This window comes from Carica papaya, chromosome 7, assembly GCF_054855325.1.
Source record: "Carica papaya isolate Zhongbai chromosome 7, ASM5485532v1, whole genome shotgun sequence".
NCBI classification, from domain to species: domain Eukaryota; kingdom Viridiplantae; phylum Streptophyta; class Magnoliopsida; order Brassicales; family Caricaceae; genus Carica; species Carica papaya.
The window spans coordinates 3473099-3733824 of record NC_142315.1 but is presented as its reverse complement, the minus strand read 5'-3'; the positions used below and the strand labels follow the sequence as shown (position 1 = coordinate 3733824).

Sequence of the window (260726 nt, the reverse complement as noted above, 5' to 3'; positions counted from 1 at the left end):
GGTATCCATAGGAGTTCATAGGGATGTCTTCGCTACGCATGAACCATTTCCTTTAATATTCTCAATTAAAAGGCTGTCCCCATACCCCATTCGGTATGAGCGCCAAAACCACTAAATTTCAATACCTCGTCCGGTATGAGGGTGAAACGGGCAGTCCCCATATCCCGTACGATATGAGCACCAAACTATCAAGTCTCGATACCCCATCCGGTATGAGACAATGTTCACGGTAGAGTTCCCTATTGTACCCAATCCGTCCACATCTCATAAGATATCTAGTAAGGCTGCCGTTTTATTCGTTCACTTAATCACATGATTTTTCCGTTTTTCTTTAGTCTCCATTTTCCAAATCAACTGTAATCACTTAAACAAACAAACAAACATGCATCAATGAATGCAATCGTATCTCGGTTTTTTAATTTAACAGTAGTCACGTAAGGTAGCAATACATGCATTCAAACCATAAAATCGATAAATTAGATACTATCATGCATTTAAACTGTAAAATAAATCAACAGAGAATAATTTTCGGTTCTGACTCCATTAGTAACATGTAATTAATTATAGATATTTTTAAGTTTTACGAAATACCATATTATTTAAAATTAAACTTCAATTCCATAATAGAGGATAGGGTGAGAGATTCTTACTCAATTTGATGTCCGAAAGGCTAAATCGTTGACTGGCGGTTATCGAGTTCTCCGAATTTTTCTTCGAGAATCAAAACATGCTATAAATACCTACAAATATCCCAAAAAATCCAAAATCAGCCTCAGGTTCCAATTTTGGCCAATTCTGGAATTCTAGCACGACAGCTCCGCTGTGCTCCGGCGACGATACCACTGCCCACGCCTGGGGTCCACATCGGTTCGGTTATTTTCGGCAAATTTTGCATCGATCCCTGCGAGAAAACACGTTAAGGGGACTCGGTTGGCCGAAAAAATATAAAAAATCAAAGCTCACCGGCGGCGGGGCTCTCCAGTGCGGCGGCACCTCCGACTTACATTGCAGTTTGGTGTTATGTTTCAGTCAACCTATAGAAAAAGGAAATGGTGATCACAATTGTGAAAAAATTACGCCGAACGGGAATCAGGAAGGGTCTCATCGAAGGTGTTTTGTGAAATTCTCTGCGACGATGCCATCGGGCTTTGCCCGTGGTTTCCGGCCAATCAGCTGGTTCTTTTGCTCCGAATTGGCCATGAGGGTGTTTAAAATTGAATTCCGAGCAAAAAAATTTTTTATACCTCTTTTGACAGTCGGAAAGGACTCCGATACGGCGGCGGGTCTTCTTCTCCGGCGAGGGCGTCCGGCAGCTAGGGTTCGGGTTTGGTGTGAAGAGAGTTATTTATACTCATCCCCTTTTAATCTGGGTCATCCATCGTATTTGATCTGAACCGTCCGATCACAATTAAATAGGGAGTGAATCTGGACCGTTCATTGTGATCCAATCTGGGCCGTTCATCGTGATTTAATCTGGACCGTCCTACACAGAGACACCCCCACACCTCCATTCCAACACTTCATTCCCACAGTCTACGGCCTCTCTTTCTTCCTCCCAAACTTTTTACATCCACACACACTACTTCCTCCCTTACACATATTTACCTCACTCACCAAATCTCTTATTCTCTCCCCCTCCACGGCCTACTCTAGATACTCCACTCTCAAATCCCGAAATCACCTCACTCTCCTCCCGTGGTCCCATCCACCAACCTCCATTCGTAATCACACAACATCTCCTCCCTTTCATGAACCTCACTCACACCCTACACATCTTCCTTTCCCTTCTCTCGCGGCCTAGCCTCCTCCATACGCCCTCACTCACACACAACAGCTCCTCTCCCTCATAGACCGCACTCACACACACCGCACTCCTTCCTTTCTCTCCTCTCGCGGCCTAGCCTCCTCCATACGCCCTCACTCACACACAACAGCTCCTCTCCCTCACAGACCGCACTCACACACACCGCCCTCCTTCCTTTCCCTCCTCCTGCGGCCTAACCTCCTCCATACGCCCTCACTCACACATAATAGCTCCTCTCCCTCACAGACCGGACTCACACACACCGCACTCTTTCCTTTCCCTCCTCCCGTGGCGTAACCTCCTCCATTCGCCCTCACTCACACACAACAACTTCTCTCCCTCACAGACCGCACTCACACACACCGCACTCCTTCCTTTCTCTCCTCCCGCGACCTAACCTCTTCCATACGCCCTCTCTCACGCACGACCTCACCTCTCCCTCACAGACCTCTCTTCTATGCCACATTTTTTTTCTCTCTCTCCTTCCGTGGTCTAACCTCCTTCATACACCTCCACTCACGTTCACACATCTCCTCCACCTACAGCAAATTTTCAAATCCACATCAACTAACAGGAAACTTAAAATTATTGTACCTCCCATTTCCATCTTCATTTCTCCCGCTGATCGCACTATCACCGTTCTCTTTTTTTTTCTCTCTCCCTTTTTTTTTCCTTTTTTTTCTTTCTTCAGTTACTACAGGATCGTCCGATCGCGTTTAAATATGATCGTCCGATCGTGTTTTGGGAAAAAATGCATTTGGGTCATTCATACGCGCAGGAACAGATCTGAGCTGTTCGATCGCAAGAATACGGATTACCCGTGTGGCCTCCCGAATGGCACTGTGTCAGCGCCCGTTGCCACGCAGCGCGTCCTGCTTTGTTGGGACTGCTAACCAGGCATCCTACGTGGCAAAACTTTTCTAAATTGTATTTCGGCCTCCAGTTTCTAATTTTTTTTTTCAAAAATACTGCTAAAACCCAAATTTTTACCATTTTTTCTCAAAATTATTTTCAATTTCATTATCCATCAAATTTACTTCATTTTCACTCTAAATTAAAATTTTAAAAAAATTACATTTAAATTAATTTAATTTATATTAAATTTAAACTTGGACATTACAATCACTGCCACAAAAAACTTACGAATTTTAATGTTGAATAATAATAATAATAAAATATGGCATACCTACATGTTTTTATATCATTTTAGAGGGTAAATATGAGCAAATCTTAATTTTATAGAGAAGCAAATTTTAATTTAAAATTTCCCATATAATACAACATACATTCAAATTTATTTAAATAAATCAACTAACACTAATTAATTAATTCTTTGTTTAGGACACTACGTAGAAATAATGCTAATAGCATAGAGAAAGAATAAAAAAGTTGACTAACACTTTATCACACGTCATTAATTTGACTTAATTAAAAATAATTCCTGTGATGCAAAAGTTTAATAGTTCTTTTTTTTTTGAAGTAAAAAAGAAAACCCTAATTAACAAAATAATACCAATAAAATAAATCAGATCTTTGAAGCTGTACTCAACCATGATAATCAATTGTATGTACTTGTCTGAATTTTCTCAAAATTTCCCATGCAACGACTTTCTTTTTTTTTTTTCTTTTTATAATTGTTTTGATTAATTTGCATGGATGTTGGCATTGGATATATATAATTCCAAATTGTATCGATATATACATATATATATTATATGTTGGTAGATATATGTAGATACTAATTGCCCTCGTCTAATGTATGGAGCCCTTATTCTAATGCTTTATCACCTAATCTTACATGCACTAAGCTTATGTTGATATGTCAACGTATCATTTTAAAATTATTAGTTAATCCGTATTGTAAATAATAAAAATATAATGATTTAATAATTAATATTTATGTGTTTTATTTGAAGATTAATAATTTAAATTTTATTAAGAATGTAAAATTTATCTCTTTGTGAATATTTTATAAATTAATAATGATTTAGAAAGTTTGATTCAATATAATTGAAAATTTAATTTAGTAGTATATTAGTAGAAATTTGATTATTAAGTTGAACAAAATTTTAAGATGAAAGAATATTTTATGATAATTATATTCATTTATTTGAAATATTCACAATTAGTCAAACTTTGGTTTATAATTTTTTAATCTTTTTTGTAAATAAAATAACATATTGAATAATAAAATATATACCACGTATACTATACATAATATGTAAGGTATAGATTATATATATACAAATATTTATATTATAAGACAAAAACTGTAGTCAAAAGTACTATGAATCAATGACACATGAATTAAAAGATGAAGGAGCTTCTAAACCTAGGCACTTGAGAAAACAAAATAAACATATAAATAATATTATAATAATGGATCTACAGAATTCTTCAAATAATCTATAGTTCTTTAATTATTTTTGCAAAAGTCTTTGTGAGCATTTATGAATCGCAGAAAATAGGTAAAGAGAGATGTAGTAAAGTCATGAAAGAGAGAGAAAATGGATTGGGTAGGTAGGAGAAACATGAAATATACATACATACATACATACATATATATATATATATATATAATCTTGCAAAACGATGTCATGTCGCAAGAATGATGATGTTAAAAAACTAAAGCAACTGTTATAGAAACTCACTGTTTTTACACGTTAAAGAGATTTCAATGCATGTGTTCATCCCACACTTGTATTTATATGATAGATATAGATATATATTATGTATTGGCTGGCTATTTTAGCAATACGTTTTGACCAGAAAAAAGAGGAAATAATAAAGACAAGAGAGAAATATTAATGGAAAAGGTGGAAACATTCAAAATCAGCGCATGAAAATGAAGGCATAATATAACAACAATGTTTTCAAACACTCATTAGTGGGGAAAAACGCAGATGAAGTTATAAATACCATGGAACTTTGTTGACGATGAAGCCGTGGGATTCTATAATGGTGTTTACATCTTCTGACGAAAACCATCTTTGTCTTATTATGTTCACAAATTTTAGGTGATTAGAAAAAAATTGAGCACCAAGTTTTTCTAAGCCTAAATCATTGACTTATACAAACGAAATTGCATTTGTATAAACTGAAAGACTATTTGGCAACAGCCGTTATGGAAGAATTAATTGGAGAATGGAAGAGGCTTCCGTTGGTATTAGATTTCATGGACTTATAACCTAAAACCACAATTTTTTTCCATTCTTTTCGGTTAAATTCTTTATAGAAAACGAAGTGTTTGATTCAAATCTGGTGTTAAAGATTATAAATTAACATATTATACTCTTGACTATCAAACTCTAAGATACTGATATCTTAGCAATATTGCGAATATAAAGAACGGACGAGAGACATAAAATTATCTGTTATGTTTTTATATTTATTTAAAATATAAATGAGATATTAAATGACTGTACACTACATAATTGATCATAAAATTAATTTGTATTAGTCAATCAGTTTAAATGATACTTATTCAAAAAATAATATTAAAAGACACGAATATTTTATTTTTTGAATTACGTTAACCTTCTAAATAAAAAAAAAAATCGCCTTAGAAATTTGAGAAGAGACTTACGTACTATAATAATTTGCTTTACTATGATAGTAGACAAGAACCACGTAACAATTTTACCTCTTTCTCATGTGGGTTTGTATATGCCATGAAATATATATCATCATAGACAATTATATATTGCAATACGTAGAGTTAGAGATAGAGATGACACCAAGTTAAAGGAAGCCGAATACTTAGATATTTAAGCTTGATTTTTCTACTAGTTATAATATATTCAAATGATAAAATATATATATATATAAATTTTTTTAAGTGACCAACCACTGTTGTATAAAAAAATCAACCAACTTTTATCGTAAAAAAATCTGCAATTCAATTCATTTCAAATAGTATGGTCCGTATAATATCAAACGCAGCAACCACGTGAATGAATTGGGTCGTCAACGCGGAAATATGGACTTGCATGCGAATGCTCTTGGATCAATTTTGACTTTTTCTATATTTATATATATATATATATACATATTATATATGTATTTATGGATTTTCTTGTCTTATTTTCACACGTCAACAATTATGAATTAATTAATTAAAAAAATTATTGGAGAAAAGGAGAGCCAATGCTATAATTAAAGTTAGTTTAAATACACGTTTTATTGCATATATAATTACATACCGTTCAAACTTGGAGGCTTTATCTTTTTATTAACAATGGTACATGAGTTTCTTGTTTTTTTTTTTTTAAATTATAGTGGATTTAAATGCATATTATAAGTAAATGATAAAATAATATCTTTATGTTGTATTATTTTATATGAATAAATTACTAAATTAATTTTTAAATTTTACATTTATTATAATTAATTTTCATATTTTTATATCTATTTTGAACATTCAATTTTATTAATTTTTTTAATTAAATTCTATTTAAACATTGCAAAAAATAACTTTAACTAATTAATAACAATAAAAAATAACTTTAATTATTATTGAATTATTAATTTATTTATTTAATAACTAGTTAAAATTATTTTTTGAATTTTTTAAAAATACTTAAAATATAATTTAATTGTTTTATTTTTATATTAAAAAATAGCGTTTAAAACATGTTAAAAATTAAATAATAAAATTTAAATTTTAAAGAGTGATTTGATAATTGAATATTTAATATATTTAAGATAAAATCAAATTAAATAAATATAAGGAAAGTGAAAAGTAAAGGCATTAAATACTGCCACGGCATTGGTGGGCATGACGTCATGAATTGTGCTGAATATTAAACACTCCAAATAAATACAAACGCGACAAAAATAATAAAAATTAAAAATAATAATAATAATGAGGTGGAGTCAACGTGTTTCACGTGTCGCTGACGTCATTACTACGAAATCAACTTTTCTCCAACTTTGCCACGTGACTTGGCATGTAGCCGCCAACACGTTTGATTCTCAGTCTTTTGAATTAATCCTTAATTAATTAATATTGATTAGCTTTTAGAACATAAACATGTATCATGCTCTATATCTTTTCACTAATAGAAAGAATATATTTATTTTTTATTCGATTTTTCTAAAAATACACATAATTTAAAATTCAAAACTAATAAGTTTTAATACATATATATATATATATATATTTTAAGAAATGTTTTGTATGTATTTTGTTCTTAATGTTGGTTCATTTAACTTAATCGTGTTTATCTCATTATCTTCTAAGAAATAAACTCTTGGATAATTTTTTTTTGTATGCTATAGTTATGATTTTAGATACTTCATATACATTAGAATACTTGTCATTTTATATGAAATCTTGTGAATTTTACTTGCCCATTTTATGTAATAATTGACAATACTTTTAAAATAACAATAAAGTCCTAATTATAGATGTTATGAATCAAAATATTTTGGTGAAGCTTATGACATATAGTAATTATCAAGATATAATTAGTAAATGCATAAATCATGATGCATGTATTGCATAAAGTTAATCTTAATTAAACTTTTATTGAAATTAAACATTATCAAAAAGAATAATCTTTTGCCTACTCAAACATAGAAAATTTCATATTAATCAATTTATTTAATCTTAATCAAACTCTTATTGAGTATATGGACAATTTTTATCAAGAACGAGTCTATATATGGACTAGTTTAGTTTTTTAATATAGATGGAACATATCAGTTCGATCTAGATAATATATAATATCCGAATCCATAATTTGGTCGGGGATCAATTTTGACATTTATAAAAGTAAATAAAAAATTATTTTTGAATTAATTTAATTTAATTATTAAAAAAATATATTAGAGACTTTATTGAAAACAATTTTAAAAAAAAATATAAAAAATTTGAGTTTATGAAGTATTTTTGAAAGAAAAATTAGAAACAGTGGGTCAAAGTGCAAAAAAAAATTCAGCCACGTGGGACGACCCAGTCATCAGTCCCGACAAACTGGAGCACGCCGTGTGTCAAAACACGCTAATATCGACGTCATGCGGGCAATCCCGGTGCCCAGCAATCTAACAGCCCAAGTTCGATATTGCGCGTGTAAACAGCTTAGATTCGTTCCCTCATTAGGTGCGATCGGGCAGACGAGATCAATCGCGATAAACGATCAAGATTTGCCCACACAATCAATCTAAATAGGTAAAGATCGGATGACTCTCCTCGCTTCACGTCGATGCAAATAGACAGCCCAGATCAACGCGGGATGAGTATATAAATATCGCGTCGCATGGGAACCCAAACCCTACCGTCAGCCCCCGTTAGAGAAAAAGAACCAGACGCCAGAGAAGAAGGCTGACCGCCGATCGTCACCACACTGGAGCCACTACCGACTGTCAAAAAATATTAGCTGAAGAAGAAACCCCAACTGCGAAGGAGAACCAGCGGAGCTGCCGCTCCCGAAGACCCCATCTGCCAATAGGTTCAATTTTTTTGTGATTTTCGACTAATCAAAGCCCCGTAACGTGTTCTTCTAGCAAAAAAAATTCAAAAAATTCGGAACCCATTGGGAGGCGTAGTGGACAGTTCGACATTTCGAAACACCAATCCGAGTAAGGATCTATCACCCTATTCTCAGTTACGGTAAATTGAGGATTAATAATCGATAATTGTGTGTTTTGTAAAAAAATAAAAAAGTACTAAAAATATTATAAGTTATTAGTAGAGGCAGAACCAGTTAAGTTCACAATTGTCCTTATTTCCTATTTATTTTTCTGTACTGCTTAAATTAGTTACTATTATACTGTACATGTTTACATTAATAATTTTTATAGTTTTCTCGATTATTTGGGTTATTTGGTCCTTTCCTGAATGATTTATTTGGTTATCTGATTACTCAGTTATTTGTTATTGATTATGATAAATTAAATTGTTTGTTTAAATACCGTTTAAATTGATCAGTGAATATGACATGACATGTTTTGTTTTGTTGATAGAGATCTTTATGTGAAAGACTTATTGGGTATCCCAAGAAAGAGTGGACAAGTTCGATATATAAGTAACCCTAACATGAACGTTATCTCAGTTAGACGGGGTTGAAAAGTCTCATACCGGAAGAGTTTAGGAGATTTGGTTCACCCTCATACTGGACGAGATATCGAAGTGATGGTGTTTTTGACGCCCATTACTGGACGGAGTATGGGGACGGTCAGGTTAATTGTCAATTCTTGATACTGGGTCTACGAGTAAAAAGATATCCCTACGGACCCCTATGGGTCTCAGTAAGTAGGTTAAAAAAGGAAGAATTATGATTCTATAAATAAAATTAAAATGTCATTTAGTTATTTGTCTTTATAAGTTGATTTTGGAGAAACCATTACGGTAAATATCGAATAAAAAATTTTAAACTTAAATGTATTTACTTAAAGTAAGAGTTTCATTAGTTGTTTTCTGATTTTTACCAACATTCAGTTTTCCGTATATGTGATTAGTGTGATATTCTTATTGAATTAGTGTAACTCACCATTTTATTAATCATTTCAGATCAAGATCTCGATCAGTAAGAGGGTTATAAGTATTTTACCTCCCGGACTTCTTTCTAGTGCTAATAAAAGTTGTTCTAAAATACTTATTTATTTTATTTTTCTTTAATTACTATTTATCTTTTAGAATGAACATTCTCGTAGTCCTATTAAAAAATTTAAATTATTGTGTAATGAATGTAAACTCTAACTTTATTATTCGCTTCCACATTTAAATTATAAATTCATTTCCATTTAAGTTCTGAGCTTCTACATAATAAGCACTCTAAACCAAGATCTATTAATTCCATATGGTGATAGATGATAAATCATCAAGACATAAATAACATTTATATGTTTCATATATATAAAATGGGTAAACGTAGGATGTCTAACTAACTATTGGATAATAAAAATTAGGTCATCACTTCAATCACTTAGCTAATGAAACTTAATCGTTATTCTACCATTATTAGTTAGCTCATTCATTACTCATGATGCTAATTACTTTTCCTATTGTTATAAAGGAATTATCATTGCTTTTATGAGGTAATTACTACACAAAATTAAATCAATAGAATCTCACTTCTATAAATAAGTACATAGAAAATGTATTTAAAAACCTCTATTTATATTTTATTATACTTGCTTTTGATGTCTTCTCTTTATTCACTCCTTAAATTAGAAATATTAGACTCAGTAATCCTACATGTTAATATTTTTCTCCTAACTTTTAGAGTAATTAGTAGACCTAATGTAACGGCCCTAAAAATTCAAAAAGAAATACATATAATAATCTGAGTGCGGAAGGAAATAAAAGATTAAGGTTAGCATCCCTTACACAATAACTTAAAAGTACTTAATAATATCACGGAATAAGTTCTTTAAAAGAAATACGAGAAATGAAAAAAATAAAGGAAACTATAAAGCATCTAGCATCTACTCACCGTCTTCTTGTGGATCGAGCTTGGGAACCAGGTCCTCCTGATCTGAAATGGTTAAATAAGGAATGAGTTACACTAGCTCAGTAAATACATCACATTATATCACCGTCACAGAAGTAAATGTTGATAGAAAATAAAAAAAAAACCAACCAATGGAGCACAAATTTTAAAGCAATACATTTATTTAAAATAAAACTATTTATCCTTTTTCTTACCATTGGGGAACATGTGAAAACAACCTATAAATACAATAATATCATACATATCACAATTTCATGCATAATCAGTAATATAAAATATATCATAAATTCGCACTCATTAACAATAACTAATTATTACCATTTCTCGTTGTCACCAGCCTACTAATATCCATGGGGATCCATAGGGGTATCCCTGCTATACGTGAACCATTCTCCTTAACAGTCTTAATTACAGGACCGTCCCCATACTCCATCTGGTATGAGCGTCAAGATATTAAACATCAATACCTTGTATAGTATGAGGGTGAAGCAGGCAGTCCACATACCCCGTCCGGTATGAGCGCCAAATGACCAAGTCTCCATACTCCGTTCGGTATGAGACGACGTTCACGGTAGGATTTCCTATGAACCCGGTCCGTCCACTATCTCCCAGGATATCTAGTGAGGCTGTCACCTTATCTGTTTTCCCTTAGTCTCCGTTGCCAAGTTGAACATAATCACATAAATAATAAACATGCACCAAGTAATACAATCATATCGTAAATTCCAAAATCACACAGTGGTCAAATAAGACAGTAATATATGCATTTAAAATCATAGAATAGATAGACCAGATACCATAATACATTTAAACTGTAAAATAAATCAAGCAGGAATCGACAGAAAATAATGTCCGATTTTGGGCTCCATTAGCAACCTTAATTAATTATGCATATCTATTAATTTATACAAAATATAGTATTACCATTTATTCGAACTTTAATTCCATGATAGAAAATAGGGTGAGGGGTCCTTACTTGATTCGATGCCGAAAACTAGATTGTTACTGCACTTATGGGCGGTCCCTGGGTTCCCTGAATTTCTCGTCGGAAACTAAAAAGCACTTACGTTAACTATACATGTCCCAAATAACCCAAAAATTAGACCCAGGGCCTATTCGGCCAATTTTTGAATTTTGGCATGGCGGCTCTGCCGTGCTCCAATGACGGCGCCGCCGTCCGTGACGGCGATCTGCTTCAGATTGGCTGTTTTCGATCGAATTTAGCCAAATTTGCATCGGTTCCTATGAGAAAACACACTTAGGGACCTCGGTGGGCCGAAAAAACATAGAAAATCGAAATTCACTAGCGGTGGGGCTCCCTGGTGTGACAGCTCCTCCAGCTCACGTTGCGGGTGGGTGTTTTGCTCTGGTCAACCTGTAGAGGAGGAAACGGTGATCACAACGGTGGAAAAATCACATCGAACGGGAATTGGGAAGGGCCTCATCAAAGATAAAAATCAAAGCACCCTGCGATGGCGCCGCAGAGTTTCGGCGGTGTTTTTCGGCCAATTGGCTGGTTCTTTCACTCCGGTTTGTCCATGGGTGGGTTTGGAATCAAATTTTGAGCAAAGGGTAGAATTTTTATCTCGTTTGGTGGCCAAAAATTGCTCTGTTGTTGCGACGGCGGGTGGCGGCGGTCGGCTCCCCAGCGGCTGGGCTGTCTTCTCTAGGGAGGGGCTCTGGCAGGTAGGGTTAGGGTTTTGGTGCAGATGGGGTTATTTATACACATCTGCTTTTGATCTGGGTCGTCCATCGTTTTTAATCTGAACTGTCCGATCGCGATTAAATAGGGAGTGAATCTAGACCGTTCATCGCGATTCAATCTGGACCGTTCGTGCGCGATTCAATCTGGACCGTCTGTGCGCGATGTAATCTGGGTCGTCCATGCGCGTTTTTGATCTGGGTCATTCGTGCGCGCGGGAACGGATCTCAGCCGTTTGATCGCGCGCACGCGGATCGCCCACATGGCTCCCTCCTGCGTGGCCTCCCGCATCAACGTCTCTACCACCTGGCGCGTCCTGGTTTGTCGGGGCTGCTGACCGGGCAGCTGACATGGTGTAACTTTTTCAAATTACGTTTTGACCATCGGTTTCTGATTTTTCTTTCAAAAATACCCACAGAACCTAAATTTTCACTATTTTTGTCCAAAATTATTTTCAATTAAATCTCTAACTAATTTTTACCCTTTTTATTATTATTATTATTTTTCATTAAAATAAATTAAATTAAATTCAATTCAATTAATACATATTTATATAGAATTAATAAAAATAAAGTAAAATAAAAATAATACAAATAATTGAGTGTTACACCTAAGATCTTAAATTACAAAAAAGTGACATTCTAACCATGCATGTTACATTGTTACTTAACACGATAACTATTAGCGTAGTCAATTTAGTTAGGAGCTTATCAATCACCTAGTAAATATAGTGACAAGAAAGAGCTCACATTTGGTGTTAGTAATGTAAGAAAATCCCAAAGAGAAAAGGTCATAAAAATATGGTTGTGCAAAAAGAACACAACCACTTTGTTAAGATAATGAGGATGAAGAGTTTAATAACAGAGTCCACATAATCTGTAAATGAGGAAAAAAAAAAAAAAAAGGAACAAAGAAAACAAACCTATCCATATATCTATATATACATTTATAAAATACTCAATTTAATAGTTTGTTTTATTATTTTGATCACACACACACATACATACATAAATTATTAGCCAAGTTTCCAAAATTTTCAAGTCTTTCATAAATAGTAATTAGTACGCGATATGTAGAAATCTTGATGTCTTCATTGCATAAAGAATAGAAAACTCAATCTTAATCCTACATACTTTAATTGAAATTAAACGTTATTAAGAAGGATAATCTTCTACTCACACGAACCTATATGAATTAATATATTTATCATAATCAAACTTTTATTGGATATAACATTTTTTTTTTCTTAAACAATCACAACTAATGATTTCAAATGTACAATTTGAGTGTATGTGCAAGAAATTAAAGATTGGAGACTTAAAAATTTGTGGTTACTAATGAGAGGTTATACTTTGTAGGACAAGAATGGAAATGCATTGTCGTTTTCAAAAATAGAAGGTCAGCAAAAACGCGTACGTGTTGGTGGTGGGGTGGGGGGGCCAAATAAATTATGGGAAACAAAATAAATTACGAAAAGCTTCACTGGTTATTGAAGCGTGAAATATGGAAATTAATTGTGGGGTTAGCTCTCAAGATAAGGTGTCTCTAGCATGGGTCATTGTTCGTCAGTTAAATAATTATATATATATATATATATATGTACACACACACACACACGCACATATACATATATATATATATATACACACACTTACATATCAATTTCTTCGGTGATACTGTTGTTCTAGATTTGTTGAGAGATGGAGATCGTGTAACCCATCTTATCCTCTTCCTACCGACCGACCAACATATATAAATTTCTTAATTCTTTGCCTCTTTATTTTCTTTTTCTTTTTTTCTTGTGTTATATTAAAGGGAACACTTTTTATAAAACAGAATCTTGGTATATCAAGATCTGGGTATATGAATATTTGGGTTGTATATATATATATATATAAGAGCATTGATCATAATTGTTCGTTTGTATTAACAGAAACTATTCCATCGATTAAATATTAGAAAAAAAAAAAAAAGATAGAAGATGGTGAAAACACAATCAACCCTTTGAAAATTTCCAACTTTCTTTTATTAGATTATAAATTTTGAATGAAGTTATTCACTATTGCAAAAGCCCGTGCATTATTTAAGTTTAGAAAATAAATTTATTTTTTAAGTATTTTTTTTATTATTGAATATAATGTTTTTTTTTTATAAATTATTTATGTAATTTAGAGTTTAGAGTTTAAAATTTTATATGATATATATACGCCATGTTAAGAAAATTAATGCAAAGAACTTGGTGTTTGATTGTAACCATCAATTGGCGGGAATGTGAGACGAGTTATGAAGTTCCGTAAGGCTTTATTGTATAGCAAATTTAAGTTAAGATAAAATTTTGTGCACGTTCGGGGTATGTATATTGTTTTTTTTTTCTTTTTGCAATATATATGAAAGTTTTTCATTGATAAAAATAAATAATATGAAAATCTTAATAGGGTATCTTTAAATTGTTCGTTCTTGCCTCTCTTGTCTCACTTTTCTCATCTATTAGATATGTCTGGATCTTATCTTTTTTCTGTAAAAATTTTTTTTTAAAAAAGAAATGAATAAAATACTGACTAAAATAAAATTAATATTGATAAAACATTTGATTAAAAAAAATATAGAGATTGGTGTGTCGTCTTTTCCTGTTGGCACACATCATAAGGAGGATGTCATGTGCCACCCAAGTTTCATGAACCAAGTGGTACACACGACGTTCTTCTAATTAGTTGTCTTATGATTTTTTTAAAAAAAAATATATTTGCATATCTTTATCGTTTTTAATAAAAAAATATAAACTTTGTATCAATATCTAAGAAATTGATTAGACCAATGTTGTATTCAGAAAAAAATCAAGTGTGAAAGATTATTGTATTTTTATAAATAATTACTAAAAATACATAGCATACATATGTTCAGTGTAGTAATATTTTATTTTACATAAATTATATAACTAATCGTAATTATTTAGAGTTAGAATAAAATTTTATACGAAATACATTTGGATGTTTAAGAGTTAGAAAGAAGAACATGTTAAACTCGAAGTGAGATAAACACAGGCATAAGAAAGTGAAGGGATAAGCGACTAAGTGAATATATTCATTACTTTTACATTGAAGGGTGAAATAATCCAAGAAATCACTAACAAAGAAGATATCATCACTTAAGACAAGTAGAGATTTAGTTAAAGAAAAATAAGAAATTTATAAAATGTAGAAAATTAAATTTTATTTTATATTTTTAAAATTCAAATTGATAAATATTATGTATATTAATATTTTTATAATTTAATATTTAAGTGGGTAATACTAAAGATTTTATCTTATGTAATTTATATAATTATAATTATCGCATTAAATGTATTTTTATATTTTAAAATTTAGTAAATAAGATCCAATAATTTATCTTTATACAGTATTTTTATATAATGTATACATATTTATAACTAATACTGATATATTTACATTTTTATTTTTTATTATAAAAAAGTAGAAAATAACATGTTGCGTATTTATATATATATATATTGATAACGCTAATTTTATCTAAAAAATAATAAAATTATTATTTTACTAATAAAAAAAATTATTCGGTTTTATCCTATTACTCCGTACGACGCGTTGGCCAATATTCCTCCAATGGCCAAAAGAGTAAACTTAAGTGCGCGTGTATTCACGCGGAATTGATGGGAGTGTGGGGAAAACGAGGTGTCGGATGATATTGATACTGTTGTCAAAGACTGGTAATGTGATTGGCACAGATAAAAGAAAGCGCGAGTGGGGGTTATGGGAGTTAGGTTCCAATTAAGAACATGCGTAACGACACGTGGCTAGTTATGATTGGTTGCACTGTAGAGAACGGTTCAAAAGGGATAAAGGCGTGGGCATGAAAAGCCTGTACAAAAGGACGCGTAGAGAGAGACAGAAAGAAGGCTGTCAATTTTTTCTTTTTAAAAATAGTGTAATTTAATTTTGTTCTCAATAAAAAAAATAAGAAAATAAAATAAAATTCCGATCCAAGTCACGCGGCGAGCTAGCAGAATATGCCGACAACTTGTTCAAACATGTTGCTTACCATTCATGCCTCCCTTAGTTCAACACACAATACCACGCGCTCCATAACCCACTTAATAAAATAAAGATTTTTTAAAATAATATATAATTTAATTTAATATTTTATTCTAGAAAAAGGAAGGAAAACGACTGAGGGTGTACGCGTGAGAGAGAGCGTGAGGAAGAAGAAAAACCTTGGCACGCAATCAACAGTAGCATTTTGTAGCCGTTAGATGATGATAATGATGATAATTCAGATTACCGGTAAACATAGATAAATAAATAATCCTCTACAATTAATTGTACCCAATCATCCGAACCATTTCCTATTATAATTTAACACGTGACTTCTTTTTACCATGCCCTTCTTTAGTTCCCCATGTCAGATTAAACTATTAAACCATTAAAATATAAATTTCAAACACCGTTTATATCTTCGTTTACGGTTTATGTCCTTAAAACAAAGAGTTAACGGCGTTAGTTTCTGTCGAGTACACGTGTTAAATTTTGACATGAAGAGACACGAGTGTTGAGTGAACCTGGAGTATAGAATAATTTCTTTTTTTCTCATACCAGAAGTGGAGACAACCCACATGCCACGTAATTCGGCTGATTCTAATTTACGATATTGCCACTACTCTCTTTCTCTAGGCTAGCCGCCGTCTGAGTCAAATCCCTCGTTGACTGTGCCCTTTTCTTTCTCTCTCTTAATCAATTCTTCGCCGACTCTATCTGCTCCCATCTATAAAAACACCTCCGTCTCCACCTTTGTCTCTCAACCCCAGCCCACTCTGATCCTCCTCTGGTTTTTTCTTCTCTTTTCAACGTAAAAATATTCAATCGACTGGAAGCTTCGCGAAAATGGCGCCAAGAGCGAACACGGCCGCCATGAAGCCTATCTCCAACGGCAACGTTGCCCCCGCCGCCGCCGGTGCCGATTGCAAGGAGGTTCATTTTAGGGGTGTCAGAAAGCGACCTTGGGGACGTTACGCCGCCGAGATCCGAGATCCGGGTAAGAAGAGCCGAGTCTGGCTAGGCACTTTCGACACGGCTGAGGAAGCCGCTCGCGCTTACGACGCCGCCGCCAGGGAGTTTCGTGGCGCCAAGGCTAAGACCAACTTCCCTCTCCCTCCCGAAAACCTAACCATGGCTTCCACTAAAAGAGCCAAAAACGAAAATGGTAGTATTAACAACAATAACCAGAGTCCTAGCCAGAGTAGCACTGTTGAGTCTTCCAGCTGCTGCGAGCCGGAGCCGGCCCTCACGATGGATTCCTCGCCGTTGGATCTAAATCTCGGCCGAGGATTTGGCTCCGCCGATAAGTTCCCTTTCCAGCCGCCGGCTACCCCTGCCGTTGGGTTTTTCCCCGGAGGCGTCGTGTCGGCCAACCAGATGATGTATTTGAATGCGATTATGAGAGCCGGGGAGGCAATGAAGGGTCAGCAGTATCAACGGATTAGATTCAATAATCACCATCATGGTGGTGGGGTCCAGAGCGATTCTGATTCTTCATCCGTCGTCGACGTTAAGCCGGCGCCGCCGCCGCCGACGACGCGTGGCCCCTTGTTTGATTTCGATCTCAATCAACTTCCTCCTCCTGAAATCGCCTGAACTCAAATTTTTCACTTCTCCGGCCATAAAATGGACATCAAGCAGATCATCCCATTTTATTTTTCCGTTTGAAAATTTATTTCTTTCCCCAAAAAGAAGATAGCGAGAGAGTTTTCATGTGATCCGCTAGATCACCGATCCTTGTGAATAGTTTAGGTTCATCGAACTTTTTTTTGCAACAGCGAAACGATGCGTTTCGTCTCTGTTGTTAATTATAGTTACTGTAACTCCTTTTTATTTAGTGAATTAACACAGATGATTCATATCTTCTCTTGAATTTTCTTTACTGTTATAATCACCGGCCGGCGTATTAAGGTTGTCGCCGGAAAACCAGACAAGGTCCGGCGAGTTTCTTTGCGGGTGGAATGGTGTCAGTAGTAGACACGCACGTACCCACGAGTTTTAGTTTGTTTAATGTCTGACGACAAGCGAGTGGTTTAATGTGACATCTGAAACATCCGGTACTCGCCGACACGTGTCCTTTTTATTTCCTATTTTTAAAACAGTGAATATTGTCAATTATGACGTAAGAAGAAAGCGAAAATCTCGAATCTTAAAGCAACATATTTTCACGGGTTGTGTCGTTTTGTTTGCTAACTAATGGATGGAGTCGGCTACATTTAATTTGCATTTATAATTTCATTTTTCATTTCTTTTATTCTTTTTTTTTCCATTTAATTAAAATAATTTTTTATTTTTTAGTAAAAATTTATTTTTCAATATACGAAATTCATCATACGAAATAATAATTTAATTTCTTTTAGCTAATTGGGTTTTCCTTTTTTCCAATCCCAATTACTAAATTTATATAAGTAGCAACCATAGTGTGTCAATTATTTATTATAAAGTAATCTTTTATTGGAAAAAAAACATACCTTAACCAACCCTCATGATTAAATGAAATACACTTAGGTCGGTTTAACCTAATCGTTTTACCATATATGGCTAAATTGTAAATTTCATTCGGTATTAAGATGGATTGTCTAGTAACTTTTAATTAAAAATTCTATTATAATGGTGTTTTATTTTTTAGAAATAAAAAAATATATATGTTGTTTCACTATTAAATTCATTGAACATATTTTGAAATATATTTTTAATGAATACAACCACATATAAAAGTAAAATTAGAGTAATTTTTATCTTTACCAAATTATTTTGACATTTTAATATATATATATATATATATATATATATATAAATATTTAAGTTACCACTTTTTATTGTGAGTGAATTGGCCCAAGGAAGCTATTCCCACCAACTCTTATTTATTTGGAATTTTAGGGTAGTTTCATCTATTTTTAGATATGGATAACCCATTACATAATTATTTATTAGTTTCATTTTGTTATTATATGATACTATTTGGTTATTATTTTGGTACTATTTTTAACTACCTTCTAATTTGTTACTTTATTTTCTTATTATCTATTATTATTTTGTAATCGACATCAAACATGATGATCGACAATTTAAATGCGATAGATAAAAATTGAAAATTATGAACAACCATATGTGACAAAAAAAATAATTAACATCAAATAGTTGTAACAAGTAGTAATATAACATAGTCATGCATGACGAGGAAAAAAAAAATCTATAGATACCTCATTTTATGAGGTACCATTATCTCAAAATAGGTAAATGTAGCATATATAAAAATTTCTTTTCTTAGATATAATAATCTCAAAATATATAAATAAATTTAAGTGATACTTTAAATATTCAGTTGAATTTTCTTACAACCAAGAAAACACATGAAATAGTTCAAAATACATAATAGAGATTAATAAGTAGATTCTTGAAAATTTTTCCTGCCACATACTCCTAAAACTAATCTTACCCTTCACCTGCATTCTTGTCCTTAGAAATATGGATAGCTTTAAATATCTACAACCTATCACCCAATTTGGACAATTTTGTACAAACTCCTTATGTATATGACTTTCATCATTAACTCTTTGATAAAATCGAATACTACTCTCGAGTTTGATTTTACTCAAACACTCCCCACTTTGAATACCATAGCATATTGAAGAGCCATGTCACTTCTTTCTTATGGCTTAATATGAGCTAAAAAAACCCTCCATCTAACACCCTGCATGACAATATAACAACCCACCAATTCCTAAATAGTTACTTCTAAAGTATGCACTTTTATCTCGGTTGAATATACTCCACCTTTTGCTTAATGGTTTATAGTATTTTAGGCTTCCTTTTGTGTTATTATCCATCTTAAATCGTTTTGGTTTTGGGCTTATAAGTACCATTTTTTTAATCTATTTTTTCAAATTCTTTAAAATGAATTGATCTGTATAGAAAAAAAATATTTTCTAATGAACTTGTCTATACTTTAACCCCATACTAGACATATTTGGTTGACCTATCTTGCAAAGCCTTATTTATAATGGGTTAAGACATTTAATAGAAGAAGAGTATAAAAAGACATTATATATATAGTATGAGACTATTTGACTAAACTAACAATAAATTCTTGATTATATGCTATTTGATCTTATTTTATCCTTATTGACTTGAACATTAAAGTTATTGAAACCACCATTGTAATGTTTAATGTTTTTTTATCTTACAATTCTTCGGAAATAAGGATAAGTCTTAATCTTCTAAGTATACTTTTAAATAGAGTATATTTGTATAATTATTATTATCTATATAGAGATAAAATAAAAATAAAAATTTAGTTTAGGTGGTTTGGGTTTAAATATCTTCCTACATGTAATCTAGCCCTTATGGTTAAACTAGTTTGGGCTCTCTTCTAACCAATTAGAATCCTCTCAGTATAAATTGTTCAAGCTAAGTATTTAAAAGGAATGTTACTCTTTCATGTAGTTTTAAATCTTAATGAACCCCTTTTATAGAAAGGAATCTTAGAAAGTAGGCAAAATTTTGAGCATAAATCTAGTAGGTCAAGAACGTCTATCCATACTCGGATACCCTAGGTTCATATGTTTTAACCACTTTATTAAATCACAATCTCAAATGTGTGCTATATTCTCTTCTTACAATAATTCCCTTTTAATATTCTGTTCCAAAAAAGTAAACCTATCACTAGTAATACTTGCCATATGGACTCGTGGAGCTTGAAGTTCACTCCCAGTTTAAGCTATATTATTAAAACAGCATATTATTTTAGTCACTTGGATTTACATTCCCACCCCATTGCCCATTAATCTTCGTTTCGCAATATTAAGTGTGTTATGGCTCTCGTAAATTTTACCTACATAAAAAAATTTTTGGTGGTACATTTTACACAAAGCACTAGTAAGTATGTATTGTACTAATCATAATTGTCTTATTGCTTGTTGCAAGTTATGTGGCTAACCCAAAGCAGATATTATTCAATCATCTGCTTTTAAAATATCCTTTAACTCAATTATTATGGTATGTATCACCGTAGGATATCATGCTCAATTAATGGTCTTTAAGCATAATAATAGCATAGGTATCAAGACATTCTCAACTAGAGGCACGCATTCTTACCCTATGCTAACTTATCCAAATAAATATTTGACTATGCATCAATAATTATATATTATCTTATATTATCGTAAACTAATTTCTTATGCATAGTATCAAATTTTTCCTATCACATACATTCAAACTCTTAAAGCTACATAAATTTATCAACAATAAGTGTATATCTTATTATAAAGCATATAAATTTTGAAGTGTTATAATTAGAAAAAGCAAGCACAGTGATTGCCACCTGTGCTACTACAACCAAGTGAGATTCCCTCTTTCTCTACCTTGTGCTCCGGCATGTATATTGCTTGTGGATCTTGCTAGCATCATTGCACATTTCAAGGCCACAACAAGCATTTTAAAGGCATTTAGGAGAATTTTTGAGCAAATGAAAACCCTAGAGCTTTCTTGAGCATGCATATATTCTTACTATTATATGTATGATATGATTCTCATATTGAAGTGTTCAGGTTCCACCACTAGATCTCCTACTTTTGTTCTTAACCTAGGCTAAGATATAGTACAGTGTTCCTTTGATTTGCTTTTCTTTTAAGTGCATGAATCGTGTTTTGCATATAGAACAAATGTTTATGCTTTTTCAAATTTATATATTCTACTTCATGTCAAAAAAATAAAAAAATAAAATTATTTTGTAACTAAATGTTGAAATAACATGAGTTACCATTCCCTTGCTTCAAAAAATAAAAGTTACCGTTGTCGGGTTCCGCGTGATGAGCACGTGCGAGTGAGGGAGAGTGTGACGAGCGGGGGTTTCAGGTAGGAAACCGAAAGGTAATTCCATGTTGACCGGAAGCTTCTCGAGATTCGTGTTGGGATTTACACTCCACGTGGCAGACGGCCGTCAGATGATGCGTGCTTGTATGGGCTGATCATATAAAAAAAATTAAATAATTTATGTTTTTTTTTAATAAAAAAAAAAGGCAAGGAGACAACATTAGGGCCACGTGGAGGGCGCACAGGCGGTGGAAGTGGGGAAACGCGGCAGCCGCTTTTAGTGGGTCCCGGGTCTCTGGTCGTCCATATCTATGCTCAAAGATTTCGCTCTCTTTTATTGTTTAATATAATAATTATTTTAATAATGTGATTAGCGTACCATTTTCTTAAATCATTTTTTCTTTTTATAATATAAAATACAAATCGGGACGGCTATAATTAATTGGTTTATTATTATTATTATTAATCACAAAAGTTTAGTGCATGATAATACACTTAGCTCCCTATGGAAACAAAGAATATGTATATATATATATATGCTTTAATGAGGTTTAATGAAGGCCCCTAATACTGTTCATCTTTTGGTTGAATTGTTTTATTTTTATAAAAGTGTAGATTCAAATTTAATCATATGTTTCCTATAGATCTTCGTTAAGATTTGATTATGTAATTACTATATAAATATTATATAATTTTTGAAATTTAATTTTATTATTATTATTATATAAATATTATTTTATTTTATTAATTTTAACACTTTATTTTTATAGGTATTATAAAACAGGATATAAACAAATTACAACATGGTTACTTTGTTGAATATATATATATATTTAGTTTAAGAGTTTGTTCTAACAATTTGAAAATTTAATTAAATAAAAATATTAAATTAATAAAATATGAGCAAAAATAATTAAAAATTAAAAATTTATATTTATTACATAATTAATTCAGAATGTTTAATAAAATTACGAAAATATTCTTTAAAAGATATTGAAATAACTGAAATAAAAATACAACTAGAAACCTACATGGTCGACATCCGCAACGCAGCTAGTTAGAAATGGAAGACAACCTTTAATCATTAATTTTCTTATTATTCATGATACGAATCTTAGTCGTTATGATATAAAATAATTAAATAAGAATAATGAACTACATTAACCTAATAAAAAAATTAACAATTTACAACCGATATGAAAAAATCAAAAGTTGATAAAAATTATAAAATAATCAATAGAACAATTTTTTTTAAGTAAATTTATTTAATTTTTTTTTTATAAAAAGTTAGTTTCATACTCACATTTTAAATTTTCAAACACACTTTGTAAAGAGAGGAATCAAGATAACAATCCATTAGATATTTTAAGAAACCAATAATAATTAAACTTTTCTTTTTTACTTATTTATCGGTATCTTTAGGGGTGCATAGGGATTCTCATTACACGTATACCCAAAGTCCAATTTATTCAATAACCGATCGTCCTCATGTGTCCAGTAATGGATGCCAAGTATACCACCGCCTCAACACCCTGTCCGGTAATGAGGGTGAACAAGTGCTTCTTAAACCTTTTCGGTATGGGACTTCTCAGTCCTGTTCAACTGAGATAATATCAACGATAGAATTCGCCTTATGTATTGGGTCTGTATACTCTTTTCTATAACACCATATAAGCTTTCCACATACATATCCTTATCATCAACCAACCAATAATTACATATAAAAATTTCATTTCATAATTGCAGAAAATAGACGACAATTAAACAGGCAATATGATTTGATATTTAAATAATTAAAAAAATCGTAATCGTAGCATTTATTTCAAACTAATCAACAGATAGAGATAAACGGTTAAATATATTAAGAAACGAGAAGATAATTAAAATTAATTAATTAAAGCACACGTTGTAACAGTAACCAATTAAGACATTATAGAAATAAATAGACAGTATAGATAAACCATACACTGACCAGTTACTATCTTCATCAGTGATCTGTATTTAATTAATAAAATGTTGCCAATATTTATAAATTTTACCGGTTATTATTATTTAAACTTTAATTGACTATAATGGGAGAACGGATGAGGGATTCTTATCCCGAGTCGGTGTTCAAAATACTGCTTTTTTCACTGCACTTTCTAACAATTTCTGGATTTTTTGAATTTTTTTTCTACGAAAACACGCGTCATATATATCAAAATACTCATAAAAGACCAAAAATAAGGGTTTTAGAATTTTTTGGTCAATCTAGGTTTTCGGCACGAAGCAACTGCTGTGCTCCAGCGCCGACTCCGCTGTCTACAACGGTGTCTCCTCTCAGTCTGACTTGTTCCAGCCGGTCCTGTGCGAAAACCTGCAAAATTCAAGGTTAGGTGGTCTCTTTTGACCAGAAAAAGGAAAAAATCGAAGCTTATCAGTGGGGTAGTTTTCTGGTGCAGCGACTCCGTTGTTCCTCTATCGCGGTCGAGGAATTTCTTTTGTCGTCCTACATCAGAAAAAAGTTAGGAATCCAATGGTCAGAAAATGGAAGGAAACGAGAAGGGGATTCTGGCTCACTGGAGGGGTTTTGGGTCGGGGGTGCGGCGGCTCGCCTTCGATTTTTGGCTTTCCTTTTGATTTTTCTACGCCGATATAGGTGTGGGGAGGTTTAGAATTGAATTTTGAAGCAAAAGGGGGAAAAACTCACCTCTCCGATATCGGCAACGGGCTCCGGTGCGGCGATGACGACTACTGATCTTCTTATCCGGCATCTGGTTCGCTTTTAGCCACCCTCTTATTCTTCTCTGATTTCTTCATGGCGGCTAGGGTTAGTGTTTACTGTAGAAGAGGAGTTTAAATACTCCTATTCATTAAATCCGGACTGTCCGTTCGAGGACACGTGGCTCATTCTCAGTCGTTGGATAAATCCTATATGGAAAACGAATATGAACCACACGATCATATGAAATCAGGATTGTTCGATCACGCCTGAAGGAAAAACGAGTTTGGACCGTTCGTGCGCGTGGGAGTAAATATGAGCTGTCATATCCGTTGGCACGCAGATCGCTTGCGTGGCTTCCTGCATATATGCGTGTTCCTGTGTCTGCCATGCAATGCACGATGATTGGTCACGCTGCTGACGTGGCGATCCTACGTGGTCCGTTTTATGTTATTTGTATTTGTATTCCAGTTTTCAATTTTCTTTTTAATTAAGTCCTTTTTTATTTTTAATTTGATCATAACTTTTAAAAATTATTTTCAAATACATCCAAAACATAATTTTTTAAAAAAATTGAAAATTGAATTTTTCTAAATTTTTTTATTAATATAATTTGTTTATTCCGGACCTAAATTCTAGATCCGGGTGTTACACATAAATAACAATTCATTGATTTTTTAAATTTATATTTATAGTGTATAATTATATGAGCTATATGTTCCTCATTTGCTTACCTATATTTGTAATATTTTTCGGTAGTTATAAAATTTTTATTATTTAATATCAAAAGAGAAATATTAATTATAAAATATTGTGATAATATATGAATTATTTGATGTGATATTTTCTTTAAAATATTTAATAAAAATTATTATAAAAGTTGCCGTCCATACAAAATATAAAATAAAATTATGTTTATTATTTAATAAAAAATGGTATTAAAATAAATATTTATTTGATGAACATAATAATGGGGAGGAAGATGAAAGAGGCTCATCTGGACCAACTTATGGTGGCCACTGGCCCAACACAAAATGAAATTCTATTTATTATTTTTAGGCCATGTTTTTGTAAATTGGATACGAAAATATAATATTGTTGGATGAGATACCTAATTAATTTTGTGTCCGTAATAGTGATATACTGAAATTCAAATTTTATTGAGAACGTAAATCTCGTCAATTTACATGAGTCTATTATGAGATAGTAGTAGTTGATTTATAATATTTGATTTAATGATAACGGAACTCAACTCACTAATATAGTTGTGGGTTAGCAATAATCATCTAATGATAGTAGATTTAGTGATAACAAACGAGAATTTAACCCATTTAAAGTAGTTGTTGCGGATATGATGATGAAATCGGGATATATTTCAACAAATCTATTAAGTAAAAAAATATTTTGCAGTGATTATATTGCTTTTTATTGGAGTGCTAACAATTAAAAACTTCAAATAGTAGTGATATGAATTGGCAATTATAACTTTATTTAGGCTAATTTTCCTCTTAACTTTAAATAAACTTTGAGGACAAAAACTTAAAAACTAATTATATATATATATATATTTGTATATTTATTCGTCAAACCCATTTGGTTATCCAAATCCACAGAGACCAATTTGATTTTCTTTTCCTCAAATGAATTTTCCATTAGACCCAACTCATTTCCATTCAAATTTTTAGTCCATTACCATTTAAACCCAATAAATTAGCAGCTCAATCTGTCAAATTCAAAGAGACTGATTAGCTGATCTAATTTACTCCATCCGGACACAACACTTTTTAAGTCTTATACTTTTTTTCTTTCTTCTTGAAATGGTAAAAACGCACGAGTAGAAGTAAAATAAAAATTTTAGAAACTGAGATTAGAAAAGTTAAAGAAACTGATTGTCTCAGTGTGAAAAGATGATAAAGAAAATTAGAAGAAAAACTGGTCAATGAGTTTCTTTTGAAATAGAAACTTTGTAATTCATGTTGTTTTGAGAAATTATTAATTAACTTAGTTTAGAAATCGAACATCATCAGACATCTTATTCATAAGAGAGTTACTTCACATGACCAGCTATTTGTAGTTCGTTTATTTTTTTTTTAATTTTTAATTTGACATTAAGAGCTAATATTATAACACTCCGACTCGGAATGATAAATTTTATTTCAAAAAATAATAATAAAAATTTTAATTTTAATTTTTTTTTAAAATTTTTGAGTTACATGCATTTTGAACGCATTTGAAATAATTTTCAAAAGTCAGAGTCCAAACTATAAATAAATGAATGATATATTTAAAAAAAAAGTTAAAACACAGAGGCCAAATCATAAAAAAGAGACATGCGCCCACGTAGGACGATCAAGTCAGCAGCACGACGAATTGTCGTGTGCCACGTGAAGGACACGCCAACACGATTCCACGTGGGAAGCTATGCGGGCGATCCGCGTGCCAGGCCGATCGAATGGCTCAGGGCCACTCCCCCACACGTGAACGATCGAGATTGATTCCCCGAATAGGCTTGATTGAACGGTCCGATGTCTCCAATCGGATGGTTTATATTAGTTTCTCCATTAAGAGCGGTCGGACGACATTCACTGCTCCACGTGTCCCTGCACGGACAACCCAGATAAAAGCCAATGAGGTATTTAAACCTCTCTATCTGAGTTCCCCAAAACCCTAGTCGCCAAAACCACCGGAGAAGAAGAAGAAGAAGGGTGGCCAGAAAGCGGACCAGTTGCCAGAGGAGACGCTGGCCACCGTCACTGTCGCACCGGAGACCCAAATCGATGCCGGTAAGTGAAATTTTTCTTCCGTTCGTTCCGTTTTTCCATTTTAAATTACCTGAAACCCTTTGCAATGCAGGAAAACCCAACCGAAAGCTAGAAACGGAGGGTGGAGTTTAGCTGAGCTACCGCATCCGAAACTAAAAAACTACTCTGGTGAGCCCGAACCCTTTTCTCATTTTCTTCCATTTTTCAACCCTAGACAATCTAACCTGTTCTCGGTGCAGGGTGACTAAAGTCGCGATCGCGAGAAAGAAGCAGCAAAGCCACCGCATCAGAAAGCTAGAACCTTCAGTAAGTTTCGATTTTCTTCTTTTTCCACCAACAAAAGCCACCTAATGACAAATTGAGCAGGTTTTTACCCAGAACCGGCTAAAACCAGCCTGACCAAGAGGAAGAGCTGCCGTAGAAGGCGCAATCGACGATCGAGCACGGCGGCGCCACCGTAAAAGGCAGAGCATGGCGACATCATAGTGCCAGAACCCTAAACCGGCATCCAGTGAGAATTTTGACCCTTTTTGGCTATTTTTTATATATTTCTATGTTATTTGACGTATATTTTTGTGTTAGCAGAAAAATCCAAGAATTGGGAACTGCCAGGAAGCGCAGTGAAAAAGGCGGTGTTCTGGACACCAACTCAGAGTAAAAATCTCTTACTTTTTCCTATGTTACGGTTAAATTAAAGTCAAATTAATAAAAAATGAAAAATTATAAATGGTTGGTGACTCCTTGATTTATTAAATACAGGTTACTGATGGAGCCAGTAACCAGTCAATTTATAATTGTTCGTAACTTATCCGTGCTGTCAATTTGTTGTTATATTACCTTAATTGCTTACCATTACTTCATTTATATCTTAGTGTACTTTGATTCATTATTTTTATTTACTCTTCTTGTCTATTCAGTTTACTCAAATCGTTTTTATCTTTATTATGTTATATTAGTTTGCAACTAGTGCTTTAATTACGTTTCTTGAACCATTGGGTCTTAATTTATATCGTTTCATTAATTGATTGTTTCATTTCCTTGTAATTACGAAATATGAGTTTTGCACGTATTTGGTGCCTAGATAGTAATAGGAACGTATATGTGTAAGCAACGTGGTTAAATGTAAAGGGTTTATAGAGTGCCACGGAAAATGAGGTATGGACTTGATACATAGAGTAAACTCTACCATGGATGTTACTCTCAATCAGCGACGGTATGTTTGGTGCCTATTATCGGATGGAGTATGGGGACGGTCGTTTGATTAATTCAATGGATATTTGGTCCACGTGTAGTGGAGATCCCTATGGACCCTCAGTGACATCGGTAAGTAAGTAAAAATGGTAAAGATTAATTACTGTTGTTCTCTTAAAATGCATAACGTGAATATCTATTCTGGTTCATAAATGACATTTAGAAACTTACAGGTAAGTTAAGAAATTGATGTTTTCAGTTAAATGAATTTACTTAAGAAAGAAAAATGAGCCCAATTGGTTGTTTTATAATTTCTATAAATCTTTGATTTTCCGTATCAGTGATAAGAGGTTGATATTCTTTCTAAGGTAGTGTAGTTCACCCTTTATTATTAACCATTTCAGATCAGGATGACCAAGATCCGAATTCTGAACAACAAGAAAATTAGCTAGAATGTTGTCTCCTGTTTTTTCCTGTTGCGCAGCGGAGGTTGATCGAATAAGTTTTTTGAATTACACTTTTTTTTAATTTATGTTCTTTAAGAACATTCTCGTAACCCTATTGGGCGTATTAAATTAAACTATGCAATGAACGTAATCCTATATTCTAAACTGCTTCTGCAAATTAATAAATTTCAGTATTATTTCATTTCTCACACTTTGGGTCCTTACAAATATAATGCACATAACTTAGTTAAACAATTTAGAGATTAGAGTTTTTCAAATTTAGAGTATTTTTTTAAGGGTCTACCTTTTGAAAAAAGTAATGATGAGTCATATTGAAGTATTAGTTGCATGGGTATATAAGCTTTTTGGAGTTTGATTTCTACCAAAAAGGTGGTCAATTGTACATGTTGTAACCATTGGTCTTTTTAATATTACATATGTAAAGATAGACATATCTACATCAATTCTTAAATTGTAATGTAATACCTGAGTCTGAAATTTGGGCCGGCATTAATTTTAAACATTAAAAAATGTATAAAAATTCATTTTTAAAATTTATAAATTTTAATTTAATGTGAAATTATAGAAAAATTAGGTTAAGAATGAAATTGAAAATAATTTTAGAAAAAATTGGTAAAAATTTGGGTTTGGATGTGTTTTTAAAAGAAAAATTAAAAATTAGGGGTCAGAATGTAATTAAAAAAAATTTTACCTCGTAAGATTGCTCAGTCAGCAGCCTCGACGAACTGGAGCACGCCTTGTAGTAAGGCACACTAACTTGATCCCACGTGGGAGGCTACGCTGGTGATCCGCGTGCCCGCGATCTGAGGACTCAGAAGCATTTCCGCGCACGTGGACGGTCCGGGTATGTTCCCTCATCACGCGTGATCGAACGATCGCGATTAAACGCGATAAATAGTCCAGATTCATTTCCTCTTTAAACGCGATTGGAAGATCGAAATCAAATCGCGATGAACGGTCTATATTCATTTTCTCTTTAAACGCGATCGGACGGTCGAAATCAAACGCGATGAACGACCCACATTAACACGAGACGGTATAAATATTTCGCATCACACTGAACCCAAACCCTAGCCACCAGCATCCCGCCGGAGAAGAAGAACCAGTCACTGGAGAAAAGAGCCGACCGCCACGCCGTAGCCACCTCTGACCGTCAAAAAAGGTAAGAATTCTCCTGTTTGCTTATAATTTAATTCCAAGCACCCCCAAGGCCAAATTGGAGCAAAAAGGACGGCGGATGAGTCGAAAATCGCGAGCAAAACCTGTAACCTCCTCCGATGAGCTCATTCTCATTTTTCGTTTCGTGCGATTTTTTCACTGTTGTGTTCACTTTTATGTTTTTCACAGGTTGACCGAATAAAAACGTCCAGCTGTGAAGGTGAGCCGACAGAGCTGCCTCACTAAAAAATTCCACCACTTGTAGGTTTTTATTTTTTGACTTTTTTCGGCCAACCGAAACCACCTAACGTGTTTTCTCATAGAGAATGGTATAAAACAGACCGAAACTGGCCAGAACTAGCTGAAAACGGTCAGACTGAGGCAAACTGCTGTTGGAGCACAATAGTGTTGCCGTGTCAGAATCCCAAAATTGGTCGAAAAAAAATTTTTAACACCGATTTTGGGTTTTTATGGTATTTTTAAGTACGTAAAGTGTATTTTAATCTCTGCAGAAAAATTCAGAAAACCCAGAGACCGCTAGTAGGTACAATAGAAAGTTCGGTGTTTCGAACACTGATTCGGGTAAAATTCCTCACCTTATTCTCTATTATGAAATTGAAACTTAATAATCGATAATATAGTATTTTGTGTAATTTAGAAAACTTTGAGAATAATACAGGTTACTAATGGAGACAGAACCAATTAGTTATTTATTTTTTTTGTTTAACTTATTATTGAATTTGCAGCTTTAAATACACGATGATATACTAGAATGGTTAAATGGTTCTATTGTGCTTCCTTAATATATATATTGCTTATCTTGCATGATTTATGGTTGATTTGTTAAATTAAAAATTAATATGCAAACGAAACAAATTTTAGTAATGTGAATTAATGAATGGTAACCTTACTAGATATCTTGGGAGATAATAGATGGATCGGGTACATAGGGAACCCTACCGTGAACGTTGCCTTATACCGGACGAGGTATTGAGAAATGGTATTTTTGGCGCACATATCGGACGGGGTACGGGGACAATCGATTAGTTGACAATGTTGGATATTGATTTACACATAGTGGGACATCCCTATAGGACCACAAGGATACCAGTAGGCAAAAAAAAAAGGAAAGTTGTTGTCCTTGCTCACTTGAATATAAAATTAGAATGTTATTTGAATTATTATCTCTATAGGTTGATTTTGAAAATCTCGCAACGGTAAATATATGTAATAAATAGTTTTCTTTATAATAAATGAATTTACTTAAATCAAGAACTCTATACCATGTTTTTATGATTTTTTTACTAACATTCAGTTTCTATATCGGTGAATAGTGTAATATTTTTACTTGACTAGTGTAGCTCACCCTTTTATTAGCTATTTCAGATTAAGAAGATCAAGATCCAAATGCCGATCAATAAGAGGGTTGTAAATAGTTCACCACCCGGACTCCTTTCAAAAGGTAGTGAAGGTTGTCCTAGAATGCTCAATTATTTGCCTTTTGTTTATTCTTTGATTTTCGTTTGGTCTTTTAGAAGGGACATTCTCGTAACCTTATTGGATATTCTAAATTATTATATAAGGAATGAAAATCCTAAATTTTATTATTTCACTGCCGCATTTAATTTATAACTTTATTTCTTTTTAAGTTCCGGACATTTACATGTAATATGTGAGTTAATCCAAAACTTAAGACATCTTTTAGTTTTTTCAGCCCAAGCTAACTCCATAGACTTCGTTAACAATGAGCATGACCATGTCATGCTCGAGGTATCATTAGATAACCTATTTACTTTACTACTTTCATTCGAGATCTAATGGTTATTTTCTTAAGGGTTGATAGTGATATTCGTATCAAATATAATTAAAAAATTTGTTGGGTACAAAAGAATAACATTCTAAACATTGGAGTATCTTTTAAATATATAATAAGAAATTCATTATACAGCATAATATTTGTTTACTATAAATGAGTTTTTTATTCTTAAAAAAATTATTTTTGTGATATCATTTTTATCTAATTTAACATGCTAACCGAAATAAATTAATCAAATATTTTGAAAACAATTCTAATTTCCATTACAATTTAAAATATATTATTTTAATATTACTTGAAATATTTTATGTAAAAGTCTGAAACTTAAATGAAAATAAAGTTATAAATTAAATGTAGAAGCGAAATAATAGAGTTAGCATTTACATTCATTACACAATAATTTAGAATACCCAATAGGGCTACAGAAATTTTCATTATAAAGAGTAAACAGAAATCAAAGAAATAAATAAAAAGCAAATCATTAAGTATCTTAGGACGATCTTCACTAACTTTTGAAGAGAGTCCAGGTGGTGAACTATTCGCAACCCTCTTGTTGATTAGGATCTAGATCTTGGTCCTCTCGATCTAAAATAGTTAATGAATTGGTGAGCTATAGTAACCCAGTAAGAATATCACACTAATCATAGATATGAAAAACTAAATATTGGTAAAAATTAGAAAAATAATTAATGAAACCCTTAATTTAATGTAAATTCATTTATTATAAAGAAAGTCATTTATTCTATATTTGTATAACAAGTCTCTCTCAACAATAACTTATGAAAACTCATATTCATGCACTATTATTTATCACATATAAGATGATAAAAAATGATCATTTTATATTTTTATCCACTTACCGAGGTCTATAGGAATCTCCTCATACTCTTGAACCCAATATCTAATTAAATAATTAACTGGCCGTTTTCATACCCCGTCCAGTAATGGGCGCCAAACATTCCACCACCTCGATACTCCGTCTGATATGAAAGTGAACCATATCTCCCAAAGCTTACTGGTAAGGAAAAAGTCCCGTCCGACGGAGGTAACATTCACGGTAGGGTTCCCTATGTACCGGGCCCGTCTATCCCTTTCTAGGTACCTAGTAAGTCTTTCACATACAGATTTCCATCAGCATAACAATCAACTATGCAATAATCATATCTCATTTTACACTCACCGTTCACTTAAACAAAAATATAGTTTAATACAGCCAAATAACTAATGACCAGGATACTGGTACGCAATGTAAGGAAAACAAATAACAAAAAAGACCCTAAAAACCATAATTAAGTTACGCACAATATAATAGTAAACAAATATAGGTAATATAGGAAAATAAACAGGAAATTAAAATGACTGTGAACTAATCGATTCCAGCTCCACTAGTAACATGTAATTATTTTTAGGGTTTTCTAAATTTTCATAAAAATACATAATTATTAATTATCAAGCTTCAATTTTCTGTAACGGAAAAAAAGGTGAAGGATCCTTACCCGAATTGGTGTCCGAAACACTGAACTTTTTACTGCCCTATTAGCGGTCCTCGGATTTTCTAAATTATCCCTATAGAATTCAAAACACTTGTCACGTACCTAAAAATAATCTAGGAATCCAAAATCGGTGTAAAAAAATCATTTGACTAATTTCGGGATTCCGGCAACGGCACCACTGTCCGTGGCGGCGGTTTGTCTCAATATGGCCGTTTTGGCAGGTTTTGGTCAGTTTCGGCCAACTTTATACATATCTCTGCGAAAAAACACGTTAAGGGGTCTCGGTCGGACAAAAAAAATCAAAAAATAGAAACCTACCAGCGGTGAGATTTTCTGGGTGCGGCGACTCTGCCGGCTCACCTTCGCATTTGAGAGTTTTTTTTTTGTCAACCTATAGAAAACAAAACAGTGAACACATTTGTGAAAAATCGCACAAAACAGGAAACAAAAAGGTAAAAATTAGAAAAACAACTAATAGAACCCTTAATTTAATGTAAATTCATTTACTATACAAAAAGTCATTTATTTCATATTTGTATAACAAGTCTCTCTCAACAATAACTTATGAAAACTCATATTTATGCACTATTATTTATCACATATAAGATGATAAAAAATGATCATTTTATATTTTTACTTACTTACCGAGGTCTATAGGAATGTCCTCATACTCTTAAACCCAATATCTAATTAAATAATTAACCAGTCATTTTCATACTCCGTCTAGTAATGGGTGCCAAACATTCTACCACCTCGATACCCCGTCTAATATGAAGGTGAACCATATCTCCCAAAGCTTACTGGTAAGGGACTTTTCAGTCCCGTCCGACGGAGGTAATATTCATGGTAGAGTTTCCTATGTACTGGGCCTGTCTACCCTTTTCTGGGTACCCAGTAAGTCTTTCACATACAGATTTCCATCGACATAACAATCAACCATGTAATAACCATATCTCATTTTCTACCCACCATTCACTTAAACAATAATATAGTTTAACGCAGCCAAATAACTAATGACCAAAATACTGGTACGCAATGTAGGGGAAACAAATAACAAAATAACCAAAAAGACCATAAAAACCATAATTGAGTTACGCACAATATAATAGTAAACAAATATAGGTAATATAGGAAAATAAACAGGAAATTGAAATGACTGTGAATTAACTAGTTCCAGCTCCACTAGTAACATGTAATTATTTTTAGGGTTCTCTAATTTTTAATAAAAACACACAATTATTAATTATCAAGCTTCAAATTTCTTTAACAGAAAAAAATGTGAGGGATCCTTACCCGAATTGGTATCCGAAACACTAAAATTTTTATTGCCCTATTAGCGGTCCTCGGGTTTTCTGAATTATCCCTGCAGAATTCAAAACACTTGTCACGTACCTAAAAATAACCTAGGAATCAAAAATCGGTGTAAAAAAATTATTTTTGACTAATTTTGGGATTCTGGCACGGCGGTACTGTCGTGCTCCAGCAACGGCACCACCGTCCGTGGCGGCGATTTGTCTCGATATGGTCGTTTTGGTATGTTTTGGTCAGTTTCGGCTGGCTTTATACATATTTCTGCAAAAAAACACGTTAAGGGGTCTCAGTCGGATAAAAAAAATCAAAAAATAAAAACCTAACAGCAGCGAGATTTTCTGGGTGCGGCGACTCTACCGACTCACCTTCGCGTTTGAGAGTTTTTTTTCGATCAACCTGTAGAAAATAGAACAGTGAACACAATTGTAAAAAAATTGCACAAAACAGGAAACGGAAAGGGGCTCATCGGAGGAGGTTGTGGGTTTTGCCCGCGGCGGTGATGACTTTGCCCGCGATTTTCAGCTCACCATCGTTCATTTTGATATGACCACATGGGTGGTCGAAATCGAATTCCGAGCAGGTAGAAGAATTTTTACTTTTTTTGGCAATCGGAGGTGGCTCCGGTGCGTTGGCGGTCGGCAGTTGACTCCCTTCTCCGGCGGGAGGCTGGCGGTTAGGATTTGGGTTTAGTGTGATGAAAAATATTTATATCCATTTCGCGTTAATCTGGATCGTTCATCGTATTTGATCTCGACTGTCCGATCGCGTTTAAAGAAGAAATGAATCTGGACCGTTCATCGCGATTTGATCTCGATCATCCGATCGCGTTTAAAAATAAATAAATCCAAGTCGTCCACGTGCGCATGATCGATCCTGGGTCGTTCGATCGCAGGGCACGCCTATCGCCCCCATGGCATTCTGCGCGACACCAACATCAGCGCGCCTTACCACACGGTGCGCTCTGGTTCGTCGGTCTACATAGCAAAATTTTTCTTATTTGCACTCTAACCTTCAGTTTCTGATTTTTCTTTCAAAAATACTTCCGAACCCAAATTTTCACATTTTTTTCGCAAAATTGTTTTCAATTTTATCTCTAACCTATTTTTTTTTATAAATTTAACAAAATTTAAAATAAATTAATTTAAAAATAAAATTTTTTTATATATTTAAAATATTAAAATTAATCCCGGACTAAATTCTGAATTTAGATATTACATTTTAAAAATTAACTTTTTATATTTTCATACTTGAAACAAATATAAATTAAGGTCAAAATAAATTTTCAATTCCAGTGTAATCTAAAGTATTACAAATTGTGTTGAAAAATAGAAAATGAAGTCTCTCAAGAGCCTTTCAGCTTCTACTGCTCGGAAAATAGAAAGACCATCCAATAGAAAAGGCTGACACGGTTTGTTAGAATTCAATCTTGAAGGCGTACGAAAAGGAGACTATGTATACATATACATATACATATATATATATATTCACTAATAAATATTATTTTGTATTTTTATAATATAAAGACTGAAAAAAATTATATATAATCATAATTATATGTTCACTCACGTGAATGTTTTACTTAATTTAATTTAATTTAATTCTCTACCTAACAAATTATTGACTTACTGAAATTAACGTGTCCATCACAATCCTTATTGAGACAAGTTGTTGATTCAAATTGAAATTAATCAAATATATTTTATTACAATAAATTATTATATCCATAAATTAAAATACCCTAAGTGCATGCTAGTTGTTAATAAGTTTATAAAAATATATATATATATATAATTAATTAATTAAGTGTCACGATTTCAAAATTAAATATTCAAAAAAGTTATCATTCTACATCCTTAATTAAATTATATATTTAATATTTTACAAAAATATATCAAATTGTAATTTATTTTCTTTTTTTTTTTTTACCTCCACGTACAGCCAGCATACTCTTGACGAGTCCAAATTTTGATTTGTTTTTCTTTGACATTTTTATTTCTTTCTGATAAATAATATTTGCTAACTAAACCATTTCATGCGTGTTATATAAATATATAGATACATGTTTGTTTATGTTCAATTATTGGTGTTAGCCATATAATTTTGAAAAAATTAATTAATCATTGATTAAATAAAATAAAACGTTAAACCAAGAAGCGTATTTGAATTTTATTAGACTATAAATTAATTTTGGAAATGATTAATTGAAATTAATAAAAAAATATATAATACAAAATATCATGTACCAAAATATTCAAGTGGGTCAAGTCCGAAAAATTTTCTTCCTTTTGGAAAATTAAAATCAAATGTACTTGGTGTTTAAATAACATTAATTCAATGAAAACCAAACTAGAAGGATTTGAATTTCGGTCAAGATCAATGTTTCATTAGGGTTAAGTCGCGACGTACATTAAACATAATGTTATAGAGTTTGCTTGACTTAAAATATGTATATCTAATATATATATATATATAATTTTATCAATACTATGAATTCGTGAACTTATTCAAATATATAACAATATATTCTAGAAATAAAGATTCATTTCCAAACGAATTCCATTCTTTCTTGAGATATTCCAAACTAAGCTTATTTGATCACTTGACTACCACAGATTTTCTATCTTGAAAATATTCAATTTTCAAAAGTTCATATTTTTCACATAGGATTTGAAGCATTCAACTAAACCCATCCAACAAGTAAGGAGATATGTTTTTTCGTTTTTATGTTTAGAAAAAGTGCTTAGAGCGATTTAAAAAGTACTTCGAGCTTAGAAAATATACTTATGAATGTAGTATTATATTTTTTTAACAAGAATATGTAATTCATATAAAATTACATATCAATTTAAGCATATATATATATATGGGTGTATATATGCTCGTTACCTAGCATAATTTTCTTTAATCTTTGGTTAAAATCAATTGCGCAACATGTTAAATAATATTTTTTTCAAAACATAAAAGTGTAAATCGGGTATTAATTTGATATGCTTACACAACTAAAGAAATATTATTGTAACAGAATGTTTTTTCTGTCGAAATTATAATTAATTCGTTGGACGAAATCGAATTTACTTACCACAATCTCATTAACACAGTAATGCAATAAAGTTTAAATTTTTTAAATCAAATATTATACATCAGTCATCGTCAACATAAATTATATCACAAAATAGTAAAATTTATATTATCAATTAACTTTAAACTCATTAATATTTAAGTAGATGATTAGAATCTTTAACTAATAAAATATTGTATTAGCATTGCATGTTAATTAACAATTAATATAGATATACATATATAAGCTCCTAAATCTCACCATGTAAATGATAGATACATGAAGACATTAGTGATAGACCTAATTAGTCTTTAAGAACATCATAATAATTAATTTAAAATCATTTATTCTGTTAAAATATTTAAAAATATAAAAAATTACAATCCTAAGTAGAAAAATGTTGTGTTTGAAATAATTGAAAAATAATTTTAATCAATTATCTTAAAAAAATATATTAAAAATTATAATTTAAAAAGGTAAAAGAGAAGAAAATTTAAGATAAAATTATAGTTTAGAAAGTAATTAAATAAAATATTTATAATAAAAAGCCGCGTGGGGGGCGGATTGATCGCCCTCCCCGCGAAGGAAAAGAGCAGTACGGATTGACGCGTTCGTACATGAATTTTCTCCCTTTTAATATTTCATTTCATAATTTACAAATTTTTCAGTAATAATAATAATAATAAATAAATAAGACTTGACTTTATCCATGGCTTTACGCGGCACCTTTTTTTTGGATTTAAATCAAAATTTGATTTCTTTTTTTTTTCTTAAAAAAAAACAAAAAAAAAAGAAAGAAAATATTTAATAATATTCTAATATTTAAGTTGAAAAATTCAAATACCGAGTCAAAATATCAATCACGAACACTTCGTACTTCAACGTTGTATAAGTTCTAACTAAATATCGATACAAAATAAATATAGAATTAGTATATCATCTTTATACGTGTTTTACTGGTAAAAATATAAATTTATTTATGAATTTTTTATCCGTTATTCATTCTAATTATTTAAAACTAAAATGAAATATAGTTTAGAATAAGATTTAAACATAATTTTTATTTATCAAATATGTACAAACTAACATTGTAAATATATAATGTGGAATATTGATTAGTCACTTTGTAATTTTACATAAGTATATAAGTCTCACTCAAATGAATCAAATATATTATTATTTTTATTAAGAAGGTTCTATTTGAATTTAAAAATAATATCAAACCATTTTACAAATTAGAAAGTAGAAAGAAAAGATAGAAAGTGTCAAAAATTGCACCCCACGACTAAATTGTGTTTAAGGAAAATAAAATAAAATAAATATTGACCATTGAATTTATACATGTATATATATATAGATGTATTAACACTCGCACTTCCTCAATCTCCTGCATACACACACATATATATATATATATATATATATATGTGAAAAGCTCCTCCTCTCCCAACTTCGATTATCTCCAGGCTTGCTATTAAAAAAAAAAAAAAAAAAACTTTCAGCTCTAGATTCCTCCAAGAACACCCAAATGATGAGCTTCCCTTCTTCTGACTCTTCTTCCTCGGGCGCATTTAAATGGAAATACGATGTGTTTCTGAGTTTCAGTGGGGAAGACACACGTAAAAACTTCACAGACCATTTATACAGTGCGCTGAAGAGAGAAGGGATGGTGACCTTCCGAGATGACTTAAGGCTGGAGGTCGGGAAACCCATTGCGACAGAGCTTATAAAAGCGATCGAGGAGTCGAGAGTTGCTCTGGTAATTTTCTCGAGAAACTATGGAATGTCAAGGTGGTGTTTGGATGAACTGGCGAAGATCATGGAGTGCAAGAAGAAGAGAGGGCAATTGGTGATTCCCATTTTCTACGACGTTGATCCAAGCCATGTTAGGAAACAAACAGGGAGTTTTGAGAAAGCTTTTTGGAAGCATGAAAAAGATTTTGCAGGTGACTTGAACAAGGTTAGAAGATGGAGAGCCGCCATGACCGAAGCTGCTAACCTCTCTGGTTGGCATTCCCAGAATAGGTAAATTTATTAATGATTAATTTTTATCGAGTAGTTTAATGTTGTTTTAAGTTAATAATATTAATTATTATGATTATTATTTGTATGTATATGCATATGTCCAAATCAAACTAAAAAAATTATTATTTATATAGCTCAAACAAATTGGCATAATTAATGTTTTATAACTAAAATTGACTGTCATCAGCGTCTTGATTTTGATTGTGTACCAGTAATATAATTCATATTTAATCAATATTGTGATATATATATCAGGTAGGAATAAGAAAGTAATATAAATGAATAATCAAGATCCTAACATGTTTTATAAATATCAATCCAAATAAATAATCTAAGATCATAATTAATCTGACTTTCTAAGCTATAAATTTACAGCTTCTGATGAGTTTGATTTCGATATTCTTCAAGCTGTAATTATATATTTTGTTGCAGGCTAGAATCAGAATTTATTGAGAGCATCACAAAAGAGATATCAAGAAGAGTGAGGCCAGTGAGATTCAGTGGTCTGGAAGGTCTAGTCGGAATGGATTCACATCTAGATAAATTAAGTTCACGACTAAATCTAGGATCAGATGATGTTCGAATGATAGGAATCTCTGGAATGGGAGGGATCGGGAAAACAACGATAGCAAGAGTTGTTTATAATTGGATTTACAGAGAATTCCAAGTGGGAATTTTTCTTGTTGATGTTAGAGAAATGTCTGAAAAAGAAGGTTTAGTTATGGTACAGAAAAAGCTTCTATGTCAATCGATGGCAGGCAACGAGATATCAATCTGGGATGTTTATCATGGAATCGATATGATCAGAAGTAGACTTTGCGATAAAAAGGTTGTTTTGATAATTGATGATGTGAGTCAATTGGATCAATTAGAGAAATTAGCTGGGAGAACATCTTGGTTTGGTCCAGGAAGCAGGATTATAATAACAAGTAGAGATGAAAGTTTGATGATTAGACATGGAGTTACTGAGGTTTATAAGGTTGAGGGACTAAATTCCGAAGAAGCTCTTCAACTCTTTAGTTTAAAAGCGTTTAGATCAATTCACCCGCCTGAGGATTACGCGGAGCAATCCAAGAAATTTCTGAAATATGCAGATGGACTTCCATTATCTCTCGTGGTGTTAGGATCTTTTCTGGCTGGTAAAAGTGTTGAGGAGTGGAGAAGCGCTGTCAAAAGATTGAAAAATGAGCCCGAAAAGGATATATTGGATCGACTTCGAATAAGTTTTGATGGGTTAAGAGAAATGGAAAAGAATGTTTTCTTGGACATTGCTTGTTTTTTCAAAGGAAAGGAGAAAGATCAGTTTATAAAAATTCTTGAGAGTTGTGATATGTCTCCTGTAATTGGATTAAGAGTTTTAATTGATAAATCGCTCGTTACTATTTCGAGTGATAATAGGTTGTGTATGCATGATCTGTTGCAAGAAATGGGACAGAGAATTGTTAAGAAAGAATCGATTGATGAACCGGGGAAGCGAAGCAGAATATGGGACGAACAAGACATCTACCATGTTCTTATGAATGATACGGTATAGAATTCTACCTAAACCTTTTAAAAGTTTTTAGTTTAATTCAATGCAATTCATCATTTGAAGGTTTATTGTGTATGATTTGCAGGGAACTGACAGAGTGGAAGGAATAGTCCTCAATGACGGAAACAACGACGAAGAACAAGATTTGAGTGGCAAGACTTTGTTAAATACCAGCAAGCAAAGGCTGCTTAAGAAACAGACATGTCTGAGTGGTAAAGTCTTCTCCAAACTCAGGAAGCTAAGGCTGCTCAAAATCTCGAATATTCAGATTTTTGATGAGATCGAATACCTTTCTGATGAATTAAGGTATCTCGAATGGGAGGGATACCCTCTTAAATCTCTGCCCTCAACTTTCCAAGCTCATGGAATTGTTGAACTCAAAATGAGTTACAGCCGAATTGAACAACTATGGCATGGCATCAAGGTCAGTATAATCCTTCTTTCTCTCTTTTGATCGGTTTTCGTGTTCGAAAAAATTAACATCTTCTTTTTTCTTTTTCTGGGGGGAGATCAGTACTTGGAAAAGTTGGCATCTATTGATCTGAGCTACTCAAGTGAGTTGATTAAGATCCCAGACTTGTCAGGAACACCAGATCTGGAGACTTTGATTCTGGAAAGCTGTACAAGACTCAGAGAGATTCATCCGTCAGTTGGGTTCCTCAAAAAGCTTACCCTTTTGAATTTACAAGATTGCAGAAACCTTAAAAGTTTACCAGAGAGAATAGAAATGGAATCTCTTAAGGTAATGATTCTTTCTGGCTGCTCAAGACTGAAGAAATTCCCAGAGATATCAGAAAACATGAAGAGCCTACTAGAACTGTTTTTAGATGAAACTGGTGTAGAAAACCTTCCATTATCTATGGAGAATCTAAGCAACTTAGTTGTTTTGAGCATGAAAAATTGCAGAAACCTTGTCAGTCTTCCAAGCACCATTCATGGATTGAAGTGTCTGAAAACTCTGGACCTGTCTGGGTGCTGTAAACTTGAAACTGTTCCTGAGAATCTCGGCCAAGTTGAATGTCTAGAAGAGCTTGACATAAGCGGAACCGCCATTATCAATCCTCCATCCTCCATTTTTCTGCTCGACAATCTGAAATTCTTATCTTTCCGTGGATGCAGAGGATTGCCATGCAAATCCTGGCACTGGCTCTCTCTTCTCAAACGGGTGCAAAGAGGGTTGATTGATTTTGAGTCTCTTCCAATCTGCAATCTGGTTTTGCCTGATTCATTATCGAGTTTGCGTTCTTTAACAAGATTGGATTTAAGTGACTGTAATCTTGGAGAAGGATCAATACCCAAAGACCTTGGTTCTTTACCCTCATTGATAGAATTAGACTTGAGCAAAAACAAGTTTGTTTCATTGCCTTGCAGTATAAGTAAACTCCTCCAACTTGAATATCTAGGCCTACAGAATTGCAAGAGCCTTAAATCACTCCCTCAACTTCCATTAAAGATCCAAAATGTTTCGACTACAGCCTGTACTTCCCTCGAAAAATTACCAGAACCATCGACTCTCTGCAACTCCGAAGACCTAACAATCGAATGCATAAACTGTTTGAGCTTGGTTGAGCACCAAAGCAACAACAGCATGTTATTTACATTGCTGAAAAAATATGTCCAGGTACGTAAATTTCTTTCTTTCTCCGTTAAAGAAACTTTATTCAGCTCAATCCGTTAAAGAAACTTTCTTTCTCCATGTTGCAGGGTATATCATATTCGAGGCCTACATTTAGCATCGTCTTCCCTGGAAGTGAAATTCCAGAATGGTTTGGGAAACAGTACGAGGGAGGTAGCTTGAGCTTAGAGGTGGATCCGGGTGTGGGAAAAAACAGAGAATGGCTGGGGTTTGCACTGTGCTGTGTGTTCAAAGTGAATTATGAAAGTAGAAATGAATCTGGGAAAATGCATTGGATCATGTGTCAGTTGAACACAGACAATACTTCAATATTTCCAGGTCCTCAGATTCATTTCAGGGAGGAAGATACAGGGAGAGTGGAGTCAGAACATGTTTGGTTACTGTATTTCAGTCACCATGATTATTATCTCGGAGAATGGGAAGAAGATGTGTTGAAGAAGTTCGATTTCTCGTTTGTCAAACAAGAAACTGGGTTGCAGATTTACAGGTGTGGAGTTAGACTGGTTTACGAGCGAGATGTGGAGGAGTTTAATCAGGCAACGAACACGAAACGACGTCGTGATGATGAAGGAATTTATTATAATCCACCAGAGAAAAGGTACAAAGACTTCCTCAACTTCTTCACGGCATAATAGATCGTCCGATCATTGTTTTTAATGCTCCTTTTGGATACTCTCGAATGAATTTCATATGCTTTTAAACCAACAATTCCATTGTACTAATTTATTAATTTTAAAATTATGACTCAAATAATTATAAAGTTTAAATTAATGGTAAATAAAATTTATTACTTTCAAAATAAATAATTAGAATTAGTAATTGCATTGATGACGATGATGGGCATGACTAGTCATAATAATGATGAGGGACACATGTCATGTGGACATAAGAAATTGTAGGAGAGATAAGAAACAGAGAGAAAGCATCTTACGGCGCCGTTTACTCATCATTGGCCAAAAAGAAAACGGTCGTGAGTGTAAGTTAACCGGGAACAAAACGAGCCCGCGTTGGGATTAAAAAATAAAAAAAGAAAATAAAGTGATTAGAAAAACGACGTCGGTCCGCCGCCGCAGTCACCGACAGGGTCACGGAGTTTCCGTACGACGACAATACAAACATTTAAAATTTCTTGGAATTTAAAAAAAAAATAAATTATTTGTTTGTCGCGTGGTGAAAAAATGTTAGACCGCCTTGACGCCTCTGCTGCCGACAGATTCGCTCGTGAAGGTTGGCGAATGTGTGGGGTCCACATCTGTTTCTCTCTTCTCTTTGGCTGCCACGTGCATCTAAGTGGGTCCCGCATCGAGCCCGTAACACGTGTTCTATTCAGATCGTTTTAATTTAAATTTTATTAGACAGTGGGGACTGTGGGGACCACGGGGTCAAATCTGTGAGATGACGGCTGGCTAGCAGGGGAGCAGGTGCAGGTGCAGGGCTGCTGAGTTCTGAGTTGCTGACGATAGGGTTAGGTGAGGCCGAGCTTGCGTGTTAAGTGGCTTTTTCTTTTTTTTTTTTTTTTTTTTTTTTTTTTTTTTCCCCCCATTTATTTTTATATTTATTTAAATTATTTTTAAAATTGTTCCATGGATCTGCGTAGCAGAGTATTATTTCTCCGACTAAATTACCTTTATACCCTTACATTTTATTCTGATTACAACTTTCGGGGGGTAAGCAAAATATAAATATTAACATTTAATTAAAAAGTAATTAACAAATAAACTAAATAATTAGTGCTTGCTGGTATCAAAACGGAATTCCCTTTGACAATAAAGCCCGAAAAGGAAAGGTTGACCAGAAAGGCTTCCGGCATTTACTCATATACATTTATTTAAGAAGATTAATTAAGTAATTAAGAAAATATTGGAAAAAAATTAATCATAATTAGCAAATGTCAATAAAGGACCCCCGACATAGTTAAATTATGTCTCTTCAGGATTGTAGACCCCCACGTAACGTCTTCTTTTTTTTTTATTTTACAAAAAGTGAAATCTATAGATTTAAGAATGTAAAATACAGCTTACCCAATTAATTAAAAGATAATTACATTTTATTAAGGAAAATTTGTTAATAAAATTAATAATTTGATCATTGAAGTCAACTTAGGAACTTCTTTTGTGGCCTCAATGCCAAATAGTAGTAAGTTGACTCCTTTTTCTTGTCTTTTTTTTTTTTTTAATTATTATTTTTTCCAATTAAATGAAATGTAGAAAAATTAGGGCAAGAGCTTTAAGGGTTTTGTAGGATGACATGACAATGTGGGTCTTGGGTTTTCGTTACCCATTACATCCACAAGACTATGATATCTTATTTATCTTTGAATTTTTTTTTTCTTTTAAAATTTTCACTACATAAAAAAAAAAAATAAAATAAAATATTAAATAAGTTCAGAAATCGAAAAATAAACGTACTCTCAAAAGATACGAAAATCGTATAAATGAATAGTTCTTTAAAGTATAATATACATTGGGTGCATCTAAAATTTTCTTAACTAGTACTAATAACTTAATTACAATACTTTTATAAAATTCGATTGAACGAACAGAAAAAAAAAATTACGTGATAATTATTTTTAGTTATCAATCAAAAAAATTAAACTTTAATAAAGAAAGTTCTTATCGAAATCCATTGAGACTTCCATTTAGCCATGATATTTTTGATTTCATGTTTTACCATTGTGACAACTTGGTGATAATTAAAGATGAGTTAATTTTAAATTAAAAATAAGAATTAAAACTTCGTAAGCTTCTATTGAACTTGATAGTAATATTTTATCTCATCTTTGGAAAAGTTATTCTTTTACTCCAACCTTCACATACCATCACTAACCCAATAAGTTTATAATTGACTCGAGAGGTATCAATATTTAAGAATTTAAAATAAATTAAATGACATAAAAAAAATCGTTTAATCAATCAATATTCTCTATAAATAAATCAAATTTTGAATTGGGAATTAAGATAATAAATATGTTCTTATATATTATCTCACAATCTCCTTCCAAAATAATATAATTAAAATTTATAACTCTTGTTAATTCTATTCCATAATAGAGTTTTTGTACTTTGGCAAACTCAATCAAATCAAGTGTCAATCTTTGTTACATGCCTGTAAATAAGAGTTCTTCATCCGAGCCATGGTCTTTGATCCTTAGTTTTGCAAACCATCCTTACTAATAGATGAATCAGCATTGAGTTTGATAATCCTATGCAGAGGAGGAACCTATCAAACTATGACACATGTCATACATCAAAAGATATTCTCACTAAGAAAAACATGGTCTTACCCCCTACAATAACTTGATCGACAGGAATAATAACTCATTTTCTTTGCACAACACCATATAACTTTTATAGTCATACACTTCATAAATGAATAATAAATACACCATAGATTTCAGTATAAAAGTATTTAATTTTGCTTTAGTATTTTTTCCCCCTCCATTGTTTTCAAATAAAATACCAAATTTTTAAATAGTCACGATACCACACTTAAGCTTCTATTCCTCCCACTGACTTCTATAGATTTTTCATCATATGTAAGAGGTCTAATTGTTAATGATCTTTTTGTATGAAGTTGGCTAACGAAATAAAAAGTTAAAGAGAGATTTGGAAGTTGAACACATAATAGATCTAAGACTTCTTGTTTGGATGTAGTCAATTAGGATAAGAATAAGTAACCACGACAGGAGCAAAGACTAGGTTTACAAAAAAAAAAAGTAGAAAAATCACTATTAAAACACCATAGACGTCCTCAAAAATTCTTACAAAATAAGATACAATAACATTAGAAAAAAATTTAAGAAAGATCTAAAAAAGATGTATGAAATATGTACTTTATGAGGTAAAAAGTCGAAAGAAAAAAGAGAGACCATTGAGGCAACGCCACCACCTAGTCAGACCAGACTAACCCGTCTTAATGGAGACATCACTCACCCGCGTGTGAGAATCTCAACCCACCATTTTAAAAGCATCATTTTATGAATTCGGTTGTATAATATTTTTAAATCTTTTAGAAAAGGTTCACAATTGTATTACGACAAAAACTAATCCATTTATTGCGATCAATTTTTATAAGTTATTGCATGCATTTTTATTTTTTTTAGAGAATTTTGAAATCACTATTCCACCCCTCATTGATCAGGCTACTCTTCCCAATTGTGAGTCTTAAGTCGATCATCAAAGACTTAATCCATCTACTATCGCTCGTTGTAGTGATATATTTGCGGCTCAAAATTCCTTCTTATTTTTAGTTTTCTCGTCATCAATTCTGATTAAATATATTTATTACCTCTTTCCTTTTAAAAAAATAATAATAATAATGCATATACACAATTCTTAATGCGAGAAAGGGCATTATAGTCATTTTAAGTAGGGTGGTATCGTCATGCTCACGCGTAGTAGGGGCGAGTGAGTGGGTATAGAATTCATTGAATGTTTTGTTGTAGTAGCAGGAAGCTAAAAATGGAACACTAACATGCACACGCTTGCTCCCCCATCCAGCAATATACCCTTCTTTAAATTTTAATTATTTAATTTATTTTTAAATAATATTTAATAATGCACTGGATATATATATATAATTCATTTGCTGGGATGAATACAACAGTACCAGTTGGTCAAGGAAATCAACGGTGGATAAACAATAACTAATCACCCATTATCACCGTAACTATTTTTTAACTACTAAAACACCCATACACCTCATATACATACATATATATATATATATAGATACGACAAAGAGTTACAGAATTAAATAAGAAAAAGGGCAGCATTACATATCCACACGAAGATGGTTTATGTCTTTTTTTTTTTTTTTGGAAATGATTCGATATTTTTACTTCTCTATCAGAACATGAGGGGAAAAAAACCAGAAGCTAGCCGATGATCATTAACAAATATTTAACCAAAACGGGAAATAATAATTAAAGAAATTAAACGGAGATTAGTACTTGCCAAGTGAAAAAACGACGACGCCGTAAAATGACTTCAACCGGGGGGTTACAGCCTACAGCCACAACGGAGGTGGTTCGTTCAAATCTATAGGCAACCCACGTCTAACGACCCCCAAATACGACGCCGCAGAAGAACTAGTACCCTCCTGCAGCTGCACAGAGACGTTGGTTCCTTTAGACGACGACGTATCGGAGCCGCAGGAGTTGAGAACTCCAGTTTGTAGAAAGTCGCCGAGAGCTAGACGGTGGTGGTGGAGGTGGTGATGAGAGGCAGAAGGTGGACCCCAACGTTGGTGATGATCAGATGGGAGGTTGAGATCGAGAGAGAGACCGTTGACGGGAGGTGGGAAGTTGGTTTTAGCCTTAGCTCCACGGAGAGACCTGGCGGCTCCGTCGTAGGCGAGTGCAGCTTCTTCCGGTGTGTCGAATGTACCCAACCAGACTCTGGTTTTCTTCCATGGGTCACGTATCTCGGCGGCGTATCTTCCCCACGGCCTTTTTCTTACTCCCCTGTAGTGGCCTTCTCTTGACGACGCCATTGACCAAAAGTTGCAGAGAGAGAGAGAGAGTGCGGGTGAGAAAGCTTAAAGAGAAAAAACCAGAGAGAGGCCTGGGAGGGGGGGAAGAAGGAGGCTGTATAAAAGGAAGGGGGACCCACCGAGTCACCCGTAATCCTCGGCTGGACGGCACGACATACACTTCTCGTTTTTACACAAACGGGAGAAAAGCTGATCTTGACCGTCGGATTTAAATCTTGATTACGTAACGTGGTTAAACTGAAATCCGACGGTTGTGATCATTTATCCGGAGACGAACACGTGAGGGAAGTACTGAACAGAGTGGGGCCCACAGAAAAAGTTTTTATTTTTTTATATTAAAACAAAAAAGAAAAAGGAAAAAGGAAGAGAGAGCCGCCGCCTGATTAGACGTGAGAGCAGAGAGTGGAGATTGGAGGGGGGTCATGTGACGACAATGAAATTAAGCATCGTGGATGACGTAAGCCCTATCCCATCTCTCGTACGGCGCTGCTCACCATATGTGTATATATATATTACTATTTTCATATTTGTATAAAGTATATAAATAACGGCAGATAGAGAAAAATAGAATAATAAAAAATTAAATAAAGTTGTTGGTGGGGAGGGTAATAATGGAGTTATGGTAAAATGTGAAAGACGAGGAGAGGAAGGGGGTAACGTGTCGGATGATGAGTGGATGGTAGGGTTTTTGCAGAGACCCCACGTGGAGGGTAGCGTAGGAGGTGTCTGAGTTGCAGGAGACAGAACCGGTTTCTGAGTTTTCCTTTTTATTTTATTATTTTTTATTTTAGGAAAGTAAGTGAGTTAAATTAGATATGGCGTGTTTGACTCGGTTTCCTGAACGAGTTCAGATTTTTATTTATTTATTTATAGGAATCATGAAAGAGTTGAGAGTATTAAAATTAAAATTAGAATAATATTGGCACAGCCGTTATTTAAATAAATTTTTTAATTAAATAATTATGTAAATATGCCAAAATTCAAAAACTGAACGTGAAATCAAGGGTGATGATTTTTATGACTGACACGAGTTGGTCACGTGAATTATTATTATTTTCTATTTATTTATAATTTTGTAATTTTGGGGTATTTTTCCCTTTTTATTTATAAATGGAAATTATTTTTAAATAGAATTGGATTTGATTGATTTATTATTAGACGATGGAGGTTTTTGTGTTTTTATTATTTGTTTATTTGATTACCAAATTATTATAATTAGGAATAATATAATGAGAATTCGTTCTGTTGCTTCTCAACTTTATTTTCAGTAAGATTTTTTTTTTTTTTAATTTTATATTCAACTAAATGTTAAAAAATTACTCTAATTTTCTTAATTTTGGTGTTCTAAAAATTTTAATGCATTAGTAAACAACTAATATTTTCTTCTCTGTTTCTTTTAATGGCTGAATGAGGTGGTATTTACTCATAGAAGTCAGGATTCATGGTGTCACAAGTTGAAGAGTTATTTTTCTGACTACCATTTTGGCTCATGTGAAAGAAGGGAAATGAATAACAAAACCTCTTTAAAAGCATCAACATTACTCCCTTGGCTTTGGAATTTCATAGCAACATTGTCCCTCATAATGATACCACTCACCAACAGGGTGGGCGCAAGCTTATTAACACAGACGAGTTGATCTACGACGACCCAATGATCCCTCCGCTGCCAAGTGCTTCATTAGAGACAAATAAGTAGTAGGAACTGAACATTCACGAGCAATCTTGGAACTAGTTACCGAATGATAACTGGTTGCACGACATTCTTGAACAAGAGAGCTGCATCCTGCAACCACCACATCCGCTTTCGAGAAACATGGCTTTTTTAGCTGAAAATAGCACATTCACATGGAGAATCTATATTCTAGTTAAGTTCCGGACACTGAAAAATGAAGAAAGCATTGCACACAGGTCTAAGTTAGAGAGCTGTGATCTCCAAGTTAGTAAGTTCATATCTTCTCTCACATACACATGGAAGGTAATATATGCACAAATTGTTTGGCCTTCTACACCCACTCTTTAGGTAGCACTAATGGTGACATTCGATATCGGATCCTCTTATTAAAAGATTTACTGTGTTCTAAAAATATGAAACTATTCAAGAAGAGAAATAGATTAAATTATTAAGAAACCAAAGAGCATGAAGGCCAACCCAAACTATATAAAAGCGTGTAAAGAAAAAGGAACAACCAGACAACTAATTATTTCTGGCAAAGCCACTGCAGAAACAATATGCCGAGAGAGAATAAAATCTTTTGAAGGTGACTAGATCTGTGATGGCTCGCGTTGTTTTGTTACTCCTGTTTTTATTCTAGTATCTTATATAACTTTCTGAAAGAGTGAAAGGAAAATAATTTCTTAACTAACTCAAGCCAATAGTCAACACAGCAAAATATTCACTTACAGTCTTTTCTTTCCTAACTAGATGTTTTCATTCGAAAATCATACAAGAATTAGATGCCTACAAGAAGAAAAACTTTGATTCTTGGCAAGGGACCGCTGTCTGTCCTCCAATTTAGAATTGGACCTTAACAAATCACAAATAACAATAAATATATCAAAGACCCATCTTTAGGAGAAACATTGGTTGTATTAAGAAACTGAATATGAAGGCTAATTCGACTAGTTCAATCTGGTTTGCTGAGAAGAAATGATGCACTCTACAGAATTACTTTGCATAAATTGTTAATAGGAGGCACGGTGAAATAAGATTGCCATTAGGAAAAAAAATAATACACCATACGAAGCCTACAATCTTAAAAGCATTCCTATCCATGTAAACCGATCTATGTATGTGACCTTTATGGAGGTAGGGTCTGAGTAGATTACAGCTTAATCCTTCTAACTCCATAGGGTAAATAAAAGATAAAACCAGGAAGATGATCAAATTCCTACGTGTGTTACAACATATTCCAAAATATTTTACAAATGTTCTCTCTACACTGTTTATGCAACCAAGGCAAAGTGTCTGACCTTTTATAAGTGATTCTTTTAAGCTTTAAGCCCTTGATGGAACACTAGGGTCTGACATTTTGTGAGTGATTCTTTAAGCTTTAAGCCCTTGATGGAACACCACTCTGAAGGAAGGCAAGAGCATTAGATAGTACCACAAGTTCAGAGAAAGCAGCCAAGCCAAGTTAAAACATGGGATAGAGATCAGTCTCAGGTACGCAACAGGTGCAGGGTTTGAATATATGCAATTTCAAGTGATGTTTGCCAATCATGATAACAAGCTAGGTCCATTCTCAGCTGCAGTTCGTGCATGTCCATGATTGTGATGCCTTGCCATCTGAATATCATGAGATAAGTGGGTCCTTGCTTTTGCATAGGGTGCTCCTCTTGCTGTACCGGCACAAAGTCCAGATAAGTTTGTGTCAAACACAAACATAAACCTACCACACATGCCTGTATCTACATGAATCTTTACTAAAAATTATGAATCAATTTTCTTTTCCTCGGGACCCAAGCAACAGAGTAGGAGGAAGTCAGATAGTTGTCAATTACCAGTGTTGTGCTGAGATATTTTAACTGTTCTTACTCCCGGGAATAAATTGTTTATGAAATGATCAACTATTGAGTGGATAAATGAGATTATCATGCATACTGTAATCACCTGCAATCTGCTGCGCTCGAAGAATATTTTGCCGTCTTTTCCACCAACACACTAAGCATAGAATAAGAAGTAGGAATACCACACAAGCACCTAATGCAATGCCAATCTTTGCACCTGCAGAAAGATGTGGCCCACATGCTCGTAGTCCAGGAATACCACATAGGCCTTTATTATCAGTGAAGCTGCAGAAATTTAATTGAAAAGAAAAAGTTACCCCATGTGCACTAACTTCTAAATATATCTTTTTGGAGAAGAATCCGTTTGTTGAATTTTGTGGCAAATTTCACAAGACCTGCAACAGTCTTAGATCAAGATTAATGCGAAACATACTTGAAGCTCGCTCTATGTAAAAGTCTTCCTCCAAGTGCGGCTGGGACTCTTCCAGATAGAGAGTTGCTATTTAGGTTCCTGCAGCATGACAGCTTAAAATTAGTCTTTCTATTTGGATTTGATTGGTATCAATCAACTGCTTTAAGACCTTACAGTATATGCAATGCTGTTAACTGCCCTAGGCTTTCAGGGATTGATCCATCAAATAAATTATCGGAAAGATCCCTGCAAATCAAATATATGTATAGACATATTAAAATAGAAAAATAAGACAAGATAAATTGTGGACTGAAACAAATAAATTAGATGCTTTTCATTATCTAAACATCGGATTTCCGCATTAGATGGCATGTCTTCTTTTCCACATCAACTTGCAGGGTGGTCTGGATAGCTTACATACTGTTTTATATGTACCCCCAATCAGTTCTCCCCTTTTGGTATCTCGACAAAGCTGTTTATACAGGCACCTCTCAATTGATTTTTGCACATTGGCTTAAATTGTGCTTCTTTGAACAGTTCATTTAACTATTTGACTGCTAACATGGTATGTTCCCTGCTAGTAGATCCAGTTCTAGGTTGGTTTATACAGAATTTGTAGAAATTTCAGATGTTTTTGAGTTTTCTTGTATTTAGACATTTTAAATATAAATTAGGACTCGTTAAGAGAGAACCGTGCAAACTACTGAGTAACAAAGACTCGACACTAACAACTACCTTTCATACCACTGACAAATTAGAAATAGGAATTTATACAATAGAGATGACAGGAACAGTTTCTGTTCTTGGCAGAACATAATAACTGTTACAAGTGCCTAATAGAGGAAAAATTTATATTCTTAGCAGAATAGAGTAACTGCTAGAACTGCCTAATCTTAATTTCATAGACTTCTATAGACTTAATCAACTTTAACAACTATATTACTCTTGACGTAATTTATTTCCGTACATACTGCGCACATTTAAACCATCTGAACACCCAAAACTAGAACCAATTATTTCTGAAGAACAAATTCGTTCTTCCTTCTTTGATACACCTTGTCACATGGAATTGTTTTAGGTGTTTAGGATCCTAACAATACATTTCTCTTTTAACCAAATACAGCTACTTTGTTTTAGATCAGCATTTTCATCCGATAGTTATTTATTTCAAAACGATCACCTAGATGCTTGAAGTTGCTTATAAGCAATCAGCATTCTTTTTAACTAATGTCAGGGCTCTTAATTGAATTGTAGAGACATCAAGACATCTAGAAATTTCAACCCAAAGGCATCATATCTAACAAACCAAATTTTGATCCAAAATCTGAAAGAGAATCAGGAGAGGCAAAATATTGCATCAAGAAACATAATAAAATCAGTATGCCTTTGTGACAGAATCTTTTGTCATTTGTTATCGACCATTGAAACACAGGTTACGTTATACCTATATTCCACTTGAGCAGAAACCCATTGGTCACGCATATTCCACTTAAGCAGAAATAATTGGTAATCCAGTTTCACCCTTAAATTTAACAATTGCAATAATAAGTAGGTAATAATATATTATTATTGTTGTCTTCAAAGTGCCAACTCATATGGTTACTATAGGAAATAACATTATTTATAGAGATTACTATAGGAAATAACAAACAATTAGTAGTTTCCAAAGAGAGACAATCAAATAGTTGTACTTACAGCTCCTCTAAGCTAGTTATTGTTCCAAGTAAGGGTGGAATAGCCCCATGAATACTGTTGCCACTCAAGTTTCTGAAATGTGCAATAATAACATAGTGGAGATTTAGAAGGGTAAAACAAATGGCTACATGTCAAGTAGACATTAAACCTAGAATTTCCGTGCAGTAAAAGTGCTTTATGATTGTGGAATTAAATAAGAACCAACAAGAACAGTAAGCAAATAACAAAAACCATTTGTTCAGATGTTATTTTTAATACATCTGACAAAGCTGTTGCTGCAGGAAAAAGAAGTTTAAATTTATAACGTACATGCTCCGCAGATGACTTAGTTTGGATATGTCACCAGGCAAGAAACCCTTCAGGCCTTGGTTGTCAAGAGCACTGTTCAAATGGAAATTGAAAAGCAACTGGGGGTAAGATGACTAATAATACATATAACATAAGATGTCAATACACGTAAAATAAGATGTCAATATACGTATATTTAGCACTGTTAGATGAATATATGAAATACCACTCTCGTTTTTATGTTAAGAATAGTATGTGGTATTTATGGAGATACCACTGACAAGAGTAAAAAGAACTAGGAAAAAAAACTAAACTATATAGGAAACTTACAATATAGAAAGAGACTACGCAAAAATTCCCTGTTATTCTCTAATATACTGTATAAGAAATATAGTCATATCTAAAAGTATTTTGTTTCTTTGGTTAATTGCAATAAAAATATACTATATAGACAATATTCTCATATCAAAGAGTATTTTGTTTCTTTGTTAACAGCAAGGGTACTAGTACCTGTCCACTTCCTATGGTGGAAGGACCTAAACTGTAGATGACATAAAAATGGTTAATGAATCAATTGCTCACTTTTGAAGAGGTGAAGATTACTGTGATGAGGATGGATTATTTTAAGTCACCTATGGGTAGAAGGGATTCAAGCAGGGATCCTCCAGGCTAACTGGGAGGCTGTAACTGTAAGTAGCTCTTTGTTCGGGCTTGTTTCTGATGTTTTGGGATGGGGGCCTTCTCTAAGAGTCTCAATATAACTTTGATTTCCTATATTCTGATGCAGGAGAAGCCTGAGAGTATCACTCACAGACAAATATGCTTGTACTTCGTTCCCTTTATGTTTATCAGGTCCTAGTGGCAATGCTTCTTAGTTTTCCAGATTACATATGAACCCAAGCAAGCTCCATACGTGGGACAGGTACTGTGGATAGTCTTAAGCTTGATGGGAGAAGGCATACAACAAAATTAGTTGGTCCCTTTTTTTGCCAGAGGTGATTATGACTTTAAGTTGAGCTTCACCAAGCTGATTATATTTTGCATTACTTCAGTACAGGTTGATGTACCACAGAAAAGTGAGCCTTTAAGGACATAGAATTTGGCTACTTTACCGGTTATTTTGAAAGAAAGGAACGGAAAAGTGTTTGAGGACAGAATTTTCTTTTGATAGAATCAAGGATACTTGGTTGCATACCCTAAAATATTAATGGTCATCGTCTATACTCTTGGAAGGCTATAGGAATTTGATTGACTTGTTGATAGACTCATAAAGTTCTTGTATACAGGTCGTATCTTTTTGGTGCCTTTAATACTATACGTTTTCTTTTAAAAAAAGTATACTGGAACGGAGAGAAGTGCCCTGCTCTAAATTCAAAGCTACCAGAAGACTAGACAACGCAATGCCATCTCACTTTCCCTATTTGTTTTTTGCATGGAGGAGCTGGCCAATCTTATTGTTAGAGAAGTTTGATATAGGAAGTGGCTGCCTTTACCTTTCAAGAATGAGGGTATTCATATTGTAATTATCGTTTGTTGATGACATTAATTTCTTTGCAAAAGCCACCAAAATCAAGCTAGTCTAATGAAAGGATTACTGGAGATTTTGGTGTTTCCTGTAATCTGACCGGATACACTTTGTGTTATTTGAAATGCATTTTTCCTTTTCCGAGTGTCCCCATAAAGGTTGTAAATATATGCTTATGAAATGAATACAAGATCACAGAGGGGATTTCCCATAAAGTATACATGGTATATAGCCATCCTAGTAATTCTTTTTCCTTTGGTGACTTTTTCCAGAGTGTCTTCTTTCTCCCTCTTCTCTAACTCTGTCTCTCCACCATGGCTTCCAAAATAATTCACCCTTCCTTTAGTGCCTACAACATAAAGAACTCTGTAGCTACTAGCAAGACCCTCAACTACACTAATTTTCTCATCTTTAAATTCTTGTTTCTTTCTATGTTTCGAGGTTAGAGTCATGGATCACATTGATAGCCTCAGTGTCAGTCTTTCTCAAAGTAGCAGATGATATAGGCAAGTCACAGCCAAACCCAGAAGCCCTTCTCTGGCAGGGAGTTCATTCACTAGTCCACTACTGGATACAAGCCACTGTCTCCTTCAACATCCACAAGCTTCTCAAACCAAACAAAACCCTAGTTGCCTGGCAAGCTGTCAGCAACAACAAGCTCTTAGAGGTTTACTCAAGGTGTAGGATAAGAGAGTGAGTTGGTTGCAATTGGTCCTACTCGATATTGGTTGTAAACGGGTGAATAATAATGATTTTGCTATTCGGGTAGTCATCCTTTTAGTTAGTTCATACTTGATTATAAATAGGAGGTTGTTAACACATTTCACATTATTCCAAAAATTCAAATTCAAATCATTCAATCTCTCTTTTCTCTCTTCCCTCTTAAATTCTCTCTACCTCTTCTCTACTTCTCTCCCTCCCTTCTCAATTTCTTCTTCTTCTACTTGCTAAATCCATCACTGGAAACCTACATCAAAACTAAATGACCAACACTATTGACAGAGTGGTGTCCGAGCCATTAGATTCTGAGGATGCACAACTATTTGTGGTTTCGATGACCCACAAAAAAAGGCAAATCAGCAATTATGGAGCAGCAAAAGTTCCAACAGCTCGACATATCCGTCAAAGATGTTGATCAAAGATTGAGGGAATTCATGTCAGAGATATACAAACTGTAGAAGCAAAATTGGTCATCGGGTAGATCATATTGTAGAAATGCTACACAGGAATGGGTTTGAATAATCCAGGAAGTGCACGGTTACCTGCTCTATCTTCTCATAGAGGGTTACTGTCCACACCTATTACGTGTGAAGCTGGCGTAAGTATTGGACACCTGAGAAGCATCAATATTAATCCTCACTGCTGAAGGTGAAGATTCCCCTGTTCAAGCGTATCAACCCGAGAGCTTGGGTACGGCAATGTCTTAAACACTTTTATTGTGAATAGGACACCTGATGAGCAGAGAGTGGAAATTGCTTCTCTGTTCTTGGACAAAATTGTTGATGTGTCGTATTAGGGGTAGCTTGCTAAGAATGAAGAACTGGAACAGAATGTTTGCGTGGTGGAACTATGTAGGAGGTTTAGGAGAGCCAATAGGAACAATTTTATTGAAGAATTTAACAAACTCATTGAAACAGGTACTCTACCAGAGTATCAGGAGCGATTTGAACATCTGTATGCACTAACGATGACTGATAATGCTACCCTCAAGTTTCATTAGCGGGCTTAAACCAGAACTTAAGCTAATGGTTAGACTGCTTAAACCCCATACTGTGAATCAAGCTTTTGAGCAGACCCTGTTACAGGAACAATCTTTCATTGAGATGGCAAAGACCCAGCACTTCCCAGGGAAGCACCAATTCTATGGTGACAGTGGTGTCCGTCAGCATTGGCCTGAGATATTGCTGAAGCTGAGTGTTTAGAACTTGTTTTACACGAGACATTTTTTTTTTTTTTAAGAGCTGGTTTGGGGAATTAGGGCATTGAACAGAAAATTCTGATTTTTTATAAAGAAAAAACGGAGCTAGCAGGTGATAACATTACATTGTTGCTCTTGTTAATATGTTGAAAAAATAGTTCATTGTACTTATAGGAATACTCCTGACATAAGTAAAACTACGACTAGAAAATAGACTACACTACAAATTGATTCTATTGGAATAGTCTACCATTGAAATTCTTATTACTATAATAGACTACATGGGAAATATTCTCATTCTCTAACATTATAACAGTGCAGGAGGAGACCATGGATCTTACACATATCAAGAAATTGTTAAAGTCCCATTAAGAAAAACAGTGGACTCTCATATTTGTGAATGAAATTCATGAGTCAATTAGCTACTCATACATTCTTAAGAAATTTCAATTCTAGCCATGGCAAAGTAGGAATTCCCAGAATGACCATATACAAACAATAAAAAGAAATATGAACACGCTAAAATAGGAGCAACTCAAAAATATTTAACCATATAAAGACATACATTTACTAGAGAGAAAAGAGAAAGAAAAGAAAAAGATATTTGTGACCATTCAGGGGCCATAGTTAAATCCTTCAGAAAACTCAATCAACTGACTCTAAGCAGAATGAAATATTTGTTTATTAACTGATTTTCACCACTGATTGTGCAGTTCTAAGCAGAAGGCACAAGAATAGAATGTAAAATGGAGCAGGCGTGACAAATGGTTAATTTTATATCACAAAGCTATATATGTAAAATTAAGGGAAGGTGAGTTGGATTTTTAAATATTAAAATCATAAAATATTCACAAATCTAAATAAAAATATAATATTTATAGACACAAAAAGGCGGGCCAGGTTCAGACGGGATTTTTACCTTCAAACCCGAACCTGACCCACCCCAATTTGGCACCAGCTAAAACCCGCCCCGAACTGACCCGCATCAGTCTGGTTTCGGTTAAAATCCAGAATGTATATATGTGGATCGGTTCGGTTTTGACGGGTCACAGGTTTTTTTGGCATCTCTAGTTTCAGACATTCAAACTGTAAAGATAATTATTAAAATGTGTAGGATAAAGACAGTACAGTCCGTCAATGAACCACTTGCTGGTATTTTTGTCAAACTGACAATCTGCTCCACTCCATGGATGCTGCTGAGGAACACAAGGATCACCATTCCAACCTAGCCTAAGAGGAAGTCCCAATGCACTCTTCAAAGTCTGCAAAGCCCTAACTATAAAAGAAGGAAAAACAAATCATTAGTAATACTGTCCAAATATCCAAGTTTTAGACATACATGTCAACCCATTAACTTTGAGAAAGAAGATCTCAAATGTAACGAATGCAAGTCAACCATTTAACTCTGAGCAAGGTAGAAGATCTAAAATGTAATAACTGCAAGTTAGAACCACCAAAAAAGCATGTCTTATGTTATCACCACAAGTGTAGGAAAAAGCTGTAAAGATGCCTAAAATGCACATATTGTCCATTTTAAACTACGCATGAAAAGGAAAAATACTAAAACAAACGTCACTTAACATCCTGCACCAGACCTCACCCCATATACCTTGATCCTTCTAATTCTTATCTGAAAATTTACTTGCCTATATGAGCTATCAAGATGTTGATTCCCTTTAAACTAGGTTTTTTCAAGCAAATTAATGACTAGGAAGACAAAAACATTTTCTCTGATTCAGAGGTCTACTCATGAAGAGCTCAGAGAAAAAAAAGAAGGATGCCAATAGATGTTCCCATTTGGCTTCCAAAAATAAAAAGTAAAAAAATATTCCCATTTTAAATACTCAGGGATAGCTATTTCTCTCCCTATTTAACGCACAAACAGGCACGCACTTATGCATAACCATGGATGCACATGCCCACAAATTAATGCAAACACCAAAGTAAGCTTCATCCCAGCAACAGTCTAGGGGAAAGGGAGACAAATAAAAATATGATTATGGAAAATAGCAAATCTACCTTCTTCAGGAAAAGTTGTAAATTGAGCTGTTATCACCTCAAAGACCTCAATAGCATTGATGATAGCATGACTTCCTTCTTTAGGGCGCAGGGTTATTGTCAAAGTCCTTCCCTTAACAGCCATAGTAGTGTTAAGTACAAGTGCTGTATAACGATCTCCACTCATTTTTACAATATCCACACCTGGAAATGTGACATCACCATTTATCAGGATGTCAAATACCCTGTGCCCTACAACACTGACTGAAGCATCAATCTCTGCAAAATGTAACCATACTGAATAATTTCTATTGGGATCCACATCCATACTGTATGTTATATCAAGCTGACTGTCAGTACTAACAATTGCTGACTGATAAAGAGCTTCTGGATAGAAGTTTGGTGCAATTGAGGCCTTTTTAATGGTAGCTTCAGTAGACCTAACTTGATCAGCACTCTGAATAAAAGTTCTAATGGGGTGCCAAAATCTATCCCCACCCCAATGATCCCCACTATAATCTTCATCGAACTTTGGTTTCCCAGTACCACAAGTCAATCTTGTAACCGTTCTAAGGATCACCTGATCACCCCACTCTGGCCCAAAGTAGTATGCTCCATCATCAACTTGAAGAATTTCAATTGAAAGAATAGCTGGATCTCCATGGCCAGTACTATGGAAGCAGATGGCAACAGATCGATCTGTAATAAACACAAGGACTTCAAGAAATGCTTGGCTATCTTGCCCAGTCCAACCCGATTTAAGAGAGTAAACTTGAGTGCCTTCAATAGATATGTCGAATAAGGGTTCACTGTCAAAGTTAGGTTGGTTAACAAGTCCAAAGAAGATCCTCACCGTGTAGTGCCCCTTTGGCACCCTATTTACATTATAACAATTATTAGGACCCTCAGATAAGGGGAAGTAACGCAGAGTTGACAGTGGAGGAGTTATATAACTTGGACGTGTTGCATTTGCAGGAATTCCCCCTGTATATGCAAAATCTTTATACCAAAGGGTATAGGTAGGTGCTGTCCGTACGTTTCGACGAGCTCCACAGCTTATGCGCATGGCAAATGGTGCTGTATTAAGACAATAAGTTGTGTAAGTTCAATCTAAACAGTATGAAAATAAGATTTAGAGCAGGTAAAGTCTCCAAACCTCCAGCATTTTTACAATATTTAGCATTCTTTCAGAACATTGGCATCCAGGTAACACATTCCTAATAATGCAAGACCTAAATCCATTATGCTCTTTTATCTCCCTTTCTTTTCTTTCTTTTTTTTTTTTTTTTGCATAACCAAAATTACCATGTGAGCAAGTCATAAATTTTTCCTATATATATTTCCGAACTGAGAAGAAATATGCCAGGTCCTCTGTGATGCCCTAATTAAAAACAATCATGCTGGCTTTCCTTGTCTCTAAAGAGAAAAAAAGAGAACATTTTTAACAAAGCAAAAGATTTATAGAAAAGCTTCAAGCACAACATAGACCATCAATGTGATAATAAGGAAGTAAGATGAACTTAAATTGAATAAAATCAAAACTCTCACTGGTCCATACTAAATGCACTTTTCTTTCCTGGTGAGATTATGTTTAACATGGAACATAAGATTAATAATTCTATTTTCTCGCATTTGCCACATTTTCCCAACAACCAAAAGCACCCAAAGTAACCACGTATACCATTCAATTCATCCCCTCCAAACAAAATAGACAAAATTTCCATTTTCATTTCCAATTCTCTCGCTTTCATTCCATCAATGAAACACAAACACAATGTGCAACATGCATTGATTAAACACTGTCACCAAAAGATAGAAACAAATCATCGCCGCTACATCAACAGAAATTTAAGGGCAAAAGTCCACTAAACCATACGCAAGCTAACTCATCGTCGGAATCAATCAAAATGCAAAATAGAATGGACTTCAAAACGCTATTCACTGGGTAAAAACCAGCAGTTCAATCTCTACATCAAGAACACAGCTAGAGTAGTAAAAGAAAAGGCTAACCTTGTCGAGCCGAAGAAGAGAAAAGGAACAAAGAGAAAACGAGAAGCCATAAGAGAAAAAATCTAAGCGTCTTCATGTTCCAAAGACACTCTGCTGCTCCCTCGCTCCCTGTCTCTCTCTACTTTTTTAGTGAGAGAAAAATTTACAGAGAGAGTCCTGTGCGTGAATGTGACAGGACGCGAGTGCAGGTAAACAGCCTTGATTATCTTTTAATAATTTCATTCTTAAGTTGACAGAGAGGGCAGGTTTTGTTCGAGTACGGGCGAGGTCCTTCAGTATTGATGGACTGCGGAATCGGACGGCGGTGACAGTTGATTAATTAAGGAAATGAATGAGCGAAGGTCCACATCAGGGTCGTTGATATTTAGATTCCGTAGTGGGACCCAAAATGGACGGTGATGATCTGAGATGAAAAGATAAGCAGCATTGGACGTAAACTGCGTCATGTACAGTGATCACGGCGTTAATACTTGATGGAGGAATAAAAGATAAGACAAGCGGCACGTGAGGAGGAGTATTCACGGGGAAGAAGGAAAAATGGGAGTTTAAGATTTTGGTTAATGATCGGACGGTCGAGAATGTTCGTCATATCATGGACGACTTTTAACTTTTGACTTTCGGGCATGATATGGTGCGTGATCATCGGAGGGGAAAAGATTTTCTGTGCCGGGTGCGGCGTAAGTAAGCAAGCAAATAGGAAAGTAAACTGGAAAAGGAAAGCGGAGTCAATCAGAAGATTTGAAAGGTTTCCTGTTTTATTCTACTTAAAATTCCATAGTAGGAAAACATTGTATCCGCTCTAAATCTCAATATTATAATATTTTATTTTCCTTAAATTTCATTATGGAAAGACTGTGTGGGTTTTATACCCCATAAACCTCCGCGTAAGAAAGTGTTTGAAGAAGATGATATGACCAAAAATAATAATAATAATAATAATAATAATAATAAGAAATTAAGAAGTAAAAAAAAAGAAAAGTAAAGTTCTTATGAAAGTAGTTAGAATAAAATTAAAATAATCATAATTTTGATTTAATCTTTCTATAAAAATCAAAGTAAATAGGAACGTTTTTCATATTTTAATTTTTAATTTTTAATTAAATAATTTCTAAGAATACAAAATGTAATTTTCTCCAAAGCCCATCTTCACTTCCTCTAAATCCAAGGACCCATTTCCATTTCCATTATATTTATCCAATTTTAGACACAATCCAACCAAGCCTGCAAATTTTTTTTAGCCTCGGATTAAACGACGTCGTTTTTCTCCGAACCATAATCTCCGTCGTCACGTGGAAAAGGGAAGCTCACCCCTGCCATGACCGAAAGAGAAGAAGGTGAAGCAGAAATCAGGAAAGGCAGAGACGCAGGTCTACCCGAGACGCCTGAACGACAGGGAAGCATGGAGAAGCGCAGAGTAGAAGGCTTGAAGGGAAAGGTTGCAGCGGCATTCATATGAGAAACGAAGGTTGCAGAGACTCGGAGGAATCTGGGGAAGAAACGAGGAGAAGACAAAACGAGGCCACCTGGCTTGAGGAAAGCAACGGGGAAGTGACAAAGCAGGTCTGCAGGAGACTCGACGCAGAGGGGAACGATGACCCAGTGCTTGTCTTCAGCTACAAAGAAGAGGAAGAAGTGGGTTCGGAAATAGGGAGCAAAAAGGAGAGAGAGAGAGAGAGAGAGAGAGAGAGTTGGAAGCTCGAGTTAAGCAGAAGGGAAACTGTGTTTTGATTCAGTGATACATTAGGAATCATTTCTACGCATTTATTCATAAACATAAATCTAAAAAGAGGTTTTAGATCTGCATAACTACTTTGTTACTTGAAATTTTACTCAAGGAAAAACCCTTTTCTCCTTTGTTTTCTTCATCCGAACTTCAGATTTTGAGGAGAAATTTTGCATCTTTTGCTGGAACACTTACTCGTAACAAAATCACAAATTTGTTCCATTCTATTGAGAAGCATATCCAAAGTAAAATTTTCGTAATAAAAATCCTTAAATTCTATCTTAATTTCCATAACTCTTGCGTTGAACTTTTTGAGCCATTAATTCTATAATAACAACATGCTAACAAGTGAAGCTACAAACTCGAGCGAGAGTTCGAATTATTTATAAACTATAAAAAGATTAGAACTATAAAATAATGATACTTAGTTTTAAATATATATGCAAATAGAAAGTTAAATAGGTGATATTCATATAATTGGTAACTTAATAAGTAGTGTCTTGTAACTCGTATGAGATTTTATTTTAAAAGATAATTATAACATTAAAATATATAAAATAAAAAAATAAGAGTTGAAAAAAATTTCTAATAATATTATCTTTACTCAGATATCATTTTATAAAAATCGTGTTATTATCTTCTTATTTTTAATAAAAAAAAAATTATAACAATCAATACTATATAGATTATCAAATTAATTGATTTAAAATAATTTTTCAATTGATAGACTATATTTCAAATATAAAAATTTGTAAACTATACTAATATTTTTTGTTTACAAATGAGATTTTGTATTATCAAATACAAATTTACGAGGATTATTATTTTGTTTATTTGATTAGTATATAATTGCCAATGACAATATATACACACGCTGGCACGTGAGGAGGAGGTGTCGAGGGGCTCAGACTCTGTAGGGCCCCGCATTGGCCGTATCACACACCCATCCATCCAGTCGCGACTTGTGTCGTTGATCGACAACCCACTGAGTATAACCAGGCGGCGGAGAAACCCTTCTTTTTCCCCGACTAGAATGTCTCCGTCGGCATCCGCTCCCTCCCCCATCGGTGAGGGAGATGACGACCATGTTGCCGATCCCTGTTTATCTGATTCCGATACTGATGAATACGAGGAGATAGAAGTCGAAGAAGAAGTGGAGGTCGAAGAGGAAGTAGAAGTTGAGGAGGAGGAAGTGGAAGAGGAGGAGGAAGTGGAAGAGGAGGAGGAGGAGGAGGAGGAGGAGGAGGAGGAGGAGGAGGAGGAAGTGGAAGAGGAGGAGGAGGAGGAGGAGGAGGATCCCGAAGAGGATTTGATTGATGCTTCAAATAAGCCCGGTATGATCGAAATGATCCGTTTTTTTTTTTTTTTAATTTCCATTTCGTCCGTGTTCGATTTGATTAAGAGTTATTGACTTACTGTTGTCTGCTATTGTGTGTATCATACGTAGGTTAACGCCCGTTAGCTAGCTGTTTCTGGTTAATGTAATTGGTAATGGCTATTTAAAATTTCCTGGGTTTGTGACTTAGTTATGTTGGTTGGGAGGGAATCCAAACAAAAAACATGATTTGGAAATTATGTCCTCTGTTTATTTGTTTTGTGTTTAGGGGATATGGGGTTTATGCAGAATGCATAGCTCTTACTTAGTCTGTATGATATTGTGTTGTTTGATGTGATAATCTCAGCTTTAGCGAGACTTTTTGGTGTTGATTGATTTAGAATTCGGTATTCTTGAGAGTAAAAGGAGGTGATAATGTAACTCACATTCTGTTTAATGGTTGTTGTATTGGATTTTGTCAGCTTGCCATCTGAAAAATTCATGGCTGTTGATGGATGGATAATGGCTATTCTTGGGAATGTAGAAAACATGTCGATTGATGCCTTTTAACTAGCTTTTGTTTTTCCTGCGGTCCAAATCTTTTACTCGATTAACTTAGCACTAGATAAGAGCATTGACGTTGTTTTTCCTTGACATAGATATCACTAAAGGTATGGATTACACAGCAGACGAAGCTAATTTAGGATCAGGTTGCTCTGAAGTTGAGGAACCTAAAAAGAGATCACCTTTGAATTGTCATCATAGTTGCTCTGGCATTTCAGACGAACAGTCAACCACACAAAAAAAATCAGGTCTAAGCGTTGAAGATTCCAACTATCCAACATTGGAGAGGGTACTGGATCTTCCTGAGGAAAATGATCCATCTATGAAAAGTATTGAAGATAATGGTAGTATTAGAGAAAAGAGTTCGCCAAAACTCCACAGTGATAATGATGTTCATAATGTTGTAAACACCAATTTATCCACTGTTATTGGCAAGGATGTTGCTCCTTCTATCCCATCTAGAGATGAGTTTCATCGGGTCTCGAGTAATGTTCTTGGTTATGTGGATAAGCAAAGTGAAATCAACACAGAGAATGATAAGAAAAGAAAAGAATCCAGGTGCGGATGATGCTATTTTGATGAGTTCTTTAGTTTCACTTCTGACGCAATGTGAAATATCAAGTTCTTATCTGTTTCAATTTTCAAAATATTATTTTGTCTACTTCTTATTCCTTGAGGACTTTTTCTTTTTCTTTTTTTCTTTTTAAATCAGTTCACTTGAGATAACAGCAGGAAGTCTTTCTCCCAATTCTGAAATTAAGGATGCAAACAAGCGCCGTGCTCTTATATGTAACTTTTTCAGTAAAGGGTGGTGCATCAAAGGAAGTTCTTGTAGGTTTCTTCATGTAAAAGATCATGGGAGCAGTAATAGCCAACAGTCCGGTGTAGATACTGCTGCAAATGGTAAAGGACAAACTCAACTTGATGAAGGTATATATTATTAATTGTAAGGTCAATTTACGAGAACTTTTGCAGTTACTTTTGATAAGTGTCATGTTTTTTGTCAAGTTCAACAAAATTAAATTGAGAAATAAAAAATTGGAGAATCTGCAAGTTTGTTAATCTGCTTAACAAAAAGATCATGCTAGGTGTTTTTTTAAAAATTTTTTTATTTCATTTCTCAGCAGGAAAAATCCTGATCACAGATCTCAAAGAAAGTGAAAGGTTAAATCAATTACAAGACTCAATTAAGAGCAAGGGGATACCTTTTGGTCTTCCTTCTGACCCTCAACAAGTATCTCCAATCAAAGATAGCATTTTGCTGCCTAATAAATGTAGTTCCTCTATATTCAAGAACAACTTGCTTCCTGAATGGAGATGCTCTTCAAGTGGTTCGGTTTTGTCATCAAGCAATTACCATAACAGGAATCCATCTTCTTATGCAAGCAATTTTGAGGAGCTATCAGGCATTCGGAATAATTATGTTGATCATTCTTCTCCAGTTTCAAGTCATTTTCTGAATTCAAGTTTGAGTTCTGCCCTTCAGCCTACCGTTGTTTTGCCTTCACATCATAACTCTGAGTGGATACAATCATCATCTTTTAGTTCCTTATCTATGAATGCAAGTCATCTTGGTGCTCAAAAGCAATTGGACAACAACAAAGATTATAATGCTTCAAAGTCATTTCCGAGACTGCGGAGCTTTTCACCTTTCTTGGGTCTTAAACCAGAAAATATATCTCTGGGCAATTCTGCTGACTACAAGACAAAAATTACTTCAAATGACTGGGAACCTTCTGAACCTTTCCGACCATCTCTTTTCATTCGCTCTACAAGTCTAACATCTCCTGAAAGTCTTTATGACCCTCTTCGTGATAGTATAGACCAACCCATCGTTGGAGATAGATCATTTTGTGCTTCTTTCTCTAGTCAAGGTGTCCTAAAAGTATCACAAGAGGGCGCATATCGTGATCTTACATTGAGTGGGACTCAGGTCCCCGAATGTAGTGATGATAAAAATAGTTCATGTTTTCAAAACAATTACCATGAGAACCTGCTGGAAACAGATTGTCGTACTCCTCATGATGATTTACTTACAACTGGTGCAGAGGTGGTTGGAACTTCTGTGGTTGATGAGAAAAATAAGATAATGCCAAAAGAAAAGAAATCCTCAGTGGCCTCTCGTGTTAAAGACATTCCAAAAACAAACAAAACTGATGCTGACCATGATTCTAGGCATCAAAGTGATAGATCTCGACACAAGGGCTTAAAAGCAGATAGGGTTAAACAAGAAAATGATATGGATGTTGGAACAAAGTCAGATGGGAGTGTTCACAAAGAACCAAAGGCGATGAGACAATTCCGTGCTGCACTTGTAGACCATGTTAAAGAACTGTTGAAACCAACTTGGCGTGAAGGTCATCTTGGCAAGGACGATCATAACATTATAGTGAAAAAAGCAGTTGACAAGGTCCTTAGCACCTTGCAGCCCCACCAAATTCCGACTACTATGGAATCAGTCCACCAATATCTTTCTTCAGCTCAACCTAAAATTGCAAAACTTGTGCAGGTAAGTTTTAAGCTTTGAAGATAGAGCTTAGTAGGGAATTATTGGTACGAGATTCTGTGTAATTATTTATGGCATTCAATGAAATCCTTTTTTTGATATGCAGGGATATGTTGATAAGTATCATCACAAATCTTAAGATGCTTGGCCAGAGAATGCTTTTTTCCTTTGTACAGATTGGACGTTATGAGACATTCCTATGTTGCAGTTGTAGACAATGTTGAACAAGGTCCTTCTTAGTTGATTCTGATGTGTGAACATTTAGTCATTTGTTTTTTGAAATGTTCATGCATTTGAGTACTGCAATGCTATGAATTTGTTTAGAACTTAAGACTTCTTGCTCTTTTTCTGTGAGCAACAATTATTTTTTTTAGCAGTGCCCTTAGCCCTAAAAATTTTAGTAGAGCAAATTATGTTAGATAGTTCCTCATCTTTTGTTAATCTGTTATATGAAGCAGGCTGTAAGGGTGTCAAATACTCTATTTGTTACTTAAGTTGTTGTGCCTTTAATGTTTTGTTAAAACAGTAACTTTTAAATGGAAAAGAAAAAGTTGAGAAATAGGCCATTTATGGAACTGTGTAACAGTTAAATAATCATATAATTTTCTGACTATAAATGTCGAAATTGTTCAAATTTAGGAAGAAAGCTACACGTGCAGGTTTTTTCAGATTTGCTAACTACAAAAATATATTGAGTCTGTTCTCTGCTAGACTTAAAGCCCTCTTCTCAAATCTCATATGTGGAATATGAATACCTGGAAAGTTCAAATTCAAAAAAGTGAAAAGGCAGCTTCGGTTTAATGTGAATTGAATTTTACTGGTCCCTTGCTATCTTCTTTCATAGTTGGCTTGACATGGCATTCTCTGCATGGGGAAACAAATGACTGAAACAATTTCTGGCCAAACCATGAGGATGAAACAGTGTCCTCTCTATTGGCTTTCTTTCGAACTTGGTGATTTGATCTAGGGGAAGTCTTCGCGGAATCATTTTTGCTGTCTGTAGATCTCCTCCTAGTGCCGGATGCTGGTGATAACCTTTTGTGATCGTGCTCATTAGTCGCCCGAGACTGCTTCAGTTGGTATAAGAATGCTTGTGGTAGGAGCTGACTTCTGGAGATTTTGGTAACAGTCGGAGGTTTCTTGTTTAAATTATGAGCAATTGTATGTGGTGCAGCAGTGCTAACCTCCAACTGTCTGTCTTTGTCTTTGTCGCTTCCCCTGTCTCTATTGAGAGGAGAGAGTGTTGATTGCTGATCCTGAATGGATAGGTAGCCAGCAAACGAGAGTGAGTCAAGGGAACAGTTATCAGCTGCAACATCTGAGGAAATCTTGTTTTGCAAGTAAGTTGCCATTGATTTCCTTACAAACTTGCTTGTTGGAGCCCATAGCATATATATACATGAAACCTTTGTGGGGTTATTGGTATTTTTAGATACCATTTTGTTTTGATTTGCTTGTTTTTGCATTTATGTAGAATTTTGGCCGCGTTAGGGCTCAATCTTCTTTTGAAAGCATAATAAATGTAAAATTTGGAATATGCTTTTATGATTTAAGATTTGGGTTTGTCTCAATAGAGGAGGATGGGCCAGATTTTTATTTTTATTTTTTTTTAGATTACAATGATGTGTGTAACTCCATATTTAATGGTCTTTCACTTAACATTTGTTTTAAATTAGTTTTTTTCCCTGTTATGTCGTTATAATTCCTTTAGAATTTGCAAAAGAAGATTAATTAACATTAGTGCAAGTATAACTCATTTAGAAATTTAGGTAGAGGATGTGCATATAATAAATATTCATATCAATGCTTTTTGTTTGAAACTCTAAAAATCTGTGTTAAGGTTTTGAAGACATCGTGTATGAATAATCAAATTTGTCCTTTGAAGAGGTTACAACCAGTACAAGCAAGTTATGATTTTTGTAGGGTTGAATTTACCGGCGAAAAAGGTTTGCCAGAGTAACGAAGCTGATGTTAGATTGTTATCATATTACATTAAACTGATTTGTTGCTTAGTGTTTGACATAATCCTTCTCAACAACTGTGGGTTTTGTTTGGTGCATTTGATAATGGTGCTGATTCTAACGAGGACTTGTAAATTGATGTGAGAGGTGGGTTTGGATTATCTGTTTTTTTCTTAATTGCCTGTTGCTATGGGAATTGCTTCAACGGGGGATTAGAGGGAGTGGTGATTGGTTTTGCTTTTGTTTGCCATTTGTGTCCATGTCAATGTCTTCGTGATCCCAGTCATGATTCAGCGGCAATTTTGTATGACTGAAAACTCCAACGGCTTGTATGTTTATTCATTTATTTCCAATAACCAAAAGAAAGTTTGGACAATGATTTAGGGGACTGAATGATACGTCAACATACTTACGAAGTTTTTGCATTTTGAGTTTCGCCTCTTGATCCTGTACATGTTCCTTAAAAGTATGTACACATATGTGTTTATATATATCTTTTTTCATGTAGTTTTTGTATTGAATTATTGTTGGGTTATATATAATTAGTTTAGGAAAGAACGTTCTTTTTCTCTTTGATATCTTAATGTAAAATTGAACACTCAACAATCATCAGGGGAAGGTGGCGTCGTATCAAATGTAAGGAACTGCTCTCGTTTATCATCATGGGTACCCGCATTGAGTTAGAGCCTTGCTTTTTCTCTTTTTTTCTTGAGCTTCTGCATGTATAGTGTTTATACATATAGAATGTTGTAAAGATTGCATTAGATGATAACTGAGACACTAGTATGAATTGATTAAAGTGATTTTCCATTTACGGGATTTACTTGTTTATACAACTACAAAAAATGATTCGAACTAAATAAATTTGCGTATTAAAAGAAGACAATCAAGTATTTAGTTAGGGATGTCAATCGGACGGGTATAGAGCAAATCCGAATTTAAGATTATCTTATATTAATTTCAAACATTTATCTTTTACGTAGTTATGCATTCAAATTTCTTAACTTTTTAGATTTAAAATTTTGAATTGAAATATTAAGATTCAAAATGTAAGCAAAACTAAGGCATCCAAATATTCAATTAGATTTTACTTGGAACCTAAATTGAGTGAATCACAAAAATTAAATTAAACAAAAGAGAAGATGAACCCTAGCCCGCCAAAAAGGAGAAAAAGAAAAAAAAGAGAAAAGAGAAGCCCAGAAAGCCCAAGCCCACGTGCCTCCAGCCCAGAATCTTGCTTGCGCCAAAACGACGCCATTTAAGACTGTTTAAGAATCAAAGAGCGTGAAACAATGTCCGTTCTCACTCATTAAACGAAACGACGTCGTTTTGACAGAGTGGGGCAAAAGAAGGAAGGCAGCATGGTGGCGCGGGGAATAGGAAAAGAAGGAAGCAGATGCGTAAACACGAAGAGAAGATAAGCTCGGGCGCGATGGCCTTTCTGGTATTCTCAGAGGATTTTCAGTGCCTAGATGTGGATCCAACAGCTTCCCTTTACCTAGAAAAAGGTGGAGCTCGAAGCTGAAAAAGGAGGGAAACCGAATAGATAGTTCACGGGAGAGGTGAGTGGGGATTTCAGAGAGAGAAGAGGCCGAGACTAGGGAGAGAGAGCTTACTAGATTGCACCAAAAATGACGTGTGTCTGAGAGAGGTTGATGAATTTGCCTACCAACCTTTTGTAGACATTCCCAACTTGTGAGTGGTTTCCAAAGGGGTATCAACTGGTTTAGATCCCAACATCTCATACACGGCAAGTAAAATCTATGATATATTTTCTTTAAGATATATGGATGATTTCTATGGATCTTACCACTTCCTTCCTAAGAAGTATATAAGATTTCCTAGCTCTTTAATCTTGAATTCCATAGCAAGAGTTTTGTTCAAATTAATTAGTTATTCTGTGAAATCACCGGTGAACAATTATATCACCAACGTATATTATTAGAATACATAATTTACTGTAGTTTGGTTTCTTTATAAATAGTATATCGTCGACTTAACATTACGAATATCCATGTTGTTGTACTACTCTTGCAAATCTTTTCGAACCAAGTTCGACTTAACATCGAATCCACTTTAGCTGTAACTGAGTTATACTTGGGTTGTGGCTTATTTAGTAGTGAAGAAACATATGGGTCTCTGAGCACGTATTGGTGTAACCGAAGTATTGATGTTGGAGTTACACTCTCATTTTTATGGGGTGGAAGGACTCGAGATTTTACCGTAACAGAGGGAGGGGGGGGACATGGATACTTGGACAATTGATAGATAGAGTGCCTCCGAGGTTGATGTGGTATGCTCTTAGGAAAATTTTGACGACGATGCATGCTTGAATTAATTAAAGTTAATTATTATAATTAAGGTTAAGATAAATGCAAATTACAATAAAATCTGCACTAATAAAAGAACGAACGTCATATGACGAAAGCACGGGACCCACCTGTCATTATGAGAGGTCCTGTCTGCCGGTCTCTGTGGCCCCCACATTGCTACAATAGAACAGGACAAATATCTGCAAAATTATTGTACACATGTCCAGCAACCCGCCACCTACTCTTTCCGGATCTTGTGTGGGAGATATTACTCCGCGGGTCCCACCATTTGCGAGGTCCTCATCCTTATCCGTCGAAATTCTGGGCTCGTCTATTGCCACTCCTTATTTCACTATTTCCACTCCTTAGAGAAACAATTTTTTTTAACTATTTCCACTCATTGAACCAATTTGGAAGTAGCAAAAATTATTGTTTTGAGGGGGGTGAAAAATTAATAGTTATTCTTAGGACACTATTGGGATATTTAAGCCCACCGACTTCTATATATACACCCACAATCCGGGTGTAGGTAGAGCTGCGTTTCCTTCATGTACCCCAGAGTGATCTAAAAGAAGAAAAGAGGAGAAAGTAGGGAAGAAAACGGAGGGAAAATGGTTCTGCTGGAGAAGCTTTGGGACGACGTCGTAGCAGGGCCCCAACCTGATCGTGGCCTTGGAAAACTTAGAAAGATCTCTACTAAACCCTTGAACATCAAAGGTAATCGCATATGTTTCAGTCACACATGAAGATAAACAAGTATGAATTGCACATACCCATCTCCTTATAAATCCATATGTATAAACGTCAAGGACCATGAATAAAGTTTTAATTTTTGAAAGGTTTACGAATACCAAGTTTCAATCTTTAATCAGCCAAGAGATTATTAGGATCGGAGGTGATCTCACCTGGGATAATCGATATACCAGCTAGACCCCTGTAACATACGTGTATAAATAAATTTTTGTACAAGTATATGCCCTATGGGTGTGTTTATGTTCTTAAAAGAGTATTTGTAACGTGTAAAAGTTGAATCTTTTCTAGATGTGGAAGGAGAAGGAAGCAAGTTCCAGAGATCGATGTCGATGCCAACTAGCCCAGGTACTCCGGCGACGCCGGTCACACCCACGACGCCGGCGACGGCGCGTAAAGATAACGTCTGGAGAAGCGTATTCCACCCCGGCAGCAACCTTGCCACCAAGAAAATTGGTGGTGAGATGTTCGACAAGCCACAGCCTAATTCCCCTACTGTGTATGACTGGTATGAAACTCTTTTCCCGGTCGCATGCTTGGTAGTCACTCACGCCCTCATAGTGATATTTTACACTGGTTTTTACACACACCAAATATTTTTTTTTTTCGCTTATTTATGATTTTATTATTATTTATAATATTTTTAAAAAGAACAAAGAAATTAAAATTGTTAAAGCTTGTAAGGCTCAGGGGGTTTTCTTTTCCTTTTCAACTTTTTTTTTTCCATCCTGTTTTCCCAGCAACCAAACGGATGCTCAAAGAAGGAAGGAAAACGTGATGCTGTCTTTAATCGGCGCGTGGAAATAAATATTTTTTTGGGAGTAAAAACACTTTGTACACAAATCACTCGGTATAGCATATAGATCAGCGAAATCTGTCCGTCCAATAGGTTTCATCGTTGACTTTCTTTGTTTGGTTAAGTGATTTAATCTTGATCTTGAATCGTACGGCTGTGATCTGGTTGATGGGCTAGACACACACAGTGATCTCACGGTGTTCGTTGTATGTGAAATGATACAGGCTCTACAGCGGGGAGACGAGGAGCAAGCATCGTTGAGGGTGATGTTAGGGTGACCCATGGGTGCATGTAAATAGCATCTTTTCCTTTTCCTTCTAGTGTCAGAGGGGTTTTAATTAGTAGTTTAATTAAAACTAATTAAATAAGCTTTGTTCGTGGGTGATTATGTTAATTAATGTAATGTGTATGTATGGTTTTTGGGTGTGGGGTCCCTCTTTCTCTGGGCACTTGAGAAAGTGATAACCATGTTTATATATGCTTTAATTATTAAGAAATTTTTAAATAATCACTGTCATAATTGCATTGATTTATGTAATTTGATTACTTTAATTTTGTGTTTATCTCTTTTTAAGGTTTTCTCAACAAGATTCAATTTATTAATTCAGATAATATGATAAGATTATTTAATTGAGGTAGTAAAGTTTTGAATGGAACAATTTTTTTGAGATGGGTAATTAAATTACTCCTTTCTGTATATTTTATATCCAAATGTTTGATTTGACCTTTAATTTATGTAATAAGAATTATCGTACAGTAATTACATATATAAAATTATCTATATAATAAAATGTGGGTTTTATTTATTTGTAGAGATGTAAAAATTATCTTTTTCTTTTATATAAAAATATAACTATTTACGCTATGATTGGCCTACCAGTCACTGTGTATTATGTGATTGGTAGGTAATTATTTACGTTAATTATTAAAAAAAAAGAGTAATTATACATACTAATCCGTTCTTAACTGGTCTGATTTATTTTAAGTTTTGGCTTTTTTTGAATTTAATCTGAATATTTAATTTTATATTAAAATGCATATTTAATCTTTATATTATTCAAGGCAGTGATTATTTTGATTTTACATTAAACTAGTTTTTTATTGTTAGTGTTATTAATTGAACATTGATTCTTTATTTTTGTTCGTAATTTTTGACATATTGAATATCTTAAAAAATAAAATTAGTTTCGTTTTATTCCTATTTTTAATTTCTATTTTTTTAAACATAAGAAATAATAAAATAAATTTACCCAAGTAAAGACATTTTACACCAACGTCTATTTTAATTTAATTTAATTTAATTTTTTTTAATAAATATAACGTACATTTTGATCCGTAGTTTAAGATCAAAGCAAGAAAAAGAAAAGTAAAAACATATAAAAAATAATTTTTCGAATAAACATAAAGAAATGTGTTCTTTATGCAATTAATCTGAACTTGTGAAAGAATGTATACCATCATTTTGTGTTTGGGAAAAAGGAAGGTGAGAGAAAATGAGAGAAAATTTTTGGAGAAAAAAGTGAAATCTACTTTATTTTTAACATTTTTAAAATAATTTAAATACTATTCCAAGTATATAATATCACATTATAATGTTTAAATTAAAAAATTAATTACCTAAGTAATACGTTACGTGTTAAATTAATAACACAAATATCGATATTAATGATACTAGTAGTTATTAACGAGAAAATTCGACAAACTTTAAGGACATAAATATTACTCTGAAGTGTAAAATTTCCATGTACATACAGTGCTTTCTTTTAACTCATCCATCTTCAATCTTATCATAACTTTTAGGAATCTAAAAAGCCAAAAAAAAAAAGAAGCTAAATTAAAGGCAACATATCTGTCAGTATCCCAACTTTGGTGATTATGAGTATTGGAGACAGAAAGCATTATCTACAACACATGCAATATCAACTTCTCTATAGTCTCCACAGCATGGAGATGAGATTCTGCAGATTTCAGTAAAAAAACTACTCTATCCCTCCGGTTCGAAATTACTCGAACCCTCCGATCCCAATAAAGCATATCTAGTTCTCTCCATTTATGGCATCCGTATTCATTTTGTATGTTCTTTTCTAGTGACAGTAACCATAATAAGAGGTGCACGATCTAGTTTCTTCACTACCTTTCGACAAAACATGTCGAGCATTTTTAAACCACCAATTCACTGTTTATTTGCTCATAAGTAACATGATAGTATATCGGTATACACAAACATTTTTCTATTCTAGATAAAAAATCAAAGAGGATATATTCATCATCAATCCTTAAAACAATTAGAAAAATGCAATTGCATCTTTCCTTAATTTCTCACCAATATTTGGTGATAAATTTATCACTTACACAGTTGAAATGGAAAGGCAGCAATATTCATAACCATATTGCTTTCTCTGCTGCTCAGATGTTATAAAATGGCCATAGAAAAAGAAAAAGAATAGAAAAAACAAACAGCAATAATTAAGCAATAACACCACAAAATTAAACCCAAATAATCAATTCCCAGCTGTTTAATAAAAAACTGAAAAGAAGTTGCATCAATCATCCATTTTCCTACAATCAAACATGCCCTATCTTTCTGTGTCTATTTCTGTAATCTCTCCTTTTGTCCCTGTATGAGAAACTGCATTCTAGAGCATGGAAACTAAAAAGATTTAAAAGCCTATCTGAGTTTCTGTGAACTAAGTATATGTTTATATGAACTTTCCTTCTTCAGAGACACCATGAAACAGCTCAACAGAGAGAGCCAGCGATGAATTTGTCACTACCATTTTGAGTTCCAAAACTTCTTCTGATACGCGAGCAGCTGAGACGACAAAAAAACAAGAAGATCAATAATGGAATTTTTTTTTTCTTCAAAAGCGAATAAAATAGAGATTGAATAATATGTGTGTGTCTTCATTCCTCTACTGACTATTTTCAGTAGTGAACAAACAAGAGACTAGCATTGATGCCAATGCAGGAAAAAAGAGCTCACCAGATAGCCATGGCTGAAGTTTTGTGTTGTAAGTCCTGCCAATGTTTCTCCTTCATCTAAAACTTGCAACTTATCTTTGCATGGATCAATTACACTGGACTTAGAAATCTGGTCATTCAAGAGGGTTGAAGGGTTGACATTGGATCGCAGCTCTTTCACCAAGTAAATCTCAATTTCATCAGCTCGCGATTCAGTTTTGCCAGCTACATACTAAACATAATGGGGGAGTTTCAGATCAATTTCAGTAAGACTGATAGCAGCTCTAAAAATGAAACAATTAGACAAGAAAACAAATCACCTGGCAAAGCTGCCCCACTGACAAACTAGGCCTACACCACAAGTAGGGCCGCTCCAGATTGGGTATTCTTTCTTCATCGAAAGAGACAAGCATGAAGTGGATATCCAGCTGAAATGATACAACAAACGTTAATCATTACAATTTATCACAAAAAGAGAGCTGATGCAGCAGAGGTAATCCATGACAATAATGATAGGCTCAACTCTCAATGTCCAATAAAGAAATTGGTTTTGGATCAAGAAGCACACGATTCTATCTCATAACAGAGTTCAAAACAGCAAAGAAGGATAAGCTTTACCTCATCATCTTTCTCTTCTAAGTTCTGAAGATGATCTACCAACCTAGAAATGCGGCTACCCCGGGGATTCTTACCATTGCCACCATTCAAACTGCCATACCGAGTGTGACTCCGCATACCACCCCCACCCCAAGCTAACATTTCTGAGGGACCAAGAAGCCCAACAGATGAACCCAGGGATTCTCTGATCATTTCAGAACCATTTTCATCACCACCTCCATCTGCACAAGCACCTGCAGAAGACTGCGCTCCTCCTAATCTTTTGCTTCTTTTAGGTATAACTTCTGTGCCGCGCTCGTCGGCAGAAGATGAGTTTTTCTCTCCATCTCCATCTGCATCTTCATTTTCATCAGATCCCTGGAGTTCTGTTTGGTGGTTTCTCCTGCCCCTCAAAGGAATATCTCGAAAGCGACTATGTGATCTCCTCACAACTGCAGCTGCTGCAGATTTTGCTGATCGCTTCCTACCAATAGCTTCAGATTGCCGCTTCAAAGTCTGGGAAATAGATGCTTGTATCTGTCCCCATGAGAACAGGATCCAATTTCATCGAAAACATGAGCCTAACTTCTTTAGGAACTGAAGTTATTAGCTCTCAGAAAAAATGCATGCGAATGTCCTTCCTTATTTTTACTTCCTTTTTTATATGCTAATAAATATATAAACAAAAGCATGCCTGTTTGGTTGTGAACCCAAAAAAGAAAGTGGCAATAACTTACCTGCTTGTTGCGAGCCTTCTCTTCCTCATGCAAAGCTAATTCCTAAACCAGGGAGATTAACGATGAATGTTCCAGAATTTCATTATCATACAGTAATTTTTATGCAATAAATGATCAAAAGTACCTCTTCTTCATACTTGTCAATGTCTGGATATAGAGCTGCAATCAGGGCATCATACTTTGGATCATCTCTTAAAGAACGACGACTAGCACAGTGGGTACGGCAAGCAGGACATTCATTGTTCCTAAAGTGACTCCCCACAAAATGAAATAGATAAATAGATAAACAAGGGCACTTTTTAAATGAATAAGTCAACAAGTATTTATTGTCAATAGAGCAGTTTTATGCTCAGATAACCATAGCATTAAACTGAACGAATATCTAAAATCTAAAAGCTGGAATGGATTATCTTATCTGTCTTTTCGAGTCAATCAAGAGTGATACAAATATTGATGGTAGTTTAAACTTACCCAAGCCGCATCGACTTGTCAATGCATTCCCTGCAGAAGCGATGAAGGCATTCCATTACAGTTCTGGTCTTCCGGATGATACCTAGACCATAAACCAAAAACGAATCAGTGCCTTCTTCATAATTTAGCAGAAAGAGATCAGTGTGTATGGGCAAGGAGACCACATCCAAGAGAGCTCATATCCTCTTCATCAAGCAAAAATCAAATGAAACAACCATGTTGATAGCTAAGATTCCCTATATCCAGTTACTACAATCTCAGCAATAAAACCTTTGGAAGAAAACAAAGGCTCCAAACATCTTCTTTTTTTTTTAAATAAAAAATATAGTATTAAGAAACACTAAGGGGATGCAACCCTTATACAAAAGCTTTACGAGTCTATCAATTCATAATATGATTTTCTGAAAATTTTAATCATAAATATGACACTAGAATAATTCAATCTGGATGAACAATATTTGAGAGTCACATAGCAACTTAGACTGTTTTGAGACAAATAATGATGCCAAGGAATTGACATTGCTTGTTTTCAGATATACCATCAACTGTCAGAGAAACTCTCGCGTTCAGTGGTTTGGCTTATATGTTATGCCAAATAGGAGGATATGTACGTTAATTTGTACGAACACATACTCATATATGGGAAAAACTGTATTTATTTCCTAAAAAAAGTCATCTGAACATACTATAACATTCTAAAAGCACACATAACAGATAAAGATATTTAATGCTACGCAAAAGATGTAAAAAAGAAATCCCAAAAGCATACCTAGACAGATTGGGCATTGAACTTCCTTCCGTAATTCAGATAGTTTTACTAAAACATATCTGCAAACGAACACAAGAAAAGTAAATGTGTTATCTTAATCAGCTATTTAAACATAAATCTGTTATCTTAACTTTTTGCTTCTCTTTTTATACACATGTTCTGATATTGAAATTTATTTAAAGAAATGGATAAATTTTATAAGACTTGTAAAAACTCTTCAAGTTAGACACCCCCTGTTCCAGCCAGAAAAGAAAATAGAAAAACAAATAATGGAAGACACCTTTCAAATACTTAAGTTCTGACTGCTGGCCTAATTACAATGCATATTGCATCGGGTGGAAGAAAAGCAGTACGTTTGTCCAGCAAATCAGTAAATGGTGCCTCGGAACAATAAATCTCAGTAACAAATAACTCATAGAAATTGCTCTCACTACTCTATTCTAGACTCAAAGAAAAAAGAAACAAAAGGTTTATAAAGAAGTTGCCTACCATTCCACCAATCAGATTACTGTACAAGGAGATATATACTATATATCAGATTAACGTACAAGGAGGTATAGATTAGATATCAAATTGTTCTATCAAAAAGACTAAATATCAGATTTACATACAAGGAGGTATATACTATATACCTTTGTTACAACGAGTAACATACCAAAACTAAAGCATAGAAGCAGTCAACAGAAAATTATACAAAACCTCTTCAAACACATGGCAGAAATCAAAGCATCTAAAAACATGGTATCATAATTAACACCCGCTCAGCAAATAGGAACTTGGAGAACTGGTTTGTTGTGGAAAAGTGTAATACACGTTTATCATTAAAGTTATAGAAAATCTGAAGCTAAATAGTGGCTTTCGTTTGAGACATGCGTATCAAATATAAACATGGATTAGGGTGAACTATATACCCGAATAACATCAATGCATAAAAGGACATACTTGTAACCTTAGTCAATCATAATACAGATGCAAGGTAAACACTTGTGATTAAACACTTCTGCATTATGCATCATTATAGAAAACCGCATGCTGATTTCAGTAGCTTAAGTCAATCTGAAAACTAAGCCGCAATCGATAAGCATACACAGGAAGCAACATGAAACCAACTCTCATGCACGAACACACCAATTCGAGTCAAAAGGAGAATAACCCACGAGACTCGAAACAAAGCCCGACCGAGTTTCATCAAACACCAACATGAACAAAGCAAGTAAAGAAATACCCATTGGAAATAACCAGAGAAGTCAACAAACACACATATCGCATAACAGCTAAAACTATTACTAGCAGGACCCATGTAGCAGTTTCCTCTAAAATGCTCATAAAAAAACAAAACCATCGAGTAGGAGTCCATGCAGATCCCAAAATCAAACCGGGCATTAACCCATCAAACACCAGAACAATATCTAATCGACAAAATACACCGAATCAAAAACGACAAAGAAAGCAGAGAAGGAGAAGAGCTTACTCCTCTTTCTCTCCATCACTAGAAAGCGGGCTCCGATCGGATTCTGAGAAAGCAAACAATAGAAAACAACAATCAAATCAACGAAAAAAAAGAAGAAGGAAGTACAACGAAACAAGAATCTGCTCTCTCCTTTTTGACCGTTGAAAAATCCGAAGTGGATAAACGGGTGGTGTACGATACGTACCATTAGCTGCATCGCCTTCTTCTCCAGGCGAATGCTGGTCATGATCGTTGCTGATATCGTGCTGGTCAAGATCGTCGTCGTTGTCATGGGTCTCGTCTGCGGAGCGCTTCTGGGCTGGCATTGCTTCTTTTTTCATTCAAAGGAAAAACAAACACAATCATGAGAAACACGATATTAATACTCGGAATCCCAAATAAGAATTTAATGAAAGTAGTGTTGGACTTACAGAGAGTAATGATTTCAGAGAAGAGAGGAGGAAGAAGGTGGTGAAATACTTGGCTCGACCTCTCTTCGTTTCTGTGTTTTCTCGCGTATATAAAGGCGGATGGGTAGAGGAGGAGGCTTAAGAGGCCTGTGGGTTACGGCCTTACCGACTTTGTACATACATGGAAAATGTGTATGCTACCTCAGATACATATGTATACACCTAGATTCTGTGTATACAGCCCTGTATATCTATCCATCCTGATATTATCTACCATGTATGAAATGTACCTTAATCCTGGTATTAATGTTCGCCTTTAATGCAGATATTATAACATAAATAGTTTTAGGTTATTATATTACTAATTCTCATTTGTTTGATTAAATTTACATTAATCTTTTATTATTTTTAGTTAATTATATTGTTGGTTTTACCTATTTTTGTTGATATTATAATAAAATTATATTAATATATTGAGATAAATAAATAAATAAATAAAATAAAAGGAGTATGGTAACTAATAACGAATTTGGTAAGGGGTAAATAGCCAATGAATGAATGCTAAAGTTCGTACGACCCGGCAGTCCACTGTAATGGCCCATCGTTGGCTATGGTGAATTGAAATTAGGTATTAGATATATATATATATATATTTTTTTTCAATTAAAATGTGATATAAATTGGATCGAGTTTAAATTCGCGGTGAAAGAAAACATCGAGTTATGATAGATTCGATTTTAACTTTCTAAATTCATTTAAATCTAATTCGCTACGTGTGTGTGTATATATATATATATTAAGAAAGATAAATTATGTTAGATTCGGATTGAACTTTTTAAATTTATTTAAATTCAATTCGCTCTATATATATTAAATTAACTCGCGGGTTTTGGTCGACTTACCAATAAATTTAGTATTGTCCGAAAAAAAATATAAAAAAAGAATTGAATCCGCTTTAGATTAAGAACGGTTTTAATTTTACGACATGTTCTGTTCATAATTGGTAAATTTTTATTTTAATTTTCTTTACTTATAAATGTTACTTAAAAATAGAAATTAGGTTGGCCCAAATAAATTATAAAACAAAATTAGGAAATGCATAAACTCACAAACCAAAACAAGAGAAATTCAAATTAAGTGTATGTTATAAATGAGATTGGGAATGGATCCTACAATTGGAATATGACTGTGTTATGTTTGTTTATAAGTATATTTAATACATTTTTAAAAATAACTAACATAAATATAATCACAGGATAACTACTAAATAATTAAATTAACATAATTTTATAATAATTAGCAATTAAATAAATTTGGATTTAATTTATTTGCTAAGTTTGTGAGATAATGTCTATAAAATAATGTGAATGCGTCACCATTAGAAATCAGTTAGTTAGAGAGGAAGTTTCTGCAATAAAATAAATCTTAATTATTATTATTTTTTAATTCTAAACTACAATTTATATATATTATTTTATTTTTATATTTTTTTCATATTTAACTATGCTTTTATATTTCATATTACGTTGATTTATAAGAAAAAAAAAAATTATACCCTTTTATTTGTATTTACTAATAAATTTCTACATTCTCTACATATAGATTTGTAATATGTATATACCTAGACTTGTTACATATATTTATAAATATTATGTTTAGGTTACAACAATTAAATCATAAAATTAATTATGTTTAAAATATTTGTGTTTTCGGATAAATATTTTACATTAATAATAATATATATATTTATGACTGAATATAATATAAAATAATATAGTATGATAATTAATAGTTTTTATAAATAAAGTCTAAAAAATCTTAAATGTAACAATTAAGTTTCTGTATCTATTTCCAAACCATTAAATAAAAAATTCAATCGTGTTTATTATGCATTATAATGACGACAATAACATAATAGTAATTACAATAATAATATAATTATGATAACAGAGATGATAAAAATAATAACAGAACGAACATGACAGTAATATTAATGGACATAACAATTGTATAAAGTAATGAATGGAATGATAATAATATTCATGTCGATAGTAAAGAAACAACGATAATAGTTTGACAATACTAACGATAACAACAGTAGAGACAGTGGTGATGAACTAAATATTACAAGAGTATCGATAACAATAATCGCGGTGATGGTAATAAGGTAATAATCTATTTGACAATAACATCGATAATAATGATCAGTGTAACGTAAAAAGAAATAATTTTGTTTTCTTTCTGTACTTTTTAATCAACCATAGTATTTAAAATTATGATGTTGAGTTATAAATTATTTTTGGCAAGTTATTTTTATTTTTTTATTGTTCCATGGTATTTTGACTAACTCCAATAAGTAAACACACACACCCCCCACCCCCACATACATATAATGATTATTGAGATTATTGTAATAAAACATAATAATTGGGATCGTAATTAGATAATATTTAATTATTTTTTGTGTTAGTTATTACAAACAACAGTAAGAATAATAATAATGACAACAATAATAATATTGACAGTGATGATAACTATATTAGTAGATATATGTATGTCAATAATAACGGCGGTCATGACAATGGTGATGAAATCGATAAAATTATTAATAACAGTGCGTACAATAAGTAAATTGGATAAAACATGAATGGATAATTATTGTTCTATTATATTTTTAATATATTTTCATTAAGAATTTCATGATAATATTAGAATAAAACATTTACTATAAGCTGCTTATTTTGACTATATTCATTATAATTCACTTAGAAATAATAAATGCCTTGTAGATTATGCAATATTAATATGATTGTGATGATAATTATAGTTTGAACCTACTGAACATGACATTCAAACCATATTTACAACATTTTATTCATTAAATAACGACTTTAGAATAGGCCCAAGTACAAATTAGTGGGAAGGTAGTTGCTTGGCAGATGCATGTTTGAGTTTGGCTATTAAAATATGTCGAAAATTAATTAGGTATATATATATATATTTAATTTTTTATAAATATAAATATAATTTTATTTATATTAATATAATAAAATGATCGAACAAGATGATTAGATAACCTATAAATACGATAAAATTTGAAAACTTACTTCAAATTTAAGATGCGTTTGAGTTTGCGTTTTATAAAAATAAATGCATTTGAAATTCAAGTGTGATGACTCCTAATCCAAATGTCATATTAATATCGTCAAACACTTGGCTTGAAAATATTATTAATAGCTAACTAATATTAATATACTTAAAATATGTTACTATATAATATGTAATTTATAATGAATGTTTATTTTACAGAGCATTAGTAATATAATACTATAATAATTTTATGTAAGAATTATATTACTTTAATAAGTTAATTAGATTGATTTGAGACTATTAATATAATAATTTAGTAGATAATTTATTTTAAAATTATAAATTGAAATACAACCAAATTCATTAATTTATAGATTTATTATGCATTCCCAACCTCTTAATATATAATTCAACAATTAATCCTAATACTTTTTATTAAAAATTAAATTGAATTTTTAAATATAATATAATATATTTTAATATTGCATTATATATTTATACCAAATTGAGTAATTTAATTATATATATATATATATATTTTTATCAATTGAACTAATTTCACCATGATTAGCTTTTCGAATATACAGAGCGGGTCGTATATATAATACTTAGTAATCTATTACTTTATAATAAAAAAATATATTTTATGAATATAAATAAATCATTACTCACTTTCAGCGACCGAGAAATCAGGAGCCAACGGGCCTACCTTTAGACAGCTCGTTTTCTTCCTTCATTTATCTTCTAAGCCTCGAGAGCAGCAAAACTTCCAGCTCCTTTCATTAAATCGCAGATTACTCTGTTTTCCCTCCTCCTCCTCTGCAACAAGGAGTCCTTAAACCTGATAACAGTTTCGCTGCAAGCGAATCAAGATTTTTCTACAATGGGTTTGCCCGAAATCGTCGACTTTGCCCGGAATTTTGCTGTCTTGGTCAAAGTTCAGGGCCCTGTAAATCTCTCGCTCTCTCTCTTTTTCTTACATCAATTGTATGCCAAAATATGTCTGTTTTCATGTTAATGCAATTTTTTTCCATCTGGCCATTGACTATGGCGAGTATTGCTTTCATTCCTTTCAGGACCCGAAGGGTCTGAAGATGAGGAAACATGCTTTTCATCAATACCGGTCAGTAAATCCTTGAGTTTTGACTATGTAATCACAACCCTGTGTTTTTTGTTATTTGGTTTTGCGTTTTATTGAGGTTTTCTCTTTATGGGTATTATGTAGTTCTGGCAAAACAACACTTTCAGCTTCTGGGATGCTATTGCCCGATGCTCTTTATAGTTCTGAGGCGGCTAAGCGTGTTTTAAATTGTGATAGCGGTCAGAGTTTGGCCTTGGTTGTGACTGTTGCATCTGTTGTAGAACCTTTTCTGTCTGCGGAGCACAGAGAAAACATGTCTCAGGTAGAAGATGTTGTAGATTGGATTTTAGTTGTATTGTTTATTGATTATGTGAGTACAATGTTGCTGCTACTTTTTTGTTTCAGGGTAACCCACAGTTGATTCCGGGTGCTCGGATTGATATAATGGTGGAGGTATAATATGCTTGCTTTTAAATATTGAAGGTGATTTTTAGGTTTGGGAATGATTAATTAAGTTATCTTTTTTACAGGGAAAAGTGAGTATGGAAGAAGCTCCTTGTTGGATTGCTGCTCAACTCGTGTCACTGGTTAGTATTTACCTTGCCATTTCTCAAGGATTGGAGCATTAAGAGACATTCATTCTTGACTTTCCTTAGCTAAAAATTCAAAGGACAATCAATTAGGATATGAGCTTTAACTTTCACTACAGAAGTGTCAACTGCAGATATTTATTAAAAAAGAAAAAGAACTCTTTGTTAGCTTGTAATGCACTATTTGTCCACAATTGTAACACAAAATCTTATTACTATCTGTGTTGTGGTAGGCTATATGAATTAGTAAGCCACATTTGTTAATGCAAGGTACCTCCACAAATGGCTCTAAATGAGTGGGGATTGTTAATATTTGGAACTGTTGTCTTCTATGTTGCTTGGAGTCTTTGATTTTGGTGACTTGTGTTTGACACAAGGTAGTATATGGTTGGGGATGGGGATCTGTGTTTGACACTTCGTATCCATCTCGGACATTTGTTGGTCAAACTAGCAGTTAGCACATATGATGATATGAAGATGTTGATGAATGCTTTTAGGCTAGAAGATGAAAAAGAATACAAAATGGTTGTGTTGGTTCTTGCATATCTAAAATTGAATATTTTGAATAATAAATATTTAACCAGTCATACATTACTGATTAGTATGAACCTTTTCTTTGTTTAATTTCCACTGCAAATAAGAATATGCTATTTTTTCGTGCTATAGTTTGTATTCTTTATGCATATGATGTCATCTTAGTTTCTAAGAGGCTTATATTAGTTTTATTATATTTTCATATAAATGTAGTCCTTTTGTCTTCATCCAAGATTGGGCTTTTGCTGATCGAGTCCCTTTATCTTTGACTATAACAATTATAAGGTCAAACACGATAACCATATGGGAAATTTGCACCTGAATCCAATCAAGATATTTGGCATCTCATGAGATTCTAGAGTTGATTCAATACTGTCTTTTTGGTGGTGATTCCAGTTTTCATAGAATGACACTCTTCTATTATGAGTGTCTTGCTCTGTAACTTTGTGGAAAATGTTGAAACTTGAAACATTGTGCATATGATACTTTATGATGCATTTCTTTCCTAGTTATGTCTTGAAGTTGTTTCACTTGATAATTAAAGAGCCAAATGCAAACTTGTTTTCAGTGCTGATTAATCAATGTTTACGAAGGTTGATGTCCCTGCATCTTCCCTTGCTCTCCAATCTCTTATTGAAGCTTCTTCAAGCTCACTAGAGCATGGATGGGAGGTCGGTTGGTCATTGGCCTCATATGATAATGATCTGCAGACTTCAATAGACATTATTCGGACTCCGGTGAGTTTGGTATTCTTTCAAAACATATATTTCTCACAGTTAGTGTATTCTAATTTTTGGAAGTATTGAACTATTGTTGGTTCAAATGAAACGATGAATACTGCTGTCCATCTCTGGGAAACTCATATTATCTTAATTTTCTTTTATTTTTGGATAGAAACAGAAATATTATCAAGAATGAGAAGGAGACATACAAATACAGCGGATAAGATATACTACTGAAAGGGATGCTAGTAAAGACAAAATAGTATAAACAGCATAAATAGCAGCACATTGGACTCATATTATCTTTATTATTTCTGCACTATGCATTCTTGGTAACTGCAGGCTGGATATATTGGTTTGTTACTTTATGTACAATTCCATCTTATCAAAAAAAGGCATTGTTATTTGGTTCTCTATGTCCTTTAACAATTAGCTGACCAAAGATATTGTTGATACTCCTGTTGGCATGAATCATCTTTTTGACTCTGGGGCAACCTCCTATAAGCCAGTCATCTCTCTCCTTTCTTTCTTTTTTTTTCTTCTTTAGTAAGTATTTATCTTTGCTTTGTAATTACAAGAATTAAATTTATTTTATTGAAAGAAGTTGAAACCTATCATGACTGGCAGTAAACAAATAGTTTCTATCGAATTCACTTTTAAGCTCTACTTTTTTTAAAAAAGAAAAGCATGCTGCTGAATTTGTCGTAGTATTTTGATTCCTTTTTGAAGTCAAAGATTTTTTCACATATTAAAAACAGTAGTTAAATCAATATTCTAGATTGATCATGAAAGCAAATCTATCATGGAGAGGCAGAGACATTTTTCTTTGAGGGAATCACGCAATCCAAGTGTGATGGGCAGGTCAACTACTAGAGTAGCTGTTCTTGGGTTGTCTTTAGGTTTAGAGGTAAAGTTTTCTTCAGTCTTTTTCATATTAATACACAGTTTAACTGCTGCCACAGTTAACTACATTCTTCAACTATTTTGTCGATTCCTGGGAATCAGGGTCAGCAAAATCTTGCCATATCACCTTTGAATAGAAGTGGAGATTTTCTTCTAGCCGTGGGTTCTCCTTTTGGTGTACTCTCACCAGTGCACTTCTTCAACAGGTAATGCTTTCTACTGCTGTAGTTACATGTAGACTGGAATCTGGGTGGATGATTGATATAAATGATGTGGTGTAAACTGAAGGCACTATTTTCCTCTTGAAATAATCTAGCATTCTATCCTCAGATCTCCTAATGTTGAAATAGGTAGAAGATATTGATTCACAAGGCTGTAGCATCATGACAATGTAATAATTTTTTTCCTTTCTTTTATTTCACCAAATGATTTTTGATCAAAAGAAAGGAAAAAAATTATTACATTGTCATGACGTTACAGCATTGTGAATGATTTTAGAACTTTGGCCAATAAATATGTTATAATTTCTATTTCTACATTCATATATGTTTATAAATAGAACCTATACAAAGGAATGCATTTATATGATAGTCAAACATAAATTAACTAGCTTTTAGGAAACATTTAAACAACTTAAAAAAAATAAACTCATGTCACAATTTCATTATCATTTTCTATACATTGTGATGTACAACAAGATCTTAGTTGAAAAGTTTTATTAAAGAAATTTTGTTGTTGTTGTTATTATTATTGTTATTATTATTATTATTATCTCTAATTCATATGGCCTATTTGGTAAGATTTTAAGTTACTAAAAACTTATGTTGTAGAAGTTTGATGTCCTCCTTTGGTTATTTCAATATTTTATTTATACATTAGTTGCAACTAATGTATATGTAAAGGCAATTATTTGTAAACAATAAGGAAACGAATGATGATGAATTAAGAATTCTTGGGGTTTTATTTCCTGTTATCTCTTTGTTTTTGTTTTTTCCCGCTATTATTTTTCATAATCTATCCCATTCAGTCTACTTCTTTGTATATTTCTTCACCTATCTCCAATTTCTTTGGTCTAACTCTATTTTTCTATTTGTCATTCAGATTTTTCTATTTCTAAATTATTCTGGAATAAAGCAGTCTCAATGCTGGGGGTTGAAGATGTTAATGGTTTTGATATTTTAAAGAATAGATGATTCCAGACCTTGGGTCCTTTGTTATAGGGTTATCCTCTGGTTTCTAGTAAAGTTCTCCTCTGATTTTTTGTTACAAGTCTTAGTGCCTAGCACACCGTACACTTGTGTATCCTCAACATAAGAACTCCCCAAAGGTCTCCTCAATCCTATCTTAGAATACTTAGAGATATGGAACAATAGATTATTACTCTCTCACATAGTTGATTTATAAGTGAAAAATACGCTTAGGACTCGATGGAGAATCAAGAGAATAAGATTTTTTCCCTTTTTTTTTGAAATGTATTTCCTCCAAAAAATTTATGTAAACTTGTAGGAAAGAATTATTTAAATATATGAAAGTTAAAGCTATCCGTTGGAGGCGTTTTGAAGATTGGGTTGGAATGGTGTTATTTAAGAATGCATGAGTTTCTGTGTGCCATGATCTCTCAAATCACATTTACTTTAACAATCAGTCTATTTTAAATCATGTATAATCTTAGACTCGATTGTGAAAATCACATCCTCTAACATATCCAACCTTAATAAAAGCTGTTTAATATTAGAACAGTGTAATCTATGACATAACTTTTGAAAATTACAATTTTTGACATATTAAACGTTAATAAAGATAGTTTAACTTCAAGGTTGTTTGAGTTATGATGTGATATAAAAGAAAACACATGTCTAATTACATTTAACGCTAAAATATCCTCTTTATGTATTATAAAAAGTATTTTAGTGTATCACCTTTTATAATGCACCTGCCACTTAAGGTAATATCCTTTGTTTCAAGAAAGTGATTCCTAAAATCATATCTGCCAACACATTAAATAAAAGTTTTCTTGAAAATTTCATTGTCTTTGAGGTATCTTTGACACAATATTTCAATTTTAAACTTTCACCATTAGTATAGAGCATAATGGATGGAAGTTTCTTGTCCATTGATAATAAGTCTTTCGACCTGGTCCGAGAAGGAAGAAGAATGACGGGATTAAGAGTTAGTGAAAATGGAAGAGGATTTCGCATATCGTTCTCTTTGAATGAGGAAGATGTGATATGGTTGCTAGATGAATTTGAAGATTTTTATTGGTGAAAAGGGAGAAAGACGTGGGGAAGACACACAACAGGCCGACACCATAATCTCTGGATTTCCCTTGGCCAAAATAGAAGGGGGAGATACTTGGTGATGATGGAGGAGAAAGGAAGAGAGGTGAAGTGTATTTTTATTCTGGATGGGGCGGAAGCGGGTGGATGGTGGCGGATAATGAAGTCGGCTTATGAACTCGCAAATAGCCTGATTGTAAACCCAGATAGGAAGCAGGCAGAGGTAGTGGCAGAAGGATTGAGCACAAGAGTGGAAAGAGATGGAGTTGAGCCGAAGATGGAATCCTTTTAGTGCCTCACTACGTGGAGCTGACTTTTTCACGACGGAGGTTAATGAGAAGAAGACCAATGCGGCGGCACTGCAAATAGGGGTGAAGATGAGTACCGGGTAGGGTAGACGTGACCCATTTTGAAAACGGGTTGGGTTGATTTTATTTTTTTTTAAAAGACATAGACTTCAACTAAAATGCAAGAATAAGGCACTGTTTTGAATTAAATGAGAGAGATTGGTCGGGTGTGTTGGGCTTAGGAAGAACGAGAAGATTCAAATCAACTGGACAGAGGCGTTTCACATGGGAGGAAAAGGGAAAGTGGATTGTGGAGGATGGGCTGCAACTTGAGCGGCGTAAGAAGAAAAGCCCGAGAGTGAAATGGCTGTGGAGGCCGGTCTGGAAGAATTTGACTCGAGGTGAATCTCGGTTTTGAAAGAGGGCATGCCCGAAGACTATCAGTGCGAGGGAGAGCAAAGAATGGCCAAAAAAGTGACTGAGGTGCAGATCGAGCCTATTTGTGGCGATTCGGTTAGGAATGAAGGAGAAGATGATGAAGTCTCAGTGAAGATTGATGCTGAAGGTTTGATGGAGGGTTGTAACGGATTGGAGTTAATGGTGAGAGTAGAGGAAGAAGACAGAAGCAATGGCAGCAGAGAATCGGAGTTGGCTATGGTCCTAGTGGAGGAGAAAATTTCGAAAGCAATTTCAATGGATGGAGACGGAATGAATCTAGTATAGAGAGGGCTCGGGGCATGGAGGGAGATGAGGAAGAATGTAGATTTGTAGGGTTGTTGCATTACGTCTGACGTGTTAGTAGGAAGTTCCTAGTTACTTTTGAGGGAATTGAAGAACAAGTATGTATTTTGTTTGCTGAAATTGAAAAGAGGAGGATAATGAAGGAAAAAGGGGAAAACTTGGCAATGAGGGTTAGGAAGAGATAGGATGAAGACACTCCTAAGGAATTGAAGAGACTGTGGTCCGCCATTAATTATGACTGCTGGAGGAAGGAAATGAAGATGATAGGGGGCATTAATGAGAAATTTTGATTGTTGGTAAAATTATATCATGGAATGTGAGGGGTCCAAATGATAAGGAAAAAAAACTAGTTATCCAGGGATGTATGAATAGATGGAAGCCGAATATTATATGTATATGGGAATAAAATAAAAAATGGAAACATGTACTGATAGAGATTTGAAAAGTATTTGGAGCATGAAAGATGTGGGATGACATTATATTCCTACAAGATGTATGACTAGAGGTATTATTGTTTTGTGCAGGGAGGAGAGTGTCAGATATAAGGAGGTGGTGAAGGGGCTATTATGTGTTTTTCAGAATTGTTAGGGGGGGATGGTGACGTGAGCAAGGAGAGGGAAAAGAATTTCTTTAAAGGGAGAATCAGCTAATATGAAAGATTTCTTCCTAAACCATGTGATATCTTAAAGGAAGAGAAAATTAAATCTCATTCTTTAAAAAACTAAATCCCACGATTTAGGAAAAATATGAGTGACCTCTTTGCTCATTTGATGACCAATCTTAATTAACCATATTTATTTTCCCTAAGTCTTTCACAATTAATTAAAATATTCTCATTTAAAAAGATAATATCCTATATAGACTATTCTAGTCAAAGTTTTATTAATTTTCATTATTTTATCATTTAAGATAACATTTAATTTTCTTATAATTTTTACCATTAATTTAGAAGATTTATTTTCTTATAATGCGTATGACTTACTTTATAAATAGATTTTCAATTCACAATTATAATCATTCAAGTTTGAAGATAATAAAATTATGAAGTTTTAGTTTTCAACTAATTAGCTTTCATCAACCTTTTTGTTGAGTGAGAATTGATTTAACTTATTAAGATAAGTTCTTGTGACGTTTTATCAATCCCTATTGAATTGATTTCACTTATCAAGATTCTACGTTGCGGCATTTAATCATTTCAAATAATCATCTTGATTACCTTGGTTGACATTCACGTGTTGAATGTAGGTTAAGTAAGGAGGATTTGTTGAGGATTTTATGATTCTGAATAACTGATGTTATATGCGGAGTTTTTGATCAAGTTAGTTGATCCTGAGTTTCGTATCAGATGAAGTGGGTGTTCACAGGGGTGTATTGTAGGGGGAATATTACTGAGAAGAATATATTATGGAGGGAGTTGGTGTAAGTAGGGATAGGGTGGCACTTGAGTAGTGGGAGGGGATTTTAATATGGTGTTAAGGAGAAATGAAAGATCTGGTGATAATTTCTCTACTACTTGGACTAATGAATTTAAGGATGTCCTTGATAATCTAGATATGGTGGATTTGCCTTTGGTGGGGGACAATGAACATGGATAAATCAGAGGAGCAGACCCTCATGTTTACAAATTGATCGGTTTTTAATCTCATTTATTCTTCTTTCACATCTTGCAGGTATTTGCCAGAAAATACTACAAAGAACAAGTTCTGATCATTTCCAATATGTCTAGAAGCGGATGGAATACAATGGGGACCCACCCCTTTAAGATTGGATAATAAATAGTTGAGGGTAGAAAAGTTTCAGGATATGATTGAAGAAAAGTGGAGAGAAACAATGGTCTAGGGGAAGGCAAGTTACATAATATCCTGCAAAATGAAAGTTTTGAAAGAGGCTATTAGAAAATGGACAACGGAGGAAAAAGAGAAAGAAAATGAGGCAATAGAGAACGTATTAAAAAGTATTGAAGACCTTGATACAAGGGAAGGAGAAGAGGGACTATCTATGGATGAGGCGGAGAGAAGAGAAGCATTGAAAGTAGATCTGGCCCGCAATCTCAACCTGGAGGAGATTAGTTGGAGGTGGAAATCTAGAGAAAAATGGTTAAAAGAGGGTGACAAAAACACCAAGTATTTCCATTGTTTGGGTAGTCACAAGAGAATGTGCAATTATATAGAAGAAATAACTATTGATGAAAAACAGGTTAGAGGCAATGATTGCATGAGAAATGAAGTAAAAAATTATTTTTACCGATTGTATAAGGAAGATGTTGAGAGAAGACCTCGCCTAGATGGAACGGGAGTTACTGAGGACGAGATATTTGAAGAACATAGAGGTTGTAATGGGGACAAAGCCCCAAGTCTGGATGGTTTCAACACGAGTTTTCTACAAGAATTTTGGCATGCCATTGAAAGGGAAATGGTGGAGTTGTTTAGGGAGATACATGAGTCCAAAACTTTTGTAAAATCCTTGAACACAACATTCTAAGTACTTATTGCCAAAAGAGAAGGTGCAAACAATATAAAAGATTTCAGATCTATAAGTTCAGTAGTTTGTATATACAAACTAATACCAGAAGTTTTGCGAGAAGACTATCTAGGGTGCTTAGGGAAGTGATTGGGGAGTGTCAGCATGTTTTTGTTGAAGGTAGACAGATCTTGGATGCAGTTATGGTGACAAATGAAGTTGTGGACGCGCTGGTGGGAGGCAAGAGGGAAGGGCTACTTTGTAAAGTAGATATAGAAAAAGTGTATGATCATGTGAGTTGGGAATTTGCGGACTATATGTTGGAGAAAATGGGGTTTGGACATAAGTGGAGGAGATTGATGTACTGGTACGTATCTACTACTTATTTTGCTGTTTTAGTTAATAGGGGACATTCTTTAAGGTATCCAGAGGTCTATGATAGGGCGACTCATTGTCTCCTCTTTTATATATCATTATGATGGAAGCTCTCAACGACTTATTGGAGAAGGCTAAGGCGTTGAGTTTCTGAGGGGTGTTGAGGTGGAAAGAGGTGACCACGAGATCCAGATCTCACATCTTTTCTCTGCGGATGACACACTCATCTTTTATCAACCGGAGGAGAAGAGGCTTTTGAAGTTAAGGTGTGTATTTCTATGCTTCCAAGCTGTTTCGGGTCTTAACGTTTCCCTGAAAATGTCTGAATTGGTAAGAATTGGTGATAAGAGAGGCGCAGAGTAGCTTGCAGGAGTGTTGGGGTGTAAGGCAATTAATCTACCAATCAAATATCTTGGTGTACCACTGGGGGTTAAATATAAAGATGTAAGAACATGAGAACCTATAATTGAATTATTTGAGACAAGACTTGCTGGATGAAAGAGAAATGTTCTTAAGGGAGATAGGTTAACCTTAATAAAAAACACGTTAACCAATTTCTCCATCTATTTCTTGTCTACATTAGCGATACCAGTGAAAATTGCAGGAAGATTGGAAGCTATACGAGTTGATATCTGTGGGGTGATGAGGAAGAAAAAAGGAGATGTCATCTTGTGACGTGTGAGAACGTAAAACTACTTGTTTTACGTCATAGAGAAGGGTTGTAAATGCGAATAGGAATTTAAATGATTGGGGAATTGAAGAATATGAAGCATTGCTACAACTTCTCGCCACAGTGCATGTTAATGACGACAGGGACTTAATTATGTGAAAACTATATCAGGAGGAGAACTTCATTGTTACGTCTTACTACAATTACTTGGTGGGGAGAGAGCAGGAAGGTGTTTCCAGTTTCTTGGTGTACCAGATTTGGAGGACAAGGGCACCTCCTAGGGTTGCTTTTTTGCTTGGGAGGCGTGTCGTGAATGCATTCTAGTAATTGATAAGCTAATGGCTAGAGGAAAAATTATGGTGAATGGATGTTATTTGTGCAAGAAAGCAGCTAAATCTTGTAATCATATTCTTCTTTGGTGTCCAATGGCTTATGAACCTTGGACGATGATCTATTGGCTGCTTGGAATTAATTGAGCTATTGGGGTTTTGTAAAGGAAGAGATTTGAGCTTGAGAAGGTTTATGTAAGAAAAGACAATTTGTAAAGCTTATACCCCTTACTATTATTTGGGTGATCTGGAAAGAAGCAAACAATAGACCTTTTGAAGATATTGAGAGGGGGATCTCTAAGATCAGAAATAGGTGGTTTCATTTTTTTGGGTCCTTGATTTTAGGGCATGATGTATACAAGGTGGAGGATTCTGGGAATATTATAGATATATTAACTAAACTGTAAATTTTTGTAAATGAGTGGTACCCTATCGGTACCTTTGTGAAGAATATTTTTCATACTTTTTATTTTTAAAAAAAATATAAACACATTTTTCAAAGAGATTGTTATGACTGAAAAAGTCAAAAGGAAAATCACTTAAGTCAACCATGAGTTATCTAATTTACATAGAAGATTTTTTTATAGATAAAAGATAAACAAATGCTAAAGGAGATTTACACTTTGTTGTTAATGTGTTTCTCTTCTTGTTGATACCCTTGTAGTTTTTCATAATTCGTTCCATTTTCTTGAGTCACACCATGTTTGGTAGCTTAAAACTTAATTAGCATCATTAATACGAAAATATTCATCAAAATCAATTAATTTTATTCACCAGATACTTTCTTCAATAAGAAAAAAACAAGTTGTTGATGGGAAGACTTGTCTTGTGTCTTGGAGATAGCTGTAGGTTAAGCCATATCAACTGAAAATATGAGTAAAAATGGATTGTGAAATAATTCAAAGAAGAGATGGCATCCATAAGATTCAATTTGAGAAGATTGTATCATCTGTAATATTTTTTGATATAGAATCTTGAACACGTAACATTCCAGCAGCTAAGTGTCATTAGGACTTGCAAGGAAATAAGTTATACAGCTCTGATTTTAGATTTTATTTAGTTGGGACATTATTGTTGTTACACAGCCACATTGGCAGCAATTCTCTCTCTGCCTAAGTATAAGCAATGGGTAGTTCAAAACTGAAACTGTTGATCCTTTAGATTTAACATTTCATTCCTTCGAAGTCAAACTATTAGCTATGTTTTCTCTGTGATTCATTTGGTAAATAGTTTCACTCTTTTCTGTAGCTTTCTCCTTCAGTGCTTTAAACTGCTATTTTTAACTGCTTGGACCAGCATGTCAGCAGGATCTATTGCCAACTGCTATCCACCTGGATCATCAAAGGGATCATTGTTGATGGCTGACATACGCTGTCTACCTGGTGCGAGCAATTCTTTGTAGTTTTATAACTGTGCTTCATTGAAATTTGATGCAACTGCAAACTGTTTATGCTTTCAAATTGTCATTCAGGAATGGAAGGTTGTCCAGTTTTTGGTGAACACGCACAATTTGTTGGTATTTTGGTTAGACCATTAAGGCATAAGAATGATGGTGCTGAAATTCAGGTAGATTGCTGTGCTTATTCTATTTTTTTTCTTAACATAATTTAACTTTTTAATTGTCAATGCATCATACAAAACTGTAGCCTTGGGTAACAGCTGGTGATTCCGTGGGAAGCCATTGCAACTGCTTGCAGTGACTTGCTGCTGAAGGAGCCTCAAAATGCAGAAAATGGGATCCATATTAACGAGGGAAACTTAAATGGTGTAGGGAACAAAATTTTGTCTAACAGCCTTGACGCAATGGGACCTTGCTATTATAAGTATGGGCATTCTGATGCTTGTTTCCACCCAGATCTGCCAGTTGAGAAGGCAATGGCATCTATCTGTCTTATTACCATTAATGATGGTGTGTGGGCATCCGGTGTTGTAGTCAATGATCAAGGGCTTATACTTACAAATGCTCACCTGCTAGAACCATGGAGATTTGGAAAAACAACAGTTAGTGGTAGACAAAACGGAAACAATCCCGAGGCACTTTCCTTCCAGTCTGAGGGATCTTCTCCTGGAAATTTTGGGATTGACAGCTACCAGAAGGGTCTGGAATTTCCAAAGAAAGAAGTAAAGAATGCTGGTTTTTCTATGGCTGATGGTCATGGAGAACATAAAATCAATAACTTTTACAGTGCTTACAGAAAAATACGCGTTCGTTTAGATCATCAGAATCCTTGGATTTGGTGTGATGCTAAAGTAGTATATATTTCTAAAGGACCTCTGGATGTTGCGTTACTCCAGCTTGAGCATGTTCCTCATCAGCTTTCTCCTATTACTACAAATTTTGAGCATCCTTCTTTAGGATCAAAGGCATATATTATTGGGCACGGATTGTTTGGACCAAGATGTGGTAAGTCCTTCGCGCTTCATATTTTTGTTTTGGCTTTTTTTAATGTCATATATATACATATATTAGAAAATGAATAATATTATTAGAGAGGAAAAGAAGGATACAAGAGAGGAGGACTAGTCCCTTCTCTGTTTCAGAAGAAAAAAGTAAAAAAAAAAAAAAAGAAACTAGAAAGGTCTGGGCTAAAAAATAATTTTTTTTTTTTTTTTTTAATAAAAAGTTAAGAAGTATATATTCACAAGACACCGAAAAAAGGGGTACCACCTATATACAATTGTTTACATTTTAGTTAGGGTATCAATGACAAACCTAAAATCTTCATCTCTAACAATGTCACGTCCCATGAACATAGACCCAAAAACATGAAATCGCCTATCTCTTAATTTATACATCGGGTTTTCTTTTCCATCAAAGACCCTAAGATTTCTTTCTTTCCAAATAACCCATAACACGGTTAGAGAAAATTCTATGAAGAATTACCTGCCAAACTTTCTATATCTTTATATAGGCCATGGACCTTGGACCAAAGAGCCACCAAAAAAGTCGATCTATACAAAAGAGCAAATAAGGAGAGAAGTGATCCTTAAAGAATCACTGAATTCCTCACTAGCTACAACCTCCTCAACTCAACAAACTATGCTGCTATAGAACAAACTATCTTGTTCTTTTATCCAACACCACGAAGAGAAGAAATAACACAATCGTAAGTTAGGTTATGGTTTAAAAAGGCAAGGCAAGATTTGCAGGGAAAAATGGTTAAGTCTTGTATTTTTTTTTTTAAAAAGGCCGGGTCTGTACTCTATGATCAGGTCTTGAAGCAAAAAAGAACTGAATGAAGAAATTGAATCAAAGAGAGTGTATCAACAGCTTCATGATCTTTTAGGTTTCTGTGGAAGAACATATTCCAATGAATAGTAGAATGTAGGAGTGTTATGGTGATGAGATGGTTATAAAGAAGAGGAAGCAGGGTGACTGCAGGAAGATAACCAATCCAAGGTTTCTTCCAAACAAAATGCGGATCGCCCACTCTCAACTTGGTGCTATATGCAAAAAATATTATTCTAATATGCTTTTATACATGTTGTATGGGTTTTGTTTAGGCATAGGCCACGGAAGTTCGCACACCTATATATGCATGTATTTAGGTGTTGGTTTATATTTTTCTGCTTATTAAGCCCTGTGCAGTAGAAAATAGAGAACCTTTTTGGACATTTAGTGGCTTCTGCAGTTCTGGTGGAGTTTAACATATATTCTTTTTATGGATACCAAAAATTTATAAATGCTCTTAGCCTTTTGGACATTTAAGTTGTTTACTGCATAAAATGAGTCTGTTGAATCTCGTAACTGTTCGACTTAGTTAATAAGATGTTTGGTCTGGTAGCTGATATAAATACCTCGTAGGAATGCAACTTCTTCCTGATGCTATTTGGTAAAGTTCAACACTTTCTATAGCATTTTCCTATGTATTTAACTATTACAATTAATGGCAGAAAGTGGCCATCTGTCTGTGCTGGAGTTGCAAAGTCAACCTCTAGAGTAAATTACAGAGAGTGGCTACTTCTCACAATTTTCTTTCTTCATTTATTAAAATTCTGCTTCTACATTGAACTGTACAGGATTTTCTCCATCTGTTTGCTCTGGGGTTGTGGCAAAGATAATAAAAGCAAAGATGCCTCCGTTTTATCAGTCCATCCTAAAAAGAGGTTTAGAGCTTCCTGCAATGCTTGAAACAACAGCTGCTGTCCATCCAGGTGGTAGTGGTGGTGCTGTTGTCAATTCAAATGGTCATATGATCGCACTTGTTACCAGGTACAAACAATCTATCTTTTGCAAAAATATGTCAGTTTTGCTGTGCCAGTTGTTGCTTAGATGAATGCTGTGTGTGTGTTTGTGTGTCTGTTTATTTATGTATATTATAATCAGTTTGCAAGAAACGCGCTTACAAGCTGCCTACAAAATACTCTACTATTTGAAAGGTACCCTAGGGAGGGGAATGATGTTCTGAAGAAACAATGGGCTGCTTCTTGAAGCATACACTTTACAGGATACAGACTATGCCGGATCATTAGTTGACATGAGATTCATGTTTGGATATTGTACCTTTCTTGGAGGGGATCTTGTGACTTGGAGAACTAAGAAGCAGATTGTGGTAACTCGATCTAGTACAGAGTTAGAGTTCTGGTTTGGCTTAGGAGACGTGTGAGCTCTTAAGATGATTTTGGAAAACTTGAGATTTAGTGAAATGACCCTATGAGACTCTATTGCAACAGTAAGTCAGCAATCAGTATCTCACAATTTATTAGAACATGATAGAAGTAAGCTCATTGAAATAGATAGATGTTTCATTAAAGGAAAACTTAATAGTGAGTTGATATATATTCCAATATGCCCACTACTTTATAACTTGCTGACATATTGATCGAAGATTGAGTAATCTTATATTTCATACGATTATTACTAAGCTGGAAATGGAGAACATCTATTCACCAATTTGAGGGGAGTGTAAGAAATATACATTAGAGTTACACTAGGGTAAAAGACATATTAATAATATATCCTGATTTTTATGATGTTTATAAGTAATATTGTTTCCTTATATTGTGTCAGGATATAAAGGATAAAAAAGAAAATTTACAAAAAGGGTAAATTAGTTTTTTACGTGTACCAATTAGGATTAGGGTTCAACCCTAACTATTATTTTCATCTGCACAGTTGTTGCAACCTGAAATGGCCGTGCGATTTTGGCCGAAAAATCGTTTGCTTTAAAGTCTATAAATGACTCAATATCTATGCTTGTAATCATCAACGAAGAAATAGAATTACCTCTCAGATTTCTCTTCTTTGTTTTTCCTCTCTTTCTTCTTCTTCCTCTTCTTTTTCTCAAGTTCAATCACTATGTCTAAGAGTGCTAATAAGATGGTATCAGAGCTGGGGCTGGCCAAATCCTTCGTCAGTGTCAATTTGCTTCCTAGATCCAAGGGAAAGGCGGTGTTCGTGGCGGAACAAGTGGAGCTGACGGTGAAGGAGCTGGACTAGCTGTTGGCCAACCTCGTGGTTGAAGTTCGTGAGAACCAAAAATCTTAACAGCAATTTAAGATTTTGGTGGATTGTTGTGCGGCGGTGTACCGCAACAGGCGATGACAAGCTCTGGGCTGCCGACTTCAGCTGTTGGGAGCGAGCAGTAGGGTGTCCTGTTGACTCCCTGCGTGCACAAAGAAAAAGAAGTGAATAAAGGATTTTCTGGGATTGAAAACCCTAAAACCGGCTTGATTGGTTCTAAGGGTAAGAAATGTGATCTGGACCCATTGGACCAGACTGACCTGGTTTGTTTCCTGAATCAAATTAAACCCCCAATTTCACTATAAATCGGATTGGTTCACCCCTCTTTGGTCAATTGTCCAGCCTGCCCAAAGTAGAAATTCAACTTTTTGATGGAATTGATCATGTGCCTGGATCCGGAGATGCGATAAATATTTTTTGGTGCACGAAACAACAGACTAACAAAAGGTAGAGGTTGCCTCACTTTTTCTAAGCTATATAGCTTTGGTATTAGGGATTGTTGGCAAAAGTGGAAAAGCTTAAATGAAGTTTTTTTATAGAAAAACTTTGTCAAAGATTTGGAGTATTAAGAATGTTTCAAACAATCACATTTAATGAATGTCGACAATCCCACTCTTTCCGAAATTTCTTTTATTTTCAGTTTTCTTAGCGGGCTCAAACCAAAACCACAACCAATGATAAGACTGCTTAATCCATACTCGCTTAACTAAGACTTTGAACAAATCTTGCTATAAGAACAATCTATGATAGAAATGTCCCAAAATTCATATTTTTCTAGGAAAATTGTCCAATTTTTTGAAGGATCCAAAATAAAAAATTATAAACAACTCTCCCGGACTGTTGGAAGAGAGACAGAATTGAGAAGAGTAACAACTACTTGCTATAAGTATGGAGACTGATATTTCGCAGGACACTGTTGTTTAAGTAAAACGGTAACAATCTTAGAGGAGATTGTTACGGAAGGAACTCTTGAAGAAAAAATTTCCACAACTCAACCTCGAGGATGAGGTTGATGCTCAAGGGGAGGATAGTGTTCAGGTACAAAAGGTAAAAAGAAAAATTCACAAAAAAGTAAATTAGTCTTTTGCGTGTACTAATTAGGGTTAGGGTTTCAACTCTAACTGTTATCTTCATCCGTAGCGGTTGCTGCAACACGAAAAAATTGCCTGATTCAGGCCTTAAAAATTGTTTGCGTTTGTTGCTTTAAAGCCTATAAAAGACTCAATCTCTCTACTTGTAATCATCAATGTTGATTAGAATATTTTACTATTCAATTAGTTGAGATGACATGATTAGAATTCTATTAAAATGGTAATCTTATGTAATTAGAATTCTAATAGAATAATAATTTCCTTATCTGCAGGTTAAGAATTTTGTAAGTATCTTAAGTGTAACAATATAAAGAGTGTGAAAAATAAAAAGTGTGAAGGTGAAGAGAAGATTGCAAGACTGGGAAATTGATGAATACAACAACTTGCTTTTGTCTCTGACAGAAATTTGAATATAGAAAATGATAAAAGAATATGGAAGCTTGATGAACAGAAAAGTTTCTTGGTGAAATCTTTATATAGCTGTCTGATTAAGAAGGATAACAGCCGCAACATGTCTGCTCCTTATAAGTAAATTTAGAAATCTAAAGTCCCTCCTACAATGACTTTTTTTGCATGGGAGGCGACCAATGAATGTATTTTGACCCTGGATATGCTGTTTAATAGATACTATTTATGTCATACTGCTGAGGAATCGTGCAACTACTTATTATTATTTTGCCCAGTGACATACAACCTTTGGATCTCTATTTTTGGGCTGTTGGGGTTAAATTGGGTCATGACTGGGAGTATTTGTAATGAGTTGTGAGCGTGGATGGGCATTTGTAAAAAGAAACATCAATTGTTCCTTATTTCACTTACAATTCTTTGGGTAGTGTGGAAGAAAATGAATGGAAGAGTTTTTGAGGGTATAAAGACTAACTTTACATCAATTAGAGATAGATGGATGTATACTTTTAACTCTATTTTGTTGGGTCATGACATCAGAGACGTGAGATTTTGGTGCTCCCATCGACCGCTTAATTGACATGTAACTAGTTTGTATTTGGATGGTACCCTGTTGGTATCTTGTGCATAATAATATTTTGCTTTTATTTCAAAAAAAATTGTAGGGGTTTTTTCCAAAATCTAAAATAGCAAAATAGGTTGCGTTGGTATTCATCTATCAAGATCTAATCTCACTCCTACACCAGACGGAGTCACAGCCTCACTGCCAGCCTGCCCCTCGATTGAGGTGATCCCAGAGTATGTGAGCCGCATGTGCTGCCGTTGGCCACCACGCCTGCTGCGAGACTCATAAGAAATCATCACATTACCATGCGGATGCTCAGATCCGGCATGGATTTGGTGAAAACGCGTCGAAAAGTGCCCACAAAAGCTGCGGATCTGATTTTGCACAACTGGCGACCACCACGCCTGGTTCGTCTTCTCCGGCCAGATCTGGCCTTCTTCCGCTCGCAAAACTGGTCGGCTTCCTGCCGCAGTGCCGTGCACCAACAAATCTGGTTGGCACTGAACGGATCTTCTCCTGCTGCGAACCGATTTCCTTCGCACAGATCTGGATGCAAAACGCTGACCTTCTGTTTTCTGATCGTCCATTGGCGCACCTCTCTTGGTTTCGCTATCCAGCTTCTCCGCGCGCGAGTCATTCCAATCGACCTTCTCTAATCCTTTTTCCAACTCCTCTGTGTGCGGCCACCTTTGGTTTCGCAATACCGACGCCGATCCAGTTCTTTTGCTGCGAGTCGCTACGACCCGCCTTCTCTGATCCTTTTTCTGCCTCCTCTGTACGCGCCCACCTTTGGTTTCGTGATATCAACGCAGATCCGGTTCCTCCGTGCGACTACTGCTGACTAAATAGTTTATTTTTTCCGGTCACTGACTTTGGGCTTGTAGCATATTTCCCTTATTGACCTAATCCTGTTGTTTCTAACTCCTTAGGTATTGGGTAGAAGCTTTGTTCTATCCCTGTGAGATTAACTATTGGATGTTGTTCTTTCTCTTTTATTTAAATCATGACAAAAGCAATAAACTTTTTCAGAGCTTGATTTGCAAGTTAGGCATGCATAATATCTTTACACCAACTTAAGGAAAGATGTTGAATAAGATATTTTATTATTTAATTAGTTAAAATGATATAATTAAAATTCAATTAAAATAGTAATCTCATGTAATTAGAATTCTTCATCCTCTTCTTTTTTTCAAGTTTAGTCACCATGTCTTAGGGTGCTGACATATTGTTACTATCTATTTGTTTATATAGGGCCGTAATATTCAATGAAATAAACATATTCATTCTTTCACATGCTTCAAAGGTTTCTAGTTGAAATTATATTTAATTAGGTGTGTTTTCATTGCAGCAATGCGAGGCATGGTGGAGGAACGATTATACCAAACCTGAACTTCAGCATTCCTTGTGCAGTTCTGGCACCTATCTTCGAGTTTGCAAGAGGTTGGTAAAACTACAGTAATGCCTTTTTGTCTCGTTATGAGTAATTCAGCATGTTCACGATCTATAGCTTAAATTTATTGGTTACTACAGTAATTACAACAAAATAGGAAGCACCAATTTAGAAGTTTTCTTTCTTGGCTTCCTTTACTTTTTCTATGGTCTTGCTCTGGATCTCTTTATTGGATTTGTGGTTATGTCACCTAGGAGAAATCTCAATTATCTCCCATTAAGAGTTTGAAATTATCAATGTATGAGATGTGATTCAATTTCAAATGTGAAATAAAATGTCGTATCAATTTCATGTCGCTTGTAGATGGGTTTTGCAGCATTGACTTCTATTTTTGGTTACTTCATTTAATTATATTTGTTAGAGCTGATAAATCTTCTCTTTTTGTTTTGTTCCTTTCTCCTCCAAACAGACATGTCAGACCTGTCACTTCTTCAAAATCTTGATCAGCCAAATAAACACCTTTCTTCAATATGGGCATTGATGCCACCACTATCTTCCAAGCCAAAATCTCCATCACCTAACTTGCCAGAGTCTTTGATGGAAGATCATAAGAAAGAAGGTAGGGGTTCCCGTTTTTCAAAATTCATAGCTGAAAGGCATGAGATCTTGAAAGGGTCATCTCCATTTGGCAAGGCAGAAGGGTTCTCTAATGTGCATTTACCTAGTAAGTTATAGCCCTGCATTTTTTTCTTTCATAGAGTATCAGGTATCAGCAGAATAATTGGAATCAGTTTTCTGAAATGCCATTTACTGGATAGAGTTGGGGTTGTGGGAGAAAAGAGTATGCTTTCTTGGAAAATTGTAGTATGTAATCTGTATAATAATGAAGATCAAAAGGCAATGAATTTAAAAAGAACAATATTGTTTCCTTCAGCACTGTATGATAATTCTTTACTTCAATTGCATCCTGTTCTATTTTGATGACTTTTTATACAAAAAAGTATCGAAATAAAACTTTATTTATGAGATGATAAAGAGATATCTGAGGTCGTGTTCTTTTTCCATTGTAGGCCAAGCAATAGTAAGTTTCATAGCACATTCTTTGCACTCCTATATTCATCGTCATATTCATCATTTAAACCTAATGCTGTTTAGTTATCACATTAATAGTTTTCTTCTGGTTGGTAATTGATATGTATTACAAATGGTTTTTATTAATAAAGCTTTTCTTTTTTTTTCATCTATAAAGTGATTAAGAGTGCTAAAATGTTTTCAAAAAGGATGTGGAGATAATGTGTAGTTTAAAAAAGAGTAAATTGTAATTTCTCCCTGAGTTCGTTCTGTTATTGTTCTGCAGAACAGGAATTTCTTACTATTACGAGATATTCATGTGTAGTTTAAAGAATAGTCTATTGTGTACTGTTCCAAATATTTAACTTAAGAGCTATTAAAATAAGTTCATTATTGATTTAGGAATTTTCTCTAGTAGAAGTCTTTATTATTTTTTTATGAAGAATTCTAGCCATATTAGACTCTCTAACAACCACATGTCCATGAGTGGTTCATCATTATTTTTTAAGTTGTTTATGGATAAAATTATTGATTTTCTCATTGAATTGAGAGTTTAACAATTCCGTGATTGTGTTTGTGATAAATCTGTAGTTGTGGTTGTTATTGATTTCTATGGTTAAAGATAGAATTTAGTTTTTTTTAAGCATTTTCTAGTTTTGTAAATTTCATTCCTTTGTGCTACATCTACTATGCAAAAAGCCTCCTATTTCAAAACTTAAACAAGAAATAATCTTCAATCAGCTGTAGAAGAGGATTCAAAAGCTTGCTTTCATGGGTATCTGGTGAACTGCAGTGGTGGCTAACGAAGAAAGGGAAATATTTAATCACATTCATGCTAGAGGATAGATGAGAAGTAAATTCAGGAAACTCGGATTTGATTTTCGAAAAAACAAGTATCATGCTAGCAATGAGGTTTGACTTAGTGAGGAAAAGATCTCATTAGAGAAAGTAGTAATGACTAGTTAGAAATTGTTAGGGAGTAAATTTCTCTTAATTTTGGTTCACTAAAGTGGGTTTAGGAATTTTTTTTTTAATCAAGAAGACTAAGAACATTCAAAAACTAGTAGTGCATATGTGTTCGATAGAATTAAAAAATCTAAGAGGAGTATTTTTCAGAAGATGAGAGGATGACCTAGGAAGCAAAGCTCTTCACTCAACTGATGCAACCAGTTGAAAAGATAAAGAATCCATTGGAATCTGTATCCCAAGCCCAAGCTAATAGCTTAAGAGGTAGGAACACTACCAGGTTGAGATTGATAGTGATTGCTGAGAATTGTGAAAGTGAAAACGCTCTTCCACTTCAAACTTTTAAATGGTCCAGAGAAAAGGAAAAGAAGTCCTGGAGTCTAGCTGTGACAAGGGGAAAACATAGGAGATTATTGTTGGTTTAGTCGTTGTTATATTAGCTCTAAGGATAACAAGATAAATCTTAACACGCCTTGTTATGCTTGCTGGAAAGCAATCTGTTTCAGAAAGGGGGACAAGTGATATCTCTGAGGATAACAGTGACGGAGGTGAAAATGATAGTTCCTAGGGTAGCATTCAAGACCCTCTCTTAGATATCCAATTTTTGATTTGGAGTTGATGATTTCACAGTTAGGCTTGCTGTGGATGATCTTTTGTTAGTAACAAGGTGAAGATGAGGACGACTTGGAGGAAGTGCATGAAGATATTAGTTTTGTAAATGAGACTTTTCTCGTTATCAGGATACTCTTTCTAGTCAACCAACTCCTAGAAGGTGAAGAAAATATTAGGCCTGAGAGGGAACAGAGTTGGAGAGCTTTGTTTAGAATTTACATTGGAGCAGAACCATAATCTTATACTGGGAATGAAATCTTCAATTTTGGCAATTTCTCTTCCTCTCTTATCCAAATTGTTTTTTGTATCGAATTCTCATATTTTGACATTTGATAACTTTTTTCAGGTTGAGACCAAAATGATGGTAGCTTTAATAGAGGAATTCTCCCAACTCTTAACTAATAATCTAATTATGTCAATCCCCGAATGTTGTAAACTTCTCAAAGTGTTCATAAATCCTTCCAGATGGATGCTTGACTTTATGTTAGTGGATCCTTCAGGTAAGGAAGGGAAATCAGAGATTTCGCCCAAAGACTAGCATCAGGAAGAGAAACTCTGAACCAAAGTTAGAAATTAAAAGGTTAAGCTTTAGCCATCTAATATGGAAAATAATTAGGGAATTGGGTCACCACAAAGGATGATCCGTCCGTATTAAGAAGTTGGGTGCGAATAGAGTTACTTCGAGCGTGTAATTTTATCTAGGATTACGAGTTTAGAAACCTTCATCTCTCTAATTTCAATTTACTTAGTCGGGTGAATATCGGTTGTATTGTTTATTTTTTCTTATTGACTAAGTTCGAACTATATGATTGTTGGGATTACAGATTTGCATGATTTAGTTAACTATGGCTTTGGCGACAGTCGCAAACCGAACTAAAAAGATGGATGTATATTCGAATGAATGGCGTAATTGTAAGAAAGTATGTCTTTTAGTTATAGGCCAAGCAAACCAAACTTTGTAGTTATGGCCATACACTAAAACTTGTATGTCTCATATTTTTATATAAATAATACATAATATTTGTCTAAGATTTATAAATCATAAACTAAAATTCATCCAAGTGTCCGAATAAACTTGCACATAAATACAATTTTTGGAATTTAAATTAAAAAGTGCCTGAAGTATATAAATATATTATGGTGAAATCTTATATATGGGATATTAATTTACATTTGGTATATATATGTTATATATAAAAAATACATATATTTGATATAATCGGTTAAACCATTATGGTGAAAATTTATATAAGAAATTTTTTATTTAAAATTTGAGGAACTATTATTATTTTTATTAAAAATGACATTAGTATTAGATAATTAATTATTTTATTTCATTGATTTTATTTTAAATTAATTTCATCAAATTATTTTTTAATTTAATATAAAGAAAACTGAAAATATCAATCCAGAGTCGGGTCTGATTCATCAGTTACAAATGGATGGACAGCTCTACTTACAAAAACTTCATAAGACTGTACCAGACTTTCTTCTGCTTTAGAAATTTTCTTGCTTACTGTAACAATTGCTTGCCCATTGCTGATACAAATTCGGAGGGTTGACCAGAGCTCAAAAGTTCTCTGCCTTCTCCTACTAATTTTCATGGCAAATTTTCATGGGAGCCAAACAACCACCCAAACCCCACCATCCGCCAACGTCCCATTCTCCGGCCTACGAGGTGCTTCTCCGAGCTGGTCCACGTCTCAAGCCCCTCCAACAGGTCCACGCCCACCTCATCGTCTCGGGCTCCGGTCGTAGCCGAGCTCTCCTCACGAAGCTCCTCACCCTGGCGTGTGCCGCCGGCTCCATCGGCTACACTCACCGGCTTTTTCTCTCTGTCTCTAACCCCGACTCATTCCTCTTCAATTCTCTCATTACAGTAACCTCTAAGTTCAATTTCCCTTTGGACTCCATTCTATATTATCGTCATATGGTATCAGCAAATATTTCACCGTGTAATTATAATTTCACGGCTGTGATTAAATCATGCGCTGATTTATCGGCTTTTGGAATTGGCAGAGGAATTCATAACCATGTCATAGTGTACGGTTTCGGATCAGATTCATATGTTCAAGCAGCTCTTGTTACTTTCTATACGAGGTCTTATGATTTGGGCGTAGCGCGTAAGGTGTTTGATATAATGCCTGAGAAAACTCTGGTAGCATGGAATTCGATGATTTCGGGTTATGAACAAAACGGGTTTGCTAATGAAGCAATTGGATTGTTTTACCTGATGAAAAACTCGCATGTTGAACCGGATTCGACAACTTTTGTGAGTGTGTTAGCAGCTTGTGCACAGGTGGGGGCTAGTGGTTTAGGCTGTTGGGTGCATGAGTATGTGCTTGTCAAGGGTTTTGAAGTCAATGTGGTGCTTGGTACTGCTTTGATTAACATGTATGCTAGATGTGGTAATGTGATCAAAGCACGAGAAGTTTTTGATTCAATGAAAGAGAAGAATGTTTTTGCTTGGACAGCTATGATTTCCGGGTATGGGGTACACGGTTACGGCAGACAGGTGGTAGACCTGTTTCATGAAATGAGAACTCATGGTCCAAAACCTAACAAAATAACTTTTGTTGCTGTATTATCAGCATGTGCTCATGCCGGGCTTGTTGACGAAGGGCGCCATGTACTTACAAGCATGGAGGGTGAATATGGATTGGTTCCGGGAGTGGAACATCATGTTTGCGTGGTGGATATGCTTGGGCGTGCTGGCCTGCTCAATGAAGCATATCGGTTCATCAAAGAACATACACTGAAACAACCTGCTCCAGCAGTTTGGACAGCTATGCTTGGCGCGTGCAAGATGCATAAGAATTTTGATCTTGGAGTGGAAGTTGCTGAGCACCTCCTGTCCATTGATCCAGAAAATCCTGGCCATTATGTAATGCTTTCAAATATTTATGCTCTAGCTGGTAGAATGGATAGAGTGGAAATGGTTAGAAATAAAATGATAGGAAAATACTTGAGAAAACAAGTTGGGTATAGCACAATTGAGGTGGATCACAAGACTTACATGTTTAGTATGGGTGACAAATCTCATCCTGAGACAACTGAGATTTTTCAGTATTTAGATGACTTGATGTGTAAGTGTAGGGAAACTGGGTATTTTCCCAGTCATGAGTTTGTTATGCATGAAGTTGAAGAGGAGGAGAGGGAATATGCGCTCAGATACCATAGTGAGAAGCTTGCAATAGCATTTGGACTATTGAAGACCGGTCATGGTGAGGTGATCAGGATTGTGAAGAACCTCAGAATGTGTGAGGATTGTCATTCTGCAATCAAGTATATTTCAGTTGTTTCCGATAGAGAAATCATAGTTCGGGACAAACTTCGTTTCCACCACTTTAAAGATGGTTCATGCTCTTGTATGGACTATTGGTGATGCTCACGATTATCCACTTTTGCTTGTTTGTGCAACAATACTGATTATTGAGAAGAAAAGGTGCTTAAGTTCTTTTCATTGATCTTTAATTTATAGATGAACTTAACTGATTCAGATGATAATTTGAGATTGAATTCTTTGTTGTTGTAAATAATGTGTTTAACATCTACAAATTTGAGATTGAACTCCTACCCCAACCAACAGTTGAAGGAATAATATCGTTTAAAAATTTAAATTAAATTTTTTAATTATTTATTTTAAGAAGTAAAGTATATAATATACTATATATTTATTGTTATATATACATATAACTATTAATATATACATGTATGTATATATTTATATCATATCTACTGTACATATAAGTAAAGTATATTTTTATATATTGTACAGAATATAAAATATAATGTACAAATAATAAAATATGAATAATTTTTTTGAAATAAATAATATGGATAATTAATAATGTAGATTATATATATTTATATTTATTAGTATTAATATGTAAGTAATAATTTAAACGATATTTTTAAATTAATTTTTTAAATTATTTCAATTTCCACAGTAATTTTGTCCAACGTTCACTTAGTTAAACTATTTAGACTTACTAATTTTATAATATATGTATACATGTGTTTTTGTATATATACACATACATGTATCACATATCTTCAGAGGAATACAAATATCAAAAGTTGGTTCAAGACCAATCACTTTAAACTAATAAGTTTATTAAGTTAATTTAGATCAACGGAGCTCGATCTAATGGTTAATTTTGTTAATTTCGACTTTTACTTAGAACTATTTATTATGTTTACTTATAACAAGTAGTGAATCTATATATTGTACGTATCAAATCTCTCATCTAGAATAGACAAACCTCAGAGACACACATCTATAGAATATCTCACCGATGGTACACTAATTCTGTCAGAATTGGTTTCAGAAAGCATGCTTTTGAACTTTCCTGGACAAAAAAACTCTCTTTCTTCACTGTTATGTGAGACAACAGTTCTTTCCCACCCAAAATTCACATGACATTGATATACGGCTGGTATCAAATAAATTAAAAAATGAATGTACAAATTCCAATGGGTTTCACGTGTATATCACAAGCTATCAAAATTTTTTTGAGCAGATTCACCTTGCAATTCCACATTGCTAACCGTAGGCACTTTCTCATACACATAATTCTCTCTGAGCTTCCTCGGTAGAATGCTCCAACCACCAAACCGCTGCTGCAAGAAAATTAGGATAGCAAACAGCATGCCGCCGCAGGGGATGATGATGTCCCATGCTGTGGAATAGAAGTCCATTTTATGATTTGCGTAAATGTATGACCAATCAAGATACCATGAAGAGCTGTGGGCCCTGTAAAGATCATATGCATGGGGGAGAAGACGAACTATGGTTGTTCCAAGATAAAAGGACGCAGCCAGAGGCCTTTCTCTCGAGTTAAACACTGCGTTGAACAGTACCTGTGGCAGCAAAAAACCGTCAAGGATTAAACCTCCATAAGATTTGAGGTCTCCCCAAAGAGAATGCTGCTGGCGAACATGCCGTTGGTAGGGTCGTATGAAACCCCTATGATGTGCTCCTATGAATGGGCTCCTTTGAGAATTCTTCACAAAGTTCACTAACCAAGCAATTAATCCACCGGCAATATACAGTGGTAAAGACATGTACAAGACCTTTCTGTCTGAAACCCATAGCTCTGATTGGCTTTCAGAATCAAGTCTTGCAGTCCATGACAGTTGAAGAAGACGGAACTCCAACAGGAAAGCTACCATTGTTACCATTCTTACAATTATTTCATTTGCTTCAAGCCACCCACCATTCTCAACAAACATATACTGCTGGTTATGGTTAGTCGAGAAGAATGCCTCGAAGTTCAAGAGTAACGGAATCATGTGTCCCAGAGTAAGAACAATAAGCATAACAATGGACACAAATGGAAGCATGTCCGGATGCTTCTTCATATGATAGAGCTGCAGGCCCACAAAGAGACAGGCAAAAGTATTGGAAATCAGAACCATGGTAATCTCCAAATCCATTCTCCAAATGGATTCTTTAGCTTGACGGGAGGAAATCGAATTTGACCAAAAATCAATCCGTTCAAAGTAGAGAGGATCCGACTTTTCTCGTGTGCTTCCAATTGTTCCACTGACACGATCACTGCTTTGTGAATCTAGAGGAGAAAATTCAGCATTGATCACAATATCGCAGTCCATTGAGTGATTTTTCCATGACTTTTCGCTGTTTGATCCTAAAGGCCAACATCCTATCATGCACAAGACACCAGTATCCCGATCGTACGTTCCCTCAGCAGAGATTTCAACTCCTCCAGTTGTATGAGCATCACCACCAAACCTTAAATCAGATGGAAGCCTCATTTTATAGCTAATATTCATCAAGCCACTATTATTATAGTTCCTCTGTATAGCAACCCCTGGTTGCTTTGCCCCCTTGAACACTGCTAGTTGATTCCCATAAAGCTGATCACCCACAAATATCGGCTGTGCATAACCCATCACCGTTACTCCTTTGCTATTCTTCAATGACATACGAAATCTCATGTCAGGCGAATGTCCATCAGCATAAGCCTTTCCCTTGCGCTTAGTATTACTCTTATTAGCACAAGCTTTTCTTACTCTATCATTCTGAGTATACTCATATCTTAATCCAGGAAAACGCATCAATGATTCCCTAAGGCTCCAAAACCCTATTCTACCAAAGTACCCCTGATCATTCTGTGTTCTATCACTCCAAACCTGCCCCACAATTGCACTCATCCTTGTAATTGACAAAAAGGCAGGAAATCTTAAGCTCAACTTAGTGTTGCAATCACCAACAACAGCATCACTTAAAGAATCTGTGAAATTCAAGATTCTACAGGCAACGGCACAAAAACTATTCGTCTTCTCATCCCAAGCTCCCTCAGCAACCAAGGTGGTGCTAGGATTGAACAGAAATGTACTAACTTGATTGCTTGAGTTCCGAAATGACATTAACATCTGCATTTTGCGCTGTTCAGCACATCTAATTGGTAGCAAAGACATGAAGCTAGGTACATACTCAACACTCCCATTAAGAGGATTGCAGTTAACATTATCACAATTATTCTCATAATACAATTTGAATATATGATTGCGTTCAGTAAGCACAGAACATAGACCTCCATCAACCTCATTCATAGGCAAGCTCCCTCCTTCATTCATGCACCAATCTCTATTTCCTTTCTCTATCAATTTATACTCATAATTCTCATTACTATGAGCTATGCCAAGTATAGAAACTGGCTCGAAATGATCCAAGTGGCCATTATCATCCAAACTTTCTAACACCCCACTAACCAGACTGCCATAGATACTCGAATTCTTTGAATAATTAACCTTAAGAATAACATTAAGTGATCGCGAATTACCTGTATGAGCGTAAGCCAACCCAGATCCGACCATGCAAAGCTTCCCGGTAGATTCTGACCAAAAACCAGTTAGCCTGAACCCCGGAGAACCTAGCCCGATTGACTGAACCCCGGGTCCCCGAAACCGTATATTCCGCAATCTTCGTCGCACTATATCCCCAGCCGATGAGAACGATCTGGGTATCTGAAGGGTCAATCTAGCTTCGACTTTGTACACAGTTTTATCAGTCAGTGCCTTATGGACATAGTAAGGGAAAAAAGACGCCGATTTCGGCATATCGGCTTTCGAATTTCGTTGGCTGAATAGACCATCGCCACCGGTGAAGAAGCCGACCCGGAAGGTGAGGAACCGTGCGGTAGGGCCGGCGAATGATGCATGCGGATCGGGTGGGGACTCAGGTACTATATGGTTGCAGTATTTGGAGTAAGGTATTGATGGGGTTGGCTGTATTGGGATCCGAGGGGTTACTGAGATAGCAGAGGCTGTAGAGGCGGTGACAAGAGAAAGGGTAAAGAAGAAGAAGAAGGTGAAGAAGAAAAGAAAGGAACTTGGTGGGGATTTCGTGGTTATTCGACGGCATACTGGTGAAGATAGATGGAGGAGCGTGGGTTGGGAGGTCAGGGAGGAGTTAGCAGGCTCCATTGTTGGAAAATCATGAAGGAAGTTGGTGATGTTTTGTGGTCTGGTTATACATTGATGGAAACGAAAGTAGTATGGGCTTGAAGGACGTGTTTTGTTTTTTAGTTTCCTAAAGAGTAAAAAGAAGTTTTATTTCGTGGGTGTAAAAAAAGTTTACCTTTTTTTTTTCCGAGAGGCCCCTTTTTTAACATTAAAGTTTTTATTTATTTATTTTTTAGTGCAAGGAGAGACAAAGTCAAAAGAAAATTAAGAGATCGTTATGCACATTCGGGGTCAGAAAACACTTATAATATCGTCAGTGAGGAGCTGTTGGAGGTCATTCGGCACCTGAATATAAGAATGGAGACCCATTGGTAGAGCGAAGTAGGCGTTTGCCAATTAATCAGCGCATCTATTTTCTTTAGCGATAAACATGTTGGATCTTGATCTGTCAGTTCTACAATAACAAGTGTTTGATATCACAAACGAGGACGTCATGCGCATTAGTATCGTAATCTTCTTTAATAAGTAATTGCACCGCCAAAGCGCTATCCATTTTTAGGATAATACTACAGAACTTAGCATGCCAAACGAGTTGAAAGCTATCGAGAGCACCTCAAAGCTCGGCCTGAAGCACAGAACATCTGTCAATCTTCCTACTGAAGTTTCTCAGGCAAGCACCATCCTCATCTCTAAAAGTCCGCCACAACAAGCGAGGTTGGTAGCTGCACGATAAGCACCATCAGTGTTCACCTTCCACTAACCCCTGGGAGGTTTCTGCCAAACAACAAGTTCTTTTGGCCTGTGTGCTATACTTGAAAAAAACAAAAATTCATATTATTAATCATAAAAGTATAATTAGTCATGAGAGACACATCCTTAGCAAGCTCATCGATGCTACTCTCATTCTCTTGGAAAACAAACTTATTCTTATGGTTCCACAAGCTTCATCAAGTAAGGCCAAAGGTCACTTTCCAATCTTGAACTGTCTTTCACCAGAACCAGTTGTTTTTGAGGTTCAGCACGAACTACTTATCAACAGTACCATAGAAGAAAGTTGAATGGGCTTTAGCAGGTATGATCTTTGACCACAACAGTTTAGCTACGTTGCAATTTCAGAGGACATGATCCACATCCTCAATAGGGTCGCACACTTACTGCACTCTGCAATAGAGGATATGTGACATCAGTATCTCTCCCAATTCGCCAAGATCTTCCCCTTAACGAGAAACACCTAGAGCTCATCATACCCTAAAAGTAGGAGTCCGAGATATTATCATCTCTAGGGGCCGGTACCGCAGCCATCTGGAGCAGTGTGTCCATCGACAACACCTGGTATAGGACCTCCTAGTTCCATTAGTCAGATGACACCACGTAATCCTTGACACATTTATGAAGATCGTGCTCAACAATAGGTGCGAAAGCCAAAAGCTTAAGCAGCCCTAGGTCTCCTAACCAGCAGTCTTCCCAAAACCTAACATTTTTTCCCGAACTAATAAACCATTTGATGCTCATACGAAGGTCTGTCTAAAGATGGTTAAAGTTGGGCCAAAGATGGGAGATTGATCCAGTCGGCTTGTAACTCTGCGATAGGCCAGGCCATCTATATTTGTGGGTGAGGACTTGGACCCATAGTAGATCGGGCTTCGCAACCATAGGAAAGCTCAATTTCATTAGGAAAACTTGATTTTGCTTGTAGACAGACCAAAATTCGGTCCTCCAGTGTCGTAAGACATGCACATGTCAGTCCAACTGACAAGATTGATTTTTCAATTATTACTCCCCTGACCCCAGATAAACTTTCTGACCACTGTTTCAATATGATCACATAGGTATTTATGCAAGGCCATGGTCTACATAGCATAAGCGGGGACAATCTTGTCATTTGACTAAAGTTAAATGCCCTGGAAAGGAAAGAGGATGAACGTAACAACCATATAACTTTTGATTAATATTCTTAAGGATGTAATGATAAGTATTTTTGTTTACTCTTTCATGTAGTAAGAGAACTTCTAAATACTTACCAAGATTATTGGAGACTTGAAACCCAATCACCTGTGGTAATATTGCGAGAAAAGAAAGTAAGTGTTTTGGTCGCACTCACCTTGTGGCCTGAGCTGACACAGAAATCCTCTAAGACTTCCTTTACAACCTGAGTTTGGTCCTCAGTGGCTTTCCTAAGGAGTACCAAGTCATCGGCAAAGAAGATGTGTGAGAGGGCAGGACCCTTCTTACCAAAGTGGTTTGGCTTCCACGTACCATTTCTTAACCAGATATTTATGCAATGGGATAGCCGTTTCATGCATAACACAAAAATGTAGGGTGAAAGCGAGTCCCCTTGTCGAATGCCTCTAGTAGGTCGGAACTCTTGGGTGAGACAGCCGTTCCACAACAATTGCATGGAACAAGAGGAGATACATTGCATGATGATTCTGATAAGGTTAGGAGGGAGATCAACATCAAGCAGAGTGTCGTCCACATATTTCCAACGGATGTGATAATAAGCTTTTTCTAAGTCCACCTTAATGGTCATCCACTTGTCTTTTCCTTGCAAATGTCGCATAGAATTGACTACTTTTTGGACAATAACAATATTATCCGTGATATTCCTACCGGCTACACAGCTAGTTTGGGTCGATCTAACAAAAAAAAGTATTGGGTGCTTGAGTCTATTGACAATGAATTTAGTAACAATTTTATATAACATCGTCAATAAGCTGATCGGATAAAATTCTTTAATAGTCTCTGGTCTCACAACTTTAGGAATAAGGGTAATAAGGGTCTTGTTGATCTCAACAAGTAGCTATTCGCCATGGAAGACACCATTGATTATTGCACATACCGACTCGATTATAGTCTCCCATTGGTTCTGGAAGAATGCTGCATGAAGGTCATCCACACCGGGAGCTTTCAACGGGTGCATGCTAGATAAAGCGTCATAAATTTCATGGTTCGTAAGCTTAGAGTCTAATTGAGCGACCATAGTTGCTGTTAACTTCGGGAACAAGTCTCTAATAGGGTACTGTGGAATGCGTCCCTCTTTAGCCGTATAAAGTTTCTTAAAGAAGGTGGAGGCTATTACCTAAAGTTGGCCTTCTTCGGTACTCCAGTTACCATCTCCATCCTTAAGAATACTAATTTTGTTTTTTTTTCCTTCTAGAGATGGTGTGGGCATGAATGTATTTGGTACTCCTATTCCCTAGAGAAATTCAATTACATAGAGATTTTTGTTTCCAGAGCATCTCTTCTTGCAATAACACCCCCTCTAATTCCTCTTTCAATGAATTTTTTCAGCTCTTGAAGCTAAACAGAGTGGTGTCTCTCCAATGCCCGTTGGATCCCATCTAGTCTTGTCAGGAGGATCCGTTTTCTCTTAGTGATATGACCAAACACATTTCTATTCCAGTCCTACACAGTCTTGCTAAAGTTACTAAAGTTCTCCTGGATAGGAAGATGGTTTTGTTAATTTCTCCTAACCAAGTTAGGAAAATTGGGGTGGGATAGCCACGCAGCTAAAAAGTAAAAAGGTTTAGGGTCCTTATTATGAGAGTGATGGGTGTAAGGGATAATCAGGATACTTCTATGATTAGATTGCACTTTTGGAAGGTGGTAAACGATGGCCTCCAGGAAGTGGTTGAACCATCTTTGGTTACAGATATCTCTATCAAGCCGTTGAAAAAGGGTCCCACGTCGCTATGTAAAGTTCAGTCCTACATAATCAAGCTGTTGTAAAGAATTAATATCAATAAATTGGTTTAAAAGAGTGCAGCTTTTAGACTGTTTAGCCGCTCCCCCTCTTCGGTCGTCTCTCTATGATGACATTAAAATCTCCAACAAGGAGCCAAGGATGATCCAAGTTATGCATGACAGTGGTGAGCTGCTCCCAAAGGTCTTTTCATTTATGGGGGTTTGGGCTCCTGTAGACAATAGAAAGGAAAAAATCTTCCCAACCGTCATTCCAACTTTTCCTGGAATGGATAAACTGACGATTCTTGTAATCCACAGTAACCTGGATAGACTCTCCACATCATCCAAATGTCCCTCGAAAAACTAGCTGTCTCAACTTTATGGGAGTAGTCGAAGCTCATGCTCTTGATCACTTTATCTGCTTGTCGTCCTAGGCTCCAACAACGCAATCAAGGCTGGGTTGTGGATATTGACAAATGACTTTAGAGCGGGTCGGAGACCAGTTTTTGCACCGCCTTGACAATTCTATACAAGAAATAAGCAATCCATAGGGTAATGATAAGGGAAAGAGGAGCTGATACTCAGAAGAGGGACTATGCTTGCTTTTTCTAAGGAGCATCGACAACGCTTGAAATGAGGATTGCATTCTTATTAACAAGCTCTTGAATTTTGGACAGAAGAGGGTTGATCGTAGTGGAATCAGTGGACGTAGTTGCCTTGTTCCTTTTCTTATCCTTACTTTATATTTTGAAAGTATTATTAATTTTTATGCCTTTACTGACACCAAGTCTGTCAGGAGGTTTGACTGTCAGCCTGATGCGATCTCTCAATGAGATCGTTGGTGGCATGGAGCTATGGGGGAGGACAGATTGAGTTCATGGTCTTGGTCCGCCCTATATTTAATTATTATAACGGTATTCTTTGAAGGTTCCAGTGTAGTAATACTCTAACTTATTACAAACGTCTCATTATTAGTCATTCCTATGCCATGGGAACTGATGCGTACCTTTATCCTACTAGATTCTCCGGCCATATTAGTCATGAGCATCATACGTCCAATCGTGGGCATGGTATTGGCCAACATGGTAGAATCCATGATTTCGAGAAGGGTATCCATCGTCTTCTGATCATTGTCTTCCACCATCAACCTTTTTCCTTTGCTCCTTGGGGGTTGTCTCTCACTTGAGACCCTCATCTGTTTAAGGGTTTTAACTACCAGCTAGTTTGATCCTTTTACGGCTTCCTCCATGTCCGCAATCATACTAAATCTTGACCCATTCTTATTATTCTCTCTTGGGATATATGGTCATTTGCTTGGTAGGATAGGACCCTTAGTTCTAACTTTCCTCCCTTTGTGTTGGACTAGCATCCAAAAATTATCTTGTTCCCTGGGGCCTGTGCCTCCACTATTGCCTAACTCGATTTTCGTCTTAGTATTTTTCTTGCATTGGCCTTTAAAGTGTCCATAAACTCTGCAATTGAAGCATATAGTAGACAAACCCTCATATTCCACTCTCTATAGGCGTCCATCCAGCATGAACTTATAAATGAGTGGTTTGGTCAAGTCAATTCCAACCGCCAATTGAGCAAACTTGCCCCGTTCTGTGAATTCAGTGTTATAATCAATGCGAAATACCTTTCTTATCGCCCTGGATATAACTCTTATGGTAATAATGGATGGGGAGGCCAGGAAAACGCACCCAGGCCACCAGATTAGTTACATCAGGGTTAGCAGTTGAGAAACTAGAGGACCAAGGTTGCACCGTAAGATAATGGCCATATATAACCCATGGGCCATCCGTCAGGACGTGCAGGTAGTTCTCTGTTGAGTGGAACTTGACCATATAGTAATCATTATCGAGGTCAATCAAGTGTAATCGATCGATGGGCTTCCACAAGTTATGAAGTTTTGCCCAAAGTGCTTTATACCCGATCGGCTTCCCAAGCAGTCGAGTAATCACTGTAAGTTTCATATTTTGTGCTAGGAAGTTATGCACCTTATCTAAAAACTGATTTTTGGTATTCCATTCTCCATGTCAAAATTAACATCTCCATCCCTGATCTCAATTTCATCTTGGCCATTAGCAGCCTTATGACTATTGATGAGTTTATCTCTAAAGGAGGGTTTTATATTCAGTGCGTTCTACGGCGAAGGCAATTCCTTAAGGTGCGTGGTTTGCTGTTTCTCGTCTGTAAGTTCCCTAAAATTTACCGTCTCTCCCCCCATTTCATAAGCCCCATCCCCAATCACATTATCCACCATATACACATTTTCTACACTCAAATTTCTCACACCAGACCGAAGTAAGGTTGGAGCTGCCAGTCGGGTTACACCAGGACAGGGGAGAGCCGCCGCTATTGTCGGCTTACCAACAACCATCGCTGCCTCCACCATCGGCTCATCCTCCGCAATCAGGCCCTGGATCGTGAGCGGCCGGGTCTCATTCGGACACGCAGTGCGGGTCACACCAGATTGTTCCACCGCCCCTGATTTTGCATCTCCTCCCATCAACGTTGGGACCAGGACTTGTTCGCCTGCCATCGACGCGAGACGATCGGCCCCAGCATGAATTGCATCGTTCCACCGTATTCGGCTCGCTTCCGGGTCGGGCGGCATCTCTTCTACTTCCATCGCTCCGTCCGTCATCCCTTCCTCCATACTCTTGTGCTCAACAGGAAATGAAGAGTAATTTTCTTTCGGCCTTATCTTAACCTTCTTCGTGGATCAGTTTGTTTTTAGGCAAAGCGGCGCATCCCCTTTTTCCATTAAAGCAACGTCGAGAGAGAGTAGCATCTTAGGATAGGCGGTTTAGGGTTTCGGTGGTTTAGGGGCGGTAGCTGAGAGAAGAAGAAGACAATTTAGGGTTTTTAGAGAAATTTTAAAAAAGTATTTATTTTTATTATATAAGAAAGAAACATAATTTCTTTGGCTTAAGGTAATTTCTTTAGTTCAAGAGTACGAGACTTTATAAAATTTGAAAATTTGTTTCATTAAAAAATGATCTTATCATAGGCAAGTGCTAACTAAGATATAGATACAGTGTTTTGTTATTCTATATGCAAAGTTAATAAAAAATAAAAAATAAAAAATAGTAAATAAATTTCTAATTTTTTTCTGTTAGCGAGAAAAATTAATATTTCTCGATTATTATGATTTCAATTGTCTTGTTAGTTTTAATTTTATTAGAATATATATAATTGATTTTATTTAATTTTAAAATAAAAAAAAATTTAAAAAATTATTTTTACTTTAACTGTGATTAAATTAATTTAAAATTTATATTACTTTAAAGATTTTAATTAAACATTAATATCCATCACTTAGCTTTCTTTCAGAAGGGTGAAACAATGACCTTTCAAAATCAAGGGGAAGGAGCATAGACATCCCTTTTATTCCTGGATATTCAGCCATCAATATAGTACAGAATAAATGTGACTAATACATAGCAAATATATAGTAGAAACAAGTCTGCTCTTTGATTTAACCACATAGCTCCTTGCTCCAACTTTTCCAGAAAGATTGAAGACTAGGAGATATCAGCACACAGGTACATTTATTTCATAATTTTCCATTGTCTGGAATATATATATGATATTACACAAGCACCAAAAGCCTTTGGTTACACGATTTATTCTATTCACATTCAACAATCACAAATACTTATAAACATCAAAGGCTAAATTTTCAACAAGCAGGCAACCAAGGAGCAGTCTGACATTAGACAGATCATTCACATAGCAGAAAAATCTTTGGATGAAGAATCTGTAGTACCAGAACTCAGTTGTTTGGCTCGATGGATTGGTTGCATTCAATTCCTAGTTCAGAAAATGCCTCCACCAGCTTTGGAAAGATCTTAGCAAGCATCATTTTGAAGCCTGTAGAGCTCCCTTTTGGCACTTCATGCCTATTTTCTGCACATCCTACTACAGCTCCCTCCATGTAGGCCTTACAAGCCAATAGAATATGTTCTGCACGCTGGCTGAAGTGTTCCTTCACAAGTGCCTCAAAATGCTGCACCATCAAAAATTCAGTTGCTACCAAATTGAGAATGAAAGTATGCAGTGGCTATATATATCATTTTGCAAAACCAAAAGACTTGCATATATTAAATTATATTTAGAAAACCTTACCCTCTTTGTGCCAGTTAAGAGAATTTATAGTTTAGAATAATCATATAGACCCTTGAATTACAAACCTAGCCTTTTAAACTCTATCATGAAGAGAAGGGCAACAAAAGATAGACATACATTGGGAGGCTTGCAAAGTAGGTAAAGCATGGATTTGCAGCTGAGAATGAAAGCGTTTTCATTGTAGCTTACTGAATTCTTCTCTCCCTCAGCTCTACCCATCTGCTTATCATATCCAGCTTCATTGAAATAAGGTCTATCATTAAGAACAAGAGCCTGGAGAGACAGAAGAACTTGAAGTATGGTGGAGCTTCCCGGATTCCATACTTCAGAACTTGTACCAGTCCATGTATTGAGAAGGCTGAGACAGACTCTTCCAGACTCGTACAAATTTGGATTTACACGGAGTCCACCAGAGTTGTAATGCACCAACTGCACAGGATAATTTCCAAATAACGACATACGACTTGAGAGCGAAAGTAATGTTTTCATTATCAAGGATCAACTTCGCATGTTTGTAAATGAGAAGAAATTGTTACAGAAACTATTTATGTGAAGAAAAGATTGATGAAGTAAGCCACTAGATAATCAAACAGACAGAATGGTTTTAAACCGCAAGGTCATCTTTGAACGATTGAAGTTGGAGTGATCCAAACAGCAGGTATCATTGAAGGATCACTTGGTAATCATCAGTGCAGAAACATAAAGAACTTACAGGTGGTTCATGAGGATATTCTGGTGGAAGAAGAATGTCAAAAAAGAAAAGCCCGTCGTGGTATGGCGTTCCAGGTGCACCAACCAGGACTGCCCGTAAAAGATCCATCCTCTCCTCATAGACGCGAACATAGATTGTTTCTGTCCAAGTCATCGAAGTTTTATCAGTTATAAATGATAAATGTAGTGCTCTGGTGTTTCCAAATTGATTTATGGACATAATTGGCCACGGCATAGGCATAGATTTCAAACTGCTCTTGCACCCTTTTCTATTTTGTAGAGCTTTCTAATCCAAACAGATGGCAGAACTTTTCAGAAAGACAAGTTACATTTTTTGTATTTTTGTTGTTTTCTTTAAAAGATGAGCATTTTTTTAGCATCTCCTGTATATGAATATTTTTATGGTTCAATGTCCGTGCAGTTTTTCCCCTGTTTTACAGCCATTTTGTTTGCATTTTTGACCATTTATTTCCCAACTTATTGAAGAAATACAAGTATAGAGGTGCCACATTAATTGGAAATATTGCACCATCCCATTCTCATTAAAAGTTCTAAGAGCTAGTGGGTAAGAAAATAGTTAATACCTAACAAATAACCTGTCATTTTCAGTTCAATTTAACACACGTATTTTTAAATTAATACAGTTAAGAAAATACAAAATAAAAATAAAAAACAAATCCATATCCAGAAAGTATAAATAAATAGATGAACCCACTATACAATCCACCATCAAAACCCAAGTTTCATCCAGAAATATTTCAAACTACAAAAATAAAGAGTTCATAAAATAAAGCAAGCACTAACCAGGAAGATTTCTCTCTAGAATGCTCCATTCTTGCTGAATCCTCCTTAACCAATCTCTTTTTACCTATATTAAAAAAATATTAAAAATAAATAAAAAAGGCTATCCCAACTGTTTGGCCAGGTCAACTTGCTTTTATTTAATTGATTATGTCCTACCTGTGATTGTGCCAATCCCTTGCTCGCACCAAGATAATGGTGGTCAGAAGGATTAGTAACCATATCAAACTGTCTAAAGTGATCTGGATTCTTGGCACCCTTGTAAAAAGTAGAATCCTGATCCTCCTCCTGTTCTCCTTCCTGCTTCAGATATGTATTCCTGAACATCTGCGGTCCACATGTATCTGGCTCAGAGATCTCAGAAGTTTCAATTTCTTCCTTGAGGAGAATCTCAGATTCATTTTGATCTTCAGAATTATCTCCAACTGAAGTAAGGCTTGATGATGACGTGGAAACATTGGATCCAAACAGGGTTTCTACAATGCTCGTGAAAAATCCAATGGCTGCTCTGGGAAGGAAAAAGGAACTAGATTCTAATGGGTACTTGTTGCAGTTTTCAGCAGGATCATTAAAATTCATTAATTCCTGCAAAGGAAAGCATCTTTTATTAACGTAAAAACTTAGAATGAAGTTCTCTGACCTACGCTAAAGTTCAGTGAAATAAAAAGATTCTGTGATATGGGTCAGCGAGTCAATAATGCTACAGGTCAGCAACTTAGTATCAGTCAGCAGGCCAGAAGGAGAAATCAATCAAAATTATTCTTTTCGTGCGAAAGTTCATATGAACTTTACTCTAATAGACGCAAGAAGGAATAGCTGGCACATTGGACATTTCTTTAGCTTCGGTTTGTTCAGTTCCCATTCAGTTGTTTTTACTTTCGGTATTTTCTGTGGCTTAGCTGAAAACTGGGAGTCAGTCACTAGTTAATGTGCATAGTTATTTTCTATTTCCTCTTGCAATCAGTTATCAGATTTGCTGGGGAGGAAATAGAGATTAAGCAGTATTTTCTTCTGATTTATGAGTTCCTAAAACTGTAGATATAATAAGTATTGGTAATAGTTTGCACAATCGCATTAGATATAGTAGTAAATGCTATTATACTAATCTAATTCAATAATTATGGTTTTAACACATGATAGTTTGTCTGGTTAATGAATGACCACAGTTAGTAAACATACTTAGATTTAATGAGATTGAAATCAATAATTAAATTTTCATGAGATTAAAGCCAAATAAAAATTTTTTAGTGATAAAAAAAGATACTGCTAACAATCTGTCTATTACAGTGAATAGACCCCAATACTACTATAACTCTCTGTCTTTCATTTGGTGATCAAGAAAGAAACAAAATCTTCTCAATTCAAGCCTGATTACAGATAATGGTCATTCACTGTTCCGGGGCTTATATTTGGAAATTTTATTTTGTTAGTTCCTTATCCATAGTCCTACTACCAGCAATTTAGTCTTTTCTCCTTTTTGGAAAGTGAAAGTTGTATCTAAGGTGAGAGTTTTTGTGAGCCACGGTTCTAGACATGATTAACACTAGCTCCAGACTCGTAGACCTCAAAAAACAGTCTCTGAATTTGTATTGATGTGTTTTCAACATTATATTGACTTGTTTCTTCATTGTGAGATGGCTAGAGGATTTGGACCAGATTACTTTCTTCTCTTCATGTTACTTGGGTGTCTCCTCCCAACTTAGGGATTTCCATCTCCACTTCTATAGTGATTTGGGTCAAGTAGGAATCATAAGATGCCTTGGGGAGGGTCAATTTTGTTAGTTACAGGTCCGTTAGTTGGGAAAAATGCATGAAAATTTGAGCAAAGGTCTCATCCATTTGATAAACTTGAGAGAGGATGCTGTTTCTAGAGGATGGTATTTTTTACTTCTATTTGGGCTTAAGCCCATTGTTTGCTTGGTAGATTTCTTTATCCATGCTACAAATAGATTGGGATCCTATTTTCTCTTGGCTTAGTTCTTGCTTTGTTTCTTTTTGTTTTGGGGGATAACTAATCCTCCTTTTAGTTTGCAATTCTTTCTTCTATCTTAATAATATTTCTTTGATTTTTTTTTATAAAAAGAGTATAAGGTAACAAAAATTGGTCTTAATAAAGGGCTGGGATAGAAGTGCAGTTATAGTAATTCAAGTTCCATTAAGGCAACTTCTGGTATAACTTCTCAGCAATCAAAATTGTCACAATTGGCAAAGGTTCAAAAAATTTGATAGACGTCCAAATTTGTATTACACTAAAGACACATAGCACCATTTCATAGTTTTCCAGTTCCACACGAAAGAAACAAACATTTCATAGACATTTTAAATCATCCACAATATCATTGCAGCAGGGAATTCTCTCTTTGTTTTCTGAACAAACATACTTAACTTCTTAATATGACACTGTGCATATACAACCCCATTAGAAGGAGAAAAGGGAGATAAATTTACCTTTCCTTGCTGGATAGAAGATCCTGCATCATGTTCAATCATCCTGTGATTCAATTCCTCAACATTTTCTTCATCATTCATACTGATCGTACCCACGCCTTCATTTTTATCAATCCGACAAATTTCATTAGGGGCCACCTGTAACCAGATTGAACAATGATAAGTCCAGAAGATGCTGAACCAATGAATATTACCAAATCATCAGAGGAAGAGGGAACCAGAATGGATGTTTGACAGGAAATGAACTTCAGAAGAGAGAGAAGTTGGCCTACTATCAGTTAAGTATATTCAAAATACACTCAATTCTTCTTACTCTCCTATGGATAATTCTTGTGAAAATATTGTAGTTTGGAGCAACTAACACTGAGACAAAATAATACCAAGTTAAACAAATCAACTCAACTCAACTCAACCTTATTCAGCACAAAGGAATTATAATAGTATGGACGACAGTTGCTTATGTCAACTGCAACGTGATCATCCTCTATATAATTGAGTTATCAACTAATTACAATGATAAAAAATATAAGAATGCAGCATTCATTACCTTTGTTTCAAAACCAGTGGCCCATTTCACCTCCACAGCACCATCTTTGAAGCCCAAAACAACACCAATGCAAGATAAGTAGCGTGTATCAAGGCATTCATTTTGATCCTGACCACAGTTCTTATGATTCACTGCAGTCACTATAGTTGCAGTGGTGTCTGTCTTTTCATGATCTTCATCAGCTTGATCCACTAAATGATTCTGGAAAACCTTAAACACCACATCCCCATAACAAAATGAAAAGTCTGGGTGCTCAAGCAGTTCATAGACACTGACAGTCTCCACTTTCTGATCATTGGAGCCATTCACTTCACTCTCACCCCTAAACTTCCATTGTACCTTTGCAGTTCGTTCCTTTGCATCCACAGCCTGCACAATGCCCCATCTTCGAGTAGCAGAAATGTCCTTTTCTAGGACAAACTGTTCAGGCCAAAATTCATGAGCATTTACAGCACCGATGGGAACTAATTTCTGTGAATCTACTGCCAAAGTGCAGCTGCCATCCTGCCAAACAACATCAATCTTGGTCTTTGTCTTCACAATAGTGAAAATTTCATCTAAACTAGAAGTGATGTAACTTTTTTGAAATCCTCTTTCTAATGTCTTATGATCTCCAATGAGACCATGGGCAGATGAACGAATAATCTGTTCCATGTGATCCTTGCAGGAAGCAACTGGAAATATACACCAGTCACCAAGCTGCCAGCTTGCATGGGAAAAACATGACAAAAGTGTTAAATTTTTTGAGTCCTGTAAACTCGGGGGAGGCAGACTTGCTTCACCTCCCAATTGAGCAGAGGCAACCCAATCAACATACACCACACCTGCTTCCACAGAACAAACAGTTCCTTCATCTTCATTGGATCTCCAGTTCCCACACAATCTAGCTGACTTGGGGACATGAGAGAGCTTAACCCGCACTCTCTGGCCTGGGTAATAACAGTACTGTGAATCTTCCAATAAATTTGATGAAACAGGTACAATTTTCTCTTGATCCACAGCAGTGATTTCACACTTAGTCCCATCATCAAAGACAACAGAGACACAGTCGACCACTTTGTCAACCTTTCCTAACCATGCTCCATGAACCACATAATCACCCACTGAAATAGAACGGATTTTTAGAAGTTTCATAGAATTCACTTCTTTTATGCTTTTTCCATGAACACTCTCCAAATCTACAAACAAATTTATATTAACAACCTTTCCTAACTGTCCAGATGGATCTGTTACAGAGCATACGATATCCCCATAGGAGAATCCCCTCTCAAATGAGAGAAAGTCATCAATCTTTCCAATGCTCTCCTCGAGACTGGAAAAGATGCTCTGAGCCTGCCCACGATACAAAAACTCAATTTCCTCTTGTTCACTGCTAGCACTCTCACTATAAGTCTCCCAATCAGAGTCACTGAGAAGCACATCCATCAGTAAGATGCCTGCCAAAATATATATCTACTAGAACTTTGTTACCATGGATAATAGGACAAAAGGCTAAAAAAAATGACACAAGTTAAAAAAGTGACACAGAGGCAGCAAAAGAGGAAATATGAGATCATCATGCAAAATTCTTACCTCAGCTAAGGAAACAGATGAAAGATTTTCTGCTTGACTTCCCACCAAAGTAACTCAATTAATCGTCGTGGAATTTTGCTGCTAGCCTCGATTTTAATTTCTAATGTGTTTGCAAATGCAAAACCAGGTTTATTGTTAAATCTAAAATATAAATAGTATTATCTTTCTTGACCGTGGATATTATTTTCCAATGTTGAAGAAAGATGACAAGTTTGAATCTCTGATAGAATAATAGGACTGCTGAGATTTGAGATCCAACACCGAAGGAGTTTTTCCCTACAGAGATGCAGGGATAACTGGAGTTAACACTCCAAAATGCCAAAGGAGATTTGCCCTGTTAGTCGAAAGGTTCAACTAAATGAACCTTCCAAGGGAGTATTCCCAACCACAAGTGTTGATGAGCCGTTAATGCCAGATAACGTCTTCTCCACAAGATGAAATGGACTTTCAGCACAGAAAAGGAGATCTGCCTATAGAGGGTGGAGTTCCAAAGAAAATTATAAAGAGGAAGTATCCTCAATAGATGACTTCCAAGGAAAGTTACCCAATAAGGATAGACTTCACTAACTTTTAGCTGAGGGAGATGTGCCCAAAAGAGCAGGATATATGAGGTTTCTGAAAGAAGTGTCCTTCCAGAAACCAAATTTTTGTTGCCAAAGGAGATTTGCCCCAAAATCAAACAAGAGTTTGTATTACTTCTTCCGTTTACACAGGGAAGTCAAATAAATAACAAACTAGAACGGTTAACAGTCTTGTTAGAGAGCCAGCCAACCCACTGAGACCTTGTACCCTGCACCTTGATAGAGAAATATTGCAATACGAAGTAAGAGAGCTTCGCTTATTTATTCCAGCTGTTGGTCAGCGAGACATTCTACAAAGTCCTTATGGAATTTATCTCAGTGAGAACTCTGTTTCCACTCAAAGTAAAGAGTAACTTCTCTAGTGAGCTTAACATTTCCATGGGACCTGCAGGAAAAAAAAAACGACATGTTAACATCTTCCCAAAACTTTTAAATATTAGGTAACTGAAATAACAAATAAGGTAGCTAAGTTGATGCAATTTGAAATATGAATAAGTAACTAAGGTACCAAGAGGATACTATACAATTTAAATAGTCCTTGGGATTGTTTATTCGGTTTTTATAACTACCTTTAAGGTACTTTCCTTCAATCTCTGCATTTGGTAACATAACAAAAGAAGATGCTTATTAGGTTCTTAAAAGTGATCTTAGAAGATAGAAAATAAGCACTTTATTTCTAACTTCCTATGTTCTTATTGTTTTCTTTCCTAATAACTTTACATAGATACACTATATTATATTCATTTAAAAATAACAATATACGTATAAATTACAAAATATATTTAATAGATTAATTTTTAATTTTTTTTTCAAAAAATAACTGCTTACTTTTTTAATAATTATTTTATTTAAACTCATAGCTGCTTATCTTTTAAATAAAAATTTATTTGCTTTAAATAACTTAACGCACCAAGTACTTTAAGCACATTTCTATCAACAATCCTAAACACCCTCTAAGCTTAATAACAACACAGATAAAGCATATTTAACATTACAGGTGAAACTGCTTAAAATCTCTTAAATTTTATTCATAGGAAAGAACAGCATACATGGGGTAGATAGAGATTTTCAAGATACTATAATGACATTGCCTTAGATGTACATAACACTTTCTTTTACCAGATTTTTCTTTACAAATCCTCCCTATTTAGCATAGGCTAACCTTATGAACTAGTCAGTATGGAGTAGAAGAGGAGAGGAAAAAGCAGAGGAGCGAGGAAAGCAAGATTGTTCTACGAAGACATGTACACATCAGGTATCTCATCATCACAGAGCCAGATGCGAAACACAAGTTAACAGTCGATAGCTGATAACAAGGCTTACACGTCTTGCACCTTGGCTCTACAGGAAGACCTTTATTAAGCATCCAGGCTATCCCTATAATCTAGACTTGGAGTATGTTGCTGCTGCTAATACATTTACAGAAAGCAGCCATGAGGGGTCTTCTTAGGAAAGTTTGAAGTTGGAGTTCTGGATTGGTTTCCTTGACCATGGGATAAAGAGAAAAATGATTACTGGTTACATTAAAAATTGTAGTACACAGGGCATTCTTCATGGAACTATATAGTCACCAGGGAAGTGTTTCCAGATGGGTTTTTATATGCATAACAAGGTCATATAACTAACTTTCAAAGCATCATAGATGTACAGAACGGAATAAGGTTGACGCTTGCATCTCGGGTGAGACTGATTGTGCTGATTTCAAAAGGTCCTCAATCCTAACATCAGGATTAGATTCAGAAACAACCAACCGAAAATGAACTAAGATTCTTATTATGTTCTTCAAATAGCAAAGTCACGAGGCACAACGAAGGACGATCACCTAGGTCAGGGAGTAAAAAGAAGTAGTAGTGCTTCTTGTTCCGTTTTCTAGAAACAGGGCTTCATATTTCTCGTGACATATTTGACAAAAGAAATAACAGAATACATCAACACTTACACGAATTCTTCTCATGCAAAACCTGAATGTTTAGAGAACTTCTTCAAGCAATAAATAATGGTGAAAATCTATTAACTTAAACATTTCCCCACAATTAAAAAAAAATAATGAAATTATTATCATGGGTTCATAAAACAAACACAAATTCAACAGCTTCCTAGAATTTACAATACCTTCAAGATTCATTAAAACTGATTATTCCAGTCTTAAAAGTCGTAACAGTATTGTTGACACGCTAAGAGAAGAACTCCAGCAGCAGAAAAGACACTCCTATACATCTATATATCCAAAATATGCTAATGAATAAACAATTAAACGTGATATTTAGAAATTAAAATCAAAACCTAGAAACTTAACGGAAGAGAATCTCACCGCTTGCTATTTCCAGATACCAGTTGAACCATATTACAATCTGCCATCGAAACAACCAATTAGCCAGAACCCAGAAAACAGCATGAGGCCTACATGGAAAAGGAACTCCACCTAGAACACAACTCAACCAACAAAACCTGTCCCTCTTGATTTTCTCTCACTTTCCTTCCCGGCCAAGAAAACTGATTCGGTGAGAGAAAAAGAGAAGAAAAGAAGAAAAAACTACGGAAGAATTCAGAGAGGCGCAATTCCTCTCCGAACCTCACCAATCACGCCATTATTAATGAAGCAATAAACCATTGGAGAAAAACCCAGCTCTGAATCCGTCTCATCTCCTTCCTCCTCTCCCTTCCTCTAGAAATGCTTTCTCTCTCCGAAAATGGGAAAACGTTGGAAGCAGTTGGTTTAATTTTGAGTGCTTTCAAATCGCCATATTCAGATTAATATTTGAATGGGCACGAAACAGAATATACCAACAGTATCTCACAATAATACTGCACTACATTTACTCATCGACTGTTCATGTCAAAATTACTGAATTATCCTTTTATTTTCATTATATCACATATACATTTTTTATATATGTAATATACATACATATATATATATATATATATATTATGGGTATTATCAATCGTGCAGAAAATCTAAACGAAAGAATCATGGTATTTTAAAAATAATTAACTCTTCAAAGTTGCATCTTAATTACTCTTTCTTTGACAAATTTTTACGTCAACTTAAATTGATGGTACTAATTAAATTAATGGTGATAAATTTAATTAATTATATTAATTGAATCTAATTTCCCAATACGTTATGAAGATGGCGGCGTAAATTACTTATCTTAATTAATTTTTTCTTGTTTAAACTCTCTTTCATACGTATACATATACATATATAGTGAAGTCGTATTATATGTATATTATTAAGAAGGATTATTATCATGTCTCCAACTTGCTTTTCCCCTTCCAACAATAATTAGTATTTAAAAAGAAAAGCATGTTGAAATAAAAAAAGATTTGCTTTTTATTCTCTTATTATTTCAAGAACTTTCATCTTGTTTAGAAAATCATCTTTATATTTTGAATCATGATTAATTAGCAAACCCTAATGGGTTTCACATGTTATTATTATTATTATTTTGGGAGAACAGCTTGTTAAAATACTCTTCTGTTTATAGAGGTAGGCATGTATAAGAATATTCTTTGGAATATAACTTAGATCCTTAATAATAATCACATTACAAGCACAAAAAAGAAATCATAATCAAGAACCTCAGCTTCAAAAGTTATAAATACTTATTCAAAAATATATGTTACGTATGTATATACCCACATGCACACATACTCATACCAAAACATGAAGAAAATCTATCTCCAATTACCAACACACGAAGAAAGTTCCAGGTAATGAATCCACTTTGAAAAATCTAAATTGAAAACCTCCATTGTTAGAAGAAGTCCACTATTTGTGGGTGTGCGTTTGTATATACATATATATATATATATATATGTATTAGCGATGTTAACTATGCCAAAAGGTGACTGACTGTTGAACCAGTGAACAAACTAAACACTAAAAACAAATTTAAAAGTGTTCAATAGTATTTGCGTAAGTAAAGAATATTCTCTACTTGGATCATCAAGTATATATTTTCCTTCTCTATAAATTTGATAGATGATTGCGTAGAGATTGATTAGTTCTTGACCTATACGATTATAGGCTAGTACTCTGTGAATATATATATATATATTGTGTGTGTACAAATAAGTATGTGCGCATATATATATATATATATATGTATGTTGGTTTCATTTGCAAAGAAACAAAATAGGATTGAAGAAGACATTTTCTTGGAGTGTCTGTACGGACAAAACCATGAGACTCCATGAATTATCATCTATAACCAATCATGACTCAACAAGCAAAAAATTTATGGAAAGTGATTAAGAGGACAAAAGTCAGCCATTAATGGTTCAGGTAATTAATTAAAGCAGAAACCCAATTTGTTTGGTATTACTTTTTGTTGTGATTTTTAGTCTAACAGCACTATCACTATATAATATATACATATAGATAGTTGGAAAGAGAGAGAAAGAGAGAGAGAGAGAGAGAGAGGGAGATATATATGTATATATCTATATAAATATACAGTATATATATATATGGGTATATAACACAAACATATGGAATGAAAATGACAAATTCCTAACTATTCTTCTCTACCCACTTGAATGATAAAAGATTTTTTGTTAGATGAAATCACATATTTTATTTCCCCTTTTTGGATGGCTTCAAAGTGCCAGTTCTTATTGCACTTTCTCATGTTAGTGCTCAATGGAGGCTATCATCATCTATAGTAAAAGCACTTGCTGCAAAACAAATCAGATTTAGAAGAAAATCTTTTCAACTGCTTACCATCGTACCTACCCTAAGAATGTCCACCTATGTACATATACATATATATATATATATATACACACACATATTAAGAGTCATACTTCTTAATTAAACAGGTTTTGAATCTATGGGTATACATGTAACCCTAATAGAACTGACTTAATGACTTTCCAAGTTCAAACTATTTGTTGGTATAGAAGTTCAAATGCATATAGCATAGATTGACTTTTTATATAATCATCCCAGGTGAGATATATATAGGATCTAACTTTTTCACACAAATATTTATATCGGATGTTTTGGAATCACTATTACAAGCTGTTCATGAAAGCAAAATAGTTTTGAGCTTTTAGGACAGGTTGGAAATTCCCCATTTTGCATCACAATTACATTGAATGTACTTTCTTTTATGACTGTTGCTACATTTATATATGTACATATGTACATGTAGCCAAGGCTTCTTTGTTTTAGCTTTCTTTTCCTTAATTAAGTGAAGCACCAAACTGAGTGAATAGTTCCCAACAACAATATAAGTCCTTGGAAACAAGTAGATTTTGCCTTTTACTTTTAAAAGCAAATGATTCTTCTTCCAAAAAAAAAAAAATTACTAGTTTTTTCATGTCATGTGGATCAAAACAAGGATAGAAACATACTCCAACACTATAATATGTTTTACGAGGAAAAACTAAGGATCTGATTCGATGGTATTCAAAGATTTTTAGAGGAAGAAGAGAAAATTTATTATCTCCACTTGCTTGCTTTTTCTCCATGCCGCGTACTTGAACACATTAAAGAACATTAATCTATTAATGATGATGGTGGATTTCATGATCATTACTTATACAATAGTGCTACTTGGGATTCATATTATATTTAAATTTATGTGGAGACAAATATAAAAGTGATGGTAAGGCACAAGGAGTCAAATCACAAGCAACAATACAATTTCCATAATCTAATTCTTTCTACTCAATTTTTTCTTTCGTTTTCTTTGGTTTTTTCAAGTCCTAATTTTATCTAAAATCAAAAACTTTTATTATATACTAAATTTTTCTGTAATAATTTTTATTTTTAAATATATAGTATTATGTAAATAAGTTGAATAAATTATATTTTTTTTATTTATGAAGGTAAAAACAAGACATTTCAAAAGAAATAAACACTGTTGCAAATGAATATAGAGTTGGAATAGCTATATATATGTTCACACACGTATATATAGATAGATATGTGCTTTTGGATAGAAAAAGAAAGACACATGGTTAAACAATGTCTAAACTGAAACAAGAGAAAGAGACCCTTTATCACATACAAAAGTACCTTTCAAATGATACTCATCTTGACTGAAACTTTCCTTTTTGTACACCATAATTTTCATCCCACATAACACATGATCATATCTGTTCATGTTAAACTAAATGCTTGATGACGACTTGTGATCGAAGACAAAGATTTTGCAGACCCAGTTTTTATATATAATTAGTTTCTTAGAATTTGAATATCATCACAATTGGCTAATTCAGATTATACTTTGATAGAAACAAGGTCTTGTTTCTTGTTTTTTTTAAGCTTTTGATGTCACGACGTGTAAAAGTTGACTATAAACTTGCTTCTTCCATAAGTCACTTTTTCTGCGCTGCTGGTTTTATATTGGATGATTAGGTGTATGTAAGTTGGTTCACTCTATAAACAGAATGGTGGAGGAGACACAAGAGAACTCCATTGATCTTCAACATTATAATAGTTTAACGAAAGAAAATAAAAGTTTACCCAAATACTTTGTGAAATGTATACATACACACACATATACTTGATTTAATAAATTTTATTTTCCTTTGCATAATAAGCAACCACTAACTTTGGCATCAGATACCGTAAAAAATAATATATATTTATATATAAATTCATATGTAAAGCCTTTTTGTTTAGCAAACATGAAAATTTGATCATCGCTGGAAGTCATGGATGAAGACTATATATGTTTTTCTGGTGTCATGCAGCATATTATCAAATAGAAGTAAGGGAATTATATTTATACCCATCTCCTTGCTTGTCTTACATGCTACATCTTATTTTTTTATATACAATATTTTATTTTGTGATATCTTACTCATATATTAAATTAAACTAAGTAATATTTTTTTATGATTAAAATTCATTTACTTTCTTCAATCTGTGTTGTATTATTAATGGCTTGAATTGAATTATAGGCACTATATCTCAGTTTCTTCTCTCTTTTTTTTTTTAAGTTCTTCAAATTCCAATACTCAATTAAGGACTATAAAGTTTTTCTTTTCAGGGATTTCAGAGGTATTAATTTCTCAATCAATCCACAAAAGGGTTTTGATGGGAATATGCCATATATCATATGCATGCATTTATATTTATATATATATATATATATATATATACTCTGTAAATGTTATTTCTATATTTATAAAATATATCAATAAAATGGCTACTTCTGACACTTGTACAACAATATTTTATTAGGAATACGAATAAAAGAAAATTCATTATGAAAGGTCAATATGTAATGAAAGTGGAGAAACTATTGAGAACATGAATTATTAGCAGAATAATATTTAATACGAAAGTGGCAGCACAAAAAGCACCTTTTTTTTTTTTTAGAAAATGCTCCGCTAGTCTATTATGTATAATTATATATATAACAAATAACATATGTTCCTACTCTCTCTCTCTCTCTCTCTCCATGTATACGTATTTATATGTATTATATATATATATATGTGTATGTATATGCATATTTGTTAGTCTATAGCAGAAAGCAGATTTGATGGGTGATAAAGAAAGAGGATCCACTTAGAGAGCCACTTTAGTTTCATGGAGGAGGATATTCTTTCATAAAGAAAATTTAAAGCCCTTCATTAATTCTTGAGTATATAAATACAAAATCAATTGAAACATAAACTTATAAAGAATCTACACAGTTGATTTTGTTTGGGTCAGCAAATGAACATTTAATTACCAACTGTTGATCATTTGATCGTTTGAATCCTCAAATCTATCCATTTTCACCCGACGTGTATTTTGATCCATACATATTTTCTAGTGCTCAGTACAAGCAATTCCATATAGCATAATATATATATATATATATGAAGCACGTGTATGTATAATATAATGATAGTGGGTAACTAGGATAAACGTACACGCCAGAAAAAAAGGGTTAGGGTAAATTGAGAACGTTGACTAGGGTTAGGGTTTATACTTTTTTTTTTTTTTTTGAGGTCTATGATATTAGAAATTGCTTTCTAAAACGATGAGCCATAATTAAGAATTTAAAAATTATATTTTTTATTTTTAAAACATATCTATCAACTAAATCAGTCCTTCTATTTTTTTAATAGAACGATAATAATTAATAATAATTTTTGATGAATTTAAATAATATCATATTTTAAAAGTTCAAATTATATGATCGGACAAACTATCTTTTATTTTTTGTGAGTTTAGAGTTTTTTTCATTTTTCTTCTTGATTTGTAATTTTTCTGAGAAAAAACTATAATTAATAAAATATATAAAAAAAATTTATCATATATAAGAGATTTCTTCGTTTAAACCAAAAAAAAAAAAAACAATATAAAATTCCCATTTGATTAATCCATTTATCTCTAAACACGTTAGTATTCAAGCATTCCGAATGTCTGAAATAAGTTTCTAAATATACGTAAAACTCATTTATAATTGATTCGTTCTTTTTCAAGTTTAAATGAAGTGTCAAATTTATAAACAAATTTCATAACATTTCTGAATTTCTTCCCATCCACAGCTTCTAAACCTTTGAGAAAATATTTAGTTCTAATGGAATCAAACTATTGATGATAAAAAATCAGCAAGTGCAGCAAAAATAGTAGAAAGACACTTTAAAAAAAAAATTCTCCTGGCTATCTCAATTTCCTATAATCATGGACTTTGCAGATCTGATATAAACATGATTAACGTTGGTATCCCATTCCTCTATCCTCTTAAAGTTGACATATTTGTTTATAAAAATTAAAGTATGAAAAAAAGAAAAACCAACAAGAAAAGGGTGCAGAAAACATGGATGAATCAGAGAGTAGAGCCAAATCAACTCTAAATGGATATGCAGATGTTCTGCAAGTTCTGTTTGCCCCACTTTCTCGTTGTAGATGATAAGGAAAGTAATGGTATTAATGGTAGATCGGATGCTCTGTCATTGTCTCTATCCATATGTTTCAAAGTGCAAAGTGGTCTAATTTTGGATAAGGTATGTGAAGGAATATGAATCGAGACAAAATCTCTTCCTTTGCTATGCTTCCCAAGACCAAAACAAGGTTATTAATACAATTTTGCATATCATTCACAATTTCTGCATTCAATTTCTCATGGCTAGAAATCAAAATCTACCTCAATTCATTTAGAAAAGAAAAAGAAAGAAAAATCATTCAATTATCAACATCATATAGTAAGTCAGACATAGCCTCAGGAGATATATAATACCTGTGGGAGATATCTAATAGGTGAGTATCACATGGACCCAGCAAATTGTGCAACCATATCCTATGGGAGCAGTGTGGAGAGTGGACCTGCTAGATAATTGATGAGCTGCTTTACTGCTTTTTGGGCAAAAAAGTAAAGTACAAGAAAAGCATAAACAATTAATCCACACTATTGACTTAGAAGGGCTCGTTTATATTTGTCAGATCAACAAAACTAGCCTGCCATAATTTTCAACAGTGAGAAACTTGACTATTCCTAATTTCCACGATCAAACACTGAAGAATGTTTAAAAAAGGTTAAATTGGGCAGAAAAAAGATGAATTCCACAGATTCACAAACTCCATTCTGTACCTGCACATCTTTCATGCAATTGACTCTTCTGATAACATTCTGACAATCATGAACATGGAACAAACTCCCCTATAAGCTTGATAGTTCAAGTTCTCAGAAACTAAAAGCTGTTCAACCTACCTCAACATTTATATTACATTCAACATTGATGAGATAAATAAGAAATCACAAAAAGAACATAAAAGAAAGCACACCAGTATTTAGCCATAACATTTGTTACCTGGAAACATGGTAAAGATCAGTAATAAAAGCCAATAAGACAGGATAATGTTGACCCAAAACTGGAAAAACACTTTTTGAGAGCAAAATGGAGCTTTTTCAATTGCACGTTCCTAAGCAGGAGAGCTAAATAAAAGAAAATAGAAATAAATACAGAAGTGCAAAATTTTAGTGGTGCCAAGGTTACTAGCAACATGTTTCTGCTAGCCTTCAACAATGTACATTAAGCAAATCACCAATGGGAGCTTGATTTTTGTATTATCATGAAATCATATAGCTTGGAAGTTGCAACAATTGACTGCCCTTATTGCAAAGGATACAGTTGCATTAAAAATCCACCCTAAGCAGCAACTGCAACCTTTTCCGGCTTCTTAATAGCTGCCTTGAAAGGCTTCCCATCAACCTTTGTTTCTGGTTTTTCTATTCCTTGAATGTCAGTTATTCTCAACTTAGTCAATTCCTGGATAAAAATATAATAACAGATAAACGTGATCAGCCCATAAAAATATTTACAGACAAAAGGACCAAGCCACCATTATTTACACAAATATCTTTTACATACCTGGCGATGTCCTTTCGTTCGGCGGTAATTCTTTCTTCTCTTTTTCTTGAAAATAAGTACCTTTGCATCTAATGCCTGAGAAAATAGAGTGACAATATGTCAGTAAGCCCTTGACTGTGTATCAAAGAGAAGAAATAAGATTGTACCATACCATGAGTACAGTGTGAAGGATCAGGTGTAGAGGGTAAATTGGAGTCACGGGTTGTGAATGGTTGATTATAACTGACATTATAGTCGTCAACATAGTATGAATAGACATTGTAATGAAAATTCAAATCATTTCGGGAAATTCAAATTCTAACTATTCTCATTCTCTCTGTCTCTCTCCCCCCCCTAAATTCTTCTTCCTCTGTCTCCTCTCTACCTTCTTCTCAACTCTTATTCTCTAGCTTGCCAACATTCAGTGTTGTGGTGAACTCACGTCAAAGCTAAATGACTAGGGCTTCTGACACAATATACTAGTTAAACTACAGATTCAAAAACCAAAGAGTTGCAGATAACTCATAATGCCTTTTTCTGGGGAAATTTAGAAAAATGGAGGTTGAAAATGCATGCAGGTGATATAATGCTCAAAGCAGTCATTTTCTTTCTTGGATGTGTTAATCTAAGCATTTACTCATCAGAAAGATTCAGCGTGACACATGAAGCAATGGCCTAACATTAATGTAGTTACAACTTCCTGTTTGCTTCAATTACTTGAACCAATTCAGCTCTTGCCATGAATTTCTTATAGAGAGGAATTTCTATTCCTACTAATCTATGTAGGGACAAGAAATTTACCTAGCTTGAAGCAAAACAGAAATCAAAGGACTAGTCATAGTTCCTTTATATCATTTATATTATGCCTTCACTCACACTTGGAACTGGTATAAGCTGTATATCACCAACCAACAAAAGGAAAGCTTTTGTAGACGAAAAAAAACGTTATAGACAAAGCACCAGGAGAATGCCATCTAAGTACAAAATAACACAACAAAAGGATGTCAAAATATCAATCAAGTTCCATAAATGCTCCCAAGAAGAAAGAGGATGATCCTCAAACAAAAAAACATAGGATCTAAAATCAATGATTCAGAACCCACATTCTTTTGTTTTATGGGATGTAAATTTTGGTTAAGGAATACACTCCATCAAAAGCTATCATAGTCCTTTCTTTCCAGACGTGCAAAAATAGACATGGAAGTAGAAGCTACATCCTGTTCTACCAGCCAAAGTATTCTGCCAAGTTCACAATTCCAGAAAGGCCAAACTCCCCAAGGCCCACTTCAAGGTCAGAAATTCCAGAACCGTATATCATAAAACACACACACACACAAAAAAACCATTAATCAACACCTTCCCACACTTTATTAGGTTATCAGCGGTCAAATTCTTCCCCTGGGAGGTTTTGCTTTTTCTAAATTTGCTTTTATTGAAAATTACTCAAAGCTAAATTGCAACTGACTATGATGGAAATAAAAAATTTCACTCAGAAGGCCCCAACTCAGACTCCACATAGGAAGGTCTTCTCAGGAGGGTAGGACACTTAACTAAAGACAGCAGCTGAGGCCACCAAAGTAGTCATCCAAGTCTCAATTTTTGAGATACTGATCAAGCCAACATCCCAAATAATCTTCCACTGTTGCCAGAGAAAAAGCATTCATTGATCAGACTCCTTTTCCTCCTGGCACCACTATACAGTGTAAGGAACTGCAACTTGAAAAGTTACCACGAAACCATCCATCCAAAAGTTCACCCTCTACCGAGCCCAACTTGAATTGGAGATTAGGCCTCAAAGCCTCCCGACAACCCTGAATCTTAATCCACTTCCACTCCAGGACTATCAGGTTTCCTGAGACACGAAGTGATTTCATCCGGACATGCAAATCTATATTTCACCTGCACTATACCTCTAGAGAAATTCTTATATATCAAGCATCTCTAAAGTTATTTACCAAGCAAGACCTTCCTGAAAGTCAAACAAGATCTCAGCTAAGACTACTGGCTCAAGAGGTTTCTTCAGAGAACCAATCTCTTGACAATTTTGGCCAAGATTTGGAAGAGCAATCTCTTCATAATAAATGAGCAACATCATTTATTGGCCTCAATCCCTTGGGGAAGAAGATCTTCTATGCAGTTTGACTTCTTGGTATCTCTAAATCCACCTTGACTTCTTGATTTTTTTATAAGAATATGCCCCCAACCCCATCATCATGGACCAGCGATGCTAGCCTTTATGTCCCAGCAATCCCTCCCACCTTTCCTCCCCTTCCCCCACCCCACTAAAAAAATGAAGAGAAGCACATTGATGGTAGCCTTTAGTCAAATAGAAGACAATTGACCTAAATATCCAAGATAACTCTTGGTTAAGAAGACACTCTGCACCTAATATCATCCTCAGAAAGGCCCTGGGTATCAACCCCACTCCCCTCTAAAACCACATAACAAACTTCCTCTCGATCACCAAGAACTTCATTGGTGACGAGAGTGACATGGCTCTCAAAGTTATAATCTCCACAGACTTATGGACTCTTTCAGGAGAACATAACTTATTGGATATTATGCCATTTTGCGTCAATGGAAAAATGTATAAATCTTGCTTTTAGAAATTCGTTATGCAAGGTACCTCTTACGATCATATTAAAGACAGGCTAGACTCAAATCACCTTTCTACATGTGAAGTCTAGAGCTTTGAAATTAACAAGGCTATACCCTATAAATCTTAGATTATCCTTTTTCTTTGGAAAACAAATTTATTCCCTGATTGGTTTCCCTTACAATCACAACCAGAAATACCTATTCATGAGAGATATTCCTCGGTATCCATCAAAGTTCCATCCTCCTGTTGTTTAGGGCATTAACAAATAAAGCAATTTGTAGTTCAATTCATCATCGTGCCTTTCTCTAAGCATAACTTTCTACTGATGAGCAAACCATTTGAGTTTACAACACCAACAATTTCAAAAATGCTATATGAATTATTGAAGCACACATGATGGAGCCTAAAACTCTTGTTTTCTAGCTGCACTTCTGTTTTTCCTCTATTTGCCTTCTTTTTTCCTTATTTTCTTACCAACTCACCAAAAAGTTCATATTAGGGGCTAAAAGAAGAATCATGATAGTATAAACCACCTTTTTTCTTCAAATAAAAGGTATACATCATAGTATAAACCACATTGATAAACAACCAAAAAAATTGGAACAGATTAAGGCTTGGCAAGGTATATTAAGCTTCAGCAATAAAACCTCATTCTCTTCATTAGTCCTAGTATTTGAAAAATGAAAGGAAAACATTAACATAAAGATGATTTGGTGACATTAATTTGTCTGCATAACCCAACCACCCTCACAACACACCATTCAGATAAAAAGAAAAGCAAATTGGAAAAGAAATATTTTATTCATCAGTTCACCTTAATGTTTGGCAGACCAAATTCTTGAAAATTCCAGAAGGTAATTAACTAGAAATTTATATCCAAAGGATATTCTGTCAATTTTCCAGAAAATTTCTCACTTTTAAGTTTCCCGTCCTCCATGTTTGGGAGCCAAAATTTGTTTAAGCAAAATTCCAAGAGATAGCTTGCTAGCTATGCAACACCCAAAGGATAATTTTCTGTGAATCTTGGGGACAATGTATACTGTTCGACTTTGGAATTTTGTGTTCATAAATTTTCCTGAAAGATAAGGACATAAGGTTGGGAAAAAAACCAATCTAGTATGATGCTTCAATAACATGCATTCCCCTACCTCTAATTAAGCAACTACTTTTCCCCTTTTGTTCCTCTTGCATGGCAGGGGGAATGCTGGTATGATCGCCATAGAAAAAAGTGGGAGGGAGGAGAGAGAGAACGGATATATCACTTACATGTTCTTCAACAACTGCATGAACAGCTGCGTCTGGCACCGTAGGCCTACCAATAATTGTTTGGGTTCCTGAGCCCAGCAGAAGAACCTTGTTTAGAAGTAACTGCAATACAAGTTCTCTAAAGAATCAATGAAAAATCAATTATATAGGAGACAAAGATAAGCATTCTTTTTTCTTCCAAGATGATACACTAGAAAGCTTTTCAGAAAAATGTAAATGAAAAAAATATAATAAAACTCGATGCAGTAGTGCCCCATTATTTTTTCTTCCAAGATAATACACCAGAACGCTTTTCAGGAAAATGTAAATGCAAACAATAATAAAACCCAATGCAGTTTTTCCCGTAAAATAAAATTTTTGCCATCCTGCACAAATCATGAAGCTATCATGCAGCATAGCACCAAGAGCAAAAGCCAGAAGAAAACAAAGAATGATGGAGAACAAATTAGGACAAATTTCTCTACTTAAGAATTTAGGGATAAAAATTAGACATTATACCTAAAACTTCTTAAACATCACATCTAATAAATCTTAAACATCATAGATAAGGGTTTGATTGCATGCACATATAACTAGAAAATTGAAAAACCCTAGAGTATTTTATTAAATAACAGAAGTCAGTCTAAAAATTCAATTACAGATATATTTATAATGCACAGGGATCTGTGTATGGGAGTCATGTGTGCCCTTCCAGTGGCTGTTGGGGGCTGCAGATAGAAGGTTAGTACGAGACATAGCGGTGAAAGACAGGATGAAAAGAGGCAGTGCCTAGGAAGAAAGCAAAAAGTGCATTTCCCTGTGAATTTTACAGTGGGGTTTTGGCTTTTGCCATTGAAGTCTTCTAAGTCTAGTGGTAAGGGCGATGGCACCCCCTCGGTGCCAATATCTTTTAAGATGCTCATGTTTATGAAGTGCCCATGAGCTTTTGCCCGAAAGGACACCACAAAAGATGACTCTCTTTGAGCTCGTGGAGTGTCATTGCCCAATTAAGGAAAATTCGTCAATTCTTTGCTAGCCATATACCCCAAAGACCTGCAAAAGTAGCACCTCGCCATAGTACCTTAGCTTCTTTTCTAACTCTAACCCCCTGACTTCATGAGTTTATAAAAATATCAACTGTGGGACCACCACCCAGTTGACACCAAATTTATTCATCAGATTAGTCCATACTTTCCACACCATGTTACAAAGTGAAAACAAGTGGGAAAAAGTCTCACCACTATTGAAGCACAAAACACATATCAGGGGACAGAGCATAGTGAGGGCGTTGGACTTGAAACAAATCATTAGTGTTACATATTTCGTTCATAGCGGTCCATCAAAACACTTTTACCTTCAAAGGGACTACAACTTTCCAAAATACATTGGCAATATGAAATTTTTGTCAGTGGGTTTAGAAATTGTCAAATATCCAACACTACTACCATGCTATTTGTTACTAATCACCACTACGGTAGGATGTAAAATGGTTACAAAAAAGCCCAAATCTAAAAGAACAATGAATTAAGCTTTTGAAACCACCAACTGGTACAAATTAGCCAAATAAGCCCTCTTCTCCTTCATCTTACTATGCTTAACACCAGCATATCACACTATTGAACACTCAAACATATATCAGGACAGAAAAACCCGGAAACTACAATAGTTTACTTTCTCGTATAATATCATCAAAGGAAAGTTCAGACAAAACCCACCCAGAATAGAGAAGACTTGCTTAGCAATCTGTAAATATAACCAACCCGTATCGTTTCAAATAAAAAAAACCATTTTCAAGAATTAAAAAAAGATACGTATTTTAAAGCACTTCTAAGTGCATAGCAAGCGACAACTGTAGCAATATCCGCATTTAGCTCAATTTTTGTACAAGAATAAAAACAGGAAACGTGGCTTACCTTGTCGTTCACTTCGCAGAATTTCAACTTCTCAGTATAAATGCAATCTCTATTGCTCACCTTAAACTGATGCGACCCAACCTACTCAAAAACCACATCCAACCCACCAGGAAATAGAAAGTATAAGAACACAAGCAAACTTAAAATTGAAAAAAGGAAAAAAGATATCAACATTTTCACTGTTAACGCCCAAAAAGAGAACCAGATTATCTAATTATAGTAATGAAACCTGAACAACTGCGAAAACCGGTTCGTACGGTTTAAAAACGCGGTCAGACCGCTTGAGTGGGCCGACTACTTTGTACCCAATAGCCGCAGCCTCCTCTTCCTTCTCTTCCACCGAATACTCTCTCTGCAGATCAGAAGGCGTCGTGTCATCCTCTCCCTCGTCACTGCTCTCTTCCTCTTCGTCGTCGTCACTCCGGTTCGACGAGAAGTAGCGGCAATGGTCAATCCATGAGGCGAACCATGAAGGCTCTATGAGTTGGGTTTGGGTTGGGATCAACGTTTCGGAAGAGATGGGAATGAAGAGAGCATGAATAGGCTTCAAGGAGGAGAGGGAAGGCCTTGAGTTCGCCGAGATAAGCGCCGCGGCACCGCGACTGAGCGCGTTGAGGTACCGGCGGCTCGCCATGAACGGCGCTTTTGGTATGGGTGTTTTGATCTCTGGATTCTGATGTTCCCCGAGTTCACTGTTCAACAAAAGGGTTTAGGAGGTTTGGAGGTTTATTTTCTGAACCTCTTTTTTTTGTTTTTTTGAAAACCATGTCTGTTCACAATATTATATGTTATTTTACATGTATATATTAAAAATTAAATAATACATGTATAGGTACAAAATTAATTTATGTGCGATAATCTAAAAAATAATTATAATTTAAAGCACTGATTTCATTATTCTTTAAAAAAGTACACTTAATTTCATTTTTTTCTTATAGATAATGTCCCATCATCTAGGATTAATTCTTTTAAAAAACAAATTTAATATATGCATATATATAAATATAGAATTAGCATGGTATTAATTATAATTTTACATTCTTCCAACCTAAATAACAAATTAACTAAATAATTTTTTATTATATGTAAATTCAATTATTAGTAGTACTGACTCTATCGAATTGATTCAAACTAATTTAAAAATTAAATTAAAAATAAATTTAAACTGAAGATTTAAATATTTATCACGGACATAAATTTTAAAATTTAAATACTAAATCCTAAACTTCTAAACTTTAAATCTTAAATCTTAAATGTTAAACCTAAATTAACTCTTAACTCTAGACATTAAAATTATAAACTCTAAATCTTAAATCATAAACCATAAATTATAAAATCTTAAAACATAAAACCTTTAATCATGAACTCTAAACTCTAAATCCTAAAATTAAAAACCTTATATTTTAAAATTTTAAACACTAAACTAAAAGTCATAAACCTATAAACCATAAATCTTAAATCACAAATAATAAAATTCTAAGCTCTAAAATCCTAAACCATAAAACTTTAGCAATAAATTATAAACTCTAAATCATTAACTCCAAAACCTAAACTCTAAACACCAATTCTAACCCACTAAAGATTAAATTCTAATGCTTAAACCTTAAATTCTAAAGTCTAAATTATAAGTTATAAGTTTTAAACTCTTAAACCTTAAACTTTAAATATTAAAATCTTAAAACCTAAATCTTAAAATCCTAAACCCTCAACTTTAAGCTCTCAATCATAAACCCTAAACCTATAAACTCTAAATTTTAAACTCTAAAATCTATAAATCTTAAATCATAAACTTTCGATATTAAATCCTGAATCTTAAGTCATATACTCTAAACTATAAACCATAAATCTTAAAATTCTAAATTATAAACCTTAAACTTCAATTCTTAAACTCTAAAATCTTAAATCATAAAATCTAAACTTTAAATCCTAAAGCCTAAACTTCAACAAAACTCTATATCATAAAGCATACACCTTAAAAATGTAAGGTTTAAACTATAAACCCTGAATTCAAAGTCTTAAATCATAAACCATAAAGAAAATAAAATAAAAAATAATACACACACACACAAAGACTACAATATGCATTTCTAGTGTGTGTCTTGTATGTGTGTATATATATATATATTAATTCTTTAGTATATATATGTGAATTTTAATTTTATTAAAATCATATTATGATCAAACTAATATCAGATTCTTTGGTCCAAAATATCATAGATCCAGTACTAGACTGTTTTATATTCAATTTAGTTTGTCTAGACTAAACAATTGTATCTAGTTTAGTTTCTCGGTACAAATTAAGAACTGAATAACCATAATTATATTCATTCATATACATATACATATAAATATACTAAAAAATAAATCATTATTTAGTATAATATATATTAATTTTTATTTTATATAATATTCTCATTTTTTGTAAATTTTTTTGTTAATAAATACTAAACTAATATTTAATCCAATTAAATAATATGAATTCCAATTAAGTAGAGTATTTAAACTAATTTATACACTCTAAAATTATTTGAAAACATTATATTTAAATTTAGACTCAAATACACTATATATATATATATATATTCAAAATTGTACTTCATAAGTTGTATGTTTAAAAAATTATTTCAAAAACTATGAAAACTTGTCTTGTAACGACCCTGAAAATTGTAAATGAAATAAATTATAAATTTAGTGCAGAAGCAAAATAAATAATTAAGATTTATATTTCTTACACAAAAACTTAAAGTCTCAAATATTATACGAGAATTACCTTTTGAAGGAAATAAAAAAAAATAAAGAAATAAACGGAAAATAAATAAAATTGACATCCTAATCGTAACCCTCTTGTAGATCGGGCTTTGAATATTTCTCATCTTGATCTAAAATTATTAATAAAGGAATAACCTACACTATCCTATTAAGAATATCACAGTACTCACCGATACATAAATTAAAGTTTGTAAAAAAATTAAAACAACTAATGGAGCTCTTAATTAAACAAATTCATTCATCATAAATAAAATCATTTACCGTCTACTTACCGTAGCGAAATTTACAAAATAACTTATAGAGACAATAACATAACACATTTTATAATTTCATATGCAATTGGTTGGAACAACAATTTTCTCTTTAATCAGCCTACTGGTATCAATGGGAGTTCATAGAGATATCCTCACAATGCGTGAACCATTTTTTTTAATATTTTTAATTAACGAACTGTCCCCATACCACGTCTGGTATGGCACCAAATTACAAAATCTCGATATCCTGTCATGTATGAGAGTGAAACGGACCGTTCCCATACCCCGTCTGGTATGAGTGTCAAATTACTAAGTTTCGATACCCCGTCCAGTATGAGACAACGTTCACGGTAAGATTCCTTATGCACCCGATCCGTCCACCATCTCTTAGGATATCTAGTAAGGCTGTCGTTTCATCTATTCACTTAATCACACAATTTTCCGTTTACCTTTAATCTTCAGTTTTTCAATTCAACCGTAATCAGATAAAACAATAATACATACATCCAAAACTATAAAATCAATCAACATATATTATCATGCATCCAAATTGTAAACTAATTCAACATGAATCAACAGTGAATAATTTATGATTTTGTCTCTATTAATAACTCGTGATTAATTATGAATATTTTTTAAATTGGACCACACACTGTATTATTATTAATTTAACTTTAATTTTATAACAGAAAATAAAGGTAAAGGATTCTTACTCAAATTGATGCCTGAAAAACTAAACTTGCTGACTGTACCTATTGGTGGTCTTCGAGTTTTCTGAATTTTTTTTTCGGGGATTAAAACGCATTACAAGTACTTACAAATATCCCAAAAATCCAAAATTGGTGTCAAGACCTATTTTTGGCCAATTCTGAAATTTTGGCACGGTGGTTTGCTTCGGGTCAGCTGTTTTTGGCATGGTTTTGTATTAATCTTTGTGATAAAATACGTTAAGGGGTTTCGGTTGGCCCAAAAAAAATGAAACATCGAAACTCACCGGCGGCGGGGTTCTCTAGTACGACGACTCTATTGACTCACATTTGTGATGTGGTGTTTCGCTTCGGTCAACTTATGGAGTAGGAAACAGTGGTTATAATAGTGAAAGAATTACGTATAATAGGAATCCGGAAGGGCCTCATCGGAGGCTTTTTTGCAATTTCCTGCGGCGGCGTCACTAGGCTTTGTCCGTGGTTTCCGGCAAATTCGCCAGTCTTTTGGCTCCAATTTGGCCATGAGGGTGTTTAAAATTAAATTATGAACAAAGAATTTTTTTTTTACCTCTTTTGACGGTCAGAAGTGGCTCCAATGTGGCGGCATGTGACGACGGCTCTCCTTCCCAGCGGCTAGATTTTCTTCTTCGGCAAGGGTGTATGGCGGCTAGAGTTAGAATTTGGTGTGAAGAACGTTATTTATATCCGTCTCTTTTTAATCTGGGTCATCCATCACGTTTGATCTGGATCGTCCGATCGCGATTAAATAGGAAGTAGATTTGAATCGTTGATCGCTTTTAAATTTAACCGTCTGATCGCATATGGGGAAAACACGCATCTGGGTCGTCTGTGCGCGCGGGAGCGGATCTGGGTCGTCCGATCGCTGGCATGCGGATCGCCCGCGTGGCACTGCATCAGCATCCCTCGCCACGCAATGCGTTCTGGTTCGTTGGAGTTGCTGACTGGGCATCTTACTTGGTAAAACTTTCTTAAATTATATTTTAATTCCGATTTCTGATTTTTTTTTCAAAAATACCTCAACAACCCAAATTTTCACCATTTTTTACCAAAATTATTTTTAATTTTATCATTCACTTAATTTTCTTCATTTTTACATTAAGTTAAAATTAAAAAATTAAAAAATTAAATTTATAAATTAATTTAAAAATTGTATAAAAATAAATTGGGCATTACATGTCCATTAGAGAATTATATTAGGTTTGGACGAATTACATTATGATAATATCCACATTTTTACTAAATAATTTACATATTTAAAAAATTATCAAAAAAGTTCGAAAATGTTGTTATTAAAAAATTATGTAGAATTTAGAATAAATACATTTTGGTAATATACATTGATTACTAAATAATTTATATTATTTGCAAAATTATTTTAAAAAATAATATTATTACATCCATTACTTACATATATATATTTATATATAATTGATTTAACCGGACATTTAATTGGGACAAACAAAAGGGTCGGGTCTCGGGATCAAGCTGCGTTTACTTGCTTTGGTTTCCATCTATTTGTCCTTTTCTCCCTCCCGCGCAGGACCCAAAACCAACTGTTTCCTCTTCTCCTTTTCTTCATCGGGTTTCCTTTGCTCAGAAGAAATCCCCTTTCTTCTCTCTACTTCCACAAATTCTTACTACGGGATTGATCTGAACAGCGATGGCAGGTCGGTTCAGGTCGCCATCCTCTGCAGCCAAGAACATGATCGTGACTAACACACCTGCGTCAGATCTCGCCGTCACCAATCTCGCTTTCTGCTCCCGCTCCGATCTTCAAAGCTTCGCCGTCCCTGGCACCAGCCTCTTCCTCGCTAACGTTGGATCCTTTGTCCTCTCTCTTGCATATCCTTTCTCTTTGTCCTCTTCATTTTCACGTAATTCTTGCTCTTAATCAGTTAATTTCATATACAAGCATGGTATTTGGATTTGAACTTCCTCATAAGTTACTTTCTTAATTTTATCTTCCTGCACCGCGCAACGTTTTTAAAACTACCAAATGATTTGGATATGCTCCATCAATTAGATAGTTGAACTATAGGTATGAATTTGCTGCTGGATGTGGATGTGAATATGACGGAAAGACAATTTAGCCAACGGATTTTTATTTGGATTAAAATGTAACATCATACACGGCGCGAGCAGAGGAAAATGTATTTGCTCCAACTCCAGCAGAATCGAGACTGTAATAAATGAACCGAGTGATAGGCGGCAAATGTGTGGAAATGAATGTGAATGCCAGCGCTATTTTGTTCCGTAATGTGGTGTTTAATTCTCATTCTACTCCTATCACATTGTTTAATTACTAGCATAGGCTTAAGATGGATGATCGTAATTGTCATGTTTACATCCAATCTACTCCTAGTTTGAACTCTTTGGAAATGGAACTCTAGTTCCTCCGTGCAACAATTAGACTTTCACCACCAAGGATTTCAAGCCAGGGATGGAACGGATCCATAGATGAAAATTATCATCCCTCTCTACATCTAGATATGTTAGTAATTTAACTGAAAAATATAGTATGAATTAAATGAGAATGGGCAGTAAATATTTGAATAATGATAAATCTTTTAGCTTTGTGGACTTAACTTAGAGATACTCCGCATGAGAACATTCGTGATGGATATATTGCATTGAATGCAATCCAACGTCGGGATGCTAGAGTTTCTACTGGTGAGCCGATATCCGTGTGCAGGTAATTTGGTACTGCCTTAAGGTTTTCTCTTCCTGTTGCTTCCCGTTTCTGGTTTCTAAATATTCTTTTTTTTTTGCGTTTGTAGATTTATTCCTCCAGAAAATTTTAACCTTGCAATACTAACACTTGAATTAGAATTTGTGAAGAAGGGTAAAAGTGAACAGGTTGGTGGTTTGTTTAGATTTTTTTTCCTTTTATTTTCTTTTTTGTTATGGGCTGCTTCAGTTGGGGTGGGATTTACAATTTATTCACTTTGTTACACAGGTTGATGCTATTCTCCTTGCTAAGCAACTGAGGAAGAGGTTCATTGATCAGGTAGAGTTTCTAGCAGTTTCTTATTGCATATGCTTGTTACTATTACATCCTCAAAATGTTGTCTGTTTCAAAGTGATAAAATTCGAGAACCAGTCCACCGGGAATGGGGATTGCACGAAGGCATTACGTAGTTGTTTAGTTCCAAATTTTACTTGGTTTCTATTTTAATCTCCTGTTCTTTTTAATATTTCAAAAGAAAAGATAGGAGACCCGTGGACACAGTAATCAGCCATCCAAAGATTGGTGCGAGGCTAAGGAATGGGGATAAGGGTAGAGGGGAAAAATGATGAGAATCTAGGTTTGAGAAAGATATGATGACCTTTGAATTAAATAAGCTTACATCAAAAGGAAGGACGTTACAAAATAGAAAGATTCATGTTGCCACTGCCTCTTCATGGTGTTTCGGCTGCTAAAATATGTCTACATTATTCATTGTGAAAGACATTTTGAGTTACATGCCAAATAACAAAGACTGGAACAGAGAATTTTTTTTTAAGACAAGACAAAGAAAATTGCTTCAAACTGTTCATGTTAGATCAAGTGGTTGCTCGTTAAACTAATTTCTGCTTTAAAATCTATGGGGCAAGAGTAAGGAAATTGTAGCTCTGTCAAGAGAAAGAGATAATTATGGACAGCTAAGGTTGTATAATTTTAACCAGGAATTGTATTGTTATCAAGGTTCTGTCTATAGCCTTTTCTCACAGTGTAACATACTAGATCCTTAAGCTTGGTGCTTATAACTATATGGTGATATTTCAAATGCATTGGAATGACAGAAATTAGATCTTTATCTACTTTATTGGGGGACAGTAAGAATATTAGTAGCATAGTTAAGACGGTTGGATTTTATTAACTCTCTTTTACTTGTCTAATCTTTCTCAAGATGTTTTGTAATCAGTCTGTATAACAAGTTGTATTGCACTGGTTTGTTTCTGCAGGTTATGACAGCAGGCCAAAGAGTTTCATTTGAATATCATGGAACTAATTATATTTTCACGGTCAATCAAGCTGTTGTCGAGGACCAAGAAAAATCAAGTGGAATTGAAAGGGGAATGATCTCCAACGATACATATATCATCTTTGAAGCATCAAATGCAAGTGGAATAAAGGTCATATTTTGATTTTATGTTGAGCTTATCCTTCTCTAATTGCGTGCTAAATATTCATGAAACCAAGAAATCTGTCAATTCTTGAAATCCTAGGGCTCTCCTAGTATTTTGACCAGGTCCAATGCCCTCCTATTATTCTCCTCCTAGATAAGCCAAGAACTGTATAAGGGAATTGGGGTGATGATCTTTTTCTTGGAGCCACAACACTATCTCAAGTCCAAATTTCTTTCTTGATATCGTTGCATATCCCATTCTTTTTATTTATAAAAAAAAAGATATTGTTCACATCCCCAAGAGAGGTTTAAAGAGTGAAGCCGAACTACTACAGTCTTCTTATCTCACAAAGAGAGAGGAGAAGATCATTAGGGGTTCCTATTTCTACAAGCACACACACAAAAGAAAAAAAGTAGCTGTTGATCATGGTTCCATTACTCTCCTAGTCTGATTATCTAAAGTGCGGATCCTCCTCCGTACAGCCTCCAAAATGGATTACAATGGGAAACTTTAGTCTTCCACCCTTGTTGCATGGGTAACAATCTAGAATCTGGTCAGAAATATTATGGTAGTTGAGGGACTTTACTTTGAAGTTACGACTTATGTTGATTTTCCAATCGGGACTGTCATTAGAAAAGGCTGTCTGTTTGTTGCTCCCAACTTTGGAGAAGTTTGACCCATTCACCCACCTCCCAGTCATTAGGATTAGGAAGAAATATGTTTCACCGACTATGATAACCTCGACGAGGTATGTTTCACTGACTACGATAACCATTCTCCTCGTAAGACTCCCTAATCTTTGCCTCCAGAAAAACTGTATGGTAGATATCTTTGATGGTCTGTCCATGCACCAATTATCTATTCAGAATCTGATTCTACTGCAACAGCCGAGTTGAAACTTCATGGAATTCATAGTTCGATTTTAGTTTCTACTAATCCAACTCCACGGGCTGGACCAAAAGCACCTTTGCCCCTTCTAGTGGTCCACCAATTATCCTCAAGCCAACTTATGATGAAGTACCTCCATAGAGCATTAGAAGAGGAAAGGAACTGCCATTACCATTAGCAAACGACATCTTGTTAGACTTAGAGATGGACCTAATGGCTAAGCCCTCTTTACATATGGTTTTTTTTATCTTGTCCCAAGCAACCAGAAGACACTTTGATTGTGTCTTCACCTGCAAAATTTACATTGTAAGGATTCTACGCTTTTAGCCACGTCAGAATAGGGAAAATGGATAAGAAATAGATTAGGATATTTGAGAGCGTGGATTCATAAGGTTAGTCTCCTCCTCTTCCAAGAAAACAACTTCTTTTTAACTTTGGAAATAAACCGGGTCTATATCCCAATATATTCCATTTTAGTACCAAGAGAAGGCCAACATATTTAATAGAGAAGGAAGCAATCTTACCTCCAAGAACTTTGGCTAGTTCATTTACAACCTCTCCCGAAAGGGACCATTGCCGACATTTCCCAATTGGCTTTGAGACTTAAAAGTGCTTAAAAAAGCATGGAAGGCATATAAGCTCATAAAGCTTTCAAGTTCTGGACTAATAAGTAGAAAATGTCTTGTTTGTGTCTTTTTATTTTACTTGTAGGCTATACATAAATAATGGGGGTTTGGTAAAAAAGTGCTTATAAGTTGAAAAGTTAATAAAATTATTAAAAGCATAGAAAAAAATATTTAATAATTTTTAATAGAGGTATTCTAGTAAAAGCATAAAAGATGAAATAAATTTTATTGCATGGATCATAGGTTTTCCTATAGTATTTTCCTTATAAGCCACAATAATTAGAACAAGCATCACCATGACTTTTTTCCCCCATCAAACTTGAATCTTAAAAAAAAGAGACACTCTCTAGGAAAGAACCCTTCAATATCTTGGATATGGAGGCAAGGGATTAAGAGAGAACCTTGGATCTGTCGCATTTGAAAGAAACACTACTTTTCTTAAAAAACAAATTCTGTTTGCCACTGATTTCCAGTTTGATAATAAGTTCATTAATTTATTCATTTGTCTTCTCAAAAAATAAAAATCAATTGTGACGTGTATGCAGATACTCAATCAGCGTGAAGCTGCCAGTAGCAACATCTTTAGGCATAAGGAGTTCAATCTACAGTCACTGGGTATAGGTGGCATAAGTGCAGAGTTTGCCGAAATATTTCGAAGAGCTTTTGCATCTCGTGTATTTCCTCCTCATGTGACAAATAAGTAAGTAACTGGTTATATGAGTTAATGCTGGTCCTAATACTTCATCAGCATAATTTTCTCTTGTTAGATGGATTTTTTGATGTTGCAGATTAGGGATTAAGCATGTAAAGGGAATACTACTGTATGGACCTCCTGGTACTGGCAAAACTCTTATGGCTCGTCAAATTGGAAAAATGTTGAACGGAAAGGAACCAAAGGTCTGGAGATGAATTTTCTATATTTTCCATTTATGTTCTGCTAAGAGTGAGAATTATAACTGTCCCTGCTATCATGATCCAACAAAGAGTTTATAATTTTTTTCCCTTCTATGGTCTGGAGAGGAATGTCATGGATTTATTTTTATTGTTAATGAGACTTCAAGTAATGTGATTTGATTTTTTTTTTCTTAGAAAGAGTATTTGATAAATGATAGCTTCTATTATGTGGAAACTTTGACTAAATCAGTATTTCCTCTTCAGTAATTGTGATTCACCTTGTTCTTCCAACTTCACTATTGTTTCACAGCATGTTTCTGCCTTTTGTATGATTCTCTATCGTTTTCTTTATCTAGCGTCTGTGGTTGCTCTTGTCACATATGAGCTCCTGCAACATGGAGATGTACTATTTCAATGTCTCTTCTAAAGTTTCTGAGTGCGTCCTTCATCTCCATTTTCTGGAACAGGACCTAACTGATTCTTAACAATTAAAAGCCTCTTATGTTACTAGCTACTGCTAATCCTATATTATTTACAACTAGTGACCAACGGACCCTAACCGTCCATTTTGTTTTTGGTGGACCTTGCTAGATTGTTAATGGTCCAGAGGTCCTAAGTAAATTTGTTGGTGAGACTGAAAAGAATGTTAGGGACCTCTTTGCTGATGCTGAGCAGGATCAAAGAACTCGTGGTAAGATAAATTTTCTCGTCAAGAGTACGTTTAGTTAGCTTCTCTATTAGATATGCTGATGTATGTTCTTTTACTTTTCAGGGGATGAAAGTGATTTGCATGTCATAATTTTTGATGAAATTGATGCCATTTGTAAGGTATGAGATCTGCTGATGCTGCATTCAGCATTATCTTATGACGATCACACAGATAATGCTGTATTTATATGCCATTCATATGCTGTATTTCTTATGCTGTATTAATAATTACAATCACGGCCACCAGCATTATCTGTGTGATTGTCATTATCATTGTTTAGTCTAATTTCTTATGCAAGATACATCTATTTAATCTTCACAAAGTTTTTCAATGACAAAGCATGATTTTCGATCTGATCCCATGTGACCTATTTTTAGTTTTGGTTCCATATTGTTGGGGATATATTCACCTTTACCTTAGTATGATTGACACCACAAAAAAAACATAGAACTCTTAATAGTTTTAGAGGTTAGCATTCTATACTATAATGTGTAAAAAGATTCTAAATCTAATTATTAGATTCTATTTCGAATTCTAAATCTATTTATTTAGAAATAGAAATATAAAAATGGATAAATAAATCAATTTATGAATATTATATAATATATTAATATATGTAATAAGAAAAATTAGAAATGAAATAAAATAATAATAATAATAGAATAATAAAATTAGGTTCGAACAGAAAAAACAATAATTTCAAATCAGATGTCATTTAATGGATTTCCTATCTAATTAAGATGTTTATTATTGCTAAACTTAAAAAAGAAATCGAAATTCTAGATTAACTATATATAATCTAATTATAGTTATGTTCTATTCTAGAATATTCAATATTTATTTGAAATTCTATTCTATATTAATTATGAATAGCTAAGAAATGAATAGTTAATAGATAAAGTTTACTGAATTCCTATGCATGTACAATTTCGGTTATTTGAGCCCGCTTAGCTCAGAGGTTAGAGCATCGCATTTGTAATGCGATGGTCATCAAACTAGGGAGAAGGATGGATTGTTAATGTGGATGATTTGGAAGATATAATTTGAGGACATATATGGTTAGGTTCCTTTTGTATCTTTGGTGGAATCTGGCATATCTTAACCGAACCTTTTGCATGTGCTCACTGTGCACTTGTATGGTCTGGGGAGGCTTACTTGTCTTATAGTTTAGGTGTTTTATCTGTTTTTAGTTTCGTTGCTTGTTGCTTTGTCTGGTTCAATAATGACGCTTATCTTAGTGAGTTTTATGGGCTTATTGGATCACAAGTTTCTCAAGCTCAAGCATTTACTTTTCTAGTTAGAGGCCAATGTCTTGGGGCTATGTTCTGCTCAAAGGTCTACGAGTTTAGGTAAATATTTAATGCGTTCCCCTACTAGAGAAGTTATTTTTGCAAGAGAAACTATGCGTTTTTGGGATGTGCATGCTCCTTGGTTAGAACCTCTTAGGGGTCCTAATGGTTTGGACTTGACTAGGTTGAAAAAAGACAATACAACCTTGGCAAGAATATTGTTCTGTGGAATTGTTTGGAATTGCTAATAATATCCACCTATAAGTTTTGTTTTCATTGAACGTTTTACGATTCAAAACAAGATATCTGCACGGACCGGATGAGCTTAACTGCACGACCATCATAGCCTCCTTTTAGGGAGGCGGTCATGGTGCTCCCTTAGACTAGAAGATTTTTGGTCATTGACAATAAATCATTAGACGTTGTCTGTGAAGGGAAGAAGACAAACAAAATAAGGGTGAGCGAAAAAGAGAGGGATTTCAGGGTCTCGATTACTTTTTTGGAAGATGAAGTTCAATGGTTGCTTGGAGTCCTACAGGAGTTTTACTGGACCAAAGATGGGAAGGCTTGGGCTGAAATAGGTAGCAAGGAGTGACAATTTACGGATGGCCATGAAAGGTAATAGGCGGGGGAGGTTTCTAGTCATCACAGAAGTGAAAGGACAAATAGTGAGGCACATTTTTTTATTTAAAAGCCCCATATAGGCTAGTGGATGGTGGAGGATGATGGTAGCACTATTCGAAATTGAGGGAAGGAAATGTGAGGCATTGGGGAAGCCTAGGAAGGTTGAAACAAGAATCCAAAAACATTTGCATAGCCCTAAAGAAGGTCGAGAAAATCCACTGATTATTCTATCATGTTCAAATTGCATAATGAAGCTGAGGGTGAGACTGAAGGTGAGGAGGGAGAGAAGTTTTGTCGATTCGGTGAATAATGACTGACGATAGGGGAGTCAGGTAAATGGGTCTGGTCAAATTTAAAATTCAAAATTTAAATTCCGGTTTTCCTTGAAGCGTAGGGATGAGGTGTCATTTTGAGTATGTTATGGGCGTGAATGAGCTTCGGGTTGGAGAGCCTAATTTCAAGAGAAAAGTTGGACCGAGCATTCAATTCACATAGGCCGAAAAAAGAAAATGGATCCAACAGGCCAATCCAGGGCAACGGATAATAAGGATTTGGTATGGGTCCATCCATGTTTGGAGAGTCGTGACCCGAAATGAAAAGCAGAAATCTGCATCGCAAACGAGAAGCACCCACTGTTGGGACGACAGATTCAGAAACAGATTCCAATGGTGGAGAGGCTAATAGAGGGGAAAGGGGTCTACTGGTGCTTTGGAGTAGTTAGGAACGGGTAAGGAGGTCGTGACAGAAACTGAAATCTTGTTGAATGGGTTGGAGGTGGCGGAGAAGGATGACGAGGGATTCATCCGATCTTAAGTGGTGGTTCAGGTGGCGTGCAACGTGATTGTTAAAACGTCTGGATAAGACGATAGGGCGGTGCTGCAGAAATGAGAGGTGATAGTGGAGGTTGGGATGAGGGAGAAGATAAGAGGTTTGATTGAGGAAGAAAAATTCAGATGTGTTTTCCTGAATATCCAATGGATTAGTAGTTTGCTTGGGGTTACCTTAAACAGTTTAGACGAACAGACTATGATGCTCTTTATAGAGATAGAGAAAAGAAAGGAGAAAGTGAGAGAGGAGAGGTTAAAATCCAAAGCAAAAAAAATAGACAGGGGTAGAGGGTTATAGAGAGTTGATAAGATTGTAGTCAAACAAAATTATGACAGTTTAAGGAAAGGGGAAAGAAGGAAGAGGGGTGATTGACAACACTTAAACTATGTTTGGTCGTATTGTATCATTGAATGTTAGGAGAATAAACGACTACAAGAAGAGACAAATGATAAGTAGTTGCATGAATAGGTGGAAACTAATGTAATATGTCTTCAATAATCTAAAATGGAATCCATCTCAAGTGAGATTGTCTGTGGCCTTTGGAAGAGTAAGCAAATTGGTTGGAAGAATCTACCTGCGAGGGGGAGGTTTGGAGGGATTCTAATTCTTTAGAATGAAGGGTTTCTTAACTGTGAGAGGTCTCCTTGGGCGAACATTCTCTTTTATGCCTCTTTAAAGATTGTAAAAATAGGTGGAAGTGAGTCTTTACTAGTTTATATAGCACAGGTGATGGAGGAGAGAGGGGTTTGCAGTGGAAGGATTTCGGTGACTGTAAGAAAAAACGAGACTTCCTATGAATAGTGGGAGGAGATTTTAACATGGTTTTGAGTAGAGAAAAGAGATTCAGAGAGTATTTCTTAAGGGTTTGCGCTAACAAGTTCAAGAAGATTGGCTGGGAAGACGATTGGCTGTGGGGATAAGATCAGATTCTGGGAAGACGAGTGGCTGGAGGGAGCCCCCCTTAGGGACAGATTTCCTGCTATTTATGCTTTATCTGAAAATAAAGTTGTCAGGGTGTGTGCTTGCTTTAATAACAGCCAGACGGGTGATGGTTCTTGGCAGGTGGTGGTAAACCGCAATCTGAATGACTGGAAAATTCCTGAATACGAAATACTGTTGGGGTTACTGTCGGAAATCAGGCTGAATGATATCGGGGATAAACCTGTTTGGAAAATTACAAAGAATGGTGTTTTTTTTGGTCAAATCTTGGTGCAAGTACCTATGGCAGGGGAAGAATAACCTGCATTGTAACAGGGTCAGTACACTGTCATTTCCTCACAAACTAATCTGGAAAATTAAAGTGCCTCCTAAGGTTTCATTCTTTGCTTGGGAAGCTAGCAGAGAATGTAGTTTGACGAATGATAAGCTTAGAAGGAGGGGGTTAATTTTGGTTAATGCGTGTTACCTTTGTAAAAAAGATGAAGAAGACCGCAGGCATCTCCTTTTACACTGCTCAGTAGTTCGTCATCTGTGGTGTTGGTTTACAAAAGGCTGGGTATTAGCTGGGTTTGTTCGGGGTCTATTAAAGAAGAGATTTGGGCTTGGAAGTTTCTCAGCAACTATTGTATCCTTGCTGATTTGATCCCCACTTCAATTATGTGGACTGTTTGGAAAGTTAGGAACAGCAGGGCCTTTGAGGGTCTTGATGACACTAATGATTTTGATGTACTGAATAGATGGCTTAGTATCCTTAATTTTTTGCTTACGGGTCATCCTCCGGTTTATTTTGAGACTTATAGGAAGATTACTGGAATGGAGAACTAAGCTGTAAATAATTGTACATGTCCTTTTGCACCCCTGGTGCTCATACTAATACTACTATTCTGATTTGACCCCCATTTCAATTATGTGGACTGTTTGAAGAGTTAGGAACAGCAGGGCCTTTGAGGGTCTTGATGACACTAATGATTTTGATTCACTGAAGAATAGATGGCTTAGTACCCTTAATTTTTTGCTTACAGGTCATCCTCCGGTTTATTTTGAGACTTATAGGAAGATTACTGGAATGGAGGACTAAGCTGTAAATAATTGTACATGTCCTTTTGCACCCCTGGTGCTCATACCAATACTACTATTCTACTTTTCAATTAAAAAAAAAAGACAAGTTCAAGAAGATTCTAGACTGACTTGAATTACTGGATTTATCCCTCAGGGGATGTTAGTAGACATGGTCCAATCAAAGACTCAACCGAGCTTGTTCCAGAATTTATAGGTTTTTAGTTTTAGTTTCTTGCCAATTACAAGCAATGAGTTTGTGCAAAAAACTTTTGTAACATATTATCTTTGATAATTTTCCCATTTATGTAGTCTTCTATGAGATTAAATGGGGTTTTTGCCCATTCAGGTTTGATGATAGATGGTTAAAATTAGTTTATGTGACAAGATCAATGGACGCTGAAGAGGGATAAGGGTGGATTGTGAGACTAACTTTAGAGTGATTCAGAAGATGAATGTGTTGAAGGCCAAAATTAAGAAGTGGTGCAAACGCGCGGGGGGGGGTGGGGGGTGAAGATTGATAACTTCTTCTCTAGTACCAGATATTGAGACCCTTAATAAGATAGATGGGGAGGGTAGTTTATCTGCCGATGATTTGATTCGCAAGGAATCTATGAAGTTTGAATTGACAAACATATTACAAATGAAGGAGATCGGAGACAAAAATTGAGAGTTAGATGGACTAGGGAGGGGGATAGAAACATGAAATCCTTTCACTGCATGGCAAATCACTATAGGAGGGTCAACTATGTGGAGGAAATTGATGGTCGGGTAGTGAAGAGTAATGAGCTGCTAAAGCAATAGATTAGGAAATTCTTTTGCAGGTTATATTATGAGGAGTTTAGTTAGAGACCCAAGTTAGATGATTTGACCTTCACTTCTTTGGATGAACATAGCCAATAATTGCTTGAAAGAGAGATCACTAAGGAGGAGATTTTTGAGGGACTCATGCATGTAGGAAGGATAAAGCCTTTGGTTCGGATGAGTTTAACATATGATTTCTACAAAAATTTTAGCATGTAATGAAGGAAGAATTTTTAAGTTTTTTAAGGACTTTGTATGAATTTGGGTCATTTGTTAAAGTTTTAAAGTCCTCTTTCTTGGTTCTCAAACCAAAAGTGGAAGAGGCAGCTAACATTAAGGACTTCTGACCTATTAGCTTAATTGGGGTGTTTACGAGCTCATAGTGAAAATGCTGGCTAGAATGCTGGCTAAGGTGATAGATAGGGCAGCCAGTGAGTGTCAACATACTTTTACGGAAGGAAGACAGATTTTGGATGCGACTCTTGTAGCTAATGAGGTTGTAAAGAGGGCGCTTGACGGGGTTGAGAATGATATTGTAAAGACTAAGGATAGTTGATTTCATTATTTTGTCTCTGTTTTTTTAGGGTACGACATCTATAAGATAGAAGATTTTGGACATGTCATAGATAGCATTACTGAGCTATAAATAATTTTATAGATGGGTTGCAACCCCTTGGTGCTTCTACTTTATTTTAATTTTGTACTTTTTATTTTTTTAAAAAAATATTTTTTACAACTAATAGAAAATGTATATTGTTACAAGTTTTTTTTAGTTTATGTTATCTATATTATTAATTTTAAGTAGATTTCTAGAGATAAAGTAAATTTGTTATTAAGAGGTAAGAACTTAAAAGGGTAGAAGTCACTTTTACGATAGAAGTCACTTTTAAGGACGTAATAAGCATTCTATTTTTCAAATTATTAAACACTCAAAATAGAATAGGATAGCTAGAATTGCTTATAAATAGAAAAGAAGCAACACCAAACATCCTCTTGGTCATTTTCCATTTTCAGGTTTGCAGTGTTTTGTTCATTATTCGGCATCTTTTAGGTCGGATACACCATTGTAGGTGAAGGAAATAGTCCATGAGTTAGTTTGATGACCTTGTGTACTTGTTAATTTTAACCACTGGCAGTATAATTGTTGTATATATTTTCTTATCAAAATATAATTTTTCTATAATTCCCTTGATGTAGTGTAGGACTTCCATTTTTTCTCTTACCCTAATTTTTTCCTCATGAGTGCATGTGCTACCTAGCTTTAACATGGTATGACTAGGTTAGTTTCTGCTCAAGTATTTAAGTAATAGAGATGCAGACGTTAACGGATGCATTTAGTTGTCGGAATACTGTTATTATTTTTTCTGGACATATTATTGATGTTGTTTGCTGGAAAAGACAATATAAAAAGTGTTGAGTTGCAGAAATTGAAAATGAACTTTCAGAAATAAACAATACCAAAAATGTTTTTGGAGAACAGAGATAAGAATCTAAGATGACCCAAAAGGACATGAAAAGAAAGTGTTATTTGTCTGTATTTAATGGAAAACATAGAAACAACTTTTTTTGGTATGCAAAAATATTTTTTAGGTTTTATTTTCCAAATTTATGTGTTTACATAACTTTATTCATGTGAACATATAAGAGTTGCATCTTTATGAAATAAGCAAAGCAACAAACACAATAGTTTTATAGAAAACACTAAAAATAATTTTTTAAACTTTCCTTATTTCATCATAATTTTTAAAGTTGTTCTCTTTATTGTTAATCATCTTGTAAAGCATTGTGAATGAAATACATATATATTTGAAAATTCAAAACTAAAAAACTTTTTCCATGTAACAAATAGAACCAAATTTTCTTCGAGTTTTCCTTCTAATTCTTTTGAACTCTTGGAAAATCTTGTTTTCTAAAATCAATTCTGTGTTTTCTGACAACTGGTATAATTTTTACCAGCCTTTTATTATATTGAGAAATTTTCAGGAAATTCCCAATTTTTCGGAATTGAAAGCACTCAAGTTTTTCTCTTTTGGCAAGCTTACCTAATTTTCTTTTTGTTCGTATATTTATTTTTGGAGAACATTTTCCTGTTTTTTTTCTTGGCATGTGAAATAAATGTCATGCTGTCTGGTTAAATTTCCTGTAAGTCTTGCATGTTGAGAATTAAAAAACATGATAAGAGTATTGCTGATTGGAATTAGATTCAAGATTGTTTTTGGCACATTTCAAGTTTTGATATAGCAGAACATGATGTTTCTAATTTTCATTTCAGTCAAGAGGGTCAACCAGAGATGGTACAGGAGTTCATGACAGCATCGTGAACCAGCTGCTTACAAAGGTTTTAAGCAACTTCAAGTAGACTCTTGAATGTTTCAACATCAATATGTTTGTCTTAGCCATTTGCCTTTGCTTGTGCCTCCCACTTGATAAACTACTTGCTTTTCAGATAGATGGAGTGGAGTCCCTAAATAATGTTTTGCTTATTGGAATGACCAACAGAAAAGATTTACTTGATGAAGCCCTTTTGAGGTTCCATCTCTCTTTCTCTCTCTAGATATATATGTGTATATACATATATATATATATATTCCTATCTTTCTCTTATTTAGCAGTGAATTCTTCCCTTGGAGCTAGATCGTGTAAGCAAGGTAGAAACTAAAAGCTAACCATATTTCTAAACCTAGTTAGAGCAGCAACTACATGGTGACGGTGTGGAACATGTGGTCATGTTCAAATAAATTTTTTGAATATATACGGTTGAAGATTTGATTCGGCCAAATGTATATTTACTCGAATGAATGAGGGTGGAACTCTTGATCAATATTTTCACACAATTTACTCCCTAGCTCGGAATAGAGATTTCAATGTGACTGAATCTTTTTCCGATGCCATGGATAAAGGTGCTTGGGTGGTGGAATTGACTAGAAATCTTAACAATTTTCTGGTGAACAATTATGTCAATTTATTCTAGTGTTTATCCAAGGACTATCTCTACTTAGGAATGAAGGAATAGATGAAAAATTAACATAGGAACTGTTCTGAAAAATCAATACTTCATCTAGAATGGCCTTCTTTGCGTGAGCAGTGGCAAGACAATGTATTTTAACTATAGATGATCTCATAAAAAGAGGAATCGTATTGATGAATTGGTGCTACTTATGTAAGAAAGTTGCAGAGGGAGAAATCATCTACTTCGGTTTCATTTCTCTTTTCTTGTTTGGTCTGTGGTCTACAGTCTTTGGGGGTTAATTAAGTAGCAATTGGTTCTTATGAGAGGAGACTAGGTCTCCATGTGGTTACCTATGTGCTTATTTTGAAGGAATGAAATAGGACTTTCAAGGGCATATAATTTTCTTTTGATTGAACAAAGGATGCTGAGTTTCAACCATATGGTTTTCTTGATAAAGAATAACTCTCTTGATTTCAAAACTTAATTTAGATTTTTGACAGATTTTTAAAGTATTGTATACTGGTTGCATTCTCTTGATACCTATATATGAAATACTAACTTTTACTTTGGAAGAAAGATCAATATTATATGGAAGATGCATGTACTTTTTTTTTAATACATGGAAGATACATGCACTTATGTTGCATTTTTCATCATGAAGCATATGTTCTTTGGTCTTTTTTCTAACCTCTCCCTGTGGTGAATAGGCAATAAATCTATGGATATAGTAAAAGTCAATTCTTTAACAATTTCTCAAGTATACGTCTCTGAAATTTTTTAATCATCCACTTCGTAGACCAGGAAGACTAGAGGTTCAAGTTGAGATAAGCCTTCCAGATGAAACTGGCCGTCTGCAGATTCTTCAAATTCATACAAACAAGATGAAGGAGAGTTCTTTTCTTGCTCCTGACGTGAACCTTCAAGAGCTTGGTATGTTCACCCCCGAATGATTGCAATAAATACAAAATTATTATCAGGCTTGTCTGGACCTTAAAATGTAAGTGTGGAATTGATGGTTCACATGTCGTGTAATGAAAAATATGAATCTTTAAATGTATTCAATTTAACATACTGTTACTTCAATTCAAATCCTTTTATCCTCCACTCTTCCTTGAAAGATAATTGGGACTAATCTGTCAAGCCTATGATTCATGAGTTGGTCAATACGGCCCGGATGTGATAATCGAGAGGGAAGAGGGAATAGAAGGAGAAAATTAGGAGAAGAAGTCTGCGAAAGAAAAGGGAGAGTGAGGGAGAGAGCAGAAGAATGATAGGGAGAATAGAATTTCCTTAGATATTTTCTTATGCCTTTCTTTCTTACAAGTATAAATATTTAAGGAATAATTGAGGTATGCTCTGTGAGGACAGCTGGCATTCTTGCCCATAATTGTACCTTGTACTAGCCTACAGCAAGCACAAAACTTAAAAAGCAAAAACAATTCGGAAAGGGTAGGATATTCTTACTGCTACACTTATTCTTTCTCCTTACTAACTTAACAGTCATTTCCCTTTTTCACCCGCACCATTATCGGTCTTGACATCTGTCCCTTTCTTAACTTGAACCTTTTTCTCAAGGTTTATGTCATGGGGTTGCCTCTTGGTCCATTATACCAAGTAGTTTCCTCTGGTCCCATATTCAGCCACTTGACTAGTCCTAGCTGGATGGGCTTGTGGTTCTCTGTTGCTATGTCCTTTCTAGTTTCATTGTGACTTGGCCTTGAGAATCCAGGAATGGCAAGCGATAAGTGATTTTTGGTTGCTTCCCATCATATTTCTTCAGTATTGATACACGGAAGACCTAGTGGATCCTGGAATTTGTTGGTAACTCGAGTCTGTAAGCCACCATTCTAATTTTCTTCTCAATCCTGAAGGATTCATATTTGGAAGCCAATTCGAGTCATTTCTCAACTACTATTGATCACTGCCTGTAGGGCTGTACTTTGGGGAGCGTTTGATCGCTTTCTTCAAATGTTCTTTTCTTTCTCTTGGCACTCTCAAAGTTCATTTTTTGAGCTTTTACCAGTCTATCCCTCAAACCTCAATTCATCTGCTCCTTCTCCTTCATCCACCCTTCCAGCAAAGGAGATGGTTGCTGTTCCATGAGCAGAGGGGATGGACACTCGTATAAGGTTGTGAAGGGAGTAATCTTAAGGCTTGAGTGATAGGTACTGTTGTACCATCATTCAGCTAGAGCTTGGATTCCCATGATTTGGGTTTGCTGAATGCCATGCACCTCAGATAATTTTCAAGGCATTGGTTCACCCTTTTGGTTTACGTGTTCAATTGGGGGTGATAAGCTGCATTAAAGTGCAGCTGGGTCCCCATTATCTGGATATTTCTCCCCAAAAAGTACTGGTGGAAACCTTGTCCCAATCTGACAGAATTGGCTGTGGCATCCCGTGTGACTTATACATGTTATCAATGAATAGTTGTGCTACCTTTTGAGCTGATATGGTCTGTCATGGCAATAAAGTGCCTGTAGTTGGAAACCGGTCGGCCGCCACCATTATAGAGCCCTTCCCCTGCGATTTAGGCATCTATTCTATGAAGTTCATGGTAATATGATTAAAGGCTTGCCAAAACACTTCGAAGGGTTGTAAGAGGGGCGTATTCCCTCTGCATTTTTGGCAAATATCTTATATCTTATCCACTTTTCCACTTGCCTTTTCATGCTAGGCCAATAAAATTGTTGTTTCAAGCTGTTATAAGTTTTTTTTGTTCTCGAGTGACCACATAGAGGTGAATTATGGCAGGTTCTGATGAGTGCCTCTTTGAGTTGGTTCCTGTTATCAATTACCATCCTTTTCTTGTACTTCAAGACCCCTTGTTCAAGGTAATATGATAGCTTTGTGAAGGGAGCCAATTTCAGCTCCAAAATCAGTTTGTTTATGCCATCATCCCCTTGATAGGATTTCAGAACCTCCTGCACCCCACATTGATACCGTAGTTGTAGCCATGCTGGACAACTCTACACCCTGATGGGCATCCCGTCTAGACAGGGCATCAGCTGCTCGATTTTCCTTTACCATCTTCTATTAGATGACGTGTAGTAGTTTCATTTTTCCCTTCACTTGTTTGTAGTGTGCAGCCTCAGCCCAACAAATGCCTGCTACTTTGTTAGTCAGTCTGGATAATGAAGGTTCCTCCCTCTAGGTAATATCTCTATTTGATTACTATCATTATAATTACCCGAAGCTCTTTCTCGTGTATGGAAAAGAATTGGTGCTTTGGGCTGAGGGACTTGCTGAGATAGGCAATAGGTCTGCCTCTTTGCACGAGGACAACTCTAATTCCTTTTTTCACTTGCATCTGCTTCAATAGTAGAGGGCTTAGAAAAACCCGGCAATGCGTGTGTGGGTGCTTGAGTCATTATTTGCTTTAGGTCATCGAAAGCTCGACTAGCCCTTAACTCCATTAAAAAAAATTCTTCTTTAGAGTTCAGTGAGTGACTTGCTTATGGTTTCATACTTTATGATGAATTTTCTGTAACATCCTGTCAATGCGAGGAAGCCTCTTCGTGCTTTGAGGTTGGATGGTCTCAACCATGTAGTCACAGCCTCAATCTTCGAGGGCTCATTTTGCACTCCCTCCCCTGTGATCAAGTGGGCTAGGTATTCCACATGCTTCTGCCAAAGCAGCATTTAAATGTTTTGGTCGTAAGTTGGTGCCATTGTAGGACCTTGAATATCTGTTCTAGGTGGTCTAGGTGCGACTCCATGTTCGGACTACAAATCAGTATGTCATCAAAAAATAACAAGAGAAATCTTCTTAAAAATGACTAGAAAATATCATTCATCAAGTTCTGAAAAGTTGTTGGTGCTTTCGTTAATCTAAATGGCATAACTTTGAACTCAAAGTGGCCGTGGTGGGTTTGCAAAACTGTCTTGGGAATGTCTGAGAGCTTTACCCTTATTTGGTGGTACCTATCCCTTAAGTTTACGTTTGAAAAGATTGTGGCACCATGAAATTCTTTCAACAAGTTGTCTATGGCTGGAATTAGAAATTGGTTTTTAATGGTGAGCGAGTTAATGTAAAAGCTCCAACTATATATATTTCTTCTTCACCAATAGTATTGGAGAAGCGAAAGGATTGTGGCTCTGTTGCATTATGGAGTTGTCTAACATCTGGGGGATGTGTCTCTCAATCTATGTTTTTTGGATTCATTATAAGGTTTAACATTCACAAGTGAGGCTCCCCCGGATGAGGGAAATTGAGTGGTCATGTTCTCTTGAGGGAGGAAGGGAGTTAGGTTCTCGGAACAACTCCTAGTACTTCTGGATCAGGGACCTCAAGGCCTCAAGCTCTATTCCTTTTGGCTCGGCATCTTCTTCTGCTTTTGGATTTAACACCTCTACTGAATAAAGCACATAGCTAGCTCCTCTCCACTAGCTCATTACCTGCGCCAGTTTCTTCCCATTATTTCATTTAGCTTCGCTTTATTCTGTATTCCTTGTATCATTATCCTTTTCCCTCCTTTATCAAGGGTCACCTACAATGCATTAAAATCTAGCAATACTGGATTGTGCTTCTTCATCCAATCAGTCTCCAATATGACATCACAGTGACCAAGATTAATTATGTGAAAAGAATACCTGTTTGTTTCTGTATCACCCAGTTTATTTTGGTGGTTCTATGCTGGCATACCATCCCTTGACTGTTGTCTACCATCCTCCACAAGGTACTAGATTCCACCAGTTTGGCTCCATAGTCCTCTACGGTTTTGGCATCCATGAAGAACGTGTGCTTCCACTATCTACGATATCAAAACAGGTTTTGAGTTAGCCATTCCCCAGACTTTGACAATGCCTCTGCTGTTGTACCCTTCCATGGTGTGGAGTGAGATTTTGCCAATGTCTTCCGGCTTCCTTTTCTTCTTCCGCTACTTCTGTTGTGGCATCCTGCTTTTCTTCCATCCTTTCCACCACATATGCCCATCTAGTTTTACAGATGTGACCTGGGTAATATTTTTTGCTGCATCTGTAGCAGGAATTGTTTGGGTGCTTGTTTTCCGTCCCTTCTATTCTGGCAAGGCTGCAGCTGGGAGGTGGAAATTTGTTGTGCCCATAAGGGGGGGTTCAGTGTGGCTATGAATGTTTCAATTCTAGCCTTTTTCCTCTTCCATCAAGACATCTATTTGTTGGGATTAGAGCTGAGTTTGCTTGTAAGCCAAGTTCAATGTTTGGGGTTTAAAGAGTTTGATGGTTGATCTCATATCCTCTCTTTGAACTCACTAATGAAAAAGTAAATGAAGCTTCGGTCGAAGTAGGATTTACCTTCAACATAAGTGATCATAGCTCTTCAAATTTTTCTTGGTGCTTGGTGATAGGCCCTCTAGCTTGAGTTTGTTGAATTCTCAACAACATCAGCAATGGTGGGATCAATATACCTCCTGTATATCACTTCTTCAAAGACTAAACAATCCATGTGATCCCCTTGTTGAGCTTGCTAACCTTCATATCAAGTGTCTGGTTTGTCTCCCAATAATATGGTAGTAATTGATCCTTCGGTATCTGGAAGTCTTTGTTACAATGGTGCAACCATGCTCGTGAATTATTTCCTTCAAAACGGAAGGCGTGTTATACCCCATAGTCATACCCAATGGTGGAGTGATGGCGCATAGCCGTAATAGTAATATGTTTATTATTAGATTACTTTTCAGTTTATTATTTAAGAGTTTTATTAGAGTTAGAAGTTTATTTTATTAGTGTTTCATATTTGTATTAGGATTTGTATTCTTAATTCTACTAGTTTACTATTTTCTAATATAAATCTAATTAGGAAAAGTAACTTAGAGATTATTATAAATAGTTTTGTTACTTATTGGTCATTCAAGTATTTAAGAATATATTTTCAGAGTTTCTCTTTTTTTAATTATGTGATTCGATCAAACTCTTAATGTGATGCTTAAGATTTCTTAGATGCGATGTCTATGAAACCCAAGATGTGGTAGCTAAGCTCATATCCCTTAATTCCTTTGGACAAAATCAATCTTATTTGTCCTACATCATGCAGTTGTGTGGCTGGACCTTCCGGTTTCCTTCCCCTCTGGAGTGGGAACCTTTAGAGGGTGTAGGACAGTTGGAGGCTAGCATTTGGGGTGAGGTTGGAAGGGGTTCGAGGACATAGTAGTGGGTTGTGGATTTATGCTTGAAGAGCTCCATGGTTTGCACAGCAGGTTTTGAGCTGATCACTGTTCTTAGCCAGTTTTGAGTGAAGCATTGTATATTAGACATAAAATCCTGTATTTCTTGGTCCAGGTTTTTAATGGACTCTTCCATATGTGCTATTTCCTCACTGCCTTCCCTTTGTTCTTCGCCAGCTTCCCTGCTGAAGAGGATATTTCACCAAGTTCCGTAGGCTTTTATGCCAAGTTGTCAGACTTATGATTCATGAGTTGGCCAATACGGCCTGGGTGTGGTAATCGAGAGGGAAGAGAGAATAGGAGAAAATTAGGAGACGAAGTTTGCGGAAGAAAAGGGAGAGAAAGGGAGAGAACAGAAGAATGATATGGAGAATAGAATTTGCCTGGATATTATCTTATGCCTTTCTCTGTTATAGGTGCAGGTATGTAAGGAATAACTGAGGTTCATTCTGTTAGGATAGCTACATTTCAGCCTATAATTATACCTTATACAACCCTCCAGCAGGCACAAAATTCAGAAAGCACAAAACAATCTGAAAAGGGTAGAATATTCCTACTATTAACTTATTCTTCCTCCTAACTAACTTTGCAATCATTTCCCATTTTTACTTGTGCTATTATCGGTCTTGACATAATCATTGGTTGCTGGAAAGTGGGAACAGGAATGAGTGTTTGAAGATGTTGTTACTTAAAAAAGTTGCACTTAGTTGTCGTTAGACTATTTCTTCTATGAAAATATATAAAAATTGAAATACTGGTGCTAAATCATTAATTTTCAATGATATGAAGTTTAACAATTTATCTGAAATGGCCTTAGAATTATAATCTTAATCACTTCTTTCTTGCAGCTGCTCGTACAAAAAACTACAGTGGTGCTGAACTAGAAGGTGTTGTCAAAAGCGCGGTATCTTTCGCTTTGAACAGACAACTAAGCATGGATGACCTAACCAAGCCAGTTGATGAAGAGAATATTAAAGTTACCATGAATGATTTTCTAAATGCACTCCTAGAAGTTATACCTGCATTTGGAGCCTCCACAGATGACCTTGAGCGTCGCAGGTATTCAATTTAATTGATCACTACTAACGTCTTAAATACTTATGTTGTTTTTTAATGAATGCAAAAGTAGGTCTGCATTCTAATAAAAACTATGGTTGACAATTGGAGGGTTTTTTTTTTTTAATTGTATGGTGATGTCTATATGTATAGTATCATCCAGCAATAGTTGAACACAATCTGAAATGTGATCCATCTTGATTGTAGTATGGAGTATGGGTACAAAATATGGTAAATGCTAAATATTAGGTCCAAATAGGGGTAGACTTGGAATTTTGATCGAGATTGTGGAAGAATGGACTGTTGTATATTTCATTTACAGGGTCATATATGTACAAGTGAATAGTAACAATACAAGGAAGCAATATTAATTACAAAAATCATAAAGATCGGAGTATATTTCTAATATTATTTTTACCCTAATGGAACTCTAAACATTTTTCTCCAAGTTGGTGAAAAGATATTATCTGCTCCCAGGTTGTCAATAATCATCTGCAATATATGATTTTTGATCCTTTAGTCAATATATTAACAAGTTGAAAATTAGTGAACACGTAGGAAGTGCATACCAAACCATTATCTATTTTGGTGAAGTTTTGTTTACTTTAATATGCTTAATTCTATCATATTATACAGGATCATGAGCGATATTAATTGTTGACTTATTGTCGCAATAAAATCTTATAAGTCAATTCTACTTAATCTTCTTTTTTTAAAATAAAATGTGTGAAATGTTTATTAATAGGGTACTAATAGCGGACAAGAGATTTACAAGGTTGTTAGGATATTAATAAAATTCCCAAAATCCTCATCTCTAACAATGTTATGCCCCAACACAAAAGATCCAAAATAATTGAACCATCTATCTCTCAATTTATATTTTCTTACCTCTATTCGCTCAAAAGTTTTAAATTTCTTTCTTTCTAAATAACCCAAAAAATGGTCAAATGAATTAATTTAATAATTTTTTTTTAAACCTACACCATCTCATGTCCAGATCTCATCTTTTACCGAGCCTGCAGCCACCCATTTGAGTCTTAATAAACCATAGATCATGCACCATAAGTCATAAACAGCAGGGCACCAAAGGAGCAAATGATTGCATGATTTTGCCGCACTCATGCAAAGATAGCAGCCATTAACCAATATCTGGCCCCTGGCCATAAGTTTGTCTATAGTCAGAATACTTTATTTGCTAGCCTCCCATGCAAAAAAAAAAGACAATTCTGGGCGGCACTTTCAATTTCCAGATTTGAGGGAATGGGAAATTAGATGTGTTGACCGGTTCCTCCCCAACTATATGCTTGTAAACAGATCTCACAGAAAATTCACCATTCCGGTTTAGCTTCCAAAGCAATTGATTCGGCTCACTGTTGATCTGTTTTTTTGACACAATCCCACTAAATCTTTAAATATTCTAAAATCGTCTCCAAATATAGAAGTTCACACATCCCTTGAGCCATAGCCTTAAATTCTGACTCTGTGCTAGTTCAAGCCACCACTTTTTGCTTCTTTCTTTTCTAAGTCACTAGACTCACTATGAGAGAAGTATAGCATTCAGAAATGAATCTCTTGTCCTCTAGTGATCCTACATAGTCCATATCATTATATGCTTTAAGAAGCAGCTCATTATTTCATTTGAACATAATTCCCTTCTACAAAAGTACCCTTCAAGTAGTGAAGTATTATATGGGTAGCTTGTAAGTGCATTTCTTTGCTTGTGCATGAATTGACTTATCACACTTACTGAATATCCAATGTTTGGCTTGGTATGCAATAGGTACATCAATTTTCTCACTATTTTTGGTACATTTTCCTGTCCACATTTGAGTCTTTTTTTGCCAGTCCCAATTTATACTTGGGATCATGGGTGTGCTAACTGGCTTGCATGCTAGTTTACTAGTTTCTTTCAAAAGGTCTATAACATTTTTATTGTGAGATGAATATTCCAGATTTTGAGTGGACCACCTCTATCCTGTGAAATATTTTAAATTTTCCAAGTCTTTATTCTCAAACTCTTTAGCCAGACATTACTTGAGGACCATCTTTTGTCCTTCATCATTCGTTATAACAATTATATCATCTACATATACCAAGACAGCTGTGACTCCATTGACCTAAGTGCTTAACAGACATGGTGTGATCTATCTGACTCTATTTGTGCCTCATGAATAATATAATCTTTATAAATCTCCCAAATCATGCTCGAAGGAATTGTTTTATCCCATACAGTGGTTTTTCCTGTCTGCATACTTTACTTGTTCCCACTCCCTTATCAAACCCGGGGAAAATTTCCATGTAAATTCCTTCTTCCAATTCCCATTGAAGAAATACATCCTTTATATCAAAGTGCTGCAATTTCCAATTGAAATTAGTTGTTAAAACAATAAGATAGGTACCGTATTCATCTTCACAACGAGTGCAACTTAATAGTCAATCCCGTAGGTCTAACATTACCTTTTAGCCACCAGTCTTGCTTTGAATCTCTGTATGTTTCCATTAGGCTTATACTTACTTTATAGTGAAGATCCAGTTGCACCCAACTAATCTCTTTCCCTTTAGCTAAGTTCACTACTTCTCATGTTTGATTATTTTGAAGAGTTTGCTTTTAAACACATAACATTTTTCTATTTCTCATAGAAAATTTTTATACAATAGTGAATATTTTTCAGAAAAGACAAATTTGAGGTTGGGTAGTGTCTCTTTCTTAGTGCAACAGAGATATCAATATCAGAAAGAAGGTGATTCTTAGCGCGTACCTGATTTCCAATGCCCGGTTTAGGTCCTTGGACCTGCTTTGGATTAGAGTCCCAACTTCTCCTTCTCGAACACACTTGGGATTAACCCGGGTCTTGTATGGGTTGAGGTTCAGACCCATCTTGTATTACCCGAGATTAAGGCTCATTTCCTGGAGTCTGATTTTCTGGTGGAACAATTGTTTTAGAGAGTGTAGTGTTTACGGGTGAAGGTGGAATGTCAAAGAACAATCCTCCTTGTTTTCAAGTATAGTCTCCCCCTGAAGATAAGGATGGCGAAAAATGGACTCAATCTTAACAAAAACAACATCAGCAGATAAAACTTTTAAGTAGATAGACAGTAACAATTGTATCTCTTTGTGTTAGTGAGTGTCTTGCAAAAGACACACTTGATGACCTTGGGATTAAATTTTCCTCTTTGAGACTGATGTATGTTAACGTGGCAACATCCCAAATACACGAAGGATGATGTTATTGCTGACTCTAACCTCAAGGAAGAATACAGCTAGAACTTCTATGGGATTGTAAAAGTAGTACTCGTAGATAGTAATTGATTAATAAGATAAGTAACGGTTAACATAGTTTCCCCGAGTAGTGTTTGGATATATTGTTTTGGAATAAGAATGTACATGTAGTGGTAAGCAAGTGGCTATTTTTCCTTTTAGTTACTCTATTTGGTTGTGTCGTTCAGAGACATGACTCATGAACAATTCCTTTCTTTCAAAAGGAGGAGATAGTGTTTGGTTAAAGTAGTCATGAACATTATCGGTTTGAAAACATTTTATTTTTACACCAAACTGGGTTTTGATCATGTTGTAAAATTAAGGAATAATATAACTAATTTTATATTCGAATTTTAGTAAGAAAAACTAGGTTAGTCTAGTGCAATCTTCAATAAAAGAAACAACTATTGGGCCCGAAAAATATTAGGAATATTTAAGTTTTCCTAATATTACTATGAACCAAATTAAAAAGAAAATTGCTTCTTTTATTACTGGATAAAAGAACAGCACATTTGTGTTTTGTCAATTCACATACGTCACAATGTAAATTTTCTATTCTTGGAATCCGAAAACTAATAGAAAAACATAACCTTAAGGTGGAGAATGAGGGGTGACCTAACGTTATGCAATAGAGCCATATCTTATCAAAGGTGCTGGTGGAAAGGGCAGTCTGTGATATCTCAGGTGCATTCAGGAAGTATAACCCATTCCTACCTCAGCATGTCCAAATGTCATCTTCGAGTTTTGATCCTGAAATTCATTAAGAGAGGAAGAAAATATCACTTTATAATTGAGGTATTGGGACAGCTTAATTACTGATATAGGTTGGTGCACAATTTAGAGACATGTAATATATTAATAAATGTAAAATGAGGTCTAAGTTCTATGATTCCAACTACTACTACTATGGTTAGTGAGCCATTAACAGTAACGATTTTCCTATTGTTGCAGCGTCCATAGGGGTTAAAAAATTAAGCAGAGTTGGTCATTTGGTCTATGACTTTTGAGTCTACAATCTATGATAATATGAAAAGCTTACCCATTTAAACTATAGGAAATAGAAAACAAACTTGAATGAGCTAAGTAATCTATATCTTGGTATGTAACCTTCAACATGATTTAACGTTTTTTGGCAATTAAACCTGAATAAAGAAGTTACAGGAAGGATTTTGCGAGCTGGACAATTGGCTGCACGACTGACTGGTGTGCAACGAAGCACAGCTGTTGGCCTATGTGGTTGGTGCAGCTAGCCTGCATTTGGTTGAGTAACCACATTTGGAGCAGCTGAGCAGCACAGGTGACGCGCGGCTGTAGTAGCAGGAGTGGTGGAACATGCAGGAGTGGCTGTGCCTTGTGGCTTGTGGCCTATGACTGTAGAAGAGGAAGTGGCTTCCAACTGAGATTTTGTTTTGCCTAGAAGGTTGATCTTGGCTGCTGGTGACTGGCAGCTGGTGGTGGCCGGTGGCTGGACTATAGTAGCCGGTTATGAAAGCTGACATCCTTTTTAGGTTTTTTTCTTATTTCGGCAAAAGAATATAATTTTTTTTTAACCTGGAACTCTAGTACCATATGAAAAAATGAACTATTGTATATATCATGAATGTAGGGTCCTATATATAAAAGGTGAATAGCAACAATATAAGGAAACAATATTAACTACAAAAATCACAAAGATCAGGATATATTACTAATATACCTTTTACCTTAATGTACACTTTTTAGCACAAAGTTCTATTGGAGTGCTTATTGGGTTCATTATGTGGAGAGTGTCTACCCCATTAGTTCTTGTTCTTTTTTTATGAGAAGAGATCTATAATTCAAATCCTTCTTATAGCTATAACAAGAATACTGATAATCATGTTATAAATTCCTAAGTAATTGATCTTATCTATTACAAGTTTTTAAAGTTCCATGAAAGAGAACATTTTTAGTGGACTCTTGCTCTTGAGTCAATTATGAGAAATCCAAGAGTGACAAGAGTAGAAATGGGAGAATTTCAGTGTTAGTTTTATGTTTTGTTTCTTGGAATGTAAGCGGTTTGAGTGATCACAGGAAAAGATCGTCACTAGAGGTTGCATGTTGAGATGAAAACCAGAAGTGATATGTTTAGAGGAAACTAAAGTGGAGTTATTCTCTGATAGCATGGCACATAGTATTTGGAAGATAAAAGAGGTAGATTGGAGAGAGCTGTCTGCGACAGGGGCAGCAGGTGGGATTTAATGCTTTGGAGCAAGAAGAGTACAAAGTGCGTTAATATCTACAGTGGTGAGTGTCTATTTCGTGTGTTTGAATGAGCGTTGGTATTTACAAGAGTTTATGGTAGAGGCGAGGGTATGGAGAGGGGATGTCCTTGAGGTGATCCGGAGGAATGTAGGAGGAGATTGGACCACCATGGGTCATAGAGGAAGACCTTAATTTGGTCCGCAAGAGGCAAAGAATGGTTAGAAGAGCATTTCTCCAGGATTTGTGCTGAGGAATTCTGTGATGTAATGAACATATTGAAGTTTATGGACTTGCTGTCCACTGAAAAAGGGAGGAAAACAGAACTAAACAAGAAAGAAGATAATGGCCATAATAAAAAGCAACAAATACAACAGTTGGCCAATCTCTGTTCAAAGTCTAGGCTTTTGGATGACTAGCTGAGAATGGTGGTTCCTGAAATTCTGTCTTTGATGGATGACAATGCGAGCTAAAAGTGCATCCATATTAAATAGTACCAAACCATAACTCAAAAAAAATGTTAGAAGTTTTATGAATCCTTATGAAGCTTTGGAAAAAATAACGTGTGATACTAGAAAATTACAGATAACTATTGTACTACGTACAAAATAAGTCTAGTAATCTTCTAGTGGACATCATGCCAAGATTATAACGAAATTATAACCAGAAGTGTATATAGGAAGACGTTTACTATTGGTTCCTGAATTGGGAGGTTTTGACCAATTTTTATTAACCTAAACTTCCTAGTTTTTATTTTTTTCAAAATAACTTAAAGTTCCTGATTCATTCAATCCTAGATAATTCCTGATGTAGTCATTTATTTCAAAAGAAAAAAAAACAATTCCTGATGTAGTCATACAGCGTTGACATGTTTATTCAAATCTTTTCATTTCATAAACACGTGAAATCGGTCTAATGATCTCCGCAAACTTTGTTTCTTAAGTCAGCTTGGAAGATCTGAAAATGGAAGTTCTTTCCCATCCTTTGCAGCTGCCCTTATCCATTCGCTGGCTCTTTTAATTTTTATTTTCCTTACCTGCTTGCATTAGATTTCCTGCAAAATTAATAATCTAAAATCATATTACTCACTCTGTAGGCTTAATGGCATGGTGGAATGTGGCAATCGACATAAGCATATTTATCAAAGGGCTATGCTCCTGGTGGAGCAAGTTAAAGTGAGTAAAGATAGTCCTCTTGTTGCATGTCTACTGGAAGGGCCAAGTGGCAGGTACTCATTGTTAACTTTCTTATTTTAATGTCATTATTTGTTGCAAATGTCTGATTCTTTACCTGGATAGTGGCAAGACTGCTTTGGCAGCTACAGTTGGCATTGACAGTGATTTTCCATATGTTAAGATAGTAAGATCCTATCCACATTTTCTTACATAACATCTGAAGCTCTCAATATTTTCTACATATTTTTGTTTTTGATATCTTTTTATAAAAAAATTGTTTTGTAGATCTCTGCTGAATCAATGATTGGTCTTCATGAAAGCACAAAGTGTGCGCAAATAATTAAGGTTTGTTGGAGGAAAAAATTGGGTCAAAAAATTAGTGGCTTTCTGGTCAGTTGACCTGCTATCTTGCAATAATATGAAAAGCTTATGGAGTTTTGGATGTTCTGGCAGGTGTTTGAGGATGCATATAAATCTCCATTGAGCATCATTATCCTTGATGATGTTGAAAGGTACTGCTTGGTATTCTCAATTTTATTTGTAACTGATCTCAGGCTTAAAGTCTTCCTTTCTTAAATATGTATCTTTTGTGATTCATTCTTCCATTTTGTCGCAGGTTATTGGAGTATGTTCCAATTGGGCCTCGGTTCTCAAATTTGATTTCTCAAACACTCTTGGCTCTCCTCAAACGACTTCCTCCTAAGGTTTTGAACTCTTCTATTAAAAAAGCATTATATAATTTAATGAACTGGTTTCCACAATTTAATCACTTACATCTCCAAAAACCAAATGAAAAAAAAATCCACTAATGTATGGATTTCTAAAGGATTTCATGAAGCAAGCTTGTGACAGGCTGGGGGAGTAATGATAACATATCAATCACTTACCATCTCGAAAACCAAAAGAAAAATATCCAGTAATGTATGATTTTCAAAAGGATTCCTTGAAACAGGCCTGCGACATGCCACTGTGTGGCTAATGATAATATAGTGGTGGACTTCTGGTTGATTTTGTGTTTAGCTGTAAGAAAATGTACTAACTCATGCTCAGAACTTGAAACATGCCTTTTGAAAATCCTCGTTTTCTCTTCGCTAGGAAAAAAAAAAACTATGCTCAGAATTTCCACTCATTCAATTTAAGCTTAATCTCAAATTGTCTGCCGCTTCATGCACATAAGATTCAGGAACAGATCAGTTCGGTTGTCTAGGTAGTAACAACTTTTCTCAGTTACATGAAGTATGCGCTGGCTGTACGTCAAATGGATCTAAAATTGGTGCTTTGGCAATTACACCTATAGTGAAATATTTAATTGCTACTAAACAAGTAGGAGTAAGCATCCTGTATCATATTGTCTGATTTCCTACATGTCAACATGGCATAGTGTCTTTTGCTTGATTTTGAGCATGGGACTGGGAAGAACCTTTTATACTGAGTTTACATGAAGCTTTTTGCATTGCATTTCTAAATAATGGGACCCTGCTTTTCCATGTAATAATTATCTGATTTACTGATTTAAAAGAACGAGAAAGAAAAAAAATTGAAGAAAACAACTATGTAATTTTGTACAGGCGTATATGACATAGCATCTTCTGCTTGATCCTAAGGTCTCTATCATTGCATTTGGTTGACACCTATTATGTTTTTATTTAATTCTTAGATTTTAATTACGTTATATATAAAAATTAGTATTATCTACATTTTTAATGCATAACTAAATTAACCATGCTCATATATTTAATTCCACAATAATGGATTTGTACCCCGCACTTGTTAAGGTATGAATCAGAAAAACACCTAACTTGAATTAGACATGAAATTAACTTGGACTTAGAATGGTGTTTCATTCAAATCCCTATCCTATTTGTTGTTCCTATTTCTATCCTATAGAATGTAAATATGAATCAAATTCAACCTACATGTGTTAACAGAGCTCAATAGTATTTAGTGGCATGGCATTAGCTGTTCTTGTTGATAAATTATACTAATATGCTATAGATGAGCATGGTCAACACTAAAGAACCTGGTACTGATTTATTCGCATAATGCTTTAAGTTAATTCTTTTATGCATTTGTCCCTGCTTTTCCTTGTAACTTGAATTAGACAGGAAATTAACTTGAAATTAAATAGTATTTCATTCATATTCCTATCCATTTATTTTGTTCCTATTCCTATTCAGTCGAATTGAAGTATGAATCACATTCAACCTGTATATGTTATAACAGAAATCGATAGTAGTTCTTGACAGGGCATTAGCTGTTTCTTGTTGATAAATGATACTAACATGACATGATAAGCATGGTCAACAGGGAATATCCTGATAATAGTTTATTCACATAAAGTTTTATTTGTTAATTCTTTTATATGTTGGACCCTGTTTTTCCTTGTAACAGATATATACTGAGTTCAATTTTTGGTGATAAACACTAACCTAATCTTCACTTTATTAATTTTTTTAGGGGAAAAAACTTATGGTGATAGGGACAACCAGTGAAGTGGGCTTCTTAGAGTCACTTGGTATTTGTGATGCTTTTGCTGTAACTTATCATGTTCCTACATTGAAAACAGATGACGCAAAGAAGGTAATTATTGTCTTTTTGAATATGTTTGCATCTTTATTTATTTATTTATTCTTTTCTGGTGTTTACCGTTTCCCTGTACTGTCAGTAATTGAGATGATGATATAATAAATTACACAAGTGGGTGGTACCTTGGTCTGTCTAACCACATAGAACACCTGCCATATGTGAAATCAGATTAGAGAACTATTTGTCTAATTCTACATGCAAACAATTAAGCCTGAATTCTCTTATGCTAAAATTTCTTATTTGTTTAAGAATCACAAGGAGGTAATTGTTCAGTGACAAGGGACCTTATTATCGTCCATACTGAGGAAACGGGAAACTGAATTTCCTACAGCCATAGATTTTGGATCCTGATTGTTGTTCTTTGAAGATTTAGCTCTAGAAATTGATTTTTTTAATAGTTTATGACATAAAACTGTTTTATGGGATTTAGCTGTAGGAAGAGCTCAAATGTTGGTCCAAAGACTCTTTAAATGTATCTTCTATTTAATGATCCAGAATAAGATGTCTTGTGTACTTTCAGTTCACTAAAAAAAGAATCTAGTGCAATGATTGTGACTTTTAGCATTGCCTTGAGGATGGGTGAAGTTGTTTATCTTATTACTCTCTGTGAAGAGGTTTTTGGACTGATCATCTGAACGATGGGGGCTGTACTTTTTCCCTGTGCTTCTTATCCCCACTGTATCTGAGCATGGGCATATATCATGTTGATTTTCTATCCTTCATGAGCAAAGAAAAAAAAATTAAGATTTTTGAGCTGATGTTAAAGTGCTCTTTGCTGCTGTAGGTATTGGAACAACTAAATGTATTTGCTAAAGAAGATGTCGACTCTGCTGCAGAAGCACTGAATGATGTGAGTTTCATACTCTATTCACACGTATACGCATGTACCGTATATTGCCCTTCTCAAAATCTGCCTGAAACTCCCAGCAAATACTCATATATGCTGCCGTAGTTGTTCTTTTAACATTATTTCATCTGAAGATTCTCAATGCTAACTACCCAATACATAGTTTCAACTGTATTTTCAAAAAGGAGATGTTATTTTCAATTGTCACTCCTTAACTCTTACCTCAAAATTTACTCTAGATGCCTATCAAGAAGCTATATATGTTGATTGAGATGGCGGCTCAGGGAGAACAAGGTGGAGCAGCAGAGGCCATTTACTCTGGTAAAGAAAAGATTAACATTGCTCACTTCTATAATTGCCTTCAGGATGTTGTCAGATACTAGTTTGTTGGCATCCATTTTCCTGGATCGCAATCTATAGGTCAGTGTTGGTTCTTTTTGCACTTAGTAACTTTTGCTCATGCTTTTGTTTCCTATTTCCCGTGTATTATCTTTTTGGTGATCTGGATACTGACATGAGGTTTGGGGCATCTTTCCTTTTTTACCTATTATGTCTTGGCCAATTTTTCAGAAATTATGTTACCCTTATAGTTATAAGTAGAAATTAATTTGAGTTGTATTTTGAAAGTGGTTAAAGTTTGGGGCATCCTCCTCCTTAACCCTGTACGTCTTTCCAGTTCTATTTTAAAAGCATCTATGGGAATGGGGCTATTCCTCCAGTTTGAGCTATATATTAGCTTGAGATCTTGAGTTCTGATTTTGAAAGGGGTGCTTGACACAAAATTCTGTTGTATTCCAGGGACTTCTTTGATTGTTATTTCTTAAGATGTGGTTTGAATAACTATTTTGGGACAAAGTAAAGTGTAACGAACCTCCCTAAGCTAATAGAGGGGCTTGCCATTGTGTGCTACATTTGGTTTTTGTTGAATTATTGATAAAGCCTTGTGCACCCCGTGCTCTCTTGATGCATCAACTACTAAGGACTAGGTCTAACTCATTGTTTGTGACTTTTTGAGATTATGTTACTATGGTGATTAGAATGGTAGGGTGGCAGAATACGGTAATGCTAATTAGTTGTAACACTTAAGAGGTTTTGAGTGTAACCGAAATGTAAGAAACACTTCTAGACCCTATCATAAATTTTAGAAGAATACTATACTTGGATTCATTCAGAAGATCAATAGAGATCTAAATTGCTAAGAACATTTGGCTTTGATAATATAACAATTTTATTGTAAATTTGGCAAGTTTATTTGGAGTCTTGTCTTCTACCCTATAGTGGAAAAATAAAAAAACAAGCAAACAAACAAAAAGAAAACAAAAATTAAACTCTTATCTCTATTCAGATTTGTATACCACTCGCTTTATGCTTTTTTTTTTAATTTTATAAAATCAATTATATCAAAATTATTCATCGCTGTTTTGAAGTTGCAATGGTATGAAATGAGTGGTCATGCAACTGCATAAGGGTTGAGGTTTCTAGGTATGTTAAATTGCTGTATACTGATTACGTGGTATGAGATTTGGTTAACACATTGAATACATCAATTTGGTGGAGAGTTCTATGAGTTTGGGCTCCACAACTTTAGCGACTAGCTTCTGGGATGTAGTTTTTCCAATCTCATAAATGGTATCATAATTTGAGTTGGTAGCTTGACAACTTCATCCTGAATGAGATTACATCCTCTGGTTGAAGAAAATGAGAGGGGTAGATTTTTTATAGCAAATAGAGTGTGATACCATGTGGTTTGAAATTTTTTAAATTCAATATATATGGTTTGTTTTTAACAGTTTTAATAGTCACAATTTAACTGCTACCTCTAGTTAATTTGAATAGAAAATTATATGAATTTTAAAATTTTTGACAAGGACAAGGACGTAAAAGCATGTACGAATTTTTCAAAGTTCTACCGTGTGGATTTTGTTTCTGTTTCTTTTTTTTTTTTTTTTTCTTTTGCATTCAATCTTTTATTTTTTAGTTTTATTTTAGCTGTCTTTTTCGATACATTTATTTTTCTTTAGTTATGGTAAGTGTAAATTTTGTCGTCCACATTAAATTTTCAAATTTTAGATTGTTTGTCTTTGTCTTCAACTAATAATATATTAATTAATAAATGGGTAGCTCATAATTACCGAACCCAGCCCATTTTGCCCTTTCTCTCAATGATGATAAAGAATTCGTTAATGAAATTTAATAAAATTTTGACTGTAATACTTGATTTTTCTATGCTCGTGCAACAAAGATGAAATTTAAAATAAAATAACATTTCAAAAGTTAAAATTCCAGATTGAGTTTAGGAAAAATTATCCTCATAAAATTGCTGAGGCTTTTCACAACCGCTTTACTGGGAATTTTTTGGCTAGTTTACAACAGGACCCGTGAGCTCAGTGCTCAATTTTTGCGGAGTCTTGGGAAACTTTCTCCGTGAATGCTCTCTTATTGGACCCTTATAGTGCCGAAGAGATCTTCACAGCCCTACAATAGATGCATCTCTCTAAGGCACCTGGATCTAACGGTATCTTCTATCTTTTATAAAAATACCTCAAGTGGGACACGTGTTGAAAGAGGAGAGACGATACTATTACTTAAAGATATAATCAAAGAATTTTATCTAATGTTTGTAGTAATTATAAGGTTAGGAAATTTTATTTTTGATATAAAACGAATAGAACCTAAAAACTATACCTATAAAAATATGTAGGTTGCATTGACGGTTGAGATTGTGTCAACTTTTTCAAAGGATGTGAGTTTTGAGTTGTGGGTCATATGAATCTTGTTATCATTTTATATCATAGATTGCAACGTTTTAGTATAATACGCGACAAAATCGTACATTTTTTGTTTAACTAGTTAAAATTAGATCTTGCATAGAAATGATTTCGATTTTGAGGCTCTCGTGAAAAAAATACAATTGCCACTACAATTATCTTGTCGAAATCTTTTTTATAATTTTGTATGGCTGATGATCCAACTCTATGTGATATATAAACTTAGTAACGTGGATGATAATTTATTTTTCAACATATTTTGATGTAAACACCTAAACAGCAAAATAATTGGTAAAAAAAAACAAAACAAAACAAAAAATTGAAAATAAATTAAGCCACCCGAGTTGAAATTGTAATTTTCTTACATAAAAAGTAATCTTATTTTATGGTAAAAAAATAGGATATTCTACCAGATAAAGAGGGTATACGTATACACACACCAACTCTGAAAGGCATTTATCCCATGTGGGTGCAACATATCTAAACTTTTATTTTTTAAAATGTTGTTTATAAAAATTTTACTAAAAATACTTCTTCTAAGAATAAAGTTCAAATGGTTTTGCCTGCCTTAGTTTAAATCATTTTTTATATTTCGTCGGATTGTTATATTAACAGTTATATCATTATTATCTTAATTATTGAAATATATAAAATTTTATTTTAAAAAATTAAATTATGTTTATTTTTTATTTTTTACATATTGAAGAAGGTTATCGAAACTGACTCGGGTATTTACCCGTTGGTTGGTCGGGAATGTATTAATCGATCATAGCATGCAATTTGCATGCAGATTTACGGTGAATATACAACAGTAATAAAATAAAATGCCTTCAGATTTTACTGAATTAAATTATTAATCCACCCGAAATTAATTAAAAACGTGACTTGATTAATACTATAATATATATATATATAACTAGGGAATATATGTAGAGTTGGGACGTAATCGTCAAATTCATTTTTAATATAGAGACGATCCATAAATATCTTAAATTAATACTATAATTTACAAAATTGTAAGTATATCTTTTCCCTTTTTGGATTCTTTAGTACGTGCTTCACACATGTATATATATATATATATATATATATACATATATATATGGTGCAGGGGTGGAGATTACAAGTTTCAGAGACAATTTTATGAACAAATATTACCCATAATTAACACGTACGAATCATATTCTTGAAGTTCTTGAAAACTTTTTCTATAATCTCTAAAATTGTAAGTATATGTTTTCCATTTTGGACTCTTTTAATACATGCTTTTTATATATGGTGCAGGCGTGGAGATTACAACCTTCAGATATAATTTTATGAACAAATATTATCCATAATTTACATATATGAATCATATTCTTTAAGTTCTTGAAAAAAACAAAAAAATCTATTTTTTTATTTTATTAAATTAAAGAAAAATAATTTTAATTAACATGTTAGGTAGTTTAAAATAGAAAATTATTTTATACAAAATAATAATTATGTAGTAATATCGAAAAAAAAAATGGCTTATAAAAGTAAGCACTACAGAATTGTTTAAGGTGGTGGCTGTTTAAGATGATACGATACATTTATTATATATAAATAATTATCTAAAAATATATTAAAAAGTTACTTATAAAAGTAAGCAATATAGATCTGTGGTTAGATACTCTTTTGAAATTCTTAAATGCCTGTAAATTAATTCAATCAGCAAATTAACCTTAATCTAACAAGCAAACAGAGTTTCTGCTAATCTAATCTTCCAGCTGCAGCAATGGCAGGAGCTAAGGGAGTGTTAATAACTTACGGAAAACCATTTACATTATTTATTCGTAAAAGAAGCCATACCCCATTTGATAATTGTACGAATAGAACGATCAGATTAGGCAAAAGAACATCATTAATGGAACTAGGAAAGCAGAAGAAAGCAACAACAATGGCCACTCTTACAGAGATCAATCATCACCATCATCATCATCATCATAGTGATTATGATCATCATAAGTTGATAAGAAATGTAAGAAAGGAGATGGCTCCTGTGACTGTGAGGACTAAAGGGTTATGAAAGAGCAGATGCTTCAATTGGTAGAAAGCTGTATAATTGGTAATGCTACTCAGCAGAGAGGTGGACATGCAATTTTACAGCTTGTTAGCAAAGCGATGGCTCTTGTGACTGTGAGGGCTAAAGGGTTAGAATCCATGAAAGAGCAGATGCTTCAATTGGTAGAAAGCTGTATAAATGGTAATGCTACTCAGCAGAGAGGTGGACATGTAATTTTACAGCTTGTCAGCACTGAGATTGATCCAAGTAAGAAAAACCCATTTGACATTAATTTCCATTATTTAATGTTTGTTGGATTTAATGCTTATATTGTAGTTTTTTTTTTTTTTTTTCAATATTGAAGACACAAAAGAGGCAAAGATGATTGGATTGGTCAAAGAAGTTGAAAACAGGGGGTGATCAGGAGCTGATTCTAGAAGTTGAATTCATGGTTTGGAGTGCCAGGAGCAATTCTTGTGAGAAACAAATATCAAAATGAGTTCTTTCTTCAATCAATCTCTATAAAAGTAGTTGTACATTTTGATTGCCACTCCTGGGTCCAACCTTCTTCTGAACACAAAAGAATATTCTTCTGTAACAAAGTAATTCATATTTCTATTTGCTCTTTCAAAAATAAAAGAATCATATATATACATATATGTATAGATATACTAATTGTTTTTTGTTGGGTTAACAGGCATATTTACCTGGTGACAGTCCTGAGGGACTAAAAGAGCTAAGAGCAAAGGAACTAGAACAACTAACAGGTGATGGAAAAGGAGTTAGAAAATTGTCAGATAGGATATATGACTATGATCTCTACAATGACCTGGGAGATCCAGACAAAAGACCTCAACATGCCAGGCCAACACTTGGAGGTAACCTTAACCCTCATCCCAGAAGGTGTCGAACAGGACAACCTCCTCCAACTACCGGTAAGTCTATTGAAAGGATATCTAGAGTTGCTTTTATAAGCACATCACGATCAGAACAAGTTTTAGAACTGACCATTTATAATTCTGACATGCTAATCAAAGAATGTTGATACAGACACAAATGCAGAATCACCTGTATCTGCTTCGATGCCTATGTATGTACCTAGAGATGAAGCATTGGGTGAGTCTAAGAGGAAAGCTTTCAATCTAGGCAAGTTAAAAGGAGTGCTTCATAATATTATTCCTTCTCTGGTAACTAATGTCATAGACAAGGATGCTTTGGAAGGGTTTTCGGAAATTGAAGATCTTTACAAAGAAAGATCACTCTTTCAAATGAAATCTCGTGGTGGAACTTCAATCACATTTCCCTTATCAAGGGAACTTGGAATAGTTCGAGACTCCATTCAAAGCTTTCTGAAATTTGATCCTCCAAAGATCATTTCTGGTAAGTATTTCCCCCACCTCAATTACACATCACAAGCTTTTCTCACATAAAACTCACAAGAAGATGCTCTTAATTCTTTATGTTCTTGTGGTACAAGCAATTAACATTCTTATAGAATCTTTTTCTATAGTCTGAATTGTCAGCATCATAATTAATGAATTCATTCCTCTTCCAGGAGATACATCTTGCTGCTTGCAAGATGATGAATTCGGTCGCCAGATGGTTGCAGGCATAAGCCCTCCTCTAAGCATAGAAAAACTTAAGGTATCATACAAATCCCAGTTTCCCTGATTCTTTTTCCTTTCAAGATTTGCTTGTAAAATTTTTTTGTTTTAGCCCATTTTAATAAATTATAGACTTACTATCAAATTGCAGTCTATAAATTCTTATAGTTTCGATAACTGTGTTTTAATCAATGTCAATAAAAATCATTTTACAGACTAAACAGTTAAAAAAATCTTATTTAAGAAAACAACAGTTCTGTACACACTGCAAAACCAATTTGGTTTTGTAAGATCAGTTAACAAAAAATCACGAGATCAAAATATCCTAGAATGATGTAGGACTGATCATAGTTTCGATTGTTAACGACAATGTCAGCAAAGAACAATGATGTGATAATGTAGAAAGAAAATAGCCCAAACATGATGTTACATCGTTATTTTTCTCAGTTCATAATAAAATTTCTCACTGCAGAATGTGATCCACTAGCTATTAAGAAATCACTTAATGTTACTAAATAAGATTTCTAACTAACATAGCATATCAGGAACCTCGGAAGATGCAAAAACAGACAAAATATGATGTTAAATAATTGTGACAATTTGTTAATAATCTTCTATGGCATAGCTCCATGTTGACTTTATTAGTTGTTAAGATATGAATCAGATTGAATCTATCAGGGCTAATCATAATGCTAACAAAAATTATACGTTACCTACTGTATCGCATATAAGATTTAGATCAAATAAATTGATCTCATGAAACAAACTAAAATCATTACTAACATATGTGATATCTTTCACATAGAGTAAAAAGATGAGTCTAATCCCCCTAACCTTTATAAGTAGACGATGATTTACAAGTCTCTCCACAGGAAAGATCTGATCTCACATAGCAAATAGTAAAGGTTCCTGTTGTTTGCCCCATTCCATGGCCAAGCCTAACCAGGAAAAAATCCGAGTTCATGTTAAGCAACTTGATGAAATCTCAATGTCCTTCTCTTTTACAGGCTTTTCCAATTGTGAGCAAATTGGATCCATCCATCTATGGTTCACCAGAGTCAGCACTCAAGGAGGAACACCTAATAGGTCATCTCAATGGAATGTCACTGAAGCAGGTATTGCAAAAGGAAGGTATTCTTCTTCCTCAAACAAAAAAGAGCAGAGAAATAAAATTAATCCTCTATTGTTTACATGAAGGGTCAGAAAGAGTGAGAATCAAGAAAATAAACTGCAGCAGCTAATATTTTTGGGTTTATCTTACTGTCAAAAAGTAAAATCTGTATTTTACCTAATTTGAGGCATTAGAAGAGGATAAGCTATTCATACTAGATTACCATGACATGTATCCTCCTTTCCTCAACCGAATAAATGCTCTTCATGACTGAAAAGCATACGCAACTTGCACGATATTCTTCTTAACCCAATTAGGAACTCTGAAGCCAGTTGCAATTGAGCTGAGTCCCCCTCCAGATAATTCAAATTCTCCAACAAAGCACGTTCTCACACCACAAGTTGATGCAACCACCAATTGCCTTTGGCAACTGGAAAAAGCTCATGTTTGCTCTAATGATGCCGGAGTTCACCAACTCGTCCATCATTGGTATGTAATCTCATCATCTTAGTTGGTATTCTTTCCTCTTCTAGATGATAGAGTAGTCCAACTATTTTATAGCAATGTGAAAAGAAGACCTCCATCAGAACATTTCAGCTTAATTGGCTGGAAGGGACAAGGTTCCCATACCTTATAGAGGTGGGTTAATCAGTTAAAATTTCCACCTCTTATGAAGAAATAGACTTTAGATCTGGGGCAAGTGACACTTTAAGCTTGATATATAAAAAGAAACGGAAAGATAAGTAGAAGTTATCATTTCTCCTCAAGAAAATGTTTCAATGATTTGCCAGGTTGTGCACCCATGCATGCGTAGAACCATTTATAATAGCTGTGTATCAACAAATGAGTGTAATGCACCCTGTCTTTAAACTTCTTGATCCTCATATGAGAGACACGCTTGAAATAAATGCATTGGCCAGGGAGACCATGCTGGAGGAGTCATTGAATCTGATTTCACTCCTGGTAAGTACTGTATGCAGATCAGTTGTGCCACCTACAGAGACTGGTTGTGTTTTGATATGGAAGGCCTGCCAGCAGATCTCATTAGAAGTTTAGCTGTGAACTTTTCTCTCACCAACCCAAACATTTTGGTTACAGAATTTTATCTTTCTTGTTACTTGACTACTTTTCTGCCATAGGAATCCTTTCAACTGTGATTCTCATATTGTGCAGGGGAATTGCAGTAGCAGATCCCACACAGCCTTGTGGGTTGAGACTTCTTATTGAAGACTATCCTTATTCAAATGATGGTCTCCTCATATGGTCGGCAATCAAGACACTGGTTCAGACATATGTTAATTACTACTACTGGGATGCAAGTTTGATATCTTCAGATACTGAGCTCCAGGCCTGGTACAATGAATTCATAAATGTAGGTCATGTGGATCTTAGACATGCGAGCTGGTGGCCTCAACTTTCAACTCCCGACGATCTGATCTCTGTCCTCACAACAATTATTTGGCTCACATCAGCACAACATACTGCATTTAACTTTGGGCAACATCCCTATGGTGGCTATGTCCCAAGCCGTCCACCACTCACACGCCAACTCATACCCAAGTAAAATTACCCAGAATTTGAAAATTTTCTTGCTGATCCACAAGGGTACTTCCTATCTTCATTGCCAAGCTTGTTTCAAGCAACGGATCTCAGAACATTCACCTGATGAAGAATATATAGGACAGAGAAAAGATCTGTCAAGCTGGTCAGGGGATGCTGAGATCATTGGGGCCTTCTACAAATTTTCAATGGAGATGAGAACGATTGAAAAGGAAATTGAAAGGAAGAATGCTGATCCAAATCTAAGGAACAGATGTGGAGGGCATTTCAACATATGAGCTGCTCATACCAAGTTCAGGACCTGGGGCTACTGGTAGAGGGGTACCTGATAGCATCACAGTCTGAAATAATCTAGATTAACATATCTGATTATGGATCTATGAAATATTTTGATATTATTCACAAGTAAGGGAAGAAGAAGGCATCTATATGCCACATATTACCATTTCTTTATCCCATTTCATCTAGCATTAGATTGAAGATGTAAATTCAGTCGGCAATAATTCACATTAATAACAGAGCAAGTTTGATCCTTCATGCATGATTAGAATCATGAATTCAGTCAGCCGCAATCCACAATAATGCTACGTAACATCGAGTCGATGAGAAAGCTTTAAAAAGAGAATCCAAGGTTAAGGGTTAACCTAAAACTATCCTAACAAGTTTCTTTTCAAGAAAGTGGCACCTACTACACCTCAACCAATTGCAAAAGCAAATGCCAGATAGAAAAAGCATAGTTTCAAAGACAAGCAAATTGCATATTATGCAAGGATCAAGTTCCTGACATGAGAGGAACATTAGATACTAGCACAAAGCTTTTTCACAAAGGGAACATCATCAGGTTGATCCACAGTATTATACAGACTAAAGAGCTCAATTCATCTGAACTTGGATATCATACAAAACAGAGCTTCATATAATATATAAATACACATAAAAAAGAAAAGCTTTTATATTTTATTGATTTAAAAGCAACTATATACAAAAGCATTATACTAAAGCCGGAATAAGGAGAAAAAGAAAAGAAAAAACCCGAGCTCTACCCATTGACATCATTGTACAAACTAAAAACACCCACATTCCGGAATCTCAAATTCCCTTCACATAAACATTCACAATGATCAGAAAATGTTTAATTTAAACAGAAGAAAATGAGAGGGGGAAAACAGGGTTCTAAGCCTTATTAGTCATACTTCTCTCTCCAAGAGTAAACGAGAAAGAAGACCCATGAAAGTGCCAATAAGATGTCGCCAACTGTCTGCCTGATCCAATCCCAAGCCAAATCCTCAACCCTCCTCTCAAACCAGAACCTCCACATCGCCATGAACACGTGCAAAACGGTACAACCTTTAGCGAAAAACGACTGGAACTCCCGGTCCTTAACAAAGGACACCATGAAGAGCAAGAAACCGATGGCGAAGAGAAGCAACCCGGAGAAAGAATCGGAAGTCCGGATCAAGAGCTGGTCATGTGGCGTCGAACCCAGAAGCCTGATCGCAGTCTCGATCCCATGTGTGAAGGTGTAGATCTCCTCCATGTGGAACATCATGAGCGCCCCGCTAGTGAGAGCGATCAGAGCATGAAGGCGACAAATTGCGACGAACGCCGATGATGACGACGACATTTGTTACAGCAGCTCCAGATTTCCTTCAATCAAACGTTGATTACGGGTCCTGTAAAGTAGGCATAGCTAAATCCGATTAGAACCCAAAGCGCTCTCTTTCTCTGTTCTTAGCTCTGTTCAATTTTCATTTCATCCTGGACAATGAAGGAGGAGGAGATGATATCATGCTTAAGATTTCGTTGGTTCAGACGTTAACACCGTGAGATTCAAGTTTGGGAGATAAGGATCTAGTGGGAGCCAGGATTTTTACTTGGCTGGAGACGTGGCAGCTGATTACACGTGCCGACAGATTCCTCATGGAATGTAGTGGAGCTCTGTCTTAACCCACTAAAATTTGTAGTTAATATATAGAATTTGAACCCAAGTCTAAAATATAATTAACTACTCTATTCATGTCTTGATTTAGAGTAATGATGGGTCAAACAAGATTATCGTTCATATAGATATACAACTAGTTTATGTTATGTTTGTTTTAAATTATATATTAATTAATATAATTATACTGAAATATCTATAATATTCTAACCATTTCCATCAACTCTAAATAGAAGTCAAGATTTATTGGATAAAATCATATTGGGACAACTCATCCCTGTGATCTCATAAGAAACATTAAGACATGAAGAAAATGTTAAGAAACTAATAAAATAAAAATGCTTAGTACCCATTTTGTGCTTTAGGCTTCTTCATGATTTAACTCCTTTTTTTTTAGTGGAAAGACATGAATAATATTAGCAATGAGTATTTACAATGTCAAGAATATAACAAGAAGAAAAATTAGACATTGAGGCTCGAGCTTCGTTGATCATTTTTTAATGATGCAGTCAAGTTATAATATGTTAGAGAGAAAAGAATTAACAGCCGATAAAAAATCACTTATTACTGTGATTCTATAAAATTCTAATAGTTTCGTTATATCGAAAAAGAAGAGAATAATTTCACTTTCTGAGACTATGCAATTGCGGAAAAGATTTCCTTCGAATATTTGATAGTTCAATGATAATTATTTTAGCCAAACTAATTAAAATCATTTTTTTTGAACTGTTTTTTAAATGAAGAAAACTAATATTTAAAGCAAATTGGAAATTTCATGAATCATATATTGTAACGAGTAAAATATAGAGAATTAAGTTATAAAAAATTATCAAATTTGAAGGTAAATTTGATAATTTGTCATAGAAACATAAAATAAAAACTAAAAGTAGCAAATTGTGTGTTCTAATCAAATGGGGGTTGCTGAGTATAACCAGTAACCCTCACATGCTTGTGTCCCCTGCAGACAGCACTACTTGCTGTGCAGCAAAAGCAGAGCTGTAAAAAGACATTCTCAGTCACAACTCCACCAATCAACCATCATTTATGCCACTTAATAATGAATTTTTTTTATTTACAATCTATTGAACAAATTTTCAGCTTCTATAAAATACTTTCTTTGAAAAAAAAAAAAATACTAATCATATTGAGAAACCAACTTCAGAAACAGAGCATCACAAAGTATTTTCAACTGCAACCATGTTGCCCCAAGTCATGACTCAGAGGTTTTAAATGTTTAAGTTAATTATGTATATGTTTAATTTTTTAAATATACAAACTCGGTCATCCAAATCTTCACCCAGATAAATCCTTCCCTGTCATTTATCAGTTAATGAAACCAGAAGAGAGAATTGTATCATTGATCCTGGTTTGGTCAACTGCAGGTGGTTAGAATTTAAGGCTATGGCCTTGACAAGCTCTCAGTTTTCAGCACAATCAATTGGAAATACAGAAGGAAACCCCAAGTGGTAAAATTTCAACTTTATTGAATTTCAATGGAAAAAGGATACATATTGATGTAGCTATTCAACAATATATGCTGCTGGGATAATGAAACAACAAAATGATTGCCGCACCCAATGACTTTTTGTGGCAACCAAAACTCTATTTATTTGCAATTATATATACTATATATACAACAAAAAATGAATTAAAATAGAAATCTTGGAAAAAGTAGTAAGAAAAAAATTTGTAAGTAGTGCTCTCTGTGGAACAGGATTACAACACTCACACACCTCTTCCAGCCCCAAAATCTCAGTGGGGAGGATAAAGAATTATATATCTCTTGAAAATAACCTGTTTTGGAGTGTTTTAATTTGAATCCAAGTCCTTGCCACCAGTAACAACTTTCCGGTGCCGCCTAGAACTGGACCTTCTATCTCTCCCACGCTTCGATGGGACCTTCCTAGCAGGAGTACTTACAACTGTCTCGTTTGAAATTTCAAGTGAAAATTTCCTAGGCAACTCACCGATCAAAGGCGGAGGTGGTGGGGGCTGTCTCTTTGCCAACATCTCTAATTCTGCCAGATGATGTTTCTACAAGCAGCAGCAAGAAAATATTTATAGGTTGCCTTAAAAGAATTAGAGTGTACTTCAAGTTGAAACCTTCCCTCAGATGTTTACCCAAAATTTTCTGAATGTTTAATCCCTTCTTGAAAAAGAAAACTATAATGATGAGATTCAGATGCTCCTTGACAAAGTTTGAAATCCAAAAGGTAAACCTTATTTGCAATTTTAAGAGTAAAAACAACCCACTAAAGGAAACCGGAAATTTTGGATAATTTTTGCAATACCTAGTTTTAGAAGCTACATTATTCAAATTATCAAGAGTCCACAAGATAATCACCTGAACAACAAAGTTGCGCCTTTCACAGTCCAAGAACATATAGGGCATCCAGTCTGTCTTTGCCCTAATCTTGTCCCTCACCGTTGAAAAACTAATTTGGTCTCTAGACGTAAAGCGATCAACCTCATTGTACCAAAGACAAGTAAATAGGTTGCTAATTGGGACATGCTCCCTTATAATGACACACCCTTCCGGTACATCTGCAGACAAACCATCATAGGGAAATTTCACGAAAGGTGAAATAGGTTCAACAAAACACAACAGGCCAAAAACAGATATCTTGAACATACCACTTGTAATAGGAAGCTTAGCCTCAGAATATGGGGTCAATCCTTCCTTTTTATAAAACTCAACTTGAAAGTCAATAGAAGTATTATCATACTTTCCGGCAGCTTTATTTGCCTCAGCTTCTGTGAAGACATCAAAGCGTTTATAATGTCTTGAAATTGCAAATGTGGCATTTTTTCTCCACAAGAACCTGGAAATCAAAATCATTGATACTGAAATCTAGAGTTGGGAAAAGGGGGAAAAAGACACAAAAAACCCCTCATGGGCCAGACACGTGGGCAAATTTATATGATTTATAGAGCCTTCTGCTCAAGACTTTCCCAAGAAACCATTTCATGGGATTTCCATCTATGAATACCTTTAGTCAAAAGGGCTTCAAGCTTACACGAGATATGGAAAATAAATTCATAAGCTTTATATTTAAATGGAAGTTAGCAGAATAGAGAATAAATTGAAGAACAGAAGCTAAGAATGAAAGCAATTTAGCAGGGAATCAACATCGGGAGGAATGGCATGCATGTGTCAAATATGAACATAAAAATATGCAACTTGATAACCGGATTCTTTATCCTATGGTAATCAATTCATCCTGAACCATACTAAGGTAGAGTACTTGATAATTTTAAGTTACTGATACCTTATATTTCAAAAAAAAAAGTTATTGATGCCCAGATTCCTAAAACAACCAGCAGACAAGGAAATTCATCGCAGAATATACATTAGCAGACAAATTCTCAATAGATCTAATATGAAGAAACAATAGTCATAGGCTTACTTGAACCTGTATCTAGATGTAACTACATCATTTTACTTTCATGTAATATGTCATAAAATGGTAAAAGTAAACAGCAATTTTGATTACCTCTCAAGAATTTGATACGGATCTCCAACAAGCTCAAGCTTCCCATCAATCCATAAAGAAAAACGGGCATTGGGAAATATTCTGTGAGTGAGAAGCTTTGGGATCTGTCATGCAAAAATATGGGCAAAAAATGCATATCAAATCATGGTCTCATATGATGTAGCAAACCCCCACAAATCCTAAATGAAAATATTTAAATGTCATGTCGCAACTGCATCCTGGAAAAGATTTCACTTCGACATGCATAAGATTTTTTTTGAAATAAACTTTGACATTCATAAGAAGCTCTGATATTATTCTTAGTTCTAATTTGCAAATCAAATTAAGCCCTGTGCAAGATAATAAACATGACTGGTTTTACTTTTTTTTTTTTTTTAGAGTATGCCTGGTTTACATGTATTACAATCAATCAGCTGACTTCTTTTCTTTCTCTTAAAACTGAAACCGCATAAACCTTCCCAATATTCTTATTCATTTTTCATATGAACCCCATCCATTCATATCATGGAAAATTCATCAAAATGAGAAAAAAGAAGGTTGTTTAGAATTAGAGCTATCGGATCATAGATAAGCAAGACAGCAGACAATCCCCTTAAATGAGTTAAAGTTGTTAAGAAAGGCTTTATATCAGAAATTCTTAAATGAAAATTTTATTTGAGAGGCAAATTGGATAAGAGTGAACAAACAATAATGAATTAAGAATTTCTTAGTTAGGATTTAATTCTCTGTTATCTCTCTCCACCTATGTTGTCATAATTATTTTTGTCTAACCTGTCTCGTTTAATCTATTTCCCTCTATATTTCTTCACCTCGATCTCTAACTCCTGGACATATTTTTGGTTTTTTCTCATATACATTTTTTTCTACTTCTAGACTATCAATAGGACAAGTTAGTTTAATCCCTACTCGGTCTGCATCAGTTAGTACCAGAGCATAATTATCATCCCTGCTTTCTCATGAAAAAAATCTACCAAAGAAAAATCCAAAATTTCACAAATATTGCTAGTTCCCAAAAGAAATCTTTAAAAGAAACTCTAACTACATTCCTGCCTTCAAACACAAGCGAAATAACACACCACCTTTCAGTTCACCACTATCCATTGTAGCATTATAGACAGCACCGCCATCACTTACCCCAGACAACACAGATAGGTCAAATTCCAAAGCACCAACAACTGAAATTACTGAAAACTCATTCTTGGATTCCCAAATCACCGCTTTGCTAGATCTCTGCCTTCCCGTCCACCAAAAGTAAAAATAATGACCGATCTATAACCACAATGACCAGAGGAAGCTATGACCAGAGAACAGTTGTGGTCTTTACGTATCTCTGGTTGCCTTGGCATTAGTTACTCTGTTTTGACTAGTTCCCACTTTTAACCTGTCCGGTTCAAGTCTGTATAAACAGGTCTTCTACTGATTCTTAACATTTTATGAAGTGTTCTATCTACTTTTGACGTCACTTTGGTCAAACTTGCACCTTATAATTACTTACATAGCATATCAACGTAAAAGCTGATATAACAGGAGATCAAATAAAAATTTTATTCTGATTCATTATGACATCTGCCTGATCAAGTATGATGTATTCTACCAGGTTTTTACCCTTTAAGAATGCATAAAAAGTATAAATATATCCACAAATAATTTATAACCAACGGCAATGGATTTGAGATGCTGTCTATGCTAAAAACTCTCCGAACGGTTGCTGCATATACAAAACTGTTGTTTGTTAAATACTGTGTGTGGAATAAGATTGAAGTCAGAAGTTAAGAAGGTCTGGAATGTCCTATGAGAATTAAAGGTTGAGTTTAAGCAAAGAACAAAACTTCCTCTGTGATGGAAGATGAAAATCTTGAACTTCCTTTCAAACCACTAGTGGAAGCTCAAAAAATATTGGCTCCTATTTAAGATATTCTTGTTCATGCTAATGATGCCAAGCAACTCCCAACTTTAATAATCGTGCTCTACTTCCAACTTTAATAATCGTGCTCTACTTCCAACATTAATAATCGTGTTCTATCTTCTATTACTATTGAAGTGATTATGTCCATGATAACTGCATTAAACAGATTCCTTGAGTTGATTTCATGTTGCCTCACTGCTTACATAATCTTAAGGAACCTATATTTAACTTTGAATTTTTGTATGAAGACTATCAAAAGCCTTGACTTTTTAAAGATTTTGAAGTGTATATTTGAGCCTTTATTTCCTTTATTATCTTGATGTTTGCCACTTCAAAACTCAAAGACGAGTTTCACCAAGTGGGTCAAATGATGCAAAATAAAAATAAATTTTCAAATAAAAGAGTTTTCCATAATAATTCTTACTATTTAATGTTTGTAGTTTATTTAGATTATTTAAGTTTGTTTAGGCATTATAATATTCTAATGTCTTATTTATTTAAATTTTGAGTATGATGGAAATTATAACATTATTTTTTTTTTGTTATTTTCCTTATAGTTGTAACTAATGTGTATATAAAGGCTACTAGACATTAACAAAGAAGAGAGAGTGGATGATGATGAACTAAAAATTTTTCTGTTGAGGTTTTATTCCCTGTTATCTCTCTGTGTTTTTTCACCTAATCATTGTTATGACTAACATATCTCGTTTAATTTATTTCCCCCTATATCTTTTTACCTTGAGCACTAATTTACTCTGAACTATTTTTGTTCTTCTGTTTCTCACCTAAATTTCCTTTATTCCTAAACTATCTACAGGACAAGTTAGTTTAACCGCTACCATCCTGCATCAAAAGTATTATTACAGCCTGGTTAAGTTGAGTTTAGGGCCATATATAATCTAGCCAAACTGAAAAGAAGTTCTGATTGAAAATTTAAAAATTTACCTTCCCATTACGCCTTCCATCTGTATAAGGAAGATTATGAACAACAACAACTCTCCATATTCCAATTTTTTTTACGGAATCCATACCCCATTTGTCTTTCAAAAATGCCTCTGTTTTTTCATCAACAAACATGTAGAAACATACAGTTTCCTTTGAATATTGACTGATCTTCCTGGGGTGGTTTATGTCATCAAAAGCTCCTGAAGAAGGCAATTTCTAATGAGCAAGGTAGCAGATAAATCACAAGAAAATAATAATTTGAAAAGCATGATGCAGATTCAGACCAAATACTGCTGACGCCACAACCACGCCTCGGCACTGCTCCATGTCAAGGAGATCGGACTCATCCATGTCAAATCCTGTTCCAATGCCAGGTCTAGGACCTTTAACAAATCTGGTTGACAAAGGGAGGTTTAATAGGAATGTTACTAGCATGACCAGTTTTATTGACAAACCAAGCATATCAACAAAATAACATCTAGTACTTAAGTATACACAATATTCAAGAACATAGAAATCAAATATAATAGAAAGGTGGAAAACCCATACCCACAGTGCATGCTCATTGACTCTCTTATGTCATAAGAATCACTCCGCTGATCAAGAGTAGGATATCCACCAAAATCAGAGCCTCCAAATTCTGTTTCTCTGTTTAATGTTTCCTCATAGATGTATGTTAAATTTTTAAGTACTGGAGAAAATGAAGGAACTGCTGGCATTAAGGCGGCAGCTTCCTCCACCGGAAGATAACATACTGGACAAGCTGAAATTCAAGCAAGCAGCTCAGTAACATCACCATCACATCATTTATCAAGTAAAATTTAGTCTTGCTCTATCTTTTCTATATTGAGCTATAAAGAGGAAAAACTGAGACCATGAAATGTGTACCATGTTCAGAGATTTAAAAATACAATAGAATAAAATAAATGCAACAAAAGAAGGAAAGCAAAGATAAGTTAGATCATACGTCGTGGCCCAGTTCTTTTTCTGTCAGCCGGCGGGGGAGGTAAACTGAAACTATTACATGGATGTCCTGGAGGAAGAGTGTAGCCAAGAAAATATGAAGGAGGAGGAGGGGGCAAAACCATATTTTCACTTCTTATAACCGCCTCCCCTAGTTGTGCCTGATCATGCATGGTGCCACTTGGTTCTCCATTTAAAGGTGAAGATTCAGAATAATATATCGGTGAGCTGCTATTAAGCCCCATGTTCTGGACACGGGCACCATCTTGAGCATCTTCACCTAAAAGCAACCATAGGCCCGTGCATCATTATCCCATATAACTTCAATATAAATGAAGTTGAAAAACAAAGATTTCAATACAGAGACTCAGTAAAGACCACATCAAGGTAAAGTGGAAACCTGACAACAACCATCTCAATGCTTCAAACAAAATCATGGATTAGCCAAGAGTTCCTTATTTGATTTTTTCAAGAAAAAATCATACCATTGCAACTTTTATTTAATGTGAAATCACCCATTAACTCCAGCAATTAGCAGAGCATGAATGGAACCAAGAACATAGATAACCCGTTCTCAAGCCCATAACTTGTCTAAAATATTTAAGCAAAATTATGAAAAGAACATCAAATCAATTCAAAACTAAACATAACGCAATACAAATAGATAAAACTGAACGTAGAATTTTCAGTTCCATATAAAAAATGAACCTAAAATATACCACTAGAGGTTCCCCTGACAGGAAGTAAACAATCCACAAGTAAAGGAAAAAATAAACGAACCTTTACCAACGTAGAGGACCCAGACAAAGACGGCGGCTGAAATTACGCAGAGAAGCAACATTCCAACCTTCTTCCGACCAGCGAACTTGCAGATCCAGTGAACCAACTTATCCTTCTCCTTTTCCTTGAGCATCTTCCCAGGCTTACTTCGAGTCGTATTTTGGATTGGCAACAAACCGTTTTGTCCATGCTTGTCCAATGAACCATAACTTCCAGAGCGAATACCCAATGACCCACCAGTCATTGTCGTTCCTTCAAACTCCTAAACACTTCTCTGCACATTCCCCGCCAAGCTTCTTTTCTGCTTTATTAGCAAACTCTCTCTCTCTCTCTCTCTCTCTCTCTCTCTCTTCAATTCACCAAACCGAGCTGGACTAGTAAAGTAAAACCCAGTTCTCCGAATTGGCCCCCAAAACGAAAAGCTTTTGGGGAACCAAAGAATCTCACTTGAATGTGCTCAAATCAATCACTGTAAAACTTAGCAATCTTAATTCTAAGGGGAAGAGGTATGATTTTGTTATGTGGGCTTTCCCAGTACTTCAGATGAATCAACAAAGAAAGCGGAAGAATAAAAAAATCTGTTCTCCAAAAAAAAAAAAGAAAAAAAAAAGAATTTGAAGTATTATTTTGAAGTTTAAAATAATTTGGTTTATGGGTTTTGCTGTGGAAAAAAAATTGTTCTTTTTTTTTTTTGGGTAAAAAAAAAGTGAATTTCAGTGTGAAAACAAACCCATTAGAATCTATGATCCAAGCTATGAAAAAAGCGGAGAACGGTGAAATAGTGAACTAAAAAGGAGAATAAATCTAGGGTTTGTGATTGGCTGACAGGGGTTTTGGCAAATATTAGGGGTGATGTCAATCTGGGATCAGAATATCAAAGCTTATGACTTCAAAATTCTAATTTCTTTTCTTTCTTTTTGGTTTTTGGTAAATTCAATGATCTTGGAATATGAAAAATCTTCCAATATTTATATACTCGATTAAATGAATTATCAAATTAAAATACCAAAAAGAAAAATAAAACATTGGGGGGGAATTTTGATAGGCTTAGTTGGGCCATGTGCATGATGTTAACAAATCAGACGGTGACTATTAACTCCATTGTGGAAAATAAATTAATACGACATTTGTCAAACATCAAATAATAAATTTTAAATTAAAAAAGTATTTAATAATTTAATTCTGACGTTTTGTAATTTTATTTATTTTAGTTTAATTTAGAATTAAAAACACAAGGTATAAGACATTTGTCAGTGAAATATTCATGTTTAGTTTACAATATTTCCTAAATCAACTTAATTACATCATAAATCTAAGACTTTTATTGAGTCATAATAATTATTATTTTTATATTTTTAATTTAAAAATTAAAAACGTAAAATTTATACTTAATTTAACAATATTAATAATTAATTTATTAATATATTAATAAAATTATAATAATTAAATTGTACTTAATTTTATATAATCACGATATATTTATACAAAATAAATAAATATTTTATCACGATTAAATATATATATATACACTATACATACTTTGTAAGGATTTTTTTAAATAAAATAAACACATCTTTATTAATATATATATATTTACATACCTAAATCCTTGTACTAGGCGGCAAATTGGACTTTCTTTTTCTTGGCCAACTTGTTTAATTCATCATTAATTTATGATTAAATCCATTAACTAGTTATTTTTTATTATATTAAAATTTAATTACACATTAATTTTTAATAAATCAAATAGTATTAGTATTATAAACAAAGAAACATTAGCAATTAAATTTGATAACGAAATTATCATTAATTTCCTCATAATAATCATATTAACGTCATGATTATAAGATCAAAATATTTTTAATTTCTCCATCAATTTTTAATTTTTTAAATTAACTAACATCAATATTTTAATTTAATTTAATTATTATTAACAATGATCGTGACAGATTTCTCTAAATTTTTGTCACGTCTTTTGCTTTCGTGATTTTCTGAAATTTCCCATCAGATCATATGCTTATATAGGAATCTATATGTATATATGTATGTGTGTGTCTGTGTGTGTATATATATATATATATGTTTGATTATTATGTAAATTTTCATTTATATACATTCATGTTGTAGGATGGGAGCCTATACTTATATTTTATACACTTTTAGAAACTAACCGACACATTTATGTTTCCAAAGCTTAAATAAAATGTCATTTATATACACAAGTTGGCGACCGGATGTGTTTGATGGTTTTTTACCTACATGCTTCTATGAAGAACAAACCTATATTCCATCTACATTTTATTTTTATTTTTAATTTTTCAAACCTTTTGGTATTTATGAAATCCTATTTAAATTTTACTTAATTATTTTATTATATTAATAAAAATTATAATTATATACCAACTGATTTCGAAATGTCGAACCCAAATTTATCTTAATCTGTCTTATTTTTTCACTGACTCGAAACCGGCTTCAGACGAATATAAATTTTGTAACGTCCCGGAACTTGAAGGGTGATAAATTATAAATTGAATGTTGAAGCGAAACAAATAAAGTTAGGGTTTACATTCATTACACAATAATTCAGAATACCTAATAGGGTTACAGGAATGATCATTCTAAAAGAACGACGAAAAATTAAAGAAATAAATAGAAAAGTAAACAATTGAACATTCTATTCGCAGCTTTCTTGTGGATCGCGCTTTGGATCTTGATCATTTTGAGCTGAAATGGTTAATGAAAGAGTGAGGTACACTATCTCAGTAAGAATGTCACACTACTCACCGACACAGAAATGAAAGTTGGTAGAAATCATAAAAATAATTAATAAAACTCTTAATTTAAGTAAATTCGTTTATCATAAATAAAATTATTTACCGCATACTTACTGTAGTAAAATTTTCAAAACCAACCTATAGAGTCAAGAATATAAACAATATCATAATTTTATATTCAATTAACCAGAACAACAACTTTCTTATTTATCAGTCTACTAGTATTCATGGGGGTCCATAGGGATGTCTCTAATACGCGTGAACCTTTATTCAATATTTTCAACTAACGGGTCGTCTCCATATCCCGTCCAGTATGAGGGCCAAAATATAAATCATCGATACCCCGTCCAGTATGAGACAACGTTCACGATAGGGTTCCCTATATACCCGATCCGCCCACCATCTCTCAAAATATCCAGTGAGGCTACCATTTATTCATTCACTCAATGAAATAATTTTCTATTTATCTTTAATTATTAGGTTTATAATTTAAATGTAAATCACGTAAAACAAGCAATACATGCATCAAGAAAACACAATCAAATCATCATACTAATTTAGTGTATTATCATGCATTCGAAACTGTAAAATCAATCAATAAGTTCAACATGGCAAACAGTAATAAAAAACTGGTTTCTACTCCATTAATAACTTTTAATTATCGATAATTATAAATTACAGAAAATATCATATTATTTATAAATAAATTTCAATTCCATAACAGGGAATAAGGTGAGGGATTCTTATTCGGATCGGTATTCAAAACGCTAAACTTACAGCTGCGCCTACTAGTGATTTTCAGGTTTCCTAATTTTTTTAAAAAATTAAAACACGCTACAAGTATCTAGAAATACTATAAAAAATCCAAAATCAGTGTTAGAAACCCTTTTCGGCCAATTTTAAAATTCCGGCACGACGGCACCGCTGTGCTTTTGCGATGGTACTGCCGCCCACGGTGGCAGTTTGCACCGGGCTAGCCGTTTTCGGCTAGTTTTAGCCAATTTTGACTGATTTTATGCTCATTCCTGCAAGAAAACAAGTTACGGGGCCTTGATTAGTCGAAATAAGTCAAAAAATAGAAGTATACTGGCCGCGGGGTTTTGGTTCTATCATTCGATTAATAATTAGGTCAATTAAATTAAAATTTGATTAATTTAAATAATTCATTTTATTACTACGATCATTTTAATTTTAAACAAATTTTGACCAAAGTAACAAAACTTACACCTCTAATTTTTGTAATATCTGAAATCTTATAATAATTTAATACGCAATAATATACGTTATGATTTATTTTTTAAGTCGTAACGTGTAAGCATATATATTATGATACTTTATAATTTTTAAAAATGATTATGATGATTTTACTTAATACTTAATATTTTTTCTAATTATATTTCGGCTAGTTTTGGCCGATTTTGGCTGATTTTATGCTCATTCCTACAAGAAAATAAGTTACGGGGCCTTGATTAGCCGAAAGAAGTCAAAAATAGAAGTTTACTGGCGGCGAGGTTTTTCGGTATGGCGGCCCCGTCGGCTCACCTTCGCGGTTGGATGTTTTGCTTCGGTCAACCTGTAGAAAAAGGAATGGAGATTACAATTGTAAAAAAATTGTACGAAACGGGAATCGGAAAGGGCCTCATCGGATGTGATTTTTTTATTTTTCCCGCAGCAGTGCCGTCGGGCTTTACCTGCAGTTTTCGACTCATCCACCGATCTTTTTGCTCCGATTCGGCCATATAAGTGTTCAAAATCGAATTTCGAGCAAATGAGAAAATTTTTACCTCTTTTGGCTGTAGCACCCGGAAAGGAGAAAAAAAAAAAAAGGGTCACGTCAGCAGCCACGTCAGCAGGCCCGGTCAGCAGTCCCGGCCAACCGGGGCCTGCCACGTGGCAAGACCGCGTCACTCCGAGAGGAGCCACGTTGGCGATCCGCGTGGGTGTGATCCGACGGCCCAGATCAATCGCACGATCGGACGGCCCAGATTCAATCGCACGGACGGCCCAGATTCAATCAAAAATGAACGGCCCAGATTAAAACGAAATGAACGGCTGTGATCAAAAGGCAAGGGGTTATAAATAGAACCCCCACACCAGACCACAAACCCTAGCCACCTGCCACTCGCCGGAGAAGACGAACCAGAGGCCGACCGCCGCCACCCGCCGCCGCACCGGGGAAATTTCCGACCGCCGATCGAGGTAAATTTCATACCCCGACTCGTTTTTCTCCGCTGATTCCTCCTATGGCCAAATTGAGGCCGAAATCCCGGCCAAACGGCCGGAATACGCGGCGGAAACCCAGCGGCGCCGCCGCGCCCCTCTCGGTTTTTGCCTCCGACGAGGTCCTTCCCGGCCTCCGTTCGATGCAATTTTTATATCACCGTGATCACCATTCTTTTCTCTACAGGTTGACCGAAGCCGAATCACCAAAACACGAACCTCGCCGGAGAGCCGCCGTACCCGAGAGCGCCGCCGCCGGTAAGCTCCGCTTTTTCGTGATTTTTGGCCCCCCGAGGGCCCTAGGGTTGTTTTCTGACAAGGACCAATGCGAGTGTGGCCGAATTCGGCCAAAAACGGCCGAAAACAGCCAACCCGAGGCGACTCGCCGCCGCCAGCGGCGGCGCCGTCGCCGGAGCACGGCGGAGCCGCCGTGCCGGAGTTGCGATTTGGTCCGAAAGGGGCCCTGGGCCTAATTTGGATTTTTTTTGGAACACGTGCAGGTACTGTTAGTGTGTTTCAGTTCCCCGGGAAAAATTCAGGGAAAATTAGGGACGGCCTGCAGGCGCACTGTGAATCGTATTCGGATCCCGAAAACAAGTAAGGACTCCTCACCCTATTTCCTATCACGGTATTAAAGTTCAAAATGATAAAACAGTATTTCTTGAATTAACGAATGTGTGAAATTGCTTAAGGTGGCTAATGGAGCCCGAGTCTAGTGTGATTGGTGATTTACTGTTATTTAGCCTGTTTACAGCTTTAAATGCAAAATGAGGTTTGATGTGTTCATTTTACAGATTTGTGTGCAAATACTACGTTTTTATTAATCATGGGTTGAATGACTGAAAAACTGATACTGTATATTGTCTGTTCGGCATGAATTACTGTTTTGCTTGTTTGTATGTGAATTGATGATGCTGACTGAGGAAAAGGAAAATGAAAGATTGTGTAGACTGATAATTGTATTATGAGGGTCAGCCTAACTAGATATCCTGGGAGATGGTGGACGGACCAGGTCCGTAGGGAACCCTACCGGGATTGTGTTCTCACATGCCGGACGGGGTATGGAGATCTTATGGTTTTGGCACCCATATCGGACGGGGTATGGGGACGGCCCGTTTCACCCTCATACCGGACGGGGTATTGAGGTTTATGGTTTTGGCGCCCATACCGGACGGGGTATGGGAACGGCCCGTTTCACCCTCATACCGGACGGGGTATTGAGGTTCATGGTTTTGGCGCCCATACCGGACGGGGTATGGGGATGGCCCTGGAAACTGATTATGAATGTTAAAGGTTAACGGGTAGCGGAACCCCTATGGACCCCCACGGATACTAGTAGGCTGGTAAATGAGAAAAAAAGATATGTTGTACAATGATTGAATTACAAGAGGCGTGATAAGTGTTATGTTTTACAGCTTATATTATTCCATGATTATGATAATGTTATTATTTTTCTTATATTGTTTTCATAAATTCCACCGAGGTAAGTGGATGGTAAAGGTTTTCATGTTAATAAACGAGTTTATTGTAAATTATGCTCCATTGGTCTTTTTGTGTTTTTCTACCCACCTTTACCTCCGTGACGGTGAGATATCGTGATGTTCTTACTGGGCTAGTGTAGCTCACTCCTTATTTAACCATTTCAGATCAGGAAGACATGGTTCCCGAGCCCGTTCCGCATGAGGACGACGAAGGGGATGCCTAGAGACTCTGTAGTCATACTCATAGTTTTATTTTTCGAGTTTCTCTCTTAGTTAGTTTAATCTTTTATATTTTAAGTACGTTTTTGGTTTTTCGTGTAATGGATGTTAACTGAAATTTTGATCTCGCTTCCGCATTTGATATATTTAAATACTCATTTCATTTTAATATTTCCGGGGCCGTTACAGTTGGTATCAGAGCCGCGTTTCCTCGGACCCATCCCTTACACTATAGTCCTTTAAAGAAATACTCACCGATTGGTCGTTACTCAACCATTCCTTGTAAATGCAAGTACACAGAAATGAGGAGAGGAAGGCCCCCACTAAACCGAGTGGCCCAAGATAATTCGCTTCGGGAGGATTTGGACAGATTATATGAGATGGTGGAAGCTCTCGTAGCTGCCCAGCGAAGGCAAGAGGAGAGAAGGGAGTTACCCGGACCTCCTCCGCTAGCGCAGGTTGAGCCCCCGTTACAGCAGGCTGATCCCGAGCCACCCCGGCAGGAGCCTGTTCCTCCACAGTACCACCCGGCACCACAGCCGCGGTACGACCCGGTACCACAGCCACAGTACCAACAGGTACCGCCACAGCATATTCCAGTGCCCCCACCCCATCAGCAGGCGCCACCACAGGGTCCCCCAGTTCACCCTCAGCCGGCCCCAGTCCCTTTACCTCGGGACCCCGCTCCCTCCTTGATCGACCCCGGCTTCATAGAGAGGTACAGGAGACTGAACCCTTCTACTTTTTCAGGGGGATCCTCTTTCGAAGAGGCCCAATACTGGCTGGCGGAGACTGAGAGAGCCTTTGAGACCTTGGGAGTAATTCCTGAGCAGAGGGCTGCCATTGCCTCCTACATGCTGGTAGGGGAATCAGTACGCTGGTGGGAGCTCAAGCGGGCCACCCTGCCTGTACCAGTTACTTGGGAGCAGTTCCTAGCGGCTTTCCATGCGGAGTATCTCCCTAAGCACATCCAACATTTAAAGGAAATGGAATTTGCTCAGTTGGTCCAGGGTAATATGACAGTGTCGGAGTATGCCCGCAAGTTCTTGGAGCTGGGCCGACATGCCCCGGAGACATTGTTGGATGAGGGCCGAAAGGCCAGGAAATTCCAGTGGGGTCTCCGCCCGGCGATCAAACAGCACTTGTTGGTGATGGAGCTCGAGACATATTCGGCAGTCCTGGCAAAGGCGCAGATCATAGAAAGGAGCTTTGACACCCGCCCTCAGCTAACGGAAAGTTCCCGACCTTCAGCCCCGCTCCGCAGGCCAGCGCCTACCATGCCTGTCCAACCCAGTAAGAGACCCAGGCCTGCCGTTCAGGGCCCTCCTCAGGCTATGGGGGCAGCTCGTGGGAAGACCTGCCAGTACTGCGGCAGGGATCATGGGGACCGACCCTGCTACCGCCTCAACAACACCTGTTGCATATGCGGCAGTGCCCAGCACTATGCGAGGGAGTGCCCTAGGAACCAGAATCAAGGGAGGCCTCCAATCCAGGACAGAGTTTACAACCTTACCCAGAAGGATGCCGATGCAGACCCGGACGTGGTACATGGTAAACCCAAGAAGGAAGTTTGTATCCAAGAGATTCCAGTAGTCCGAGACTTTCCAGACGTATTTCCGGATGAACTGTCCGGTCTACCAGGGGACAGAGAGGTCGAGTTCACCATAGACTTACAGCCAGGAACCCAACCCATCTCGGTAGCTCCTTACCGAATGAGCCGCATCGAGATGGAAGAGCTAAGGAAACAAATCACTGAGCTACAAAACAGTGGCTTCATTAGACACAGCATTTCCCCATGGGGTGCCGGGGTTACTTTTGCAAAGAAAGGAGATGGAACGTTGAGACTGTGTATTGATTATAGAAGGATAAACAAGGTAACAATTAAAAACAAGTACCCTCTCCCCCGGATTGATGACCTTTTCGATCAGTTGCAGGGTGCACAGGTCTTTTCTAAAATAGATCTACGATCAGGTTACCATCAGGTGAAAGTGAGAGCTGAAGACATCCCCAAGACGGCATTCCGAACCAGGTACGGACACTATGAGTTCCTGGTTATGCCGTTTGGGCTAACCAACGCCCCGGCCATCTTTATGGATCTAATGAACAGAATCTTCAGAGAGTTTCTGGATAAATTTGTCATCGTGTTCATCGATAATATCTTAGTCTACTCAAAAAGTAGAGAAGAACATGCTCATCATCTTGCCCAAGTCCTCCAGGTACTCAGGGAAAAGAAGTTGTATGCAAAGTTGAGCAAGTGTGGATTTTGGCTCGAGCAAACCGCCTTCCTAGGACATGTTATATCGAAGGAAGGGGTGTCGGTGAACCCCGAAAAGGTTGAAGCGGTACTTGGTTGGGAAAGGCTGACAACAGTTAAGGAAATTCGCAGTTTCCTAGGGATGGCGGGTTATTACCGCCGGTTTGTCGAAGGGTTCTCCAGTCTAGCGGCCCCTCTAACCCGACTCACAAAGAAGAATGCAAAGTTTGATTGGAATGAGAACTGCGAAAGGAGTTTTTTCGAATTGAAGAAGCGACTGACTACTGCACCCGTGCTGGCTCTACCGAGTGGATCAGGAGGGTATACAGTTTATAGTGATGCCTCCTATCTGGGCCTGGGTTGTGTCCTGATGCAGCATGGAAAGGTTATAGCATATGGGTCTAGACAGCTAAAGAATCATGAGAAGAACTATCCTACCCATGACTTGGAGCTTGCCGCAATCATACACGCCTTGAAAATCTGGCGCCATTATTTGTATGGAGAGACCTTTCAGATCTACACCGATCATAAGAGCTTGAAGCACATCTTCACTCAGAAGGATCTCAACATGCGTCAGAGAAGGTGGATGGAACTCCTCAAGGACTATGATTGTGACATCCTATACCATCCAGGTAAGGGCAACGTAGTAGCCGATGCCCTCAATAGGAAGAGTGCAGGCACCCTAGCCCATCTGATGGTTTCGGAATGCAGGTCCATTGGGGCTACGCAGCAGGTTCGACTGCAAGATCTGAAGAGGGCCACATATTTGAGCCACCTAGCAGTCCAACCCGAGTTAATCCAAAGAATAAAGGAAGCCCAGTCAATCGACCCCGCCCTAGTAAACCGCAAGAAGGATGCAGAACAGGGAGTGAACTCAGAATTTCAGATCTCTGCCGACGGATTGATTCGTTTCAAGGACAGAATGTGTGTCCCAGACGACAATGAATTAAAAAAAAGACATCATGACAGAGTCCCATAGTTCAAGGTTCGCCATGCATCCAGGAAGTACAAAAATGTACCAAACTATGCGACCCCGATTCTGGTGGAATGGGATGAAGAGAGATATAGCCGACTTTGTATCTAAGTGCTTGGTATGTCAGCAGGTCAAAGCAGAACATCAACGCCCAGGGGGGTTGCTTCAGCCTTTACCGATTCCAGAATGGAAGTGGGAACACATCACCATGGACTTCGTATCGGGACTACCCAAGGCACGATCGGGACACGATGCCATATGGGTGATTGTTGACCGACTCACTAAGTCTTCCCACTTCCTGGCCATCAGAATGACTGATTCGTTGGACAAGTTGGCAAGAATGTATGTCCGGGAAATAGTCAGACTGCATGGGGTCCCAGTAACAGTGGTATCCGACAGGGATCCCAGATTCACTTCTCGGTTCTGGAATAGTTTCCAGCAAGCTATGGGAACAAAGCTGTCCCTTAGTACTGTCTTCCACCCCCAAACCGATGGACAATCAGAGAGGACAATCCGTACGCTGGAGGATATGCTCCGAGCTTGTGTCCTTGACTCCGGAGGCCATTGGGACGACCATCTACCCCTGATAGAGTTTGCCTACAACAACAGTTACCAAGCAAGCATCGGCATGGCCCCATACGAGGCGCTATACGGGCGTCCGTGCAGGTCACCGATTTGTTGGGAGGAAGTGGGCGATAGAAGATTGTTTGGCCTGGATTTGGTGGAAGAAACCACGTCCAAGATAGTTAAGATCAAGAAGAACATCCAGACAGCTCAGAGTAGGCAGAAGAGCTATGCTGATACCCGGAGGAGAGACCTGGCCTTTGAGAAAGGTGACCGGGTGTTTCTTAAAGTCACCCCCTTCAAGGGAATTAGTAGGTTCGGCAGAAGGGGAAAATTAAACCCCAGATACATTGGACCCTTTGAAATCTTAGACAAGATTGGTACCACTGCCTACAGACTTGCACTGCCCCCTGAGCTCTCCCGGGTTCACAATGTGTTTCATGTATTTATGCTGCGCAAGTACAATCCGGACCCTTCTCATGTCGTGGCTCATGAACCGCTTTCACTCCGAGAGGACTTGTCTTATGAAGAAGTACCGGTCAGTATCACGGACCGAGAAAGCAGAATACTCCGTAATCGGGAAATATCATTTGTAAAAGTCTTGTGGCAGAACCACACGCCTAGGGAGGCGACTTGGGAGCTGGAATCAGAATTTAGGGCCCAATATCCTCATCTGTTTGATCAAGAGTAACGAGGCAAATTTGGGGACCAAATTTCTTTATGGGGGGGAGAGTTGTAGCACCCGGAAAGGAGAAAAAAAAAAGGCCACGTCAGCAGCCACGTCAGCAGGCCCGGTCAGCAGTCCCGGCCAACCGGGGCCTGCCACGTGGCAAGACCGCGTCACTCCGAGAGGAGCCACGTTGGCGATCCGCGTGGGTGCGATCCGACGGCCCAGATCAATCGCGCGATCGGACGGCCCAGATTCAATCAAAAATGAACGGCCCATATTAAAACGAAATGAACGGCTGTGATCAAAAGGCAAGGGGTTATAAATAGAACCCCCACACCAGACCACAAACCCTAGCCACCCGCCGCTCGCCGGAGAAGACGAACCAGAGGCCGACCGCCGCCACCTGCCGCCGCACCGGGGAAATTTCCGACCGCCGATCGAGGTAAATTTCATACCCCCGACTCGTTTTTCTCCGCTGATTCCTCCTATGGCCAAATTGAGGCCGAAATCCCGGCCAAACGGCCGGAATACGCAGTGGAAACCCAGCGGCGCCGCCGCGCCCCTCTCGGGTTTTGCCTCCGACGAGGTCCTTCCCGGCCTCCGTTCGATGCAATTTTTATATCACCGTGATCACCATTCTTTTCTCTACAGGTTGACCGAAGCCGAATCACCAAAACACGAACCTCGCCGGAGAGCCGCCGTACCCGAGAGCACCGCCGCTGGTAAGCTCCGCTTTTCCGTGATTTTTGGCCCCCCGAGGGCCCTAGGGTTGTTTTTTGACAAGGACCAATGCGAGTGTGGCCGAATTCGGCCAAAAACGGCCGAAAACAGCCAACCCGAGGCGACTCGCCGTCGCCGGAGCACGGCGGAGCCGCCGTGCCGGAGTTGTGATTTGGTCCGAAAGGGGCCCTGGGCCTAATTTGGATTTTTTTTGGAACACGTGCAGGTACTGTTAGTGTGTTTCAGTTCCCCGGGAAAAATTCAGGGAAAATTAGGGACGGCCTGCAGGCGCACTGTGAATCGTATTCGGATCCCGAAAACAAGTAAGGACCCCTCACCCTATTTCCTATCACGGTATTAAATTTCAAAATGATAAAACGGTATTTCTTGAATTAACGAATGTGTGAAATTGCTTAAGGTGGCTAATGGAGCCCGAGTCTAGTGTGATTGGTGATTTACTGTTATTTAGCCTGTTTACAGCTTTAAATGCAAAATGAGGTTTGATGTGTTCATTTTACAGATTTGTGTGCAAATACTACGTTTTTATTAATCATGGGTTGAATGACTGAAAAACTGATACTGTATGTTGTCTGTTCGGCATGAATTACTGTTTTGCTTGTTTGTATGTGAATTGATGATGCTGACTGAGGAAAAGGAAAATGAAAGATTGTGTAGACTGATAATTGTATTATGAGGGTCAGCCTAACTAGATATCCTGGGAGATGGTGGACGGACCAGGTCCGTAGGGAACCCTACCGGGATTGTGTTCTCACATGCCGGACGGGGTATGGAGATCTTATGGTTTTGGCACCCATATCGGACGGGGTATGGGGACGGCCCGTTTCACCCTCATACCGGACGGGGTATTGAGGTTTATGGTTTTGGCGCCCATACCGGACGGGGTATGGGGACGGCCCGTTTCACCCTCATACCGGACGGGGTATTGAGGTTCATGGTTTTGGCGCCCATACCGGACGGGGTATGGGGACGGCCCTGGAAACTGATTATGAATGTTAAAGGTTAACGGGTAGCGGAACCCCTATGGACCCCCACGGATACTAGTAGGCTGGTAAATGAGAAAAAAAGATATGTTGTACAATGATTGAATTACAAGAGGCGTGATAAGTGTTATGTTTTACAGCTTATATTATTCCATGATTATGATAATGTTATTATTTTTCTTATATTGTTTTTATAAATTCCACCGAGGTAAGTGGATGGTAAAGGTTTTCATGTTAATAAACGAGTTTATTGTAAATTATGCTCCATTGGTCTTTTTGTGTTTTTCTACCCACCTTTACCTCCGTGACGGTGAGATATCGTGATGTTCTTACTGGGCTAGTGTAGCTCACTCCTTATTTAACCATTTCAGATCAGGAAGACATGGTTCCCGAGCCCGTTCCGCATGAGGACGACGAAGGGGATGCCTAGAGACTCTGTAGTCATACTCATAGTTTTATTTTCGAGTTTCTCTCTTAGTTAGTTTAATCTTTTATATTTTAAGTACGTTTTTGGTTTTTCGTGTAAGGGATGTTAACTGAAATTTTGATCTCGCTTCCGCATTTGATATATTTAAATACTCATTTCATTTTAATATTTCCGGGGCCGTTACATTGGCAGTCGAAGGTGGCTCCAGCACGGCGGCGAGCGGCGGTCGGCTCCCTTTCAAGTGACTATTTCTTCTTTTCCAGCAAGGGGCTAACGGCTAAAGTTAGGGTTTGGTGTGAAGTGAGATATTTATATCCGCTTCTTTTTAATCTGGGTCATCCATCGCGTTTGATCTGTACCGTTCGATTGCGTTTAAATAGAAAATGAATCTGGACCATTCATCGCGATTTGATATAGATCGTACGATCGAGTTTAAAGATAGAATGAATCTAGGTCGTCCATCGCGTTTAATCATGACCGTCTGATTGCACCTGAGGAAGGAACGGATCTGCACCGCCCACGCATGCGATAACAAATCTGGACCGTCTAATCGCGGGCACGCGGATCGCTAGCGTGACCTCCCGCGTGGCACCGCATCTGCGGGCCTTACAACGCGGCGCGCTCTGATTCGTCGGGCATGCTGACTGTGCAGTCCTACGTGACACATTTTTTCTAAATTACATTTTGACTTACAATTTTCGATTTTTTTAAAAGAAACAATCTCAAAATCCAAATTTTCACCAATTTCTCCTAAAATTATTTTCAATTTCATTCTCCACATATTTTTTTTCTGATTTTTACATTAAATAAAAATTCATAAATTAAAAAATCAAATTTTTATGCATTAATTTTAAATTTTAATTTAAGGGTATTACATATTTCATATTACATGAGATTTGAATTCAAAATATCATTCTTATTTATATGTACACAACTAATTAAAATCAATCTTCCATATAGGTAAGAAGCTCTCTTCTAACCTGCGCAATGGGCTTCAAACATTGATTATCAAAGGTTTCGAAATCTCAAACCTAAACACGAGAGATTATTTCAAATAGTTTTATTAATTTAGTCGATGAATTAAATAATTTGTATTATTTTTTCAAAAATCAAAGATAAAAATGTTTTTAATTCTATCATTCGATTGATAATTAGGTCAATTAAATTAAAATTTGATTAATTTAAATAATTTATTTTATTACTACGATCATTTTAATTTTAAACAAATTTTGACCAAAGTAACAAAATTTACACATCTAATTTTTGTAATATCTGAAATTTTATAATAATTTAATACGCAATAATATACGTTTTAATTTATTTTTTAAGTCGTAACGTGTAAGCATATATATTATGATACTTTATAATTTTTAAAAATGATTACCATGATTTTACTTAATACTTAATATTTTTTTTAATTATATTTTATCATATATTTATTTTTTAAATTAAAAAAAAAATAGATAACAAAATGTATCATTACCTGTTAATATAATGGTTATCTAAAGTCTACAGAAATTTAAAATAATTTTTATTCATAATTCAATTATTAATAATTTATAAAATGGTCTTAAATGAAATTAAATGATGGCGACCAAAGATGTTATATGTACGCGTGACGACAAACAAACGGTCCAACTTCTCTCGGTCAAATTGAATATCATTTTAAGAAAAATTACATATTTTACTTTGTAGAACTTGTAGACTCAGTGTTAAAACAATAATTTTTTTAATAAGCATACCCGAAATGAAATGAAATAACGCGTTCTCATTCCGCGGTTATCTGAATTATAATTTAAGATATAAATTTTAATTTTAATTATTATTTAAAATAAAAAACGGAATTAGAATAGATGACCCGCTAATTGATTTAATCGACCGTATATGAAATGGATAAAAATTTATAATTAACAAGATATAAGTCGGGTATGAATAAAAATTTACGAATTTAAAAATGAGTATAAAATGGATATATATTCAATAATTTACCCATCTCGCTCCAAGTATACCTTACCTCGTTATATCAATAAATAAATTTTTAATTTTATTTAAATTAATAAATATTTAATATTGTAGATATCTCAAAATAATTTATTATTAAAAGTTTGTAACTAATTTTATAACACTATAAGTTTTTAATCAGACATATGACACACACAGTTCGACTTAAATTCTATCATCTTTATAAAATAAAGAGAAAAATTACTAATTTAGTTAATAATCTTATAAAATTTTAATTAACTTAAATGTTAGAGAATATTATTTTTTATATCTAAATACACTAACGGATAAAAATAGTTTGTTTTATGCGGTAAAATTAAAAACCAAATTGTGTTAAAATTTATATAAAAATTAATGGTAATACGTATGAGATTAGTTCATGCATTCGCAAGAATAATCACGTTCATATCATCTTATAATATTATATATTAATTAAAGATATCTAATAGAAAAGTTGTATATTCATAATAAAATTTTCTACTAAATATATAATTAATAAAAGAAATTATGTCCTACATTTGACAAATGAAATAGCTTTTATTCTTCAAGAACAAAAAAAAAAGGTAAAAGTTAAAAAAAGCCTTTGACTTTTTTTTTTCAAATAATAAAATTCTAAAAAATTCGGATTAGGTTAGAATATGATTGATAGATTGACAAATACATATTTAAGACGATAATGTAAATAGAGAATTCGAATAAATTTTAATAAGTTATAAATTTGTTCAGGTTAGTTTTAATCGTGTCTTTCGAACGACAAGTATGAAAATTTGAAGAAATTTTTAGAGTTTTTGGGGGTAAGAAAGAAATAACTCTAACAAGTATGAAATGTATATGTTATAGATCGGCGGTTTTGGACAATCTTCTTCACAATATCATCAAGAGGATTCTGCAATTTTCTAGCATGATGATAAATATATATACATATATATATATATATATATACACACACGCATTCAGAAAGGTGACATATGCATGAAAAATCTTTGTTGATGGATAAAGTCAAATATCTTGCAAATCCACACCCATATATTTATTGTAAAACCCTAACCTGAAAATATCTGTATGTACATACGTATATTATGAGGAAGTCAACACCAATATAAATAGACTACGAAGCAGGAAAACTGGTGAGAAATATAAAAGCCAAGTTTGTTTTTTTTTTTTTTTTTTTTTCTGATTGTTTAATCCCTTATATTTACTTTTACGTCGAAAAGACAAATTTGAAAAACTGTCGAGAAAATATTTTAAAAAAGAAATTCATTGCAAGGTTTTCTGGAATATATATATATATATATATATGTTATATGGATATATACAAAGGGTTCTTTCTGTCTCTCAGAGGGAACCCAAATTAACAGAAACCATGGGGAGAACAGATCATATTTTAGGAGAAGAAAAAATCTACCTACATGGACAAATTCAAAGCTAATACCTACTCAAATACAAAGTTAAGCATTTTATATGTTTTGATAAAAAGTTATATTATATACGTATATTGTTGTAAAGAAATTATAGTTATTACTTTATAAATAATTAAATATAAGAATTTATACTTCAAAAGTGCAAAAACCCATCAAATCAAAAGCCTTAAAAGTTGACTAATCAAACTGGTTGGCAGGTACTGGCTGCTAAAGATCACAAAGTTTCTTTCTTTTCAAGATTATCATGTCTTGGTTTTTCTCCCATTGTTCCATTCACCTTCTCTCCGTTCAACTTCCATGAAGGACTCGCTTTAGCTTTTGCATTTTTACAGAAATGAACACACACCCACAACCTCTCCTTCTCTTTATTTTCCTCCTTTCTCCGTCAATTTCAGCTGTTGATCTTCTCTTCAATGGCTTCAACTCCTCTGATCTCCTACTCTTCGGCAACGCCACCATTGATTCTCGAATTCTCACACTCACAAGAAACACATCTTTCACAATCGGTCGAGCTCTTTACTCGACAAAAATCCTCACAAAAGACCCAAATACCTCTATCGTCCTTCCTTTCTCTACCTCTTTCATATTCTCCATAGCTCCTCTCAAAGGTGTTCTCCCGGGCCATGGCATAGTCTTCATCTTCATACCCTTTACCGGTATCCAAGGATCCAGCTCTGCCCAACATCTGGGTCTGTTTAATCTCACCAACAACGGGGACTCCAACAACCACGTTCTCGGCATTGAGTTTGATGTTTTCAAGAACCAAGAATTCGATGATATTGACGATAATCATGTGGGTGTTGATGTTAACTCTCTCAAATCGGTTGGAGCACACCGGGCCGGGTTTTGGCCCGATAACAGTGCCGCCGGCGACGAGGAATCATTCGAGGAAGTGAAGCTTAATAATGGTAAAAACTATCAAGTTTGGATCGATTATGCAGATTCTGTAATTAATGTTACTATGGCACCAGTAGGGAAGAAAAAACCTAGACGGCCTTTACTAAATTTTTCTCTTGATTTATCTGATGTTTTTGAAGATGAAATGTTTATTGGATTCACTGGAGCAACAGGCAGATTAGTTGAAGGTCATAGGATTCTAGCTTGGAGCTTTAGTAATACAAATTTTTCATTTAGTGAAAGCTTGATTACTTCTGGTTTGCCATCATTTGTTCTACCGGGAAGCTCAATTTTTAGGTCAAGATGGTTTATTACAGTGCTGACAGTGATAAGCTTGTTAGTCATTGTGTTATTGGCTCTGTTTTCTCTGTTCTGGATCAGAAGGAAGCAGCGAATGGCGAGAGAAAGAGCAGAAATGGAGGAATGGGAATTGGATTACTGGCCTCATAGAGTAAGTTTTCAAGAAATTGAGGCTGCAACTAAGGGATTCTGTGATAGAAATGTGATTGGAATAGGAGGAAATGGGAAGGTATACAAGGGTGTTTTAGGTGGAACAGAAGTTGCGATAAAGCGAATTTCACACGAAAACGATGAGGGAATGAGAGAATTCGTGGCAGAGATTTCAAGCCTTGGGAGGTTAAAACATAGAAATTTAGTAGGGTTAAGAGGGTGGTGCAAGAAAGAGAAAGGAAGCTTGATTTTGGTTTATGATTATATGGAAAATGGAAGTTTAGACAAATGGGTATTTGGGGGTGATGAAAGTAAGATGTTAAGCTGTGAGGATAGAATAAGAATATTGAAAGACGTGGCTGCAGGAGTTTTATATTTACACGAGGGATGGGAAGCCAAAGTCCTACATAGGGACATTAAGGCAAGCAATGTTTTGCTTGACAAGGAAATGAATGGAAGGCTAGGGGATTTTGGGTTAGCCAGGATGCACCAACATGGTCAAGTGGCTCGCACCACTCGTGTGGTAGGGACCGTAGGGTACTTAGCCCCGGAAGTTGTTAGGCGTGGGAGAGCCTCAGCTCAAACTGATGTGTATGGCTTTGGTATCCTAATATTGGAAGTGATATGTGGGAGGAGACCTATAGAGGAAGGCAAGCCACCATTAGTGGAGTGGGTTTGGCAATTGATGGTTCAAGGGGAAATACTAAGAGCTGTTGATGATCGAATCGTCGATATTAGAAATGGAGTTGAGGACGAAGAGGTGGAGAAGATGTTGCATTTAGGGTTGTTGTGCACGTATCCGGAGGTGGGGGCAAGGCCAACGATGAGACAAGTGGTGAAAATTTTGGAGGGTAAAAACGATGGCTATGATCCAGGAAGTGAAGATATGGAAGCTTACTTGCTGCAGAAGGTAAAGGGTAAAAAGGATATGTGGGGTAATTTCTCAATGCATTTTGGATCATTTACTCATCCAACATTTGATGAAATTAGAAAGTATCGTTCTTCTTCTATGTCACTCTCATGGACTAACACATTGGTGGAAGGTAGGTAAGTTTCCACTTTACTTAGAATTTACAGAGGATAGAAAGTTGAAAACTGCTGATCAAGTTTTACCATTTGTGCCAGATTTGAAGCAAAATGACTTCAAATTAACGATGTCGGAAGTGGGTTTTTGAAATTTTGATCCATTGATTGATGGGTGCTGGGTAATGGGAGATGTAGAAGACATATGATGCACACTTTTTGTTTTTTTATTTGTTTTATTTGAGAAGGCAGGTACGTTGGTGTACATAATACATGTATATTTATAAATGTAAACCCAGTTTCTTATTATTTAATTTTCAATTACACCCATAATTAAAAACAAATTATTGAAATATTCCAGAACATAAACTAATAACTCATTTGCATTTTTGAAACAAAATTAGTGTATGCATAAACCTATATGCACACGCATAATAGAAAATATATATATATATATATATATGTGAAGAAATTTTACTTTAATTTGATAATTTACATCAAATAAAAGGAAGTGATATACAGAGCATGTGCATTTGAATTTATATATTTATTAAATAGTTCAAACTTGTGATGTAAAGTATAAAATATAAGAATATCATAGTAAATATAACTATAAATACATTTAAAATTAAACTTATACGTTAATTCTTTTTGCATAAAACGCAACCCTGGACTTTAAATTTTCAAGTAAATAATGTTCGAATGCTACTGTAGTTAGTGCCAAAATTGGCTGGGACACCCGGTATGTAATAAATTAAATATAGTTAAGTGCTAAAGCACTCATATCATTCAGCACCAGTGGTCTAGTGGTAGAATAGTACCCTGCCACGGTACAGACCCGGGTTCGATTCCCGGCTGGTGCATTCCTTTTGGCCTCTTCCTTTGTTTTCTTTTTCATTGTATATTTTTAAGGTTGCTAACGACGCTGCCAACCCACCAGCGGTCTTGTGGTACAGACACCGGTTCGATTCCCGGCTGGTGCATTGTTTTGACAGTTTCTTCTGTTCTCAGTTATATTAGAGCAATTGCTTCTAGCACTTAAACAAAAGCGGGGATAGCTCAGTTGGGAGAGCGTCAGACTGAAGATCTGAAGGTCGCGTGTTCGATCCACGCTCACCGCAAACTCTGTATTTTTTTTTTCCCATCTCCTCTGGGCCGCTTCTCCTAAATGGGCTCCTCATTTTGAGTTGGCATAATCACAAAGGCTGTCAATGTTTTTTCTTTTTCTATTTTTTTATTTTTTTCACAAAAAAAAAAGTTTAAAATTTCACTTAAAAAATATTAATATTTTTAATGCTTATCCAAATGTATTTCATGAAATATACCCACTACTTTAATCGTGAGTTTATTTTAATTTAAAATTTACTAATCAACAGGATTATATGATAATGACATTTCGTTCAAATTTCAACACGTTAGACTTCTCGTCATAATATTTTGTCACATTTTTATTTCTTTCCTCCGTCGACAAAAAATTTCAACTTCAAGTTTAGTTTTATCTTTTTGTGAAGGTTAATACTTATTTTCAGTAGCTTAATAATAAAATGATGGTAATAAATTTAATTAATAAAAATAAAAATTTCAAAAAATTCTACAAGAATTCCGTGCATATATATAGCCTTCATAAATTATTAAAAAAGAAAAATGAAAATATATAAGTGGGCAAACAATGTGAGTTTTGTGGGTGGCACAAATTAATCACGTTAAACATACAAAGCATAACAATTGCCGACACATGCATATGCTAGGTTTTTAATTACGTCAAACTATATCATAGCTAATATATATACGCACATATATATATAATTTATATATGGGATTCAGGTAGAGACGATAAGATTATAATTATGATAAAAAAAAACGAAATTAAGGAAGGTGACAGAGATTGAAAATGACAATAATTTGGCAAGTCCATGTAATGTTTGGGTATGTGATTGAGGATAACGCATGTGTGCTTGCTGACTAAAGTCAACAACAATAATTATATTGAAGATGCTAATTAATTGAGAAAATTAAAATTAATTAAGGTTCAATTGACCTTTTTAACAATTAAAAGCTTAAATAATTGGCATACACATGTTGAATTACATGTGTGGGTCATAATTATGTGTTTATTTCTACTTAATTAACAACTTAATATAAAGATTAGTGTAGCTTAGTAGGATGTCCTTAGTAATTTATTTTACTCCAGAGATCTGCAAATCACGAACATTGTCATTATTCAATTTCCAAATTATTCCTTGATGACTCATTGATTTTGATCGAAGGGTAATCTATGTTTGAGAAAAATTAATATATAGCTAGGGCATATCAAGTAACATTAATTATATATATATATATATGAGGTATTCACGGGCGCATACTAAATTTAATTTATTAATATACATAATGTGATTATTTAACAAAGAATTATGTAGTACAAAATAATTATTAATATTTACGTAGAATTATATATTTTAAATTATATTTATTCTAAGTTAAAGGAAGAAATGCACTTGAGTATAAATGTATGTAATTTATTTAAAGTTATAAATATAATAATGAAACTATAGTGATTAAATTATATTAATTTTTAATCAGTTTATTGTTATTATTATTTTTTTGAGTAAAATAAATATTTTGTAATTATTAAATTTTTTTAATTGAAATAATTATAATAAAATAAAAATTTAACCTAATTTTTTTTAATAAGAACGAAAATAATAATTATGATAAATTCAAAATTATTGACTAAATGAAATACCCAAAATACCCTTCAATTTCTCCCTCAATTTACCCCTTCGATGGTGGAAGGGAATCTTGTCCTCATGCTCCAAAAAACCAGAAATGCCAAACCATGGCCTAGACGCCGCGTTCGATAAATCTTATACAAATCATTTGCGTTAGGTAAGCTAGCAAGTGGGTCCCACTTTTCAGATAAACTCAAACGATCAACGTTCCTGATCACGCCACGTCGCCTCTCCATCACATCATACTTGTCCATTTCCATCTCGTGGTGGCCCACAATGGTCCTAATTAAGTTTAAATAAAAATAAAATATTTAAAATTTACAACTACGTTTTTGTGAATATTCGAGTATATCCAGATAGATCAGCAGATGGAGAATTATTGCGACTCAACTGACGTGGATCCTTGCTGTCTGGTCCAAACCAAACCCAGTTTCTTCGATTTATAACTTCCAATGATATACCGCCACGTGGATACATGCTCCCCATCCACGTATGCTTGAGCGGGTCCCACTTTGTCCTGATATTTCGCTATAAGAACACCTCTCTCAGAATCCACACAAGATCGAACAAAAAAACAACCGAACCTCAAAAAAAAAAAAAAAAAAAAAAAAAAAAAAAGAGGGAAAAGAAAAATCTGCATGGATAGTATTAGGATTAAAGAAAGAATTCTAGTGATGAATCCATGGAATATTATTGTGCAGGAACCAGAAGTACAGCCAACAGCGAGCTTATCAGTTATGGTTTCTGGGTATTTTGAAGATGGCGAGCCGCCATTGCTGCCCAGAAGCTCGAGCAAAAACATTATCAGTCATGGCGAAGAAGATGATGATGAAGATGAAGATAAACCAAGTGATTCTGTTGAAGATGAAAAGAGCTTTTGGGAGACCCAGCACCAGGTTTTGCAGGAAACCTTACGCAGAAGCAGTTCTTTGGAGTCGAGAATCAGAACCGCAACCAAAGACGCATTGAAGGAAATTCAGATGTCTGCAACGTCTTGTTCTTGTAGGAAGTCAACAGTTGCCGCTGCTTGCCGGAATTGTCTGATGAGAGAAGTTTCTACCCGTCTGAGAAACGCCAGGTACAATTGTGCAGTCTGTAAATCAAAATGGAGAAGCTCCCCAGATATTCCATCAGGTAAATTAACAAGACACACACATATATATACATATATATATATATATGTATATGTATATAGTACCTGAAATTTGAAGTAGTATCAATGGAGAAACTAATGGAAATATATTATGTTCTGAAGGTGGGCATACGTTTTTGGATGTGGTGGAGAATTCAAGTGGGAGAAGGGGAGAAGTGAGGGTGATAATAGAGTTGAGCTTCAGGGCAGAGTTTGAGATGGCGAGAGCAAGTGAAGAATACAACCGGCTAGTTGATAGGCTGCCCGAAGTTTTCGTCGGAAAAGTTGACCGGCTGAAAAATGTGATAAAGGTATTGTGTTTGGCGGCTAAGAAATGCATGAAGGAGAAGAAAATGCACATGGGTCCTTGGAGAAAACACAGGTACATGCAAGCCAAGTGGCTAAGCAGTACATGTGAGAGAATTACAAGCAACACACAAGTTTTGGGGAGTAGTAATGGTATAATTTCTGGTGAGCGATTGCCAAAGCCAAGAGCTTCCATGTTAACTGTAGATTTGCTTGATAAGTTGCCCAACATGCATTGTACAGCTGTTGAGGTTGTATGATAATATATATATATATGTATATATGTATATTGAAAGGAAGCAATGCAGAACCGACTGGGTTTAGCTCAGATTGGTTCTTGGATGGCTTGTGTTCTAATCTTTACAACAGGCCCTTCGATGGCTAAAGAAAACAGGAAAAGAAAGTGAAACAGGCAGAAAGTTTTTGCAAAAGACAAGGAAACCCTAGATGGTACACTTTAACCATCCTTTTTCAATCAAATATGGGAGCATATTCACATCAACAAAGACAGGCCCAGAGAAGAAAAAATTAGGTTCTTGCAAACCTAGGTTCAAGACTTGTTTGTAATGAGAACAAATTCCTCTTCCACTCGTAACAGATAAAGAAACTATTAATTATCATATCATCCAATCAAATGTTCATTGGAGTGATAATCTAACAATGAAACCTCTGATCTTAATCCCCTTCAATGCACATCGATACTGAAATGGGTTCAAAAATCCCAAATGGTACATACTATAACATATACTACTAACTCATAAGTACCCAATTCTAGAACAGAAAACTAAGAAACAAATGAGAAGGCAATGGGAAGTTTTTGTACATCCCTAACTAGTTTCAAATGCAGACTAAAACACAATTTATATACACAAATATGGAATCTCACAAGGAGATTAGCTTACCCAAGTTCCTTTTCTTCTGTTCTTGCTTCTTCCTTTCTCTCCGTTACCCTCTTACTTTTCCCGCATAACTCACTCTTTTTCTTCTGCCTCCAAGCTCAAAACTTAGAAAAAACAAGAAAGAATGAAGAAAACAAAACCAGACACTTTTTCCCTCAGCTCAAAAATCTTTCTCTCACTATCCATTGCTATTAACCCAGAATATCAAATAGAAGAAAGCGTCTTCCTTTTCCCCCCTCTCCTCAAACTCAGAAAAGGACCCTAGACGCTTCCTTTCACTCCCTGTTTTCTCCATATACTCAATCAAAGCCATAAATAAGAGCATCCGGCTTCCATCCCGCACATTTGGCTTCTCCACCAGTAAAGATTCTCAGTTTGTTCTCCCTCACCCGCTGATTGCGCGAGCCACCATCTCCCTTTTCCCTCTTCATCCGTCGGCCTCGATCCTCTACTTTGCACTTACCATCTGCTTCCCCATCTCCTTCTCTGCTACGCGGTTTCAGTTTCTTCACGTGTTCCTGCCTTCATCACCATCGATCTTCAGCCTCGAGTCAATCCGATATCCTCTTTCCTGCCATTAGCAAATTTCTCGGGAGCAAAACTGGTGCATTTAGAGACACAGTAACGGCTGCGCAAATTGGATTTATGCTGAGCTGCAAGAAAAACTAACAAATGGGATTGGCTTAGACGAATTGGGTTGAGCTAAATAAAATTAAACGAACTGGGTTTTATACTTCAAATCGAATTGGGTTTTGCTTTGAAATGGTTTTAAAAAGAAAACGGACGAACTTTAGCTAGTTCTCTAATTGGGTTTGAGAATGTGAATGTAGTGGATTTTAGGGTTTGTAGTATGTTAGAGACATGGGCTTTCACATATGAATTTGAACTGTGTGGTTGTGGGTTTTATAATGGAAGTGGACAAGACTCAAGGATTTGAAGTAAAGATAATGTGTTTGACTGATTGGGGTCATACGTTTGGAAATATTTTGCTTAGTCCCACACATGAAAAAGAAGGTCAAAAATGGTAGGATCATTTATATATATATATATATATATATACATACTATATGGAAATAATAGTATATTAGAAAAAAAAGGGTATTTTTGTATAATAAAAATAAGTAAATAATTAAAGAAATGTAATTTTAGGGGGGAAAAAAAAGATAGGAATCTGTGAATTATATATATATATATATATGTAAATAATATTTTTATACGTATATTTATACGATCATACGAGTAGTCACCCGGCACGGCAAAAGCGAGACGTATCCGTGCGAGCCGTACCAACCATAACCCTCTCCGCATTCATTCTCTCATTTATTCTCTTTGACAACGACACTCCGATTCTCTTACTTTCTATTTTTAATTCTTAATTAATTTTTATTCTTTTTTATAATTTTAATTTAAAAATAATAATCTTAGTTAATTATTTTAATTATCAAATTAATTTAATTTAACTCAAATTAATTAAATATTTAATTAAAAAAACTTATCTCCTTAATTGACTTTTAAACGAGGTGGTCCCCATCATTCCACTAGACGTAGCCATCTCCTCCTTTGTGGGCCCCATCAACCCACAGCACCTCAGCAAAAAAATCGGGTCCACGGAATCTACGGTGCGTCCTCCGTATTCGATACGTATATTTTCCTCCTCCTCCTCTAATGAGAAAAAAAAAAACAAATCTGAGAAAATTTATTTTCTAAGAAAATTTATTTTTTCTCCCCTCCTTTCCTGTTCATACAGAACATGAAAAAGCCATCCTCAAGTTTCCTCTGGGAATAATGTCACTCTCTCTTCCTGGTAACTCATCTCGGATTCTCTTTATTCGATTGTGTGTGTATATTTAATGTTTTGTTATTTCTGTGTATTTATATATAAAATACATTTAATGTTTTGGTATTTTGTATTAGTATTAATTTAGGCACAATGATTATTGTGCTCCGGTGTTCGATGGGGGTTGTAATCATGGGTGTTTCTTTATATTCAAAATGAATGAGTATACTTCGTTTTTTGATGTGTTTATCTTTATTTTTCTTATTTTAATTATTTAATTTATTAATCATTAGGTGTGTGCGTGGGATTTTCCAGGCTTCTACGGAAGGTGGGATTTGACTTTGAGCCGAAGAAACTTTTGGCATTATTTTGAGGGCTAAGGGATTGGGTTGTGATCAAAGACTTGTTTATTTTTTCTTTTAATCCTTTTAATGGTTGTTTAAGGTGGATGGGTTTTGATGGATTTCAAGGCATTTTGGTTCTGATGGAGATGAGATTATACTCTTTCAGACTCTCATTTTTAACGGCTCTTCGTGGATGATTGGTTGGGAGGGACGAAACGTTTTGATTCCTAAATGGTAAGGTTTTAATGGGTTTACTGGTATTTATGTTATTGACTTCTGTATATAATATAGAGAAATACCAACTTGATTTCAAGCCGCCTTCTTCTCAGTTTCGGAGAGGAAGAAGATTGAGGAAGCTTTTCTCTTTCTGGGTCTGATAAGATCTTTTTTGGAGTTTCGATTATTTTGAAAATGGAGGAGGAGGCTAATTCTTGGATAAGGAGGACAAAGTTTTCTCATACAGTTTGTCATAGATTGGATTCAGCAAGGTTAGGGACTCTTGCTCTTCCGATTCAGCAAGAGAGGAACTCGGGGTTGAAAACCAGACCAGGAGCATCTTCCTCCAATTTGCAGAACCAGAAAAATCATGTTTTCTCCCAGATTCAGAGAAACCCTGTTACCAACAAACAGAGGTCTCTTTCTCCTGTTATTCAGTCTATTCTGTCTGATACTTTTAAGGAAGCAAGGTCTGATAGAAAGAGATTCTCAACTCCAATTCCCAAAAGGAGAGAATCCAACAAGGGAATCAAGGGAAAGTGGTCTTTTAAAGATACGGCAGACAACAAGTCTTCCCGTTCATCATCTCCATCGAATATAAGCCCGCTTAGGCACCTGGGTACGATGAAAATTCAAGAGAGAGTGAGGAGCAGAAAGGATTCAGCTTGGACCAAGTACTTTGACCATGGAGGAGGAAGGGTTAATGCTGTGGAGGCAGCTGATGATCACACTGTTGATCTCTCTAAGCTGTTTCTTGGCCTTAGGTTTGCACATGGAGCACATAGCCGGCTTTATCATGGGATATATAATGATGAGGCTGTTGCAGTCAAGCTTATTAGGGTACCTGATGATGATGAAAGTGGAACCTTAGCAGTTAGACTGGAGAAACAGTTCAACAGAGAAGTAACTCTTTTATCTCGACTCCACCATCGAAACGTAATAAAGGTACTCAATTTTCCATTCCTGTATTATTTTTTCCTGTGATGTGCAATCTATAGAAAATTTTCCTTATGGCTTATTAAGTTTTTATTCAGTTGATGGCTTAACTGCATTTGCTGTATTTTTTAACACTGAACATAATGCTTGAACATGGATAAAACTGGAGTCACAGAGAAATTTTCAGTTTCTGGCATCTAAATTTGCCTTGTTACTGGTATATGACAGTTTGTAGCAGCATGTAAAAAGCCTCCAGTTTATTGTATCATCACAGAGTATTTATCGGAGGGTTCCTTGCGGGCTTACTTGCACAAGCTAGAGCATAAGTCTCTTCCATTGCAAAAATTAATTACAGTTGCTCTGGATATTGCTCGTGGAATGGAGTTCATTCATTCTCAAGGTGTCATTCATCGGGATCTAAAGCCTGAAAATGTTCTTATTGGTGAAGACTTCCACCTGAAAGTAGCAGACTTTGGTATAGCATGTGAAGAGGCCTACTGTGATTCATTGGCCGATGACCCAGGTACTTATCGTTGGATGGCACCTGAGATGATCAAGCGTAAAACATATGGACGAAAGGTTGATGTTTACAGCTTTGGACTGGTTTTATGGGAAATGGTAGCTGGATCCATACCATATGAGGACATGAATCCCATCCAAGCTGCTTTTGCAGTAGTGAACAAGGTAGTTTTCCTAAAACTCTTCTCTGTGCTGTTAAGTTTGTGCACACTTAAGTTGCTCCTTACTGTTAACTCACTTTCCTATCTGAATTAAGTATTTGGCTCTTTTCTTTGGTCCACGTCCTCTGCGGGGAAGGAAAACAAATATTTTTCCCTTTCATCTTGCAACTTGGTTTTTCGCTTTCTTTATATAGATTTTGGCCCTATTAAATGAAGAACGTGAATTCAGTTAGCAAATTTCAGGAAGTTTCTTAAATGTTTACAACTTTGATGATAGGAGCAGAACATCAAGTGGAACTACCAGCTGACATGATTAATGATCTATTTATGCTCTCTTAGTCTATTATCAATTTTTAATATTGCTAGGTATTTGGTTGTCATGGTGATGAAATGGTATTGTTAGACGCAGATTATCCTTACTATGATGTTTAATCTCACTGAGTCCGTGATGAGAGCTCACAGTTGAAAATATAAATAGAACGCTAAAAATCAATACATCCTGATAGAAATAAGTCACTGCTTGTTTGATGAAATAAATAGAAATAACTGTTTGTTTCTCACAACGTAATCCTTTATTCCTGTTTCTCCGTCACTTGGGCTAATTGGGAAAGTGGTTGCTATCGTATATAGTCAATTTGGCAGATGTAGTTACTTTGTTTTCTTCCTATTATTTTAGGCATTGTGGTTTCTGGCACTTTGGCTTCTTTCATACTTTACTATGAAACTAATTAGGTAGTAATTTTTAAAATTAGAAAGTTTTGATTTTTCTTTTCAGAATTTAAGACCTGCTATACCAGTGGGCTGTCCGTCTGCTATGCGAGCTTTAATTGAGCAGTGTTGGTCCTTGCAACCAGACAAGAGGCCTGAGTTTTGGCAGATAGTGAAAGTATTAGAGCAATTTGAATCTTCACTTGCTCGTGATGGGACCTTGAATCTGGTTCAAAATCTCTCCCATGATCATAAGAAAGGGCTTCTCCATTGGATTCAAAAGCTTGGCCCTACGCATCCATCTAGTTCCCCTATGCCTAAACCTAAGTTCACATGAATCTTCTTTATGACCTGGCTTTTGTAGTGTTTGCAGGTCAGTTGTAATTAAAAAGGTTCGTTTTTTTAATCTTCTTTATTCATACTCTATGTTACATTCATTTGAAAGTTAATTAATAGATTGGTAGGCGTGCTTTGAGATAAAAATGCTATTCTTTTTAATGTTAAAAACATGCAAGAAATCATCAAGTTAGGATATTCTAGATATTAAGAAGTTGAACGGTAGAAAAGGCATTTGAGGGCAATGTTTTCAGATGGCTCTCTTTCCGGTAGATTATATATATATATATATATTATGCTCCAATTCCTAATTTCTGCAAAACGTGCTCCAATTTGTGTTTTCTGTGTACTTATGACTCTGAGTCACCTCTTTCCCATTTAAGAATTACTACTCTGTATCTTGTGTTCCTGATTCATCCTTCTGAATTTTACTAATTTATCTTGTCATAGTTAAGTTTCTTTCCTATAAAGAATAGAGAAAAGACAGCCATTCTACCAGCTGCACATGGTAAGAAAACAGGTTTTTGCTGGTTAGCAAATATGTGCAGCACAAAATTTACTCTCCTGAATGTTTACTGCTGGTTTTTACTTTGAGGATATATGCCTGGATTTCAACGGAAGTGAATTCTTTTATTTGTCAGAGTTGATTGTATTTCACATGATATTTTTGGACTCTTGAACTCTGAAGCTTGCATGAGCAATTCATAATTATCACACGTTGCGTGCTGTTTGTAATTTAGCTCCCCCCTCTGTTTACGCCACGTTTGTCTGGAACCACAGGCATATTGTGAAACTAGCTTACCTTTCCACTTGCTCCTCTTCCAATATGCATACATTGATACTGCATTTTTTCTTTTTCTTTTTTGTTTTTTTACCAACTTGTTTTTCTTCTGACCATCTCCCATACCTTATTTCATACCTACATGCTTCTGCCTTGATTATCATGTGCACCCATACATCCTTGTCCGTGTCCTGGTGGCGTCTGCATTCATGCAATTCTGTTATTTTCGCTGATTGATTTGAACTTGAAATTGAAAAGTATCTAGACAAGCCGCAAGGAAAACGTGAAGGTGATCGATATCTGTTATGTAACCTTGTTTATTACTTAAAGATGCAAATGGGTATTATAGGAGCCTATACAAACATGGAAGAAAATTCAAAATGCCATGGCTGCTTGCTTTACCCCATTAGTGGCAAGTAACGATGTCTCTGCAACTAGTCGTTAGGCTGCCTGGTTTTTCTTCTGTCAAGATCATCTCTTCACAGTCAAAAGTATCTTCGTAACATTTATTGCTCCTACTGGTGTTGTTAAAATGCATTTAAACTAAATATTTATGGCACACACCTATCATCAGTCTTGACTAGTAATCATGCTGGTCATTTTTGCCTGTTTTCTTTTTATCCTTCTCTTTACCTTTTTTGCTGGGTTGGTTTTATTTTTTTTTTACCCCTGGACCTCTGAAGCAAAATTCCTTTGAAGAATTGATCTTTAGCACTGATTTCAAATCAAATAAAGATTTTTACAGTCAGGAGTTACCATCAGTTTGAATATTCAGTTCATCTTGGGTTAAAATTCAATCTGAAAGCAAAGATTTTTGTATACTACATCCATGTTGGTGCTTTCGATATGGGATTGTTGTTTAGTAGATTTATATTGCAAATTGCTTGCTCCACTCTTTTTGTTGGGTGTTTTTCATGTTTTTGGGAGAAAGATTTATAATATTATTCATGGATTCGCTGGACAAGCTACGTACGCTCTGCAGGTTCAATGCATATCCATCATCATAACCAGGAAACAGCGCAAATTAAAATTGTGGCCCTCTTTCATAAAGTTATATATAGATATTGTGTGTGTGTGTGTGTGTGTGTGTATATATATATATATATATATATATATATGCATATGTCAATGTATGACTTGTGGGGTATCATTGTCAGGGATGCCAACTTTGACTTTTCAATTTGTGCCCCTAACATTATTTCTGCTTTGTCTGGGTGTCAAATTAGGGGTGTGTAGGATGATCACCTTTCGCTTAGCAACAGTTTCAATAATAATTGGGGATATAATTTTACCAGTGGAATTTTGTTATATATTTTATATGTATATAAATTTTATAATTACTATATAAAAAGATATATATATATTTAATTTAAAGGTTAATTATTTGGATTTGATTAAAACGGTAAATTTAAGTAGAAAATATTGGTTCTACTTATTATAATTCTTTTATTTATTTTAAATATGTAGTTTTAAGTGTTTTGCTTAATTACCTAATTATTACCATTAATTTCACTCCCAAATGACATGTTACGTGAATAGAATACTATAGTAAATATAAAATAAATATTTTTATTTTAATATTATTTTAGTTTAAAATGTCACACGTCATTTGTTTATGTTTGTAAATATAATATACTATTATTAGAAAATTTAATACTATTAATTAAATTGTTAAAGAAAAACTTTAATATGTTTATGAAATCTTATAAAATTGCAAGTTGAAATTAAGAAGTCCCAAAACATAAACTATTTCTAATTAAATAATTAATACGTTTTTTTTTTCATAAAAAATTATATATTTAGGTTGAACTGTATTTTATACATATTTTTATTTAAAAATTATTTTTATTATATAGTCCTCTAAATAAAGGTGCTAAAAGTAGGTGAAGAAATTGTAAAATAGTTTTTAGCATAACTTAATTGTTACCGATTATTTTATTCACGTGTATATAATTTAATACATAAATAATAATGTCTTGAGCGAATATATATATATATATATATATAATGTTTAGGGTATATTTAGTGTAAATTAATTCTATTTGCGAAATTTATAAAAAAAATTATGTACTTTTAAAGAATATTGTAAAAACTCGAAATTTAAAAGAAAATAAAGTTATGAATTAAATACGGAAGCGAATTAATATAATTTAGGGTTTATATTTCTCACAAAATAATTTAAAATACCCAATAGGAATAGAAGAATATCTATTTTAAAAAAATTACGAAAATTAATAACTAAGTATTTTAGAACGACTTTCACTAATTTTTAAAGGGAGTCTGAGTGGTGAACTATTCACAACTCTCTTGTTGATCGAAATTTCAGTCTTGATCATCTTAATATGAAATAGTTAATGAAATGGTGAGCTACACTAATCCAGTAAGAATATCATACTACTCACTGATATAGAAATTAAAGATTGGTGAAAATTATAAAAACAATCAATGGAGCTTTTGATTTAAGTAAATTTATTTATCATAAGGAAAAATATTTATTGCATATATTTACCGTTGCGAATTTTTCAAAATTGACTTATAGAAACAATAACTCAAATAACATTCAAACCTCATCTTCAATTGAGCAAGAATAATAATTTTTCTTTTTTATTTGCCTACTGGTGTTCCTGGAAGCCTATAGGAATGTCCCACTACGCGTGAACTCATATTCAACATTATCAACAAACCGACCGTCCTCATACTCTGTCTAGTATGAGCGTTAAAAATATCATCCCTCAATACCCCGTCCGGTATGAGGGTAAATTGGACCGTCCCTATATCTCGTTCGGTATAAGCACTAAAAATATCATTCCTCGATACCCCAGTCGGTATGAGACAACGTTCACGGTAGAGTTCACTATATACCTGGTCCGTCCACCATCTCCCAAGATATCCAGTAAGGCTACCATTCATTAATTCACATTACCAAACAATTTTTCGTTTGCATATTAGTTACCAATTTCACAAATCAATCATAAATCACGCAAGACAAGTAATATAAAATTGTAAATTCAACAATCAGTTAAACAGAACAACAAATAAATGACTAACCGGTTTTCGACTCCATTGGTAATCTGTAATTATTCTCAAAGTTTTCTAAATTACACAAAATATCATATTACCGATTATTAAGTTTCAATTCCATAACATAGAATAAGGTAGGAGATTCTTACCCGAATCGGTGTCTGAAGTACTAAACTTTCTACTACGCCTACTGGTGGTCTCCGGGTTTCTTGAATTTTTTTGCAAAGATTAAAATACACTTCACGTACCTAAAAATACTCTAAAAAATCCAAAATCGGCGTTAAAAATATTTTTTGGTCAATTTTGAAATTCTAGCACGGCGGCATCGCCGTGCTCAAGTGATGACGGGCGGTGATTTAGCTCGGCTTGACTAGTTTTGGCCAGTTTTGTACCCATTCATGCGAGAAAATACGTTAGGGGGTTTCAATTGGCCGAAAAAAAATTAAAAAATGAAAACCTATTGGCAGCGAAATTTTTCGGTGTGGTGGCTCCGCCAATTTTGGTCAACTTATACAAAACAGAACAATGAGCACAATGGTGAAAAAATCGCATGAAATGGAAAACGGGAAGGGGCTCATTGGAGGCGGTCTCGAGTTTTGCCCGCGATGGTGCCGCGGGGCTTCGCCCGCAGTTTCTGTCTCATCTGCCATTCTTTTTTCTTTAATTTAGTCATAAGGGTGCTCAGAATCAAATTCCGAGCGGATAGGAGAATTTTTACATTTTTTGGCGGTCGGAGGTGGCTCCAGCGCGGCGGCGGGCAGCTCACTTCTCCGGCGACTGGTTCTTCTTCTCTAGTGGGAGGCTGGCGGCTAGGGTTTGAGTTCGGTATTATGCGAGATATTTATCCACGTCTCGTTTTAATCTGGACCGTTCATCGCGTTTGATCTCGATTATCCGATAATGTTTTAAGAATAAATGAATCTGAACCGTTCATTGCAATTTGATCTCGACCATCCGATCGCGTTTAAAGAGGAAATGAATCTAAACCGTTCATTGCGTTTAATCACGACCGTCTTATCGCCCATGAGGAGGTAACGGATCCGGATTGTCCACGCGCGTGGGAACACTTCTGAATCGTCTAATCGCAAGCACGTGGATTACCAGCGTGACCTCTCACGTGGCATCGAGTCAGCGTGCCTTGCCACGCAGCGCACTTCGGTTCATCGAGACTGCTGACTGGACGGTCCTACACGGCACAATATTTTTTTAATTACCTTTTGACCCCTAATTTTTGATTTTTATTTTAAAAATACCATCTGAACCCAAATTTTCACATATTTTTCTCAAAATTATTTTCAGTTTCATTGTCAACCAAATCTAATTTCACGTTCAACGAAATTTATTCATTTTAAAATTTAAAATTAATCCCGGATAAAATTTCAGATTCAGGTATTACAAATACGATAATTTTAAAATGATAAAAACTCATATTATAGATAATTATACTTAATTAGAATATTAATTTTTATATAACATTTGCATCATAAAAATAACAATAGATTTTAAAATTTGGAAACATTATTTTACTGTCTTTTACAAAACTTGTTTTGAATTTCTAATTAATTATTCTAAAACAATACAACTTACATGCTCTTATAAATAAAAACATATATAAAATATATATTAATTTTAAAAAATAAAAAGTAAATAATATTTCATGCATTGACCGAAAGACACTTTAAGTGGGTGCTGGTGCTGCTGCTGCTGGTGAGCCTCCGGTAAAGTTGGTTTCTTTAAATGGAAAGAAATAAATATTTAATGTTATATATTTATAATTTATTATATATTTTTTTATTGAATATTATGCTGAAATATTATTTTAAATTATATTTTAATTTTTTTAGTATTTAAAATTTTTTAATTAAAAAATATTTAAATATTCTATGGGTTTATTTGGTAAAGATTGATAAGGACCAATTCACTATAAAAAATTTGAAGTCATGACTTTTGGAAGAAAGAAGACAAAAATAAGGTTGATAAAATGGCAATGCTTGAAGAATCTTAAAAGTTAATTACTTTACTAATTTTAATTAATTAACAACCAATATTAATTAATTAGCAATATCATTTGAAAAAAACTATAATTTTAGGAACAAATTAGGTATGATTTAATTTCTGATTTGATAAAATATAGGTTAAGAAATATAATCAAATAATATTAGAATAAGTTAGATTAATTAAATGCAATTGAAAATAGTAAATTAAGTATGACTGGACAAAACAAAATATTAGGTCCTTGGTGCAAATATAGCTCCCTCCATATATTGTAATCGTATATATACATATATATATATATATATAATATGTTTGCATGCATCTACATTATAAAGAATACCCAGAAGAAAAATAATATATATATATCTTAAATCTAATTGATCATAAGTACAAAATTTTAATTTTCATGGAAATCAGTACACTAATATTTATATGGTCCCCCTCTCTGCCCATTGCAACAATGAAATATTTATATATATATATATGCAGTGTGCATGTGTCTCTATCTGCATATATATATAATAGTACTCTATATAAATATGTAGAGGACACAACTTTAATAGGGAAGAGCCTCCATATCCTAATCTCACTTTAAGGCAGCAATTCTCGTCCACTCAAAACTGGTTTCAGGAACTGAGATGCGGTATAAAAGAGAGATATAGCAAGAGGTTGCTTTACATGTGTACACATATATATATATATATTACTCTTTCTTTATTTCCTTTGCTTTGCTTTACATATATATACATATATATTTATATTACTCTTTCTTTATTTCGTTTGCTTCTCCATTGCTAACATAAAAAGACTTTATGTTAAAAGTTTAAAATACAAAATATTAGAAAGATATATATTTTAATTGGTGCACGTTATAGAATTACATGCAGATACAAGAATACAGATATATATATATATATATATATATATACACACAATGTAATTTGGTTTTGTTGTTGAATGTTGCAGTGGGGTTCCTCAGGTCAAAGGTTTCACACAAATTTGTGGGAAAACAAAAAGGTTTCACACGAAAAAATTCCAGAAACTACAAAATATCATGGAAACACAAGGTGATAAATAGTTGAATTAATGTCATAATTGATTTCTACATTATATGTGCCGAAATTTCTACAGTTCCTCATTGATTTTGATTTTTTAGTTTCCCCATTTTTAAGTGTAATTTTTCTCCAGTAAAAATTAAGGGGTCAAAGATAGTCCAGGCTTCAACCCCACCAGTCTTTCATGAAATCATACTTTTCTCAGCAGAATCACATGTTTCCTTTTTTTTTCTTTTCTCTTTTTCTGCTTTAGGCTTCCCTACTTCTCAGTTGATTAAGGGGAAGAAAAAAAAAAGTTGAGAGGAAAAAGAAAATATATATATATATATATATATTTATATGTTGATTTTGTATCAAAAGAGCAGAATATTTTATATTTTTGATGTATCTGTAAATTGATGGAGAGCAATCCTAGTAGTTCTTCAAGAACTGACAGAAAAACTATAGAGAGAAACAGGAGAAATCAAATGAAAGTCCTTTACTCCAAACTCAACTCTTTACTTCCTCAAGAAACCTCTAGGGTTTAATTCTTTCTCCATCTCTTTTTTATCTTCCATTATAACTTCTCCATATCTTCTTCTCGTGTTTTGACATCAATTTAATTTGTCTTTGAAGGACCGAACTTCGCTGCCAGATCAACTCCAAGAGGCGACAAGCTACATAAAGAAGTTGCAGGTAAATGTGGAGAGAATGAAGGAGAAGAAAGATAGATTAATGGTGGGAATGGAGAGATTGGGATCCGCTGGGAGTAGCAGTGGTAACGGAAGTAATAGAATTGATGTTCATGTGACTGGTTCGATCTTGCAAGTGGTTCTGGTAACAGGATTGGATTCTCAATCCATGTTTAATGAAATCCTTAGATTGATTCATGAAGAGGGTGCTGAGATCGTCAATGCCAGTTTCTCTGTTGTTGATGATAACACTGTCCTCCACACGATTCATGCCCAGGTAATTCAGTAATATATGCATACACACGCACACACATATACATAGGAATTGTATGAAATATTAATGAGCATTTTATTTTGTTTTGGCAAGGAATGGTGTGATTAAATTTGATCATGGAGGATTTAATTTCTTTCTGTAAATATATGATGAAAACTTAAAATGTTGGATGTTTTTAATTACATTATTATATAGGTTGATCAGTCGGAACTGGGTCATGGTCATCATAAAGCTGCTAGGATTTCTGAGAGACTAAAGAAGTTTGTTCATGATGCTGACCATGGTGCATTTTGATCATGAAGAACAGCTAGTGTGTGTGTGTGTGTATGTTTAAGAACATGAGTGCTTCTTGGTTTGGATGGATATATATATATATATATATATAAGTGTGGATTGTGATCACTAGTTATTTCCTTGATCTGTTTGCATGTATGTTTTCTCTTAGGATTCACTTTCCATGTTTATAAATTAATTAGATAAGTAATCTCTTCCCCTCATGCAATATTAACCAGCTAGCTAGTAATGAGAACTTTATATGTAAAAGAACTGTGCTTTTATATCTCCTTCTAACAATCATTTAATCCTCAAATTTTTGTTTTTAGCTTCATTCAAGCTTCCTTGTAAGACTCCAAATATTATCCAATCAATTTTTCTTTCAAGCTTCTTCATCTACTGATAAAGGTGAAGTTCTTTGCTTCACAAATAATATTTCAATCAAAATTTCTTGTTCTAAGATGTTTTTAGACAAATGAAATCGATTTTCCTTTTCCCATTTCTTTATATCTAATCTCAAGTTCTTCAGCCTATTTAACATGACTCGAGTTTGAAAGCTAGATCCACCTCTTTCAACTCTCAACCACCATTTCCTTAGTACTTGATTCTTTGAGCCAATGGTTGAAAATCATAAAAGGTTTAGGTCTCAATCATCATAAATCAAGCTTAAAAGAAGTGAACAATCAACAAATATGGATTGGAGTAGACCTTTTAACATGTGATTTACAACAATATAGCAAAAATACCCAACATTTTATCAATTCTACTTAGATAAACCATTAAATAGTCTAATATTCTCTAATTTTTCGTATTAAAATCATTTCCATCAAACAATTTTATTAAGTTAAAATTTCTCAATAATAGCTAAAGGTTTCCTAATAATAGTCGAGTTAAGATTCATTACCTCAACAAAATCAAATACTAATAGAGAAATTATTTTCCTTAATGATCTGATTTCACATTCCTAAAGTTTTTGTACTGCTTAAATGTTTTAAACATTATTTATCAGTTCAATAAGTTTCGAATGTATTACAAGACTACACCTCACCCACTTTTTACTCTATTCCGAGTACTTAAAATCAAAAAGTAGAAGAACCTTACTCTTCTATTATATCAAACTTTCTAGTTTCTGATCCGACCATCCTTTATTGATGACTGTTTGTTCTTACTTGAGCAAAAGAATAATTGTCACAACCCCCTTTTATAGGATATGGCCAATGCATATACTTAATACCCTTATCGTGCATAAATAGAGATATTGGACAATTTTAGAATATTATATTTGTTGTCAATTCTCTTCTAACTCTTTTTAATTCTCTTTTTTCCTTTTCTATTTGCTACTAAAATTATTCTTTCATTTCTTACATTACCTAAAGTCTATCATTCTACCAGTAATTTATTTTCAATTAATATGTAAGCATTTAACCACTTAGTTGCTCAGAAAGCTTTAAATATAAAATTGTATCTAATAAAACATATATGAGACTTGATCCATTTTTTTATTTTCTAAAATAAAAATCTCTTATTTTCTCTGCTAGCGTGAAACTTGATCTAAACTCATTTGTATTCATGTATGTAATTTGTAGTCTTACTCTTGTTTGGATTTCTTGATTGCCCATATTCCTTCTTTGCTTCTTTGTAAGTGATCGATTTTCATCCTTCCTACATGTTCTCTCCTTTCTCTCAATCCCTTTCTCCCTTATCTTTCATTCTCTCTCACTTTCTCTTGCTCTATCTCTTTTGTTATATATATCTAGTTGAATATTCATATTAAATCAATCACACACGTTTAGCTAAAAACTAAGAATTATAAATTAGATTTCATTTGAGTAGTATACATATACAAATATATATATGTGCGTATGTGTGTATATATAAGTATATATATAAGTTTTGACCACTCAATTAGACACAATATAAAACATCATAGGCTATTTATTTAAAATAAATAGTTAAATAAGTAATCGAATAGAATGAGAAAGATTATGCACCTGTTTATTTGAGAAAAAAAAGTAATAAATTTTTTAAATATATTGTCTTAATTTCATTAAAGTTCAAATTTTTATTATTTTATAACTAATTTTATATTGTTCAATAGTTTAAGTAACTACAAATTTCTAAATTAATTATAAAAAAAATATATAGTTTTTCCAAAAATAGCTAATGATGTCTCCAACTTTTTGGAGGTATAATATCTTATAATTGTTAGGTATGTAATCATAGTGTGTTTGGCTATATAAAAAAATTCACTATTTTACCTATTTTTTATTATGATTTTAATAATTTAATAGTTACTATTGAATTGATATGATGTCTAAAATAATAATTTAAAATTACTTTTAAAATTTTAAAATATAATTTTACTATTTTAATTTTTTATTAAAAATGAAAAAATTATTTCAAATAAATAAAAAAATATTGTATTCTAAATTGTAGTAATTATTAAATTTTCAATAATAATTGAAATTCAATTCTAAATTAAAGGTTCAAAAAAAAAAAAAAAGTAGGAGAATTAACTTTAGCTTGAAAGGTTGTGTTTCACACTCCTAAAGCTATGTTGTTGGATAAATTTCAAGTAGTTTAAATTATTAAATTACTAAATAAAAATTAATTATTAATATTTATAATGCCCATAAAACTAATTATTTAGTATTATTAATTACTAAATAATAAAATTAATTATTAATATTTTAAAAGTTCATAAAATTTTCAAGAAAGGATAAGGTTTATGTATGTATGTATGTATGCAGACATGCTTTACATAAACAGTAGGCCCTCAAAATATCTCTTCCCAACTTTATTGGATTTTTATTCTAAAATTATATCATGTGACTGGGTCTATTACTATAATAGTTTTAAATTAATTACTAAATAATTATAAAAAATATAGATATGATGCTTAGAAAAATTTAATTGTTGTTTTAAGTATCTTGTTGATATTTATTTAAAAATTCTATACCTACTTTAATTAAGGAAGATTGAAAGTTTAGATTTCACTAAATTTATAATATAGTGTTCCAATTTCATGTAAATATATATATATATATATATCTATCCAATTTTTAAGTAGTCAGTACCAATATTCTTCAAGAAGGTCAATTTCGTTATGGGATCTATGAGAATTTAATATATAAAAAATAATTATTAGTGAGAGATTTTTTTTTTTTTTTACTGGTGGGTCGTTTAGTAAAAGAGAAATTTAGATGTATTATTATTAATATTTTTGAGTAATCAACTTATAATAAGTAACACTTATGGGGTATGGGAGATTGCCCTTTGAAAATAGGAGTCAATTAAATGTCTAATGTATGTATATCTTTTTGAGTATTATGCTTGTGTTGGCTAATTTCTCCTTACACTCTTCGATTATTATTATAAAATCATGCTAAAAACTTTGTTTTAAGATTTTAATTGTAAAAAAATTGTCTTCTCGTAATCACTCAAAATGAAAGAAGATGAGATGTTTTTTTTATTAACTTTGGTCTTGTTTATTTATTTATTTTTTTTCAAGTGATTAATGAGCATATGAGGAAAGAATGATATAATGTAACGACCCTGAAAATTCAAAAGAAAATATATAATAATTTAAGTACGGAAACGAAATAAAAGGTTAAAGTTTATATCCCTTACACAATAACTTAAAAGTACTAAACAAATATTAAAGAATGAATTCTCTGAAAGAAACACGATAAATGAGAAAAGTAGAGGAAAATATAAAGTATCTAGCATCTACTCGCAATCTTCTTGCGGATCGGGTTCTGGAACCAGATTAAGAAACCAGATCCTCTTGATCTGAAATGGTTAAATAAAGGATGAGCTATACTAGCCAAGTAAGGATATCACACTATATCAGCGGCACAGAAGCAAATGTTGGTAGAAAATCAAAACAACTAATGGAGCACTAAATTTAACAAATTCGTTTACCAATCATAAAATCATTTGCCCTTCACTTACCACTGTGGAAATAAACTATAGAAGCAATAATATCATATAGATCATAGCTTCATGCACGATTAACAACATAGAATATATCATAAATTTATATTCATTAACAATAAACTAAATCATAACCGTTTCTCGTTTCACCAGCCTACTAGTATCCATGGGGATCCATAGGGGTGTCCCCGCTACACGTGAACCCTTTTCCTTAACAATCTTAATTACAGAGTCCTCCCCATACCCCGTCTGGTATGAGTGCTAAGATATTAAACCTCAATACCCCATCCGGTATGAGGGTGAAGCAAGCCGTCTCCATCGGGTATGAGCACCAAATTATCAAGTCTCCATACCCCGTCCGGTATGAGACAACATTCACGATAGGGTTCCCTATGAATCCGGTCCGTCCACCATCTCCTAAGATATCTAGTGAGACTATCATCGTATCTGTTTATTTGATCACACCCCTTTCCTATTTTTCCTTAGTCTCCGTTACCAAATCAAACATAATTATATAAATAAATGAACATGCATCTGATAATGCAATCATATCTTAAATCCCAAAATCAAACAGTGGTTGAGTAAAACAGTAATATATGCATTTAAACCATAAAATATACAAAACAGATACCATCATGCTTTTAGACTGTAAAATAAATCAACAGAAATCAACAGAGAACAATGTCCAATTCGGTCTTTATTAGCAATCTGTAATTAATTATGCTCATCTATTTAATTTGTACAAAAAACTGTATTATTATTTATTCAAACTTTAAATCTATGATAGAAAATAAGGTGAGGGATCCTTAATTAATTTGACACCGAAAAGCTAAATGACTTATTGCGCCTGCGGGCGGTTCCTGAATTCTCTGATTTTTTCTTCGAGAACTGAAACACACTTATGGTACCTACAAATGTTCCAAATATAACCAAAAAATCAGTTCTAGGGTCTACTCGGCCAATTTCGAAAATCAGGCATGGTGGCTTTGTTGTGCTCCAGCGACGGCGCCACAGCTGCAGCAGCAGTCCGCCTTGGGTCGGCTGTTTTCGGCCGAGTTTGATCGATTTTACATCGATTCCTGTGAGCACACATGCTAAAGGGCCTCGATGGGCCGAAAACATACGAAAAACCGAAACTCGCCAGCGGGGGACTCTCCAGTGTAACGGCTCCTCTGGCTCATGTTGCGGTTGGGTGTTTCACTTCGGTCAACCTGTGGAGAGAAAAACAGTGATCACAACGGTGGAAAAATTACACGAAACGGGAATCAGGAAGGGCCTCATTAGATGCGGTTTGTGAAATTTTTCGCGGCGGCGATGCCGGGCTTCGGCGGTGTTTTTTGGCTAATTGGGCTGTTCTTTCACTCTGATTTTGCCATGGGTGGGTTTAAAATTAAATTTTGTATAAAAGAAATTTTTTTTACCTTTTTTGGTGGTCAGAAAGGGTTCCGTTGTGGCGGCGGGTGGTGGCGGTCGGCTCCCCGGCGGCTGGGTTGTCTTCTTCGGCGATGGGTTCTCACAGCTAAGGTTAGGGTTTGGGTGTGGATGAGGTTATTTATACCCATTTACTTTTGATCTGGGCCGTCCATCGCTTTTGATATGAATCGTCCGATCGCGATTAAATAAGAAATGAATCTGGGCCATTCATCGAGATCCAATCTAGGCCATCTGTGCGCAATTCACTTTGGGCTGTCCGTGCGCGTGGGAACGAACCTCAGCCGTTCGATCACGCGCACGCGGATCGCCCACATGGCCCCCCCGCGTGGCCTCCTGCGTCAGCGCCTTTGTCACTTGGCGCGTTCTGGTTGGTCGGGGCGTCTAACGTGGCGTAATTTTTTTAAATTACGTTTTAACCCCCCGGTTTCTGATTGTTTTTTCAAAAATACATTCATAACCTAAATTTTCACATATTTTTTTAAAAATTATTTTTAATTTAATTTTTAATAGATTTTTATATTTTCTATTAAAATAAAATAAAATAAAATATAATAAATTAAATTAAATAAATAAATAATTATATTCATTAATAAAAAATGAAAAAAAAAAGTTGAGGTGAGTGTTACATATGGTGTATATACTTGTGGATGAGCGAGAAAGAATATGGAGAATGAGAGGGAAAAGGAGAGAAGGAGAAGAAGGATATATACTTTGGGTTTGAGGAGATAAAGACCTATTAAGTTGAACTAAGAAAAAATTTTATTAGATCAACTGATTCTTTAATTTTTTTTGGAAAAACATGTCAATTTATAGTTTTATTGTCGGGTAATTTAAGAGATGAGACTTTGAATTGAATTTCTACTACGATGTTCAATGATTACATAAGTAAAGAGTATCAAACTAGTTTAAGGACGAAATTTGAAAGTTCGAAAATTTTCTTGTTAAGAACTTCTTGCTTCATACATGCACGACGTGGTTTATTCAAATTTCGTTTCAAGGTTTTGAGTTGTTGTGATATGAAGGTATTTGAGTGGTCATGTAATTTATGTTCTCTAAGGTTTTAAACTATAATAATAGTTTGATTTTCTTAGGCATGCACATATTTATGTGCTTATATTCATTACTTATTACTCTATTATTATTATTATTAGTGGCTAACAACACATAGATATAAAGCTAAAAAAGAGTAAATTATGCAAAACCTAAGTTTATAAAAAGGCCTTTAACGCTAAAGCCCATATTCACAAGCCCAACCCATATAATTTAATACCCCGCAAAAAGTTAGGGTTTCTCTCTTCCCTCAACCTTAGGGTTTCCTTCATCTGCCCCTCACACTCGAATCTGCTCCTCTTTTTCTCTCCTTCCATCCATTCACTCGACCTACCAATCAACCTCTTCTAGCTATGGTGGTAGGAGGGTTTGAAGTAGGAGCAGTACCTTTTAATCCAGATGGCTGGGGACCGCCGGATGCCACCACTACGCCGTCTTCAGCCACAGCCGCTGGCAATCTCCCGCTGCACGTCCCCTTTGCTCCATTTTCGCGCTCTGATAAGCTCGGTCGCATAGCCGATTGGACACGCGCCCTTGCTAACCCCTCTGCCCGACCCCCCACTGCTGGTGGTGGTTCAAAGGGAAACCCCTCTGACTCCGCCGTCTTCGATTTCTCCGCCTTCGCCATCGACGACTCTTTCCCCGTCACCGGCTCTGGTGCTAACCTCGACGAGGATTCAACTTTCCGCCTAGTCGATGGAAAGCCCCCGCCGCGGCCCAAGTTTGGACCTAAGTGGCGGTTCACGCAGCATCACCACCGCCCGCAGCTCCCTCAGCGTCGCGACGAGGAGGTCGAGGCCCGTAAGCGTGAGGCCGAGAAGGAACGCGCACGCCGAGACCGGCTTTACAACCTTAATCGCTCGAATGTCAACCAGCCGCGGAGGGAGGCTGCCGCCTTTAAGTCCTCTGTCGATATTCAGCCTGAATGGAACATGCTCGACCAGATCCCTTTCTCCACTTTCTCCAAGCTTTCATTCGCTGTCCCCGAACCCGAGGACCTTCTCTTGTGCGGCGCTCTCGAGTACTATGACCGAGCTTATGATCGCATTACACCTAAAAATGAGAGGAGATTGGAGAGGTTCAAGAACAGGAATTTCTTTAAAGTCACTACCAGTGATGATCCGGTGATTAGGAGGTTGGCTAAGGAGGACAAAGCCACAGTTTTCGCCACCGATACTATCCTGGCAGCCTTGATGTGCGCACCAAGATCAGTCTACTCGTGGGATATCGTGATTCAGCGAGTTGGAAACAAGTTGTTCTTCGATAAGAGAGATGGCTCGCAGCTCGATTTATTGTCCGTGCACGAGACGTCGCAGGAACCTTTACCTGAGGCTAAAGATGATATTAACTCTGCATATTCCTTGAGCGTGGAGGCTGCTTATGTTAATCAGAATTTCTCGCAGCAGGTTTTGGTCAGAGATGGGAACAAGGTGTCATTTGATGAGCCAAATCCGTTTGCCAATGAAGGTGAGGAGGTGGCTTCTGTTGCCTACAGGTATAGGAGATGGAAGCTTGATGATGATATGCATCTTATTGCAAGATGTGAGGTGCAGAGTGTTGTTGATGTTAATAAGCAAAGGTCATTCCTTACCTTGAATGCCCTTAATGAATTTGATCCAAAATATTCTGGTGTTGATTGGAGGCAGAAATTGGAGACGCAGAGAGGTGCAGTATTGGCTACTGAATTGAAGAACAATGCTAATAAGTTGGCTAAATGGACTGCGCAGGCATTGTTGGCTAGTGCGGACTTGATGAAAATAGGGTATGTTTCTAGGGTTCATCCACGTGATCATTTCAACCATGTGATATTGGCGGTTGTTGGGTACAAGCCAAGGGAATTTTCTACTCAGATTAATCTGAATACTGCGAATATGTGGGGTATTGTTAAGTCTATTGTGGACTTGTGTATGAAACTGAACGAGGGTAAGTATGTCCTTGTCAAGGATCCCTCGAAGCCTCAAGTTAGGATTTATGAGGTTCCAGCAGATGCTTTTGAGAATGAGTACGTGGAGGAGCCATTGCCTGAGGAAGAACAGGTTCAGCCACCTGGTGAAGATGCCGAAGGCGGGGAGCCAAGTGCAGCTACTAATGATGTAGAAGATAACAGCGCTAATGCACAGGCGTAATGGTAATGATTCGTGACTATAATTAACTTGATACCAAAACCGTTACTTCTATATTAATCATGCATGATATGTCTGTTGGTTTGTGTTCCTTAGTTACCAAAGGTCTTGGATGAATGTTTTCTGGTGTTTACTTGAGTTAGACATGGTTCAAAGTTAGTCACCAGGAGAATTTTGTTTATGCTTGTAGTGAAATATTAATTATTTTCTCGTGTTTTTCTGAAGTTGGATAATTTAGCATTCTGCTTTAAATTTTAATTGGATGCTTGCCAGTAATTTTTACTATAGTAAATCAAACCAAGGAATGATAATCCTACCATGTATGTGAAGATTATTGGGGTATGTTTGAAATAGATAAAACTTGTGGCATTGAGAACAAATTTAAACTATGAGAGCATGGAATCTCTTATGACATTCTAACAAATTATCGCTGCAAACAATTTCAAGTGGATTGCCATTTGAATTTCACATATGATTAGAATTTGTAATTTGGAAGGTACTAGGTCATTGCCATTTGAATTCTCTTGGAGGTCCATTTTATCATTTTGAAAGGTATTTTCATACTTTCATAACATAATTTTACATGAATTCCATAAATAAGTCTTATTCGTTCTAAACATAGGCTTAGTGAATTTTATGCCCGCTGATATTTCTTGTGAAATTTATATCGCGATATTTTTTATGTTTGTCTATCTTTTTTTAAGCTGGTAAATGAGGTTTTTTGTTGGAAAATATGTCATTGAGTTTGATTCAAATTCCAATTATAGAATGGTAATAGCAATACAATGAAAATGGGATGGAAAATTGAATTAAAAACAACATTCTCATTCCAAGTGAATTTTAGGTCCAATTCAAGTTGGTTGATTTTTTAATTTCTTCCTCGATATGCGTGGATACAAAGTCATTGTTATATAATTGAGGAAATGGGTGACCTTGATCCAATTATGTATTATGTAAACTTTGCCTAATTTCTATGTATCAAATAAATAAGATTTAGGAATAAAATAGGATTAGAATAGGTCTGAACAAAACACAATGAAAGTTTTTTTTTTTTTTGTGTACTTGGTTAGATAGCACTTCTAGTTCTCAGTTCGTTAGAAGATAGATGAAAATGAATTTTATTCATATGAAGTTTATTTCAAAAAAATAAGTTTTTGTATCATGAGCGATATGACATGAGTTACATGACTACCTTTCAAATTGATGCACCCATCTTACTGAAGATTGTTTTAGGTTATATAGGTCTGTAACAATTGATCAATTTTTATAAAAGTAATTTCCAAATACCACTGTGGACATAGGTCCATAACAATTGATCAATTTTTATAAAAGTAACTTCCAAATACTACTGTAGACATTTGTTTTTTTCCTTCTTAATAATAAGAAAAGACTATGAGGGTGATTGAAATTTCTTGTTTTAAGCTTATAGGTAACTTTAAACACTTAGTTAAATTTTTTTTTTCTGTAAAGGGTGCTTAAAAACTTTACATCTCATTTCAAATTTTTAAAGTTTAATTTTTTAATCTAACAAATATTTCTAATTATCATTTTTATCTACTTAAAATTAACAAAATACATATTAAAATAAATTACAAAATATTTATAGAAAATATATGTTTATTATTAGTTCTTTCTAAAAAGATAAATGTTTATTTTTTTCTAATCACCATTTTGTTAAAATCATGGTGGCTTATTTTTTAAATGAGTGTCAACTTTAAGTAATTTTAAGTAATTTAAAGTACGAGGGGTGCTCTAAGTGCATTTCTTGAAGCAATCCTAACTTGTGCCGAGCAGGATTCCTACTTGGTTTGCATGGACAAAGTTCGGACTTTTGCCTTTATGTCAGATTGTTTTGAAGCTTTCAAAAAATTGATACATATGGATCAGGCAAGATTCTTTTAGTTGGTGGGTTTTTAGTTTTAGTTTTTTCACCTGTATCGGAATGGTCATAATGGCTCTACTCCTAGCTATTGGGTTGGTATCTTACTTGGACATACTGCCATGTGGGATCATGAATACATGCTTAGCCTGCTCACACAGAATTGCATCCAGTTATCTATTTTCAGTCATATTCCACACAATACAAACCGAAAAGATAGAGAAGTATTAGTAACTCAGGTCTAGGAAGCATAATCGCTTTCTTTAAATCCATGGAAGTTGCATGATCTCAAGCATCTTTTATAAACTAGTAGAAAACTTAGCAGTTCGAAAGGGAGTTAGCTATCTGTCACTGAAATTACTATGGGGTTTATCTTGGGTCAATATGAGGGCAGACATAAGAAAATGACAGTGTACAAGAGTGGGGCGAGTTATTTACCATTTCTAGAGGGAGGTTTGTTGTTGCGCTTCTATTGTGTCATTGAAATGTGTAAATTCATCCACATCTGCTCTCTAATTTCCATCATTCAGAATGTTGCTATCACCCTCAGTGACACAAATAAAAGCTATGTATGCAAACTATTCGTTTTTCAGTATAATGGGGATCATCTTGTGAATACTTACAATAAGGTGGTTGATTGTATGCTGGCCTGAATATGTTCAACGTCTGTGCTTCTAGTGATTAGAGTAGTCATCAAGGGAATGCATGTTTATCTTTGAGTCTCTCTTCGTCTAATTTATTGTATTTTGGGGCTTAGAAGTGGAAGAACACCTTTTACATATATTGTGGTGGCCCTAATCTTTCTCAAATACCATATTATATGCAGAAAATGTACACCATCATTCTTTTTATTTCATTCTACATGCCTCCAGTGACATTTGTTGGTGATTGCAGATAGTATGTGGTCATTTGCTGAGAAGAATCTTCTTGGGATCTAAGAGTTTTTTAGCAGCCCTGTGAGGTTTAAGTATTCTTTTTTTTTTTTTGGTTTCTTTTTCATATAATTTATCTTTCAGACTAATGTATAATTTGAGTAGAAAGATTTTGTAAGGAGTTCCTCTTGATAGTAAGGAGACATTATTAGTCACTCTGTTGTGGATGGTTTGTGGGTCTGGAAACTGGAATGAGAAACCATTCTTCTCCCTCTTTCTTCACGGTTTAAAAACAACCTGATTGTGGTTTCTGGGTTTGTTTTGTTCTCATTCTTTTTGATATATTTATAATTGTTATGTGCCTGGTTATTTTAGTAACTTTAAAAGATTTAACAAAAGGGGTTTTGACTATTGTGTGTTCTCGAAATAGGGTATATTTTAAAATTCGTATGTCATACGTTAAAACTAAATATATATATATATATCAACCTTTTCAATAATTTGTTTAATAAATTAAAAAATAAAATAAAAGGATCCAACGGTCGAATACATTGGAAACTTCTCCATGGTCCTTGTAAGTAGTGCAAAATTCGAAAAGCATAAATTTTTACTTCCCCCATAGCATGTGACCCTCTCTGTCACTTGTCCATATCAAATCAATGCCATGTATATTTTTAAAAAGAAAAATTGTTAGTAAATATATATATATAGATATATATATTGAAAATTAAAATGGGTCGGATAGTTTTTCCTGTTATTAAAAAAATATAACTATTATGTTAATACATTTAAATTAAAGTTAACTTATTAATAATTGGTTCTTGTATATGGACAAAAAGAAAATGTCCCTCCATTTCTTTTTAACTTTGAAACCCTGTTTGGATGCATGAATAAATGAATAATCCAAGAAGCTACCCCACCACCATTTACATATAAACATTTTCATGAATAAAAACCGCAGAGAATCACGGCCTTACACCCCCCTATATATCCCCTTTCTTTTCTTTCCTCACTTCACTACTCTCCCTCTTCTACCTTACTTACACCAGCAACACCATGGCTCATTATAAACTCTTTCTCCTCACACTGCTCTTCACGGCCCCCTGCTTCAATGCAGAGCTCAGCCACGACGCCGAAGCTTTCTCACCTCATTACTCTCCGGCAACCTCTCCGGCGCCCCACCATCACCACCACCCACCAGCTCTTGCACCTGTTCAACCCCCGACTCATCACCACCACCACCACCATCCTCACCCACCCACTAAACCACCGACCCACTCGCCAGCTAACCCCCCTGTTCATCCCCCAGTAAAGCCTCCGGCACCCTCACCGGTGAAACCTCCGGCTCATCCACCAGTAAAGCCTCCTGTGAAGCCTCCGGTGAAGCCGCCGAGCTATCCTTTCCCAAGGCGGTTTGTAGCAGTGCAGGGTGTTGTTTACTGCAAGTCTTGCAAGTACGCCGGAGTTGATACCCTCTTGGGAGCTTCACCGGTTTTGGGTTTGTCCTCCTAACCATGTCTCTCTACTCTTACATTTTTCTTTCTTTGCTTTTTAGTTTAAGCAAGGCGTTGGAAATGGCTTCTTGAATCATGCATGCATGTCCATGAATTGTTGCATTGTATATATATATATGTATATGAATATATAATCTGCATGATATGTTTAGTCAATGGCGTAATGTATACGTGGTTTTATTAGCAAGATAATACATTCTTACTCGTTATAAATTGTGTTTACATATATGGTTTTATTAGCTTTAAAACCTTTATTCCATTTCTAGGCAAAAGAACTGACAATGTTTACCAGTATGGCAGCACTGAATTACTGTACCACCAACCGTAACATTAAAGCTGCCGCTCACTGTTATCTCCACTCCGTGACAAAATTCCTTTTTCTTTTTTTTTACTCTTCTTCTTTTTAACCATTTTCACAAGTTACATGCACTCTATTTTACTTTATTACTTTTTACTTTCAATTAATTAATTCATTTAATGTATTTTAATTTCTTAGATGGCCCAGTAATACTTTTTTATGTAATTAATATACATATATATTGTGAAAACCTTCTAGAATTTACCGCACAGTAAAAAGCTGAAGTGAAAAAAAAACTGTGTTGCAGGAGCGACCGTGAAGCTGCAGTGCAACAACACAAAGTACCCAATGGAGGTTAAAGGGAAGACAGACAAGAACGGCTACTTCTTGGTGAAAGCGCCGGCGACCGTCACGAACTACGGCGCTCACCGGTGCAAGGCTTTTCTGGTGTCGGCGCCGACCACCGCCTGTAGCAAAGTTACTGATTTACACGGCGGAGCCACCGGCGCTGTGTTGACGGAGCAGAAACCGGTTGTTCTCACTGGCCAACCCTTCGTCGTTTTCACCGTTGGTCCGTTTGCTTTCGAGCCGAAATGCCCTCGTTGATTGATTAGCGATTAAACCGGAGTTGTCGTCTTAATCAGATTTGATTAATCAGAGTTTGTGCTTATATTTGTGTGTGTGTTTATTTGAGTGTGAGTGTGAAGCTGGTTATGTAGATTAAGCACTTATTTGGCATAAGTACTTTTGAACACAATCATTGAGAAAAAAGTGCTTTTGAGCGCAGTTTACGTTGATTAATTCAGAAGATAATTATCTGGAATGCATATAATTAAACAAGATTAATCAGTCTTTAAGAGGGAAATTAATATTTTAATATTTTTAAAAAATACAAACATAATTTTTTAACGAACCAAAATACTTTCAACTCGATCTCATACAATCACATAAAAAGATATAAAAATATTTATTATTAATTTGAATATATTTATTTTGTTAATGTATGAAATTAAAAAGATAATTATCAATTATTATTTAACTAAATTTTATAATAAGGTTATAGATATACATCTGAGTGAATATTTATTTATATTATAATTTAAAAAAAAAAATGTGATGATAGTCATAGATGGGAGCGTACGTGGTCCGCCTTATGGCAGACATAATTTCTATTAGCAAGAAAAAAGTGTAGTAAAAAAGTGATGAAAATTACGAGATTTCTCGGTCTCTCTCTCTCTCTCTCTCTATATATATATATATATATAGATGGTAAAATACATGAAGATATATTTTGTTTAAATAAAATTCTTCATTCAAAAGAAATCCTATACTTACAACATTTTTCAAAATTAACATCAACTACATTCGTTACGTATTTCATTGGCTACTTACATTATTGTTTATAACTCTAAATTATGTAAATTACCATTATTGCATGTTATGGAAATAATGTGATGATTCGATATATATATGTATGTATATATATAGGAGAAATGTATGGTCGACCAAGCTCCATGGCAGACAGTGACAGTCGATAGAAATATATATGGAGAAATGTGAATGTAAGATATAAATAAATAAAGAAAGAAGGAGAGTGGATCTTACTCAACATGATTATCAATCATTATTATTATTTATGATGTTTTTAATCTTTTATTTTATGCTACATCTACAAATTATATATAATAATTTTACAAAATATAATCATAAAATGTATATTTTTTATTATAAAATTTAAAAAAAAAATTGAAGAAAATTAAAATATAATCATCCCATGTCCTTAATTTTACTCTCAAGTCATAAATTAGACTACCCTTTTAGATATATATATATATATTGAATTTGACAATATAAAAGAATATTAAAAAGGCCCACATAGCATTTCAAAAAATAAAATAAAATTGGGCTTGTGATACAAACCTAGACCCTTTAGGTTATCAACTTTCAATTTCCATTTCGGCCTTAGTAAGTGGCAAGTCTTGAAAACTCTTTGATCTTTACATCATTAATATATATTGCTTCTATATATATATATATATACACACACACACACAATATAGTATCTCCAAACATGTGCTATGTATACCATTTTCCTTATATTTTATTACAAATTGTCATGTAAATGTTTCATTAACTTAAGCTTTAGTAAATTGCTTTTGAAATTAGGATTTGATAAACGGGTTTATATACTACTTAATTATACATAATTTTCCTTAATCATGGGTTTGTGCTCGTATGGGTATTGCACGTAAGTGGAGGTGTTCATCAAAGTGATATCTCAAATGTACAATATTAGAATATAGTGAGTTGGTTCGTTGGCTGGCTAAATATAAGCTTAAGCATATCCATATCTAGATACAGTCTTAACCCCAATTAATCAGGGTTGTGATATTAGAAAACAAGTCATGCGCATCTTGATTGGAAACCTTTCTCAAATAGCCTCTATGTATCCACAGTATACGTATGTATGTATATATATATATGATATTTAGAAGATTAGAGATATGGAAACTTAGAATGTATAAGATATTAGAGATGGAAAATGGATTCCCTTGTGCATATTGCATGGGGAGGAGGGAGAGAATGTGGGAAAACGTTGAAAGGACGTGGAGTGGTGATTTGAATATTTGAAACGTGAGTAAGTGGGTTCATCAACCACTGTCCAGTCCATTAATGGAGTTGTCATCTCTGCCACCTTTTCCACAAGAAATCACAAAAGACAGATGGAGAGGGAGAGATGTCATACATATATACATATATGTATATATATATATATATATATAGTTGCAGGCAGATGTGGTCCTTTCCACCACCACATCGCATTTACATGCCATGATGTCCAAGGACACAAGAATTGGATTCACTTCTTTCTTTTTTCTTTCTTTTCCTTTTTTATAATTTGATTAAATCTTATATATATATATATGTGTGTGTGTGTATATATATATATATATATGTATATGGTATCTAGCCTAGGATACTTGCAATAACTATCCATTTCAATTTGAGAATCAATTAGTATGACTTTGTTGGAAAAGCTAACCTAAATAATAATAATATTCCATCTCTTTTGGGGCTCAAAACTTTCATTATGCTTATATATATATGATCCCTTTTATAATTCATATATATATATATATATATAGGTTTCTTTTAAATTAAAAAAAAAAAACAAGAGCTTAATAATCACTACTGCACAACTCTTATATTAAACTAATAAGAATTTTTTATTATTCACTTCTGGAAATGGGTTTTGACTTGTCGAAAGCATCTTTTCTATTTCTAGCACTTCTCTGGCTTTTTTGTTTCATACATATAAAATATATACACACATACACACACACACACACACCCACAACTATATTGCAGTACTCCAAGTTCATTAACTAGCCAGTTTTGTATTTGTTCATTCTTAGATTCTACTGCATATTAAATATATACAGTAATTAAATGATTGGAAAGAGAGATAAAACATATGTATATATATATATATATATATATGAGTGTTATACTCTCTTTTACATCAAAAATTATGGTGTCTCTCATATATATATATATATATATATCTTCGTTTAAATTATTTTTTTGTTATATTATAACTGATATTTATATATTACTAATTATGAAAATTAAGAAAGCATGAAAATGTAAAACATGATACAAAATGGAGTGGGGGCATATAAACATGAAAACTCCAAGGATCTTACTGACACGTACTTAAATAATTTGTACATGACACCGTATATAATATACACTGCAATACACACACACGCACACACATATATATATATATACACACACGCACATATATATATATACACACAACAGTTTTTTGGAAGATGGTGGACCATCTTTTAAGCATTTGGGAAATTAGGTATTAAGAAGAGGGCAACGATGTAATACAATAAGAAAAAGAAATGTTGGACCCAAACAACACTTTAGAACAAAAAATAAAAGGAAAAATCTCACACAAAATATAATTTTCTTTTAATGTTTTTGTCTTCCTTCATTTATTAATTTGTATTACAATATATATAATTTTATTTATTATATATATTTTTTTCATAAATATAATTAATTTTTATTGGTTATATATATATATAAAATAAATTAATTATGTACATAATTATATAAAAAATTATAATTTGGGATTTTAAATTACTGTGGTCAAAGTGGGTGATGAAGTCAATGGGAATTTTTATTTTTTATTTTTTATTTTTTAATTTTTACAACCCCACTAATTTTTGCTTGAAATTCCACACACCACCAATAGCATGTTACTTCTTCCACTAACCCTTCACCCCCACTTGCTCTTTCATGCGCGTGTCTTCACTTCCCTCCATAATAATAATAATTATAATAATTATACGACTTATAAAAACAAATTTCTTAATCATAATTAAAAGTTTCAAATCTTTACCCGTGAAAAAGCTTTTTTGGTCGATCTAATTAAAATATTCATTTAATCAACTCCATATATGTACATATGTATATATATACAACTATATAAAAGAAATTTAACCTGTTTTTCAAATTTATTTCATTTTTAATACAGTCTATTATGTATAAAATTACATAAAAAAAAAGGGTCAAAACTAATTGGACATTTGGACCCTTATAGGGTTTTAAAAATATTTTCAAAATAGTTATAGAAAGTAATATTAATTTAAAAAATAAAAATTATATATTTGGTAAAATTAATTTTTAAGATTTTAAACGTAAATATTTTGAATTTTTTTTATTTAATTATAAAATTATTTTTACGACTAAAAAATTAAAATTAAAATAAAAAATACGACAGAATATAATTTAACGTTTCATAATAAAAAATAAAAATAATTATTATAATTAAATTTAAATATATATAATTTTATTTAAATAGAATACTCAAAATGTTAACTATATTACAATATTTTTTAAAATATGGATATAAAAAAAAATACCCATTTATAGAAATAAATTTGTTTATCGGCCCAAAAATTTTTGTTCAAATTTGAAATTTCCATTATGTTCTAAAAAAATAATAATAATATAAATAAATATAATTAATTTCCATAACAAGAACAAATAAACTCGTGAATTAAATCTCGTTTTCCGAATTTCAAATTGCTTTTATATGGTTCTTTAAATAAGTTGAATGAACAACATTAACTAATTTCTTTGACTATTCTAATCAAATCAAAATTTGGTATTTCTCATAACTTTTTATTATTCTTTTCCCTATTTAAATTATAGCTTTGACCATTAGATCAAAAATAATATATGGTCAATTTCAAAAATAAATGAAACTTTTTATTTGTTTATTTATTTATTTATTTATTGAATAATAAATAAGGTTGAATATATATATATTTATATATATATATATATATTGTACAACAAGAACATAAAAGGCTTTGACCGCTTAAACCTAAAGGATCAAACAAAAGTGTGTGTGTGCCTCACATGATCACAATCTCAACCTAGAATTGGAGCGCGTGAATTACATACACATGAAGGAGAGTGGGAAAGTAAGGTTGAACAGAGAAAGAAAAGTCCCCACCAAAACATTTTTTACCAAACCAAACAAAATAACAAATCTCTCGCTCTACATTTCTAATCTCATCAAACCATTCCCTTCTTCTTCCTCCCCTTCTTCTTCTTCTTCTTCTTCGTCTTCGTCTTCGTCTTCGTCTTCTTCTTCCTCCTCGCTGTTAACAAAACCAGACCAGACTTAGGCCCAGATTCATCAATGGAGGCTTCTCCTAGATACCAAGAAACCCATAACCAAAACCAAACTCTGCTTCCATCTCCCACAAGTCATAGCACCAATAGTAGCACGAGCAGCAGCAGTAACAGCAGCAACACTGCCACCAAAAACCACCATCATCCGCCACCTCCTACAACGCCTACAGCAGCGCAACAGACGCGACCTCTCACCAGATCCGAGTCTGCTAATCCTTATCCCACCACCTTCGTTCAAGCTGACACCTCCTCTTTCAAGCAAGTCGTTCAAATGCTTACTGGATCCTCCGAGACCGCCAAGCTCGCTTCCTCCGCCAAACCCACCGCTCATCACAACAATTTACAGAACGAAGTTTATCCTAAAACCCACAACATCCCTCCCATCAAATCTATACCAAAGAAGCAGAACTCCGGGTTCAAGCTTTACGAGCGTAGAAATTCTCTGAAGAATCTCAAGATCAACCCGCTTAACCCGATTTTTGCTCCGAATAATTCCGGGTTCTCCCCTCGGAAACCCGAGATCCTGTCACCGAGTATCCTTGATTTCCCGGCTCTTGTTCTCAGCCCTGTAACTCCTTTGATACCCGACCCGTTTGACCGATCGGGTGCAGCAAATTACAGCGGCAATAATTGTTGCTTCGTTAATAACAATCAGGGGAGTAATAATGGTAATAATGGGAATTTAGATACAGATGCGGAGGAGAAAGCTATTAAAGAGAAGGGTTTTTACTTGCACCCTTCACCCGCATCAACGCCGCGGGATTCGGAGCCCCGACTCCTGCCGCTATTTCCGGTTACTTCACCGAGGATTTCAGGTTCTTCTACTTCTACAACTTCTTGAATAAAATGCTTTCAGTAGTTGTTTTTTTTCTTTTTGTTGTAAGATTTTAACATATTGTTGGGGCACATTGACGATGATGAGGGTGGTGAGGAGGAGGAGGAGGAAGAAGAGGAGATAAAAAATCTGTAATGTTGGGATAGTTGCAAAGAGGAGTGAGAGGATCTTTGCTTCAATTCAATTGTAAAATTTACTGTTCTCTTTTTTGTTTTGGTTTTCTGAATGTTTAATTTGCCATGTTTAGATGATGATGATGATGATGAGAGGATTTGTTTTGGGGTGGATTGGGAATCCAATGACTAACATTTAATTTTTCTTTGAAATTGAATTGGGTATTTGTTTGAAGGAATTCTGGTTAAATCATGTGGGTCACCAACCAAACCATATCTTCTTCCTCACACACTTTTTCTCTACTCTGCAATATTGATCAATAAATGCAAAAATATTTAATGGACTGTTTTCCAAAACCAGTTGATATTAATGAAAGATTGTAAGAGGTTTGCAGATGGGTAAGTGGGAAATGGGAAATTGCAAAAGCAACTTTGAGCTAGCTGTCAATGAAAGATTTGATAAATGGGCAAGGAATCTTCACTCTTTTCTTCTGGTTCTCATGAGCGAGAGGAAGTAAAAAGATACCCAAGAAAGGAAGGTTTTTGATATTCTGTGTTCTTACTTTTTTCTTTATAAATTTTTCTAAAGGCACCCACTCTTAACTCCAACTAAGTTTTCTGGCTACCATCACTATTTAGATTGATGGGGTTTTTTTTCTTTTTAATTTCTCATTCTTGAGAATCCCTCTTAACCGTTGTCTAGTCTGGTTAAAATCTAAAGGAGGGGGTAAGTGGGTAATTTATGGGAATAGCATATAGTTTATGGTAAGTGTGGATTTTGGTGTGATTGAAAGGGTTATGTTTGTTGAATCTGCAGAAGAGAAAATAAAAGCAATAATGGGAATGTAAGAGTTGGTTTTGAAAGTCCAACTTTTTGACTGAAAAGTGACCGCAGTGTAGTGAATGGAGACATGAGAAAGTGCAGGTGGGAAAGAAAGTGGGACTTGTGATGATGAAAATGGGGGAAAGCCTCTAAAAACATGATGTTGCTTGGCCTACTCTGCTTTGTTTTTTCTGTCTCTCCTTGTTTGTTTCTCTTCATTATAATATATACTTACATATATATATACACACACACACACACACATATAGTCTAAGAACCATTATTATATATGTATATATGTATGTATGTATGTATGTATGTATGTTTGTAATATGGACTTTGTTTGGTGGGCCAAGTTTTGAAAAATTTCATGTGCACTGTTTTTGGTCTTCACTTGCCAATCATCACAATTCAAAAGCCCCACTAACCCTATTCCTATTCTTTATTCTCATTCATCCCAAATTTTTCAATTTGACACCAAAAAAAAAACATTTAATTCAAACGACATAATATTTTTACGATATCTCGAGATTGAATCGAATCGTATCTCGACTAAATCATATCCGATTTAATTCAATCTTGTTCTATTCGGAGAGGGGAATAAAAGGATCGATTTTTCTATTATATAAAATTTTTTGTGTTCTTGGAAATGTAATGAAAAAAATTAAATATAAAAAAAAAAATGGTGGGTGGTAAAAAAAGAAAGAAAGGAATATATGATGAATGGACCGATTGATATTATTGTTTGATGCGTATATGTAAAGAAATTAACATAAAATAAGGTGGGTGAAACTTGAAAGCTACTGCCTAAGCAGACCAACTTGCAAAATTGGGCAACACCTATTGATTCCCACCACACAACATATATATATATATATATTCAAAAATGTTTTCAGCTTAAAGTTATACTTTACTTGTTAATTTGTTTATATTATTAATTTAATTTAGAAGCTAAACATGCTTAAGTTATTAATTTGTACAAAAACGACATGGTGATATCACATGTGCAATTCAATGAAGACCCGAGAAAGCATATATATATATATATATATAATCATCATCAATCTGTTTCTCTGATTTGGCTGGAAAATTGAACCCAAATTTTGGGGATTGATTTCTTGGCTCTTCTGTTCTTACCTGTAATAATTCCTTTTTTTTAAAATTAATTATGAATAAATTTTAAATACGTTTAAAAATTTAAACGTGAATAATCATATAAGGATCAGACGTGTTAGTACGTAAAAATTTATACTTTATTTATAAGAATTTAAAGAGGTTATAAATCGTATGACGTGAAAACAGACAGAAGATGTAACAGCCCCGAAAATTTAAATGAAATATATGTATTAAAAATGTCAAATGCGGAAACGTAATAAAAATTTTGATTAACATCCCTTATACAATAACCAAAACGTACTCAAAACATGAAATTTCAAACTAACTAAGAGAGATATTCGAAATAAAAACTATAAATATAACTATAAAATTTTTAGGCGTCCCCTTCGCCGTCTTCCTGTGGAACGAGCTCGGGAACAACGTCTTCCTAATCTGAAATTGTTAAATAAGGAATGAGTTACACTAGCCCAGTAAAGACATCACACTATCTCACTGCCACGGAAGTAAAGGCGGGTAGAAAACAAAAATAACCAATAGAGCATCATTTATAACAAATTCATTTATCAGTAATAAAATCTTTTACTGTCCACTTATCTCGGCGAGATCTATGAAAACAACATATGAAAATAATAACCTTATAATATCATGAAATCGTACACACTTTATAACATAACATATATCACACCTTTACATTTCAATCATCAGAAAATAGATTTCCTCTTTTACCAACCTACTAGTATCTCTGGGGATCCATATGAGGTCCCCTTTACACGTGAACCATTAACATTTATAACATGATTCCAGGGCTGTTCTCATACCCCGTCCGGTATGGGCGCTAAAACCATGAACCTCAATACCCCGTCCGGTATGAGAGTGAAACGAGCCGTCCCCATACCCCGTCCGATATGAGAGACCACGTTCCCGGTAGGGTTCTCTACGGACCCGGTCCGTCCACCATCTCCCAAGATATTGAGTTAGACTGTCCACATTATCCACTTATTAATTCACATAACCTTTTTGCCCTTTTTCTTGGTTTTAATCATCCAAACACACACAACATGTAAACTAGTGATGGACACCAAACAAGACAACACAGTACCGGGTTCACCATAATACAAACCATAATAAAAGAAACCATGATTCATGCATACGAGACTATAACATAATTACATCAAACATCATGCTACATTTAATACTGGA

The 260726-nt window shown here is 34.9% G+C and overlaps 22 protein-coding genes, 2 non-coding genes and 1 pseudogene across 45 annotated transcripts; 17 read left to right on the top strand and 8 right to left on the bottom strand.

Annotated features, from left to right (window-relative positions):
- Positions 1-16746: 16746 nt before the first annotated feature.
- Positions 16747-17872, top strand: LOC110817968 (ethylene-responsive transcription factor 3). Its single transcript, XM_022046695.2, has one exon. It carries the CDS (start codon positions 16858-16860, stop codon positions 17605-17607), a length of 750 nt encoding a protein of 249 aa, XP_021902387.1. The 5' UTR covers positions 16747-16857; the 3' UTR covers positions 17608-17872.
- A 21297-nt stretch (positions 17873-39169) lies between these two features.
- LOC110817922 (TMV resistance protein N-like) lies at positions 39170-44516 on the top strand. The gene is made up of 5 exons (XM_022046643.2): positions 39170-39807; positions 40240-41335; positions 41424-41762; positions 41853-42959; positions 43043-44516. The coding sequence occupies exons 1-5, from the start codon at positions 39311-39313 to the stop codon at positions 43604-43606; spliced, it is 3603 nt and encodes a 1200-aa protein (XP_021902335.1). The 5' UTR covers positions 39170-39310; the 3' UTR covers positions 43607-44516.
- A 3163-nt stretch (positions 44517-47679) lies between these two features.
- Positions 47680-48563, bottom strand: ERF12 (ERF domain protein 12). The gene has a single exon (XM_022046585.2). The coding sequence runs from the start codon at positions 48465-48467 to the stop codon at positions 47982-47984; it is 486 nt and encodes a 161-aa protein (XP_021902277.1). The 5' UTR covers positions 48468-48563; the 3' UTR covers positions 47680-47981.
- Positions 48564-51146: 2583 nt separating this feature from the next.
- RLP4 (receptor like protein 4) lies at positions 51147-62029 on the bottom strand. Of its 2 annotated transcripts, XM_088208074.1 has the most exons (10): positions 61821-62029; positions 59832-60887; positions 58941-59088; positions 54391-54462; positions 54082-54153; positions 52561-52632; positions 52408-52485; positions 52078-52259; positions 51640-51806; positions 51147-51541 (listed from the first exon to the last, which is right to left on the bottom strand). In XM_088208074.1, exons 1-9 carry the CDS (start codon positions 61894-61896, stop codon positions 51685-51687), a joined length of 1878 nt encoding a protein of 625 aa, XP_088064200.1. In that variant the 5' UTR covers positions 61897-62029; the 3' UTR covers positions 51147-51541; positions 51640-51684. The 2 variants fall into 2 exon arrangements, with proteins under 2 accessions (XP_088064200.1, XP_088064199.1); XM_088208073.1 differs by having other exon boundaries at positions 51147-51806.
- Positions 62030-64420: 2391 nt separating this feature from the next.
- Positions 64421-70649, top strand: FES1 (Zinc finger C-x8-C-x5-C-x3-H type family protein). 5 transcript variants are annotated; one of them, XR_015813486.1, is made up of 7 exons: positions 64422-64877; positions 65518-65980; positions 66135-66352; positions 66547-67931; positions 68035-68157; positions 68773-69268; positions 70503-70649. XR_015813486.1 is itself a non-coding variant. In XM_088208072.1 (5 exons), the coding sequence occupies exons 1-5, from the start codon at positions 64577-64579 to the stop codon at positions 68065-68067; spliced, it is 2397 nt and encodes a 798-aa protein (XP_088064198.1). In that variant the 5' UTR covers positions 64421-64576; the 3' UTR covers positions 68068-68503. The 5 variants fall into 5 exon arrangements, 2 of the variants coding, with proteins under 2 accessions (XP_088064198.1, XP_088064197.1); XR_015813487.1 differs by lacking the exon at positions 70503-70649 and having other exon boundaries at positions 68851-69600; XR_015813485.1 differs by lacking the exon at positions 70503-70649 and having other exon boundaries at positions 68773-69600.
- Positions 70650-72545: 1896 nt separating this feature from the next.
- DYL1 (dormancy-associated protein-like 1) lies at positions 72546-74255 on the top strand. Of its 3 annotated transcripts, none has more exons than XR_015813488.1 (4): positions 72712-72918; positions 73243-73459; positions 73692-73840; positions 73972-74255. XR_015813488.1 is itself a non-coding variant. In XM_022055376.2 (4 exons), the coding sequence occupies exons 1-3, from the start codon at positions 72813-72815 to the stop codon at positions 73756-73758; spliced, it is 390 nt and encodes a 129-aa protein (XP_021911068.1). In that variant the 5' UTR covers positions 72712-72812; the 3' UTR covers positions 73759-73801; positions 73972-74255. The 3 variants fall into 3 exon arrangements, 2 of the variants coding, with proteins under 2 accessions (XP_021911076.1, XP_021911068.1); XM_022055376.2 differs by having other exon boundaries at positions 73692-73801; XM_022055384.2 differs by lacking the exon at positions 73692-73840 and having other exon boundaries at positions 72546-72918.
- A 1958-nt stretch (positions 74256-76213) lies between these two features.
- On the bottom strand, positions 76214-81323 carry LOC110824942 (E3 ubiquitin-protein ligase). Of its 3 annotated transcripts, none has more exons than XM_022055447.2 (11): positions 81164-81323; positions 80938-81060; positions 80754-80796; positions 79283-79341; positions 78514-78595; positions 78167-78287; positions 78043-78084; positions 77327-77842; positions 77029-77136; positions 76731-76940; positions 76214-76559 (listed from the first exon to the last, which is right to left on the bottom strand). In XM_022055447.2, the coding sequence occupies exons 2-11, from the start codon at positions 81056-81058 to the stop codon at positions 76518-76520; spliced, it is 1344 nt and encodes a 447-aa protein (XP_021911139.1). In that variant the 5' UTR covers positions 81059-81060; positions 81164-81323; the 3' UTR covers positions 76214-76517. The 3 variants fall into 3 exon arrangements, with proteins under 3 accessions (XP_021911139.1, XP_021911131.1, XP_088064172.1); XM_022055439.2 differs by having other exon boundaries at positions 80938-81063; positions 81164-81322; XM_088208046.1 differs by having other exon boundaries at positions 77327-77821; positions 80938-81063; positions 81164-81322.
- Positions 81324-84906: 3583 nt separating this feature from the next.
- DEG15 (protease-like protein) lies at positions 84907-105048 on the top strand. Of its 3 annotated transcripts, none has more exons than XR_015813024.1 (14): positions 84907-85181; positions 85309-85355; positions 85458-85635; positions 85719-85766; positions 85844-85900; positions 87031-87174; positions 87938-88066; positions 88165-88268; positions 96497-96582; positions 96672-96766; positions 96860-97604; positions 99221-99413; positions 99581-99873; positions 104074-104165. XR_015813024.1 is itself a non-coding variant. In XM_022055414.2 (14 exons), the coding sequence occupies exons 1-14, from the start codon at positions 85116-85118 to the stop codon at positions 104848-104850; spliced, it is 2250 nt and encodes a 749-aa protein (XP_021911106.2). In that variant the 5' UTR covers positions 84909-85115; the 3' UTR covers positions 104851-105048. The 3 variants fall into 3 exon arrangements, 2 of the variants coding, with proteins under 2 accessions (XP_021911106.2, XP_021911111.2); XM_022055414.2 differs by lacking the exon at positions 99581-99873 and adding an exon at positions 104585-105048 and having other exon boundaries at positions 84909-85181; XM_022055419.2 differs by lacking the exons at positions 84907-85181; positions 85309-85355; positions 99581-99873 and adding an exon at positions 104585-105048 and having other exon boundaries at positions 85617-85635; positions 87006-87174.
- A 3118-nt stretch (positions 105049-108166) lies between these two features.
- On the top strand, positions 108167-110389 carry LOC110824980 (Pentatricopeptide repeat (PPR) superfamily protein). Its single transcript, XM_022055462.2, is given in 2 exon segments — positions 108167-108411; positions 108413-110389. Coding segments are annotated over 2 exon segments (1782 nt in total). The 5' UTR covers positions 108167-108366; the 3' UTR covers positions 110150-110389.
- A 656-nt stretch (positions 110390-111045) lies between these two features.
- On the bottom strand, positions 111046-114317 carry LOC110817852 (DUF2921 family protein, putative (DUF2921)). Its single transcript, XM_022046569.2, has one exon. It carries the CDS (start codon positions 114214-114216, stop codon positions 111259-111261), a length of 2958 nt encoding a protein of 985 aa, XP_021902261.2. The 5' UTR covers positions 114217-114317; the 3' UTR covers positions 111046-111258.
- Positions 114318-121233: 6916 nt separating this feature from the next.
- Positions 121234-131432, bottom strand: PHO2 (phosphate 2). 3 transcript variants are annotated; one of them, XM_088207130.1, is made up of 10 exons: positions 130982-131432; positions 130783-130887; positions 128090-129055; positions 126518-127969; positions 125971-126108; positions 123682-124107; positions 123526-123589; positions 122723-122862; positions 122128-122439; positions 121234-121891 (listed from the first exon to the last, which is right to left on the bottom strand). In XM_088207130.1, exons 4-10 carry the CDS (start codon positions 127940-127942, stop codon positions 121658-121660), a joined length of 2739 nt encoding a protein of 912 aa, XP_088063256.1. In that variant the 5' UTR covers positions 127943-127969; positions 128090-129055; positions 130783-130887; positions 130982-131432; the 3' UTR covers positions 121234-121657. The 3 variants fall into 3 exon arrangements, with proteins under 3 accessions (XP_088063256.1, XP_088063254.1, XP_088063255.1); XM_088207128.1 differs by lacking the exon at positions 130783-130887; XM_088207129.1 differs by lacking the exon at positions 130783-130887 and having other exon boundaries at positions 126518-127953.
- A 7056-nt stretch (positions 131433-138488) lies between these two features.
- On the bottom strand, positions 138489-145496 carry NFD1 (Ribosomal protein L21). The gene is made up of 5 exons (XM_022046682.2): positions 144965-145496; positions 144736-144816; positions 142844-142945; positions 139000-139074; positions 138489-138897 (listed from the first exon to the last, which is right to left on the bottom strand). Exons 1-5 carry the CDS (start codon positions 145367-145369, stop codon positions 138778-138780), a joined length of 783 nt encoding a protein of 260 aa, XP_021902374.2. The 5' UTR covers positions 145370-145496; the 3' UTR covers positions 138489-138777.
- Positions 145497-149947: 4451 nt separating this feature from the next.
- Positions 149948-182216, top strand: NSF (AAA-type ATPase family protein). The gene is made up of 21 exons (XM_022046535.2): positions 149948-150328; positions 151083-151178; positions 151264-151342; positions 151443-151493; positions 152432-152602; positions 154656-154810; positions 154899-155007; positions 155596-155695; positions 155777-155832; positions 163526-163591; positions 163700-163782; positions 165000-165133; positions 171194-171404; positions 177977-178108; positions 178179-178239; positions 178341-178400; positions 178509-178567; positions 178672-178759; positions 180513-180635; positions 181426-181491; positions 181728-182216. The coding sequence occupies exons 1-21, from the start codon at positions 150147-150149 to the stop codon at positions 181869-181871; spliced, it is 2226 nt and encodes a 741-aa protein (XP_021902227.1). The 5' UTR covers positions 149948-150146; the 3' UTR covers positions 181872-182216.
- Positions 182217-186141: 3925 nt separating this feature from the next.
- Positions 186142-190999, top strand: LOC110817847 (linoleate 13S-lipoxygenase 3-1, chloroplastic-like; annotated as a pseudogene). The gene is made up of 10 exons (XR_015813400.1): positions 186142-186255; positions 186360-186611; positions 186717-186881; positions 186977-187214; positions 187330-187659; positions 187835-187923; positions 188891-188998; positions 189182-189483; positions 189786-190043; positions 190166-190999. The product of XR_015813400.1 is annotated as a linoleate 13S-lipoxygenase 3-1, chloroplastic-like (transcript).
- A 489-nt stretch (positions 191000-191488) lies between these two features.
- On the bottom strand, positions 191489-192418 carry LOC148252887 (uncharacterized). Its single transcript, XM_088208091.1, has one exon. It carries the CDS (start codon positions 192176-192178, stop codon positions 191738-191740), a length of 441 nt encoding a protein of 146 aa, XP_088064217.1. The 5' UTR covers positions 192179-192418; the 3' UTR covers positions 191489-191737.
- A 1539-nt stretch (positions 192419-193957) lies between these two features.
- On the bottom strand, positions 193958-201527 carry LOC110812891 (strawberry notch protein (DUF616)). The gene is made up of 9 exons (XM_088207602.1): positions 200582-201527; positions 199806-200081; positions 199388-199601; positions 199123-199232; positions 198839-199038; positions 195988-196091; positions 195128-195315; positions 194838-195037; positions 193958-194527 (listed from the first exon to the last, which is right to left on the bottom strand). Exons 1-9 carry the CDS (start codon positions 200823-200825, stop codon positions 194303-194305), a joined length of 1761 nt encoding a protein of 586 aa, XP_088063728.1. The 5' UTR covers positions 200826-201527; the 3' UTR covers positions 193958-194302.
- Positions 201528-217476: 15949 nt separating this feature from the next.
- LOC110817843 (Concanavalin A-like lectin protein kinase family protein) lies at positions 217477-219985 on the top strand. 3 transcript variants are annotated; one of them, XM_088208116.1, is made up of 2 exons: positions 217477-219696; positions 219779-219985. In XM_088208116.1, the coding sequence occupies exons 1-2, from the start codon at positions 217641-217643 to the stop codon at positions 219826-219828; spliced, it is 2106 nt and encodes a 701-aa protein (XP_088064242.1). In that variant the 5' UTR covers positions 217477-217640; the 3' UTR covers positions 219829-219985. The 3 variants fall into 3 exon arrangements, with proteins under 3 accessions (XP_088064242.1, XP_088064243.1, XP_088064244.1); XM_088208117.1 differs by having other exon boundaries at positions 217477-219700; XM_088208118.1 differs by having other exon boundaries at positions 217478-219985.
- A 483-nt stretch (positions 219986-220468) lies between these two features.
- TRNAG-GCC (transfer RNA glycine (anticodon GCC)) lies at positions 220469-220539 on the top strand. Its single transcript has one exon. It is a non-coding gene; the product is annotated as a tRNA-Gly (tRNA).
- A 185-nt stretch (positions 220540-220724) lies between these two features.
- Positions 220725-220797, top strand: TRNAF-GAA (transfer RNA phenylalanine (anticodon GAA)). The gene has a single exon. It is a non-coding gene; the product is annotated as a tRNA-Phe (tRNA).
- Positions 220798-222967: 2170 nt separating this feature from the next.
- LOC110817841 (uncharacterized) lies at positions 222968-224200 on the top strand. The gene is made up of 2 exons (XM_022046559.2): positions 222968-223539; positions 223661-224200. Exons 1-2 carry the CDS (start codon positions 223044-223046, stop codon positions 224101-224103), a joined length of 939 nt encoding a protein of 312 aa, XP_021902251.1. The 5' UTR covers positions 222968-223043; the 3' UTR covers positions 224104-224200.
- A 2201-nt stretch (positions 224201-226401) lies between these two features.
- LOC110817840 (Protein kinase superfamily protein) lies at positions 226402-229886 on the top strand. Of its 6 annotated transcripts, none has more exons than XM_088207088.1 (5): positions 226412-226546; positions 226813-226847; positions 226964-228024; positions 228244-228699; positions 229471-229886. In XM_088207088.1, the coding sequence occupies exons 3-5, from the start codon at positions 227275-227277 to the stop codon at positions 229738-229740; spliced, it is 1476 nt and encodes a 491-aa protein (XP_088063214.1). In that variant the 5' UTR covers positions 226412-226546; positions 226813-226847; positions 226964-227274; the 3' UTR covers positions 229741-229886. The 6 variants fall into 6 exon arrangements, with proteins under 6 accessions (XP_088063212.1, XP_088063214.1, XP_021902250.2 ...); XM_022046558.2 differs by having other exon boundaries at positions 226813-227097; positions 227193-228024; XM_088207087.1 differs by having other exon boundaries at positions 226813-227097; positions 227178-228024.
- A 6926-nt stretch (positions 229887-236812) lies between these two features.
- Positions 236813-238027, top strand: LOC110817924 (basic helix-loop-helix (bHLH) DNA-binding superfamily protein). The gene is made up of 3 exons (XM_022046645.2): positions 236813-237112; positions 237207-237539; positions 237732-238027. The coding sequence occupies exons 1-3, from the start codon at positions 236990-236992 to the stop codon at positions 237828-237830; spliced, it is 555 nt and encodes a 184-aa protein (XP_021902337.1). The 5' UTR covers positions 236813-236989; the 3' UTR covers positions 237831-238027.
- Positions 238028-244467: 6440 nt separating this feature from the next.
- Positions 244468-249420, top strand: LOC110817750 (eukaryotic translation initiation factor 3 subunit D-like). Its single transcript, XM_022046413.2, has 2 exons — positions 244468-246357; positions 249126-249420. Exon 1 carries the CDS (start codon positions 244583-244585, stop codon positions 246353-246355), a length of 1773 nt encoding a protein of 590 aa, XP_021902105.1. The 5' UTR covers positions 244468-244582; the 3' UTR covers positions 246356-246357; positions 249126-249420.
- A 664-nt stretch (positions 249421-250084) lies between these two features.
- LOC110817819 (non-classical arabinogalactan protein 30-like) lies at positions 250085-251716 on the top strand. Its single transcript, XM_022046532.2, has 2 exons — positions 250085-250601; positions 251223-251716. The coding sequence occupies exons 1-2, from the start codon at positions 250160-250162 to the stop codon at positions 251519-251521; spliced, it is 741 nt and encodes a 246-aa protein (XP_021902224.2). The 5' UTR covers positions 250085-250159; the 3' UTR covers positions 251522-251716.
- A 4784-nt stretch (positions 251717-256500) lies between these two features.
- On the top strand, positions 256501-257725 carry LOC110817951 (VQ motif-containing protein). The gene has a single exon (XM_022046678.2). The coding sequence runs from the start codon at positions 256647-256649 to the stop codon at positions 257478-257480; it is 834 nt and encodes a 277-aa protein (XP_021902370.1). The 5' UTR covers positions 256501-256646; the 3' UTR covers positions 257481-257725.
- The last annotated feature ends 3001 nt before the right edge of the window (positions 257726-260726 follow it).

What these genes read in the sequence shown, in the direction of transcription:
- LOC110817968 (XM_022046695.2), top strand. Translation starts at nt 16,858, where the DNA reads ATGGCGCCAAGAGCGAACACGGCCGCCATGAAGCCTATCTCCAACGGC.
- LOC110817922 (XM_022046643.2), top strand. Translation starts at nt 39,311, where the DNA reads ATGATGAGCTTCCCTTCTTCTGACTCTTCTTCCTCGGGCGCATTTAAA. An exon ending in ATGTTCTTATGAATGATACG is followed by an intron (nt 41,336 to 41,423) that starts GTATAGAATTCT and finishes TATGATTTGCAG; the next exon opens with GGAACTGACAGAGTGGAAGG. An exon ending in TGCTGAAAAAATATGTCCAG is followed by an intron (nt 42,960 to 43,042) that starts GTACGTAAATTT and finishes TCCATGTTGCAG; the next exon opens with GGTATATCATATTCGAGGCC.
- ERF12 (XM_022046585.2), bottom strand. Translation starts at nt 48,467, where the DNA reads ATGGCGTCGTCAAGAGAAGGCCACTACAGGGGAGTAAGAAAAAGGCCG.
- RLP4 (XM_088208073.1), bottom strand. Translation starts at nt 61,896, where the DNA reads ATGAAGACGCTTAGATTTTTTCTCTTATGGCTTCTCGTTTTCTCTTTG. An exon ending in TACAACTTTTCCTGAAGAAG is followed by an intron (nt 59,089 to 59,831) that starts GTAGATTTGCTA and finishes CTTCTTTTATAG; the next exon opens with TTAGGGCTTTGCAGACTTTG. An exon ending in AAGTGGTTCATTGACGGACT is followed by an intron (nt 54,463 to 58,940) that starts GTACTGTCTTTA and finishes CCATTTGAACAG; the next exon opens with TGCTCTTGACAACCAAGGCC.
- FES1 (XM_088208071.1), top strand. Translation starts at nt 64,577, where the DNA reads ATGTCTCCGTCGGCATCCGCTCCCTCCCCCATCGGTGAGGGAGATGAC. An exon ending in AAGAAAAGAAAAGAATCCAG is followed by an intron (nt 65,981 to 66,134) that starts GTGCGGATGATG and finishes TTTTTAAATCAG; the next exon opens with TTCACTTGAGATAACAGCAG. An exon ending in AAATTGCAAAACTTGTGCAG is followed by an intron (nt 67,932 to 68,034) that starts GTAAGTTTTAAG and finishes TTTGATATGCAG; the next exon opens with GGATATGTTGATAAGTATCA.
- DYL1 (XM_022055376.2), top strand. Translation starts at nt 72,813, where the DNA reads ATGGTTCTGCTGGAGAAGCTTTGGGACGACGTCGTAGCAGGGCCCCAA. An exon ending in TAAACCCTTGAACATCAAAG is followed by an intron (nt 72,919 to 73,242) that starts GTAATCGCATAT and finishes AATCTTTTCTAG; the next exon opens with ATGTGGAAGGAGAAGGAAGC. An exon ending in TCCCCTACTGTGTATGACTG is followed by an intron (nt 73,460 to 73,691) that starts GTATGAAACTCT and finishes CTGTTTTCCCAG; the next exon opens with CAACCAAACGGATGCTCAAA.
- LOC110824942 (XM_022055447.2), bottom strand. Translation starts at nt 81,058, where the DNA reads ATGCCAGCCCAGAAGCGCTCCGCAGACGAGACCCATGACAACGACGAC. An exon ending in TAGAAGAGAAAGATGATGAG is followed by an intron (nt 77,137 to 77,326) that starts GTAAAGCTTATC and finishes GTATCATTTCAG; the next exon opens with CTGGATATCCACTTCATGCT. An exon ending in ACTTCAGCCATGGCTATCTG is followed by an intron (nt 76,560 to 76,730) that starts GTGAGCTCTTTT and finishes TTGTCGTCTCAG; the next exon opens with CTGCTCGCGTATCAGAAGAA.
- DEG15 (XM_022055414.2), top strand. Translation starts at nt 85,116, where the DNA reads ATGGGTTTGCCCGAAATCGTCGACTTTGCCCGGAATTTTGCTGTCTTG. An exon ending in ACAGAGAAAACATGTCTCAG is followed by an intron (nt 85,636 to 85,718) that starts GTAGAAGATGTT and finishes TTTTTGTTTCAG; the next exon opens with GGTAACCCACAGTTGATTCC. An exon ending in CTGCTCAACTCGTGTCACTG is followed by an intron (nt 85,901 to 87,030) that starts GTTAGTATTTAC and finishes ATGTTTACGAAG; the next exon opens with GTTGATGTCCCTGCATCTTC.
- LOC110817852 (XM_022046569.2), bottom strand. Translation starts at nt 114,216, where the DNA reads ATGGAGCCTGCTAACTCCTCCCTGACCTCCCAACCCACGCTCCTCCAT.
- PHO2 (XM_088207130.1), bottom strand. Translation starts at nt 127,942, where the DNA reads ATGGATGTGCTTCTCAGTGACTCTGATTGGGAGACTTATAGTGAGAGT. An exon ending in CTTCTATCCAGCAAGGAAAG is followed by an intron (nt 124,108 to 125,970) that starts GTAAATTTATCT and finishes TTTCCTTTGCAG; the next exon opens with GAATTAATGAATTTTAATGA. An exon ending in TCTAGAGAGAAATCTTCCTG is followed by an intron (nt 122,863 to 123,525) that starts GTTAGTGCTTGC and finishes TGACTTGGACAG; the next exon opens with AAACAATCTATGTTCGCGTC.
- NFD1 (XM_022046682.2), bottom strand. Translation starts at nt 145,369, where the DNA reads ATGGCGAGCCGCCGGTACCTCAACGCGCTCAGTCGCGGTGCCGCGGCG. An exon ending in CGGTTTTCGCAGTTGTTCAG is followed by an intron (nt 144,817 to 144,964) that starts GTTTCATTACTA and finishes GTTTTTGAGTAG; the next exon opens with GTTGGGTCGCATCAGTTTAA. An exon ending in GAACGAAAGGACATCGCCAG is followed by an intron (nt 138,898 to 138,999) that starts GTATGTAAAAGA and finishes ATTTTTATCCAG; the next exon opens with GAATTGACTAAGTTGAGAAT.
- NSF (XM_022046535.2), top strand. Translation starts at nt 150,147, where the DNA reads ATGGCAGGTCGGTTCAGGTCGCCATCCTCTGCAGCCAAGAACATGATC. An exon ending in TGAACGGAAAGGAACCAAAG is followed by an intron (nt 155,008 to 155,595) that starts GTCTGGAGATGA and finishes GGACCTTGCTAG; the next exon opens with ATTGTTAATGGTCCAGAGGT. An exon ending in CTGGAAGGGCCAAGTGGCAG is followed by an intron (nt 178,109 to 178,178) that starts GTACTCATTGTT and finishes TTACCTGGATAG; the next exon opens with TGGCAAGACTGCTTTGGCAG.
- LOC148252887 (XM_088208091.1), bottom strand. Translation starts at nt 192,178, where the DNA reads ATGTCGTCGTCATCATCGGCGTTCGTCGCAATTTGTCGCCTTCATGCT.
- LOC110812891 (XM_088207602.1), bottom strand. Translation starts at nt 200,825, where the DNA reads ATGACTGGTGGGTCATTGGGTATTCGCTCTGGAAGTTATGGTTCATTG. An exon ending in GGTCCTCTACGTTGGTAAAG is followed by an intron (nt 200,082 to 200,581) that starts GTTCGTTTATTT and finishes GGTTGCTTTTAG; the next exon opens with GTGAAGATGCTCAAGATGGT. An exon ending in AAAAAGAACTGGGCCACGAC is followed by an intron (nt 199,602 to 199,805) that starts GTATGATCTAAC and finishes CTTGAATTTCAG; the next exon opens with CTTGTCCAGTATGTTATCTT.
- LOC110817843 (XM_088208116.1), top strand. Translation starts at nt 217,641, where the DNA reads ATGAACACACACCCACAACCTCTCCTTCTCTTTATTTTCCTCCTTTCT. An exon ending in GACTAACACATTGGTGGAAG is followed by an intron (nt 219,697 to 219,778) that starts GTAGGTAAGTTT and finishes CATTTGTGCCAG; the next exon opens with ATTTGAAGCAAAATGACTTC.
- LOC110817841 (XM_022046559.2), top strand. Translation starts at nt 223,044, where the DNA reads ATGGATAGTATTAGGATTAAAGAAAGAATTCTAGTGATGAATCCATGG. An exon ending in CTCCCCAGATATTCCATCAG is followed by an intron (nt 223,540 to 223,660) that starts GTAAATTAACAA and finishes TATGTTCTGAAG; the next exon opens with GTGGGCATACGTTTTTGGAT.
- LOC110817840 (XM_088207086.1), top strand. Translation starts at nt 227,275, where the DNA reads ATGGAGGAGGAGGCTAATTCTTGGATAAGGAGGACAAAGTTTTCTCAT. An exon ending in ACCATCGAAACGTAATAAAG is followed by an intron (nt 228,025 to 228,243) that starts GTACTCAATTTT and finishes GGTATATGACAG; the next exon opens with TTTGTAGCAGCATGTAAAAA. An exon ending in CTTTTGCAGTAGTGAACAAG is followed by an intron (nt 228,700 to 229,470) that starts GTAGTTTTCCTA and finishes TTTTCTTTTCAG; the next exon opens with AATTTAAGACCTGCTATACC.
- LOC110817924 (XM_022046645.2), top strand. Translation starts at nt 236,990, where the DNA reads ATGGAGAGCAATCCTAGTAGTTCTTCAAGAACTGACAGAAAAACTATA. An exon ending in TTCCTCAAGAAACCTCTAGG is followed by an intron (nt 237,113 to 237,206) that starts GTTTAATTCTTT and finishes TTGTCTTTGAAG; the next exon opens with GACCGAACTTCGCTGCCAGA. An exon ending in TCCACACGATTCATGCCCAG is followed by an intron (nt 237,540 to 237,731) that starts GTAATTCAGTAA and finishes ATTATTATATAG; the next exon opens with GTTGATCAGTCGGAACTGGG.
- LOC110817750 (XM_022046413.2), top strand. Translation starts at nt 244,583, where the DNA reads ATGGTGGTAGGAGGGTTTGAAGTAGGAGCAGTACCTTTTAATCCAGAT.
- LOC110817819 (XM_022046532.2), top strand. Translation starts at nt 250,160, where the DNA reads ATGGCTCATTATAAACTCTTTCTCCTCACACTGCTCTTCACGGCCCCC. An exon ending in GGGAGCTTCACCGGTTTTGG is followed by an intron (nt 250,602 to 251,222) that starts GTTTGTCCTCCT and finishes ACTGTGTTGCAG; the next exon opens with GAGCGACCGTGAAGCTGCAG.
- LOC110817951 (XM_022046678.2), top strand. Translation starts at nt 256,647, where the DNA reads ATGGAGGCTTCTCCTAGATACCAAGAAACCCATAACCAAAACCAAACT.